The sequence below is a fragment of the Meles meles genome, unplaced genomic scaffold (assembly GCF_922984935.1).
Source record: "Meles meles unplaced genomic scaffold, mMelMel3.1 paternal haplotype, whole genome shotgun sequence".
NCBI lineage: Eukaryota > Metazoa > Chordata > Mammalia > Carnivora > Mustelidae > Meles > Meles meles.
Window position 1 is genome coordinate 77,410 of NW_025721110.1, and position 288,358 is coordinate 365,767.

General features: G+C 52.4%; 1 protein-coding gene across 1 annotated transcript; it reads right to left on the reverse strand.

The window, feature by feature from the left end:
• Positions 1–83,619: 83,619 nt before the first annotated feature.
• Positions 83,620–205,972, reverse strand: LOC123935977 (voltage-dependent N-type calcium channel subunit alpha-1B-like). The gene is given in 38 exon segments (XM_045996803.1): positions 83,620–84,356; positions 84,721–84,983; positions 85,230–85,440; positions 86,545–86,661; positions 86,824–86,959; positions 88,293–88,420; positions 89,426–89,538; positions 90,055–90,162; positions 96,005–96,113; positions 99,091–99,188; positions 104,723–104,788; positions 104,791–104,848; positions 110,146–110,290; positions 112,417–112,508; positions 113,823–113,888; positions 114,252–114,368; positions 134,346–134,429; positions 134,828–134,938; positions 135,215–135,379; positions 135,645–135,787; positions 135,790–135,827; positions 136,568–136,705; positions 139,205–139,365; positions 141,068–141,170; positions 143,251–143,262; positions 143,843–143,949; positions 144,908–144,967; positions 145,080–145,209; positions 147,523–147,649; positions 175,727–175,780; positions 175,783–175,943; positions 176,850–177,019; positions 177,022–177,341; positions 177,344–177,465; positions 177,467–177,568; positions 184,416–184,537; positions 187,443–187,541; positions 205,682–205,972. Coding segments are annotated over 38 exon segments (5,178 nt in total). The 3' UTR covers positions 83,620–83,825.
• Between the last annotated feature and the right edge of the window lie 82,386 nt (positions 205,973–288,358).

Consider the following 288,358-nt stretch of genomic DNA (forward strand, 5'->3'; position numbering starts at 1 on the left):
CTGAGACCCTGCAGGGACGGGTCCCTGACCCAGGTGCGGGGCTGTGCACGTGCAGGTCTGCGTGTGATCCGGGAGAAGCCGGGGGACTGGGCAGGAGGACGGTGGGTATGGCCGGGCAGGGCTCTGCGGCCTCTTGCACGCTCCCCGTCTCTGCCTTGGCAGGCCACGGATGAAAGAGGAAGGAGGCGGGAAGACACGCACTCCTCCCTGACCCTGGAGTCCCCGGTCCTGGGAAGGCCTCCGGTCCCTCCCAGACCACGGTCCCCGCTACTCCATTGGACTGCGGTCCTGGACACGGAGCCCACGGAGGCCAAGGCCGAGGGTGAGAAGGCTGGGATGGGGTGCCTGGGGCTGTGTGGGGAGGCGTCGGTGATGGGCCCCACAGGGCGAAGCCCCCACAGGCTGGCGTGGGGCCGGGAGCCACGACTTGGCTCGGAGCACCCAGGGGGCGGCCTGCCGTCGGGGAGACGTCCCGGGGAGGGTTCCTTCGTGGCTGCGGCTTCTCCGGGAGACCCTAGGCTGTGCTCGGTCTCTGCCAAGCCCCAGGGAGAGGCAGGCCCGCGGGTGACCTTCTCTCCTCTCACAGCTACTCAGGCGGAGAAGCAAGACCCACTCCCAACCTCAGCAGCTCCGGAGGGGGACATGGTGACGGGAGAGACTTCGGCGGGAGACCGGGAGCCGACAGGGCACCGGCCGCCTGCCCACGGAGGTGCTGATGCTGTGCAGGGAGAGCCGGCTCCTGCTCGTGCCCCCAGCCTTGCTCCTGCCGCTCCCCCTGCCCCTGCCCCTACCAGAGCTACCCCCACGTCCCCTGCCCCTGCCTGTGCTCCTGTTCTCGCCCCTGACCCAGATCTTGGTCCCTTGGTCCCACCGCTTCCCCGGGCCTTCACAGGGCCCCTGTTCCTGCCCCAGACCCAGCTCCTGCCCTTGACCCTGCACAGGCCATCGCCCGTGCACTTGTCCCAGCTCCTGCTCCTGCCCCTGCCCCTGCCCATGTCCCTGCCCCTGCCCCAGACCCAGGTCCTACCCCTGTTCCTGCCCCTTCGGTTTCCCCTTCCCATGCCCCTGCCAGGACGGCCTCCCCTTCCCCTGCCTGTGACCCTGGTCCTGCCCCAGACCCAGCTCCTGCCCTTGACCCTGCACCGGCCATCACCCCTGCACATGCCCCAGTTCCTCTTCCTGCTCCTGTCCATTCATCTGCCCCTGCCCCTGTCCCTTTTCCTTTCCCTGCCAGGGCCACTGCCCCTGGACCTGCCAAAGACCCAGGTCCTACCCCTGTTCTTGCCCCTGCCTCTGACCCTGCCAGGACGGCCTCCCCTTCCCCTGCCTGCGCCCCTGTTCCCGCCCCAGACCCAGAAACTGCCTCTGCTTCTTCCCCTTCAACTGCCCCCTTCCCGTCCCCTGGCCCTGCCAGGACCACTGCCCCTTCCCCTGCTCCTGCCTATGCCCCTGTTCCCGCCCCAGACCCTGCCCCTAGCCCTTGCTCCTGCTCCTTTCCCTGCCCTTGCCTGTGCTCCCGTTCTCGCCCCTGACCCAGCTCCTCCCTCGGTCCCACCGCTTCCCCGGGCCCTCACGGGGCCCCTGTTCCTGCCCTTGCCCCAGCTCCTGCCCCTGCCCCTGTCCCTTCTCCTTTCCCTGCCAGGGCCACTGCCCCTGCCCCTGACCCAGACCCAGGTCCTACATCTGTTCTTGCCCCTGCCCCTGCCCTTGCCCCTGCCCCTGCCCCTGCCAGGACGGCCTCCCCTTCCCCTGCCTGTGACCCTGGTCCTGCCCCAGACCCAGCTCCTGCCCTTGCCCCTGCACCGGCCATCACCCCTGCACATGCCCCAGTTCCTCTTCCTGCTCCTGTCCCTTCATCTGCCCCTGCCCCTGTCCCTTTTCCTTTCCCTGCCAGGGCCACTGCCCCTGCACCTGCCAAAGACCCAGGTCCTACCCCTGTTCTTGCCCCTGCCCCTGCCCCTGCCAGGACGGCCTCCCCTTCGCCTGCCTGCGCCCCTGTTCCCGCCCCATAACCAGACCCTGTCCCTGCTTCTTCCCCTTCAACTGTGCCCGGCCCTTCCCCTGGCCTTGCCAGGACCACTGCGCCTTCCCTTGCCCCTGCCTACGCCCCTGATCCCGCCCCAGCCCCAGCCCCTAGCCCTTGCTCCTGCTCCTTTCCCTGCCCTTGCCTGGGCTCCTGTTCTTGCCTCGGACCCAGCTCCTGCTCTGGATCCTGCGCTGGCCAAGACCGCTGACCCTGCCCCCGCCCCGGTCCCAACGCCTGCCCTGGCACCTGCTCCTGCGGGGCTCCCAGACCCGCATCCAGAGCCCACAACTCTGCGGGGAGATCTCCCCGTAAAATTCCCCTCCGTTCCGTCCCCTGACCCCGACATCCCCGCAGAATGTTTCCTCCCCTCCCCCTGTGTTCTTCCTCTCCTCTATGGAGTCACCGTCCTAGTCGCCTTCCATCTCCTCTATGCTGTGTATTATTTATTTTAAATAAAAGTTCTTGTTTTCCCTTGAACACGTCATGAGCATGAAGGACATTCCCAACGCTGCGCCACCACACCCCAGAACGTCGCTGCAGGAGAGCTCCTTCCCCAAAGGAGACCCTGAGCCCAAGCCCTCCCTGCCCATGGCTCCCCCGGCCTGGCCCCTCGCAGCCCCTAAGTTGCTTTCTCTTTCTGTTCCTGCACGTGTTCTGGAGGTTTCTGGAAGTGGAATCCCTCAACGGGTGCCTTTGTGTCTGCCCACCCACTTTCAAAGGGCATTCGTTTGGTTTTTTTCCCTGTTGGACAGAGAATTGCCCTTATTTGATGTCGACGCGCAGAATGGATTACAGAGGCGATGTCATCCTGGGCACCCCTTCAGGAATTCTGGGCACAATCTTGGGGCCAAGGCCCCTGTTCCTGCTGGGACACCCCAGTCGGTCCCCAGACAGGACACGGCGGTTCCCTCCCGTGGCCCACACAGAAACCAGGGAAATGCAGAAAGCCGGAAGGCACGCCGCAGAGGGCAGACGCATTGCTCCCAACCCTAGGCCAGAGAAAGGTTTCCCATGGGTCTGCTCCAGTCCATGCTGCGAGTCACCGGGTCCCACAGGGACAGAGACAGGGACAGAGACCAAACACGTGCAAGTTCGAGGGGGAGGCTGGGCACACGGGGAGTATGTGTCCGGAGATGCAGGAGCTCCCGGGCAAGGACTCGGGCAAAGGAAACCCTGGGGAGCCAGCGCTGGTCACCCTCAGACCGGCAGGGGTCAGGTCTGGGGACCAGCAGCCCTGGGGAGAACGTGAGGAAGCAGAGGTCCAAGGCAGGTCCCCTGGAGAGAAGGGGGACAGGCACCCCTGTCTGGGACCACCGTGAGCCGCACCCGTCCCAGGCCACAGGTGCACCGTTCACCTAGCAGGGCTCAGCCCGGACTCACCCCCAGAAACTCTGGCTCGGTCGTTCACAGACGTGTTTTCAGGAGCAGCTGGCACAGCGGTGGTGGAAAGAGCAGGGACTGGAACCGTGTTCATGCCCAAGGAGATGGATGGGATCGTCCTCCCAGTCCTCATGACAGAATGTCCCGTGGCTACTTTCTCCGTGTCGTCTGGGGCACAGGATCGCGGCAGCACCTCCTGAGACCCCACGCCTGCCACGCTGCTCCTGGAGACATTCAGAATTGTTTAAGGAGGCGGTGGAGAGGATCCGGGATGACAGAGGGCCGAGGAGAAGGAAGGTCAGGACTGGGAGGACAGATGGGCGTGCCCGGAGCCACCATTCAGGGCCTAATAAAAAGCCGAACCTGAACCCCAACACTAAACCTAACCCGAACCCGAACCAATAACCCATAACCCTAAACCCCGAACCTGAACACGAACCCGAACCCTAACACCGAACATTAACTCGAATCCTAATCCTAACCCTGACCCTAACCCCTCACCCTGACCCTGACAATAACGCGAACCCTAACGTTGAGCTGGACCATGACCCTAACCCTAACCCTATCTCTCTAACACTAACCCTAACCCTCTAACCCTAACCCTCACCCTAACCCTATCTCTCTAACCCTAACCCTAACCCTAACCCTAACTGACCCTGACCCTGACCCTGACCCTAACCCAAACCCGAACCCGAACCCGAACCCTAACGCTAACCCGAACCCCTAACCTATAACCCTAACCCCGAAACTGAAGGCAAACCCGAAGCTTAACCCTAACCCTAATGCTAACCCTAACCCTAACCCCTAACCCTGACCCTGACCGTTAGCCGGAGCCTGACCCCAACCCGGACCCTAACACTGACCCTGACCCTAACACTCAAACTGACCCTGACCCTACACCTGACCCTAAACCGAACCCTGACCGTGACCCTAGCCCTGACCTTGACCGTGACCCTAATGATAGCCCTGACCCTGACCCTGTCCCTGACCCTGACCCTAATCCTAGCCCTATCCCTCTAGCCCTAACCCTTACCTTTTAACCCTAACCCTAACCCTCACCCTAACCCTCTAACCCTCACCCTAACCCTCTAACCCTAACCCTAACTCTAACTGTGACCCTCACACTAACCCTAACCCTAACCCTAACCCTTACCCTAACCCTCAACCTAACCCTCACCCTAACCCTAAATCTAACCCTAACCCTAATCCTAAGCCTATCCCTCTAGCCCTAACCCTTACCTTCTAACCCTAACCCTAACCCTCACCCTAACCCTCTAAACCTCACCCTAGCCCTCTAACCCTAACCCTAACTCTAACTGTGACCCTCACCCTAACCCAAACCCCTAACCCAAACCCTAACCTTCCCTGTCCTCCTTCCACCCACTGACTCAAGCCAGGGCTAAATCCAAGGACAGGCTGGACCTCTGTCCCCGGGTACAACCAGGAAGACTAAGCAGAGGGAGAGAGGAGAAGTGGAAGGGGCCCACTGACCTCCCTGCCACTGATGTCTCCAAGGCCTTTGGCTCAACCCCGCATTTCACGGGACCCTGGGAGGGATTCTGAATTCCAGGCCAGCTGGGTGGGGAGTACTCGGTGACCTTTGCATCCCCACATGTCCAACCCTCCTGGCCTTGCATCCTGAGCCTTGCTCCCCGGGATAGGCATGGCTCTGGTGCTCAGCAGACTTCGGGGACCCAGAGCACGTGGCAGAGGTGAGGGAACAGGGGGGACCAGACAGGGACTGCGCCATGGGTCGCGTACACATCCACCGCAAGGCTGGGTCACGGTCCAGGTGTTGCGTGCAGGTCTCCTGGGCACACCTGGCCGTCTCGGAATGGAGGTCTGTGTGCCTGGGGCACCTTTCCTCCACCTCCACCTCCCCCTGGAGGAACGGCCAGATTCAAGCATTTCCATGTCCAAGCCTCAGGGACAGTTGGGAACCTGGGGTCAAGAGAGGCAGGGACCGGCCCAGGACAAAAGACGGGTACAGGGTCCAAGGAGCAGAGCTTCCCTCCAGTCCTAGGCAAGCCCCGACCCTCCCATGAGGTCTGCTTTGAGGGTGAGAGCCTCTCAGATGCTTGGGGAGAGCTACCCACCCCGTCCCATGTGGGGACGTGACCTCGGGCCTCCCCAGACAGGGAGAGGCGTCTGCTTGAGCGTGCGCACATACACACACACACAGGCACGCACACACAGACACACACACCTACACACACACACACAGACACACAGACACACACACCCACACACACACAGACACACCCACACACACACACACACACCACTCTGCCCAGCTGGGGCTCAGAGGGGGAGACACCCTGGGAAAATGGTGGGTAACAAGGCAGATAAGAAGAAAGAGGTTGGAGACAGCTGGGCCATGGCGTCAGGGGCGTCAGGTCTCCTGGCAAGGACCGAGATCCTTAGCATGGGGAGAGCAGACAGGAAGGGCTGATGGTCAAGGGGTCCCCAAGGGGCCCAGGGGCTTTGCCAGGGCACTGGGTGAGGACAGGGTCTGGGGCCTGGTGTCCGTCACCACCCCGGACACCTCCCCTGGAAGTAGGAAGAGGTAAACCCCCCCTCCCCAGTGTGGACAGGGCTACACCGCCAAAGGCCTCCCCTTACTCTTCTACCAATGGGGCCATAGACACGGGCTGTCCCTAGGCTCCCACAGGCTTGCCGAAGAGCCTGTGGGCCTTGAATCTCTCTCCCTGACCCACTGTGCTCCCAGTCTTGGGAACATGCTTTGGACTCCCTCGAGGTCCTTCTGAGCAGAGGACAGCCTGCAGGCTTGGGGGGCTGACATCGTGGGCTTGCAGAATGTGGCAGAGCCCTGGAGCCCTGGTCTGCGGACCAAGGTCGGGACCCTCCTTGTTGCAGCCTCAAGGGCCCCATGTGCAAGAGGTTCCAGAGTCAGTGCTCTGCTCAGGGGGACAAGGCCTTAGCAAGGAACCAAGCACCGGCCCAGGGGAGGGAAACAGGGACAAGGGAGACTTCTGAGGGTTCTCCCATCACCCCTGGAGCCCACAGATCCTGCTCCTGTGAGACACACAAAACCAGAGACAGAGACAGACCCGGAGACAAAGTCAAAGACAGAGACAGACCCCGAACACAGGAGAGAGGGAACCAGGAGAAGTCACAGACTTTCCTCCATCGGCTGGGAAATCACCGCCAAACACTTTGTCCCCTTCTCAGGCCCACGGGCCATCCACCCTGGCGGGACGGATTTGGGAATGCCCGGGAACCACGGTGGGGGCTGTCCGGCACATGGGCGCAGACGAGGCCCTTGGACCTCAACCTAATGGGAGCCCCTGGAAGTCTGTGTCACCACGGTCAGACTCCATGAACTGCCACCTTGCCACGGCTGATGGGACCCAGGCAGCAGGAGGGTGGCTTTGCCTGGATCCCAGAGCAGATCCAGGCCCCTCTGGGCTGTGCTCCATGCCCCCGCCCAGCCCCTGGCTCGCCCGTGCATCGCCAAGGGTGTGCACGAGCCTCCCGGGAGAGCGGGTACGGAACGTATGGAGAGGTCCCACCCCTGATGGCATCCCCAGAAGTAGAAGCCAGAACACCCCCAGTGTGCACACGGGGAGACTGGGGAGGCCCTGGGAGCCACAGGGTGCGTCCGCGGTCCCAGTCCTGGGCAGGAGCCGGAGCAGGAACCCGGTCTGAACCCAGCTCTGGGCCCTCACAGCGGGGACCACAGCTGCACCCAGGCCTCCCAGGGGCTGTGGGTAGGCCGTGTGGGGGTCACTGTAGAGACAGGGCATGGGGTGGGGGGTGAGCCTGGAGCAGCTGGGGGAGGGGCGCCCTCAGGGAGCTCCAGGGTGAGGAGGAAGTCCCGTAAGGAGCCCCCAGGCAGCGGTGACCTCACTTCCCTGACGACACAGCCCAACGGAATTGGAACCCACGTGTCCAGGCACCCACGTTCCGGAGACAACCCCCTGCCCAGCTCATTTCTGCGGAGATCCCCACAGAAGCGACATGTTCCTCTGTTGCATACCCAAGTCCAGAGGAGGCGAGCAGAGGAGAGCTCGCCCGCCAAGCACATCCCCTCACTGCGGAGGGCCTGGCAGGGCTCCCCGACGCCTCTGGCCCTTTGGCAAGAAGAATCGAAAGGTGACCCCGGGAGGCTCCGAGAAAGACAGCCCCACACCTTCCGATCCACCCGTGTCGCCCCAGGCCTCCTCCCCGTGTGTGTGTGTGTGTGTGTGTGCGTGTGTGTGTGAAGAGAGCTCATCGGGGGTGGACACGCCCCGAGCAGGAGCAGGCTGATGAGGGGTCAGACGCCTGGTGGGCAGGTCATGTTCACACCCCAGGTTCAGGCTGGCTACGTGGGATGGGGTGTGGGGGCTGCGTCCTTCTGCCCGGGGTTTATCCTGAGACCCTGCAGGGACGGGTCCCTGACCCAGGTGCGGGGCTGTGCACGTGCAGGTCTGCGTGTGATCCGGGAGAAGCCGGGGGACTGGGCAGGAGGACGGTGGGTATGGCCGGGCAGGGCTCTGCGGCCTCTTGCACGCTCCCCGTCTCTGCCTTGGCAGGCCACGGATGAAAGAGGAAGGAGGCGGGAAGACACGCACTCCTCCCTGACCCTGGAGTCCCCGGTCCTGGGAAGGCCTCCGGTCCCTCCCAGACCACGGTCCCCGCTACTCCATTGGACTGCGGTCCTGGACACGGAGCCCACGGAGACCAAGGCCGAGGGTGAGAAGGCTGGGATGGGGTGCCTGTGGCTGTGTGGGGAGGCGTCGGTGATGGGCCCCACAGGGCGAAGCCCACACAGGCTGGCGTGGGGCCGGGAGCCACGACTTGGCTCGGAGCACCCAGGGGGCGGCCTGCCGTCGGGGAGACGTCCCGGGGAGGGTTCCTTCGTGGCTGCGGCTTCTCCGGGAGACCCTAGGCTGTGCTCGGTCTCTGCCAAGCCCCAGGGAGAGGCAGGCCCGCGGGTGACCTTCTCTCCTCTCACAGCTACTCAGGCGGAGAAGCAAGACCCACTCCCAACCTCAGCAGCTCCGGAGGGGGACATGGTGATGGGAGAGACTTCGGCGGGAGACCGGGAGCCGACAGGGCACCGGCCGCCTGCCCACGGAGGTGCTGATGCTGTGCAGGGAGAGCCGGCTCCTGCTCCTGCCCCCAGCCCTGCTCCTGCCGCTCCCCCTGCCCCTGCCCCTACCAGAGCTACCCCCACGTCCCCTGCCCCTGCCTGTGCTCCTGTTCTCGCCCCTGACCCAGATCCTCCCTTGGTCCCACCGCTTCCCCGGGCCTTCACAGGGCCCCTGTTCCTGCCCCAGACACAGCTCCTGCCCTTGACCCTGCACAGGCCATCGCCCGTGCACTTTTCCCAGCTCCTGCTCCTGCCCCTGCCCCTGCCCATGTCCCTGCCCCTGCCCCAGACCCAGGTCCTACCCCTGTTCCTGCCCCTTCGGTTTCCCCTTCCCATACCCCTGCCAGGACGGCCTCCCCTTCCCCTGCCTGTGACCCTGGTCCTGCCCCAGACCCAGCTCCTGCCCTTGACCCTGCACCGGCCATCACCCCTGCACACGCCCCAGTTCCTCTTCCTGCTCCTGTCCCTTCATCTGCCCCTGCCCCTGTCCCTTTTCCTTTCCCTGCCAGGGCCACTGCCCCTGGACCTGCCAAAGACCCAGGTCCTACCCCTGTTCTTGCCCCTGCCTCTGACCCTGCCAGGACGGCCTCCCCTTCCCCTGCCTGCGCCCCTGTTCCCGCCCCAGACCCAGAAACTGCCTCTGCTTCTTCCCCTTCAACTGCCCCCTTCCCGTCCCCTGGCCCTGCCAGGACCACTGCCCCTTCCCCTGCTCCTGCCTATGCCCCTGTTCCCGCCCCAGACCCAGCCCCTAGCCCTTGCTCCTGCTCCTTTCCCTGCCCTTGCCTGTGCTCCCGTTCTCGCCCCTGACCCAGCTCCTCCCTCGGTCCCACCGCTTCCCTGGGCCCTCACGGGGCCCCTGTTCCTGCCCTTGCCCCAGCTCCTGCCCCTGTTCCTGTCCTTTCTCCTTTCCCTGCCAGGGCCACTGCCCCTGCCCCTGACCCAGACCCAGGTCCTACATCTGTTCTTGCCCCTGCCCCTGCCCCTGCCCCTGCCAGGACGGCCTCCCCTTCGCCTGCCTGCGCCCCTGTTCCCGCCCCATACCCAGACCCTGTCCCTGCTTCTTCCCCTTCAACTGCGCCCGGCCCTTCCCCTGGCCTTGCCAGGACCACTGCGCCTTCCCTTGCCCCTGCCTATGCCCCTGATCCCGCCCCAGCCCCAGCCCCTAGCCCTTGCTCCTGCTCCTTTCCCTGCCCTTGCCTGGGCTCCTGTTCTTGCCTCGGACCCAGCTCCTGCTCTGGATCCTGCGCTGGCCAAGACCGCTGACCCTGCCCCCGCCCCGGTCCCAACGCCTGCCCTGGCACCTGCTCCTGCGGGGCTCCCAGACCCGCATCCAGAGCCCACAACTCTGCGGGGAGATCTCCCCGTAAAATTCCCCTCCGTTCCGTCCCCTGACCCCGACATCCCCGCAGAATGTTTCCTCCCCTCCCCCTGTGTTCTTCCTCTCCTCTATGGAGTCACCGTCCTAGTCGCCTTCCATCTCCTCTATGCTGTGTATTATTTATTTTAAATAAAAGTTCTTGTTTTCCCTTGAACACGTCATGAGCATGAAGGACATTCCCAACGCTGCGCCACCACACCCCAGAACGTCGCTGCAGGAGAGCTCCTTCCCCAAAGGAGACCCTGAGCCCAAGCCCTCCCTGCCCATGGCTCCCCCGGCCTGGCCCCTCGCAGCCCCTAAGTTGCTTTCTCTTTCTGTTCCTGCACGTGTTCTGGAGGTTTCTGGAAGTGGAATCCCTCAACGGGTGCCTTTGTGTCTGCCCACCCACTTTCAAAGGGCATTCGTTTGGTTTTTTTCCCTGTTGGACAGAGAATTGCCCTTATTTGATGTCGACGCGCAGAATGGATTACAGAGGCGATGTCATCCTGGGCACCCCTTCAGGAATTCTGGGCACAATCTTGGGGCCAAGGCCCCTGTTCCTGCTGGGACACCCCAGTCGGTCCCCAGACAGGACACGGCGGTTCCCTCCCGTGGCCCACACAGAAACCAGGGAAATGCAGAAAGCCGGAAGGCACGCCGCAGAGGGCAGACGCATTGCTCCCAACCCTAGGCCAGAGAAAGGTTTCCCATGGGTCTGCTCCAGTCCATGCTGCGAGTCACCGGGTCCCACAGGGACAGAGACAGGGACAGAGACCAAACACGTGCAAGTTCGAGGGGGAGGCTGGGCACACGGGGAGTATGTGTCCGGAGATGCAGGAGCTCCCGGGCAAGGACTCGGGCAAAGGAAACCCTGGGGAGCCAGCGCTGGTCACCCTCAGACCGGCAGGGGTCAGGTCTGGGGACCAGCAGCCCTGGGGAGAACGTGAGGAAGCAGAGGTCCAAGGCAGGTCCCCTGGAGAGAAGGGGGACAGGCACCCCTGTCTGGGACCACCGTGAGCCGCACCCGTCCCAGGCCACAGGTGCACCGTTCACCTAGCAGGGCTCAGCCCGGACTCACCCCCAGAAACTCTGGCTCGGTCGTTCACAGACGTGTTTTCAGGAGCAGCTGGCACAGCGGTGGTGGAAAGAGCAGGGACTGGAACCGTGTTCATGCCCAAGGAGATGGATGGGATCGTCCTCCCAGTCCTCATGACAGAATGTCCCGTGGCTACTTTCTCCGTGTCGTCTGGGGCACAGGATCGCGGCAGCACCTCCTGAGACCCCACGCCTGCCACGCTGCTCCTGGAGACATTCAGAATTGTTTAAGGAGGCGGTGGAGAGGATCCGGGATGACAGAGGGCCGAGGAGAAGGAAGGTCAGGACTGGGAGGACAGATGGGCGTGCCCGGAGCCACCATTCAGGGCCTAATAAAAAGCCGAACCTGAACCCCAACACTAAACCTAACCCGAACCCGAACCAATAACCCATAACCCTAAACCCCGAACCTGAACACGAACCCGAACCCTAACACCGAACATTAACTCGAATCCTAATCCTAACCCTGACCCTAACCCCTCACCCTGACCCTGACAATAACGCGAACCCTAACGTTGAGCTGGACCATGACCCTAACCCTAACCCTATCTCTCTAACACTAACCCTAACCCTCTAACCCTAACCCTCACCCTAACCCTATCTCTCTAACCCTAACCCTAACCCTAAACCTAACTGACCCTGACCCTGACCCTGACCCTGAACCTGACCCTGAACCTGACCCTAACCCAAACCCGAACCCGAACCCGAACCCTAACGCTAACCCGAACCCCTAACCTATAACCCTAACCCCGAACCTGAAGGCAAACCCGAAGCTTAACCCTAACCCTAATGCTAACCCTAACCCTAACCCCTAACCCTGACCCTGACCGTTAGCCGGAGCCTGACCCCAACCCGGACCCTAACACTGACCCTGACCCTAACACTCAAACTGACCCTGACCCTACACCTGACCCTAAACCGAACCCTGACCGTGACCCTAGCCCTGACCTTGACCGTGACCCTAATGATAGCCCTGACCCTGACCCTGTCCCTGACCCTGACCCTAATCCTAACCCTATCCCTCTAGCCCTAACCCTTACATTCTAACCCTAACCCTAACCCTCACCCTAACCCTCTAACCCTCACCCTAACCCTCTAACCCTAACCCTAACTCTAACTGTGACCCTCACACTAACCCTAACCCTAACCCTAACCCTTACCCTAACCCTCACCCTAACCCTCACCCTAACCCTAAATCTAACCCTAACCCTAATCCTAAGCCTATCCCTCTAGCCCTAACCCTTACCTTCTAACCCTAACCCTAACCCTCACCCTAACCCTCTAAACCTCACCCTAGCCCTCTAACCCTAACCCTAACTCTAACTGTGACCCTCACCCTAACCCAAACCCCTAACCCAAACCCTAACCTTCCCTGTCCTCCTTCCACCCACTGACTCAAGCCAGGGCTAAATCCAAGGACAGGCTGGACCTCTGTCCCCGGGTACAACCAGGAAGACTAAGCAGAGGGAGAGAGGAGAAGTGGAAGGGGCCCACTGACCTCCCTGCCACTGATGTCTCCAAGGCCTTTGGCTCAACCCCGCATTTCACGGGACCCTGGGAGGGATTCTGAATTCCAGGCCAGCTGGGTGGGGAGTACTCGGTGACCTTTGCATCCCCACATGTCCAACCCTCCTGGCCTTGCATCCTGAGCCTTGCTCCCCGGGATAGGCATGGCTCTGGTGCTCAGCAGACTTCGGGGACCCAGAGCACGTGGCAGAGGTGAGGGAACAGGGGGGACCAGACAGGGACTGCGCCATGGGTCGCGTTCACATCCACCGCAAGGCTGGGTCACGGTCCAGGTGTTGCGTGCAGGTCTCCTGGGCACACCTGGCCGTCTCGGAATGGAGGTCTGTGTGCCTGGGGCACCTTTCCTCCACCTCCACCTCCCCCTGGAGGAACGGCCAGATTCAAGCATTTCCATGTCCAAGCCTCAGGGACAGTTGGGAACCTGGGGTCAAGAGAGGCAGGGACCGGCCCAGGACAAAAGACGGGTACAGGTTCCAAGGAGCAGAGCTTCCCTCCAGTCCTAGGCAAGCCCCGACCCTCCCATGAGGTCTGCTTTGAGGGTGAGAGCCTCTCAGATGCTTGGGGAGAGCTACCCACCCCGTCCCATGTGGGGACGTGACCTCGGGCCTCCCCAGACAGGGAGAGGCGTCTGCTTGAGCGTGCGCACATACACACACACACAGGCACGCACACACAGACACACACACCTACACACACACACACACAGACACAATGACACACACACCCACACACACACAGACACACCCACACACACAGACACACACACACACACACACACACACACACACACACACACACCACTCTGCCCAGCTGGGGCTCAGAGGGGGAGACACCCTGGGAAAATGGTGGGTAACAAGGCAGATAAGAAGAAAGAGGTTGGAGACAGCTGGGCCATGGCGTCAGGGGCGTCAGGTCTCCTGGCAAGGACCGAGATCCTTAGCATGGGGAGAGCAGACAGGAAGGGCTGATGGTCAAGGGGTCCCCAAGGGGCCCAGGGGCTTTGCCAGGGCACTGGGTGAGGACAGGGTCTGGGGCCTGGTGTCCGTCACCACCCCGGACACCTCCCCTGGAAGTAGGAAGAGGTAAACCCCCCCTCCCCAGTGTGGACAGGGCTACACCGCCAAAGGCCTCCCCTTACTCTTCTACCAATGGGGCCATAGACACGGGCTGTCCCTAGGCTCCCACAGGCTTGCCGAAGAGCCTGTGGGCCTTGAATCTCTCTCCCTGACCCACTGTGCTCCCAGTCTTGGGAACATGCTTTGGACTCCCTCGAGGTCCTTCTGAGCAGAGGACAGCCTGCAGGCTTGGGGGGCTGACATCGTGGGCTTGCAGAATGTGGCAGAGCCCTGGAGCCCTGGTCTGCGGACCAAGGTCGGGACCCTCCTTGTTGCAGCCTCAAGGGCCCCATGTGCAAGAGGTTCCAGAGTCAGTGCTCTGCTCAGGGGGACAAGGCCTTAGCAAGGAACCAAGCACCGGCCCAGGGGAGGGAAACAGGGACAAGGGAGACTTCTGAGGGTTCTCCCATCACCCCTGGAGCCCACAGATCCTGCTCCTGTGAGACACACAAAACCAGAGACAGAGACAGACCCGGAGACAAAGTCAAAGACAGAGACAGACCCCGAACACAGGAGAGAGGGAACCAGGAGAAGTCACAGACTTTCCTCCATCGGCTGGGAAATCACCGCCAAACACTTTGTCCCCTTCTCAGGCCCACGGGCCATCCACCCTGGCGGGACGGATTCGGGAATGCCCGGGAACCACGGTGGGGGCTGTCCGGCACATGGGCGCAGACGAGGCCCTTGGACCTCAACCTAATGGGAGCCCCTGGAAGTCTGTGTCACCACGGTCAGACTCCATGAACTGCCACCTTGCCACGGCTGATGGGACCCAGGCAGCAGGAGGGTGGCTTTGCCTGGATCCCAGAGCAGATCCAGGCCCCTCTGGGCTGTGCTCCATGCCCCCGCCCAGCCCCTGGCTCGCCCGTGCATCGCCAAGGGTGTGCACGAGCCTCCCGGGAGAGCGGGTACGGAACGTATGGAGAGGTCCCACCCCTGATGGCATCTCCAGAAGTAGAAGCCAGAACACCCCCAGTGTGCACACGGGGAGACTGGGGAGGCCCTGGGAGCCACAGGGTGCGTCCGCGGTCCCAGTCCTGGGCAGGAGCCGGAGCAGGAACCCGGTCTGAACCCAGCTCTGGGCCCTCACAGCGGGGACCACAGCTGCACCCAGGCCTCCCAGGGGCTGTGGGTAGGCCGTGTGGGGGTCACTGTAGAGACAGGGCATGGGGTGGGGGGTGAGCCTGGAGCAGCTGGGGGAGGGGCACCCTCAGGGAGCTCCAGGGTGAGGAGGAAGTCCCGTAAGGAGCCCCCAGGCAGCGGTGACCTCACTTCCCTGACGACACAGCCCAACGGAATTGGAACCCACGTGTCCAGGCACCCACGTTCCGGAGACAACCCCCTGCCCAGCTCATTTCTGCGGAGATCCCCACAGAAGCGACATGTTCCTCTGTTGCATACCCAAGTCCAGAGGAGGCGAGCAGAGGAGAGCTCGCCCGCCAAGCACATCCCCTCACTGCGGAGGGCCTGGCAGGGCTCCCCGACGCCTCTGGCCCTTTGGCAAGAAGAATCGAAAGGTGACCCCGGGAGGCTCCGAGTCAGACAGCCCCACACCTTCCGATCCACCCGTGTCGCCCCAGGCCTCCTCCCCGTGTGTGCGTGTGTGTGTGTGTGTGTGTGTGTGTGTGTGTGTGTGTGCGTGTGTGTGTGAAGAGAGCTCATCGGGGGTGGACACGCCCCGAGCAGGAGCAGGCTGATGAGGGGTCAGATGCCTGGTGGGCAGGTCATGTTCACACCCCAGGTTCAGGCTGGCTACGTGGGATGGGGTGTGGGGGCTGCGTCCTTCTGCCCGGGGTTTATCCTGAGACCCTGCAGGGACGGGTCCCTGACCCAGGTGCGGGGCTGTGCACGTGCAGGTCTGCGTGTGATCCGGGAGAAGCCGGGGGACTGGGCAGGAGGACGGTGGGTATGGCCGGGCAGGGCTCTGCGGCCTCTTGCACGCTCCCCGTCTCTGCCTTGGCAGGCCACGGATGAAAGAGGAAGGAGGCGGGAAGACACGCACTCCTCCCTGACCCTGGAGTCCCCGGTCCTGGGAAGGCCTCCGGTCCCTCCCAGACCACGGTCCCCGCTACTCCATTGGACTGCGGTCCTGGACACGGAGCCCACGGAGGCCAAGGCCGAGGGTGAGAAGGCTGGGATGGGGTGCCTGGGGCTGTGTGGGGAGGCGTCGGTGATGGGCCCCACAGGGCGAAGCCCCCACAGGCTGGCGTGGGGCCGGGAGCCACGACTTGGCTCGGAGCACCCAGGGGGCGGCCTGCCGTCGGGGAGACGTCCCGGGGAGGGTTCCTTCGTGGCTGCGGCTTCTCCGGGAGACCCTAGGCTGTGCTCGGTCTCTGCCAAGCCCCAGGGAGAGGCAGGCCCGCGGGTGACCTTCTCTCCTCTCACAGCTACTCAGGCGGAGAAGCAAGACCCACTCCCAACCTCAGCAGCTCCGGAGGGGGACATGGTGACGGGAGAGACTTCGGCGGGAGACCGGGAGCCGACAGGGCACCGGCCGCCTGCCCACGGAGGTGCTGATGCTGTGCAGGGAGAGCCGGCTCCTGCTCGTGCCCCCAGCCTTGCTCCTGCCGCTCCCCCTGCCCCTGCCCCTACCAGAGCTACCCCCACGTCCCCTGCCCCTGCCTGTGCTCCTGTTCTCGCCCCTGACCCAGATCTTGGTCCCTTGGTCCCACCGCTTCCCCGGGCCTTCACAGGGCCCCTGTTCCTGCCCCAGACCCAGCTCCTGCCCTTGACCCTGCACAGGCCATCGCCCGTGCACTTGTCCCAGCTCCTGCTCCTGCCCCTGCCCCTGCCCATGTCCCTGCCCCTGCCCCAGACCCAGGTCCTACCCCTGTTCCTGCCCCTTCGGTTTCCCCTTCCCATGCCCCTGCCAGGACGGCCTCCCCTTCCCCTGCCTGTGACCCTGGTCCTGCCCCAGACCCAGCTCCTGCCCTTGACCCTGCACCGGCCATCACCCCTGCACATGCCCCAGTTCCTCTTCCTGCTCCTGTCCATTCATCTGCCCCTGCCCCTGTCCCTTTTCCTTTCCCTGCCAGGGCCACTGCCCCTGGACCTGCCAAAGACCCAGGTCCTACCCCTGTTCTTGCCCCTGCCTCTGACCCTGCCAGGACGGCCTCCCCTTCCCCTGCCTGCGCCCCTGTTCCCGCCCCAGACCCAGAAACTGCCTCTGCTTCTTCCCCTTCAACTGCCCCCTTCCCGTCCCCTGGCCCTGCCAGGACCACTGCCCCTTCCCCTGCTCCTGCCTATGCCCCTGTTCCCGCCCCAGACCCTGCCCCTAGCCCTTGCTCCTGCTCCTTTCCCTGCCCTTGCCTGTGCTCCCGTTCTCGCCCCTGACCCAGCTCCTCCCTCGGTCCCACCGCTTCCCCGGGCCCTCACGGGGCCCCTGTTCCTGCCCTTGCCCCAGCTCCTGCCCCTGCCCCTGTCCCTTCTCCTTTCCCTGCCAGGGCCACTGCCCCTGCCCCTGACCCAGACCCAGGTCCTACATCTGTTCTTGCCCCTGCCCCTGCCCTTGCCCCTGCCCCTGCCCCTGCCAGGACGGCCTCCCCTTCCCCTGCCTGTGACCCTGGTCCTGCCCCAGACCCAGCTCCTGCCCTTGCCCCTGCACCGGCCATCACCCCTGCACATGCCCCAGTTCCTCTTCCTGCTCCTGTCCCTTCATCTGCCCCTGCCCCTGTCCCTTTTCCTTTCCCTGCCAGGGCCACTGCCCCTGCACCTGCCAAAGACCCAGGTCCTACCCCTGTTCTTGCCCCTGCCCCTGCCCCTGCCAGGACGGCCTCCCCTTCGCCTGCCTGCGCCCCTGTTCCCGCCCCATAACCAGACCCTGTCCCTGCTTCTTCCCCTTCAACTGCGCCCGGCCCTTCCCCTGGCCTTGCCAGGACCACTGCGCCTTCCCTTGCCCCTGCCTACGCCCCTGATCCCGCCCCAGCCCCAGCCCCTAGCCCTTGCTCCTGCTCCTTTCCCTGCCCTTGCCTGGGCTCCTGTTCTTGCCTCGGACCCAGCTCCTGCTCTGGATCCTGCGCTGGCCAAGACCGCTGACCCTGCCCCCGCCCCGGTCCCAACGCCTGCCCTGGCACCTGCTCCTGCGGGGCTCCCAGACCCGCATCCAGAGCCCACAACTCTGCGGGGAGATCTCCCCGTAAAATTCCCCTCCGTTCCGTCCCCTGACCCCGACATCCCCGCAGAATGTTTCCTCCCCTCCCCCTGTGTTCTTCCTCTCCTCTATGGAGTCACCGTCCTAGTCGCCTTCCATCTCCTCTATGCTGTGTATTATTTATTTTAAATAAAAGTTCTTGTTTTCCCTTGAACACGTCATGAGCATGAAGGACATTCCCAACGCTGCGCCACCACACCCCAGAACGTCGCTGCAGGAGAGCTCCTTCCCCAAAGGAGACCCTGAGCCCAAGCCCTCCCTGCCCATGGCTCCCCCGGCCTGGCCCCTCGCAGCCCCTAAGTTGCTTTCTCTTTCTGTTCCTGCACGTGTTCTGGAGGTTTCTGGAAGTGGAATCCCTCAACGGGTGCCTTTGTGTCTGCCCACCCACTTTCAAAGGGCATTCGTTTGGTTTTTTTCCCTGTTGGACAGAGAATTGCCCTTATTTGATGTCGACGCGCAGAATGGATTACAGAGGCGATGTCATCCTGGGCACCCCTTCAGGAATTCTGGGCACAATCTTGGGGCCAAGGCCCCTGTTCCTGCTGGGACACCCCAGTCGGTCCCCAGACAGGACACGGCGGTTCCCTCCCGTGGCCCACACAGAAACCAGGGAAATGCAGAAAGCCGGAAGGCACGCCGCAGAGGGCAGACGCATTGCTCCCAACCCTAGGCCAGAGAAAGGTTTCCCATGGGTCTGCTCCAGTCCATGCTGCGAGTCACCGGGTCCCACAGGGACAGAGACAGGGACAGAGACCAAACACGTGCAAGTTCGAGGGGGAGGCTGGGCACACGGGGAGTATGTGTCCGGAGATGCAGGAGCTCCCGGGCAAGGACTCGGGCAAAGGAAACCCTGGGGAGCCAGCGCTGGTCACCCTCAGACCGGCAGGGGTCAGGTCTGGGGACCAGCAGCCCTGGGGAGAACGTGAGGAAGCAGAGGTCCAAGGCAGGTCCCCTGGAGAGAAGGGGGACAGGCACCCCTGTCTGGGACCACCGTGAGCCGCACCCGTCCCAGGCCACAGGTGCACCGTTCACCTAGCAGGGCTCAGCCCGGACTCACCCCCAGAAACTCTGGCTCGGTCGTTCACAGACGTGTTTTCAGGAGCAGCTGGCACAGCGGTGGTGGAAAGAGCAGGGACTGGAACCGTGTTCATGCCCAAGGAGATGGATGGGATCGTCCTCCCAGTCCTCATGACAGAATGTCCCGTGGCTATTTTCTCCGTGTCGTCTGGGGCACAGGATCGCGGCAGCACCTCCTGAGACCCCACGCCTGCCACGCTGCTCCTGGAGACATTCAGAATTGTTTAAGGAGGCGGTGGAGAGGATCCGGGATGACAGAGGGCCGAGGAGAAGGAAGGTCAGGACTGGGAGGACAGATGGGCGTGCCCGGAGCCACCATTCAGGGCCTAATAAAAAGCCGAACCTGAACCCCAACACTAAACCTAACCCGAACCCGAACCAATAACCCATAACCCTAAACCCCGAACCTGAACACGAACCCGAACCCTAACACCGAACATTAACTCGAATCCTAATCCTAACCCTGACCCTAACCCCTCACCCTGACCCTGACAATAACGCGAACCCTAACGTTGAGCTGGACCATGACCCTAACCCTAACCCTATCTCTCTAACACTAACCCTAACCCTCTAACCCTAACCCTCACCCTAACCCTATCTCTCTAACCCTAACCCTAACCCTAACCCTAACTGACTCTGACCCTGACCCTGACCCTAACCCAAACCCGAACCCGAACCCGAACCCTAACGCTAACCCGAACCCCTAACCTATAACCCTAACCCCGAACCTGAAGGCAAACCCGAAGCTTAACCCTAACCCTAATGCTAACCCTAACTCTAACCCCTAACCCTGACCCTGACCGTTAGCCGGAGCCTGACCCCAACCCGGACCCTAACACTGACCCTGACCCTAACACTCAAACTGACCCTGACCCTACACCTGACCCTAAACCGAACCCTGACCGTGACCCTAGCCCTGACCTTGACCGTGACCCTAATGATAGCCCTGACCCTGACCCTGTCCCTGACCCTGACCCTAATCCTAAGCCTATCCCTCTAGCCCTAACCCTTACCTTCTAACCCTAACCCTAACCCTCACCCTAACCCTCTAACCCTCACCCTAACCCTCTAACCCTAACCCTAACTCTAACTGTGACCCTCACACTAACCCTAACCCTAACCCTAACCCTTACCCTAACCCTCACCCTAACCCTCACCCTAACCCTAAATCTAACCCTAACCCTAATCCTAAGCCTATCCCTCTAGCCCTAACCCTTACCTTCTAACCCTAACCCTAACCCTCACCCTAACCCTCTAAACCTCACCCTAGCCCTCTAAACCTAACCCTAACTCTAACTGTGACCCTCACCCTAACCCAAACCCCTAACCCAAACCCTAACCTTCCCTGTCCTCCTTCCACCCACTGACTCAAGCCAGGGCTAAATCCAAGGACAGGCTGGACCTCTGTCCCCGGGTACAACCAGGAAGACTAAGCAGAGGGAGAGAGGAGAAGTGGAAGGGGCCCACTGACCTCCCTGCCACTGATGTCTCCAAGGCCTTTGGCTCAACCCCGCATTTCACGGGACCCTGGGAGGGATTCTGAATTCCAGGCCAGCTGGGTGGGGAGTACTCGGTGACCTTTGCATCCCCACATGTCCAACCCTCCTGGCCTTGCATCCTGAGCCTTGCTCCCCGGGATAGGCATGGCTCTGGTGCTCAGCAGACTTCGGGGACCAGAGCACGTGGCAGAGGTGAGGGAACAGGGGGGACCAGACAGGGACTGCGCCATGGGTCGCGTACACATCCACCGCAAGGCTGGGTCACGGTCCAGGTGTTGCGTGCAGGTCTCCTGGGCACACCTGGCCGTCTCGGAATGGAGGTCTGTGTGCCTGGGGCACCTTTCCTCCACCTCCACCTCCCCCTGGAGGAACGGCCAGATTCAAGCATTTCCATGTCCAAGCCTCAGGGACAGTTGGGAACCTGGGGTCAAGAGAGGCAAGGACCGGCCCAGGACAAAAGACGGGTACAGAGTCCAAGGAGCAGAGCTTCCCTCCAGTCCTAGGCAAGCCCCGACCCTCCCATGAGGTCTGCTTTGAGGGTGAGAGCCTCTCAGATGCTTGGGGAGAGCTACCCACCCCGTCCCATGTGGGGACGTGACCTCGGGCCTCCCCAGACAGGGAGAGGCGTCTGCTTGAGCGTGCGCACATACACACACACACAGGCACGCACACACAGACACACACACCTACACACACACACACACACAGACACACAGACACACACACCCACACACACACAGACACACCCACCCACCCACACACACACACACACACACACACACACACACACACACACACACCACTCTGCCCAGCTGGGGCTCAGAGGGGGAGACACCCTGGGAAAATGGTGGGTAACAAGGCAGATAAGAAGAAAGAGGTTGGAGACAGCTGGGCCATGGTGTCAGGGGCGTCAGGTCTCCTGGCAAGGACCGAGATCCTTAGCATGGGGAGAGCAGACAGGAAGGGCTGATGGTCAAGGGGTCCCCAAGGGGCCCAGGGGCTTTGCCAGGGCACTGGGTGAGGACAGGGTCTGGGGCCTGGTGTCCGTCACCACCCCGGACACCTCCCCTGGAAGTAGGAAGAGGTAAACCCCCCCTCCCCAGTGTGGACAGGGCTACACCGCCAAAGGCCTCCCCTTACTCTTCTACCAATGGGGCCATAGACACGGGCTGTCCCTAGGCTCCCACAGGCTTGCCGAAGAGCCTGTGGGCCTTGAATCTCTCTCCCTGACCCACTGTGCTCCCAGTCTTGGGAACATGCTTTGGACTCCCTCGAGGTCCTTCTGAGCAGAGGACAGCCTGCAGGCTTGGGGGGCTGACATCGTGGGCTTGCAGAATGTGGCAGAGCCCTGGAGCCCTGGTCTGCGGACCAAGGTCGGGACCCTCCTTGTTGCAGCCTCAAGGGCCCCATGTGCAAGAGGTTCCAGAGTCAGTGCTCTGCTCAGGGGGACAAGGCCTTAGCAAGGAACCAAGCACCGGCCCAGGGGAGGGAAACAGGGACAAGGGAGACTTCTGAGGGTTCTCCCATCACCCCTGGAGCCCACAGATCCTGCTCCTGTGAGACACACAAAACCAGAGACAGAGACAGACCCGGAGACAAAGTCAAAGACAGAGACAGACCCCGAACACAGGAGAGAGGGAACCAGGAGAAGTCACAGACTTTCCTCCATCGGCTGGGAAATCACCGCCAAACACTTTGTCCCCTTCTCAGGCCCACGGGCCATCCACCCTGGCGGGACGGATTCGGGAATGCCCGGGAACCACGGTGGGGGCTGTCCGGCACATGGGCGCAGACGAGGCCCTTGGACCTCAACCTAATGGGAGCCCCTGGAAGTCTGTGTCACCACGGTCAGACTCCATGAACTGCCACCTTGCCACGGCTGATGGGACCCAGGCAGCAGGAGGGTGGCTTTGCCTGGATCCCAGAGCAGATCCAGGCCCCTCTGGGCTGTGCTCCATGCCCCCGCCCAGCCCCTGGCTCGCCCGTGCATCGCCAAGGGTGTGCACGAGCCTCCCGGGAGAGCGGGTACGGAACGTATGGAGAGGTCCCACCCCTGATGGCATCCCCAGAAGTAGAAGCCAGAACACCCCCAGTGTGCACACGGGGAGACTGGGGAGGCCCTGGGAGCCACAGGGTGCGTCCGCGGTCCCAGTCCTGGGCAGGAGCCGGAGCAGGAACCCGGTCTGAACCCAGCTCTGGGCCCTCACAGCGGGGACCACAGCTGCACCCAGGCCTCCCAGGGGCTGTGGGTAGGCCGTGTGGGGGTCACTGTAGAGACAGGGCATGGGGTGGGGGGTGAGCCTGGAGCAGCTGGGGGAGGGGCGCCCTCAGGGAGCTCCAGGGTGAGGAGGAAGTCCCGTAAGGAGCCCCCAGGCAGCGGTGACCTCACTTCCCTGACGACACAGCCCAACGGAATTGGAACCCACGTGTCCAGGCACCCACGTTCCGGAGACAACCCCCTGCCCAGCTCATTTCTGCGGAGATCCCCACAGAAGCGACATGTTCCTCTGTTGCATACCCAAGTCCAGAGGAGGCGAGCAGAGGAGAGCTCGCCCGCCAAGCACATCCCCTCACTGCGGAGGGCCTGGCAGGGCTCCCCGACGCCTCTGGCCCTTTGGCAAGAAGAATCGAAAGGTGACCCCGGGAGGCTCCGAGTCAGACAGCCCCACACCTTCCGATCCACCCGTGTCGCCCCAGGCCTCCTCCCCGTGTGTGCGTGTGTGTGTGTGTGTGTGTGTGTGTGTGTGTGTGTGTGTGTGCGTGTGTGTGTGAAGAGAGCTCATCGGGGGTGGACACGCCCCGAGCAGGAGCAGGCTGATGAGGGGTCAGATGCCTGGTGGGCAGGTCATGTTCACACCCCAGGTTCAGGCTGGCTACGTGGGATGGGGTGTGGGGGCTGCGTCCTTCTGCCCGGGGTTTATCCTGAGACCCTGCAGGGACGGGTCCCTGACCCAGGTGCGGGGCTGTGCACGTGCAGGTCTGCGTGTGATCCGGGAGAAGCCGGGGGACTGGGCAGGAGGACGGTGGGTATGGCCGGGCAGGGCTCTGCGGCCTCTTGCACGCTCCCCGTCTCTGCCTTGGCAGGCCACGGATGAAAGAGGAAGGAGGCGGGAAGACACGCACTCCTCCCTGACCCTGGAGTCCCCGGTCCTGGGAAGGCCTCCGGTCCCTCCCAGACCACGGTCCCCGCTACTCCATTGGACTGCGGTCCTGGACACGGAGCCCACGGAGGCCAAGGCCGAGGGTGAGAAGGCTGGGATGGGGTGCCTGGGGCTGTGTGGGGAGGCGTCGGTGATGGGCCCCACAGGGCGAAGCCCCCACAGGCTGGCGTGGGGCCGGGAGCCACGACTTGGCTCGGAGCACCCAGGGGGCGGCCTGCCGTCGGGGAGACGTCCCGGGGAGGGTTCCTTCGTGGCTGCGGCTTCTCCGGGAGACCCTAGGCTGTGCTCGGTCTCTGCCAAGCCCCAGGGAGAGGCAGGCCCGCGGGTGACCTTCTCTCCTCTCACAGCTACTCAGGCGGAGAAGCAAGACCCACTCCCAACCTCAGCAGCTCCGGAGGGGGACATGGTGACGGGAGAGACTTCGGCGGGAGACCGGGAGCCAACAGGGCACCGGCCGCCTGCCCACGGAGGTGCTGATGCTGTGCAGGGAGAGCCGGCTCCTGCTCGTGCCCCCAGCCTTGCTCCTGCCGCTCCCCCTGCCCCTGCCCCTACCAGAGCTACCCCCACGTCCCCTGCCCCTGCCTGTGCTCCTGTTCTCGCCCCTGACCCAGATCTTGGTCCCTTGGTCCCACCGCTTCCCCGGGCCTTCACAGGGCCCCTGTTCCTGCCCCAGACCCAGCTCCTGCCCTTGACCCTGCACAGGCCATCGCCCGTGCACTTGTCCCAGCTCCTGCTCCTGCCCCTGCCCCTGCCCATGTCCCTGCCCCTGCCCCAGACCCAGGTCCTACCCCTGTTCCTGCCCCTTCGGTTTCCCCTTCCCATGCCCCTGCCAGGACGGCCTCCCCTTCCCCTGCCTGTGACCCTGGTCCTGCCCCAGACCCAGCTCCTGCCCTTGACCCTGCACCGGCCATCACCCCTGCACATGCCCCAGTTCCTCTTCCTGCTCCTGTCCATTCATCTGCCCCTGCCCCTGTCCCTTTTCCTTTCCCTGCCAGGGCCACTGCCCCTGGACCTGCCAAAGACCCAGGTCCTACCCCTGTTCTTGCCCCTGCCTCTGACCCTGCCAGGACGGCCTCCCCTTCCCCTGCCTGCGCCCCTGTTCCCGCCCCAGACCCAGAAACTGCCTCTGCTTCTTCCCCTTCAACTGCCCCCTTCCCGTCCCCTGGCCCTGCCAGGACCACTGCCCCTTCCCCTGCTCCTGCCTATGCCCCTGTTCCCGCCCCAGACCCTGCCCCTAGCCCTTGCTCCTGCTCCTTTCCCTGCCCTTGCCTGTGCTCCCGTTCTCGCCCCTGACCCAGCTCCTCCCTCGGTCCCACCGCTTCCCCGGGCCCTCACGGGGCCCCTGTTCCTGCCCTTGCCCCAGCTCCTGCCCCGGCCCCTGTCCCTTCTCCTTTCCCTGCCAGGGCCACTGCCCCTGCCCCTGACCCAGACCCAGGTCCTACATCTGTTCTTGCCCCTGCCCCTGCCCTTGCCCCTGCCCCTGCCCCTGCCAGGACAGCCTCCCCTTCCCCTGCCTGTGACCCTGGTCCTGCCCCAGACCCAGCTCCTGCCCTTGCCCCTGCACCGGCCATCACCCCTGCACATGCCCCAGTTCCTCTTCCTGCTCCTGTCCCTTCATCTGCCCCTGCCCCTGTCCCTTTTCCTTTCCCTGCCAGGGCCACTGCCCCTGCACCTGCCAAAGACCCAGGTCCTACCCCTGTTCTTGCCCCTGCCCCTGCCCCTGCCAGGACGGCCTCCCCTTCGCCTGCCTGCGCCCCTGTTCCCGCCCCATAACCAGACCCTGTCCCTGCTTCTTCCCCTTCAACTGCGCCCGGCCCTTCCCCTGGCCTTGCCAGGACCACTGCGCCTTCCCTTGCCCCTGCCTACGCCCCTGATCCCGCCCCAGCCCCAGCCCCTAGCCCTTGCTCCTGCTCCTTTCCCTGCCCTTGCCTGGGCTCCTGTTCTTGCCTCGGACCCAGCTCCTGCTCTGGATCCTGCGCTGGCCAAGACCGCTGACCCTGCCCCCGCCCCGGTCCCAACGCCTGCCCTGGCACCTGCTCCTGCGGGGCTCCCAGACCCGCATCCAGAGCCCACAACTCTGCGGGGAGATCTCCCCGTAAAATTCCCCTCCGTTCCGTCCCCTGACCCCGACATCCCCGCAGAATGTTTCCTCCCCTCCCCCTGTGTTCTTCCTCTCCTCTATGGAGTCACCGTCCTAGTCGCCTTCCATCTCCTCTATGCTGTGTATTATTTATTTTAAATAAAAGTTCTTGTTTTCCCTTGAACACGTCATGAGCATGAAGGACATTCCCAACGCTGCGCCACCACACCCCAGAACGTCGCTGCAGGAGAGCTCCTTCCCCAAAGGAGACCCTGAGCCCAAGCCCTCCCTGCCCATGGCTCCCCCGGCCTGGCCCCTCGCAGCCCCTAAGTTGCTTTCTCTTTCTGTTCCTGCACGTGTTCTGGAGGTTTCTGGAAGTGGAATCCCTCAACGGGTGCCTTTGTGTCTGCCCACCCACTTTCAAAGGGCATTCGTTTGGTTTTTTTCCCTGTTGGACAGAGAATTGCCCTTATTTGATGTCGACGCGCAGAATGGATTACAGAGGCGATGTCATCCTGGGCACCCCTTCAGGAATTCTGGGCACAATCTTGGGGCCAAGGCCCCTGTTCCTGCTGGGACACCCCAGTCGGTCCCCAGACAGGACACGGCGGTTCCCTCCCGTGGCCCACACAGAAACCAGGGAAATGCAGAAAGCCGGAAGGCACGCCGCAGAGGGCAGACGCATTGCTCCCAACCCTAGGCCAGAGAAAGGTTTCCCATGGGTCTGCTCCAGTCCATGCTGCGAGTCACCGGGTCCCACAGGGACAGAGACAGGGACAGAGACCAAACACGTGCAAGTTCGAGGGGGAGGCTGGGCACACGGGGAGTATGTGTCCGGAGATGCAGGAGCTCCCGGGCAAGGACTCGGGCAAAGGAAACCCTGGGGAGCCAGCGCTGGTCACCCTCAGACCGGCAGGGGTCAGGTCTGGGGACCAGCAGCCCTGGGGAGAACGTGAGGAAGCAGAGGTCCAAGGCAGGTCCCCTGGAGAGAAGGGGGACAGGCACCCCTGTCTGGGACCACCGTGAGCCGCACCCGTCCCAGGCCACAGGTGCACCGTTCACCTAGCAGGGCTCAGCCCGGACTCACCCCCAGAAACTCTGGCTCGGTCGTTCACAGACGTGTTTTCAGGAGCAGCTGGCACAGCGGTGGTGGAAAGAGCAGGGACTGGAACCGTGTTCATGCCCAAGGAGATGGATGGGATCGTCCTCCCAGTCCTCATGACAGAATGTCCCGTGGCTATTTTCTCTGTGTCGTCTGGGGCACAGGATCGCGGCAGCACCTCCTGAGACCCCACGCCTGCCACGCTGCTCCTGGAGACATTCAGAATTGTTTAAGGAGGCGGTGGAGAGGATCCGGGATGACAGAGGGCCGAGGAGAAGGAAGGTCAGGACTGGGAGGACAGATGGGCGTGCCCGGAGCCACCATTCAGGGCCTAATAAAAAGCCGAACCTGAACCCCAACACTAAACCTAACCCGAACCCGAACCAATAACCCATAACCCTAAACCCCGAACCTGAACACGAACCCGAACCCTAACACCGAACATTAACTCGAATCCTAATCCTAACCCTGACCCTAACCCCTCACCCTGACCCTGACAATAACGCGAACCCTAACGTTGAGCTGGACCATGACCCTAACCCTAACCCTATCTCTCTAACACTAACCCTAACCCTCTAACCCTAACCCTCACCCTAACCCTATCTCTCTAACCCTAACCCTAACCCTAACCCTAACTGACTCTGACCCTGACCCTGACCCTAACCCAAACCCGAACCCGAACCCGAACCCTAACGCTAACCCGAACCCCTAACCTATAACCCTAACCCCGAACCTGAAGGCAAACCCGAAGCTTAACCCTAACCCTAATGCTAACCCTAACCCTAACCCCTAACCCTGACCCTGACCGTTAGCCGGAGCCTGACCCCAACCCGGACCCTAACACTGACCCTGACCCTAACACTCAAACTGACCCTGACCCTACACCTGACCCTAAACCGAACCCTGACCGTGACCCTAGCCCTGACCTTGACCGTGACCCTAATGATAGCCCTGACCCTGACCCTGTCCCTGACCCTGACCCTAATCCTAAGCCTATCCCTCTAGCCCTAACCCTTACCTTCTAACCCTAACCCTAACCCTCACCCTAACCCTCTAACCCTCACCCTAACCCTCTAACCCTAACCCTAACTCTAACTGTGACCCTCACACTAACCCTAACCCTAACCCTAACCCTTACCCTAACCCTCACCCTAACCCTCACCCTAACCCTAAATCTAACCCTAACCCTAATCCTAAGCCTATCCCTCTAGCCCTAACCCTTACCTTCTAACCCTAACCCTAACCCTCACCCTAACCCTCTAAACCTCACCCTAGCCCTCTAACCCTAACCCTAACTCTAACTGTGACCCTCACCCTAACCCAAACCCCTAACCCAAACCCTAACCTTCCCTGTCCTCCTTCCACCCACTGACTCAAGCCAGGGCTAAATCCAAGGACAGGCTGGACCTCTGTCCCCGGGTACAACCAGGAAGACTAAGCAGAGGGAGAGAGGAGAAGTGGAAGGGGCCCACTGACCTCCCTGCCACTGATGTCTCCAAGGCCTTTGGCTCAACCCCGCATTTCACGGGACCCTGGGAGGGATTCTGAATTCCAGGCCAGCTGGGTGGGGAGTACTCGGTGACCTTTGCATCCCCACATGTCCAACCCTCCTGGCCTTGCATCCTGAGCCTTGCTCCCCGGGATAGGCATGGCTCTGGTGCTCAGCAGACTTCGGGGACCAGAGCACGTGGCAGAGGTGAGGGAACAGGGGGGACCAGACAGGGACTGCGCCATGGGTCGCGTACACATCCACCGCAAGGCTGGGTCACGGTCCAGGTGTTGCGTGCAGGTCTCCTGGGCACACCTGGCCGTCTCGGAATGGAGGTCTGTGTGCCTGGGGCACCTTTCCTCCACCTCCACCTCCCCCTGGAGAAACGGCCAGATTCAAGCATTTCCATGTCCAAGCCTCAGGGACAGTTGGGAACCTGGGGTCAAGAGAGGCAAGGACCGGCCCAGGACAAAAGACGGGTACAGAGTCCAAGGAGCAGAGCTTCCCTCCAGTCCTAGGCAAGCCCCGACCCTCCCATGAGGTCTGCTTTGAGGGTGAGAGCCTCTCAGATGCTTGGGGAGAGCTACCCACCCCGTCCCATGTGGGGACGTGACCTCGGGCCTCCCCAGACAGGGAGAGGCGTCTGCTTGAGCGTGCGCACATACACACACACACAGGCACGCACACACAGACACACACACCTACACACACACACACAGACACACAGACACACACACCCACACACACACAGACACACCCACCCACACACACACACACACACACACACACACACACACCACTCTGCCCAGCTGGGGCTCAGAGGGGGAGACACCCTGGGAAAATGGTGGGTAACAAGGCAGATAAGAAGAAAGAGGTTGGAGACAGCTGGGCTATGGCGTCAGGGGCGTCAGGTCTCCTGGCAAGGACCGAGATCCTTAGCATGGGGAGAGCAGACAGGAAGGGCTGATGGTCAAGGGGTCCCCAAGGGGCCCAGGGGCTTTGCCAGGGCACTGGGTGAGGACAGGGTCTGGGGCCTGGTGTCCGTCACCACCCCGGACACCTCCCCTGGAAGTAGGAAGAGGTAAACCCCCCCTCCCCAGTGTGGACAGGGCTACACCGCCAAAGGCCTCCCCTTACTCTTCTACCAATGGGGCCATAGACACGGGCTGTCCCTAGGCTCCCACAGGCTTGCCGAAGAGCCTGTGGGCCTTGAATCTCTCTCCCTGACCCACTGTGCTCCCAGTCTTGGGAACATGCTTTGGACTCCCTCGAGGTCCTTCTGAGCAGAGGACAGCCTGCAGGCTTGGGGGGCTGACATCGTGGGCTTGCAGAATGTGGCAGAGCCCTGGAGCCCTGGTCTGCGGACCAAGGTCGGGACCCTCCTTGTTGCAGCCTCAAGGGCCCCATGTGCCAGAGGTTCCAGAGTCAGTGCTCTGCTCAGGGGGACAAGGCCTTAGCAAGGAACCAAGCACCGGCCCAGGGGAGGGAAACAGGGACAAGGGAGACTTCTGAGGGTTCTCCCATCACCCCTGGAGCCCACAGATCCTGCTCCTGTGAGACACACAAAACCAGAGACAGAGACAGACCCGGAGACAAAGTCAAAGACAGAGACAGACCCCGAACACAGGAGAGAGGGAACCAGGAGAAGTCACAGACTTTCCTCCATCGGCTGGGAAATCACCGCCAAACACTTTGTCCCCTTCTCAGGCCCACGGGCCATCCACCCTGGCAGGACGGATTCGGGAATGCCCGGGAACCACGGTGGGGGCTGTCCGGCACATGGGCGCAGACGAGGCCCTTGGACCTCAACCTAATGGGAGCCCCTGGAAGTCTGTGTCACCACGGTCAGACTCCATGAACTGCCACCTTGCCACGGCTGATGGGACCCAGGCAGCAGGAGGGTGGCTTTGCCTGGATCCCAGAGCAGATCCAGGCCCCTCTGGGCTGTGCTCCATGCCCCCGCCCAGCCCCTGGCTCGCCCGTGCATCGCCAAGGGTGTGCACGAGCCTCCCGGGAGAGCGGGTACGGAACGTATGGAGAGGTCCCACCCCTGATGGCATCCCCAGAAGTAGAAGCCAGAACACCCCCAGTGTGCACACGGGGAGACTGGGGAGGCCCTGGGAGCCACAGGGTGCGTCCGCGGTCCCAGTCCTGGGCAGGAGCCGGAGCAGGAACCCGGTCTGAACCCAGCTCTGGGCCCTCACAGCGGGGACCACAGCTGCACCCAGGCCTCCCAGGGGCTGTGGGTAGGCCGTGTGGGGGTCACTGTAGAGACAGGGCATGGGGTGGGGGGTGAGCCTGGAGCAGCTGGGGGAGGGGCGCCCTCAGGGAGCTCCAGGGTGAGGAGGAAGTCCCGTAAGGAGCCCCCAGGCAGCGGTGACCTCACTTCCCTGACGACACAGCCCAACGGAATTGGAACCCACGTGTCCAGGCACCCACGTTCCGGAGACAACCCCCTGCCCAGCTCATTTCTGCGGAGATCCCCACAGAAGCGACATGTTCCTCTGTTGCATACCCAAGTCCAGAGGAGGCGAGCAGAGGAGAGCTCGCCCGCCAAGCACATCCCCTCACTGCGGAGGGCCTGGCAGGGCTCCCCGACGCCTCTGGCCCTTTGGCAAGAAGAATCGAAAGGTGACCCCGGGAGGCTCCGAGTCAGACAGCCCCACACCTTCCGATCCACCCGTGTCGCCCCAGGCCTCCTCCCCGTGTGTGCGTGTGTGTGTGTGTGTGTGTGTGTGTGTGTGTGTGTGCGTGTGTGTGTGAAGAGAGCTCATCGGGGGTGGACACGCCCCGAGCAGGAGCAGGCTGATGAGGGGTCAGATGCCTGGTGGGCAGGTCATGTTCACACCCCAGGTTCAGGCTGGCTACGTGGGATGGGGTGTGGGGGCTGCGTCCTTCTGCCCGGGGTTTATCCTGAGACCCTGCAGGGACAGGTCCCTGACCCAGGTGCGGGGCTGTGCACGTGCAGGTCTGCGTGTGATCCGGGAGAAGCCGGGGGACTGGGCAGGAGGACGGTGGGTATGGCCGGGCAGGGCTCTGCGGCCTCTTGCACGCTCCCCGTCTCTGCCTTGGCAGGCCACGGATGAAAGAGGAAGGAGGCGGGAAGACACGCACTCCTCCCTGACCCTGGAGTCCCCGGTCCTGGGAAGGCCTCCGGTCCCTCCCAGACCACGGTCCCCGCTACTCCATTGGACTGCGGTCCTGGACACGGAGCCCACGGAGGCCAAGGCCGAGGGTGAGAAGGCTGGGATGGGGTGCCTGGGGCTGTGTGGGGAGGCGTCGGTGATGGGCCCCACAGGGCGAAGCCCCCACAGGCTGGCGTGGGGCCGGGAGCCACGACTTGGCTCGGAGCACCCAGGGGGCGGCCTGCCGTCGGGGAGACGTCCCGGGGAGGGTTCCTTCGTGGCTGCGGCTTCTCCGGGAGACCCTAGGCTGTGCTCGGTCTCTGCCAAGCCCCAGGGAGAGGCAGGCCCGCGGGTGACCTTCTCTCCTCTCACAGCTACTCAGGCGGAGAAGCAAGACCCACTCCCAACCTCAGCAGCTCCGGAGGGGGACATGGTGACGGGAGAGACTTCGGCGGGAGACCGGGAGCCGACAGGGCACCGGCCGCCTGCCCACGGAGGTGCTGATGCTGTGCAGGGAGAGCCGGCTCCTGCTCGTGCCCCCAGCCTTACTCCTGCCGCTCCCCCTGCCCCTGCCCCTACCAGAGCTACCCCCACGTCCCCTGCCCCTGCCTGTGCTCCTGTTCTCGCCCCTGACCCAGATCTTGGTCCCTTGGTCCCACCGCTTCCCCGGGCCTTCACAGGGCCCCTGTTCCTGCCCCAGACCCAGCTCCTGCCCTTGACCCTGCACAGGCCATCGCCCGTGCACTTGTCCCAGCTCCTGCTCCTGCCCCTGCCCCTGCCCATGTCCCTGCCCCTGCCCCAGACCCAGGTCCTACCCCTGTTCCTGCCCCTTCGGTTTCCCCTTCCCATGCCCCTGCCAGGACGGCCTCCCCTTCCCCTGCCTGTGACCCTGGTCCTGCCCCAGACCCAGCTCCTGCCCTTGACCCTGCACTGGCCATCACCCCTGCACATGCCCCAGTTCCTCTTCCTGCTCCTGTCCCTTCATCTGCCCCTGCCCCTGTCCCTTTTCCTTTCCCTGCCAGGGCCACTGCCCCTGGACCTGCCAAAGACCCAGGTCCTACCCCTGTTCTTGCCCCTGCCTCTGACCCTGCCAGGACGGCCTCCCCTTCCCCTGCCTGCGCCCCTGTTCCCGCCCCAGACCCAGAAACTGCCTCTGCTTCTTCCCCTTCAACTGCCCCCTTCCCGTCCCCTGGCCCTGCCAGGACCACTGCCCCTTCCCCTGCTCCTGCCTATGCCCCTGTTCCCGCCCCAGACCCTGCCCCTAGCCCTTGCTCCTGCTCCTTTCCCTGCCCTTGCCTGTGCTCCCGTTCTCGCCCCTGACCCAGCTCCTCCCTCGGTCCCACCGCTTCCCCGGGCCCTCACGGGGCCCCTGTTCCTGCCCTTGCCCCAGCTCCTGCCCCTGCCCCTGTCCCTTCTCCTTTCCCTGCCAGGGCCACTGCCCCTGCCCCTGACCCAGACCCAGGTCCTACATCTGTTCTTGCCCCTGCCCCTGCCCCTGCCCCTGCCCCTGCCCCTGCCCCTGCCCCTGCCCCTGCCAGGACGGCCTCCCCTTCGCCTGCCTGCGCCCCTGTTCCCGCCCCATACCCAGACCCTGTCCCTGCTTCTTCCCCTTCAACTGCGCCCGGCCCTTCCCCTGGCCTTGCCAGGACCACTGCGCCTTCCCTTGCCCCTGCCTATGCCCCTGATCCCGCCCCAGCCCCAGCCCCTAGCCCTTGCTCCTGCTCCTTTCCCTGCCCTTGCCTGGGCTCCTGTTCTTGCCTCGGACCCAGCTCCTGCTCTGGATCCTGCGCTGGCCAAGACCGCTGACCCTGCCCCCGCCCCGGTCCCAACGCCTGCCCTGGCACCTGCTCCTGCGGGGCTCCCAGACCCGCATCCAGAGCCCACAACTCTGCGGGGAGATCTCCCCGTAAAATTCCCCTCCGTTCCGTCCCCTGACCCCGACATCCCCGCAGAATGTTTCCTCCCCTCCCCCTGTGTTCTTCCTCTCCTCTATGGAGTCACCGTCCTAGTCGCCTTCCATCTCCTCTATGCTGTGTATTATTTATTTTAAATAAAAGTTCTTGTTTTCCCTTGAACACGTCATGAGCATGAAGGACATTCCCAACGCTGCGCCACCACACCCCAGAACGTCGCTGCAGGAGAGCTCCTTCCCCAAAGGAGACCCTGAGCCCAAGCCCTCCCTGCCCATGGCTCCCCCGGCCTGGCCCCTCGCAGCCCCTAAGTTGCTTTCTCTTTCTGTTCCTGCACGTGTTCTGGAGGTTTCTGGAAGTGGAATCCCTCAACGGGTGCCTTTGTGTCTGCCCACCCACTTTCAAAGGGCATTCGTTTGGTTTTTTTCCCTGTTGGACAGAGAATTGCCCTTATTTGATGTCGACGCGCAGAATGGATTACAGAGGCGATGTCATCCTGGGCACCCCTTCAGGAATTCTGGGCACAATCTTGGGGCCAAGGCCCCTGTTCCTGCTGGGACACCCCAGTCGGTCCCCAGACAGGACACGGCGGTTCCCTCCCGTGGCCCACACAGAAACCAGGGAAATGCAGAAAGCCGGAAGGCACGCCGCAGAGGGCAGACGCATTGCTCCCAACCCTAGGCCAGAGAAAGGTTTCCCATGGGTCTGCTCCAGTCCATGCTGCGAGTCACCGGGTCCCACAGGGACAGAGACAGGGACAGAGACCAAACACGTGCAAGTTCGAGGGGGAGGCTGGGCACACGGGGAGTATGTGTCCGGAGATGCAGGAGCTCCCGGGCAAGGACTCGGGCAAAGGAAACCCTGGGGAGCCAGCGCTGGTCACCCTCAGACCAGCAGGGGTCAGGTCTGGGGACCAGCAGCCCTGGGGAGAACGTGAGGAAGCAGAGGTCCAAGGCAGGTCCCCTGGAGAGAAGGGGGACAGGCACCCCTGTCTGGGACCACCGTGAGCCGCACCCGTCCCAGGCCACAGGTGCACCGTTCACCTAGCAGGGCTCAGCCCGGACTCACCCCCAGAAACTCTGGCTCGGTCGTTCACAGACGTGTTTTCAGGAGCAGCTGGCACAGCGGTGGTGGAAAGAGCAGGGACTGGAACCGTGTTCATGCCCAAGGAGATGGATGGGATCGTCCTCCCAGTCCTCATGACAGAATGTCCCGTGGCTACTTTCTCCGTGTCGTCTGGGGCACAGGATCGCGGCAGCACCTCCTGAGACCCCACGCCTGCCACGCTGCTCCTGGAGACATTCAGAATTGTTTAAGGAGGCGGTGGAGAGGATCCGGGATGACAGAGGGCCGAGGAGAAGGAAGGTCAGGACTGGGAGGACAGATGGACGTGCCCGGAGCCACCATTCAGGGCTTAATAAAAAGCCGAACCTGAACCCCAACACTAAACCTAACCCGAACCCGAACCAATAACCCATAACCCTAAACCCCGCACCTGAACACGAACCCGAACGCTAACACCGAACATTAACTCGAATCCTAATCCTAACCCTGACCCTAACCCCTCACCCTGACCCTGACAATAACGCGAACCCTAACGTTGAGCTGGACCATGACCCTAACCCTAACCCTATCTCTCTAACACTAACCCTAACCCTCTAACCCTAACCCTCACCCTAACCCTATCTCTCTAACCCTAACCCTAACCCTAACTGACCCTGACCCTGACCCTGACCCTGACCCTGACCCTGAACCTGACCCTAACCCAAACCCGAACCCGAACCCGAACCCTAACGCTAACCCGAACCCCTAACCTATAACCCTAACCCCGAACCTGAAGGCAAACCCGAAGCTTAACCCTAACCCTAATGCTAACCCTAACCCTAACCCCTAACCCTGACCCTGACCGTTAGCCGGAGCCTGACCCCAACCCGGACCCAACACTGACCCTGACCCTAACACTCAAACTGACCCTGACCCTACACCTGACCCTAAACCGAACCCTGACCGTGACCCTAGCCCTGACCTTGACCGTGACCCTAATGATAGCCCTGACCCTGACCCTGTCCCTGACCCTGACCCTAATCCTAAGCCTATCCCTCTAGCCCTAACCCTTACCTTCTAACCCCAACCCTAACCCTCACCCTAACCCTCTAACCCTCACCCTAACCCGCTAACCCTAACCCTAACTCTGTGACGCTCACACTAACCCTAACCCTAACCCTAACCCTTACCCTAACCCTCACCCTAACCCTCACCCTAACCCTAAATCTAACCCTAACCCTAATCCTAAGCCTATCCCTCTAGCCCTAACCCTTACCTTCTAACCCTAACCCTAACCCTCACCCTAACCCTCTAAACCTCACCCTAGCCCTCTAACCCTAACCCTAACTCTAACTGTGACCCTCACCCTAACCCAAACCCCTAACCCAAACCCTAACCTTCCCTGTCCTCCTTCCACCCACTGACTCAAGCCAGGGCTAAATCCAAGGACAGGCTGGACCTCTGTCCCCGGGTACAACCAGGAAGACTAAGCAGAGGGAGAGAGGAGAAGTGGAAGGGGCCCACTGACCTCCCTGCCACTGATGTCTCCAAGGCCTTTGGCTCAACCCCGCATTTCACGGGACCCTGGGAGGGATTCTGAATTCCAGGCCAGCTGGGTGGGGAGTACTCGGTGACCTTTGCATCCCCACATGTCCAACCCTCCTGGCCTTGCATCCTGAGCCTTGCTCCCCGGGATAGGCATGGCTCTGGTGCTCAGCAGACTTCGGGGACCCAGAGCACGTGGCAGAGGTGAGGGAACAGGGGGGACCAGACAGGGACTGCGCCATGGGTCGCGTACACATCCACCGCAAGGCTGGGTCACGGTCCAGGTGTTGCGTGCAGGTCTCCTGGGCACACCTGGCCGTCTCGGAATGGAGGTCTGTGTGCCTGGGGCACCTTTCCTCCACCTCCACCTCCCCCTGGAGGAACGGCCAGATTCAAGCATTTCCATGTCCAAGCCTCAGGGACAGTTGGGAACCTGGGGTCAAGAGAGGCAGGGACCGGCCCAGGACAAAAGACGAGTACAGAGTCCAAGGAGCAGAGCTTCCCTCCAGTCCTAGGCAAGCCCCGACCCTCCCATGAGGTCTGCTTTGAGGGTGAGAGCCTCTCAGATGCTTGGGGAGAGCTACCCACCCCGTCCCATGTGGGGACGTGACCTCGGGCCTCCCCAGACAGGGAGAGGCGTCTGCTTGAGCGTGCGCACATACACACACACACAGGCACGCACACACAGACACACACACCTACACACACACACACACAGACACAATGACACACACACCCACACACACACAGACACACCCACACACACAGACACTCACACACACACACACACACACACACACACACACACACACACCACTCTGCCCAGCTGGGGCTCAGAGGGGGAGACACCCTGGGAAAATGGTGGGTAACAAGGCAGATAAGAAGAAAGAGGTTGGAGACAGCTGGGCTATGGCGTCAGGGGCGTCAGGTCTCCTGGCAAGGACCGAGATCCTTAGCATGGGGAGAGCAGACAGGAAGGGCTGATGGTCAAGGGGTCCCCAAGGGGCCCAGGGGCTTTGCCAGGGCACTGGGTGAGGACAGGGTCTGGGGCCTGGTGTCCGTCACCACCCCGGACACCTCCCCTGGAAGTAGGAAGAGGTAAACCCCCCCTCCCCAGTGTGGACAGGGCTACACCGCCAAAGGCCTCCCCTTACTCTTCTACCAATGGGGCCATAGACACGGGCTGTCCCTAGGCTCCCACAGGCTTGCCGAAGAGCCTGTGGGCCTTGAATCTCTCTCCCTGACCCACTGTGCTCCCAGTCTTGGGAACATGCTTTGGACTCCCTCGAGGTCCTTCTGAGCAGAGGACAGCCTGCAGGCTTGGGGGGCTGACATCGTGGGCTTGCAGAATGTGGCAGAGCCCTGGAGCCCTGGTCTGCGGACCAAGGTCGGGACCCTCCTTGTTGCAGCCTCAAGGGCCCCATGTGCAAGAGGTTCCAGAGTCAGTGCTCTGCTCAGGGGGACAAGGCCTTAGCAAGGAACCAAGCACCGGCCCAGGGGAGGGAAACAGGGACAAGGGAGACTTCTGAGGGTTCTCCCATCACCCCTGGAGCCCACAGATCCTGCTCCTGTGAGACACACAAAACCAGAGACAGAGACAGACCCGGAGACAAAGTCAAAGACAGAGACAGACCCCGAACACAGGAGAGAGGGAACCAGGAGAAGTCACAGACTTTCCTCCATCGGCTGGGAAATCACCGCCAAACACTTTGTCCCCTTCTCAGGCCCACGGGCCATCCACCCTGGCGGGACGGATTCGGGAATGCCCGGGAACCACGGTGGGGGCTGTCCGGCACATGGGCGCAGACGAGGCCCTTGGACCTCAACCTAATGGGAGCCCCTGGAGGTCTGTGTCACCACGGTCAGACTCCATGAACTGCCACCTTGCCACGGCTGATGGGACCCAGGCAGCAGGAGGGTGGCTTTGCCTGGATCCCAGAGCAGATCCAGGCCCCTCTGGGCTGTGCTCCATGCCCCCGCCCAGCCCCTGGCTCGCCCGTGCATCGCCAAGGGTGTGCACGAGCCTCCCGGGAGAGCGGGTACGGAACGTATGGAGAGGTCCCACCCCTGATGGCATCCCCAGAAGTAGAAGCCAGAACACCCCCAGTGTGCACACGGGGAGACTGGGGAGGCCCTGGGAGCCACAGGGTGCGTCCGCGGTCCCAGTCCTGGGCAGGAGCCGGAGCAGGAACCCGGTCTGAACCCAGCTCTGGGCCCTCACAGCGGGGACCACAGCTGCACCCAGGCCTCCCAGGGGCTGTGGGTAGGCCGTGTGGGGGTCACTGTAGAGACAGGGCATGGGGTGGGGGGTGAGCCTGGAGCAGCTGGGGGAGGGGCGCCCTCAGGGAGCTCCAGGGTGAGGAGGAAGTCCCGTAAGGAGCCCCCAGGCAGCGGTGACCTCACTTCCCTGACGACACAGCCCAACGGAATTGGAACCCACGTGTCCAGGCACCCACGTTCCGGAGACAACCCCCTGCCCAGCTCATTTCTGCGGAGATCCCCACAGAAGCGACATGTTCCTCTGTTGCATACCCAAGTCCAGAGGAGGCGAGCAGAGGAGAGCTCGCCCGCCAAGCACATCCCCTCACTGCGGAGGGCCTGGCAGGGCTCCCCGACGCCTCTGGCCCTTTGGCAAGAAGAATCGAAAGGTGACCCCGGGAGGCTCCGAGTCAGACAGCCCCACACCTTCCGATCCACCCGTGTCGCCCCAGGCCTCCTCCCCGTGTGTGTGTGTGTGTGTGTGTGTGTGTGTGTGTGTGTGTGTGTGTGCGTGTGTGTGTGAAGAGAGCTCATCGGGGGTGGACACGCCCCGAGCAGGAGCAGGCTGATGAGGGGTCAGACGCCTGGTGGGCAGGTCATGTTCACACCCCAGGTTCAGGCTGGCTACGTGGGATGGGGTGTGGGGGCTGCGTCCTTCTGCCCGGGGTTTATCCTGAGACCCTGCAGGGACGGGTCCCTGACCCAGGTGCGGGGCTGTGCACGTGCAGGTCTGCGTGTGATCCGGGAGAAGCCGGGGGACTGGGCAGGAGGACGGTGGGTATGGCCGGGCAGGGCTCTGCGGCCTCTTGCACGCTCCCCGTCTCTGCCTTGGCAGGCCACGGATGAAAGAGGAAGGAGGCGGGAAGACACGCACTCCTCCCTGACCCTGGAGTCCCCGGTCCTGGGAAGGCCTCCGGTCCCTCCCAGACCACGGTCCCCGCTACTCCATTGGACTGCGGTCCTGGACACGGAGCCCACGGAGGCCAAGGCCGAGGGTGAGAAGGCTGGGATGGGGTGCCTGGGGCTGTGTGGGGAGGCGTCGGTGATGGGCCCCACAGGGCGAAGCCCACACAGGCTGGCGTGGGGCCGGGAGCCACGACTTGGCTCGGAGCACCCAGGGGGCGGCCTGCCGTCGGGGAGACGTCCCGGGGAGGGTTCCTTCGTGGCTGCGGCTTCTCCGGGAGACCCTAGGCTGTGCTCGGTCTCTGCCAAGCCCCAGGGAGAGGCAGGCCCGCGGGTGACCTTCTCTCCTCTCACAGCTACTCAGGCGGAGAAGCAAGACCCACTCCCAACCTCAGCAGCTCCGGAGGGGGACATGGTGACGGGAGAGACTTCGGCGGGAGACCGGGAGCCGACAGGGCACCGGCCGCCTGCCCACGGAGGTGCTGATGCTGTGCAGGGAGAGCCGGCTCCTGCTCCTGCCCCCAGCCCTGCTCCTGCCGCTCCCCCTGCACCTGCCCCTACCAGAGCTACCCCCACGTCCCCTGCCCCTGCCTGTGCTCCTGTTCTCGCCCCTGACCCAGATCCTCCCTTGGTCCCACCGCTTCCCCGGGCCTTCACAGGGCCCCGGTTCCTGCCCCAGACCCAGCTCCTGCCCTTGACCCTGCACAGGCCATCGCCCGTGCACTTGTCCCAGCTCCTGCTCCTGCCCCTGCCCCTGCCCATGTCCCTGCCCCTGCCCCAGACCCAGGTCCTACCCCTGTTCCTGCCCCTTCGGTTTCCCCTTCCCATGCCCCTGCCAGGACGGCCTCCCCTTCCCCTGCCTGTGACCCTGGTCCTGCCCCAGACCCAGCTCCTGCCCTTGACCCTGCACCGGCCATCACCCCTGCACATGCCCCAGTTCCTCTTCCTGCTCCTGTCCCTTCATCTGCCCCTGCCCCTGTCCCTTTTCCTTTCCCTGCCAGGGCCACTGCCCCTGGACCTGCCAAAGACCCAGGTCCTACCCCTGTTCTTGCCCCTGCCTCTGACCCTGCCAGGACGGCCTCCCCTTCCCCTGCCTGCGCCCCTGTTCCCGCCCCAGACCCAGAAACTGCCTCTGCTTCTTCCCCTTCAACTGCCCCCTTCCCGTCCCCTGGCCCTGCCAGGACCACTGCCCCTTCCCCTGCTCCTGCCTATGCCCCTGTTCCCGCCCCAGACCCAGCCCCTAGCCCTTGCTCCTGCTCCTTTCCCTGCCCTTGCCTGTGCTCCCGTTCTCGCCCCTGACCCAGCTCCTCCCTCGGTCCCACCGCTTCCCCGGGCCCTCACGGGGCCCCTGTTCCTGCCCTTGCCCCAGCTCCTGCCCCTGTTCCTGTCCTTTCTCCTTTCCCTGCCAGGGCCACTGCCCCTGCCCCTGACCCAGACCCAGGTCCTACATCTGTTCTTGCCCCTGCCCCTGCCCCTGCCCCTGCCAGGACGGCCTCCCCTTCGCCTGCCTGCGCCCCTGTTCCCGCCCCATACCCAGACCCTGTCCCTGCTTCTTCCCCTTCAACTGCGCCCGGCCCTTCCCCTGGCCTTGCCAGGACCACTGCGCCTTCCCTTGCCCCTGCCTATGCCCCTGATCCCGCCCCAGCCCCAGCCCCTAGCCCTTGCTCCTGCTCCTTTCCCTGCCCTTGCCTGGGCTCCTGTTCTTGCCTCGGACCCAGCTCCTGCTCTGGATCCTGCGCTGGCCAAGACCACTGACCCTGCCCCCGCCCCGGTCCCAACGCCTGCCCTGGCACCTGCTCCTGCGGGGCTCCCAGACCCGCATCCAGAGCCCACAACTCTGCGGGGAGATCTCCCCGTAAAATTCCCCTCCGTTCCGTCCCCTGACCCCGACATCCCCGCAGAATGTTTCCTCCCCTCCCCCTGTGTTCTTCCTCTCCTCTATGGAGTCACCGTCCTAGTCGCCTTCCATCTCCTCTATGCTGTGTATTATTTATTTTAAATAAAAGTTCTTGTTTTCCCTTGAACACGTCATGAGCATGAAGGACATTCCCAACGCTGCGCCACCACACCCCAGAACGTCGCTGCAGGAGAGCTCCTTCCCCAAAGGAGACCCTGAGCCCAAGCCCTCCCTGCCCATGGCTCCCCCGGCCTGGCCCCTCGCAGCCCCTAAGTTGCTTTCTCTTTCTGTTCCTGCACGTGTTCTGGAGGTTTCTGGAAGTGGAATCCCTCAACGGGTGCCTTTGTGTCTGCCCACCCACTTTCAAAGGGCATTCGTTTGGTTTTTTTCCCTGTTGGACAGAGAATTGCCCTTATTTGATGTCGACGCGCAGAATGGATTACAGAGGCGATGTCATCCTGGGCACCCCTTCAGGAATTCTGGGCACAATCTTGGGGCCAAGGCCCCTGTTCCTGCTGGGACACCCCAGTCGGTCCCCAGACAGGACACGGCGGTTCCCTCCCGTGGCCCACACAGAAACCAGGGAAATGCAGAAAGCCGGAAGGCACGCCGCAGAGGGCAGACGCATTGCTCCCAACCCTAGGCCAGAGAAAGGTTTCCCATGGGTCTGCTCCAGTCCATGCTGCGAGTCACCGGGTCCCACAGGGACAGAGACAGGGACAGAGACCAAACACGTGCAAGTTCGAGGGGGAGGCTGGGCACACGGGGAGTATGTGTCAGGAGATGCAGGAGCTCCCGGGCAAGGACTCGGGCAAAGGAAACCCTGGGGAGCCAGCGCTGGTCACCCTCAGACCGGCAGGGGTCAGGTCTGGGGACCAGCAGCCCTGGGGAGAACGTGAGGAAGCAGAGGTCCAAGGCAGGTCCCCTGGAGAGAAGGGGGACAGGCACCCCTGTCTGGGACCACCGTGAGCCGCACCCGTCCCAGGCCACAGGTGCACCGTTCACCTAGCAGGGCTCACCCCCAGAAACTCTGGCTCGGTCGTTCACAGACGTGTTTTCAGGAGCAGCTGGCACAGCGGTGGTGGAAAGAGCAGGGACTGGAACCGTGTTCATGCCCAAGGAGATGGATGGGATCGTCCTCCCAGTCCTCATGACAGAATGTCCCGTGGCTACTTTCTCCGTGTCGTCTGGGGCACAGGATCGCGGCAGCACCTCCTGAGACCCCACGCCTGCCACGCTGCTCCTGGAGACATTCAGAATTGTTTAAGGATGCGGTGGAGAGGATCCGGGATGACAGAGGGCCGAGGAGAAGGAAGGTCAGGACTGGGAGGACAGATGGGCGTGCCCGGAGCCACCATTCAGGGCCTAATAAAAAGCCGAACCTGAACCCCAACACTAAACCTAACCCGAACCCGAACCAATAACCCATAACCCTAAACCCCGCACCTGAACACGAACCCGAACCCTAACACCGAACATTAACTCGAATCCTAATCCTAACCCTGACCCTAACCCCTCACCCTGACCCTGACAATAACGCGAACCCTAACGTTGAGCTGGACCGTGACCCTAACCCTAACCCTATCTCTCTAACACTAACCCTAACCCTCTAACCCTAACCCTCACCCTAACCCTATCTCTCTAACCCTAACCATAACCCTAACCCTAACTGACCCTGACCCTGACCCTGACCCTAACCCAAACCCGAACCCGAACCCGAACCCTAACGCTAACCCGAACCCCTAACCTATAACCCTAACCCCGAACCTGAAGGCAAACCCGAAGCTTAACCCTAACCCTAATGCTAACCCTAACCCTAACCCCTAACCCTGACCCTGACCGTTAGCCGGAGCCTGACCCCAACCCGGACCCTAACACTGACCCTGACCCTAACACTCAAACTGACCCTGACCCTACACCTGACCCTAAACCGAACCCTGACCGTGACCCTAGCCCTGACCTTGACCGTGACCCTAATGATAGCCCTGACCCTGACCCTGTCCCTGACCCTGACCCTAATCCTAACCCTATCCCTCTAGCCCTAACCCTTACCTTCTAACCCTAACCCTAACCCTCACCCTAACCCTCTAACCCTCACCCTAACCCTCTAACCCTAACCCTAACTCTAACTGTGACCCTCACACGAACCCTAACCCTAACCCTTACCCTAACCCTCACCCTAACCCTCACCCTAACCCTAAATCTAACCCTAACCCTAATCCTAAGCCTATCCCTCTAGCCCTAACCCTTACTTTCTAACCCTAACCCTAACCCTCACCCTAACCCTCTAAACCTCACCCTAGCCCTCTAACCCTAACCCTAACTCTAACTGTGACCCTCACCCTAACCCAAACCCCTAACCCAAACCCTAACCTTCCCTGTCCTCCTTCCACCCACTGACTCAAGCCAGGGCTAAATCCAAGGACAGGCTGGACCTCTGTCCCCGGGTACAACCAGGAAGACTAAGCAGAGGGAGAGAGGAGAAGTGGAAGGGGCCCACTGACCTCCCTGCCACTGATGTCTCCAAGGCCTTTGGCTCAACCCCGCATTTCACGGGACCCTGGGAGGGATTCTGAATTCCAGGCCAGCTGGGTGGGGAGTACTCGGTGACCTTTGCATCCCCACATGTCCAACCCTCCTGGCCTTGCATCCTGAGCCTTGCTCCCCGGGATAGGCATGGCTCTGGTGCTCAGCAGACTTCGGGGACCCAGAGCACGTGGCAGAGGTGAGGGAACAGGGGGGACCAGACAGGGACTGCGCCATGGGTCGCGTACACATCCACCGCAAGGCTGGGTCACGGTCCAGGTGTTGCGTGCAGGTCTCCTGGGCACACCTGGCCGTCTCGGAATGGAGGTCTGTGTGCCTGGGGCACCTTTCCTCCACCTCCACCTCCCCCTGGAGGAACGGCCAGATTCAAGCATTTCCATGTCCAAGCCTCAGGGACAGTTGGGAACCTGGGGTCAAGAGAGGCAGGGACCGGCCCAGGACAAAAGACGGGTACAGGGTCCAAGGAGCAGAGCTTCCCTCCAGTCCTAGGCAAGCCCCGACCCTCCCATGAGGTCTGCTTTGAGGGTGAGAGCCTCTCAGATGCTTGGGGAGAGCTACCCACCCCGTCCCATGTGGGGACGTGACCTCGGGCCTCCCCAGACAGGGAGAGGCGTCTGCTTGAGCGTGCGCACATACACACACACACAGGCACGCACACACAGACACACACACCTACACACACACACACAGACACACAGACACACACACCCACACACACACAGACACACCCACACACACACACACACACCACTCTGCCCAGCTGGGGCTCAGAGGGGGAGACACCCTGGGAAAATGGTGGGTAACAAGGCAGATAAGAAGAAAGAGGTTGGAGACAGCTGGGCCATGGCGTCAGGGGCGTCAGGTCTCCTGGCAAGGACCGAGATCCTTAGCATGGGGAGAGCAGACAGGAAGGGCTGATGGTCAAGGGGTCCCCAAGGGGCCCAGGGGCTTTGCCAGGGCACTGGGTGAGGACAGGGTCTGGGGCCTGGTGTCCGTCACCACCCCGGACACCTCCCCTGGAAGTAGGAAGAGGTAAACCCCCCCTCCCCAGTGTGGACAGGGCTACACCGCCAAAGGCCTCCCCTTACTCTTCTACCAATGGGGCCATAGACACGGGCTGTCCCTAGGCTCCCACAGGCTTGCCGAAGAGCCTGTGGGCCTTGAATCTCTCTCCCTGACCCACTGTGCTCCCAGTCTTGGGAACATGCTTTGGACTCCCTCGAGGTCCTTCTGAGCAGAGGACAGCCTGCAGGCTTGGGGGGCTGACATCGTGGGCTTGCAGAATGTGGCAGAGCCCTGGAGCCCTGGTCTGCGGACCAAGGTCGGGACCCTCCTTGTTGCAGCCTCAAGGGCCCCATGTGCAAGAGGTTCCAGAGTCAGTGCTCTGCTCAGGGGGACAAGGCCTTAGCAAGGAACCAAGCACCGGCCCAGGGGAGGGAAACAGGGACAAGGGAGACTTCTGAGGGTTCTCCCATCACCCCTGGAGCCCACAGATCCTGCTCCTGTGAGACACACAAAACCAGAGACAGAGACAGACCCGGAGACAAAGTCAAAGACAGAGACAGACCCCGAACACAGGAGAGAGGGAACCAGGAGAAGTCACAGACTTTCCTCCATCGGCTGGGAAATCACCGCCAAACACTTTGTCCCCTTCTCAGTCCCACGGGCCATCCACCCTGGCGGGACGGATTCGGGAATGCCCGGGAACCACGGTGGGGGCTGTCCGGCACATGGGCGCAGACGAGGCCCTTGGACCTCAACCTAATGGGAGCCCCTGGAAGTCTGTGTCACCACGGTCAGACTCCATGAACTGCCACCTTGCCACGGCTGATGGGACCCAGGCAGCAGGAGGGTGGCTTTGCCTGGATCCCAGAGCAGATCCAGGCCCCTCTGGGCTGTGCTCCATGCCCCCGCCCAGCCCCTGGCTCGCCCGTGCATCGCCAAGGGTGTGCACGAGCCTCCCGGGAGAGCGGGTACGGAACGTATGGAGAGGTCCCACCCCTGATGGCATCCCCAGAAGTAGAAGCCAGAACACCCCCAGTGTGCACACGGGGAGACTGGGGAGGCCCTGGGAGCCACAGGGTGCGTCCGCGGTCCCAGTCCTGGGCAGGAGCCGGAGCAGGAACCCGGTCTGAACCCAGCTCTGGGCCCTCACAGCGGGGACCACAGCTGCACCCAGGCCTCCCAGGGGCTGTGGGTAGGCCGTGTGGGGGTCACTGTAGAGACAGGGCATGGGGTGGGGGGTGAGCCTGGAGCAGCTGGGGGAGGGGCGCCCTCAGGGAGCTCCAGGGTGAGGAGGAAGTCCCGTAAGGAGCCCCCAGGCAGCGGTGACCTCACTTCCCTGACGACACAGCCCAACGGAATTGGAACCCACGTGTCCAGGCACCCACGTTCCGGAGACAACCCCCTGCCCAGCTCATTTCTGCGGAGATCCCCACAGAAGCGACATGTTCCTCTGTTGCATACCCAAGTCCAGAGGAGGCGAGCAGAGGAGAGCTCGCCCGCCAAGCACATCCCCTCACTGCGGAGGGCCTGGCAGGGCTCCCCGACGCCTCTGGCCCTTTGGCAAGAAGAATCGAAAGGTGACCCCGGGAGGCTCCGAGTCAGACAGCCCCACACCTTCCGATCCACCCGTGTCGCCCCAGGCCTCCTCCCCGTGTGTGCATGTGTGTGTGTGTGTGTGTGTGTGTTTGTGTGTGTGTGTGTGTGCGTGTGTGTGTGAAGAGAGCTCATCGGGGGTGGACACGCCCCGAGCAGGAGCAGGCTGATGAGGGGTCAGATGCCTGGTGGGCAGGTCATGTTCACACCCCAGGTTCAGGCTGGCTACGTGGGATGGGGTGTGGGGGCTGCGTCCTTCTGCCCGGGGTTTATCCTGAGACCCTGCAGGGACGGGTCCCTGACCCAGGTGCGGGGCTGTGCACGTGCAGGTCTGCGTGTGATCCGGGAGAAGCCGGGGGACTGGGCAGGAGGACGGTGGGTATGGCCGGGCAGGGCTCTGCGGCCTCTTGCACGCTCCCCGTCTCTGCCTTGGCAGGCCACGGATGAAAGAGGAAGGAGGCGGGAAGACACGCACTCCTCCCTGACCCTGGAGTCCCCGGTCCTGGGAAGGCCTCCGGTCCCTCCCAGACCACGGTCCCCGCTACTCCATTGGACTGCGGTCCTGGACACGGAGCCCACGGAGGCCAAGGCCGAGGGTGAGAAGGCTGGGATGGGGTGCCTGGGGCTGTGTGGGGAGGCGTCGGTGATGGGCCCCACAGGGCGAAGCCCCCACAGGCTGGCGTGGGGCCGGGAGCCACGACTTGGCTCGGAGCACCCAGGGGGCGGCCTGCCGTCGGGGAGACGTCCCGGGGAGGGTTCCTTCGTGGCTGCGGCTTCTCCGGGAGACCCTAGGCTGTGCTCGGTCTCTGCCAAGCCCCAGGGAGAGGCAGGCCCGCGGGTGACCTTCTCTCCTCTCACAGCTACTCAGGCGGAGAAGCAAGACCCACTCCCAACCTCAGCAGCTCCGGAGGGGGACATGGTGACGGGAGAGACTTCGGCGGGAGACCGGGAGCCGACAGGGCACCGGCCGCCTGCCCACGGAGGTGCTGATGCTGTGCAGGGAGAGCCGGCTCCTGCTCGTGCCCCCAGCCTTGCTCCTGCCGCTCCCCCTGCCCCTGCCCCTACCAGAGCTACCCCCACGTCCCCTGCCCCTGCCTGTGCTCCTGTTCTCGCCCCTGACCCAGATCTTGGTCCCTTGGTCCCACCGCTTCCCCGGGCCTTCACAGGGCCCCTGTTCCTGCCCCAGACCCAGCTCCTGCCCTTGACCCTGCACAGGCCATCGCCCGTGCACTTGTCCCAGCTCCTGCTCCTGCCCCTGCCCCTGCCCATGTCCCTGCCCCTGCCCCAGACCCAGGTCCTACCCCTGTTCCTGCCCCTTCGGTTTCCCCTTCCCATGCCCCTGCCAGGACGGCCTCCCCTTCCCCTGCCTGTGACCCTGGTCCTGCCCCAGACCCAGCTCCTGCCCTTGACCCTGCACCGGCCATCACCCCTGCACATGCCCCAGTTCCTCTTCCTGCTCCTGTCCCTTCATCTGCCCCTGCCCCTGTCCCTTTTCCTTTCCCTGCCAGGGCCACTGCCCCTGGACCTGCCAAAGACCCAGGTCCTACCCCTGTTCTTGCCCCTGCCTCTGACCCTGCCAGGACGGCCTCCCCTTCCCCTGCCTGCGCCCCTGTTCCCGCCCCAGACCCAGAAACTGCCTCTGCTTCTTCCCCTTCAACTGCCCCCTTCCCGTCCCCTGGCCCTGCCAGGACCACTGCCTCTTCCCCTGCTCCTGCCTATGCCCCTGTTCCCGCCCCAGACCCTGCCCCTAGCCCTTGCTCCTGCTCCTTTCCCTGCCCTTGCCTGTGCTCCCGTTCTCGCCCCTGACCCAGCTCCTCCCTCGGTCCCACCGCTTCCCCGGGCCCTCACGGGGCCCCTGTTCCTGCCCTTGCCCCAGCTCCTGCCCCTGCCCCTGTCCCTTCTCCTTTCCCTGCCAGGGCCACTGCCCCTGCCCCTGACCCAGACCCAGGTCCTACATCTGTTCTTGCCCCTGCCCCTGCCCCTGCCCCTGCCCCTGCCCCTGCCCCTGCCCCTGCCCCTGCCCCTGCCAGGACGGCCTCCCCTTCGCCTGCCTGCGCCCCTGTTCCCGCCCCATACCCAGACCCTGTCCCTGCTTCTTCCCCTTCAACTGCGCCCGGCCCTTCCCCTGGCCTTGCCAGGACCACTGCGCCTTCCCTTGCCCCTGCCTATGCCCCTGATCCCGCCCCAGCCCCAGCCCCTAGCCCTTGCTCCTGCTCCTTTCCCTGCCCTTGCCTGGGCTCCTGTTCTTGCCTCGGACCCAGCTCCTGCTCTGGATCCTGCGCTGGCCAAGACCGCTGACCCTGCCCCCGCCCCGGTCCCAACGCCTGCCCTGGCACCTGCTCCTGCGGGGCTCCCAGACCCGCATCCAGAGCCCACAACTCTGCGGGGAGATCTCCCCGTAAAATTCCCCTCCGTTCCGTCCCCTGACCCCGACATCCCCGCAGAATGTTTCCTCCCCTCCCCCTGTGTTCTTCCTCTCCTCTATGGAGTCACCGTCCTAGTCGCCTTCCATCTCCTCTATGCTGTGTATTATTTATTTTAAATAAAAGTTCTTGTTTTCCCTTGAACACGTCATGAGCATGAAGGACATTCCCAACGCTGCGCCACCACACCCCAGAACGTCGCTGCAGGAGAGCTCCTTCCCCAAAGGAGACCCTGAGCCCAAGCCCTCCCTGCCCATGGCTCCCCCGGCCTGGCCCCTCGCAGCCCCTAAGTTGCTTTCTCTTTCTGTTCCTGCACGTGTTCTGGAGGTTTCTGGAAGTGGAATCCCTCAACGGGTGCCTTTGTGTCTGCCCACCCACTTTCAAAGGGCATTCGTTTGGTTTTTTTCCCTGTTGGACAGAGAATTGCCCTTATTTGATGTCGACGCGCAGAATGGATTACAGAGGCGATGTCATCCTGGGCACCCCTTCAGGAATTCTGGGCACAATCTTGGGGCCAAGGCCCCTGTTCCTGCTGGGACACCCCAGTCGGTCCCCAGACAGGACACGGCGGTTCCCTCCCGTGGCCCACACAGAAACCAGGGAAATGCAGAAAGCCGGAAGGCACGCCGCAGAGGGCAGACGCATTGCTCCCAACCCTAGGCCAGAGAAAGGTTTCCCATGGGTCTGCTCCAGTCCATGCTGCGAGTCACCGGGTCCCACAGGGACAGAGACAGGGACAGAGACCAAACACGTGCAAGTTCGAGGGGGAGGCTGGGCACACGGGGAGTATGTGTCCGGAGATGCAGGAGCTCCCGGGCAAGGACTCGGGCAAAGGAAACCCTGGGGAGCCAGCGCTGGTCACCCTCAGACCGGCAGGGGTCAGGTCTGGGGACCAGCAGCCCTGGGGAGAACGTGAGGAAGCAGAGGTCCAAGGCAGGTCCCCTGGAGAGAATGGTGACAGGCACCCCTGTCTGGGACCACCGTGAGCCGCACCCGTCCCAGGCCACAGGTGCACCGTTCACCTAGCAGGGCTCAGCCCGGACTCACCCCCAGAAACTCTGGCTCGGTCGTTCACAGACGTGTTTTCAGGAGCAGCTGGCACAGCGGTGGTGGAAAGAGCAGGGACTGGAACTGTGTTCATGCCCAAGGAGATGGATGGGATCGTCCTCCCAGTCCTCATGACAGAATGTCCCGTGGCTACTTTCTCCGTGTCGTCTGGGGCACAGGATCGCGGCAGCACCTCCTGAGACCCCACGCCTGCCACGCTGCTCCTGGAGACATTCAGAATTGTTTAAGGAGGCGGTGGAGAGGATCCGGGATGACAGAGGGCCGAGGAGAAGGAAGGTCAGGACTGGGAGGACAGATGGGCGTGCCCGGAGCCACCATTCAGGGCCTAATAAAAAGCCGAACCTGAACCCCAACACTAAACCTAACCCGAACCCGAACCAATAACCCATAACCCTAAACCCCGCACCTGAACACGAACCCGAACGCTAACACCGAACATTAACTCGAATCCTAATCCTAACCCTGACCCTAACCCCTCACCCTGACCCTGACAATAACGCGAACCCTAACGTTGAGCTGGACCGTGACCCTAACCCTAACCCTATCTCTCTAACACTAACCCTAACCCTCTAACCCTAACACTCACCCTAACCCTATCTCTCTAACCCTAACCCTAACCCTAACCCTAACTGACCCTGACCCTGACCCTGACCCTGACCCTGACCCTGAACCTGACCCTAACCCAAACCCGAACCCGAACCCGAACCCTAATGCTAACCCGAACCCCTAACCTATAACCCTAACCCCGAACCTGAAGGCAAACCCGAAGCTTAACCCTAACCCTAATGCTAACCCTAACCCTAACCCCTAACCCTGACCCTGACCGTTAGCCGGAGCCTGACCCCAACCCGGACCCTAACACTGACCCTGACCCTAACACTCAAACTGACCCTGACCCTACACCTGACCCTAAACCGAACCCTGACCGTGACCCTAGCCCTGACCTTGACCGTGACCCTAATGATAGCCCTGACCCTGACCCTGTCCCTGACCCTGACCCTAATCCTAAGCCTATCCCTCTAGCCCTAACCCTTACCTTCTAACCCCAACCCTAACCCTCACCCTAACCCTCTAACCCTCACCCTAACCCTCTAACCCTAACCCTAACTCTGTGACCCTCACACTAACCCTAACCCTAACCCTAACCCTTACCCTAACCCTCACCCTAACCCTCACCCTAACCCTAAATCTAACCCTAACCCTAATCCTAAGCCTATCCCTCTAGCCCTAACCCTTACCTTCTAACCCTAACCCTAACCCTCACCCTAACCCTCTAAACCTCACCCTAGCCCTCTAACCCTAACCCTAACTCTAACTGTGACCCTCACCCTAACCCAAACCCCTAACCCAAACCCTAACCTTCCCTGTCCTCCTTCCACCCACTGACTCAAGCCAGGGCTAAATCCAAGGACAGGCTGGACCTCTGTCCCCGGGAACAACCAGGAAGACTAAGCAGAGGGAGAGAGGAGAAGTGGAAGGGGCCCACTGACCTCCCTGCCACTGATGTCTCCAAGGCCTTTGGCTCAACCCCGCATTTCACGGGACCCTGGGAGGGATTCTGAATTCCAGGCCAGCTGGGTGGGGAGTACTCGGTGACCTTTGCATCCCCACATGTCCAACCCTCCTGGCCTTGCATCCTGAGCCTTGCTCCCCGGGATAGGCATGGCTCTGGTGCTCAGCAGACTTCGGGGACCAGAGCACGTGGCAGAGGTGAGGGAACAGGGGGGACCAGACAGGGACTGCGCCATGGGTCGCGTACACATCCACCGCAAGGCTGGGTCACGGTCCAGGTGTTGCGTGCAGGTCTCCTGGGCACACCTGGCCGTCTCGGAATGGAGGTCTGTGTGCCTGGGGCACCTTTCCTCCACCTCCACCTCCCCCTGGAGGAACGGCCAGATTCAAGCATTTCCATGTCCAAGCCTCAGGGACAGTTGGGAACCTGGGGTCAAGAGAGGCAGGGACCGGCCCAGGACAAAAGACGGGTACAGAGTCCAAGGAGCAGAGCTTCCCTCCAGTCCTAGGCAAGCCCCGACCCTCCCATGAGGTCTGCTTTGAGGGTGAGAGCCTCTCAGATGCTTGGGGAGAGCTACCCACCCCGTCCCATGTGGGGACGTGACCTCGGGCCTCCCCAGACAGGGAGAGGCGTCTGCTTGAGCGTGCGCACATACACACACACACAGGCACGCACACACAGACACACACACCTACACACACACACACACAGACACAATGACACACACACCCACACACACACAGACACACCCACACACACAGACACTCACACACACACACACACACACACACACACACACACACACACACCACTCTGCCCAGCTGGGGCTCAGAGGGGGAGACACCCTGGGAAAATGGTGGGTAACAAGGCAGATAAGAAGAAAGAGGTTGGAGACAGCTGGGCCATGGCGTCAGGGGCGTCAGGTCTCCTGGCAAGGACCGAGATCCTTAGCATGGGGAGAGCAGACAGGAAGGGCTGATGGTCAAGGGGTCCCCAAGGGGCCCAGGGGCTTTGCCAGGGCACTGGGTGAGGACAGGGTCTGGGGCCTGGTGTCCGTCACCACCCCGGACACCTCCCCTGGAAGTAGGAAGAGGTAAACCCCCCCTCCCCAGTGTGGACAGGGCTACACCGCCAAAGGCCTCCCCTTACTCTTCTACCAATGGGGCCATAGACACGGGCTGTCCCTAGGCTCCCACAGGCTTGCCGAAGAGCCTGTGGGCCTTGAATCTCTCTCCCTGACCCACTGTGCTCCCAGTCTTGGGAACATGCTTTGGACTCCCTCGAGGTCCTTCTGAGCAGAGGACAGCCTGCAGGCTTGGGGGGCTGACATCGTGGGCTTGCAGAATGTGGCAGAGCCCTGGAGCCCTGGTCTGCGGACCAAGGTCGGGACCCTCCTTGTTGCAGCCTCAAGGGCCCCATGTGCAAGAGGTTCCAGAGTCAGTGCTCTGCTCAGGGGGACAAGGCCTTAGCAAGGAACCAAGCACCGGCCCAGGGGAGGGAAACAGGGACAAGGGAGACTTCTGAGGGTTCTCCCATCACCCCTGGAGCCCACAGATCCTGCTCCTGTGAGACACACAAAACCAGAGACAGAGACAGACCCGGAGACAAAGTCAAAGACAGAGACAGACCCCGAACACAGGAGAGAGGGAACCAGGAGAAGTCACAGACTTTCCTCCATCGGCTGGGAAATCACCGCCAAACACTTTGTCCCCTTCTCAGGCCCACGGGCCATCCACCCTGGCGGGACGGATTCGGGAATGCCCGGGAACCACGGTGGGGGCTGTCCGGCACATGGGCGCAGACGAGGCCCTTGGACCTCAACCTAATGGGAGCCCCTGGAAGTCTGTGTCACCACGGTCAGACTCCATGAACTGCCACCTTGCCACGGCTGATGGGACCCAGGCAGCAGGAGGGTGGCTTTGCCTGGATCCCAGAGCAGATCCAGGCCCCTCTGGGCTGTGCTCCATGCCCCCGCCCAGCCCCTGGCTCGCCCGTGCATCGCCAAGGGTGTGCACGAGCCTCCCGGGAGAGCGGGTACGGAACGTATGGAGAGGTCCCACCCCTGATGGCATCCCCAGAAGTAGAAGCCAGAACACCCCCAGTGTGCACACGGGGAGACTGGGGAGGCCCTGGGAGCCACAGGGTGCGTCCGCGGTCCCAGTCCTGGGCAGGAGCCGGAGCAGGAACCCGGTCTGAACCCAGCTCTGGGCCCTCACAGCGGGGACCACAGCTGCACCCAGGCCTCCCAGGGGCTGTGGGTAGGCCGTGTGGGGGTCACTGTAGAGACAGGGCATGGGGTGGGGGGTGAGCCTGGAGCAGCTGGGGGAGGGGCGCCCTCAGGGAGCTCCAGGGTGAGGAGGAAGTCCCGTAAGGAGCCCCCAGGCAGCGGTGACCTCACTTCCCTGACGACACAGCCCAACGGAATTGGAACCCACGTGTCCAGGCACCCACGTTCCGGAGACAACCCCCTGCCCAGCTCATTTCTGCGGAGATCCCCACAGAAGCGACATGTTCCTCTGTTGCATACCCAAGTCCAGAGGAGGCGAGCAGAGGAGAGCTCGCCCGCCAAGCACATCCCCTCACTGCGGAGGGCCTGGCAGGGCTCCCCGACGCCTCTGGCCCTTTGGCAAGAAGAATCGAAAGGTGACCCCGGGAGGCTCCGAGTCAGACAGCCCCACACCTTCCGATCCACCCGTGTCGCCCCAGGCCTCCTCCCCGTGTGTGCGTGTGTGTGTGTGTGTGTGTGTGTGTGTGTGTGTGTGCGTGTGTGTGTGAAGAGAGCTCATCGGGGGTGGACACGCCCCGAGCAGGAGCAGGCTGATGAGGGGTCAGATGCCTGGTGGGCAGGTCATGTTCACACCCCAGGTTCAGGCTGGCTACGTGGGATGGGGTGTGGGGGCTGCGTCCTTCTGCCCGGGGTTTATCCTGAGACCCTGCAGGGACGGGTCCCTGACCCAGGTGCGGGGCTGTGCACGTGCAGGTATGCGTGTGATCCGGGAGAAGCCGGGGGACTGGGCAGGAGGACGGTGGGTATGGCCGGGCAGGGCTCTGCGGCCTCTTGCACGCTCCCCGTCTCTGCCTTGGCAGGCCACGGATGAAAGAGGAAGGAGGCGGGAAGACACGCACTCCTCCCTGACCCTGGAGTCCCCGGTCCTGGGAAGGCCTCCGGTCCCTCCCAGACCACGGTCCCCGCTACTCCATTGGACTGCGGTCCTGGACACGGAGCCCACGGAGGCCAAGGCCGAGGGTGAGAAGGCTGGGATGGGGTGCCTGGGGCTGTGTGGGGAGGCGTCGGTGATGGGCCCCACAGGGCGAAGCCCCCACAGGCTGGCGTGGGGCCGGGAGCCACGACTTGGCTCGGAGCACCCAGGGGGCGGCCTGCCGTCGGGGAGACGTCCCGGGGAGGGTTCCTTCGTGGCTGCGGCTTCTCCGGGAGACCCTAGGCTGTGCTCGGTCTCTGCCAAGCCCCAGGGAGAGGCAGGCCCGCGGGTGACCTTCTCTCCTCTCACAGCTACTCAGGCGGAGAAGCAAGACCCACTCCCAACCTCAGCAGCTCCGGAGGGGGACATGGTGACGGGAGAGACTTCGGCGGGAGACCGGGAGCCGACAGGGCACCGGCCGCCTGCCCACGGAGGTGCTGATGCTGTGCAGGGAGAGCCGGCTCCTGCTCGTGCCCCCAGCCTTGCTCCTGCCGCTCCCCCTGCCCCTGCCCCTACCAGAGCTACCCCCACGTCCCCTGCCCCTGCCTGTGCTCCTGTTCTCGCCCCTGACCCAGATCCTCCCTTGGTCCCACCGCTTCCCCGGGCCTTCACAGGGCCCCTGTTCCTGCCCCAGACCCAGCTCCTGCCCTTGACCCTGCACAGGCCATCGCCCGTGCACTTGTCCCAGCTCCTGCTCCTGCCCCTGCCCCTGCCCATGTCCCTGCCCCTGCCCCAGACCCAGGTCCTACCCCTGTTCCTGCCCCTTCGGTTTCCCCTTCCCATGCCCCTGCCAGGACGGCCTCCCCTTCCCCTGCCTGTGACCCTGGTCCTGCCCCAGACCCAGCTCCTGCCCTTGACCCTGCACCGGCCATCACCCCTGCACATGCCCCAGTTCCTATTCCTGCTCCTGTCCCTTCATCTGCCCCTGCCCCTGTCCCTTTTCCTTTCCCTGCCAGGGCCACTGCCCCTGGACCTGCCAAAGACCCAGGTCCTATCCCTGTTCTTGCCCCTGCCTCTGACCCTGCCAGGACGGCCTCCCCTTCCCCTGCCTGCGCCCCTGTTCCCGCCCCAGACCCAGAAACTGCCTCTGCTTCTTCCCCTTCAACTGACCCCTTCCCGTCCCCTGGCCCTGCCAGGACCACTGCCCCTTCCCCTGCTCCTGCCTATGCCCCTGTTCCCGCCCCAGACCCTGCCCCTAGCCCTTGCTCCTGCTCCTTTCCCTGCCCTTGCCTGTGCTCCCGTTCTCGCCCCTGACCCAGCTCCTCCCTCGGTCCCACCGCTTCCCCGGGCCCTCACGGGGCCCCTGTTCCTGCCCTTGCCCCAGCTCCTGCCCCTGCCCCTGTCCCTTCTCCTTTCCCTGCCAGGGCCACTGCCCCTGCCCCTGACCCAGACCCAGGTCCTACATCTGTTCTTGCCCCTGCCCCTGCCCCTGCCCCTGCCCCTGCCAGGACGGCCTCCCCTTCGCCTGCCTGCGCCCCTGTTCCCACCCCATACCCAGACCCTGTCCCTGCTTCTTCCCCTTCAACTGCGCCCGGCCCTTCCCCTGGCCTTGCCAGGACCACTGCGCCTTCCCTTGCCCCTGCCTATGCCCCTGATCCCGCCCCAGCCCCAGCCCCTAGCCCTTGCTCCTGCTCCTTTCCCTGCCCTTGCCTGGGCTCCTGTTCTTGCCTCGGACCCAGCTCCTGCTCTGGATCCTGCGCTGGCCAAGACCGCTGACCCTGCCCCCGCCCCGGTCCCAACGCCTGCCCTGGCACCTGCTCCTGCGGGGCTCCCAGACCCGCATCCAGAGCCCACAACTCTGCGGGGAGATCTCCCCGTAAAATTCCCCTCCGTTCCGTCCCCTGACCCCGACATCCCCGCAGAATGTTTCCTCCCCTCCCCCTGTGTTCTTCCTCTCCTCTATGGAGTCACCGTCCTAGTCGCCTTCCATCTCCTCTATGCTGTGTATTATTTATTTTAAATAAAAGTTCTTGTTTTCCCTTGAACACGTCATGAGCATGAAGGACATTCCCAACGCTGCGCCACCACACCCCAGAACGTCGCTGCAGGAGAGCTCCTTCCCCAAAGGAGACCCTGAGCCCAAGCCCTCCCTGCCCATGGCTCCCCCGGCCTGGCCCCTCGCAGCCCCTAAGTTGCTTTCTCTTTCTGTTCCTGCACGTGTTCTGGAGGTTTCTGGAAGTGGAATCCCTCAACGGGTGCCTTTGTGTCTGCCCACCCACTTTCAAAGGGCATTCGTTTGGTTTTTTTCCCTGTTGGACAGAGAATTGCCCTTATTTGATGTCGACGCGCAGAATGGATTACAGAGGCGATGTCATCCTGGGCACCCCTTCAGGAATTCTGGGCACAATCTTGGGGCCAAGGCCCCTGTTCCTGCTGGGACACCCCAGTCGGTCCCCAGACAGGACACGGCGGTTCCCTCCCGTGGCCCACACAGAAACCAGGGAAATGCAGAAAGCCGGAAGGCACGCCGCAGAGGGCAGACGCATTGCTCCCAACCCTAGGCCAGAGAAAGGTTTCCCATGGGTCTGCTCCAGTCCATGCTGCGAGTCACCGGGTCCCACAGGGACAGAGACAGGGACAGAGACCAAACACGTGCAAGTTCGAGGGGGAGGCTGGGCACACGGGGAGTATGTGTCCGGAGATGCAGGAGCTCCCGGGCAAGGACTCGGGCAAAGGAAACCCTGGGGAGCCAGCGCTGGTCACCCTCAGACCGGCAGGGGTCAGGTCTGGGGACCAGCAGCCCTGGGGAGAACGTGAGGAAGCAGAGGTCCAAGGCAGGTCCCCTGGAGAGAAGGGGGACAGGCACCCCTGCCTGGGACCACCGTGAGCCGCACCCGTCCCAGGCCACAGGTGCACCGTTCACCTAGCAGGGCTCAGCCCGGACTCACCCCCAGAAACTCTGGCTCGGTCGTTCACAGACGTGTTTTCAGGAGCAGCTGGCACAGCGGTGGTGGAAAGAGCAGGGACTGGAACCGTGTTCATGCCCAAGGAGATGGATGGGATCGTCCTCCCAGTCCTCATGACAGAATGTCCCGTGGCTACTTTCTCCGTGTCGTCTGGGGCACAGGATCGCGGCAGCACCTCCTGAGACCCCACGCCTGCCACGCTGCTCCTGGAGACATTCAGAATTGTTTAAGGAGGCGGTGGAGAGGATCCGGGATGACAGAGGGCCGAGGAGAAGGAAGGTCAGGACTGGGAGGACAGATGGGCGTGCCCGGAGCCACCATTCAGGGCCTAATAAAAAGCCGAACCTGAACCCCAACACTAAACCTAACCCGAACCCGAACCAATAACCCATAACCCTAAACCCCGAACCTGAACACGAACCCGAACCCTAACACCAAACATTAACTCGAATCCTAATCCTAACCCTGACCCTAACCCCTCACCCTGACCCTGACAATAACGCGAACCCTAACGTTGAGCTGGACCGTGACCCTAACCCTAACCCTATCTCTCTAACACTAACCCTAACCCTCTAACCCTAACCCTCACCCTAAACCTATCTCTCTAACCCTAACCCTAACCCTAACCCTAACTGACCCTGACCCTGACCCTGACCCTAACCCAAACCCGAACCCGAACCCGAACCCTAACGCTAACCCGAACCCCTAACCTATAACCCTAACCCAGAACCTGAAGGCAAACCCGAAGCTTAACCCTAACCCTAATGCTAACCCTAACCCTAACCCCTAACCCTGACCCTGACCGTTAGCCGGAGCCTGACCCCAACCCGGACCCTAACACTGACCCTGACCCTAACACTCAAACTGACCCTGACCCTACACCTGACCCTAAACCGAACCCTGACCGTGACCCTAGCCCTGACCTTGACCGTGACCCTAATGATAGCCCTGACCCTGACCCTGTCCCTGACCCTGACCCTAATCCTAACCCTATCCCTCTAGCCCTAACCCTTACCTTCTAACCCTAACCCTAACCCTCACCCTAACCCTCTAACCCTCACCCTAACCCTCTAACCCTAACCCTAACTCTAACTGTGACCCTCACACTAACCCTAACCCTAACCCTTACCCTAACCCTCACCCTAACCCTCACCCTAACCCTAAATCTAACCCTAACCCTAATCCTAAGCCTATCCCTCTAGCCCTAACCCTTACCTTCTAACCCTAACCCTAACCCTCACCCTAACCCTCTTAACCTCACCCTAGCCCTCTAACCCTAACCCTAACTCTAACTGTGACCCTCACCCTAACCCAAACCCCTAACCCAAACCCCAACCTTCCCTGTCCTCCTTCCACCCACTGACTCAAGCCAGGGCTAAATCCAAGGACAGGCTGGACCTCTGTCCCCGGGTACAACCAGGAAGACTAAGCAGAGGGAGAGAGGAGAAGTGGAAGGGGCCCACTGACCTCCCTGCCACTGATGTCTCCAAGGCCTTTGGCTCAACCCCGCATTTCACGGGACCCTGGGAGGGATTCTGAATTCCAGGCCAGCTGGGTGGGGAGTACTCGGTGACCTTTGCATCCCCACATGTCCAACCCTCCTGGCCTTGCATCCTGAGCCTTGCTCCCCGGGATAGGCATGGCTCTGGTGCTCAGCAGACTTCGGGGACCCAGAGCACGTGGCAGAGGTGAGGGAACAGGAGGGACCAGACAGGGACTGCGCCATGGGTCGCGTACACATCCACCGCAAGGCTGGGTCACGGTCCAGGTGTTGCGTGCAGGTCTCCTGGGCACACCTGGCCGTCTCGGAATGGAGGTCTGTGTGCCTGGGGCACCTTTCCTCTACCTCCACCTCCCCCTGGAGGAACGGCCAGATTCAAGCATTTCCATGTCCAAGCCTCAGGGACAGTTGGGAACCTGGGGTCAAGAGAGGCAGGGACCGGCCCAGGACAAAAGACGGGTACAGGGTCCAAGGAGCAGAGCTTCCCTCCAGTCCTAGGCAAGCCCCGACCCTCCCATGAGGTCTGCTTTGAGGGTGAGAGCCTCTCAGATGCTTGGGGAGAGCTACCCACCCCGTCCCATGTGGGGACGTGACCTCGGGCCTCCCCAGACAGGGAGAGGCGTCTGCTTGAGCGTGCGCACATACACACACACACAGGCACGCACACACAGACACACACACCTACACACACACACACAGACACACAGACACACACACCCACACACACACAGACACACCCACACACACACACACACACCACTCTGCCCAGCTGGGGCTCAGAGGGGGAGACACCCTGGGAAAATGGTGGGTAACAAGGCAGATAAGAAGAAAGAGGTTGGAGACAGCTGGGCCATGGCGTCAGGGGCGTCAGGTCTCCTGGCAAGGACCGAGATCCTTAGCATGGGGAGAGCAGACAGGAAGGGCTGATGGTCAAGGGGTCCCCAAGGGGCCCAGGGGCTTTGCCAGGGCACTGGGTGAGGACAGGGTCTGGGGCCTGGTGTCCGTCACCACCCCGGACACCTCCCCTGGAAGTAGGAAGAGGTAAACCCCCCCTCCCCAGTGTGGACAGGGCTACACCGCCAAAGGCCTCCCCTTACTCTTCTACCAATGGGGCCATAGACACGGGCTGTCCCTAGGCTCCCACAGGCTTGCCGAAGAGCCTGTGGGCCTTGAATCTCTCTCCCTGACCCACTGTGCTCCCAGTCTTGGGAACATGCTTTGGACTCCCTCGAGGTCCTTCTGAGCAGAGGACAGCCTGCAGGCTTGGGGGGCTGACATCGTGGGCTTGCAGAATGTGGCAGAGCCCTGGAGCCCTGGTCTGCGGACCAAGGTCGGGACCCTCCTTGTTGCAGCCTCAAGGGCCCCATGTGCAAGAGGTTCCAGAGTCAGTGCTCTGCTCAGGGGGACAAGGCCTTAGCAAGGAACCAAGCACCGGCCCAGGGGAGGGAAACAGGGACAAGGGAGACTTCTGAGGGTTCGCCCATCACCCCTGGAGCCCACAGATCCTGCTCCTGTGAGACACACAAAACCAGAGACAGAGACAGACCCGGAGACAAAGTCAAAGACAGAGACAGACCCCGAACACAGGAGAGAGGGAACCAGGAGAAGTCACAGACTTTCCTCCATCGGCTGGGAAATCACCGCCAAACACTTTGTCCCCTTCTCAGGCCCACGGGCCATCCACCCTGGCGGGACGGATTCGGGAATGCCCGGGAACCACGGTGGGGGCTGTCCGGCACATGGGCGCAGACGAGGCCCTTGGACCTCAACCTAATGGGAGCCCCTGGAAGTCTGTGTCACCACGGTCAGACTCCATGAACTGCCACCTTGCCACGGCTGATGGGACCCAGGCAGCAGGAGGGTGGCTTTGCCTGGATCCCAGAGCAGATCCAGGCCCCTCTGGGCTGTGCTCCATGCCCCCGCCCAGCCCCTGGCTCGCCCGTGCATCGCCAAGGGTGTGCACGAGCCTCCCGGGAGAGCGGGTACGGAACGTATGGAGAGGTCCCACCCCTGATGGCATCCCCAGAAGTAGAAGCCAGAACACCCCCAGTGTGCACACGGGGAGACTGGGGAGGCCCTGGGAGCCACAGGGTGCGTCCGCGGTCCCAGTCCTGGGCAGGAGCCGGAGCAGGAACCCGGTCTGAACCCAGCTCTGGGCCCTCACAGCGGGGACCACAGCTGCACCCAGGCCTCCCAGGGGCTGTGGGTAGGCCGTGTGGGGGTCACTGTAGAGACAGGGCATGGGGTGGGGGGTGAGCCTGGAGCAGCTGGGGGAGGGGCGCCCTCAGGGAGCTCCAGGGTGAGGAGGAAGTCCCGTAAGGAGCCCCCAGGCAGCGGTGACCTCACTTCCCTGACGACACAGCCCAACGGAATTGGAACCCACGTGTCCAGGCACCCACGTTCCGGAGACAACCCCCTGCCCAGCTCATTTCTGCGGAGATCCCCACAGAAGCGACATGTTCCTCTGTTGCATACCCAAGTCCAGAGGAGGCGAGCAGAGGAGAGCTCGCCCGCCAAGCACATCCCCTCACTGCGGAGGGCCTGGCAGGGCTCCCCGACGCCTCTGGCCCTTTGGCAAGAAGAATCGAAAGGTGACCCCGGGAGGCTCCGAGTCAGACAGCCCCACACCTTCCGATCCACCCGTGTCGCCCCAGGCCTCCTCCCCGTGTGTGCGTGTGTGTGTGTGTGTGTGTGTGTGTTTGTGTGTGTGTGTGTGTGCGTGTGTGTGTGAAGAGAGCTCATCGGGGGTGGACACGCCCCGAGCAGGAGCAGGCTGATGAGGGGTCAGATGCCTGGTGGGCAGGTCATGTTCACACCCCAGGTTCAGGCTGGCTACGTGGGATGGGGTGTGGGGGCTGCGCCCTTCTGCCCGGGGTTTATCCTGAGACCCTGCAGGGACGGGTCCCTGACCCAGGTGCGGGGCTGTGCACGTGCAGGTCTGCGTGTGATCCGGGAGAAGCCGGGGGACTGGGCAGGAGGACGGTGGGTATGGCCGGGCAGGGCTCTGCGGCCTCTTGCACGCTCCCCGTCTCTGCCTTGGCAGGCCACGGATGAAAGAGGAAGGAGGCGGGAAGACACGCACTCCTCCCTGACCCTGGAGTCCCCGGTCCTGGGAAGGCCTCCGGTCCCTCCCAGACCACGGTCCCCGCTACTCCATTGGACTGCGGTCCTGGACACGGAGCCCACGGAGGCCAAGGCCGAGGGTGAGAAGGCTGGGATGGGGTGCCTGGGGCTGTGTGGGGAGGCGTCGGTGATGGGCCCCACAGGGCGAAGCCCCCACAGGCTGGCGTGGGGCCGGGAGCCACGACTTGGCTCGGAGCACCCAGGGGGCGGCCTGCCGTCGGGGAGACGTCCCGGGGAGGGTTCCTTCGTGGCTGCGGCTTCTCCGGGAGACCCTAGGCTGTGCTCGGTCTCTGCCAAGCCCCAGGGAGAGGCAGGCCCGCGGGTGACCTTCTCTCCTCTCACAGCTACTCAGGCGGAGAAGCAAGACCCACTCCCAACCTCAGCAGCTCCGGAGGGGGACATGGTGACGGGAGAGACTTCGGCGGGAGACCGGGAGCCAACAGGGCACCGGCCGCCTGCCCACGGAGGTGCTGATGCTGTGCAGGGAGAGCCGGCTCCTGCTCGTGCCCCCAGCCTTGCTCCTGCCGCTCCCCCTGCCCCTGCCCCTACCAGAGCTACCCCCACGTCCCCTGCCCCTGCCTGTGCTCCTGTTCTCGCCCCTGACCCAGATCTTGGTCCCTTGGTCCCACCGCTTCCCCGGGCCTTCACAGGGCCCCTGTTCCTGCCCCAGACCCAGCTCCTGCCCTTGACCCTGCACAGGCCATCGCCCGTGCACTTGTCCCAGCTCCTGCTCCTGCCCCTGCCCCTGCCCATGTCCCTGCCCCTGCCCCAGACCCAGGTCCTACCCCTGTTCCTGCCCCTTCGGTTTCCCCTTCCCATGCCCCTGCCAGGACGGCCTCCCCTTCCCCTGCCTGTGACCCTGGTCCTGCCCCAGACCCAGCTCCTGCCCTTGACCCTGCACCGGCCATCACCCCTGCACATGCCCCAGTTCCTCTTCCTGCTCCTGTCCCTTCATCTGCCCCTGCCCCTGTCCCTTTTCCTTTCCCTGCCAGGGCCACTGCCCCTGGACCTGCCAAAGACCCAGGTCCTACCCCTGTTCTTGCCCCTGCCTCTGACCCTGCCAGGACGGCCTCCCCTTCCCCTGCCTGCGCCCCTGTTCCCGCCCCAGACCCAGAAACTGCCTCTGCTTCTTCCCCTTCAACTGCCCCCTTCCCGTCCCCTGGCCCTGCCAGGACCACTGCCCCTTCCCCTGCTCCTGCCTATGCCCCTGTTCCCGCCCCAGACCCTGCCCCTAGCCCTTGCTCCTGCTCCTTTCCCTGCCCTTGCCTGTGCTCCCGTTCTCGCCCCTGACCCAGCTCCTCCCTCGGTCCCACCGCTTCCCCGGGCCCTCACGGGGCCCCTGTTCCTGCCCTTGCCCCAGCTCCTGCCCCTGCCCCTGTCCCTTCTCCTTTCCCTGCCAGGGCCACTGCCCCTGCCCCTGACCCAGACCCAGGTCCTACATCTGTTCTTGCCCCTGCCCCTGCCCCTGCCCCTGCCCCTGCCCCTGCCAGGACGGCCTCCCCTTCCCCTGCCTGTGACCCTGGTCCTGCCCCAGACCCAGCTCCTGCCCTTGCCCCTGCACCGGCCATCACCCCTGCACATGCCCCAGTTCCTCTTCCTGCTCCTGTCCCTTCATCTGCCCCTGCCCCTGTCCCTTTTCCTTTCCCTCCCAGGGCCACTGCCCCTGCACCTGCCAAAGACCCAGGTCCTACCCCTGTTCTTGCCCCTGCCCCTGCCCCTGCCAGGACGGCCTCCCCTTCGCCTGCCTGCGCCCCTGTTCCCGCCCCATACCCAGACCCTGTCCCTGCTTCTTCCCCTTCAACTGCGCCCGGCCCTTCCCCTGGCCTTGCCAGGACCACTGCTCCTTCCCTTGCCCCTGCCTACGCCCCTGATCCCGCCCCAGCCCCAGCCCCTAGCCCTTGCTCCTGCTCCTTTCCCTGCCCTTGCCTGGGCTCCTGTTCTTGCCTCGGACCCAGCTCCTGCTCTGGATCCTGCGCTGGCCAAGACCGCTGACCCTGCCCCCGCCCCGGTCCCAACGCCTGCCCTGGCACCTGCTCCTGCGGGGCTCCCAGACCCGCATCCAGAGCCCACAACTCTGCGGGGAGATCTCCCCGTAAAATTCCCCTCCGTTCCATCCCCTGACCCCGACATCCCCGCAGAATGTTTACTCCTCTTCCCCTGTGTTCTTCCTCTCCTCTATGGAGTCACCGTCCTAGTCGCCTTCCATCTCCTCTATGCTGTGTATTATTTATTTTAAATAAAAGTTCTTGTTTTCCCTTGAACACGTCATGAGCATGAAGGACATTCCCAACGCTGCGCCACCACACCCCAGAACGTCGCTGCAGGAGAGCTCCTTCCCCAAAGGAGACCCTGAGCCCAAGCCCTCCCTGCCCATGGCTCCCCCAGCCTGGCCCCTCGCAGCCCCTAAGTTGCTTTCTCTTTCTGTTCCTGCACGTGTTCTGGAGGTTTCTGGAAGTGGAATCCCTCAACGGGTGCCTTTGTGTCTGCCCACCCACTTTCAAAGGGCATTCGTTTGGTTTTTTTCCCTGTTGGACAGAGAATTGCCCTTATTTGATGTCGACGCGCAGAATGGATTACAGAGGCGATGTCATCCTGGGCACCCCTTCAGGAATTCTGGGCACAATCTTGGGGCCAAGGCCCCTGTTCCTGCTGGGACACCCCAGTCGGTCCCCAGACAGGACACGGCGGTTCCCTCCCGTGGCCCACACAGAAACCAGGGAAATGCAGAAAGCCGGAAGGCACGCCGCAGAGGGCAGACGCATTGCTCCCAACCCTAGGCCAGAGAAAGGTTTCCCATGGGTCTGCTCCAGTCCATGCTGCGAGTCACCGGGTCCCACAGGGACAGAGACAGGGACAGAGACCAAACACGTGCAAGTTCGAGGGGGAGGCTGGGCACACGGGGAGTATGTGTCCGGAGATGCAGGAGCTCCCGGGCAAGGACTCGGGCAAAGGAAACCCTGGGGAGCCAGCGCTGGTCACCCTCAGACCGGCAGGGGTCAGGTCTGGGGACCAGCAGCCCTGGGGAGAACGTGAGGAAGCAGAGGTCCAAGGCAGGTCCCCTGGAGAGAAGGGGGACAGGCACCCCTGTCTGGGACCACCGTGAGCCGCACCCGTCCCAGGCCACAGGTGCACCGTTCACCTAGCAGGGCTCAGCCCGGACTCACCCCCAGAAACTCTGGCTCGGTCGTTCACAGACGTGTTTTCAGGAGCAGCTGGCACAGCGGTGGTGGAAAGAGCAGGGACTGGAACCGTGTTCATGCCCAAGGAGATGGATGGGATCGTCCTCCCAGTCCTCATGACAGAATGTCCCGTGGCTCCTTTCTCCGTGTCGTCTGGGGCACAGGATCGCGGCAGCCCCTCCTGAGACCCCACGCCTGCCACGCTGCTCCTGGAGACATTCAGAATTGTTTAAGGAGGCGGTGGAGAGGATCCGGGATGACAGAGGGCCGAGGAGAAGGAAGGTCAGGACTGGGAGGACAGATGGGCGTGCCCGGAGCCACCATTCAGGGCCTAATAAAAAGCCGAACCTGAACCCCAACACTAAACCTAACCCGAACCCGAACCAATAACCCATAACCCTAAACCCCGAACCTGAACACGAACCCGAACCCTAACACCGAACATTAACTCGAATCCTAATCCTAATCCTGACCCTAACCCCTCACCCTGACCCTGACAATAAGGCGAACCCTAACGTTGAGCTGGACCGTGACCCTAACCCTCACCCTATCTCTCTAACACTAACCCTAACCCTCTAACCCTAACCCTCACCCTAACCCTATCTCTCTAACCCTAACCCTAACCCTAACCATAACTGACCCTGACCCTGACCCTGACCCTAACCCAAACCCGAACCCGAACCCGAACCCTAACGCTAACCCGAACCCCTAACCTATAACCCTAACCCCGAACCTGAAGGCAAACCCGAAGCTTAACCCTAACCCTAATGCTAACCCTAACCCTAACCCCTAACCCTGACCCTGACCGTTAGCCGGAGCCTGACCCCAACCCGGACCCTAACACTGACCCTGACCCTAACACTCAAACTGACCCTGACCCTACACCTGACCCTAAACCGAACCCTGACCGTGACCCTAGCCCTGACCTTGACCGTGACCCTAATGATAGCCCTGACCCTGACCCTGTCCCTGACCCTGACCCTAATCCTAACCCTATCCCTCTAGCCCTAACCCTTACCTTCTAACCCTAACCCTAACCCTCACCCTAACCCTCTAACCCTCACCCTAACCCTCTAACCCTAACCCTAACTCTAACTGTGACCCTCACACTAACCCTAACCCTAACCCTAACCCTTACCCTAACCCTCACCCTAACCCTCACCCTAACCCTAAATCTAACCCTAACCCTAATCCTAAGCCTATCCCTCTAGCCCTAACCCTTACCTTCTAACCCTAACCCTAACCCTCACCCTAACCCTCTAAACCTCACCCTAGCCCTCTAACCCTAACCCTAACTCTAACTGTGACCCTCACCCTAATCCAAACCCCTAACCCAAACCCTAACCTTCCCTGTCCTCCTTCCACCCACTGACTCAAGCCAGGGCTAAATCCAAGGACAGGCTGGACCTCTGTCCCCGGGTACAACCAGGAAGACTAAGCAGAGGGAGAGAGGAGAAGTGGAAGGGGCCCACTGACCTCCCTGCCACTGATGTCTCCAAGGCCTCTGGCTCAACCCCGCATTTCACGGGACCCTGGGAGGGATTCTGAATTCCAGGCCAGCTGGGTGGGGAGTACTCGGTGACCTTTGCATCCCCACATGTCCAACCCTCCTGGCCTTGCATCCTGAGCCTTGCTCCCCGGGATAGGCATGGCTCTGGTGCTCAGCAGACTTCGGGGACCCAGAGCACGTGGCAGAGGTGAGGGAACAGGGGGGACCAGACAGGGACTGCGCCATGGGTCGCGTACACATCCACCGCAAGGCTGGGTCACGGTCCAGGTGTTGCGTGCAGGTCTCCTGGGCACACCTGGCCGTCTCGGAATGGAGGTCTGTGTGCCTGGGGCACCTTTCCTCCACCTCCACCTCCCCCTGGAGGAACGGCCAGATTCAAGCATTTCCATGTCCAAGCCTCAGGGACAGTTGGGAACCTGGGGTCAAGAGAGGCAGGGACCGGCCCAGGACAAAAGACGGGTACAGGGTCCAAGGAGCAGAGCTTCCCTCCAGTCCTAGGCAAGCCCCGACCCTCCCATGAGGTCTGCTTTGAGGGTGAGAGCCTCTCAGATGCTTGGGGAGAGCTACCCACCCCGTCCCATGTGGGGACGTGACCTCGGGCCTCCCCAGACAGGGAGAGGCGTCTGCTTGAGCGTGCGCACATACACACACACACAGGCACGCACACACAGACACACACACCTACACACACACACACAGACACACAGACACACACACACACACACACACAGACACACCCACACACACAGACACACACACACACACACAGACACACACACACACACACACACACACACACCACTCTGCCCAGCTGGGGCTCAGAGGGGGAGACACCCTGGGAAAATGGTGGGTAACAAGGCAGATTAGAAGAAAGAGGTTGGAGACAGCTGGGCCATGGCGTCAGGGGCGTCAGGTCTCCTGGCAAGGACCGAGATCCTTAGCATGGGGAGAGCAGACAGGAAGGGCTGATGGTCAAGGGGTCCCCAAGGGGCCCAGGGGCTTTGCCAGGGCACTGGGTGAGGACAGGGTCTGGGGCCTGGTGTCCGTCACCACCCCGGACACCTCCCCTGGAAGTAGGAAGAGGTAAACCCCCCCTCCCCAGTGTGGACAGGGCTACACCGCCAAAGGCCTCCCCTTACTCTTCTATCAATGGGGCCATAGAGACGGGCTGTCCCTAGGCTCCCACAGGCTTGCCGAAGAGCCTGTGGGCCTTGAATCTCTCTCCCTGACCCACTGTGCTCCCAGTCTTGGGAACATGCTTTGGACTCCCTCGAGGTCCTTCTGAGCAGAGGACAGCCTGCAGGCTTGGGGGGCTGACATCGTGGGCTTGCAGAATGTGGCAGAGCCCTGGAGCCCTGGTCTGCGGACCAAGGTCGGGACCCTCCTTGTTGCAGCCTCAAGGGCCCCATGTGCAAGAGGTTCCAGAGTCAGTGCTCTGCTCAGGGGGACAAGGCCTTAGCAAGGAACCAAGCACCGGCCCAGGGGAGGGAAACAGGGACAAGGGAGACTTCTGAGGGTTCTCCCATCACCCCTGGAGCCCACAGATCCTGCTCCTGTGAGACACACAAAACCAGAGACAGAGACAGACCCGGAGACAAAGTCAAAGACAGAGACAGACCCCGAACACAGGAGAGAGGGAACCAGGAGAAGTCACAGACTTTCCTCCATCGGCTGGGAAATGACCGCCAAACACTTTGTCCCCTTCTCAGTCCCACGGGCCATCCACCCCGGCGGGACGGATTCGGGAATGCCCGGGAACCACGGTGGGGGCTGTCCGGCACATGGGCGCAGACGAGGCCCTTGGACCTCAACCTAATGGGAGCCCCTGGAAGTCTGTGTCACCACGGTCAGACTCCATGAACTGCCACCTTGCCACGGCTGATGGGACCCAGGCAGCAGGAGGGTGGCTTTGCCTGGATCCCAGAGCAGATCCAGGCCCCTCTGGGCTGTGCTCCATGCCCCCGCCCAGCCCCTGGCTCGCCCGTGCATCGCCAAGGGTGTGCACGAGCCTCCCGGGAGAGCGGGTACGGAACGTATGGAGAGGTCCCACCCCTGATGGCATCCCCAGAAGTAGAAGCCAGAACACCCCCAGTGTGCACACGGGGAGACTGGGGAGGCCCTGGGAGCCACAGGGTGCGTCCGCGGTCCCAGTCCTGGGCAGGAGCCGGAGCAGGAACCCGGTCTGAACCCAGCTCTGGGCCCTCACAGCGGGGACCACAGCTGCACCCAGGCCTCCCAGGGGCTGTGGGTAGGCCGTGTGGGGGTCACTGTAGAGACAGGGCATGGGGTGGGGGGTGAGCCTGGAGCAGCTGGGGGAGGGGCGCCCTCAGGGAGCTCCAGGGTGAGGAGGAAGTCCCGTAAGGAGCCCCCAGGCAGCGGTGACCTCACTTCCCTGACGACACAGCCCAACGGAATTGGAACCCACGTATCCAGGCACCCACGTTCCGGAGACAACCCCCTGCCCAGCTCATTTCTGCGGAGATCCCCACAGAAGCGACATGTTCCTCTGTTGCATACCCAAGTCCAGAGGAGGCGAGCAGAGGAGAGCTCGCCCGCCAAGCACATCCCCTCACTGCGGAGGGCCTGGCAGGGCTCCCCGACGCCTCTGGCCCTTTGGCAAGAAGAATCGAAAGGTGACCCCGGGAGGCTCCGAGTCAGACAGCCCCACACCTTCCGATCCACCCGTGTCGCCCCAGGCCTCCTCCCCGTGTGTGCGTGTGTGTGTGTGTGTGTGTGTGTGCGTGTGTGCGTGTGTGTGTGAAGAGAGCTCATCGGGGGTGGACACGCCCCGAGCAGGAGCAGGCTGATGAGGGGTCAGATGCCTGGTGGGCAGGTCATGTTCACACCCCAGGTTCAGGCTGGCTACGTGGGATGGGGTGTGGGGGCTGCGTCCTTCTGCCCGGGGTTTATCCTGAGACCCTGCAGGGACGGGTCCCTGACCCAGGTGCGGGGCTGTGCACGTGCAGGTCTGCGTGTGATCCGGGAGAAGCCGGGGGACTGGGCAGGAGGACGGTGGGTATGGCCGGGCAGGGCTCTGCGGCCTCTTGCACGCTCCCCGTCTCTGCCTTGGCAGGCCACGGATGAAAGAGGAAGGAGGCGGGAAGACACGCACTCCTCCCTGACCCTGGAGTCCCCGGTCCTGGGAAGGCCTCCGGTCCCTCCCAGACCACGGTCCCCGCTACTCCATTGGACTGCGGTCCTGGACACGGAGCCCACGGAGGCCAAGGCCGAGGGTGAGAAGGCTGGGATGGGGTGCCTGTGGCTGTGTGGGGAGGCGTCGGTGATGGGCCCCACAGGGCGAAGCCCCCACAGGCTGGCGTGGGGCCGGGAGCCACGACCTGGCTCGGAGCACCCAGGGGGCGGCCTGCCGTCGGGGAGACGTCCCGGGGAGGGTTCCTTCGTGGCTGCGGCTTCTCCGGGAGACCCTAGGCTGTGCTCGGTCTCTGCCAAGCCCCAGAGAGGCAGGCCCGCGGGTGACCTTCTCTCCTCTCACAGCTACTCAGGCGGAGAAGCAAGACCCACTCCCAACCTCAGCAGCTCCGGAGGGGGACATGGTGACGGGAGAGACTTCGGCGGGAGACCGGGAGCCGACAGGGCACCGGCCGCCTGCCCACGGAGGTGCTGATGCTGTGCAGGGAGAGCCGGCTCCTGCTCGTGCCCCCAGCCTTGCTCCTGCCGCTCCCCCTGCCCCTGCCCCTACCAGAGCTACCCCCACGTCCCCTGCCCCTGCCTGTGCTCCTGTTCTCGCCCCTGACCCAGATCCTCCCTTGGTCCCACCGCTTCCCCGGGCCTTCACAGGGCCCCGGTTCCTGCCCCAGACCCAGCTCCTGCCCTTGACCCTGCACAGGCCATCGCCCGTGCACTTGTCCCAGCTCCTGCTCCTGCCCCTGCCCCTGCCCATGTCCCTGCCCCTGCCCCAGACCCAGGTCCTACCCCTGTTCCTGCCCCTTCGGTTTCCCCTTCCCATGCCCCTGCCAGGACGGCCTCCCCTTCCCCTGCCTGTGACCCTGGTCCTGCCCCAGACCCAGCTCCTGCCCTTGACCCTGCACCGGCCATCACCCCTGCACATGCCCCAGTTCCTCTTCCTGCTCCTGTCCCTTCATCTGCCCCTGCCCCTGTCCCTTTTCCTTTCCCTGCCAGGGCCACTGCCCCTGGACCTGCCAAAGACCCAGGTCCTACCCCTGTTCTTGCCCCTGCCTCTGACCCTGCCAGGACGGCCTCCCCTTCCCCTGCCTGCGCCCCTGTTCCCGCCCCAGACCCAGAAACTGCCTCTGCTTCTTCCCCTTCAACTGCCCCCTTCCCGTCCCCTGGCCCTGCCAGGACCACTGCCCCTTCCCCTGCTCCTGCCTATGCCCCTGTTCCCGCCCCAGACCCAGCCCCCAGCCCTTGCTCCTGCTCCTTTCCCTGCCCTTGCCTGTGCTCCCGTTCTCGCCCCTGACCCAGCTCCACCCTCGGTCCCACCGCTTCCCCGGGCCCTCACGGGGCCCCTGTTCCTGCCCTTGCCCCAGCTCCTGCCCCTGCCCCTGTCCCTTCTCCTTTCCCTGCCAGGGCCACTGCCCCTGCCCCTGACCCAGACCCAGGTCCTACATCTGTTCTTGCCCCTGCCCCTGCCCCTGCCCCTGCCCCTGCCCCGGCCAGGACGGCCTCCCCTTCGCCTGCCTGCGCCCCTGTTCCCGCCCCATACCCAGACCCTGTCCCTGCTTCTTCCCCTTCAACTGCGCCCGGCCCTTCCCCTGGCCTTGCCAGGACCACTGCGCCTTCCCTTGCCCCTGCCTACGCCCCTGATCCCGCCCCAGCCCCAGCCCCTAGCCCTTGCTCCTGCTCCTTTCCCTGCCCTTGCCTGGGCTCCTGTTCTTGCCTCGGACCCAGCTCCTGCTCTGGATCCTGCGCTGGCCAAGACCGCTGACCCTGCCCCCGCCCCGGTCCCAACGCCTGCCCTGGCACCTGCTCCTGCGGGGCTCCCAGACCCTCATCCAGAGCCCACAACTCTGCGGGGAGATCTCCCCGTAAAATTCCCCTCCGTTCCGTCCCCTGACCCCGACATCCCCGCAGAATGTTTCCTCCCCTCCCCCTGTGTTCTTCCTCTCCTCTATGGAGTCACCGTCCTAGTCGCCTTCCATCTCCTCTATGCTGTGTATTATTTATTTTAAATAAAAGTTCTTGTTTTCCCTTGAACACGTCATGAGCATGAAGGACATTCCCAACGCTGCGCCACCACACCCCAGAACGTCGCTGCAGGAGAGCTCCTTCCCCAAAGGAGACCCTGAGCCCAAGCCCTCCCTGCCCATGGCTCCCCCAGCCTGGCCCCTCGCAGCCCCTAAGTTGCTTTCTCTTTCTGTTCCTGCACGTGTTCTGGAGGTTTCTGGAAGTGGAATCCCTCAACGGGTGCCTTTGTGTCTGCCCACCCACTTTCAAAGGGCATTCGTTTGGTTTTTTTCCCTGTTGGACAGAGAATTGCCCTTATTTGATGTCGACGCGCAGAATGGATTACAGAGGCGATGTCATCCTGGGCACCCCTTCAGGAATTCTGGGCACAATCTTGGGGCCAAGGCCCCTGTTCCTGCTGGGACACCCCAGTCGGTCCCCAGACAGGACACGGCGGTTCCCTCCCGTGGCCCACACAGAAACCAGGGAAATGCAGAAAGCCGGAAGGCACGCCGCAGAGGGCAGACGCATTGCTCCCAACCCTAGGCCAGAGAAAGGTTTCCCATGGGTCTGCTCCAGTCCATGCTGCGAGTCACCGGGTCCCACAGGGACAGAGACAGGGACAGAGACCAAACACGTGCAAGTTCGAGGGGGAGGCTGGGCACACGGGGAGTATGTGTCCGGAGATGCAGGAGCTCCCGGGCAAGGACTCGGGCAAAGGAAACCCTGGGGAGCCAGCGCTGGTCACCCTCAGACCGGCAGGGGTCAGGTCTGGGGACCAGCAGCCCTGGGGAGAACGTGAGGAAGCAGAGGTCCAAGGCAGGTCCCCTGGAGAGAAGGGGGACAGGCACCCCTGTCTGGGACCACCGTGAGCCGCACCCGTCCCAGGCCACAGGTGCACCGTTCACCTAGCAGGGCTCAGCCCGGACTCACCCCCAGAAACTCTGGCTCGGTCGTTCACAGACATGTTTTCAGGAGCAGCTGGCACAGCGGTGGTGGAAAGAGCAGGGACTGGAACCGTGTTCATGCCCAAGGAGATGGATGGGATCGTCCTCCCAGTCCTCATGACAGAATGTCCCGTGGCTCCTTTCTCCGTGTCGTCTGGGGCACAGGATCGCGGCAGCACCTCCTGAGACCCCACGCCTGCCACGCTGCTCCTGGAGACATTCAGAGTTGTTGGAGGAGGCGGTGGAGAGGATCCGGGATGACAGAGGGCCGAGGAGAAGGAAGGTCAGGACTGGGAGGACAGATGGGCGTGCCCGGAGCCACCATTCAGGGCCTAATAAAAAGCCGAACCTGAACCCCAACACTAAACCTAACCCGAACCCGAACCAATAACCCATAACCCTAAACCCCGAACCTGAACACGAACCCGAACCCTAACACCGAACATTAACTCGAATCCTAATCCTAACCCTGACCCTAACCCCTCACCCTGACCCTGACAATAACGCGAACCCTAACGTTGAGCTGGACCATGACCCTAACCCTAACCCTATCTCTCTAACACTAACCCTAACCCTCTAACCCTAACCCTCACCCTAACCCTATCTCTCTAACCCTAACCCTAACCCTAACCCTAACTGACTCTGACCCTGACCCTGACCCTAACCCAAACCCGAACCCGAACCCGAACCCTAACGCTAACCCGAACCCCTAACCTATAACCCTAACCCCGAACCTGAAGGCAAACCCGAAGCTTAACCCTAACCCTAATGCTAACCCTAACCCTAACCCCTAACCCTGACCCTGACCGTTAGCCGGAGCCTGACCCCAACCCGGACCCTAACACTGACCCTGACCCTAACACTCAAACTGACCCTGACCCTACACCTGACCCTAAACCGAACCCTGACCGTGACCCTAGCCCTGACCTTGACCGTGACCCTAATGATGGCCCTGACCCTGACCCGAACCCCTAAGCCCTAACCCTAACCCGAGCCGGGACAGGGGTACCCGCAGCCCCGCGCGACCCCCGCGCCGCGCACAAACCCGCGGAGGCCGCACCGTCTACACTGCGCGCCCGTCCTGCTCCGGCGGCTTCTGCTCACCTGCTCTGGCGGGCCTGAGGGGCGGGACTCCTGTCGGCGCGGACGCGGCCCGTGACCTCCACAGCGGGTCCTGTCAGCGTAGACGCCGCCTGCGACCTCCACAGCGGATCCTGTCAGCGTAGACGCCGCCCGCGACCTCCACAGCGGGTCCTGTCAGCGTAGACGCCGCCCGCGACCTCCACAGCGGGTCCTGTCAGCGTAGACGCCGCCCGCGACCTCCACAGCGGATCCTGTCAGCGTAGACGCCGCCCGCGACCTCCACGGCGGGTCCCGTCAGCGCGGACGCCGCCCGCCTCCCCCGGGAGTCCCCACAGCGGGTCCTGAGGAGGCCGGACTCCTGCCGGCGTGGACGCGGCCCTCCATCCTCCGCGGCCGGTCCTGAGGATCCGGGCTCCTGACTGTGGAGGAGGCTCGCGTCCTCCCGAAGCCTGCGCGTCCGCACAGCCGGTCCTGAGGCCTCGGGACTCCTGCCCGCGCCGGAGACAGGGGCCTGAGCGCGCATGCCCAGCAACGGTCGCGAGCGGGCCTCGGGCGCCCCCTGCGGGCGGTGCAGGCGGAGCAGGAGGGTGTGGGGCGGTGACTCTGGCGCCCCCTGCGGGCGGTGCAGGCGGAGCAGGAGGGTGTGGGGCGGTGACTCTGGCGCCCCCTGCGGGCGGTGGGGGCGGCGCAGGAAGCGGTGCGCTCAGTTCAGGACAGACACCTGTCCCTGCTGGGGTCCGGCTGAATCCATTAATTTTGGAAATTCAAACTGAAACGGAGTCCGACCATCCCCTGAGTTCCCCGGAAATAGAAACAATTCGTTAGAAACCGTGTGGAATTAAGTGAAATACAGACACAAGCTTTACAACTTACACCGAAATTCGTTCAAAATTGTAGATATATTTAAAATGTAAAACAATCAAAATAGCAAAAAGAAAACGGAAGAAAACCCACATGGCCTTGAGCTCGGTGATGAGTTTTAACGCACAACACCAAAAGCCAATCCACAGAAGAAAAAACTGATAACATGAACTTCCTAAAATCTTCTGCTCTGGGAAAGACCTCACTCAGAAAACCAAAAGACAAGCAAGAAATGGGAGGAAATGTTTGCAAAATACACATCTGGTAAAATATGGTAAAATATTTGCATTCAAAATATACAAAAAGCTATCAGAACGCAACATCCTAATCGATCGTGGGTGAGGATCTGAACATGCCTGGACAAAGAAGACGTACAGTACGAAATAAGCATACAGAAATATGCTCAACCTCATCATGAGGAAGGTACAGATTTAAACAACAGTGAGACAGCACTGCACAACTACTACAAATGATAACCTCCAAAAACAAGGATGCCGATTGCTGGAAGGGGAGGAATGACAGCAACGGTCCCTTCAGAAGACAGTTTGGACAGTTTCCAAACCGAAATAAGTCTCGTGTTAAGATCCAACAATCGCACTTCTAGTATTTAAACAACTGCTTTGAAAAACTATTTCCAAGCAAAAACTCTCCTGCAGTTATGCACAGTAGCTCTATTCATAATGGTTACAAATTTAGAGAAGCCAGAATGTCCTTCCATAAATGAATCCATAAGGGAACTAAGCGCATCCATGAGAAGGAAGCAGAATATGCCGCCCAAAATAGGCCTCTTTGTCACAAGGGTTATTTGGGCTGATTAATCTTAAGAAACGGCAGATACGGGAGAACCTCTGACAACTGGGTAAAAGGTGCCATTGGTGAGTGAAATGCACACTTCTAAAGGGACACTCCATCTGTAAGCCTGTCTCCCTCTGTGTCGGAACAGAATGACTAAACCTCAAGAAACTCATGCCAAAAGAGAAGGCACAGACTTAAATCTGTGGAACAACTGTACCCCCGTTTACTGTGCTCACTGATAACATCCCTGAACTGGCCTTCCCACCACCCAAAATCTTTCGGTCTTTAGTTGAAGGTAGCATTTAGGGTGTGGGCTGAACCACTCACAGAGTTACTCCGCTTCCCTGGGCATCTCCCATGAATACAAGACACATGCATGATATTGAAGTTTGACTTGTTTTTCTCCTGTTAATCTATTCAGCAATAGAAAGAAACAAACCATCACCCCATACAAGGACAAAGATGAACTTTACATATATTTTTCTAAGTGAAGGAATCCAGTGTGAAAATGCTACACACTTTGTGGGAGATTCTGGAAAAGGCAAGCTGGAGATGATAAAAGCATCGGGGGGTGAATTCCATGATATTTTAATGATTTCTACCTGTCATTATGCATCTGTCAAAACCCAAACGTTTTGGGACACCTGGCTAGCTCAGTCAGGAGAGCATGCAACTCTTGATCTTGGGGTTGTGAGTTTGAGCCCCATGTTGGGTGTGGAGGTTACTTAAAAACAAAATCTTTAAAAAACACAAACATTTTTGCATCCCAAAGAGTAAATCATAATCTACTGAAACTATGTTATTTAGGATGTGGGAGTGTTACAGGATGGAATAGGGGCTCAAGGGCAGGCTGCCCCAAATCTGCCACTTTGACATATAGATCATTTTAATAACAGTTACTTAAGAGACAGCCTATGCAATGAGGACACCTAGACCCTCCTCTGCCCCCTGGAGGCAGGAAATCGATCTCTCATATGAAGATGTCCCTGTACCAGTAGGTAAAGAGTTTTCAACATCACCAGAGATGGGACATTTCAAGCCCATAAGGTTGTATAAAAAAAAAAAAAAATCCCCGTTACTTTTTACTAATTTACTGTCCCAGCCAAAATTCTGTCTACAATGCCTTACTAACTGAAGCTCCCAAGATTAAGTTTTCTTTGTCCTTGATTTCATCACAGGTGTATTTTCTCTTTCTCTAGAAAGTATGAAACCTGGCTTCCTTGATCATTTCTTTAGACCTCCGTTTCATTATTGGGTCTCTAGGCACACATCATTACACTTTGGGGTTTTTTTTTCTCCTGTTAATCTGTCTCATGTCAATTTTATTCTTAATCCCATGGTAAGAACTTCAGGCCAAGGAAAAATTCTTCCTCCCCTTCAACGGAATACAGAACAGGACACATAATCTAACTGTATTAGAAACGTATGGGGAAAAAAGACCCTCACTGTAGATCGCAGGACAAAATGTGCTGACCTGGGTAACTTTGGAAATGAATGGAATCTTTAGAGTAAAGGAAAATGTACTGTATGTACACGGTGGACTCTATTTGATAAAGTTCTTTCCCTGAAGTGTGGTGGCTACCAGTTCTGAAGACACCACATCCGTTCCACATCTGGAATGGCAGCTGGGGAGAGCCGGGTTTGTCCCTGTTAGAGTAGGAAGTTACAGATCAGCAAAGAGAGAAGATCACAATCTCCACGTGGTGATGGGCCAGGTTGGAGACGTCAATGTAAACTCGTCTTTGGCTTGATGTGGACACAGACAGTCGCACCTAGAAATCTTTATGACTAGGTGTGTCGGCACAGGTGGGAATGCATGCATTTGTTGCCTCGCACTGTCCACTGAGCACATTTAGCTCCCATGTGTAAGACTTTAATACCACCCTCTACTAACCAGCGCTCCTTGAAATTGCTGACACTAGAACCGAGACAGGAAGTACAGGAGCCAGGATAGTCTGGAAGTATCAGAAAGTAAGGAAGTCTCAGGGAAAGAGCCACAGAGATGGAAGGATGTCAATGGAAAGCGCTCCCAATCACCAAAGCAGGAATGAGCCAGCGACCAAACACTGTAGTGCTGGAGCACGAGCTACCCTGGTTTCCATACTGGTAAAAATAAATGATTCCTTAAAGATTTAATGTATTGATTTGAAAGAGAGGAAGTGCATGAGCAGAGGGGAGAGGCAGAGGGAGAGGGAGAAGCAGACTCCCCACTGAGCAGGGAGCCTGACCTGGGGCTCGATCCCAGGTCCCTGAGATCATGACCCGAGCCAAAGCAGCCACTCAACTGAGCCACCTAGGTGCCCCAGAATAAATGATGTTTTAAAAGAGAAACCACAGGCCCCAAATGGAGTCACTTATGTCAAGAGACCCAAGCCAGCAAACCAAGACTTACTATCTGACTTAAGTGCAGTTCCACACAACCTCACCTCCGCGTAACCTTCAACCAGTCAACCTGGTACATGAGCTGAATGGCCCCTTCTGTTCCCCTTAGGAAGGGGACGTTGTCTAATGATCCTAGAATGCATCTAGTGCATCCTTTTCTAGTAATTTCTTTTTCTCAATCCCCTCTGTGCCTTTAAATACCTTCCCTCCCCTGCAGGTCAAACAGGCCCCTTTCTTTTTGCTAAATGAGATGCTGCCTATTTCATGAATTGTTCAATGAAGCCAATGGGAGTGGGATCTTTTAAATTACCTGGTTGCATTTTTATTAACAAATTACAAATAGTTCCAAAGAATGGATGGAGACACTCAACCATTCATCAAGGAAATGGAGTTAATTCCCCTCTCCTAAAGTGTGGGCTCAGAGCAGTGTCTTCCTGCTCATGGCAAAGGGTCACTTCACAATGGGGAAACCTGACCAGCATTGCCTCAGCAGGTGACCATGAACACGGACAGTGATAAGTGTTCCCTTGTTACAAAGTGATGACAAAGCCCTTTACCTCCCTGATCTGCTTCCTCAGAACCCATAACCCCAGTCTAATCACGAGGAAAACAAGTAAATCTGAGAAACGGTCATGGCCAAGAAGAGCCTGAAGAGACATGATGGGCACATGGCACGTGGCGCCCAGCATGGGATCCTGGAGCAAGAAAGGTAGAACGGAGGGGACTTAAATAAAATACAGACTTTAGCTAAAAATAACACATCAATATTTGTTCATTAATTGTGAAAATTTTGTAGAAAACTAGAAAAAGAGGAGAAATTAGGAGCGGCTGTGTGGCTCAGTCAGTCAAGCATCTGCTTCTCCCTGTTAAGCCTGCTTCTCCCTGTCCCTCCTGCTTCCCCTGCTTGTACTCTCTCTCTCTCTCTCTCTATCAAATACATAAATAAAATCTTTTTTTTTTTTTTAAAAAGGAGTAGAAATTAAAGGTCAAATAAGAGAAACCTATTGCATCAGACAGAAAGCCTAGAGGAAATGGGTAATTTCCTAATAAGAATGCACATTTACAAACTGGACCCTAAAATAAGGGAAAAACAAGCAGATCACTTAACCATCCAGGGGCCTCTTGCTCCTGCTGGTTCTCCCCTCACTGTTCTGGGGTTTTCCTCTCCGGGGACAGAGAAGGAGCAGGGACAGAACCGTTCCGGAGCTCCTCTGGGACCTGACCCCACCTTCTTGTCTCCCCCTGCTCTGGCCCACCCTGTGAGGACACCATGCATGGGAAGTCTCAGGGATTGTCACCCTGATGTGTCACCCAGCACTGTGGATGGCGAGGGACTGGACATATTTACTGAAGTAAAATAAATTTTTAAATGGTAGAAATACATTAACACTTGTAAGAAACAAGAGTGGGTCTAGACCTGGCAGGCCCAAGGGCTCACAGTCTCACAGGGTGAGCTGGACCCTCTCCAACACTCCATCCTGCTAAGTGCTCTGGGGAGACCCCATTCTCAGGCACAGTCTCTCTCACTGCACCTGGGGCTTCCCGCAACTCCAGCCTAACACTCACTCACCATCCATTCTACTGGGAAGCGTTTCTCTTTCCCTTGGGTTCCACGAAGTCATGGCTTTAAGTGTCTTTGGCCTGGCTCGGGTCACACTCTCATCCTTGAAGCCATCAGAGCACCCAGAGGGCAGAGCATGGGGTTGGGTAGACTTGGATCATATGTCCATCTTTGAGGTGGGCGGAATGGGGGGTCTGCCCTCTGGAACTGTTTGGGTGGGAGGCAGGTGAGATGTGGTTCCCAAAGGGAAGCTGAGAGGCTGGACTTGGACGTGAGAGCAGATGCTGGGCGGGGAAAGCAGCAGATTCTGCATCACTGGTGGGTGACTACACGGCTGTGGAATCTGAAGCCCAGGGAAGGAAGGGGTGCACTTAGGGTCAGGGGCTGCAGCCGCCCATCCAGGGCTCTTCCTGTCCTCCCACGATGGCAAGACGCTCTTATAACTGCTGAAAAAACAACTTTGCTGTTGGTGGGACACTCAAGGCTCCTGCCCTGGGCATTGGGTCCTCGGATCTCAGAGACTGGAAGGCACACAGACCTCGCTTGTGCCCTTGGGAGGAGGGAAGCCTGGGAGTCACCCCTGCCCCCACACACACATTAATCTCCCAACCCCAGAGAACACACTGGCTCATTCCAGTCTCTTCTCTCTCCTTTACAAAGTGCAGACACCAAATATGAGGATGATCAGGAAATTATTGCTCAGTGAAGTCGTGGGAGGCTCAAGGATCATTCCACACCTAGAATCCACACGTGGTACACCTTCTGGAGGCCACAGTCCTGAATCCTGCATGCGGCTCTCTGAATCCACACGGTCTCAGTGAGAACACTGCTCGCTGGGAGACACAGTTACTCCCATAACCTCGATTCTAACAAATAATCATGCCCAAGGTTTACATACATATCGGGAGACCAAAGGACAGAAGAGCCAGTCTGCAGGACAGCTGTTGTGGCCAGGGCCGCATCCAACACTTGGCAGGTTAGGAGACTGAAGGAGGACGAGCTTGTCTCAACCACGCAGGTGTTGGGAATGGAAACATCCTGTGGGGCTGTCTACACAGCCCATGGACTTATTACATTCCAGGAGCACGGTCAGCTCAGTAACTGGCCATAGGGGTTGTCAAGACCATGCCTGGCCTGAACTGGAGAACCACAGATGCCTCCTGAGATGGTGATAGGCCAAGGGCTGTCTGTCCACTGTTCACTGTTGATCACTTGGATGGGACAGAGGATCTAGCCAGGGCCAGGAGAGCCCCACCGGCCTGCAAGGAGACTGCACATGGGGGCAGGTAGGCCACTGCAGTCAGTCCTGTATCAATCCATACGTGTTTCCTCAGTGCCCTCGTGGGTCAGAGTGGTGCTGGAACTTGGGGCTGCCCAGGCAGAGTGTGGCCAGTGACACCCTTCTCAGGTGGGAGGGAGGAAGAGCTGTGTGTGACCTCTGAGGCCCTCTACAGCTCCTGAGTGGGCTTGAGCTGGATCTGAAACAGTCAGTGACGAGCTATTTCACTTTTCTGTTAAAGCCCAGGAGTGAGAGGCCAAAAACCAATGTTCCAACTCACCGCTGACTCACGTGTGACCCTGGGTGAGTCCTGTCCATCCTGGAGGCATAGGGAGGTGGAGGAGGGGGAAGAAAGCTGATTATGCTTAAACCTAACCCAGACCATGGCCCCGATCCAGACACTGATCCTGACCCCAACCCATGACCGTCAGCCCAACCCCACACTTGCATCATGAACAGACCCAAAAAAGTTTCAGAGGGTTCTTATTTTCTCCAGAGAGCTCCTCGGGTCTGCACTCCCACCCGCGTGCCCATGGAGGCAGCCCGGCCTCCTGAGGACACACAGATTGCTGACTCCCATACCCCCTGCATACATCACCCAGCAGCATGGTGGGGTTTGATTTGATTTTTTGCTAAGTTTTATTTTAATCCAAGGACTTTGATTCATACAAAATGTCATTGTAGAAACAATAGCAGAATCCAAAGTCTGGGTGATCAATATTACTCAGGCAGCAAACTCATCAATCACAGGATTGTTTTAAAGCAGGTCCCAGTTGTGTTGCATGGTTGGGACTTCTTTTTGTTTGTGTTTTTTTTAACACTGTTCTTAAATATAAAGTTTTGCAACAAACCTTTGATTTATATCAAATATAATTAAAAATTAACAAATGAGTACATTGTATCAAAAAGTACGAAGATATACATTTCATGCACATACTCGTATATATGTATATATGTATATATTTTACATGCACACATAACTTATTCAAACTACAGCCACTGCTTGACTGCTCCAGATGCAGACAACTGGTTCATGCATTTCAAATTTGGCAACTCACTATGAGATCTCAGTGGAAACATATGATAGCTGAGAAGAGACGATACAGAAACAAAACCCAAAGTCAGGAAAACAAGACAGGGTATCTCCTCCCCCACTCCCTGTAGTTTTCACCAATTCCAGTGTCTAGAAGAATCCAGACAAACTGGTGAGGCTGTGCTGGGCTACAACAGTGATTCCCCACCCACCATGGCCTTGGAAGCAGCTGTGGTTCTGCACAGAATGGATACATTCAAAGTAACATGGGCCAGAGATGAAACATCAGTATCAAAATACACATCCTTCCACTTTGCAACAGGAGCACAGCGGTCTCATGCAGGCTGAGATACCCTCCCAGTTATCGTTTTCCTATCGCAGTAAAATACTCTGTAATCTTAAAGGTTCAGAGTGTTGTGCCTTCCGGTAAGGAAATTCTATAAAATGGTTTGGTCACAATCGTGCTGAAACCCTGGAACAGGTGGTGGTCTGATGTGATTTAGTTCTACTGAACATGTGTCTTTTGTTGCATAGCCCTATGGGTTAGCGACACCCGCTCACTGGGACACACCTCCACACAGAGAAACGCACACACACATCACAGGCCAAGTTTCTTTAAGGCGAGTCATGGGGTGGCAGCCAATGGGATCACTCAAAAGATCCGGCAAAGCGATCATCTGACGTTTCCAGATACGGAGGGCGCACCAAAATCTGATCATCTAAGTTCTCCTTTCGTCCACGCAACAAAGGGTCTCCCGGCATTTTACCCACAGCCTCCTAACTCCGGTGTTTCCCTTTTGAGAGCGGCCATGAGGTTGGATTCCTCTTTCGCTTTCTGCTTTCCCACGTCCTGTGCCACGAACAGTGCCGGGCTTCGCGTGCCTCCCACGCGAGCCACAGTCTCGAAGCTTCTCCTTGCCGCGTCCCTTCCTCTGAGTCGTGGCCTCATTCACTTGGGGCGTCCCGAGTGCCGCGTCTGCCCAGACACAGACCCTCCCTCCTGCCCCCACCTCTCCCTCTTGCGAGTGCCTCTCCCTCTCTCTGGCCTTCTCTGAGAAGAAGCTCACAACGACAGACATCGTGTCCCCTTTGGCAGGCATCCCGTCCCTGAGATTCAGAAGTGTGACAGACTGAAAACACCCCACACGAGGACACGCTCCACGCTGCTGTGTGGCTTCCCAGGAAGCCCTTTCACTCGTGGGAGGAACACGGGGAAGTGGTCGCTTCGTTTCCAATGACAGCCGTCCCACTGGATGTTACACGAGTGTCCTCCACTGGCACCAGCCTTGGACCTGGCCGATATCTGGAACTGGGCACAGTTCCAAGGATTCACCCACGCTTCACACAGGCTTCACGGCACCGCCCCCAGGAGCCTGGCCCGAGAGGGCTCGGGAGTCAGGCACTTGGTGGAGAGCAGCAGGGGCCAGGGGAGCTGGGGGACCACCCAGGCTGGACGCAAGAGCGTCTCCTCACACAAGACACACACACACACACACACACGCGCGCGCACGCACACACACCAAAGAGCTGAGAGCTTCCTACAGGTTGGATTTTTTTAAGTAGTATTGCTATTTCCTTCCCCAGTCTTGTTTTTCTCTTTTTTCTAGATCAAGTATATGGAATTGACAAAAGAGCGAAGGGTGTTGTGATTAAAAACCAAAACCAACAGCCAGAATGTTTCCAGATTTGGTCCCCGCCAGGGTTGACAGCATCTGGGAGAGGACGGAGTGTGAGAGTGTATTTCTGGGGTCCACTTGTGGTTTCAGGTACAAAGAGCCACGCCGGACATGTCTGTGTTTGTGGGCGCTGCCAAGAACGCATGGAGCCACGGCCCAGGCTCCCCAGGCTGCTGCCCGTGGACCGTCAACTCTGTCTTGTCTGGCCAGGCGTTCAAACGTGCCAGGTTCCCCAGGGCCACAGACTTGGATAAAGGATGGCCTCCGCGAGCTCCAGACCTCCTCGGAACGGCTCCAGACACACACCCCGGATGCTGGGACCCAGCACGCAGGATTCAGACCGGCAGCGTCCTACTCAGCACACGCAGCCACTTCCCATGTAGGGTCTGTGGTACGAGACCCAGGCAGGCAGACCGGCGGACAGAGAGAGCCACAGCCCCGTCTGAAAGGGCTTAAGACTCGGTCCAGTGTGAAGGAGGAGGTGGCGGGGGGAGCAGCGGGGCCTCCCCCCAGCTGGCCCCAAAGGCAGGGCCCCTCCCCGCAGGGGCTGCTGCCCCCGCCTCGGTGCCCCTGAGCGTCCCCCGGAGCCAGCGTGGACGATAAAACTCATCGGCGGAAGGCGGCTGCGGCGCAGGTGCGTGGCGTGGGCGGTGCAGCTAGCACCAGTGGTCCTGGTCGGGGTGGTGGTAGCTGTGCCGGGCCCGGCCGCCCCAGCCGAGTCCCAGAGTGCAGTGGTAGCCGCTGGGCACGCGGCGGAGGGGGTGGGACTGGGAGGTCAGAGAGGACACGTAGGAAGTCCGGGAGGAGCGGCCTGAGTCGGTGGCCACGGCCTCCTCGAAGGTAAGCGTGTCCTCAGGCTGGGTGCGGGCTGCGTCCTCACTGTCCGGACGCTGCCCCAGGTAAGGGTCAGAGCCGATCCTGGAGCCGGCGGCCAGGGGCTGGCTGAAGGGGTCTCTCTGGAGCAGAGCGTTGTGTTCGGAAAGGCCACGACTCAGCCGGCCTGGGGAGAAGGTGGGGAGGCTGGTCTGTGCCCCAGCGAAGTGGACAGGCGAAGCGTTGGCCGTCTTGTAGGTGACGCTGGGACGGGGGGTCGGCGGAGTCTGGGGGAGCTGCCTCCGCCCGCCACGGCCAGGGGTGCTAGCACCGGATGCCGACAACAAGGGACTCCCATTCACGGAGCCGCCACCCTACAAGAAAGCAGAACAGAGCAAAAAGAGGAAAAAATGAAAGTACGGGGCCAGAGGCCAGTGCAGGTGAGCACCACTGGGAGGAGGGGCAGGGAGGCAGGGAGAGAGGCAGGCGCCCGAGGAGGGGGACAGGTAGGGTGTGTGGTGGGGGAAATGTAGCTGGAAACAACAGGTGACAAAGGGACAGGCACAGCTCAGGGAGAGGCCAGACCAGAGGCCAGTCCAGGGCAGCTGGGAGGGGAGGCCTGGGCTGGTGGAGGAGCAGTGGGGCAAGGAAGAGGGGAGGAGACTCGGGCCAGGGAACCAGCACGTGAAGGACGATTCGGAACGTGGTGGCGGGGGGAGTCTTACAAGGAGGGGCAGCGAGGGGGTCCCGTCTTCCTGGTCTCGGAGGTCCTGGCTCCTGCCCAGCTGTTGGCGATGTGGGGTGGCTGCCGAGAGAGGGTTTGGGACGCGAGGGCTCACGGCCCCCAAAGCGGTTGCAGGAGTAGAAGCGCTGCTTCTCCGAGGAAGAGGAAGAAGGCTGCCTCCGCTCCTGGGACCGGCCCTGCTCCTGTCTGCGCTCCCTCCGGCAGCCTGTGGGTCCCTCTCCCGGGGGTGGGCCTGGCCCTGCGGCCCTGCTGGGTGCTGGCCAGGAAGAGGGAAAGTCAGCACAGAGAGCCAGGCGGGGAGACAGACCCCCAGCCCAGACCTGGTCCCCAGGACTAGCAGGAGGACCCGGGGAAGAGCCGAGGTGGGCGGGTGGTCCTGCCTGTTCCCCAGACCTGCGACTCACCACCCCTACTCAGGACTGCTTGTACGGTCGAGGCACAGAGAGGAAGAGGGTTCAGACCCCTGCCCCAGGCCCTGGACATCCGAGGGACCCTGACGCACCACCATCTGTGTCTGCAGACAGGCTGGGCCCCTTCTCCAGGGACTTCTGCTTCCTGTCCCTGCGGCGGTGGCAGCGGTGGGGGGGGGGGCGGCGCACAGGCTGGCTGGCCCGGGCGCGGTCCAGGGCCGCGTTGCAGAGATGAGCCACGTGAGGGCGCTGGGGCGCCAGTGTGGAGATGGACCGCTTCATGGGGCTGGCGCTGGGGGCCGGCTGCGGGGCGGGGGGTAGGGGGGGCATCCTTTATCTCACAGTCTGAGAGACGGGTCTGGGGCTCCAGAACCACCAGGCCCCTCCCTCTCCCTGGAAAGCTCTTCCCCACCCAGGGCCACCCTTTCTCCCGCTGTCCGTCTCTGCCAGCAGGGCGCAGAGAGCTGTTGCCTCCCTGTCCCGGGAGGACAGGGAGGAGGCCAGGAAGAGGGAGGCTGGGGCCGGGCTAGGAGAGCACCGAGGGGAGCTGCGTGTGACGGCTCTGCGGGGCCAGGGCCACGGGCTGCCGCCCTGAGCTGGAACCAGGACCCGTGGAAATGGGCCCACGTGGAGCAGACCCACGGCTTCCACTCAGTGTCCTGCAGCCGCTCCACTGGCCAGGGTCAGGAAGGGGAAGAGGGCGGGAGCCACCAGCAGTGGGACACAGAGACAAGTTTAGAGGATGAAGTCATTTTGAATGTGCAGAGCCAGGAACCACAAAAGGAGGTAGGGACAGGGCCAGCCCCAGGCCAGCGCTGAAGGCCCCAGGCCACAGGTCATGCTCTTCTAAAGCCCCTCACCTTCCCAGCAAGTGAAAACAGGGCCCCCGACCCAGTCTCAGGTCTGCAGGCCCCTCTCTGAGTCCTTGTGAAAGGGCATGCAGCCCCCTTGCCCTAGAGCGTCCCTGCATCCCTGAAGGAGCAGGGGACGGAGCTGGGAGCTCCTGCACACCAGAGAAGGAACAGGGCAGATCGTCCCCAGAGCTTCGACCGGAAAAGGGAGGACCAAGGTGTGAGGCACCTTATGCACTGGCGGGAAGGGGGTGCACTAGGGTGGGACAGGTATGTCCTAGAGAGGGAAAGGCTGGGTCACGCACACTGGCCCACAGTAACCCAAAAAGAGGCTGACCACTGGTGGGTGCTGGAGACTCTTGGCAGGCCTCGGAGGGCCCTGGCTGTTCCTCTTGAGTCCATTGTGGAGTCCCAGGAGTCCCCAACAGGGCCGACAGCATCCAGGCTGCCATAAGGTGGGGAGCCTTCACGAGGGACACAAGCCCTCCCCAAGCCAGGTTTCCTCATCCCCCGCTCCCCCACCCTCCCATGACCCTGAGCCTCCCAGACCACCCACCTGAGTCTCTGCAGCCAGGCGGGGCATGGAGGCCGCTCGTCCCTGGCTCTCCAGGCCAGGCTGGGGTTCCCCGTCAGGACCTCTCAGGGCCACGCTCTGCATCTGGACCTCCACGGCCTGGGCACGGAGCAGCGCACAGTCACGGCAGCCTCCACTCCACTCTCACCTTCTCCCCCTCCCCCGGGGCTCCCTGCCGCGTTCCTGGCATCTCCCACCATCCCTGCCTCACGCCCCCCATCTCGTCCGCCAGCCCCAGCCGGAGTCCCCAGGAGCCCGCACCGGCTTTCCCGGCTGCACCACTGGGATCTCTGTGGAGTGGCCACGCTCCAGGGGTGCCCTTGCCTCACTGGGTACCTCCTGGGTCCGCTGAGTGCCCCAGGAAACAGACTCCTTGATGCCGCTCTCTTGGGTTTGTCTGTAGAGCAGAGACGATTGTCCTGTTGGCTCAGAGGTCTGTGGGCCCCGGCAAGTCCACCGAGGACCTGGCCCCAGCCTGATAGGAAGCTACACTGGCCCTTCTGCCCGGGCTCAGGAGCAGCCCAGCGGCGCAAGGCCCTCCCGTGCAGGCCTTCAAATGGCCACGGGGCAAGGGGTGTGGACCCAGAGCCAGGATCGGAGCAGACAGCCCGAGCGGGTCCCGGAGAGGAGTCTGAGGGAGGGCTGGGCCCAGCCAACAGCTTCCTCAGCCCTAAACACGGCCTCCTGTGTGCAGCTGGAGCAGGGACGGTTCTCAGCAAAGACCACACGTGTATGACGTGCACAACGCCCAGTACGGACATCCTGTTGATGCTTGTGCCCGGCAAGCCCTGGCTGCTGAGTTACGGGCAGTTTAGGACTCAGCAAAATCCACCTCATTAACAGTGCAAGACCCACAACCCGGCTTCAAAGAAGAGCATCCAAACGTGTGCCAACGAGAGGACGTCGGGAGCCCTAAGCATGCCGGCCACGCCCAGTCTGCTCTCGGGCCCTGCGCCTCAGCCCCCGCTGCATGAGGCGGAGCAGAAGTCCCTCCCTCGGCGCTCAGCCAGGGGTCCGTTTGAGCCGATGGGGTGTGAGCAGACACGGGACCCTGCTGGCCCCAGGGGCTGGCTAGAGGAGCCCACTGCACCACCCCTCGGCGACACACGGCACAGGACGGGTCACTGCTCTTTCACAGCACTCGGTTTGGGTGGTTCATGCCCAAGAATTATTGCGGCAAGAGTCAGAGGACAGGCGAGAAGGATGTCACCAGTTTGTGTACCGGATGCAGCTGCTTCAGAAAGCGCGACCGGAGCAGGCATCTGAGGGAAAGGCGTCTTAGAGGGGTTCGAAGACCAGACACACACAAGGCGTCAACAGAATGCGGTGGGGACCGAGGTGGAAACAGGTAATTTCTCGACGGGCAGGGAGTGAGCAGAGGCAGAGGCCCCTGCGTGGGAAGGCAAATGGGCACACGCACTGGGAGGGGACGGTCTGGAGCCGCTGACCTCGGGACCATCAGAGGCACCTGTGTCGCGTTGGGGAATCAGCTCTGGGGACCACCACAGACGGCTCCAGCAGCCGGCCTGGGCCAGCTTCCAGGCACCACCCACGAGAACCATCTGGGCGGAGGTGGGCACGGGGTGAACAGTGGAGCCTCCTCCCAAAGTGGCGCTGGGACCTGAAGGCTCCATGTCCTGCGGCCAGGCCTGCAGAGAGCCCCTCTGGGAGGTGCCGACACCAGGAGTCCTCCCTCCTCCCAGCACCACGCCCCCTGGCCAGGTACTCACAGGGCCCCGCCGCTGCTGAGGGAGGCAGCGCTCTTCTGCCGAAGGAAAACCCGGGCTCCTCGGAGCACCACGGGCTGTGTCTGCTCCCCTGTAGCCTTCAGAGGGTGGAACAGGGACACAGGGCCCATCTGCAGAAGGGACGCAGAGAAGGGGAAGAGCTCTAAGGGCAGAGACAGGTGCACCAGGAAGCTGCTGGGTCCCCACAGCGTGGGCTGGTGCTCCTTCTGCCCTGCCCCAGCCCTACACAGGAGGGAGGCAGGGTCTTCCTCCCAGCCTGGCCTGTAAGTGACATCAGCAAAGTCATTTCACTTCTTGGAGCTTCAGCTTCCTCACCTACAAAATCCGGGGACTGCATCCACTTAGAAATGGTAAAAATATTTCATCTCGTCGACTTGGATTGACGGGCAGAGGCTGCGTGAGCCCCAGATTGAGCAGAATTCTGAGATTTCCGGGCTTGGTGGGGGGCAGGGCACGGAAGGGTGTCTGCGACGGCCTGGGGAACGGGGAGCTGCGGTGTGGGCGGGCATCAGATAGTTCCCATCCCAAGAGGGGTGACTGTGCCCGCAAGCCCTGACCACCAGGCAACTTTCTAGACAAGAGTCTACATACGGTCACTGACGCTTTGGCTATGTGGGAAGTTGTTCTCTTTGAAGGGTGACATCAGGAAGACGGGGCCCCACACCAGCCCAGTCAGAGTCATGAGTGGAACAAATCATGACCTTGGACCCATCGGTTTGAATCTCTCTGCTCCCTGCCCGTGTGCAGGATAAGCAAGTTCTCCTCGCACCTCCCCAGACAACCTCCTCGAGTGTTGTTCAAACTTCTTTCTTCTACCACTTAAGAAAGCGGCATCTCCAGGGAACATGTTCTCAGTCCCTTGTCTACTGCTCCCGAACACTAGCTCTCCAAGTCAGGGGACCCCTGGACTAGCAAGAGACCAGCCACTGGAAAGCAGACAGGCTGCATGGAGTCTCTGACTTTGGGGGCGGAGAAGTGAAGCCACAGTTGGGACCTCTCGTCCTCCTTTTCCTGCCGTGCTATCCCCGGGAGGATGTGCGTTCCCTCTGCTGTCGAAACAGCTGACGGGTGTCAGAGCCTGAGGCGTACTTCTTGGGAACCCTGAAACCCGGTACCTGGGACAGGCCTCCCGTGGCCTGGTGAATCTGATCCCTGGTGGTCTTGTTCTGTTTGTAGAAGTTGAATATCATCAGAGCCGCGTACACCTTCCCCACTGTCGTCTCATTGGCTGGAGGGAGAGAAAACAGAGGACGGAGTATGGCGGAGGAAGGCGGGGTGGGGTGGGACAAGGGAAGAGCCCCCACCATGAGGAACCCCGGACACGCTCAGGAAAGGCCACAGGGCTTGGCCAAAGTTGCACGGTCCCCACATGGTGTCTTTGGACACTGGGCACGTGCTCCCTGGAGCTGTACTGACTCTCCACAGGGCGCTGCATCTCCTCCCAGTGAAGTGGATATGGGGTCTAATCTTTAAGCCCTTCATCTCTAACAGGAGTCTCCCTGCTGTTCTCTGGATCTTTTTAAGTACACCCCCCACCGGGAATGGGGGGGACTGTGGCCAACAGAATAAAGCCCAGGTCATCCCCTCCCACAGTCCCTATGTGCCCACTCGTAAGACCGTTTCCCCGCAGGTGGAATCGAAGTCTAGACTATCAATGAGGTCACCCTGGCCCAGGGGTCCCGGCACTGCCTCTGGGTGGGACACAGAAGGGGGTGAACAAGGGGAGTTTCTTGCCCTCACTTACGTTTGTGGGGTGGCACCCGTACATCCAAGGTCTTCTGGGGCAGATTGGCCCACACAGAGCAGATCTCCTTCCTCAACTCGGCATCACCCTGGTGCTGCTTGGTGCCGGCTGGGACGGGGCAGGGTGTGGAGGGGAAGAGAGATGTCAGCAGCCGTCGCATACCCCCTTGGGGAGCAGGCGGGGAGAGGTGTGGTGTAGAGGGAAACCGGGCAAGGACAGTGCTAGGAGAGAGGGCAGAGCAGGAAGAAGCGTGGCCACGGCGGCCATCTGAGCGCCCCGATGGGCTCCTGTCTGGAGACAGAGGCCTGCGTGCACGGGCCCTGGGAGCGGAGAAGGTCACGGTGGCGGTCCAGCCCTTCAGCACGATCGAGTGGACACCCGCCCGTGCCAGGTACTGTTCTAGGTGATGGAACGAAAGCAAAGCTACTGCCTCTGCGGCACGACGTGGCTTAATAAAGTGGCAGTAAGTTCAAAATCTAGGGTGTTGGGTGCAGAAGCAGCCAAGGAGGAGGGATGACATACCAGGAGGGCTGCCGTGTTGGACAGGGTGGTCAGGAAAGGTGTCGTGTGTGCACGACCCCGAAGGCAGAAAGGGACCAGGCTGTGTCACACGCCATGAGCCAGGACAGCAAGGCTCACTGAGCAGGGCATGGGGGTTGGGCGTTGCAAGGAGCAGATGCTGAGATGGGAAGAAGCGGAGGCATAAAATACTGATTTATCTTTTTTTGGCATCAGGGTTAGTGTGGTGTGCGTACAGTGACACTCCTCCTTTTCAGTCGTCCCCTTCTGTGAACTGCGATAAACCTCCGAAGCCACGTATCCACCCCCACCATCGAGACGTGGGACCACGGCCAAAGCCCCTCCGTGCTCCCTTTGTAACTGACCCTTGGCCTTCTCCTCCCCTCCCCTCCCTGTGTGTTTTCTGTCCCGGTTTATGCAGCCTTCTCCAGAATGCCACAGGAATAACATCGCAGGGTGTCTTGGTTTGGGGGGATTCCCCACTCAGCCCAGTGCATTTGAGACTCATCTGTGTTGGCGAACGTGTCGTTAGTGTGTTTCTTTTTTTTTTTTATTTGACAGAGAGAAATCACAAGAGAGGCAGGCAGAGAGAGAGGAAGGGAAGCAGGCTCTCCACTGAGCAGAGAGCCCGATGTGGGACTCGATCCCAGGACCCTGAGATCATGACCTGAGCTGAAGGCAGCGGCTTAACCCACTGAGCCACCCAGGCGCCCCTAGTGTGCTTCTTTTGATAGCTGAGGACTATCTTACTGTATGGACAGACCACAATTTGCTTATCCATTCACCACCTGTTGCTTACATTTGGAGGGGATTATGAAATAAAGCTGTGAACCTCTGCATCGATGTTTCTGTAAAGACGTTTCTTTTCTTCCCACTTAGGGGTGGGATGGCTGGGCCAAACTGTAAGGAACTGCCAAACTAGGGTGACAAGAATTCCATATTATGCATTCTCACCAGGACTTAATATTGTCCTTTTAAAAAAGTATTTTAACCATATTAATAACCATGTAGTGTTACCTTGTTGTGGCTTTATTTTGGATTTCTCTAACGACTAATGATATTGAGCGTCTCTGTAGCTGTTTACTTGCCTGCCATATATACGTCTCGGTGACATGTCTGTTCAAACCCTTTGCCCATTTTTATCAGTTTGTCTATTTTCTTATTACTGAGTTGTGGGAGACCTTTACCTATTCTGGAAACTGATCCTGTATCAGATATATGTTTCAAAAATATTTTCACCATTGCTTTAGCTTGTCTTTTCATTTTCTTAAATGTAAAGCAAAAGTTTTTTACATTGATGAAGTTCAATTTATCGATTTTTCTTTGATGGCTCGTGCTTTTTCTCTTAAAAAATCTTTCTCAGGGGCGCCTGGGTGGCTCAGGGGATTAAAGCCTCTGCCTTCAGCTCAGGTCATGATCTCAGGGTCCTGGGATCGACCCACATCGGGCTCTCTGCTCAGCGGGGAGCCTGCTTCCTCCTCTCTCTCTGCCTGCCTCTCTGCCTGCTTGTGATCTCTGTCTCTCTGTCAAATAAATAAATAAAATATTTTTTTAAAAAATCTTTCCCAAACTCAAAATTGCCAAAATTTCTCTCCTGTGTTTCCTTCTATAGGTTTTATAATTTCACATTTTACATTATGTCTATGATCATTTTCAAGTTAATTTTGGTAGGAGATGAAAGGTATGTGCCATGGGTTGCATTGTGCACTACCCCCACTCACCTGTTGAAACCCGAACTCTCGCTGGGACTGTATAAGGCTGAGAAGGAGGTAATTAGGTGAAATGAGGTCGGGGGGGGCAGGGCCTGACCTACAGAGTTAGTGTCCTTCTGGGAAGGGACACCAGAAAATTCGTTCACTCTCTGTACCCACTCAAGGAAAGACCATGTGAGCACATGGTGAGAAGGTGACCACCCTACAAACCCAGAGAACAGGCCTGGGGATGAACCCTACCTTCCCGACACCTTGAATCAGACTTTCAGCCTCTAGACTGTGAGGAATAAATTTCTGGGTTAAAGCACTCACTTATGGTATTTTGTTATTGGCAGCCCAAGCACACTAAGATAGTAAAGGTCAAGATTTTTCCCCTTTGGGGGGATATAGCTGTCTAAATTTTTCCAGTACCATTTGTTGAAAAAATTATCCTTTCTCCATTAATTGCCTTTACAATTTCATCAAAAACCCACTGGCTGTGTAAGTGTGAGTGTCCTTTGTGTTCCACCGACCCATGTCTCTGCCATTAACTTGCTTTATAGGTAGCTTCTGATTCATGTGGAGTAAGTTTTCCAGCTTTGTACTTTTTCAAAATTGCTTCTCAAGTTCTTTTGCTTTCCTACAGACATTTTAGAATTCATTTGTACATTTCTACCTAAAAACTGGGATTTTGGTTGTGTTAACATTTATTCTATTGATCGGTGTGGGAAGAGCTGACATCATGGCAACACGGAGTCTTCCCGTGCAGGAAGACGATGCAGGGCTTGACTCAGTTAGGTCTTCGATTCTTTCAGCCAGTGCTTTGACATTGACAGCGTACAAAGCGCACATATATACTTTGTAGAGTTATCCAGCAACACAGAAGTATTTCATGGTTTTGGTGCGATTTTAATGGAATTTTTTCCCATTTCAATTGTTAATATGTAGAAATACATTTGCTTCTTGCACATTGACCTTGTATCCTGTGGCCTTGCTAAACTTGTGTATTGTTTCAGTAACTTCTTTTAATGGCTTAAAACAATAGAAATTTGTTATCTCAGTTCTGGAAGCCAGAAGCTCAAAATCAAGGTGCCAGCATGAGGATGCCTCCTCCATATGCTCTAGTGAAGAATTCTTCCTTGCCTGTTCCCAGATGTTGGTGGCTCCCAGCCATCCTTGGCATTCCTTGTTTTATAGATACCTCCATTTTACTCACCTTTTCTTAGAGCCTTTCAAATTTTCTCCATAGATAATCATTCCAGTTGTAAATACAGACGGCTTTATTTCTTCCTTTCCAACTGGCATGCTTCCTATTTCTTTTTCTTAACTTATTACAATGGCTAGGTCCTAAAGTAAGATGTGAAACAGGAAGGATGACAGTAGACCTCCTTCCTTTGTTTTTGATCTTAGGGGGAAAGTCTTTCTTTGTTAAGTGTGTCATTCGCTGAAGGTCTTTCACAGATATCCTTGGTCAGATTGAAGGGGCTTCCTTAGTTACTACGCTATGCAGAATTTTTAATTTTGTGAAATGCTTGTTCTGCATCTATTGAGATGATCATGTAGTTTCACTTCATTGATACAATAAATTATACTGATTGATTTTTAAACTTGAACTCAACTTGCATTCTTGGGATAAACCCTACTTTTGTCATCAAATAAATAGAAATATATATAATCAGATTCAGTCTGAGAAAACTGTGTTGAATATTTTTGTGCCTGCAGTCATGTGGGATAGTGATCTATAATTTTCTTTTCTTATAATGTCTTTGTCTCATCTTGATATCAGAGTAATGTTAGCATCATATGGTAAGTTGAAAAATATGCTCTTTTTTTCTATTTTCTGGAAGAGTTTATATAGGCCAGGTATTATTTCCTCCTTAAATGTTGGGCCAACTTCACCTATGGAGTTAACGGGGCCATGGATTTTCTTGTTGGAAGTCTTTTAACTATAATTTAATTTCTTTATGAAGTATAGTGCTACTCAGATTATCTCTTCCTTTTTTTAACCCACTCAGGTTATCCATGCTTGAATGAGCTTGGTAGTTGGTGTCAAAGAATTTTCCCATTTCATTTAAGTTACTGACAGAGAGTTGTTCATAAAATTTCCTTGTTATCCATTTAATGGCGGCAGGACCTGTAGTGGTGTTCTCTCATTCTTTATATTGGTTATTGTTGTCTCCTTTTTTCTTGATTAGTCTAGCCAGAGGTTTATTAATTTTATTGGTTTGGTTTCTGACATGATCGTCCTTGCTGGTATGTTGAAGGCAGACAAGAACAGAGGCAGACCAGTTGGAAGCTACGGTAACAATCTAGCCAAGACCCAAGAGACAGTGGCTTGGACAGGAGCTGGCAGTGGGAGAGGGCAGAGGAGTGATCATACTCTGTGTATTTTGAAGGTAGAGTCAGGAGATATGACAAGGGATCAGATATGACTCCAAAGCTTGAGTGACCAACTGGAAGAAGAGAGTTTCCACTGATGGAGATGGGAAAGGCTGCAGGGAACACGTGGTGATCAAGTCTGGGCAAGTGAGCTTTGGAACGCTTCCTGCGCCTCCAAGTGGAGACAGTAAATAACTTTTCTCACGTAGCTCCTCACATGAGAATGCAAGTCTGGGATTCAGGAAGAGGCCTGGACTGAAAACACGAAGTAGGGATTCCCAGTGCTTAGAGCCATGAGAACAGGTGGAAGGACCGAGGGGACAGAGAGAGTCTGAGGGGCACAGTGACATCCGGAGAGTGGGAGACATGAGAAAACACAACAAGAAACCTCAAAGGGATTCAAAAAGAAGGAGGCGGCAGCCGAGGAGAGGCTGAGCTGTGGACAGGGAAGATAAGGTCACTGAGCAGCTCAGCGAGCGCGGCTCCCACAGCACGGCCGCACGGACCCTCCTGCGGAGTGAACGGGAGAGACCAGACAGACCCTGCAGACCAGTCTCTCAAGAAGCCGGTTGCGAGGAAGGGAAGAATAAACACAGGGAAGCGGACGGAGGGAGCAGAAAACCTTTTAAAGATGGGAGAGATCGTCGCACGTCTGTATGTGGATACAAGGACTCCGACAGGGAGGAAGCAAGTGACAGGACAAGAAGCGGGGTGCAGAATTTCTGGTGTGACATCTTTGGGTAGATGATGAGAACGGGACCTAGGGTGCAAGGGGTGGTGGGGTACGGGACTGGCCTTGACTCATCCGCTATAAACAAAATGGCTGAGCTCAAGGTCATGAATGCAGCTTGGAGGGTGGTGTGGGGGCAGGGACAAGGCCGATCCCCTCTGGTGGCTCTAATCTCCTCTGAAGGTACAGCAGGCATCACAGGAGGCTGCAGGTGGGGAGGACACACTGGAGGTCTGTTCTCTCCTAGATTGGCCACCGGCAATGCGGTCCTGTCCGCTTGGGAGAGGACCTGCCCGGGGCTGGGCTCACTTCGGGGAGTGGACTGCAGGCACAGACCCTCCGCCCTGGAAGACCGCTGTCTCCGCGTGCTCTAGCGCTGGGTGACCGGGATGGGTCGATGAACCTCACTGCACATCAGCTCCCTCCCACGAAACTGGGATCATTCACAAGCCCCCGGGTGGCTGTCAGATGACAAGGTTGGTGCCCGACAGAGGCGCCACGGGCAACTGTCCTCGGTCCCCTCCAAACAGGCCCCCTCACCCCTCCTCCCTGCACAGCCCCCTGGGGGCGGCTCTGGAGTGAGACGGCCTGGTCCTGGCTCGGTGCCATCCCCAGATGCTGCCTTGCTCACCTGGAGCCAGCTTGATCTCCAGCGCAGTCCGAATGAGGGCCATCAGCGTGGACGTGAAGTGGACAGTCATGTCCTCGTTGGAGATGGGCATGTTCATGCGAACCAGGCGCTAGGGACAAGCGGAGCAGGTCAGGGCCAGGCTTGCCAGGGTCCCTCCACCATGGGACGACAAGGTGCTAGAGGCCCCTAGAGGCTGGGCTTCTCCTGGGGAGGGGGGGCTTCTGCAGGTGCCCAGGCCCAAGCAAAGTTGGGTGGCTGGGAGTTTTGCCAGCATTCACACTCACCCTTGGACCCCCACCCTCACCGGAGCTGAGTCTTCACCTAACCGCAGACAAAGGGACATCCAGGTAAAGGCTGTCACATCGCACCAAGCCAGAAGGCTGGGTCCCTCTGAAAGAACAGGCACATGCTCAGCCGGAAGGACCCCTGCCCGAGGCTGGAGTAAGGGGCATGTGGCCTGGGTTCAAGACGGAGGGGGGTTTGGGCTGCAGAACTGAGGCTGGGGTGCCCTGGGTTAGCCCTACGCATGGGCGGGAAGACCCCGTCCTTACTGCTCTGCTCAGTGTCATCCGTTCCCCTGGCAGCCCGGAGCCCTGGACAAGGGGCAGGTTAGCCATGAGCACAGCCCCGAGCTCCAGCTCCCAGTGAGGCCTCCCTCCACCCAGGAAGGCTTCGTCTCTCACCACCCAGCCAGGGGACCTGGGAGAAGCAGCCAGCACCTTCCAGTCAGAAGGACCCAGAGCCGATGGGACTGCACAGAGCCAAGTGAAGGCTCGTCGGGAGAGGCTCAAGACGACTGCACGGGAGTAAAAGTACTCCGGACCAGACCGGGGGCAGTGTCCTGCTGCTGTTCTCCCTGTTTCCCCATCAGCTGAACCGCCCCTCTCCTCTCCTCATTTTTCCAGGACAGAACCGTGGGAGACAGACGTGTGTCCGTCCCACAGACCTCCAGGAATAGCCAACAGCTACCCGGAGCCTGAGGCTATGAGAACTTATGTGATGTCCAGGAAGAACAGTGTCCCTAGTATGTCTGGAATGGCCTCAGCATGGCAGGTCACCGAGCTGGCCAGCTGGAGCCCTAGGGGAACCGTGACCCACCTATCTCCTCCCAGCAGTCTCTTGTCCTCTGCCACGAGACAGGAGCTAGAGACGGAGGCGCAGGGTCCCTCCCTGGGCTCTGCCTGTCCTCTGCCAAGCCCGTACCCTGTAACACAGCAGCCCCTTTGGGGAGGGCCCTCAGCCCTGCCCCCAGTGTCTCGGCCCTAAATCCAATCCTCAATCTAATAGAGGTTGGTTGGTTGGAGACATGAGCCCAGACTCTGCCCCCCTGAATGCTGGCAAAGCCCCACCTGGCTCACCCGCTCATGGTCCCAGGACCGTACACTTAACCCGTGTGACGCACACCAGGAAAACGGGCTTCCAGGAAAACGGGCTTCCCAGAGCACAGTGTCCCTGTAGACCGGCACCAATGACAGAAAGAGGCAGAGGGATTCCTCTCCAGGGGGTCAGGGAGTTGGGCACCAGCGTGGAGGGGCGAGCAGGTGATCACCAAGAGAAGAGAGCTCTGTCCAAGGCACCTTCACCAGAGGCTCTCCTCTGCCTGACCAGGCCCTAGAAGGGCCAGGATCTCAGGAAGCAGCAGCAGGACAAGGCCAGGGCAAACAGATAGGCATCTCTGCCCTGGGCTGAGACCCTCCTGGTCACAGCACTCTGCCCTTCTCCTGCTCCCTCCCCAGCTCTCCACGCCCCTCCATTCCCACCCAGCCTGCGGCCGCCCCTGGCCTCATCATGACCAGCACCTTGGAACGGGCCAGCACAGCTGGGGAGGGGCCCGGCCTGCCCAGCCCCACCCCAGGTACCAGTTTGGACAGAACTCTCCTTCTTGGGAACAAAGCTACGGCCGCGCATGCAGGCCTCCAGGCAGGCACAACGTGCAGGCCAGGCAGGGGAGGGCTGAGGACGAGAGCACAGGCGTCCGCCGACGGCTTGAAGGACAACCGCTTAGCTTCCAAAGGCTGTGCTGAGCCAGGTGACAGAGACGGGCCCAGGTTTGGAGCATGGACAGCGTGGACAGAACCAGAGAGGTGAGCGCTCTGCTGGGAGGCTTGCTCAGAGAGAGGGCAGGGGCAGGGAGCCTCCCGACACACGCTGGCTGAGCTGCAGGACTCAGGCTGGCTCTGTTTCCTGGGGCAGCAGGAGCTGCAGGGGGGCTCTCAGTGCTGGGCGGCAGGTGGGGGGGTTGCTGGACGGATGGAAGGTGCCCATGCACCAAAGGGGGGTGGCTGAGGACACATGGGCAGGTGGGAACAGGCTTGGGCTGGGCCATGTGACCTGCTCACCTCCTAAAGAGGGATGGCAGGAGGTGTTCCTCAGTTTACCCCTCATTGCAGCTCAGCCTCCTGGGCATTGGAGGGAGGGGGCATGGGGCCACCTGAGCCCCTGAGGCTCTCCTTACCCTGTAGCAGCCCTCTGAAGCCCCAGGAACGACAGCAGGACGCCTCTCCCTGGCACCCTTTTCCTTCTTAATGCCACAGTGCCTCCTTCCCACTGTGGGGATGCTTCCTCCCCAGGCTGACGGCAGCCCAGGCCTCAGGAAGTTCCGCACCTGTGGAGCTGGGCGTGGGCTCCTCCCAAGTGCCAGAGGCCCTGCAGAACCCTATCACCCCAGGGTCAGCCCCAAAGGGCTGGATTCCTCCCCCTTCATCAGGCGCTTATGGGACAGAGAAGCTGAGAGCCATCCTGGGCCCAGAACTAAAGCAGCTTCTGTCAAGAAGGTGGTCTGTCCCGTCATTTCCAGGAAAGGGAAGGAAAGGGAAGAAAGGCAGGGGGAGGGCTCCGCCTCTGTCTTCCTGAGCCTCTCAGGGCCTCTCAGGGTGGGCAGACCCGCGGGAACAAGGGGTGGCTGCGAGACACCGTCGTGGTACCCGTGTCCCTCTGTCCGGGAAGGCAGAGGACATGGTTGGAACAGAGAAACGGAAGAAACAGTGAGACAGCAGAGCAGCAGACAGACAGACGGAGAAGCCCCCAGAGGAGACCGGAGGCCATCCCCAGCACAGCCAGCCTCGGGGTGCAGGGTCGGGGTCTACCTTGTATGCAACTCGAGCAGGGCATTTCTTCCCCAGCCCCAGGGGTGGGGACATGGGTTTCAGCATCTCAAACATGTCATTGTAACTGATGCGCCCACCGGAGACCCGGCCCAGAGAGGCAGAGGCAGCGTGGGGTCCACAGGAAGGGGTGCGGCAGGAGGGGAGGGGGAGGAAGCAGACAAGAAAACAGATCCAGTTAACCAGCGTCAGAGTACATGCCAAAAGTCAAAACGCGCAAAATGAGGGACTTTTCTGCTCCACTCGATCCCCTCCTTGCCCCTCCCAGCCTCACCTCCACACTCCAGCCCCACGCAGGGCAGCGGGCAGGGGTGACGTCTGAGCTAATGAACATGGAGGGATGAGGAAGGGCTGCATCGGGGCGGCTTTGGGTTGTCAACTTCGGATTTTACACTTTTAGGAACCACAGACAATGCCAAATCGGAAGAGAGCTGTTTCACCGTGCCAGGAGAGCTGGGGCCTGACCCAAGAGGCCAGCCTGAGAGCCACGGCAGAAACGTCAGCGCTCCTTAATGCCCAATTTGCTTCCAAGTTAGCCTGGAGGCTAAAAGTGGAGAAAAATCTAAAACAGACCAGAGAGCTAGAGCGGGAGCCACGTTGTTCTGCAAGGAGCCCAGAGGCTCTCGAGATAAACTGGACCGGTGAGTCCTGCTCCAAGCCCAGAGACGCCCGAGGCCGCCCAGGGCAGGGCTGCTGCTGGGAGTCAGGGCTGGGCAGGAAATGGGAGACTGCGGGGGCAGGTGGGGGGGCGCGGTGGGCAGCGGGGGTCGGAGGTGGCTTGGAGCCACTCTTGTCCCCTCCTGACAGCACGCCAGGAACAGGGCTGGGGCCACCAGACGGGACCGGCTCCAGACCCAGGGAGGCGTCGGGGGCTGCTGACTGTGTCTTCCAGAGGTAGACAGGCCACAAGGCCTGCAGCCTGAACTCCACCCCCGGGGACACCTGCCTATGGGACCTGCTCGGGGTCCCAGAGACATGGTCAGGTGCAGGCCTCCCAGGACAGAAAAGGGACAGCTCTTTCCTGGCAGGCACGTCTGCCCCAGGGCCTGGCCCTCCTCCCCAGGTGCCCAGCCTTGGCCGAGTGGATCGATCCGGAGGTGAAGCAGGAGAGCCCATCCTTGGGCCTCGGCTGCCTCTGCCCTCGCCTCCCTCGGGGACCAGAAACCCTGGGTTGTTGGGCTCTTCGGACTGGGAGGGGCAGCTGCTCCCGGTCTCCTTGTGCCCATGCTCTCCTCCTCTGGGGCCCTTGGCCTCCAGCCTGTCTGACCATTAGCCCACCCTTGAGAGCCGGGAGGCAAAGCCAGGTGAGACAGCTGCTTCTTTGGGCACAGGCAGGGCCTGGCCCCCAGCTCCCACCCAGCAGCCGACCTCTGCCCTCGAGGCCCAGCCAGAAAGCTCCGTGTGCACTGCCTCAGAAGGCTGCCTCTCCCCGGCCGGCTGGAGGGGTCAGGAGATCAGATGGGGGACCGAAGCGTCCAGGAGGTCGGAGTGCGGGCAGGGCAGGGCAGGAGGAAAGAGAGGTGAGGTGTCGTCATTCCCAAACCAGGCAGGGAGTGTGTGCTGTGTCTGCATTTCGGGCAGGGGAGAGTGTGTGGGATGGAGGCTCTGAAGTCGCAAACCTTGTAGGCCAACCTACGAGGGCAGCTCTTCCCTAAGCCAACGGGTGGCGTGATACAACGCAACAAACTGTACAAATCCTTATGATGAATCCGGCAACTGGAAAGGAAACGTCACAGGTTACGGCAACCAAGGCAGCGGGGCCCGTCCCGCCCACCCACCCAGCCTGCGGCCGGAAGAGGAGCCCCGCGGCTGGACAGGCAGCTCCCTACAGGAACCCCGGGGCTCCGACGGCCCCAGGAAGCATGGCAGCCCCAAGACAATGTCCGAGCCCAAGGCAGGCAGGAGACACACCAGAGAACACAGCCGGCCCGGGCCCCCAGCCCCCAGCATGCACACAACGGAGCCACTGGCCCGTCGCTCGCTGGGCCCTGCTCCCCCACCCTCTCCGGCAGCCCCTACCCTTGCTCCCCGCGTGCCTGCGACCCCGTGCCTGGCTCTGCTGACGGTCCCCACCTCCCGAAGCTCCTGGAATCTGCTGGTCCAGCTAAGAACCCCCTTGTCCCAGGGCCGGCACCCCAGCCAACACGCGTTTCTCTTTCCTGTCCCGTCAGATCCAAACTTCTGGGAAGAGGGAAGAAAGAGGAAGCCCCACTCTGCCTCACCCAAGGTGCCTGCTAACCTCACTGGACCCACGGCATCATCACGAAGGGTCTGGAAGCTTGGTGAAGCCCCCAGCCCTGGTAATCACCCAACCCAATGCCCAGCCTGTTCTTGGGCTCGTCGTCTCTCTTCCACCATCAAACCCCCAAGGGCACCAGATGGAAAGTGGGGGAGCAGGACCGTCGTGCCGACTCAAACACCGTCCTCGCTGTCTGTTAAGCCAAAGCTGTGGTCGGTCCTGAGGTTCAAGACCTCCTCCGCCTGTCCCAGCCACCCTTCCAGCCCCTCTGCAATGAGTTCTCTTCTCCATCACACACGATCAGACCCCTTCCCTCAGTCCTGCCCCACCCGCTTCTCCGGAGCTCCATCCGTCCTGCCCCTCTCAGTCTGGCTCAGATGGTACCTCCTCTGACCCACCAGGAGATGGGGTCCCTCCCTCCTCAAACAGCTGGGCTCCCACTACAGCTCCCCTGATCTCACCCAGCATCCTGAGAGCACGGGCCTGCTTCGCCTACACACCCCCGGCCCCCAGCACGCGGCGGATGCTCCGGAAGGGTGACTGCGCGGATGGATGAGCACAAAGACGAGCAGACAGATCGCACACAGGTGGGGCCGGGATTCTCCTTTCGGGGTCCACACTTCACCACAAAGTGAGGCACCACGAAGATGGGGGAGGCGGGCACCAGAAAGCAACAGCCCGTGCCTTCCTCACCTCCCACAGCATGCATGCCCACGCACACCTGCGTCCACACACGTGCACACACGCAAGCGCGCGTGCCTTGCACCCTCATACACACAGGCGTTCACACGTGCACAGGAGCACACACACGTCGGCACAGTCACATGTGTGTACCCGTACGTGTACACGCAGCCATGTGCGCACGTGCACACGCGTGTGTCTGCTGACGCATGCACATACGCATGCCCCGAGTGTGCAGACGGTACACGTACCCGCACAAAAACACCCTGCACATAGGCACTGTGCACACGCTCCCAGAGCCACACAGGTGCAAACACACACACACGCATACGAAAGTGTGGAAATTTCACAGAGTTCTATTGTTTTTTTAAGTCTCTCCGAGAACCAGGAGACAGCAGAGTGGCCACCTGGGACACCACGAGGACCACATCCGTGCATCTACCATGCAGGCTAGGAAGGGCTCAAAGCACTCTCCTTGGTCCTGGGCCCAGGACTCGGTCTGCTTAGTGGCCTCTGCTGGGCCTTCCCCTGTCCCCTGCCGTCTGGAGGCACGCTCTGTCTTCAGCCCCGGGCACACGTGGGAGCAGCAAGCCTGAGCGTCAGCTGTCGGTCACGTCTGTGTGACTCTGGACCACGGGCTTGTGCGCTGTTTCACAGAGGCCACCTCTGGCCCGAGGCTTCTGTCTGCTGTCCGCTCTTCCACAGACTTTCTCGACCACACTCCCACCGGCCTCTGCCTTCCAGAGGCCCGTTTTCAGAAAGCCTGCGCCATCACGAAACCACAGTCTGGCCCTGGTCCACTTCCTGTCTGTCCTAATTCTGCTCCACCTGCGACTGGACGAGGGGCAGTCCTGGGTGTGCAGTTCATAGAGATGTGGGAGAAGCCCTGCCCTCTCACAGGCCTGCTCCGGCCTATGCTTGTCCTGCCCACGTGGACATACGTCCCCGTCTCAACCCACAGTATCTCCGTTTCCCTGCAACACAACCTCCAGAATCACGGTGCCCGCAAACAGCAGCATCGCTCAACCCCACGGTCCAGGTGCCCCTCCTGGGAAGAGCCTCACTTGGAGTCTCCCCTGCCCTCTGACCTGACCAGAGAACCCCCACCTGCCCCAGAACGAGACTGGGCATGGCAGGCCCAGCCTGGTGGCGCATCAGCACAGTGGCAGGACCCCCCAAGGCCACGGAAACAGTCACCTACACCGTGAAATGTTAAGGAACAGCTACGCTCACTCGGCAATGTGTGAAAATGGCAAAAGATTCACAACGGAGAACACCCAGAAACACTATGGGCACAGCGATGCCCGAGAGTTGCGGGTGCTGCCCGTGGTCTCAGGACATGCCGGCCCGGGAAGGTCTCCCGCAGCATCCTCTGACCTTCCTGGGATGCGGCAGGGGCTCCAGAAAGGCTGCAGGAAAGGAGGCTGAGGGAGCCCCGCCAAGCTCCCAGGCCTTCCGGGCCCTGGGGTCAGAGCACCTGATCCCCTCGCTGAGTTTCCGTTGAGGGAAACACAGGTAGAAACTCAGGCCATCTGTGGGCTGGAGGGTCCTCACCACGACGACACTGACCATCTCCCCCAGGCCTCTACCACACAGGGGTGACCACACCCAGAGCTGCGTGAGGGGGGCACAGGCAGGCTGGGGAGCTGCGGAGAGAGGACGTGGGAGTGCCCACACCCCATCTCCCCAGGCTTCCCCGTGCCTCCAAGCGTGGGAGGGATGGAGCCCGCTCGCTCACATTCGTGTCTGCTGGGCGCTCACCATGACCGAGGCGGGGAGCAGGCCCGTGTCCTCCCCAGCAGCCAGGGCTCTTGGCCCCTCCACGTCCTGGCAGCCTTGCAGAGCGCGCCCTGAATCACTACTCAAGAACCTGCTTGAGAGCGTGAATGGGTGAAGAAGCCAGTGAGGCAGCGGGGGATGAAGGAACAGACAGATGGGCAGACGGTGAGTCCGCGCTGCTTCGTGGGCCCCGAGGGTAAGAGCGTCCCCCTGTGCGGGACTCTCCCACGGACGACGGAACAACGTTTTAGCCCCAGCCGGTCCCCTGACGACACCTTGCTGTCTGGAAACGAGCCGCCCCTCACCTGACGTAACACACCAGGACCAGAGGGTCCCCGACACACTAGACCCTTCCTGGTAGCTCCTTTGATGTCAGTGAAAGTTCACCGAGTGCCCGCTGTTCGCAGCCGGGGCTGGGACACAGGTGCGTGTTGGCTCCTGTTCCCAAGGGCGATGGCAGAGAGGGAGAGGCCTGAGCCCGTGGGCAGGAAGAATGTCATTTTTTCCATGAAGGCCTCCAAGCTTCATGAGGATGGTGAGGCCCCGGGGGAAGGCCCTCCTGCTGTGTCCACACCCTCTTCCTTGAGCCCTCCAGGCCCCTCATGTGACAGACTGCGAGGGGACCATATGCTCCTCTTCCACAAGAGCCCGGAGCCTCACAGACCCCTCAGAAGCTGCTAAGGGCCAGGCTGCGGGTCTCCTGGAGCACTTCTCCGTCCAGGGAGCTGTGTGAAAGCACTGTGGGCATGAGAAGGAACGTGCCACCCAGAGGGGGACCTAGCGCCACCCTACGCGGGCCCTGCCGAGAACTGAGGGGCAGACCTCCCGGGACACAAGCCTGAAGCCCCCCAGCCTTGTCCCGAGATCCGTGGCATGGACCACCCTGAGGACCACGGAGCGCGGGGGCCACTCACCACGCGGCCGGGTCGTAGTCAGCCCAGACCTGGATGAACTCGTCCAGGTGGTGAGGCCCTAGGATGAAGAGTCCCATGTCAGGTACTCAAAATTGTCCATGATCACGGCCGCAGAGAGGTTCAACATCTGCAGGACAGGAAGGAGAAGGGGTGACATAAAGAGACCTCCGCCAGCCTCTACTCTAGCCCTTCCCCTCCCGCCGAAGCCTGTGTGAGACCATCCCAGCAGCAGAGGCCACTCCAGCTCACCCGGAGCCCGTCCAGCCCTGCTTCCCCGGCAACCTCCGCCCTCCACTCTACCACCACGGCTGGCCGCGGGCCCCTGCCCCGGGGCGAGATCCGCCAACTCTCCTGAGCCCTCCCGCCCCCTTCCGCTGCCCACCTCCCGTCACCTTCCTCATCCCCTCCCAGCTGGCTGCCAAGGGAAGCAGCGACTTTGGAGTTAGGGGTTTCGATGCTGGTGGCCACAAGCTTGGCTTCTTTTCCCTTTTAATGGAGTTGAAATTCACAGAACATGCATTCAGTGTTTCACAACCCAGTGGCTTTACTAATTCACAACATCAGTCAACTGCCTCTCGGGTTTCCAAAATTCTTTATCGCCCCAGAAAACGCTTGTGCCAGAAGGAGTCACTCACTTGCCCCCCTTCCCTACAGTGTCTGTCCGGCACCCACAGGCTTGTCTCCTTGGGGCGTTTCATGCGAGAGGAGTCCCTCAGCACGGGGCCATGGAGGGCCTCCCGGGCCCGGCTTCTCCGCTTTCCATGAGGCTCACCCAGTCGTCAGGCGCAGAACCGCACGGCGTTTTAAGGCCGAATAACATACCGTGGGGGACACAGCAGTTTGTTTCTCTGTCCACCCACCGGTGGATGTTTGGGTCGTGGCCACCTGACGGCTGAACTGTTTTCCACAGGAGTTGCTGCATTTTGCATTCCTACCGCAATGCGCAAGAGTCACTATTTCTCCACGTCTCTGACAACGCTGGTTATTTTCCGTTAAAAAAATGGTTATTGTGGCCATCCCAGGGAGTGTGAAGCAAGTGCGTGGTTTTGAGTTTCCTTGATTTAGTCCAAAGATGATGAATGTCTTCATGTGCTTGTTGGCCACGTTGTACACCTCTGGCCGACGTGTCTGTTCTGATTCTTTGCCCACTTTTTTGTGCTTGTCTTTTGCAGCTCAATTCTGAGAGTTCTTTGTGTGTTTTGTATGTTACCCCCTTAAAAATATGCGACTAGTCAATATTTTCTCCCATTCCTTAGATTGCGTTTTCACACTTCTTATCATCCCCTTTGACACACAAAAGTGTTTAATTTTGAGTAATTTATTTTTTCTTTTGTTGCTTGTGATTTTGGTGTCAAATCTAAGAATCCTTCGACAAATCCGAGATCAGGATCTGCCCCCATGCTTTCTTCTAAGAGTTTTGTGGTGTTCACTCTACATCTAGGTCTTTTTCCAGTTCTGGGTTCATTTCTGTATACGGGGTGAGGTAGGGGTCCATCTTTTTTTCCCCACATGTGGACATCTGGTTGTCTCTTCGCGATGTGTCAGAGAAACTGTTCTTGCCACACTGAGCAGCTTTGCACCCTCGTCAAAAATCAACTGTCCAGGGCGCCTGGGTGGCTCAGTGGGTTAAGCCACTGCCTTCGGCTCAGGTCATGATCTCAGGGTCCTGAGATCGAGTCCCACATCGGGCTCTTTGCTCAGCAGCGAGCCTGCTTCCCTCTCTCTCTCTCTGCCTGCCTGTCTGTCTACTTGTGATCTCTCTCTGTCAAATAAATAAATAAAACTTTAAAAAAAAATCAACTGTCCATGGAGATTTGGATTTATTTCTGGAGTCTCCATCCCACTCCAACGGTCTGTCCTTACGCCAATGCCTACTGCCCCGCATCAGCCTTACTGAGGTAGACGTGACTGACACAATCACGAGATACTTACAGTCCACACTCCAGTCTCTCCACACACAATTGTCGAAGCGCCCCTGCCATCCAGCTGACACGCCCATCACATATTTTTGGAAGAATACTTACGTTCTCTCTAGAAAATTCCAGTTATACAATGCAGAGTTATCAGCTATAGTCACCATGTTTTACTTCACACGCTCGGACTTTATTCGTAGTAGAGCTGAACGTGTGCACCCTTTCACCAACTCGTCCCTACTTCCCCCACTCTCCAGTCCCTGGCAACAGCTCTTCGACTCTGTTCTGTGGTTTGGCTTCCAAAAAAATTCCACATGTAAGGGATATCTGCAGTATTTGCCTTTTTCTGTCTGGCCTTTTTCCCCTAGCACAATGCCCTCAAGATCCATCCATGCTGGCAGAAATGACAGGAGGGTTTCCTTCTTTCCCGTGGCTGAATACTCTGTGTGTGTGTGTGCGTGTGTGCACACCAAGTCTTCCTATCTACTCCTCTGCTGATGAACACTTAGGTTGTTTCCGTGTCTTGTCTATTGTGAGTAATGCTGCAGTGAACGTGGGCATGCAGATCTGTCTCCAATATCGTGTTCTCCTTCCATGTGGACATATACCGAACGTGGGATTGCTGGATCGTATTTTAGTTCCATTTTTTATTTTTTGAGGGACATCTACACTGTTTTCCATAGGGACTGTACCAACTCACATTCCTACTGACCGCATACAGCGGTTCACTTTTCTCCACATCTTCACCAACACCTGCCATCTCTCGTCTTCTTCCTGATCGTCCGTTTTAAATGTGGCGAGGGGTCGCTGTTGTCTTGATGTGCACTTCCCTGGCGACGGTGGCACTGAGCACCTTTTCATGTACCTGTCGGTCATCTGTATGTCTTCTTCGGAGAAGGGCCTCTTCAGCCACATTGTTCTGACTCACGGTACCGTTACAGTAAGTTTTGTAATAGGGAAACGTGGGTTATCTCACTCGGTCTTTAATTTTCAAGGTTTTGTTGTTATTTGGGGCTCCTTGCCATTCCACACGAATGTGAGGATCAGCTGTTCCATTCCTGTAGAAAGGGCCCTGGAGCTCTGACAGGGAGCACACTGAATCCGGAGCTCACTCTGTGGGGACGTTGCCGCCTCACCAACGTTGCCTTCGGATCCGTGCGCCTGCATGTCTTTCCACTTAATTAGGTCTTCCTTAACTTATTTAGCAGTTTTTACTGTGCCAGTTTTCATCTTCACAGGTACTTATTCCTAGGTATGTTATCCCTTTGGATGCTACTGGAAGTGGAATTACTTCCTTAATTTCCTTTTCAGGCTGTTTATTGCCGGTACACAGAAACATAACTGACTTTTATGTGTTGATTTTGTACTCTGAGACTTTGATGAACTCATTTATTGGTTCTAGCACTGTGCGTGCGTGTGTGTGTGCGTGCGTGTGTGTGCGTGCGTGGGCGTGTGTGCGTGCGTGGGCATGGGCGTTCTTCAGGATGTTCTACATATACCATGTCATCGGCAAAGAGGGATAGCTTTACCTTTTCCTCTCCAATTTGGGTGCTTTTTATTTCTTTTCCTTGCCTCCTGCTCTAACTAGGACTTCCAGCACAATGCTGGGTAGAAGTGATGAAGAAGTGGGGACCTTGTCTAGTCCCTGATATTTGGAGGAAAATTTGTAATCCTTCGTCACTGAGTTTAATGTCAAGTGTAGGTTTTCATAAGTGCCCTTCATCCCGTTACAGAAGTTCCCTTCTGTTCCAAGTCTGCTACGTGCTCTTGTCATGAAAGGGTGTTGAATGGGGTCAAGTGCTTTTCTGCATCTATTGAGATCATCATGTCAGGTGTTTCCCTCATCACACTGGTTAGTCTCTGTATGTCAAAGATGCATCCCTGCACTCCTGGGATAAATCCCGCCTGATCACCGTGTCTAACCCTTAACGTGCCGTTGGAGCCGGTGTGCTGGTATCTCGTTCAGGACACCTACTGTGTACTCAGCACGGGCGTTGGTCTGTAGTTATCTTTCTGGGGGCATCACTCCTGTCCTTGGTATTAGGATAATGGCAGCATCACAGGATTTGTTAGGAGATGTTTCTCTTCTTCTACTTTTCGCAAGAGTTTGAGTAAGGGGCACTTGCGGGGCTCGCCAGTTCAGCGTTCCAGTCTTCGTTTCAGCTCAGGTCATGATCTCAGGGTCATGAGATCAAGCCCCACATCAGGCTCCTCAATCAGCGTGGCGTCTGCTTGGGATTCTCTCTCTCTCCCTCTGCCCGCCCCCCTCTAAAAATAAAAAAAGTTTGAACAGGATTTATGCTAATTCTTCTTTAAGACCATTTTCTGAATTTGATAAAATATACATAGCAACGAGCTTACAGATTTAATGACTCTGAAGTTCATAGCTGAGGGGCACCGTCCCCACTACCTGTCCCCAGAACTCTTCCGTCTTCCCCGACGAAACCCTGCCCCCACGAAACACTAATCCCCATCCCCTCCCCCAGTCCCCGGTGCCTGCCATCGTACTCTCCGTCTCTACGAGCTTCCCTGCTCTAGGGACTTCAGACAGCTGAAACCGTGCCGTTACTTCTCCTTTGGCCGCTGGTTTCTTTCTCTTGGCGTCATGACTTCACGGGCCATCCATACTGCAGCATGGGTCAGAACGGCCTCTCTTCCTAAGGTCGGATGGTACTCCCTTGTGTGTCCATGTCACAACCGGTCACTCGCTGGTGGCACGTTGGTTGTTTCTGCCTCCAGGCCATTGTGGATGACGCCGCTGCAAACGTGCGCGCACAAATACCGGCGTGAGGCCCCTCCCTCAGCTCTGGCATGTGCCCGGAGTGCAGCTGCTGGATCAGACCGCCACTCCGTCGTTCCCTCATCGAGGAGCTGCCCTGCTGACTTCCACAGCCGCCGCACCACCTGCCGCCGCTGGCCGTGGACGAGGGCGTCTCTGCAGCGCGCCAGCAGACTGCAGGGGCCACTTTCTTCCTCGTTTGCTCTCATGCCCGTGTTTCATCTCCTGTCACGCTGGTCCCCACCCTTCTCTAGGCACTGTCACCTCCAGCCACCTCCCTGGTCACTCTTCAGCCTTTCCTGGTCAGAAGCCAGAGCAAGGTTTGGAAACGTCACCCAGACTGGGTCATGGCCCTGCTCCAAGTCTCCCAGGGGTGTCTACTGGCCTGGACCAAAATCCACGCCCCAGGACCCAATCCACTGAGCTCCACACCGCCCCAGGCACGCCGGCTGCAGCGCTGCTTCTCTGTAACTCACCACCGTGGCAGAGGCTACAGGCTAAAGGACAGGGGTCCTGTGGAAACTTAAAACTCTTTCTGAGAAGGAAAGGCCCACAGGAGCTCATCACAGAGTGGGTCCTTTTACAGGTCATCGTCTCCAGAGACACAGGACCATCAACAGAGAATCAGCTTGCAATGAGACATGAATCAGCCTCAGGGATCTGTGAGAGACGTCGGGGTTCCTGGGATGGACTGAGACAGGTGGACACATGGGCACAGTGACCAGGACTTACCAGGAAGGAACAAAGGAAGATGAAGGAGACGAAGTAAAAGTAGGCAAAGTCGCTCCCACACTCACTGGCGTTGGCGTGCTCATCGCAGGCCTGATTGCTGAGACAAGACAGCATGATCTCATGCCAGGCCTCCCCCGTGGCACTCCTAAGAAGAAGGGCAGAGCCGTGAGGCCCACGAAGGAAGGGCCAGGCCAGCCGGAGAAGGGCTCCCAGAGGAGCGGGCGCCGGTGCACACCCTCACTGGGCTCAGAACCCTCTGGCATTAGGTTTGCAAACTGACCATGAACTCAGAAAGAACTACTCACTGAACGTAAGGCAGTGCACCAGAAGCCGGCACCGTGGTGAGAGCCCCTCCATGGGCCGCTGGGCCCCTCGAAGCCAACACAGACTTTCTTGGCCTGCCCGACAGCAGGTGCCATCCCAGCCTTCCTTGATTCAACAAGTGGGGGACTCCACCCCTCCAGTTTCTCCGGCCAAACAGGTCGTAGTCATCCCTGCCTCCACTCTTTCTCACCACCCCTGTTCATCAGCTCATCTGTTCCAAAGGACATCCAGACTCTAACCCTCTCACCACCCTGGGTTAGGCCGCCATCACCTTCCCTGGGCTCTGCAACAGCTTCCAAGGGGCTTTTCCTGCTCCCACCCGCCAACACCCAAGTGGGTCCAACAAACACAGGTAACATCAAGTCACTTCTCTCAACACCCCCCAACTCACTGCAAATCCAAAATGCACACAACTGCCCGCAACTCTGTGCGGCCTGCAGCCCATCCTCTCTCAGTGGTCTCTGCTCAGCCCACTCCAGCCGCACCAGCGTCTGCTGCTTCCGGAACACACCAAGAAGAGCCCCACCACCCTGAGCGGCCACCATGGAGGACCCTTCCTCATGGACTTTTGTCCCCGATCTGCAGTCAGAACGAGGGCCGGAGGTCCAGCAGACATGCAGATAGACCAGAGGCCTGGGTGCCCCCCACCTGGTGTGCCCGTGTGGCCAGCTCCGGGCACAAGCGAGCCCACTGGCCATCACCAGTGGCTAGGAGTAGGGGGCTTTTCCTGCAGGGCAGCTGTCCTGTGCCAGGCCTGACCGACATGGGCATCCCCTGTGACTCAGAGATCAGGGAGGAAAAGAGATCTTTGAGAACAAACTCTTCCAGCTGTGGCTGGTTTCATAGGCCTGCCTCAACTCCTGGAGCCTGAGGCAGGACATTGACAGATGAAGAGACGAAACGAACATAACAGGCAAAGTCCGGAGAGACGATGTCATCTGGAGAAAGTGTCGGCCTCTGACTGAAAGAACGAGTCGGCCAACTCTCTCCGGGCAGCCTAGCAAGGCAGACCGGCCTGCTCTCCCTCCATGGAAAGAACCTCACGGGCCCTGCCTGGGACTAACTGTGTGGGACACCCCGAGCTCAGGCCTTCCAAGCATTTGCATAAAGAAACGCACACGTGGGAACCTCAAGAATGAGCCCCGGGTGGCACCTTGTGTCAGCCCCTTCCTCCCCACGTCCCTCCAAAGGGCTCCTTTCTTCCCTCCAAGGATCACGGTGGTGGGCTTGCCTTACTGAAGGAGACTCTGGAGGCAGGGAGACACATTCACCCCTCCCTCCAGCCCCCACACTGGGAGGGTCGACAGCCCCCAGTCTGCAGAGAGCGTGCCCCGTCTCAGGACAATAGGCGCCCCCAGGCCTCCCGAGCACGTCTTCACCTGGAGGCACCTGAGCCAGGACCAAGCCGCTCTGCCGCTGGACTTGGGGCGGAAAGCCTAGGGAACTGCAGTCCTGTGAGCCCCGGGGGCAGCCGGAGGCACACTCGCACCAGCAGGTCTGGCCAGCTGAGTCCCTTGGGTCCCTCAGTAGCGCACACGGCATCGGCAGCAGCCCCGCCGCCCAGCGTCCCTCGTCCCACAGACCCTGCAGTCCACAAGGTGAGCAGAGGAAGGCGTACAGCCAGCACACCGAAGATGATCCTGCTGGACACCTTCTGTCCTCCCAGACCCTTGGCCGCAGCCTCACTAAGCCCTTCTGGCCACCACCGGGGACCTGAGCCGAGGTGGTCAAGGCCAGCCTCACAGCTGGGGCTCTCAGGTGGACCTCCCTCGGGGGCTTGCGTTCCGTCTGCCCCGAGGCCCAGGAACCCTTAGGGAAGGATGCCAAGGAGAGCAGAGAAGAAGCTGGGAAGGCCCACTGAGGGGAGGCCTGCCCGAGTGGGTCGGCACACCCCGTCCCTCCGGAACGGAGGAGCCCCCAAGCCTGTGCCGACCCCGACCAACACACCTGAACAGCAGCATCAGGGCCTGCAGAAACGTCCGGAAGTTGTTGTGCCGGTGGATGCTGCTGTCATCATCCAGCGTGATATTTCCAAAAACCTGAAAGGAGAAAGAAGGCTGCAGGCTGGTGCTGTTGGGACCCCCGGAGCTGTGGCCAGGCAGAGGAGGGCATGTGCCCGTGAGAACCCACAAGGCCCAGGACACAGCTCTTAGCCACCTCCACTGCGGCCGGGGCTGGAGGGGCCCGTGCTTCCAGCCAAATGCGTCTCTGCTCCCCCAGCTCCATGTGTCTGCAGACACGAGTCCGCACACTCAGAAAAAACGCGGCCGGAGCTCAGCGTGCGTGGGCCGCTCCGCTCGGAAGACGGATGATGCCCTGGAAAGTTCACTCTTTCATCAGTGACACTGAGGCGGGAATTACTGTGATAATAGCTAGGAGATCAACTTGAAAGTTTCTTTTCAAGTGTCTGTGCAAATACCAGAATGGGCTTTTTATCCACTTTAATTGATTTCTTTTTGGGGTTAGGAATGCAAACAAGTCAGTAACCGTACTTGGCTTAAAATCTGTAACCTGGCTGAAAAACTTAGGAACTATCACATCTTCACCAAAAACAAAGCTCAGTGACCCTTAGGGTCTTATACATCCACAAAAAAAAAGCACAGAAATACATTTTAAAGAGCATCAGATATCAGCAAATTTTAAAGCAAGAGAAGCTTTTCACTCCCTGAAACAGAGTTTAAAAATCAGTTTGCACCTAACCTTTGAGACAGTGGCTTCTCCCACTATAACTTAACACTGGGATCCAACTCCCACCCTACTGTTGAAAAGTGGCCCGATGCCAAAGATTTAAATCTGGAACCCGGCTTCGTGTCTCTTAAATGTTTTTCCAAATAGCTGACAAAGGGTTTTGGGGAAGTGAAGGTGATCTAAATCCTCCCAGCTGGACCTGCCAGTACAGTGATCCGATTCGACCCTGCCGACTTTTTCTGCTGGAACACACAATCTCCTGTAAAGCGTCGGGCCAGTTCTCTGGACTGAGAGAAGGACCAGCTGGCGCTCAGCACCAGGCACACGTGCCTCAAAGCTCCACCGGCACGGGGGCCCAGCACCCAGTCCAATGAGCCCACCGACACCCTGACAGCCCCGTGAGGTTTTACTCAGGAGCACGGCAGAGCACGGTATGACAGACGGGGGGACTACACCTCACTAGAGGACTCTGGAGACAGGCCCAGACTCGGGGTGCCCAACCTCAGTGTCCTCATCAATAGAACAGCCTTTCTGAGAGTTAAGTTCACAAGGTCCTGAGAACGATGTCTGCCTCATAGCAAAGCTCCCCGAGTGTCACTCTGTCACGGTCGCCACGCGGGGACCGGACCAGCACCCGCCGCTCCCAGTGCCGTCAGTGCGCCCACCTGCATGCCGATGATGGCGTAGATGAAGAAGAGCATGGCGACGAGCAGACACACGTGGGGCAGGGCCTGTGGAGACACACGTAGGGCAGGGCCTGTGGAGACACACGGAGGACACGCCAGCTCCAGGGGGCTGCCCCGCTGCCTGGCTCGTACCTCGTCTGCGGAGGGGATGGTGGCTGCATCTCTGGGGCCGCTTGGACCTCAGCGGCCGCAGAGCCACCCCACTGACCGCAAAGCCCCTCCACCAAGAGGCGGCCTCGCTTCCTTCATCCCTGAGCAGTTGTGCGTCCCGCCGCAGGGTCAGTGAGCACGACTGAGGCGCTGTCTGGGCAACTTCGGAGGTCTGTAAACCACAACAGGGCAACAGGGGCCAAGGGGCTTCCAGGCGGAGGGCCGCTCCGGGGGTCAGGGTGCCGGGCCGGGCCTCACCTTGAAGGACTGCACGAAGGTCCACAGCAGAACGCGGATGGTGTAGCCTTGGCGCAGCAGCTTGATGAGCCGGGCGGCCCGAAACAGGCGCAGGAAGCTGAGGTTGATGAAATTGTTCTGCGGGGGAGACAGGCTGTTCTCAAGCCGGCGGCGATCAGCCTCCCGCCACGGCAGACCTCCCACCCGCCTCTCCCAGACCTGCCCCGAAGGAAAGTGGATCCAAAGAGACACCAAACAGAAAGTCACTGCTCTACAGTAGAGAAGCAGCAATCGGCCACCAGAAAACCTTCCGAAAGTGAAGCTTGTCATTGCCAATCACCTCTCATGCAGCAAATCAACGGAAACTTCTGCTCTAGGCTCCCCTGCACCCGACAGGGACGGAGAGAGACGAACTCCCAGAAGCAGCTCCTTGCTGCCCAGAGGAGCCAGGAGACCACCTGTGGATGGGCCTCCAACGTGGACCGCCCCTTGCGAGACACAGCCAAGCCGTCCAAGCGCCGGGCAGGGCTGCTTCTCCACGGAGAGCCTCTGAGGGGCCCTTCCCTTCTCCGCATGGCTAGCAAAGCCCCTGCCTGCCTGGGACCCGGCAGAGGGGCCGACCTTTCCCCCAGAGCTGCTCATGGTGCCTGCCGACAAGTCACCGTGGGAAGGGTAAGTGTGGGCGATCCCACTGCCCACACCACGGAAGCCACTCAGGAAATCCACGAATGCTCCCAGCGGCAGAGATCCCGGGATGTCAAGCATGGCTCCCTCATCCGAGGGGCAGTGAGCCTTCCACCCCGGCCCAGGGGCACCTTGAATTATCAGCCCATCCCTTTCAGGAAGCACGGCTCTGGGCAGATGACGTAGGGGGGCTTGTGGCCCTGGGCAGCTTCCCGGCCTCTGTCTGCTTAGAGACCAGGTGCCTGCACGACAGCCGCTCCCTGACCCCTGGGTGTCTAACACACACAAGCAGCTCAGGCTTAGACACAGCGTATCGCCGGATTCAGTGGTCCGACGGAGACAGAAGAGAACACGACATGTTCAATGAGAGCGGCAGCGGGAGAGCACGTGCAGGGGCCGGGGGAGGCGGGGAGAGCTGGCTGCCCCCCTCCAGGGCTGCCCAGCTGGTCCTGGCTGGGACGAAGCGTTCAGTGGACAGGCAGGTCTCACTCCTACTTCTGAGGACGGAGGCCCCCACCCAGCCTTGTCTGCCCCTTTGCTTCCCACCGGGTGGGGGGTGCTGGGGACTGGAGTCTGTCTGCTGGCGGCAGAGGTGGGAGCCAGGAGGGAGGAGGCTGGTGCTCACAAGGAGGTGCGGACTAGGGTCTGGATCAGCAAAAGGCAGAAGTGGGCCGTGGGGTGGGACCCTGGAGGGCGAACGGGCTTGCCTACCGCTCCCTCAGCTGCTGGGAAAGGGACACCCAGTGCGGGACACACCCAACCCGCCCTGCGGGCCCCAGGCTTGCAGGGGAGCCAGTCGGCTCCGGAGCACGGCACAGCCGTGGAAGGGTGACCTCATTACAGCGCTGGGAGATCCTCCGCGTGAGGCAGTAAAGCCGAGGAAGGCGAACGAGCCGCCAAGTGCCTCCTCCGAGGTCCCCACATGGACCGCACCCGCCCACTTGCGTCTGGAGGGCCCAAGACTGTCACAACACAGTCAGCGTCTGCCCAGCCCAAAGGACTTTGCTCAGGCCACGGGCACCGAGAGATTCTGGGGGAAACAGAGGCTCTGGGTGAGAAAGAAGGGACGGAGGACAAGGCAGGGGAGGGCACTGGTCGTGTGCACCGTCAGTGCACCGACGCGGAGCTCACACGTCCCCACCTACTTTTTCTGAGACTCAAGCTCTCACCCCTCCCCCCAGACGTCTTTTCTCAGGGCTCCAGGGGGCACTCGGGAGGGGGTGGGGGGGCGCAGACACACAGCTTGAGAGAGCCATGAGGACGGATGGTGACAGCAGCCACAGATACTCCAAGCACGGGTACCCCGGGGCCGCAGCAGGGCGGGAGCTGCCCGGCACCAGCATGCGAGCAAGCATGCGGGAGAACGGGGGGCGGGGCAGCAAGCACACGGCAGCCTCCCCACGGCCACCCGTAGTCACCTCTGGCCTCAGCCAGCCCCTCGGTGGTGGAAAGGAAGGGCCTGCCCCATCCTCCCAGAGTCCATGGTTCCTGTCACACCAGAGAGCCCCAAGCACCTTCTTTCAAAGCCAGGCCCTTCCTGACTGCCACCTGCCTCGGCACTGGGAAGGTCTAGGCACCCCAAAGAGGCATTATCGTGATCCACAATGTGGCGCATGGTTCACCCTGAGGGTACCCTTGTCCCCAGCTCCTCTGAGCCCCTGGCTTCCTCACCCACAAGATGTGGACATTAGGACGCTGTGCCCAGATGCTGGGGAATCAGAGATTTGAGGGATTTAAAGGCACGCCAGGCATCGTGACCCACCCCCCCACAAAGAGGGGCCCCAGGCCCCAACAGGCATTCCCTGCGCCCCGTGCACATCTATTGGGTGCCACACTCCACACTGGCAGCAAGTGAGCGACAGACTGCTCTCCTGCTTGGCTTCTTCCTGGCGGGACCATGAGGAGAAACAGACCCCAATGTGCTCAGCGTGTCATGTGACTGTGTGCTCTGAAGAGGGAGGGCACAGGGGCGGGGGCTCTTCCCAAGGGCATAGGGAACGGCCATGGAGGGGCCCGAGCGACTCGAATATTTCTGCATCAAATGGCATCTTCTCAAAACCTCAAGATCTCCTCCACTTGTGAAATACCTGATCGTTAATGTTCACTTTCTGTAACAGGATCTCAAGACCTGCTACTTTATATGAACTTCCAGTCACAGCCTCAGTTTCGTCAGCTCCTGGTGTCTTTGCTCTCCCGTCAGATACTCCTGAAGGCCTGGGGGAAGGCCCAGTTCACGCCACCGCAGCCCGCACGAGCCCACGGAGCAAGCGTGCACGAGCCGGCCAGGGAAGGCTGGACGCAGGAGCCAGGTGCTCTGTCTCTGGGGACAGACCCTCTTCCCGCTCCATCAGGCCTTACACGACCCCTTCTGAATCACGGAGACACAATCTCCGATCCCCTCCAGCCCCGAGGCCCAGAGCGGATTCCCCCTGGAAGGGCAAGTCCAGGAAGAACACTATAGGAGGCATCGCCAGAGGCCACTGGGAGAACCACCTTGCATGTGGGTTCGATGGGGACAGAGCAGAAGGGAGATGGTACCAGAGAAACCATGGACTCCACAGGAGCAGGTCAAACCTCATGCCCTACAACATCCCTCCAATTCTGAACCCAGTCCCAACAGGAAGAACTGGCTGGGCACTGACCCACTCGGCTCAGAAGACCAAGGCCAGTTCCTGAATCAAACAGTCCCCGGAAGGGCCCTCGGAAGCCCCACTGGACCCCAGATGCTGAGGAGAAGAGACCAGAGGGGATGGGGACTGCCAGACTCTGGCCACACGCCTCAGGAAGCAGTGGTGAGGCCTCACAGGGGAGGGAACAGGAGCAGAGCAAGCAAAGCAAGGAGTTGTAAGAACTGTTTAAAGTCATGAAGCCAACCGTTTCCTATATGTGACGTTTTCATGGATGGGTGTTTGCGTGTTATTTACAAATTGGGATGTTTGAGCAGCAGGTGCACAACATACAGACGGAGACATGGTTTTCGCATCGTATGTCGGTTGGGTGGCGTGAGTCAGCAGGCAGTTTACGGTGAATCAAGAACAAAAACCGAAAACAAAAGAGAAAATGAGTCACCAACAGAAGCAAAAACTCGAACTTCGAATACCTCACTGGAAGATTTTAGGGTTTTAGTGAACTTCGCACATTTTGCTGAAAATGCACCAGCTCAAATATTTCGGAAATCTGGAGGCTATGCAGACAGGGTGGCGCTCGTTTGCATTCCTGTTTGTAACGCAGACCCAAAGACGACTCACAGACACGTGTGTTTTTATTTCCAGGCGAAGAAATCAATGTCAGTTTTATGCTTCCCTGGGGATGCTGTCTGGACACGACCCTGGTGAAGGCTATTGCTCTGTTTGGATTAAGTGGGAGGTGGGAACTGACACTCATATTTTTGCCTCAGGAAAAAAAGTACGTTCACGAAGTAACACACGGAGTGACTACACATGAACAAAAATAAAGACGCCACTAATCCACACGCCGGCTCCCTTTCATCTTTTCCGCTCTGGGCAGAACAGGGTGAAGGACGGGAGCGCCAGTGGCCAGAGCCAGCGGAGCTTCCGAGCCGAGCGGCACCTCCGTCCTCCCGCCGGCCCTGCTGGGCATCGGGGGCTGACGGCCGCCACCACGGAGGGCTTATTTGAAGGGAGATCCCATCAAACCACAAGCCACCCAGGCCTCGCGTGTCCAAGAGCTGAGGGACAGACCCTGGGCCTCCTGCTTAGAGAAGGTCTCTGCCTTGTGTGCGGGCCTCTCTGGAGCCAGAGGTCTCCCCAGAAGACATTTCGGCATCGTGCGCTCTGCATGCCTGGCAACGCTCACCCTTGATACCCGCTCGTCATTCTGCCCGCTCTGAGAGGACACACGCCCACGAAGGAACCCAGAGCTGTGTCCTTGCAGATCGGAGCTTGGTGTCTGGGTCCCTCTACCCGGGGAACAAAGACTCTGCTGTGTCCCAGGACGAGGCCCGGAGGGATCAGCCGCCAGCTTGCTCCTCCCAGCCACCACACTGGTACAAACTGTTCCTGGATGAGAAGCGCCTGGGCAATGCCACAATGCCAATGGCTGGGTGACAAACATCCGTGGTTTCTGCATGAAAGTGGCAGCTCAGAACTTTTCCCCACAGTATTTGGATTAAGTTTTTAAAACCATGACACATACCACATACACAAAAGAACATGTATAAATACACGTATAGATGCACGTTTTAAAGAAAAGGAATGAAATGTGATCTATCCGTCACCCCGCTTAAAGAAATCAGAATGTCACCAAGACTTCCGAAGCCCTTCTTGTCTCCCTTTGTCCTTGCTAGACATAGTAGTTACCTGTAACTCTTGTTAACAATTCCTTTTCTTTACTGCCTTACCTCAAACTCTGAAAACACGCTATACTTGGCTTCTCTTAACCTGTGACGGGACGCTACTGCACGCAGCCTTCTCAGACTTGGGCAGACTTGCTGACGGTGAGCAAACTGCTTCTCAGCGGCTTCCCTCCTGATGCAGACACCACCCTCCCGTGCGTGGGGCGCAGCACTCTGTTCATGGGGGGTCACGACCGGGGCATTCGGGGCTGCCATGAACTGTGTAGCCACGAACTCTGTATGAGAGGGTCTCCGGGTCACCTGCCCAGACACCCCCTGGCACGAGACCTAAGAGGGAATCCCCGAGCAGCAGGCGTGCCTACACCTGGCTTTCTGGGGGTTGCCACACTTTCCCCAGCAGGAGCGTGGAGGGTCTGGCTGACACACTTGCTAAGCGCCGGCATGGCTGGAATTCCTGTCTGACAAACCGGAGGGTGTGAAAGGGCGTCTCAATGTCATTTCACTTTACGTTTCCTTAATTACAAATAAGGTTCATTGGTCATTTCTGTTTCTTAGTCTTTTAGCAAAATGCCCAGTTACACCTTCAGCTCCTTTTTCCATTTGGTTGCTTCTGTTTTTCTTTTTTTTTTTTCATTTTATTTATTTTTTCAGTGTAACATTATTCATTCTTTTTGCACAACACCCAGTGCTCCATGCAAAACGTGCCCTCCCCATTACCCACCACCTGTTTCCCCAACCTCCCACCCCTGACCCTTCAAAACCCTCAGGTTGCCCCAACCTCCCACCCCTGACCCTTCAAAACCCTCAGGTTGTTTTTCAGAGTCCATAGTCTCTTATGGTTCGCCCCCCCTCCCCAATGTCCATAGCCCGCTCCCCCTCTCCCAATCCCACCTCCCCCCAGCAACCCCCAGTTTATTTGTGAGATTAAGAGTCATTTATGGTTTGTCTCCCTCCCAATCCCATCTTGTTTCATTTATTCTTCTCCTATCCCCCTAACCCCCCATGTTGCTTCTCCATGTCCTCATATCAGGGAGATCATATGACAGTTGTCTTTCTCCGATTGACTTATTTCACTAAGCATGATACGCTCTAGTTCCATCCACGTCGTCACAAATGGCATGATTTCATTTCTTTTGATGGCTGCATAGTATTCCATTGTGTATATATACCACGTCTTCTTTATCCATTCATCTGTTGATGGACATCTAGGTTCTTTCCATAGTCTGGCTATTGTAGACATTGCTGCTATAAACATTCGGGTACACGTGCCCCTTCGGATCACTATGTTTGTATCTTTAGGGTAAATACCCAGTAGTGCAATTGCTGGGTCATAGGGTAGTTCTATTTTCAACATTTTGAGGCACCTCCATGCTGTTTTCCAGAGTGGTTGCACCAGGTTGCATTCCCACCAACAGTGGAGGAGGGTTCCCCTTTCTCCACATCCTCTCCAGCATCTGTCATTTCCTGACTTGTTAATTTTAGCCATTCTGACTGGTGTGAGGTGATATCTCATTGTGGTTTTGATTTGTATTTCCCTGATGCCGAGTGACGTGGAGCACTTTTTCATGTGTCTGTTGGCCATCTGGATGTCTTCTTTGCAGAAATGTCTGTTCATGTCCTCTGCCCATTTCTTGATTGGATTGTTTGTTCTTTGGGTGTTGAGTTTGCTAAGTTCCTTATAGATTTTGGATACTAGCCCTTTATCTGATATGTCGTTTGCAAATATCTTCTCCCATTCTGTCAGTTGTCTTTTGGTTTTATTAACTGTTTCCTTTGCTGTGCAAAAGCTTTTGATCTTGATGAAATCCCAATAGTTCATTTTGGCCCTTGCTTCCCTTGCCTTTGCCGTTGTTCCTAGGAAGATGTTGCTACGGCTGAGGTCGAAGAGGTTGCTGCCTGCATTCTTCTCAAGGATTTTGATGGATTCCTTTCTCACATTGAGGTCCTTCATCCATTTGGAGTCTATTTTTGTGTGTGGTGTAAGGAAGTGGTCCAATTTCATTTTTCTGCATGTGGCTGTCCAATGTTCCCAGCACCATTTATTGAAGAGGCTGTCTTTTTTCCATTGGACATTCTTTCCTGCTTTGTCGAAGATGAGTTGACCATAGAGTTGAGGGTTGATTTCTGGGCTCTCTATTCTGTTCCACTGATCTATGTGTCTGTTTTTGTGCCAGTACCATGCTGTCTTGATGATGACAGCTTTGTAATAGAGCTTGAAGTCCGGAATTGTGATGCCACCAACTTTGGCTTTGTTCTTCAATATTCCTTTGGCTATTCGAGGTCTTTTCTGGTTCCATATAAATTTTAGCATTATTTGTTCCATTTCTTTGAAAAAAATGGATGGTATTTTGATAGGGATTGCATTAAATGTGTAGATTGCTTTAGGTAGCATAGACATTTTTACAATATTTATTCTTCCAATCCAGGAGCATGGGACATTTTTCCATTTCTTTGTGTCTTCCTCAATTTCTTTCATGAGTACTTTATAATTTTCTGTGTATAGATTCTTAGTCTCTTTGGTTAGGTTTATTCCTAGGTATCTTATAGTTTTGGGTACAATTGTAAATGGGATTGACTCCTTAATTTCTCTTTCTTCAGTCTTGTTGTTGGTGTACAGAAATGCAACTGATTTCTGTGCATTGATTTTATATCCTGACACTTTACTGAATTCCTGGACAAGTTCTAGCAGTTTTGGAGTGGAGTCTTTTGGGTTTTCCACATATAGTATCATATCATCTGCGAAGAGTGATAGTTTGACTTCTTCTTTACCAATTTGGATGCCTTTAATTTCTTTTTGTTGTCTTATTGCTGAGGCTAGGACTTCTAGTACTATGTTGAATAGCAGTGGTGATAATGGACATCCCTGCCGTGTTCCTGACCTTAACGGAAAAGCTTTCAGTTTTTCTCCATTGAGAATGATATTTGCGGTGGGTTTTTCATAGATGGCTTTGATAATATTGAGGTATGTGCCCTCTATCCCCACACTTTGAAGAGTTTTGATCAGGAAGGGATGCTGTACTTTGTCAAATGTTTTTTCAGCATCTATTGAGAGTATCATATGGTTCTTGTTCTTTCTTTTATTAATGTGTTCTATCACATTGATTGATTTGCGGATGTTGAACCAACCCTGCAGCCCTGGAATAAATCCCACTTGATCGTGGTGAATAATCCTTTTAATGTACTGTTGAATCCTATTGGCTAGTATTTTGGCGAGAATTTTTACGTCTGTGTTCATCAAGGATATTGGTCTGTAGTTCTCTTTTTTGGTGGGATCCTTGTCTGGTTTTGGGATCAAGGTGATGCTGGCCTCATAAAATGAGTTTGGAAGTTTTCCTTCCATTTCTATTTTTTGGAACAGTTTCAAGAGAATAGGAATTAGTTCTTCTTTAAATGTTTGGTAGAATTCCCCTGGGAAGCCGTCTGGCCCTGGGCTTTTGTTTGTTTGGAGATTTTTGATGACTGTTTCAATCTCCTTACTGATTATGGGCCTGTTCAGGTTTTCTATTTCTTCCTGGTTCAGTTGTGGTAGTTTATATGTCTCTAGGAATGCATCCATTTCTTCCAGATTGTCCAATTTGTTGGCGTAGAGTTGCTCATAGTATGTTCTTATAATTGTCTGTATTTCTTTGGTGTTAGTTGTGATCTCTCCTCTTTCATTCATGATTTTATTGATTTGGGTCCTTTCTCTTTTCTTTTTGATGAGTCTGGCCAGGGGTTTATCAATCCTATTGATTCTTTCAAAGAACCAGCTCCTAGTTTCATTGATTTTTTCTATTGTTTTTTTTTGGTTTCTATTTCATTGATTTCTGCTCTGATCTTTATGATTTCTCTTCTTCTGCTGGGCTTAGGGTTTCTTTCTTGTTCTTTCTCCAGCTCCTTTACGCGTAGGGTTAGGTTGTGTACTTGAGACCTTTCTTGTTTCTTGAGAAAGGCTTGTACCGCTATATATTTTCCTCTCAGGACTGCCTTTGCTGTGTCCCACAGATTTTGAACTGTTGTGTTTTCATTATCATTTGTTTCCATGAATTTTTTCAATTCTTCTTTAATTTCCTGGTTAACCCATTCATTCTTTAGAAGGATGCTGTTTAGTCTCCATGTATTTGGGTTCTTTCCAGGTTTCCTCTTCTGATTGAGTTCTAGCTTCAGAGCATTCTGGCCTGAAAATATGCAGGGAATAATCCTAATCTTTTGATACCGGTTGAGACCTGATTTGTGACCCAGGATGTGATCTATTCTGGAGAAGGTTCCATGTGCACTAGAGAAGAATGTGTATTCTGTTGCTTTGGGAGGAAATGTTCTGAATATATCTGTGATGTCCATCTGGTCCAGTGTGTCATTTAAGGCCTTTATTTCCTTGTTGATCTTTTGCTTGGATGATCTGTCCATTTCAGTGAGGGGAGTGTTAAAGTCCCCTACTATTATTGTATTATTATTGATGTGTTTCTTTGATTTTGTTATTAATTGGTTGATATAGTTGGCTGCTCCCATGTTAGGGGCATAGATATTTAAAATGGTTAGATCTTCTTGTTGGACAGACCCTTTGAGTAGGATATAGTGTCCTTCCTCATCTCTTATTATAGTCTTTGGCTTAAAATCTAATTGATCTGATAGAAGGATTGACACCCCAGCTTTCTTCTGATGCCCATTAGCATGGTAAATTGTTTTCCACCCCCTCACTTTCAATCTGGAGGTGTCTTCGCGTCTAAAATGAGTTTCTTGTAGGCAACATACTGATGGGTTTTGTTTTTTTATCCATTCTGATACCCTGTGTCTTTTGATTGGGGCATTTAGCCCATTAACATTCAGGGTAACTATTGAGAGATATGAATTTAGTGCCATTATTAGCCTGTAAGGTGACTGTTCCTGTATATTGTCTCTGTACCTTTCTGATCTACTACTTTTAGGCTCTCTCTTTGCTTAGAGGACCCCTTTCAATATTTCCTGGAGAGCTGGTTTGGTGTTTGCAAATTCTTTCAGTTTTTGTTTGTCCTGGAAGCTTTTTATCTCTCCTTCTATTTTCAATGATAGCCTAGCTGGATAGAGTATTCTTGGCTGCATGTTTTTCTCGTTGAGTGCTCTGAATATATCATGCCAGCTCTTTCTGGCCTGCCAGGTCTCTGTGGATAAGTCTGCCGCCAATCTAATATTTTTACCATTGTATGTTACAGACTTCTTTTCTCGGGCTGCTTTCAGGATTTTCTCTTTGTCACTAAGACTTGTAAATTTTACTATTAGTTGACGGGGTGTGGACCTATTCTTGTTGACTTTGAGGGGGGTTCTCTGCATCTCCTGGATTTTGATGCTTGTTCCCTTTGCCATATTAGGGAAATTCTCTCCAATGATTCTCTCCAATAGACCTTCTGCTCCCCTCTCTGTTTCTTCTTCTTCTGGAATCCCAATTATTCTAATGTTGTTTCGTCTTATGGTGTCACTTATCTCTCGAATTCTCCCCTCATGGTCCAGTAGCTGTTTGTCCCTCTTTTGCTCGGCTTCCTTATTCTCTGTCATTTGGTCTTCTAGATCACTAATTCTTTCTTCTGCCTCATTGATCCTAGCAGTGAGAGTCTCCATTTTTGAATGCACCTCATTAATAGCTTTTTTGATTTCAACTTGGTTAGATTTTAGTTCTTTAATTTCTCCAGAAAGGGCTTTAATATCTCCAGAGAGGGTTTCTCTTATATCTTCCATGCCTTTTTCGAGCCCGGCTAGGATGTTCAGAATCGTCATTCTGAACTCTTGATCTGACATATTACCCATGTCTGTGTTGATTAGGTCCCTAGCCTTCGGTACTGTCTCTTGTTCTTTTGTTTGTGGTGATTTTTTCCGCCTTGTCATTTTGTCCAGATAAGAGGATATGAAGGAGCAAATAACCTACTAAAAGGGTGGTAAAGATCCCAGAAAAATGCGCTGTAACCAAATCAGAAGAGACCCCAAATTGTGGGGGGGAGAAAGGGGATAAAAACAGCTTCTGAAAAAAAAAGAAAAAAAAAAAGAAAGAAAAAAATTTAAAAAATAAAACAAATAAAAAAATATAAAAAAGAAAGAAAAAATATATATATTTAGATGAACTAGTCAAAAAATGTTAAAAAAGAAAAGGGTAAAAGTTTTAAAAAATTTAGCAGAAGAAGAAAAAAGAAAAAAGAAAAAAAATTGAAAAAAAGAAAAAAATTGAAAAAAGAAAAAAAAATTGAAGTAGCCGCAAGACTAAAGAATCATGGGGAGAAAGCCATGAGTTCCGTGCTTTGCTTTCTCCTCCTCTGGAATTGCTCTGCTGTCTTAGGAATTGAACCTGCTTTCCTTGATAGATGAACTTCGTCCTGGGTGGATATTTTGTTGATCTTCTGGGGGAGGGGCCTGTTGTAGTGACTCTCAAGTGTCTTTGCCCGAGGCGGGATTGCACCGCCCTTACCGGCGGCCGGACTAAGTAATCGGCTCGGGTTCGCTTTTGGGAGCTTCTGTTCCCTGAACGCTTTCCGTAGAGTTCCAGAGGACGGGAATGAAAATGGTGGCCTCCCAGTCTCCGGCCCGGAGGAGCCGAGAGCCTGGGGCCCCACTCCTCAGTGCGCCCCCAGAGGACAGCACCCAATCACTCCCGTATCCCCAGCCTCTAGCCGTGCTCCGAGCTCACCCAGCCCGCGACCAGTTCAAGGTAACCCCGAGCTGAGAGTTCAGTCCTCGGCTCTGTCTCTGCAGCCGGCTTCTCCATTCTAATACCTGCGAGCTCTCCGACACTCTGACACCCCCGATCCTTCTGTGACCCTGCGGGGCCTGGGGCCACGCTGGCCCCGCGTGGGCTTCACCCCGGTTTAGCCCCTGGAGCAATGTCCCTCAGTGGAACAGACTTTTAAAAGTCCTGATTTTGTGCTCCGTTCCTCTGCCGCTTGCCAGGAGCTGGCCCCTCCTCCCGCGGTCTATCTTCCCGTCGTTTTAGATTCACTTCTCCGCCAGTCCTACCTTTCAGAAAGTGGTTGATTTTCTGTTTCTAGAGTTGCTGTTCTTCTTCTCTTTGCTCTCCCGTTGGATTTGTAGGTGTTTTCAATGTTTAGATAAGCTATCGAGCTGATCTCCTGCTACCTGATGTAGTCTCAGGCTGCTACTTCTCTGCCATCTTGACCGATCCCTGCTTCTGTTTTTCTTAACGATTCACTGAAGGGCCTTGCACATTCTGGACACTAACTTCACTAATGGTTCAGAAAACCTCTCGGCCCTCCGACCACGCCTTTGTCAATCGATGTCGGTACAACCGAGGCCCGAGGAGCTCATTCTTGCTCTCTGTCATTGACCTCATCCAGTCTCACGGCTCTGATCTGCCCCTACAGGCTCATGGTTCCCCAGCGTAGGACTGGCATGAATGTCTCCTCCAAACTCCCGGCACATCTGTCCAACGGCCTGTTGGAAAAATCCTTTGGAAGGCCAGCAGGCGACCCACCCTAACGCGCGCACGCTGCACCCAGACCACATGTACAAACGGTGCACGACCAACCTGGTCCCCCCAGTCTTTCCCACTCCAATGACAGCCAACCCACGTCCCCGTGCTCAGATCGGACGCCGTTCTTGCCTCAGCTGTCACCGAGCGCTGCTACGCCGCAGCTCTACTGGAAAACACATCCAGAGCGACGGCCTCTCACCTGAGCCCAAGCCCCCAGCCCCTCCACCGGGTCCCCTGCGTGGCGCTCGTATTCTCCCAGACCAGGACACAGGTGTCTGAGAATTAACATTCCATGGCCTCCCCGCACCAGCAGCCTTCGGCTAGTGGCTGACAGCACTTGCTGAAAAAGACCGGTCGCCTTGCCGCTTGCGGGGATAACGGAGGTTCAGGGCTCCCAGTGAGGACCCACAGTGGTTACTGCCCTCGGAGTACAAGGCGCTCCGGCCGCCTCCCTCCCCTGGCCCACTTCCTTGCTCCCTGGTATTCCTGAGGTCACCTCCCAAATGAATGACTTGCACTGAACTGTCTTGGGGTCTGCTTCTGGGATGACCAGCTAAGCCCTAACCCACCTAGCTGCTTCTGTCTGTGCCCTGTACTACACTCTCCGCTAGACGTCTGGTCTGAAAACGCAGATCATGTCCCTCCTCTTCCTACCTCACTCTAAATAAAATCCCAAACTGACTGCGACTGCAAATCCTTCCCTTCTCCCCATTCCCCCGCCCCTCGTCACGCAGCAGGTGCAGGTGGGTGAGGCTCGGGGCCGCTGCCCCAGGCGCCCGGCTCCACGTCCTCACAGACCCAGACATCTTCCCTGGCAGGTCACCAAGTCAGTGGCATCTCCTCTGGGCACACAGCCACCAAAGCCCCGCCCCCCAGTCCCGTGCCTCATAACCCTTCACGGCTTTGCCTTCTCCCAGTGCCTCTCATTGTGTGACACTGCGTCTCTCTTACTGGAATGAAACTCAGAGATGTTCATCGTTTGTCCCTGCACTTAGAATACTGCTTACCACGTGACAGGCAGTGCATAAATATTGGTAATGGATAATGGGTTCATCCATTTCTAATTTATAAGGGATTCGTAACAGATAAGTGAAGGAATGTGATGCAAATACCCCCTTCCTCTTCATGGATTGCCCTTTCTTCTTTTGATGAACAGAAACTCTTCATCTTACAGAATTTTCTTTTCAATTATGGATGGTGCTTCCTATAGTTTGCTTAAGCAATCGGTCCCTATCCTGAGGTCTTAAAGAGAATCTCCTGTATTCTCTTCTAAGAGTTTTAAAGTTTTTCCTCTTGTATTTAAGTATTTTCATCCATTTGAAATAGCTTTTTTGTGAATGGATGAAGATCCGATTTCCATCTTTCACTATGTTGATCATCATTATACCCGCATCGATTGTTGAATTATCTCACCACTAAGCAGCACAGTCATATATCAAGTTTCCATACACGAGTGATTCCGACTCTAAGTGCTTGATTCCTTCCATTGGCTCATTTACTCTCCCCCAAGCCAGCACCACAGTCTTATCACCAACAAGAACAGCACCTTTCCACGCCCACTGCCCCAGCAGCACCCTCTGCTTCTTAAGGATCTTGAGTATTTAGGGGGCCTTTGCCCTTTCTGATGAATTTTAGAAGCAACTTGCCAATTTCCAAAACAAAAACAAATTCACTTATTGAAATTACATTGAATCTACAGATCAATTTGGGCAGAACCATCTCTGAAGTTGACACTATTTAGTACTGACGTGCTAACACCATCTACTTAAGTCTCCTTTCCTATCTGTCACTGAGGGTTAGGACTTTTCCACATAAGGATCTTGTGTTCGGATGTCGTCAGGCTATGGGTGGGACGGCTGGTGCGGCCATGATCTGCAGACAACCACTCACTCGGGCGCTCCACGCAGCAGCCGTGCTGAACGCTCTTCTTGGCTCGAGAAGATTCCAGATCTCATCTACAGATAATAATGTTATCTAGGAGTAATAGCAACTTTGCCTATTTCTGTTTTAATACTTGGGTGTTTTACTTATTTTTCTTGTCTCGTTCACTCAACAAGTGCCTACCAAACACCCAATCCCTGGAACGTGGCAGTGATCCGGACAAACACCTCTATCCTCATGGGGCTGACATTCACTTTCCTGAAGCAACCAGGCCCTGAAGTTCAATGTTGAAAAGAAGGAGAGCTTATGGTATGGTCTTTTCCTAATTTTAAAGGGAATTCTTTCCAAATTCCAGCATCGTATGATGTTAGTGCAGGAGTTTTGGTAAATTCTCTTCATCAAGTCAATAATTCCTACATTGCTAGTAATTTCCATCATGAATACAATTGAGTTTTATTGAACATCTTCTCTGCACCAATGACAGGACCACATTAACAGTATCCTTTGATCTGTGAATCTAAATTAGACTCCCTAACGCATTCTACTCAGTGTTAATGAATGAGCATGGAGTATGATCTTCCTTTATTATATTCTGCTTTTTAAATAATTCTGGTGTCCAGGTTGTACTAGTCTCATATCAGTAGTTAGGGGTGTTCACTCTTTTTCTATTCACTTCAAGAATTTGTTTAGGCTCATGAAAGAAATTGAAGAAGACACAAAAAGATGGAAAAGCGTTCCATGCTCAGGAATCAGAAGAATAAACATTGTTAAAATGTCTATACTGCTGGGGCACCTGGGTGGCTCAGTGGGTTAAGCCTCTGCCTTCGGCTCAGGTCATGATCTCAGGGTCCTAGGATCGAGCCCCACATCGGGCTCTATGCTCAGCAGGGAGCCCGCTTCCCTTCCTCTCTCTCTGCCTGCCTCTCTGCCTACTTTTGATCTGTCAAATAAATAAATAAAGTCTTTTAAAAAATGTCTATACTGCCTAGAGCCATCTAATACTTCCAATGCCATTCTGATCAAAATTCTACCAGCATTTTACAAAGTGCTGGAACAAACAATTCTAAAATTTGTATGGAACCAGAAGAGATCCCAAGTTGCTAAGGAAATGTTGAAAAACAAAAACAAAACTGGCGGCATCACATTACCTGATTTCAAGCTTTACTCCAAAGCTGTAATCACCAAGACAGCGTGGTACTGGCACAAAAACAGACACATAAACCAGTGGAACAGAGTAGAGAGTCCAGATACGGACCCAGAACCCCATGGTCAAATAATCTTCGACAAAGCAGGAAAAAACGTCCAGTGGAAAAAAGAAAATCTCTTCAATAAATGGTGCTGGGAAACCTGGACCGCTGTGTATAGAAGAATGAAACTCGACCATTCTCTTACACCATACAAAAAGATAAACTCGGAATGGATAAAAGACCTCAACGTGAGACAGGAATCTATCAGAATCCTAGAGGAGAACATAGGCAGTAACCTCTTCGACATTGGCCACAGCAACTTCTTTCAAGATATGCCTCTAAAGGCACAGGAAACAAAAGCGAAAATGAACTTTTGGGACTTCATCAAGATCAAAAGCTTCTGCACAGAAAGGAAACAGTCAACAAAACAAAGAGGCAACCCATGGAATGGGACAAGATATTCGCAAATGACAATATAGACAAAGGGCTGATATCCAAGAGCTATACAGAACTCCTCAAATGCTCAAAAAACAGATAATCACGTTAAAAAAATGGGCAGAAGACATGAACAGACACTTCTCCAAAGAAGACATACAAATGGCTAACAGACACATGAAATAAAATGTTCATCATCACTAGCCATCAGGGAAATTCAAATCAAAACCATGTTGAGATACCACCTTACACCAGTGAGAATGGCAAAAATTGACAAAGAGGTTGTGGAGAGGTTGTGGAGAAAGGGGAACCCTCTTACACTGTTGGTGGGAATGCAAGTTGGTGCAGCCACTTTGGAGAACAGTGTGGAGATTCCTGAAGAAATTAAGAATAGAGCTTCCCTATGATCCTGCAATTGCATTGCTGGGTATTTACCCCAAAGATACAGATGTAGTGAAAAGAAGGGCCATCTGTACCCCAATGTTTATAGCAGCAATGGCCATAGTCGCCAAACTGTGGAAAGAACCAAGATGTCCTTCAACGGACGAATGGATAAGGAAGATGTGGTCCATATATACAATGGAGTATTATGCCTCCATCAGAAAGGATGAATACCCAACTTTTGTAGCAACATGGACGGGACTGGAAGAGATTATGCTGAATGAAATAAGTCAAGCAGAGAGAGTCAATTACCACATGGTTTCACTTACTTGTGGAGATGAGTAACACAGAGGACAATGAGAGCTGGGGAGAAGTGAGTGGGGAGAGATCAGAGGGGGAGACAGACCATGAGAGATGTGGACTCTGAGAAACAAACTGAGGGTTTTGGAGGGGACGGGGGTGGGAGGTTGGGTGAGCCTGGTGGTGGGTATTTGGAGGGCACGTATTGCAAGGAGCACTGGGTGTGGTGCATAAACAATGAATCTTGGAACACTGGAAAAATAATATAAAGTTGAAATATCAAAAAAAAGGACCTTGTTTAGGGTTAGGATGATCTTTCATGATATTTTAGGCAGAAAGCTAATGCATACAACTACTACAATCACTGATATGAGGCAAGACAAATTGGTTTTCACACCTCACACTCCCTGCTCCTGGCAGGCTTCCTTGAGTTTGACGATGCCATGCATCACTGAGGAAATACTGTTTGAGCCATTTATCACGTGACACGAAGCTGCCAGGTGTGAGAGGACTCAGAGCAGGGAGATGCAGACCCATGCTGCAGTACCAGAAGCCCGATCACTTGGGCCGGGAGATGCAAGATTCCACGGTGCGGGCGTCCACGGCAGGCAGACACGCCGTGTGGAGTCCCTGGAAAGTCCGCAGAGAAAGGTCAATGCAAACACCTACAGTTCTGGAGCAAGGCCATGCCATTGGCTGAAGACATCACCCATGGGAGGGGCCGCTCCTGGCTACTGGGCCCTGGTGGAGACCGTGTCTGACCATGAGACAGCCGTGTCCATGGCTCCGCTGCTTGTCCTTAGGAGTGTGTGCGGCAGGCCTGCCAACGATCGGTGTCATGGTGGAACCGCTGCATCCAGGGCCAAACCCAAGCACATTCAGAGGACACAGTCACGTGACAGGTGGCCCAGTGCCCCAGGCCTCTCACCTTTGCTGCACCTGTTTCCTTAGCTCACCCCCACCCCAACATATCCTGAGATGATCCTAAAGCCGGGAGAAGAAGCTCAAACCTGATCTCTGAAGCGGCTGGCTCAATACACGGGGGCAGCCTCCCTAGAACCCCACCCAGAGGCGACCCGAAGGACCCGGCGAGGAACCTGATCAGCCACGGCCCCGAAGGACAAAGAAGCTGCCTGTGGTACTGACAAGACCGCGGGCAGGAGCTAAAGCTTAGCCACGGCTCCGGAGGGAACGGAAATTGAGGAAAAGCATCCAGATGGGCCCAGCCGACCGTGCGTTACACATCAGTGCCCACCCAGAGCACCCACAGCCACAGGGCACCAAAAACCAGGCCTTGAGCTGGTTGACCCGAGAGATGACGGCCAGCCTCTATCCTCACCAGCCCCATGTTCACACAGCAGATCTGCGAGTGCAGTGACCTGCTGAGGGGAAAGCTGTGCCTGAGCTCAGGAGGATCCCTCTCAGCAAAGCCGATCCAGCCACGGCCCTACCTAACACGCAGCCTGCTGTGCGTGCAAGTCAAGGAGGCCTCTACGGCACACCGTGCTTTAGGCTGCCAACCAGCCACTTGGTGACAACTGGTTACGGGGGAACCATTTCAGCTGGAAGTGGCGGTGGATTGTCTCAACTGCGATCCCTCCCACTCTGGGTGTGGGTCTGTCTTTGCTGAGGGAGCACCTTGGCCTGCACCAGCATCGAATTTACCCAACTGGGTTCCACGTAACATCCGCTCAGAGCACGCACAGGCAGGTACACAGGAGCCGGCGACACAGGGTCCACGGGCGTACCCCAGTCCGCATCCCTCAGGAGGTGGGAACCTCCTGGAAGAGGCTCCTAAAGGCCCAGATTAAGTGCCGGCTCAGTGACCTGCCTCCCGGGCTGGGATACGTCCTTCAAGGTGAGTGGAAAGACAAGAGATGGTGCTGGCGTCCCAGTGTTGTACAGGCCCGGAAAGCAAGAGCGGGGAGCAGGGGTGGCCCCTCACTGCCCTGCGGCTGCCCACGTCAGACTGAGTTCCCATCATCTCCGTAAGTTTCGTTGGCCAATCTAGAGGTCCTGGCTCAAGGGGTAGCGAAGTGTTCCACTGTGGAATGCTGTCATGGTGGCCCCCCGTCACTTGCTGCCTCTCGTGCCATAAGACCAGCAGGCCGAGCGGAGCTTCCGGGCTGGCCAGGGTGTTTGATGCCGGTCACTGAGAAGGGCCGAGCTACCAACACACAGGGCAGGAAGTCGTCTATCTGGAAACCAGGGGATTCGCCAGGGCCTTTCCAGATGCTCTGTGACAGTCGTAATCACGACTGGGGTACTATGTCAGCCAGAACCACACAACTGTGACGAGCTGGGGCTTGGGCCACACAGGGTCTCACTGGAGGCTCCCTGATCCGGCCCAGGAACCAGCGCCACAGCAGGCTGGCCACCAGTCAGGCCACCCCAAGGGGGGACAGGAAGAACATGTGCGTGAGCCTCACCTGGACGCGACTAGCTCCAGGTGGTTCCCGACACCTGCCCCAGACACGGAGGCCAGCACCACCCTGAAGAACAAGGGAGGTGAGCCCGGTGTGAGAAGTGGCAGAGCTGAGCGGGGCCGGGGTCACAGCAGTCGGCCGGGCATTGCTGTCCAGCCCTGTCGCCGTGGAGCCTGGCGCTCCTTCTTCCCCAGGGCTGCAGAGCCGCCGCACGGGGTGCCCTCAGGAGGGCTGGAGGCATCTGACAACCGGACCCCAGGTGCAGCCCGTAGCTGTGGACCGACCAGCGCAGAGGCAAGAGCTCTGAGCCATGGCCCCCTTGTCTCTGGGCCCCCTGGGGGACGAACCAAACTCACCCGACACTGGGCTCCAGACCCAACACTCCTGATGCTCCTCCACTTACCACCCATTTCCCCAAACCCCTCTCGCGCGGTTTTGCCTGGGAACGCTTCCTGGAACGACTTGTCGGAGACCCCACTCCCGCGCCGGCTGCCGGAGAGCCCAGTCTAAGACAGAGAGGAGACGTTTTGCCATTTAATTCTAACTTCATGCACTGTACTCAAAGCCTATCGCCTGAATTCAGATTCTGTGACATGGGTTGAGACAAGTTTATGCTGTAGCATGGGGTCAGTTTTTGCCCATAATCCGTGTATGATGTGGACGAGGACCTCATTTTATTTACACACACACACACACACGTAAAACAAACCTGATATTCTAAAATAGTCTAAATTCACTTCCTATAATTTGGTGCCAAGTTGTTCGATTTCTTAGACACATGCAGATTTAAGATTCTTGTCTTCCTGGTCAGTCACTACTGATGGAGCCCCTAGGTGACTCTCAGGCCACCAGACCAGAAGACCTTTTGGAAACCACTTTCTAATCCAAGAAAATGCATTTCCCAAGATAATACCAAATCCTCAACTGCCCTCTGGAGAGAAGCCTTCTTCTTTCCGGGGGCTCCTTGGGCAGGAGAGAGGGGGCCTAGCACTCAGGACCCGGAGGTACACCGAGGGAGCCCCGCCCAGAAGGAAACCAGCCTGGGGCCCTGGAGCAAGGACAGGAGACGCTACTCACCGCAATCTCTGTTACTAAAATATCAGTTATACTTCCCAACACGGTGACAAAGTCAAAGACGTTCCAGGCGTCTCTGAAATCGTTCTAGAGAGGAAAAGAGCAGTTAGTCCCCAAGGCCAGCAAGGCAGAAGCCAGGAGCGGCGTCGCAGGAAGTGTCCTCATCGAGAAAGGGGCAGAGGAACAGGTGGGCCGCCCCGGCTGGTAAGCAAACACCTGTGGGTCTGCGCAGGTGCAGAACCGAGAGCTGTCCATCCAGAGAGGAGGAACATGGCCCCGCCTGTCTCCGGGAGCTGGGCTGGGGCGGAGCTCAGGCAGCTGAGAGCACAGAAGCAGCCCCTTCCTCCGGGCCCTGGCAATGTCGCATTTGCACTGGGGGCTTGGGGAATTCCCAGCTCCACGCTCTGAGTCCCTGAAGGGTCCCTTACAGAGAGGGAGCCAGAGTGCAGACCACCAAAACGCGAAGAGGGAGCCAAGGCACCCACCAGCACCCCAAAAGCGATGATCTTCAGCACGCATTCCATGGAGAACATGGACGTGAACACAATGTTCAGGCACTTCAGCATCAGCTCGTACTCGTACGGCGCGTCGTAGAACTGCGTGGGAATGAGCGCCATCGGCCGCAGGCTCGGCAGCCCCACGACACCCCACCTTGACCTCCTGCCAGAGCACTGAGAGCTGCGCACCCGCCCAAGGTGGGGACAGCCGTCCCTGCTCTCCCCGTGTTCTCCAGGACACACCATCTCAGCCCACAGAGAACCCTGGCCCGGGGCTACAGGAGGCATCCGATGGTGCCCAGGATGTGACCAGCCGCGACGGTGGTGCTCCCGCAGCCCAGCGGTCCCGCACTGCCCCCAGGCCAGGCCACACACCTTCATCATGAGCACCACCGTGCTGAGAGCGATCATGGCCATGATGAAGTACTCAAAGGGAGGCGAGACCACGGATGTCCATGTCTTGTACTGGAATGACTGCTTGTCCCTGGGCATGTACCGCGTCAGAGGCTTGGCGCTGATGGCAAAGTCGATGCAAGCCCTCTGCATGGGGAAGGGGCAGTGAGCACCCGGAGGGGGCAGGGGAACCCCCACACCAGAGCATCCCACCCATGTCCTCCACCCTCGCAGGCAGCCTGGGCCAGCCTCCTCCTCTGCCCGCCCCCCGTGCTGGCCGCCAGCTCTGTAGCAATGAGTGAGCCCCACGCGGAAGGGAAGCCCAGTGCTTCTGCCTCCGTGGCCCATCGGGGGGGCCCAGCAGAGCATCCGTGGCCCACGTGCACGTGAGGCAGAAGAGGGCGCCACCCACCTCGTTCTTCTCCAGGCTGCATTCAGACATCACCTTGTCCCCCTGCTCCTGGAAGGTGATGATGATCAAGGCCACGAAGATGTTGACGAAGAAGAAGGGGAAGACCACGAAGTAGACCACATAGGAGATGGACAGCTCCACGCCTGCTCCTCATAGGTGGCGTCCACGGAGTGTTTCAGGACCCTGCACCAAGAGCAAACACCAAGTGTCAGGGGGACCCGAGGACAGAGCCACGGAAAGTCAAGACCTGTATGACAGGTGAGGCCTCCATACCTGAACCCAGGGACGGCAAAAGGAAGGGGGTACTCAAGACTGTGGGCCCCAGCCCTCTCCCCAAGACTGTAGTCTCCTGAGGCAGATGACCTTCCCGACGGGCTTGTACTCAGGGCTGGTGGACAGCCATCAAGGGGCGGTCTCCGGGGCCCAGAGGTCCTAACCCCAGGACACGAGGAGGCCTGGGGATTCTGCCCTGCCCTGCTGACTCCTGGCTCACACCTGCTCATGCCCAGCTTCACCTGCCTTTAGAAAGCCCTGGGCTCCAGACACGGCACTGATCCCACCTTCTGAGTGGCGGTCCTCCCAGCCCCAAAGGGAGTCCCCTGTCATCCCGTGTGGCACGGAACACATACATCCCTCTGCCCACCCTTAACTGGGGCCAGAAGGGCAGGACAGGGAGATATCGAGCCCCATCCTCCCTCTGGCCTCCAGCCACTCAGAAAAACGATTTTCAGGCGATCGCTGTGCTGTGCACCTTGTCTGGATCTCCTGCTCCTCCCACTCCTGGAGCAGAGCCGTGTCTGCCCCGAGAGGGCCAACAGGGCATTTGCCGGGTGACTAAAACATGCCCGGACGCAGGGTGGGGACTCCCTGCCCGAGCTGCCCCCCTGCTCCCTGCTCTGCCACGTGGAGCAGTGAGCACTCACGTGGGCCACCCTTCTCCCGTGGACACCGTGAACAGCGTCAGCAGAGCCCAGAGCACGTTGTCATAGTGAAAGTCGTATTTCTTCCACTGCCGCGGCTGAGGCTCCACCTCCTCCTTCTCGTAGTCCAGATACTGGCCCCTGGGGACGAGCACACACGTGAGGTTAGCGTGAAGACAGAGGATCCAGACACACACATTTGTCGACAGCCAGCTGACTTCTGGAAGGGCTGCCCGTCCCACGGAGGAAGAGCAGTCTCCTCCACGGAGAGCGCTGGGCAGCGGGGGCTGCTCGCAGAAGAAGGAAGCTGGACCCCACCCCCCTCCAGGTACAAGACCCAACGCAAGACGGACCGAGACACGAAGGTGAGAGTTGACACCAGAAAGCTGTGAGACGACGACCCAGGGGCCTGGAACGAGGGGAACGACTGTTCGACGGGACGCCAACCCCAGAAGGAGATAAAGCAGACGTCATCAAAATGGAAAGCTTTGTGTTTCACAGCCTCGTCAACACGGAACGGAACCAAATACTGGAAAATCGCCTCTCTGGTAAGAGTTGGATCCAGAGTATACAAAGAACAATTATAATCAATTATTTTAAAAAATGGGTGAAATATCTGAATCGGCATTTCTCCAAAGAAGGTTTACCAACGTCCGATCCGCACACACAAGACGTCCAACATCAGGAGTCATCCGAGAAATGCAAAAGAAAACCACAGTGAGATGCTGCTGTATGCCCAGGAGGAGGGCGATAATTAATTTTTAAAAAGGAAAATAACAACTGGCAAGGATGTGGAGAAATGAGGACTCTCCCCAACGGCTGCTGGGAACACAGGCCGGGTCGGCCGTGCCAGAAGAGCCCCGCGGTCCCTGAGACGGGGCAGCAGAATCTGCACGGACCCATCAACTCCAGGGCAACGCGTCCACTCCAGAGAGATGAAAACATCCGTCCACACAAACACTTCATGGCAGCATCAGTTACACCAGCCAAAGGACGGAAACCACCCAGATGCCCGTCGACAGAGGACAAGGTAGACATGCTGGGCCACACCCGCAGCATGGAATAAAATCCAACCATAAACGGGAACAATGTTCGGACACACGGTACAGCGCAGGTGACCTCAACAAGGAAAGAAGTTAGACCAAGAAGACCACATAGTTATGATTTCCTTTAGACGGACACGGAAATCTGTAAAGGCACAAAAGTAGATTCACGGTTGCTGAGGGGAGAGATGGGGAGCTGGTGGTAACAAAGAACATGGGAGTTTTTGCGTTATTTTTAACTTATGAAATTGTCTACAGTTGACTGTGGTGACGGTTGCCCTATCTGTGAATGCATTAAAAAATCACGGAACTGTGAACTTCCAGGGGATGAGTCATAGGAATCATAGCTTAGTAAAAACAAAGCAGACCATGGAATGGGGGAGAGGGATGGGTCTTTGCAAACAGATGGTGCTTGGCCAGCTGAGTGCCCATCTACAGAAACCCGCCTGTGTCCACACTCACCTAACACACGGAAATCGACCCCAGAGAGACCCCAGATCCAAACGGGAGAGGCAGAAATAAAACTTCCAGAGGAAAACGTAAGGGGACTTCTCCCTGACCTTCAGATAGATTTTCTGAACAGGACACAGAGAGCATTAAATGTAACAAAGATTAAGTGGCCCAAACTACAATCACGACTTTGGTTTTTGAAAAGACACGTTTTAAAAAGTTGAAAACACCCCACAAAGGAGAAAAAGACAACCGTAACCCATAGATCTGACAAAGGATGGCGATCTAGGACCTTACAAAACTCCTACGAATCAGTCAGAGAGAGAAAGACAACCCATACAGGACAACAGGGGAAGCCATGCCCAGACCCTTCCTGGGACACTGAGCGGTCCATCCCCTGGGGAGGACCCAGCATCACTGGCTACCACACGAATCACACCACAGAGAAGGGCCAGCAGCCCCACATCAGAAAGGCTGAAGAGCGCAAGACAGAAAGCCCAAGTCTGCCCATGCAGTGCAGGCCTGGAGCCCTCGCCCGCATGGCGGAAGATGATTTCACACACGTCTACCAGCACCTGCAGAAACACAGTGCACAACCCTGCAACCGACCGCCAGGTTTACGCCGTCCTGGAACCGCAGACGTGTGCTCCGAGCACACGTGCCCCGGACGAGTCAGGAAGGCCTCCAACTGGAAACATCCCCCATGCCCCGCAGGCACAGAGGGGGAGGCACGTGGTGACTCGCTCACACCAGAGAACACTGCCTGAACAGAGGCGACGGGGACCATCGCCTGCGGGGGGAGAAGGAGCTGCCCCTGCTGCCTTGCTCAGCACCCACCCCAGTCCCTACCTCCCTTTCCCCTAGCCCCCCCAACCGAGCGCCCCCTCCTGTTTCCTGTGGGGTGGGGCCAGATCCAGAGAGGGCAGCCCCCTGATCTCAGAGCCTGGCCTGGAGCCCTCCGGCCACCGCAGTGGCCCCCGTGTGCTCCCCGATGTCATGGGCAGGAAGAGCATGTCCCGCAGAGTGGCGGGACCCTGGCTCTGCTGAGGGAGACGTTAGGGAAGTCCCCGGTGTGGCCTTGGGGCAGAGGTGCAGCTCTCAGTTGGCCCACGCGGCCCCTCCCCCGCCCCGCCCGGCCTCGGCTCACCTGCAGTCCCTCTCCAGCCCCTTGGACTCGTCGGTGCAGTAGAAGAACTTGCCCTTGAAGAGCCGCACGGCGATGACGGCGAAGATGAACATGAACAGCATGTAGACGACCAGGATGTTGAGGACGTTCTTCAGCGAGTTCACCACGCAGTCAAACACGGCCTGCAGGGGCGGGGGCCCGGCTCAGAGGCCCAGGGCCTCGGCCGGACCCACGGAGGGACCCGCCACCCATCCCCCAACACAGCTGCTGCGTCTCCCGGGACTTGGGAGGGCGGGAGGTGCGAGAAAGGGCCTTATGGCCAGATGGCCTGGATGCTGGCGGGACACTCACAGGACAGGCCACCTGCGTGAGGCCGGCCTGGAGCCCAGGTCAACCAGCGTCGGGAGGGGCCCACACAGCGGGAACAGGGTCGGGGTGGGGAGATGGCCAGTCCTCTGCTCCCGCGTCCGGGCCTGCTTGGGGGGGCACGCTGTGCCCCTGCCCATCAGTGCGAGCCAGCACGGGGCAGAAAACCGCAGTGCTGTGGCCAGCTCCGACACGGGGACTTGAAGCGTGTTTTGGTGTAGCCCAGAGGTGACTCTGCCGTCTGTTAGCACCAGCACCAAGGCTTCTTCTCAGGCTCTTCCCCGCCTGGAAGCTCAGCTGGCCCTGGACTGCCTGCCAGACCCTGGCCTGGTCCCCGTCCCTCAGAGCCGAGGGGACCCCCGGCAGCCCGGGCTGTGCAAAGAAGCAGGTGCACGACCATCTCCTGAGATGCCGCTGGCCGACTCCGACACCAGCGGCTGCCTCAGCAAGTGCGGCCGCGGCCCCCTTGCCCAGGGGCCATGACACCTCTGAGCTGCCCGCCCAGGTCTGAGTCCCCACCTGAGGCTGCCCTCAAGCCCCCCCCAGCCCCCGCCCCCAGCACACCACCACCCCACAAGCTTCAGGTCGCGAGGCCTGCCTCTGCGTGCTGCGCGGGCGACGTCACGGCACCATTTGGTGGGATTAACCAAGTGGAAGATTCGCGAGCACTCCTCACAGTGAGGGCCACGCTCGGTACGTACCGTATTTTAGCACAACTCCAAGCTGGGGCTCACACTTTCTTTCTCCAGGACCTCAGCCCCTCCAACACTTGGCGCCCGGCCAGGAACCACTTCTCAGGAGCCCCCGCCCTCCCTGCGTCTCCCTTAGGACCCTCCACCTCTCTCGGCAGCCCCTTCTTCCTTTTTTAAATGTAACTGATTTGATTAGTCAGCGAGAGAGAGGAAGGGCAGAGGGAGAGAAAGGATCCCGAGCAGACTCCCCCCGAGCACGAAGCCTGACTCAGGACTTGATCCCACGACCGCGAGATCATGACCTGCACTGAAACCAGGAGCTGGACCCTGGACCACCCAGGCGCCCCGCAGCAGCCCCTCCCCTTCCCGGTACAACAGCTGCTGGTGCTGCCTGGTCACGGGAGAGGAGCCTTCCAGAACACTCCAATGGGAAGCTGGGGGAGCTGGACCCACTGACACGACGTGTGATCTCCCAGAGCTCCGCTCGCCCCATCCCACGAGGGGAGCTGCAGCCAGACCGGGTGAGTTCTACGGACACACGCATGCCACATGCCACACGTGTGTGCATGCACACGCACACGGATCCACACGGCACGCCAGGTGCATGCACACACATCCACATGCCACACGTGTGTGCACTCACACGCACACACATGCACACGGCACGCCAGGTGAACGCACACGCATCCACACACCACACAAGGCGGCCACACTTGCACCCACATGCACAGACATGTGCACACGCATGTACACGGCACACATACATGCGCACACAGCCCTACACTCACGTGACAGCCCTGCGCACTGCCCAAGCCCAGGTCCAGGCTCTCCCCTTGAGCTTGGGCAGCCGCTTGATGGTCTTGAGGGGCCGCAGGACGCACAGGACTCTCAGGGACTTGATGGTGTTGATGTCTTTGCCTTTGGATCCTCTAGAAGGGAGAAGCCACACATGCAGAAGCAGGACGGCACCCGTGCCGCTCCCACAAAGCCGCCGGGTAGCACTCCCCTGTGCGTTCGGTCACAGGGCCCAGGGCGGATGGCCTAGGAACAGGCAGGCCTCCACCCGGCCAGCCCCACCGGCTGCCGCACCCCTCCTGCGGGAGCACGAGCCAGGCCTTGTCTGAGCAGACCAAGACCAGGCCCAGGGCAGCACCTGGCATATGGGGAAAGCCAGGCTTCCAGGTGGAAAGAACCCATTCTCGCAGACCACGTCCGCCATCTCCATGCGAGGGGTCCCCTAACGCCCACCCAAAACGGCTTCATCCGGCCGCCATGTGGACACCAACCATGGGGCTAAAGAGGAGAGAAGGGAGCTGGCCCCAGGACTGCAGACCTGGCTCAGAAGCCTACAAGCCATTAGGGTCAGAGCCTTCTGGAAGGGCTGGTCTCTCCTGCTTTTCAGTCCCGGGAGAGGGAGGTGAGGGGAACATGACTGGGTCTCCCTGCCTGTCCTCACGCAGCTGCTCCCACACTCCTCCAGACGATGTCAAACTGACCGGGAGGGAGGGGAGGAGAAGGCTGACAGGCAGGCAGATGCGGAGGCGTGAAGGAGGACGAGCAAACGTCAGCTGAGTACTGGGCAGCGGAAGGGATGGAGCCACGCAAGGGCAGACAAAAGAAGAAAGAAAGAAAGACCAAAGGAAAGAGAAAAACAGAGAGGGAGGGAAGGAGGAGGAAAGAGCCCACAGAGAGACCAAGAGAGCAGCGGACAAGGACACCCAGTGTGGGGGGTAAGACAGAGTCGGGAAAAGAACATTCCAGATACCCAACGCCGGCTCGGAGACCCAGGACCAGCAGGCCCAGGTTGGGGCCACGCACAAGGACGCTGGGGCAGTCCCGGCCGGCTCCCTAGGGCTGCCAGGGGCCCAGCTGTCATCAAACTCTGGGCAGCCTTCTCGCCAGCCCAAAGTCAGCGCAGATCGTGGGGGTGGGGGGTGATCCCGAGGGAACGTCTCACTGCCTAAGGAGGCGATTCTTAGAAGCAAGGCCACAACCCCACCCAGCAGTGGCTGAGGACTCAGGACTGGGGTCCTAGTCCGTCCTGCTCAGAGGTCACCTCCCTCCGAGTTCCCAAGGAGCCTGCGCATGGGGAGAGGGGGCAGGGCCTCCAGTGGTCTTCTCTGGGCTCCGCTAAGCTCTAGGGAAAGGCAGCTGTGAGGCTCAGGTGGGACCCGTGGGTTAAGGAGAGCTGGGGAGCCCTCGTCCCTTGGACCCGCCCCAAGACCAGCCGGGGCCTACATCCGAGCCAGGTCAAACTCCCTCCAAAACACCAACCTCCAGACACTGTGTCAGGTGTTCCCGTCACCCTAGCATTCCGGACACCCGCCCGCAGGCCAGGTTCCTCCAGAAGCCCTGCAGACCAGTCCCAAGAGGACAGGGGCCGGCAGACCCCCCGTAGATACAGAAGGGAGGGTCACTGCTTTCCTTTCCTGGCGGAGGGCTCTCTGCAGGGACAGGCCTCAAGTGGTCCGTGCTCTGTGTCTAGAGACCTCACTCCCCGCTCGCTCGCTCGGAGCTCTCTCACTGAGTCCGCCCGGCTGCACTACACCCCTTTCCTGTCTTTCTCCTAAGCCCCTCACTGACACTTTATGCAGAAAGAAAACCAGTTATGACCCCCACAGTAGATGCTGCGCATTGCCGGGGGGCAGTCATGGGGAACAGAGAGAAGAAACAGGCCCCAGTGCCGGAGCAGACACGTGGGAAGTTTCGTCAGGATGGCCAACGTCCTGGCAGTCACGGGGACAGCAGCTCCCACCCAGGCCCTCACTGCCCTCAGGGCCCACATTCCCGGCCTCCAACACTTACTTGGGGTGCCCTGCTCCAGCCCCAGCCCCCAGCCCAGTCCCCAGAGGTGAGGCAGCGACCCGTGGCCTGGGGACACGGCTCCCGGCAGCATGCGCTCTGGACAGTGGAGGGGGAGCAGAGGTGACACGTGGCAGTGAGCCGGCCCGGAGGGGCCACGCTGGGCTATGATGTGGGGCCGTGTGAGGGGCAGAGGGAAGGCATTACCCCATGAAGCTCCTACCGAGAGTCCAGCGACAAAGAGACAAAGAGAAGAGAGTCAGTGAGGAGGCGCCGCCGTCCCCGAATGCTCAGAGAAGATGCAGGTACCATCCCTCGGGTCCTCCTGGTCTCTGGGTCTCCCCTGTAGCTCCACCCCGGCCCCCACACCTGCCCCACGCCCACCCCCATGCAGGGTCTGAGGGAGTCGACCCAGGCCCAGCCACAAGGGAGCTGAGTGTGGACTCGGGAGTCAGAGAAACCGGGGCCCAACACTGCGGTGGGGGAACACCCGCCAGCGGCCGCCAGCTCCGGCTCTCCAGGTGGCACAGCCAAGGTCGGGGCGGAGAGCGGTTCTCGAAGACCCGAGAGGCAAGCAGCAGAGGAACCGGAGGCCTGCCCACCCAGGTCAGAACCACAGGCCGTGGCAGGGACGGGTGGCCATGAGAAGCTTTCCGTCCCACACAGCCCAGTCCCAGGTAGACAGGAGGGGAGCTGCACACAGCCATGGAGGCCAGTGGGGCCCTCCTTCCCGAACCGCACACCCACCACAGCCCTGGGCTGGCAGCCCGGCCAGACCCAGGGCAGACCTGGTACTTACGAGAAGGCAAATGCCACCAGGGCCCCACTGACCACGATGAGGTCCAGAATATTCCACAGGTCCCGGAAGTAAGCCCCAGGGTGCAGCAGAAGTCCCAATTCAATCATCTGCAGGGGAGCAACAATATTAGCTGCTGAATATTTCAGAAAGCAGAGCAGGGCCAGGCCCCAGACTCATGGGGTTGGGGGAAGGAGGCCACACCGATCCTGTCTTCTGAGGGCCTCAGTGGGGCCTCTGAACCTCAACACCATGGATCCAAATATCCCTACATGGTCACGGCTGGCTGAGATCTTGCCTGGGCTGCCCACCCTCTGGTGACACCCTCCCCTCGCCGGGCTGCAGTCATCCCCCACCCCAGGAAGCCCGCACACTGCCCAGCCCGCAGAGGGTCAGCTCTCTGCAGCAGGAGGAAGGGCCGGTTCACGAGGACCGGCTCGGCCAGTCCCACAGCTGCAACTTCCGGCCGGCACCAGCTTCCACGTTCTAAAATGGGACGACAAAGAACACGCCTCCCCCGTGCGTCTGCAGGAGGAAAAGAAGAAGCGGAGCTCACGCACAGACACACACACACACACCGGTCACCAAGCCGCGGGTACAACCCAAGCAGCCCTGTGGGCAAAGACAGCGCCCGTGCACACACGCAGCCACTTGTCAGACGCTGAGGAAGGAGCGAAGCCCGTCAGGACTCAAGACGCAGAACCGAGCGGTGAAGGGGTGTGTCCGTCACCTCACAGGACGCCCGAGAGCTCTTCTGAGCACCCACTCAGCCTCCCTCCTCCCAGCCTGACGTCACGGGACTGTCCCGAGGGGGACACATTCCCAGGAGCCTGGAGGCCTGGCTGGCGGGTGGCAGCGGCTCCTGGGCTCCCCCAAAGCCGGGTGTGCGTCTGGTGAACTGGCCTGCGCCCCCCACCACACCCATGAGCACGCCCGTGTGCACGGTTCTCTTGGGAGCACACGGCCAGGGCACAGCCAGCACACGCCTCGTGAGCAGCCCCGGCCCGGCTGGCCCATGTGAGGGAAGACCAGTGAAGCCCCGGGCCACCAGGGAACCACACATCTCACCTTGATCACCATCTCGAAGGTGAAGATGCCTGTGAAGATGTAGTCCAGGTGCTTGAGAGCCTAGAACCGCAGGAGAGCCTGTCAGGGGCCAGCCCCGGCCGCCACCCCCATGCCCCCGGAGCCTGCAGACGGGACCCGGCCCGGCCCCCTCCAGCCCGAGGGCCGCACTCACATTGTTCCTGGGGGAGTCTGTCCGCACTGGGTCCTCGGCGGCCAGGGCGATGCTGCTGAGGGCCATGACCACAAGGATGACCATTTCAAAGTAGCGCATGGTCACGATGGAATGGCAAAAGCGGCGAAGCCTGCGGGCAGAGCAGAGGCCCCCGATGAGCGGGACCGGTCCCTCCCCGGGCCACACACCCAGCCCCTCCCTGCACGCCGTGCCACCCCACACCCGGGTTCTGCTGTGTCCCTGCAGGTGGCGGACAGTGCCCAGGCGCCTGCTGGTGCCTCCGAGTCCTGAAGGATGGCCCGGGAAGAGAGCCGGGAAGGCTGCAGGAACCCACAGCAGAGCCGGCACATGAGGAATGAGGGCTCAAAGCCACCCCGCACAGTCCCCCGCTGTGTGTGGACGGCCGCGCCCTCTACAGATTTACAGAGGCGGTGGGGGGGGCTGCTCAGAGAGGACAAGGCTGGACCCCAGCCTCCTGTGCACGGCGGGTGCACGACCCTCCTCTAGGTCCGTGCTGGCCCGTGCTCGCCCCCCCAGGGCTGCAGGGTCCCCGCCAGGGCTGTGGGGTCACCTGCCTCCCTGCAGCACCACGGGCATTACTGACCACGACTCTGCTCTGTTAGGCACATGCTGGACCCTGGGGCCTGGTGCTGCACGGGAGTGTGGCCAGACACCAACGGGAGACTGAAATGCTGGCAAAGCCTACACCATGGCGGCAGGCAGTGACCAGGAGCTCTGGGAAGACCCCTAGGTGGGGAGGAAGGGGGCAGGGAAGCCAGTCCCCTGGGAGGAGCAGCCACAGAAGCAGAACCCGGGGGAGGCGGGACAGACCGTGTCTCACTCTGCAGCCCGGCCCCCTCTCTGACCACTTCCTACTCTTAGGGCCGAAGGTCTGAAGGGAATTCCACCTCCCAGCCGCACCCACCCACGCTCTCTCCGCCTTGAAGGGGCTACCGTGCTCCCCTCTCCACGGGGACCACCGCCATACTCTGCCCCCGCCCCCGGCCAGAGCCTCTGGTGACCTCCCGCCACGCCACCCTCTGTGCACACGCCTCTCCCTTCTCCGGGACACTCTGTCTCTGCCTCTTTCATCCTGTGTCCTGGGACTGAGTATCCCCTCAGCTCTCCCCCTCATGCACGCCCCGAGTCCACCCGGCTCCCAAGCCCCAGCAGAGACCCGACGCGGACTGTCCCTGCTCCACAGGACCCGCACCCGCCTGCCCCCAGCTCAGGTGGGGTGGGGGGGCAGCCGGCCTGCAGAAACGCCCGGGGTCATCCCTGACATCTCCTTCCCTCTCCCCATCTAATCTATCAAGTTCCGCAGATTCTCTCCCAACTGTCTTCCCAAGCACTCCACTCCCAAACTCCCCACACGGCCTCCGTCATCTCCTCCTGAAGACCGGGCCCGCCCGCGGAGCTCTGTGCAGGGCTCTGCGGACGCCCAGGCTGGCCGTGTCCCCACCGACCCCCATCGCCGGCCACTGCCTGCTCCTCCGGCACACGTCCGCGCTCACGGGCAGGACCGTGCCCCCTAGCAGGGCCCAGTGAGCTCTCAAGAAGTGGGTGCCGAGCGAAGGCGAGAAGACAGGCAGAGAGAGGGCACGTGTGCAGGGGTGGGGCCGGAGGGCGCAGCCAGACTCCGTCAGACCCTCTGCCCGCAGGACCCTGCTGCCCCGCACCTTCGCTCTGTCTGTTGCCTCTGCGGGTTGGTCTCCCTGCCCTGCCCCACCCCCCTCCCCCTCCCACTGAGACCCGACCTGACCTTCCCACCCCGACAGCAGTTCCCTCCGAAGCTCTGGGCTGCCTCCTAGTGCCTCCCACCCTGTGAGGGCTTAGGTGCCCTCCTGACTGTCTGCTCTGCTCTCTGTCTCTCCTACCTGCACAGAAGCTTATCAAGGACAGGGTCCTTGTCCGTTCTGCTCATTCCCCTGTTCTCCCAGCACCTAACCTGCCATTAGGGAAGTCCTGGGTGACCTACGGCACCAGTTGGACTGATGAGGGGGCGAGAAACGCCGGCGACTTCATGATACACCGAGCGGAGAAACACAGGTGGACACGTGAGTGGACATCGTGGACACAAGCAGGCATGCGTGCATGGCGGGCACGACGGAAGGGGACACACGAGGGACATAAATGGGACATGTGCGCGGCAGGAGCAGTCCCAGCTGCGGGGGTGGCTGCTCTGTGGCTGACCGGGTTCGAGCCCTCGCCCTGCCGCGGGGCTCACTCCTGTGCATGTGCGGATGGGCTGGGGCCTCGCCGTGGCTCTCCGTCCTCGTCTGCGGGGTGACCGCCGTTGCTGGGGGATCAGGACTCTAGTACATGTGAAGGGCATGGAACCATGCCCACCAGGCCACGTCTAGCACACGCTGCTACCGTCCACATGGACGACGGCCACGGACATGGGACAGGCACGCGGCGTGGGCGCACAAAGGAGACTCACAGGTTGGTGGGGCTCAAACACAACATGGAGCTGTACGGCACGATGGGTCGGGGGCCGCTCCGCATCACACCATCGGCCTCCGCCTCCTTCTTCCCCTCGGCTTGGCTTTCCAGGTCCACGTTACCACCTACAAGGACACAGGGCCACCCAGTTAGAGACGTGGTGCCTGCGAAGCCGGCGCCACACGGCCTCACCCGTACAGCAGACAGGTTCCAGCCCCAGCCCCACTGGCCTGCAGGGTCCCAGCCAGGGAACGGCGTGGGCCTAAGACCCCGCTTCACAGGAGACCCCCTCCGACAGCGGCTGAGGACGGAGCCAGCACCGGGCGCCCTTCTTCCCCTCCCCCTGCACGAGGGTCAGCGTGGGAGCAGCACCGAGCCCGGGGTCCTGGCTGTGGGCACCTCCGCCCCACCAGGGACCACTGGTCTAGATGTTCTGTGAACACCAAAGTCCCCCTCGGCCCCCAAGACCAGGGCCATCAGGCTCCGCTCACTGGGTTCAGGGCTCGGTGCCTCTTGGAGAAAAGGCAGCATGTGTCTGTGTGGTGAGAAAACCCCGCAGGGATCTCGGCCAGCAGGACAGGAAGGAGCGGGGACCTGCCCTGGACCACAGACACTCCTCTGAGCCCGGGAGTCCTGGCGAACCCAGCCTGGGACCCTGGCAAAGGCCTACAGAGCCAGGACGGTGACCCGTGGAGGACTTCAGCAGAGCCCACGTCTCACAGGGGCCCCCGCTCGGCCTCACTGCTCGCTGCCCTGCCCCTCAGTCTGCTCCTGTGCTTACCCACACCTCAAACCACCAGGATTCACCAGGATTCTGGTGTCTGTGCGCCGTGCTTTTTCTCCCACTGACTTTTCATTTCTCTCTATCCCAAGGTGCGTTTCTGTTCCTGTGGGTAACGGAGTTTCTGAGACCACAGGGGTGCCCGGGAAGACGGGGCAGTGACTTGGAGCCAAGGCCCAGGACTGGACCTCACATGGCATCCCACGAGAAACGGGCTGTTAGAAGGCAGCGGAGAGGAGGGTGCGGCCGCCAGTCCCAGGGAGGACGGCTGAGCCCGAGAAAAGGACCCGGGCGCGCGTGGAAGAGCTCAGGCCAGCAGCTCCCGCTGACGTCATTCAGAATCTTCCAGAAAGCCATTTGGCAAAGAAGTCCTAAAGAATTCTGCTCCCTGATTTCATCTGTAACCTGCTTTCACAAAGGTGTTTGTTGGAAGTTCTTCTACGGTGACAAAAAACTATAAAATGCACAATCGTAGGAAAAAGACTGAGTGCACAGTATTCCCGTGACTCACCACACGATAGATATGTAAAATGCCTACAAATACTTCCAAGGACAAAAGAAGCTTACGGTATTGTAAGTTAAAAAAAAAGGTTGCGTCGTTGTACATCCCCGATGAGCTCAACTCCAGAACAGTCACACATGTGGGGAGAGAAGCAACACCAAAACAGTACTAATTGTGGCGATCGCTCAACAGCGGACAGGAGTTTTAATTCTCGTCACAATATTTTTAACATTTAAAATTTTTTCATGATGAGCACTCATTACTTTTAAATTAAGAAAAATTTATTACTTTAAAACCACAGCTTTTCTTTTCGGACTCCCCAGTAACAATAAGGCAGGACCAATATGGACTCAGTGAAGAGTTTGGCTGCACAAGATAAGTGGAACAAAGATGCCAGAAACTGGATGGAAACACTCTCCTGGAACAGATCTACAGCAACCACAAATGTGATCAATGAGGTCAAAGCAGACCAAAACAGAGGAGAGGATCAACACAGAACTGCAGCAGACCAAGTTCGTTGTTAGAACCAAGTCACTAAGAAACGAACAAGCCAACCGACAAACAAGACTTGACAGTTACGAAAATTCAACCCCGAAATGGGGCAGTCCACCCAGCAAAATGGCCAGCTGCGGAGCGGGGACGGTAGAACACTCACGAGCAACAGCCACATGCTGGACATGGTCCAAGGGCTCCGCGCGTCCTCACAGCGCTCCCCGGCTCCCGCTGTCACCTCTGCGTTCTAGATCAGAGCTGAGACATTACTGCAGGGGACATGATCTGCCAAGGCTGGGATGAGGGCCCTGAGCCCTGGGCTTGCGACGAGGCGGGAGATCCAGGCAGGGTCACACTAAACTACTCTCCTCCCAGGGGCTAAAGTGAGCCAGGCCGGTGGTGCCTTGGGCCTCTGGGAGAGCAAACGTCATGACGAAATCATCCCTCATCCGGCCCCACAGACGGGGCGACCCATCCCAGCTTGAAGAGAACTTCAGCCCTCCAGACCTCCACGCTCTGGAAAGAATTTCTCTCCTGTACATTCAGAAGGGCACGAGCTGTACACCTCCCTTGGGAGAACTGAAAAAGGAGTCCAGCAACTCATTTTCTACAGGGCTTCGCTATCTCACAAAAGCCCAGCCAAGAAATGGCAGAGTAAGGTCAGTCACACCCAAACTCAAAATAAAAACCGTCGCCAAACACACCAAGGATCAAGGTCCCCATGAATGAAAAGACAGCAGAAATAAGTAACAGGTTACCTCCCCCTCCCCCGGCTTCGGATACAAGAGTTAAAAAAAGTGAGATGAGAATATAAAGTATGTAAATATAAATACGTAAGTAAATAAAAAACGAATCTTAAAGAAATGCGTGAACAATCACTGTCTATAAAATTACCCAGCATTTCCATGACCTGTGGCAGAGAAACTGAAAATGCACTCATCCTCCCACCGAAAACAACCAACACGCTGAACGAAACACATAATGTAAGTGTTTTAAAGGCGCTGGGAACAAACCAACCTGGACAGGAGCCAAGAAGCTACAATCCCGGGAGAAGAGAAGCACAGAGGTGACCCCGAGTTACCCCAGCTTTCCCCCTAAGCCCATGTACCTATTTGCAGGGTGAGGGAACAGCCCATTCGAAAGCGACACTCTCACAGGGAGAAGAAACAAAGACTGGTGTTTGGGAACGGCGAAGTATCTGGGAATGAGGGGCAAAATCCCAGAGTGGGGTGTCGGGGAGACGAGACGCGCGTCCCAATTACTGCCCCCGCACACTGCGGCAGGTGCGAGAGGAGGCCTGACTCCCCTAGCGGCAAAGGCCCTCCAGGAAGCTCGTGTCGGGGATGACAGCAAGGCTGAAGGCTGGACGCGGCCGTCAGCGCCGACAGGTAACTGGGCGGGCAGCGGCTCTACTGGGCTGCTCCCGTGTGTCGGCGGCCCGTTCCGGAGCTGCGCGGCGGGGGACCCCTGCCCTTCACCCTCACTCTGCGACAAGGCCTGCTCCCTCCTGGGCACCGCATTCTCAGGAATGCGCATGTTGTAGCAGGAAGGTCTGTAGTTAAGAAGGACAGAAAATGGTATTTATCAAGAACACAAGAAATAATAAGCGTTGGGGAGTGTGGAGAGGAAGGAGCCCTCGCGCACTGCCGGTGGGAATGCAAACGGGTGCAGCCGTGGCGGAAGACAGTCGGAGGCGCCTCAGAAGAAACCCGAAAAACAGAATCACCACATGATCAGTGACTCCACTACTGAGGACTTACCACGGACTAGGAAAACACTCCTCAGAAAGCTCCAGTCCTGGCAGCGGCATTTACCACAGCCCAGTGTGGACCAGCCCGAGGGCGCAGGGACAGATGAGTGGATAAAGATGGGCGCTCGGCGTTGACAATGAAATCTCGCCCCGGCAACACCACGGACAGATCTGGGGAGCACTGGGCTAAGCGAGATAAGTAAATGCAAGAAAGACAGATGCCATAGGACCTCACTCACAGGTGGATTCAAGAAACATAACATTTGAACAAATTAAAAAGAGACAAACAGGGGCGCCTGGGTGGCTGAGTGGGTTAAGCCTCTGCCTTCAGCTCAGGTCATGATCTCGGGGTCCTGGGATCAAGCCCCGCATCAGGCTCTCTGCTCAGCGGGGAGCCTGCTTCCTCCTCTCTCTCTGTCTGTCTCTCTGCCTGCTTGTGATCTCTGTCTGTCAAATAAATAAATAAATAAATCCTAAAAAAATAAAAAATAAAAGGAGACGAATTAAAAAGAGACAAGCAAAAAAATGGGCACTTACATACAGAGAATAACCAGGCTGCCAGAGAGGAGGTAGGAGGGGAGACACGTGAAATAGGGGAAGGGGCTCCAGAGGCCACTGACCATGACGAACGCTGGGTGATACAGAGAACTGCTGACTCGGGGTGCCCGGGCACTGGGCGGTGAAGCCTCTGCCCTTGGCTCAGGCCGTGGTCCCAGCGTCCTGGGATCGAGCCCCGGGTCAGGCTCCCTCCCTGCTCGGCGGGAGTCTGCTTCCCTCTGCCTCTGCTCTGCCCCCCTCCATGCTCTCTCTCTTTCCTCTCAGATAAATAAAAACAAAAAAGGAATTGCTGAGTCACTGTATTGTACACCTGAAGCTAATATAACACTGTCTATTAATTATACTTCAATGAAAAAAGAACAAAAATGATATAACGGAAGATCCAAGATGCAATATAAAAAGGAAAGCCAAGAAACAGATGAATCTAAAGAAACGTGATCTCTGTAAAGTGAAAACAATAGTAACATCCACTTTTTAAGATCAGGAAAGCATCAAGCGTTGTCCCACAAAGGCCGACCGTGACAAAGAAGTTGGGGGAAGCGTGATCGCAGCTGCCACCCCGGGGTCCCAGCATCGCCCGCGGGAGCTTAGAGCGAACCCAAGGACAGACTTGGTGACAGGCGCCGCCGCCATGACAGGGAGCACCGCGAGAAAAGACACCCAGACAGAGCGCGTAGCTTTTAAACTAGCAGAGGGAAAAGTGACACACAAGCAAGTAAGTGACCAATTTCTCCTATTTCTAACAGAGTGGAAAGAAGAAAAAAGCACAGGGAAATGGAACGAATGCCACACTCCGAAGCAGATGAAGCAATAAAAAGGTAGAACGAGACCGACGAAGCGAGTCCGAGGGACCCGACTCGGTCCACAGGCGCGGCCCGGCGGCCAGCTCTGGCCACCAGCTGTGCCCTTCAAACCCCAGTTCCAGGCAGTGTTCCAGAGACACGCCCAAAACGTAAGGCCACATTCAGGTCACAAGCCAAAAGTTGGAAAACGATACACCTGCCAGATGTTCGAAAGAAAAACGGTCCGTTCTATTTTCGCACAGAAACACACACTTTAAGAAAAAACCACTGGACTGACCGTGGTCAGCAGGGGTTGCGCAGACCTTGTGAGACGTCAGGGTTCACACATAGAGAAAATCCCCCAAATACAGAAAGCGACATATATCTTAATAGAAGTTTTGTGGTTTTTAATGAAGAAATAAAAGCCCCACAAAAGAGATTCAGATTCACAGAGCTATTGTTGTAGAAACATGCATAACAACGGCCGGTCACCTGTCAGACTGTCCCCACAATGAGATGCATGTTCCAAACTATTCCAAGAACAGACAAGTCTAAAAAAAGAAAGATTTCGGGGCGCCTGGGGGGCTCAGTGCGTTAAAGCCTCTGCCTTCGGCTCAGGTCATGATCTCAGTCAGAGTCCTGGGATCCCCGCATCCGGCTCTCTGCTCCACGGGGAGCCTGCTTCCCCCTCTCTCTCTGCCTGCCTCTCTGCCTACTTGTGATCTCTGTCTGTCAAATAAATAAATAAAGTCTTAAAAAAAAGAAAGATTTCAATGCACCCCAATTATCAATGGGCCAGTCATTGATATGGCAAAACACGAGTGAATATACAGAATATTTAGCATTAAAGACTTGATTTAGCAAATACAAAAAGGCCAGTGACTAACTGAACATAATAAAAAAGTACATTAAAAAAATTTTTAAGGCCAGTGTTCCCCAAATTAGAGAAAACATATTCCTCTTTTCCCTTTGTTTTAAAGATTTATATATTTATTTATTTGAGAGGGAGAGATAGAGGGAGAAAGCATGAGTGAGAAGGGCAAAGGGAGGGGAGAAAGACGCACAAGCAGACTCCACACCACGTGATCCCACGGCCCCGAGATCACGACCTGAGCTGAGATGATGAGTCGGGTGCTTAACCGACTCGCACCACTCAGGTGCCCCAGCACATTCCTCTGAAGCACGGGTGGGGGGGGACTTACAAAAGCTGGCCGGGTGCCAAGCCATAAAGCAATTATAAGTGTATCTCGAAGGAAACCATGATACGGGTCTTCCTCTTTAACCCCCAGTGCAATTAAGTTAGAAATTAAGGCAGTAATCAGGAACAAAAAGATCAATTAAAATTTAAATTTTCTAATTGGAAATTAAAAAACAGACTCTACCAAGTTCATTGGTCAAAAATTATGTATTTATGGGCAGTATAACTATGTCTACATAGAAAACAAAGTAATCTGCAGAGAAACTATTTAGACTAAGAGGAAATTTTGCTTGGCAATATGTGGCTAGAAAGAAAGCCAACATACTTAAAAATACAATGTTTTAAACAATATAATTAAAAAAACAGAATAAACAAAAATCAAAGACAAATGAAGGAATTTTAGGGCAGTGAAACTACTCTGCATGATACTATAAAGGTAGGTATATGTCCTCATATCTTTGTCCAAACCCTCAGAACATAAAACACCAAGACTGAACCCCAATATCAACTCTGAACTCCGGGCGTAGGCTCACTGACTGTAACAAATGCACCACTTTTACGGGGGTGCTGATAGGAAGGGAGGTTGGGTGGTGAATATACAGCAAATCTACACTTTCTGCTGAATTTCACTGTGAACCCACAACAAAAAGATAAACTGCTTGGTATAAAGGGAAAGAGATATAAATACAAAATCAAAGAAGTAAGATAAAAATTCTATAATCTTACATTTGAATGACAAATGGCAAAAGAATACATGACATATTCTCTTTAAAAAAGAAAAAAGTACAACATCTATTCATGGAAAAAAGAAACCTCAACAAAGTAGGTTTTAGAAGGAACAGACCTCAACATAATCAAGGCCTTATATGAAGAAACCAAATCTAGCATCATATGCGATGGTGAAAAGCTGAGAGCTGTTCCCCGAAGATGAGGAACAAGACAGGACGTCCACTCTCGCCATTGTTATTCAACATCGTACTGCAGGTTCTAACCACAGCAATCAGACAAGAAAAGGAAATGAAAGGCATCCAAATTGGTAAGGAAGAAATCAAATTTTCACTATCTGCAGATGACATGATACCCTAAAGAGAAAACCCAAAGACTCTACCAAAAAACTATAAGTGACGAAAACATGAAATGAACTGATAAATGGACTCAGTAATGTTGCAGGATACAAAATCCGTATACAGAAATCTGTTCCACTTCCATACACTAATAATGAAATGTCAGAGAGAAAAATTCAGAAACTACTCTCACTTACAATTGCACCAAAAATAATAAAATAACTTAACCAACGAGGGGGAAGACCTATACTCCCAAAACTACAAAACGCTGATGAAAGGAATCAAAGATGACACAAATACATGGAGAGACATTCCAGGCTCATGGACTGGAAGAACAAATATTGTTAAAATGTCCATATTACCCAAAGCAATCTACAGATTTAATGCCAACTTCATCAAAATATGAACAGCATTTCTCACAGAATTAGAACAAGTAATCGTAAAATTTGTATAGAACTGAAACATTCCTGAATAGACAAAACAAGCTTGAAAAGGAAGGACAAAACTGGAAGTGCTGCAATCCCAGATTTCAAGATACACTACAAAGCTGTAGTGCTCACAACAGTACGGAACCGGCACAAAATAGAGAGATTAAAAGAACAAAACAGAAAACCCAAAAATAAACCCGTGTTTATAGGGTTAATTAATCCATGACAAAGGAGGCAAGACTACCCAACGGAAAAAAGTCTTTTCAATAAATGGTGTTTGGTGTGGGTGGCTCAGTCGGTGAAGCATCTGCCTTCAGCTCAGACCACGATCTCAGGGTCCTGGGACCGAGTCCTGCGTCAGGCTCCCTGCTTCTCCTTCTCCCTCTACTCCTCCCCAGCTCGCTCACTCTCCTGCTCTCTCTCAAAAAATCTAAATAAAATCTTTTTAAAAAATGGTATTGGGAAAATCAGACAGCTACATGCAAAAGAACGAAACTGGACCATTGTCTTACACCATACACAAAACTGAACTCAAAATGGATGCAAGACCTGTGTGTGAGGTCTGAAACCACAAGAACCCTGGAAGAGAGAACAGAGAGTAATTTCTCTGACGTCAGCTGTAGCAGCATTTCTCTGGATATGTCTCCTGAGGCAGGGGGATCAGCGGCAATACTAAACTATGGGGCCTACATCACAATGAAAAGCTTCTGAACGGCGAAGGAAACATTCAACAACCACAAAGAAGGACAACCTACTGAATGGGAGAAGGTATTTGCAAAGGACGTATCAGATGAAGGGTCAGTATCCAAAATCTTTAAGGAATTTACACAAGTCAACACCGAGAAACCCCACATAATCCAATTAAAAATGGGCAGAAGACACGAACGTTTCCCAAAGACGACATCGAGATGAGAAGATGCTCAACATCCCTCATCGCCGGGGAAGTGGAACTCAAAGCCACGAGGAGACACACCTGTCACAGCTGTCAGAATGGCTGGAACCAGCAGTGTGCAGCAAGCGCTGGGCAGGGTTCAGAGAGAAAGGAACGCTCGCCCATCAGCACTAGCGCCTGAGCAAACTGGCGCAGCCGTGCGGGAAGGAGAAGGAGGTTAATCAAGAAGATGGGGCGCCTGGGTTCTCAGTGGGTTAAGCCTCTGCCTTCAGCTCAGGTCATGATTCCAGGGTCCTGGGATCGAGCCCCGCATCGGGCTCTCTGCTCCGCGGGGAGCCTGCTCCCCCGGGAGCCTGCTCCCCCACCCCCGCCTGCCTCTCTGCCTGCTTGTGATCTCTGTCTGTCAAATAAATAAAACTTTAAAAAAAAAGTTAAAATTAAAATTACCACAAGGTCCAGCCACTGCACTACTGGGGATTTACCGAAGGACACAAAAACACTAATCCGAGAAGGTACACGCATGGGCGTTGGGGGCTCAGTCCGTTAAGAGCCCGACTCTGCATCTCGGCTCAGGTCCTGAACTCAGGGTGGGGAGATCGAGCCCCGTGTGGGGCTCCACACTCAGCAGGGCGTCTGCTTGGGCTGCTCTCTCCCTCTGCCCTCATCACCACGCATGCGCGTGCGCTCTCTCTCCCTCTGCCCTCATCACCACGCATGCGCGTGCGCTCTCTCCCCCTCTGCCTCACCACCACGCATGCTCGTGCGCTCTCTCCCCCTCTGCCCTCACCACCACGCATGCGTGTGCGCTCTCTCCCCCTCTGCCCTCATCACCACACATGCGTGTGCGCTCTCTCCCTCTGCCTCACCACCACGCACTCACGTGCGCTCTCTCTCCCTCTGCCTCACCACCACGCATGCGCGTGCGCTCTCTCTCCCTCTTCCCTCACCACCACGCATGCGCGTGCGCTCTCTCTCCCTCTGCCCCTCACCACCACGCATGCGCGTGCGCTCTCTCTCTCCCTCTGCCTCACCACCACACATGCGCGTGCGCTCTCTCTCTCTCTCTCCCTCTGCCTCACCACCACGCACGCGCGTGCGCTCTCTCTCCCTCTGCCTCACCACCACGCACGCGCGTGCGCTCTCTCTCCCTCTGCCTCACCACCACGCACGCGCGTGCGCTCTCTCACATAAAAAATAACAGACCTTTAGAGAAAGAAACCAGCACCCGTGCTTACTGCAGCACTGTCCACGACCGCCGACCGAGGGAAGCAGCCCCAGCGCCCACCAGTGCGCGAGCGAACGAAGACGTGACAGGCACACGCGCGAGGGAACCGTGCTCAGCCGCAGCGCGACGAGATCCTGCCACGGGAACCCCAGACGGATCTAGAGAGCACGGCAGTACGTGAGGTCACAGGAGAACAAACAGCACGTGCTTTCTCGCGTATGTGGAACCGAATAAACGAACCCAACAAAAGGAAAAAGACGCAGGCTCTCCGCTGTACAGAAAGACTGGCGGTTCCACAGCGGAGATGGGGCTGGAGGTGGGTGAGACAGCGGAGGGGATTACGAGGACACGTGTCTCCATGAGCCCCGAGTGACGCTCAGAACGGGGCGCCGCATCGCGCACCTGAAGCTAGCGTGACACCGCACGCCCACGACACCGGCATTTCAATGAATCGTTACTCCGGTTTAAAACGGAAAACAGTTCTGAAAACGTTGGAAGCAATGAAACGCAGTAGCAGCAACCACACCGCTAAACAAGCATCATTTCCCAGCAAAGGGGCCGCCGCGTCTCAGATCAGGCCCCACAGAAGCCGCAAGACTAGCAGCCGCGGGAGGGTGACCGACTACTTCCAGAATAAACGGGAAGGAAGTGAGGAAAACAGCACAGGAGAGAGCGAACAGCCAAGCAAGAGTGTGGTGGCAGGTAAAACCCTGTAATAGTAGGGTCGGGCTGTTCCCACACGGGCTCTGGGGTCTGAGCTAAGCCTCAACGTCGTCCCAACCTGAAGCCACAGGCCGGGCTCCTCTGGCTTCACACCACCCTTCACTGGCTCTGGCCGCCTGGGTGATGTATGTCCACTTCCTGCCCTCTCCCTGCGGTGGTCCGTGGCAGTCCTCCAGGAGGAGCCGAAGGCGAGGCCGCGGAAGTAAGAGGACAGAAAGCGTCCCGTGCACAGGTCTTCTTGGAGAGATGGCTGACTCCACGCTGGGGCAGAAAAGGGACACGATAATCCTGGAACACACTGCTCTCGATGAAAACCATGTGAGGTCAAAAAAAGGCCAACTGTAAGGTGCACCCAGTGACCAAAGATGGGACAACCTGAGCACCAAAAGTAATAGTGAGTTCCAAGAACGAAAGCACATCAAACACATCAAAATAAAAAAACTCGTACTAATAATTCTATAAATGTCGAATTGGCCATATTTAGAATTTCTGGGCACAGGTTCACTATTATAAAGACCCATACACGGGGGCGCCTGGGGGCTCAGCAGGTTAAGCAATGACTCTCCAACTCAACGCGGGTCTGACCTCAGGGTCGTGAGTTCAAGCCCCACACTGGGCTCCACACTCAGCATGGAGCCCGCTTGTCCCTCTTCCTCTGCTCTTGCCCACGCCACCCGCCACCTCAAATAAGTAAGATCTTCTCTCAAATAGAAACGAGCAAACAAATGATGCCCATACGGAAAGGCACAGAAGTAAGCATGTATCTTTCTCACTACAAATACCAACTACATTTCCAGCAGTTGACGAGGTAAGTTCTTCCTTCCAGGAAAGGTAAAAATAAGAAGTGCACAAAGAAAACAGAATCATGAATTCACCATTGTGTGACGCAAAACTCAGTGTCTACGAAAGCCTTCAGGGAAAAGCATGGTAGAGAACTTCAGGGTGGACGGACCAGGACCAACCACTGTCGGTAGCAAAGAGGAAAACCTGTGACCCCGACACGACGTGGCCACGTAAGGGCAGCAGGAAGCCCACCTGCGGAGCTTCCCGGAAGAGTTTCGTTGGCGTCCAATCGAGTCTCTCGATCCGTAGTTTACAAACAAGGGCAATTCTGCCTTCCAGGGACACCTGGTAACCTCTGGAGACATGTTTTAGTTGTCCCAGGGTTCGGGTGCTGCCAGCATCTTGAGGGGAAAGGCCAGAGATGCTGCTGAAGAGCTTCAAAACCACAGGCCTGCCACCGCCAACACAACAAATCAGAAGCTCTGCCTTAGACTGAACTTCCAGTCAACAGGAGACGCTGAGGACAGAGGGCGGTATCAAATGACACCATGAGGAAATCAGTCCATGCAGAACGGGGGAAGTCGTACAGGACAAACGACAGAGCTTCCTCGACAAAAAAGGGCATAAAACAAGAGAGGCGAAGTTGCCACAGAGGGAAAGAGACACAGAGCAAGTAACGGCAGAGGAGTAGCCCTTGTTTTGACCCTGATCCTAACAAGGCAATGGTGAAAAGTTATGTTTTAGAAAATTGGTAAAATTTAAACTTGGGATCGACATTAAGTAATATTGTGAAATTATTGTCAGTATTGCTAGGTGTAAGAATGCTCTGTGGTTGTACATCCTTAATTGTTCAAGATGCTTATAGGCACAGTTAGAACTAAACTCATATACAAAATCATAAACATATACAAATCATATACAAAAAGCACAGGGAGGGGCGCCCGGGAGGCTCAGTGGGTTAAGCCTCTGCCTTCAGCTCAGGTCATGATCTCAGGGTCCTGGGATCGAGTCCCGCATTGGGCTCCCTGCTCAGCGGAGCCTGTTCCTCCTCTCCGTCTCTGCTGCTCTGCCTACTTGTGATCTCCCTCTGTCAAATAAATAAATAAAATCTTAAAAAAAAAAGCACAGGGGAAAAAATGAGAAGGTTCAAAGCAAAGATTAATAGAATGTGGATAATTTCTTAAGGGTGGGGGTCAGTATGTGCCGATCCATCATACTTGAGTCTCTACTTCCAAGGCTCTGATTTTCCACAACAAAAAGTCTTCCTCTCAGCAACGTGGAGAGAAGCAGGCCCCACAGAAGAGCAATTCAGACTGACGGCTACGTTCTCCGCAAGAACCACAGGGGAGAAAAGACAGTGGAATGGTGGCACTGTGGACAGAAAATCACTAACAAACTAGAATTCCACACAAAATAAAACTACTTTGGGGGCACCTGCGTGGCTCAGTGGGCTAAGCCTCTGCCTTCGGCTCAGGTCATGATCTCAGGGTCCTGGGATCGAGCCCCCCATCGGGCTCTCTGCTCATCAGGGAGCCTGCTTCCTCCTCTCTCTCTCTGCCTGCCTCTCTGCCTACGTGTGATCTCTCTCTCTATTTGTGTGTCAAATAAATAATCTAAAAAAAAACTACTTTTTACTAACAAAGGTTAAAATAAAGATTTTTCAAGCAGACTGAATTTACCACCATCAAACCTCACTAAAAGAAATAAATCCAAAAATGTTCTTCAAACACAAGGGGAGGAAAAGCCAAATGGATGCTTTCCTTTCAATGCCAGAGTTGATGAAATGTTAGAAGATATAATGATATCGATGGCAAAAAAAAAAAAAATTAGGAAACTTCTGCCATGTGGAAATTCAAAACAACACTATAAATAAGTCATGGGTCATGAGAAATGATAATTAAACCTGGAAAAAGATTTAGAAGTATGAAACCTATGGTGTTTCAAAACTCAGAAGACACAACTAAAACCCTTCTTAGAGCAAAGGTTAGAAACTGAACCACCAGCAAGTGGAGGAGCTTACATGCCAGGAGCTGCGTGTCCCGCTAGTAACTGGGAGAAAGAATCTTAGAGGAAGTGGAAGAAAAAATAATAAAAACAGAAAACAAAGATACAATGGAGAAGATCAAGAAAACCAAAAATTGAGTCTATTTAACTAGACAAAGATTTAGGGGGTTACCAAGGGAAGGAAATTAGAAATGTCACGGTGATCACAACTGCAAATCCAGGGGAAACTAAAAAGATAAGAGGGTGTCCCACAGATGATGGCAGTCACTGATACTCACACAGCCAGCAAGGAAAGCTAGTAAAATCACCCACAGTCCAACCCTACAGCACCCGGAAAATGAGTATAGCCTGAACTTACACGTCAGTGAGAAAATGAACGCTGAAGCCTGCACAAGCAGGCATCGAGCAGGGACTGCGTGGAGGAGGGAGAGGACGGCAAGAACCAGGTGACGGTCGGACACGGTGTTTGTCCTCAGAAGAGGGGGTGGCAGGTCCTCGAAGCCCTGCCACCGCCAAGTACACGGGCCTGACACCAGCAACCTCGGGAAGACACTGCTTCTGGAGGCAAAAGACACGCTTGGAAGGAAGCAGCCCACGTCAGCAGCTCTGTGATGAAGGGAAGGAGAAACAAGCTAGAGCAGCCCCCAGCAATGTGCCTCTGGACAGAGGCTGCAGTTCACGGGACTGACGGAAGAGGGTGTGTTGAACCGGAGCGCAGCGAAGCCGCCGGAGCCCCAGCCCTTCCCCACACAATCACATGTGATCACTGGTCTCCGAAAATTCAGCATGCTTCCTCGTCGTCAGGAAATGGAACCTGACCACCCCACAAAGCTTCTAGCAAAAGAAAACAGAAAGTAAGGATAAAATGTTTCAGCTAATAACAAATGCTCCACAAAATCAAACACCACAAAGCAGAGGAAAAGCAAACTACAACACAACTTTCCAACATGGATCAGATCCAATTAAACCAGCAACTGCTAATGAGAAAAACCACCACAAAAAAAGTTAAAAGCTTGAAATAAGAATATATGGAAAACCAGGAGAAGAGAGATGAGAGCTGACCAAACTCAGGAGAGAAACTGAAAAGAAAGCATCTGAGAAATGAAGTAAAAGAGAAAGACAAGACTGCCTCAGAAACCACAAGGAGTCCAAGGGAAAACAGACATGACTGAAATCATCGCAAGATGAAAAGAAGACGGGGGAAATGAGCCAGGATTTTTGATAAAAGTGCCAAAGACATTCCATGAAGAAAAAGGAGCTAACCTTTACAGCAAGCGGCAACAGAACAAATGCATATCCGTGTGGGGAGGAGGAAGGGAATAAAACAATTCCTCTGTCCTCACCTCATGCCATATATAAAAATTAACTCAAGACTTGAGCTCTTGGAAAGATGCATCCCACTAAGCAGAACAAAAACCCCTAGGCACCATATAAGGCCAACGTAAGATTCTGAAAGGTGGAGAGAAGCCAGATCAGTTAGGGACCTCGGGGCCCGAGGAACAACACGGCAGAAAGTCTTTCTTCTCTGGGTTTTCTTCTATGCCTTATCTAAGTTTGGTGCAGGAGAAGCCTGCAACCCAGAAATCTCAACAGGCACAGATTTTTAAAAGCTCCCCAAAAAGCCAGCGCTCCCTAACAATAGGGCCAGGAACGATGCAGCCTATAAAGACAGGAAACTTACAGACAATAAACACTCTACTGTAGTCAAACGCCCCAGAGGAAACTGTAGCTCCATCGTGGCTCATATGAGCAGAGGCCAGGTTGGAAGTGCAGACTTCTACCCTCACCAGCCTGTAATGAGGTACCCTGAGCCCCTCCCGGGGTAGAATCAGAGAGCCAAGTAGGGAGCAGAGACTTTCATCCTGACCTTGCAGGAACAAGACCCCCCCCATCCATGTGAGATCAGCGAAGATCACATGGGTGGCCTGAACTGCAATTTCTACCCCAAAATCATGAGGCATCCCTCCCTTTTACTTGCCAGAGTGAATCACAGTAGATAGACATGGACTTTACCACCACCCAGAATAACGAAATCTACCCACACTGTCAGCAGAGGTCATGTGGGGAGCACTGCCAAGGCACTCCCACCTCTCTCAGGGTGGTATCCGTGGAGGCCCAGCAAGAGCAAGGAGCCTGCTTCCACTGGGTGTGGGTGTCAGTGAGAGTCGCACGAGAAACCTGTGCTTTCACTTCCGTGGGTCCGGAACGAAGCAGCTCGCCCACCCTGCCCCTGCTGGAGGGGAATCACATTAGGCCAGCTAAAACAGAAGACTTAAGTAAAACTCAGAGTTTCATAATACATTTTTTTTAAGATTTATTAATTTATTTATTTGACAGAGAGAGAGAATTCACAAATAGGCAGACAGGCAGGCAGAGAGAAAGGGGGGAAGCAGGCTCCCTGTCGAGCAGAGAGCCGATGCTGGGGCTCGATCCCAGGACCCTGAGACCATAACCTGAGCCAAAGGCAGAGGCTTAACTCACTGAGCCACCCAGATGCCCCAGTTTATAATATAATATTAAAATATCTAGGGTCCAATTAAAAAAATCATTGTCACCAAGAATCAAGAAAATGCTAATTTGAATGAGAAAAGACAATCTGTAGACACCAAGATGATACAGATGTTAGAATTATTTGAAAATAATTTTAAAGCACCATCATAGAAATACTTCAGCAGACAATTAAAAACACACTGGAAACAAATGAAAAAAAGAATCTCAGCAAAGAATTAGAAAATCGTTAGCAAAGAAATAGGAGAGATAAAGAGTTAAATATAAATTTTAGAACTGAAAAAATACAATAACAAATGAAAAAACTCAATAAATGGGCTCAGCAGCAGAATGGAAGGCACAGAGAAAAGAATCATTGAGCTGGAAGACAGAACAATAGAAATCACCCAATCAGAACAACAGAGAGATAATAGACTGAAAAAAGTGAACAGAGCTTCAGGGACCTCTGGGACTAAGACAAAAGATCAACCGTTCATGCTGACAGAGTCCTGGAAAGAAAAAAGAAAGAGGGAGGAGTTGAAGATGTATTCAAAGACAGAATGGATGAAAAAATTTCCAAATTTGGCAAAAAGACATAAACCTACAAATTCCAGAAGCTGAGTAAATCCCAAACACAATAAACCTAAAGAAACCCATGCCAAAATACATCATAATCAATCTTCTGAAATACAAAGACAAAGAAAAAATCTTGAAAGCAGCGAGAGAGAAACAACAGCTTACCTATAGGAAGAAAACAATTCGAATGACAGTGGATTTCTCATCAGAAACCATGGAGGTCTGAAGGAAGAGGCACACATTTTTCAAGTGCTGAAAAAAAAAGAACTGTCAACCCGGAATTTATACCCAGTGTAGACACCCTTCAGGAACGAAGGGGAAAATCCAGACACTCTCAGATGAAGGGAAATGTGGAGAACTTGTCAGCTGCAGAACTGCCCTAAAGGAAAGAATAAGAAAGACCCTCTAAACAGAAAGTAAATTATGAAAGAAGAAATACCAGAATATCAGGAAAGAAGGAGAACAACAGAAGTAAAAGCATGGGTAAATGAACACACTCTCCTTCTCTTGAGTTTTCTACACGATGCTTGTCACCTGAGGCACAAACTAAAACACACACCGAGGTGTTCTAAAGGAATGTGGAGGAAATGATCATGACATCCATACACAGGAAGGAAAAAGAGGTGAACCTACTATATTTCACTTAAACTGGTGAAATAACAATCCCAGTAGACTGAGATGCGTTACTATGTAGTGTGATACCTTGAGCAACCATTTAAAAAACAATACAAAGAGACAGACTCAAAAGTACTGCAGATAAAACAAAATGAAACTCTAAAATACATAAGTAACCCATAGGAGGGCAAAAAAGAAAAAAGAAGAAAGAAACGAGAGAAATAAAAAACAAAGAATAAACAAAAATTAAACAGCAGACTTGTCGTAACGCATACAATTGCATCAAATGTAAATCGTCTGAATACGCCAATAGAAAACAGACCTAAAAAAGCCGATTAAAAACACGACCCATTCGTGCGCCGTCTATAAGAAGCTAACTTAAAACATTACCGTATAGCTGGTTTGAACACAGAAAGGTGAAAAAGATACACCACGCAAATATAATCCAAACAAAGTACGAGTAGGTACATCCATGTCCGATAAAGTAGACATCGGAGCGAAGAAAATCATCGGGCGCAGAAAGACACATCGCGCGACGCTGGAAGCGCCAACCTTTCAAGGAGACGGTGGTTCCACGCGCACGTGCTCAGCAGCCGCGACGCAGAGTATGCGACGCAAAGCCTACAGAACTGCGAGAGACGCGACAAATCCACGTTTCTGCTTGAAGACCTGAGCGCCCCTTCCCAGCCACTGACAGGTCCAGACAGAAAACCGGCAGGTGCTGGTATGAAATAGGTAACAGCTTGTCACGACTGAGGACTGTTTTTCAATTCCAAAAATACAGGTTTCATTGGCAAAGTCTACCAAACGTTGATAGGACAATTAGCACCGGTTCCCCACAGTCACCTCTAAAACACAGAAGAAACACTATCCAACTCAAATTATGAATTCAGTGCCATTGTGATACCGAACCCAAAGACAGCACAAAAAATGAAAAGGAAAGAAGGAAAAGTACCAATATCCCTCATGAAGACAGAGGCAAAGCTCCTTCACAAAACATCCACAAGCACGATTCAGCAGTACACACAAACGCACACTGACACGGTCTACACGAATGTGCACACAGCATACCCAGAGGAGTGCGGCACGCACGGACGGCTGTGCACAGCAGCCAGCAGAGCGTACCCCAGAGACGCAAGGCCGACCTAGCATCTGAAGACCAACAACGCAAACGACCGTGTCACCGAAGAACAACCACAGGGTCCCATCGACGGAGGCAGAAACCGCTTGACAAAATATAGCTCTGACTTAATGCCAACACTCTCAAGAAAAAGGAACAGAGGGGAACTTCCCAACTCGATAAAGAACATCTACAAACACCCCCCCAAAAAAAACCCAAAACTAAAAACGAGAGCTAACATCATCCTTCGCACCTTGAAAGACTACACGTTCCCTCCTCCCACAAGACGAGACTAAGAGAAGGACATCAGTTCTCACCATTGCTGTTCAACACAGTTCTGGAAGCCGACCGTGCAACGAGGGGGGAAGGAAAGAAGACACACATGCATCAGAAAGTGAAAAATAGGGCGCCTGGGTGGCTAAGTGGGTTAAGCCGCTGCCTTCGGCTCAGGTCATGATCTCAGGGTCCTGGGATCGAGTCCCGCATCGGGCTCTCTGCTCAGCAGGGAGCCTGCTTCCCTCTCTCTCTCTCTGCCTGCCTCTCTATCTACTTGTGATCTCTCTCTGTCAAATAAATAAATAAAATCTTTAAAAAAAAAAAAAAAGAAAGTGAAAAATACACTGTCCACTAGCAGATGACTTGATTCTTTATGCAGAAAATCCCAAGGAATCTACAAGCACCTGGAGGAAAGACAAACCAAAGTTACCTAATTTCTTTAAAATCGGATGAGAATGAAGACATCAAATGTCAGAATTAAAGCATACAATTACATTACTAATCAGAGGAAATTTCATAACCTTCAGTAATCACGTCACAAAAATTGAATAAAATAACTAAGTGTCTAACTCAGGAAGCTAACAAATGAGCAACAAAGTAAAACAAAAAGGCAAGAGGGAAATGATAAAGATAAAATTGGGAAGTAACAGGTTAAAAACCAAAATCACAGTAGAACTATCAATAAAATAAAATGTTGGTTCTCTTTATGAAAACCTACAGCATATATAAATCACTAATCTAATCAACAAAAAAGGGAGGAAACATAAAATACACAGGATAAAAAATGATTAAGGGGGTAAAACAGAAAATTTTTAAAAAACTTAAGCCACTTCTATGTCTAACTATACATACATACATTGGAAAACCTCGATCGAATGATCATTTCTAAGGAAATTGTATCTACCAAACAGATCTCAGGAGATAAGAGGTAAGACGTTTAAACAGACAATATCCAGACAGAAAAGAAAAATTATCAAAGAATTATCCTTCCTAAAGAAACCAGACCCAGATGATTTCACGAGGGAATTCTACCAAATCTTTAGAGACCAAGCAACCCTAATGCTACTTAAACTATCCCAGAAAAGAAAAAGAAGAAAACGTTCTGATTCTTTCTGTGGCTCGGTAAGAGGCATAGCATAGAGAGAACACCCTGGGTAAACTGGCCCCGTGGAGGGCCCCTCAGTTTGATGACACGCACACTTCAGAACATGCGTCTTGCGCTGCAGTGTTGCTGGGGTTCTTCTGGCTGACATTTACGTAGGAGAAATGTGTACTTCCCCCAAACCCAACATAACATTTTTAACAGGTGGATTTATTCATGTGAGAGAGAAAGAGAGCGAGCGGAGGAGGAGGGGTAGAGAGAAAGGAAGCAGACGTCCTGCTGAGTGTGGAGCCAGACCCAGGGCTCCACCCCAGGACTCTGAGATGTGACCTGAGCAGAAATCAGGACTCCGCTGCTCGGTCCACGGAGCTACTCCAGCACCCCTCAATATAACATTTGTAACCCAAAAAACGTGGGAAAAAACTCTCAGCCAAGATTCCAAGTTCAGCTGGTTGACGATCAGAACGATGCACGGATGTTTCTGAAAAGGGCAGAAGCCGCTATGAAGGTGTGCACAGCGACTGCCTGTGAACAACTAGTTTAGCTGTGGTGATCGGGGAAAATGCGGTGGGATTCTGTGTCCGAACGGGGTGGTTTTTACTTTCCTCTATTTACCTGTCCTTGAGCTGTATTCGTTAAGGTTTATTTATTTATTTTTTAGAGGGAGAGAGAACGCACAAGCAGGGGGAAGGGCAGAGGGAGAGAATCTCCAGCAGACTTCAGCTGACCATACAGCCCAACATGGGGCTTGATCTCACGACCCCGAGATCATGACCTGAGTCGAAATCAAGAATCAGACACTTAACTGAATGAGCCACCCAGGCACCACAGTCTGTTTTTAAAAATTAATTGGGGATTTTGAGTACAACCAACTTTAATACATTAAAATTTTTATAGCACATTATAATTTTCCCATTTAAGATAATAGGAAAGGGCAACAGAACAACATTTCATTTTCAGTCATGGATTGACAAAATTAAACATCAGGGGACTACACCGCATTCATACCTAAACCATATGATGCTTGAACATAGGATAGGAAGCTACAGAACACACTTCCCTTTAAAATACGCAATCAGGAGGGTGCGCTGTGGTCAGCGCTGGGAAGTGTGTCAACCTGATTCACAGCCCTGTGCCCCTGGGGCTAATAATACATTCTAGGTTAATAAAAACTTTTTAATTTTTTAAAAAATAAAAATATAAATAAATAAATAAAATACGTAACTATAGGTTTGATGAATCACTGCCCTCTATACCTGTAAACCAATAATACATTTTATGTTCATTAATTGAATTTAGATTTTAAAAATAATAAATAAAACAAAATATACAATATAATGATTTATAAGAAATACATGTGTGGTCACTCAGATGACCACAATATATTTCTCAGACATCTGGCCTTCATCCATAGTTCTTGAGAACGCTTCAGAGCCCTAACGGTGACACAGGTGTCTTGAAGGGTGACTTCTGGACTCCACCCAAAGGTGGAGCTGGTCCGCCAGAGAACGAGCCCTGTGACTAGAGGGTTGAGGCACTCAACCCCAACCCTGACTTCCAGGGAGGGGATGGAGGCTGGAGGAGGAACCAGCCGATGGCCAATGACTTAGTACATCAGGACCGCAACGACGCCTCCATAAAAACCCGAAGACTGGGTTCAGGGAGCCTCGGGGCTGGTGAGCAGGCAGAGACCTGGAAGAGTGGCCAGCAGAGGGCAGGGAAGCTCCACACCCTCTTCCCAGCCCACACCCCACGTATCTCTTCACCTCGCTCTTGATTCTGACATGCATCACAGCCTTTAGGGAACTGGCAAACGTTCCGTGTTTCCCAGAGCTCTGTGAGCAAGCCAAAGAACTTATGGGGAGGAGTCAGGAGCCCAGTCCGTAGCTGATAGATCAGAAGCAGAGGTGACAGCCCGGGGCTCCTGACCGGTGCCCGAGGTGGAGCGTGGCGGGAAGTCTTCTAGGACTGAACCCTTGAGCTGTGGAGCCCGAGTATCAGAAGTGAGTTGGATTCTGGGACACCCTGCTGGTGTCTGAGAATTGCTTGGTACTGGGCGGAGGGGTGGGGAACAGGGAAGGCGTCCCTGTTGGAACTGGGTCTGGAATTTGGGTCAACCCAAAAACCCTACCTCAAAGACTGTAGCACTTATTGAAATAGGAATTAATGGGTCCTGTACCTTGACTTTACTTACACACACACACATAACCTCTCAAGCCTAAAACCAGAATCTAAATTCATACAGGCAGAAACAAGGGAAGGGAACCCCACCTCCATTGTTACCTGATAGCATATTAGCCAGTGCAATCATGCAATAAAACCTTTAATTTTTTTTTTAAAAAGGGCCCCTGGGTGGCTCAGTGGGTTAAGCCTCTGCCTTCAGCTCAGGTCATGATCTCAGGGTCCTGGGATGGAGCCCAGCATTGGGCTTTCTGCTCAGCAGGGAGCCTGCTTCCTCCTCTCTCTCTCTGCCTGCCTCTCTGCCTACTTGTGACCTCTGTCTGTCAAATAAATAAATAAAATCTTTAAAAAAAATAAAAGCAAAGGATCTTGAGAAGTCCAAGACTGGGAAGGAGTACTTAGTACTTATTTGTAGAAGTCTCCAAAATACACTTGGGGAAAAAAATCAAAGAGTCGATGCTAAAACTAATAGACAATTTGAGGGTTCAGGAAAGTAGTAGGATACAAAATTGCCATAAAAAAGTCAATAGCCTAGATTTCTGCCCCTAGCAGAAGCCATGACAGAAACCCAATTCTAACCCTTGCACCAGTAATAATCAGAAACAGGAGACATTAAAAGAATGAAAAGACAAGCCACAAACAGGCGGAGGTTATTTGCAAACCACATATCTGATAAAACACTGGTATCCAAAACATAGAAAGGAATCTTAAAACTCAACAGTTAGAAAACAGTTAGTTAAACAGTGGGCACAAATGTCTGTTCTCATACTACAATGGAATTAAACTAGAAATCGTAACAGAAAGATAACTGGAAAATCCTGAAATATGTAGAAATTAAACAGCACACTGCTAAGTAATACATGGGTCAAAGAGGAATCTCAAGAGCAGTGTAAAAATATTTTTAACTAAGTGCAAATGAAACTCATCAGTTCACGGGATGCAGCAAAAGCAATGCTTACAAGGAACAGATAGCACCGAAAGCACATACCGGAAAAGAAAGACTTAAAATCAGTGATCTAAGTTCCCGCTGTAGGAAACAAACACACAAACAGAACATTAAAAGTAAGCAACAGAGAAGACTTTAGCAAGAATGAGAGCAGAGGGCGCTTGAGTGGCTCAGCCGGCTCAGCGACTGACTCTTGATTCCGGCCCAGGTCACGATCTCAGGGTCAGGAGATGGAGGTACAGGCCGTGCAAGCTGGGTGTAAAGCTTAAGATTCTCTCCCTCCCGAGGCGCCTGGGCGGCTCCGTGGGTCAAAGCCTCTGCCTTCGGCTCAGGTCATGATCCTGGGGTCCTGGGATCGAGCCCCGCATCGGGCTCTCTGCTCAGCGGGGAGCCTGCTTCCCCCCCCCCCCCGCCTGCCTCTCTGCCTACTTGTGATCTCTGTCTGTCAAATAAACAAATGTTAAAAAAAAAAGATTCTCTTCCTCCACGCCTCCCCCACCCTTCTCCCTCGCCAAAAAATAAATAAATAAGTACAATTTTTAAAAAAAGAATTAGAGCAGAAATCACTGAATTTGAAAACACAAAATAAAGAAAGAATATCAACAAAACCAATGCAACTGTTTCTTTGAAAAGATCATTAAATTTAGACTAAAATCATTCAGGCTAACTAAGAAAAAAGAGGGAAAATGCAAATTACTAATAGAAGAAATGAAAGAGGGGACATCAGTATTGATCTCATGAACATGAAAAGGATAACAAAAGAACACTATGAACACCTCTATGCCCATAAATTCGATAACCTACATGAAATGGGCCAAGTCCTTGGAAGGACAAATCTGCCAAAACTCACACGAGAAGAACTAGACAATGTAAATAGGGTTCTATCTATTACAGAGATTAATTCATAATTTAACTACCTTCCAAAACAGAAAGCATCAGCCCGGGTGGGTTCACTGATGAATTCCACCCAACATTTAAGGAAGAGATTATCCCAGTTGTCAACAATTTCTTTCAAGGGAGAGAAGCAAAAGGAGTATTTCCTAACTCATTTTATGAGGTCAGCATTACCCTAGTAACAAAACCAGACAAGGCATTACTAGAAAAGAAAACTATACACCAATATCTCTCATGAACATATGCAAAAATTCTTAACAGAATATTAGCAAATCAAGTCCCAGAAAGTATAAAAAGAATTATATATACCATAACCAAGTGAGATCTGTCCGAGGCATTCAAGGCTCTTCCAACACTTGAAAATCATTGAATGATCACATCAAAAGCCTAAAAAAGAAAAGTCACTTGATCATATCAAGAGACGCAAAAAGCATTTGACAAAATCTAACACCCACCAATCACAAAAACTCTCAGAATACTAGGAATAGAGGGGAACTTTCTCAACTTGATAAAGACTATCTTTAAAAAGCGACAGCTCACCTCCTGCTCAATGATGAGAAACTTGAAGTTTCCCACCAAGGTCAGGTCCACAAGGCAAGGATGCCACCTCTCACCACTCCTTTCAACACCATGTTGGAAGTCCTTGCTAAAGTAATAAGACAAGAAAAGAGATAAAACATATACAGATTGGGAAGGAAGACATAAAACTGTCTTTGTTCACAGATAATGTGATATCTATATAGAAAATCCAAAAGAATCAACAAAAAACTCCTGGCACTAAATGTGATTTTAGCGGGGCACCTGGGGGGCTCAGTGGGTGAAGCCGCTGCCTTCGGCTCAGGTCTTGATCTCAAGGTCCTGGAATCGAGCCCTGCATCGGGCTCTCTGCTCAGCAGGGAATCTGCTTCCCCCCGACCCGTTTTCTCTGCCTGCTTCTCTGTCTTCTTCTGATCTCTGTCTGTCAAATGTATAAATAAAATCTTTTTTTAAGTGATTTTAGCAAGATTGCAGGATTCAAGGTTAATACACAAAAGTCAATGACCTTCCTAGTTATCAACAATGAATAAATGCAATTTGGCATTAAAAGCATGGTATCATTTATATTAGCTCCCCCCAAAATGAAATTCTTAGGTATAAATCTAACAAAATATGGACAAGACCTACATACAGAAAACTGAAACTCTGATGAATGAAATCAAAGAACTAACTAAAGACAGAAATGCTCCTTGTTCATGATCAGGAAGAGTCAATACTGCCAAGGTGCCAGTTCTTCCCAACGTGCCCTGTAGATTCAATGCAGTCCCACTCAAAATCTCATCAAGTATTTTACGGATAGCAGCAAAACGAGTCTCAAGTTTATATGGGGAAGCAACAGACGCAGAACAGCCAACATTTCAGCACAGAAGGAGAAGAACAAAGAGGACCAATGGCACCCAACCTTAAGACTCCCTCCAAAGTTACAGTGGTCGAGACAGTGCCATCTCGGTGACAGAACTGACAAACAGAACAACGGAACAGAGTAGAGAGCTCAGAAATAGACCCTGGAAACAGAGCCACCTGACCATCAGGGCAAAGAAGCACAGGTAATCGGTGGGACAAAGACCATCTCTTCAACAGCGGGAGCTACAACCCCGGATGTCCACATGCGGGAATGAATGCAGACACAGACATCACACCCTTCACAAAAGCCACGTCAAAATGGCTCGTAGGCCTAAAGGGGAAATGCAGAACCATGAAACCCCTAGGGGATGACATCGGAGAAAACCTGGATGACCTTGTTTATGATGACCTTTTAGATACACCACCAAGCACGTGAGCCATGAAAGACATAATGGGTCAGCTGGGCCTCACTGAAGTTGATCAATTCTGCTCTGTGAGAGACAACGTCAAGAGAACAATTAGATAAGCCACAAACGGGAGGGGAAAAGCTGCGAAAAACACAGCTGATAAAAAAAGGAGTGTTATCTAAAATTTACAAAGAACTCTTGAAAATCGAAAATAAAAAAACAACCTAATTTTAAAAACGGGCCAAGGATCTTAACCAAAAAGGTAGTGTAGATTGCAAGTAAGTATATAAAGGCAACGTGCCACATCACACGTCATTAGGGAAATGCAAATTAAAACAATTGGGTGCCGCTACCCACTTACAGAATGGCCAGATCTGGAACACTGACCATACCAGATGCTGGCAAGGGTGTGGAGTAATGGGAGCGCTTGTACGTTACTGGTGGTAAAATGCAGAATGCTACGGACAGTTCAGTGGTTTCTCACAAAACTGAACACACTCTTGCCATATAATCGAGCCATTGACTCTCCTTGGTATTTACCCAAAGACGCTGAAATCAAGTTCACACAAAATCTTGCACACAGATGTTTTTAACAGCTTTATACACAATTGCCAAAATTTAGACGCGACCAAGATGTTCTTCAGTAGATGACTGGATAAAGTGTGGAACACCCAGACAATGGAAATATTACTCAATGCCAAAAAGAAAGGAGCTTTCAAGACATGAGAAGACATGGAAGAACCTTAAACACGTATTCGTAAGTGCAAGAATCCAGTCTAAAAAGGCCACGTACTACAGGATGCTAAACATATTGCATTCTGAACAAGGCAAAACCATGGTCAGTAAAGACATCAGTGGTTGCTAAAGTTGGGGAGGGGGAGGGACGGAGAGGAAGAGCACAGAGAATTATTAGGGCAGGGCAAATACTCTGTGTCATATTACAGTGACAGCGATATGTCATTGTACCTTTGTCCAAACCCACGGTACGGACACACCAAGAGTGAGCCTGAAGGTAAACCACAGATGTCGGTGGTTACGCTGTGTCCACGGGGGCTCATCCCTGGTAAGAGATGCAGCATCTGACGGGGAATGTGGGTAATGGGGGAGGCTATGTTTGTGTGGGGCACGGAGTCATGGGAACTCTCTGTACCTTCCTCTTTGTTTTGTTTTGAACCTTAAACTGCTCTTCAAAAAATTAAGGCTCAAATTTTCTTTCAAATAAGAAAATTAAAACGTCAGCCAAAGGTATGAACAGTTTTCTCACCAAATAAGACATACAGATGGCAAATACACAAATGAAAAGATGCTCAACGTCCCATGTCATTAGGGGACTGCAAACAGAACAAGGAAATACCCTTACATACTTACCAGAATGGCAAAAACACAAAATACTGACAGAACGGGATGCTGGAGAGGAGCTGGACGAACGGTGCTCACTCACTGCGGGCGGGAATGCCAAACGGTACAGCCACTTGCTTAGACTACCAGCTCTTTACAAAACTAAACACAACCTCACCTTGCAATCCAACAGTCAAGCTCTTAGCTGTTTGCCCAAATGAGCTGAAAGTGTATGTCCGTACAAAATCCTGAACATAAATGCTTACAACAGCTTTATGCATAATTGCCAAAATTTGGAAGCAACCACGATGTCCTTCAGCAGGTGCATGGATCAACTGTGGAATGGCCAGACAATGGATTACTCTTCCCCGCTAGAGAGAAGTGGGCTAGCAAGCCATGAGAACACGTGGCGGAACCCTACGTGCACACTGTAAGTGCAAGAACCCAGTCTGAAAAGGCTGTGCGCGGTATGATTCCAACTAGATGACATTCTGGAAAAGGCAGAACTACAGAAACAGTAAAAAGATCAGGGGTTGCCAGGAGTTGGGGAGGAGGGACTGCACCTGACTCACAGACAAAGCCAGGTGGGAACCTTGGGCCCATCCTGGAGCTTAAGCCAGAGAAAAGCAGACCAAGAGTCTGGGAACACAGGCCCATCAGCACCCATGAGAGCTGAGACCAGAGAATGGGCCAGGGAGAGTTCGCTCCCAAGGAAGCGAAGGGCGGCGGGAGGCCAAAGCAGCCAGAGCTCATGCTCCAGCTACCCCTGGCACGGTACACTGGTTCCCAGGCCCCAGATGAGAGCACCTGCCCAAGAGGTGAGGGGTGCGTGCACATGCCTGTGTGTGTGTGGACACATCGGCAAACACGGGCCGGCATTGCATGGCCCTTGGTCTTCTCAAGACTAAACTTCGTCACACCTTGCATGTGAGCTCAGCTCCCACGGCCAGGCCCTCTCCAGCCGGCCCCAGGATGCTCTAGCTTTGTGCTCACAAGCCATCGGTGCACCTGCTGCACACAGTGTCTGGGACTGTGTCTGACCCCTCCAGGTCTCTCTGTCCCTACTAGACGGAGTGACCTGCAGACACAAAGAGCCTCTTGCTTGCCTCGTACCCTCAGTGCCTGCACATGGCTGGGCAGGGAGCAGCTGCTCAATCAGGAGTGTGGGAGGGAGGGAAGGCAAGAAGAGCTCAGGCCGAGGCCTGTGGGGACCTCAGAGCAGGGGTCACAAAGCACGTAAGTCATGGGAAGACCACTGGCTAGCTGTCAGCCCCATCAGGTCTGGGGCCGAAGTCCGTAGCAGCTTTCACATAACTAGGAAGAGTCATGACCATCCTAGGGTCTGTCTTCCTGATGAGACTTATAAGTCCCACAAGGGCTGCCCTGGTCCCGCTCCCTCCTGCTGTCCCCCAGCACTACACCCCGGCTGGCGCTTAGCTGGTAACTTGCAAGTATCTTTGGAAGGGAGGACAACAGCGCTTAAGTGACATGGGATAGTAATAGGGCTCCTCGGGGCCACTGGAAAACAGAGAGATAGCAAGGCACGGACGCCGAGCACAAAGCACTTCCTCTCCAGCTGGTCAGACAGTTCACACAGGCAGGCTCCATCCCCAAGCAGCTGTCATGGAGGGGACTGGGGGAGAGCCAACCGGGCCTGCACAAGGTGGGCCCGGCCCCACGCAGATGGGAGATACTCACTGGGAACAGCTGTGGTCTCCCCAGGAGGGCCAGTCAGCGTCACCGGGATGTGACAGTGGCACTCAAGTCCGAGGGCTGACTGCCCATCCACGTGACATTCCGCTGATTGTCTGCATCCTCTGGCTGTTCCTCCACCTTCTGCAGACAAGTGCTGGGCAAGGCGTGCACAGGGCCCGCACCCACGGGTCCACCGGCCTCCAGGTCACAGTATGGCTCCCTGAGACCAAGAATGCACGTCAGAGTCCGATGCAGCCCCCAACTGCTATTCAGTCTGCAAAACCCAGCTCCTTGTGCGCCTGTGCTGACCAAATACAGCCCCGGCCACTTCCTCTGCTGCTCTGGTGTTTCCTCTGGTTTTTATCACTTTGCACATTTCTGTGCTTTTAGGGCTGATTCTCCTGCCCGTGCCTGGCACGAGACCAGGCACGGCTGCCATCACAGTGTCTAGAAAGGGGACCGTCTGCAGCATGAAGACGCCGGTAGGAGGGTTTCCCTCAGCTACTCCTCGAGAGCCTAGACCGAGAGGCCCAGCACAGGGCTCTGCACAGAGACGGTGCCAGGACTGGGCTGACCCTGGCTGGTCTCCTCCAGCTGCAGGAGTTCTTGCAGACGGCTGGCCTTAGCCCGGGTGCTGCTGCTCCCAGAGTCAGAGTGGGATCCTGGCCCAGCCCGAGGCAGGCTGGACAAGGCTGCTGTGGAAGGGCAGGAGGCCCTCTGGGTCATGGCCCCCCAGCCTGGCCCTATTCCCTTCGACCATTTGGCCCAGTGGCCTCCTTAGGCCTCGGTCGGGCTCTCCCACGTTTTTCTTTTCCCTGGGCCAGCATGCTCTTCCCCGCCAACGTGTCCCACACCAGTCCCAACAACTTTCCCCATGCCCTCTTTCCCGCCGGCTGCCTTGGACTAAAGGCCCACATCCAGAGCATACCCCGCCCCCCAGTTTTAAGCAGTCTACGCGACACCCCAACAAGGCAGGATCGTCACCGCCACAAGAGAGATGGAGACAGAGGGCAGGGGGACCAGCCGCGACAGGGGCCGCTGGGCAGCTCCGCACCCCCAACCCCTGCACCCCGCCCCGGCCCTCCCCGGCCAGCCGCTCGGTCCACCCCGGCGCGCGCTTCCTCACTTGGGCTGGTGGTTCCGGAGCTCCTGCTCCTGGTCGCGCTCCTCGCCGTCGCGCTCCTTCTCCGCCGCGTCCTTCTCCGCGTCCTCGCGCGAGGGCAGCGCCTTGTGCCGGGCCCGGTGCCGCCGCGCCGGCTCCTCCCCGCTCCGCGCCTCTCGGGGTCCGGCCCGGGGCCGCCGCGGTGCCGCGCCCGCCGCTCGCCCTTGGCGCCGCCGTCCCTGGCCGGGTCGGGCGCGTGCCGGTGCGCGCGGTGGCGTCGGGGCCGGCGCTCGGCCGCGTCCTCCGGGGAGCCCCGCCGGGGGTGACGCCGGCCGCGCTCGCTCCGGGCCTCCTTGCTGCGGCTGCGGTGCGGCCGCTCCTCCCGGGCCCCGGGCTCCCCGCCGTCGGCCCTCGGCGCGTCCGCCCGCTCCTGCTCCGCCGCCTTGTCGCGGCGCGGGTGGTGCCTGCGCGGCGGCCGGTCGGCGCCCTCCGCAGCCCCCGCGCCCTCGGGCCGGCCTTGCCCCCGGCGGGGACGCGCGGCCCGTCTCGGCCCAGCTCCAGGAGCGGCCGGTGCAGGTGCGTCTCCACGTGGGGCCGCGGGGGACGCGCGGTGGCGTGGCGCAGCCGCTCCTCGGGTCCGTCTCCCGCGCAGCGCCTCGCAGCTGGGCCTCAGGTTCCGCAGCCGCAGCCGGCGGGCCCGCTGCCCCCACACCGAGCGCGCCTTGGCCGAGGGCTGCGGCCTGCTGCGGGGAGACGGGCGGTGAGGCCGCGCCGCCCACCTCTGCCTCGGACGCGGCGATGGAGCGATGGCGGGCGGGGGGCCTGGAGAGCCCTGGCAACCGGCGCAGAACAGGTCAGGGACGCCCAGGGGCCCAGAATTCGGCCCTGCCCCCCCATCATGGCCCCACCGACTGAGAGCACCAGCCTGCGGGTGGGCAGGGGGGCTCCAGGCCACCCTGGAGCAGCTGTCCAGGGGCCCTTGGCCAAGGGACGCAGGGCAGTGGGAAAGACAGGCACCAGCATGAGGTGGCAGACAGGCTTCCAGGGCAGGTGGGCTGCTGGCCAGGAAGGCCAACAGGGAGAGGAGGGGGCGGCGTGGGAATGGGGCAGGACTGAGGAAGAGGCAGGAGGCAGGAGCCCCCTGCAGCCGCCCTGGGGCGCTGGCCTTGCTTCAGCATGGAGCAGAGCTGACCAGGAAGGGCTTCTCCACCTCCGCTTCTGGAAAAACAGACACTGGCCAGGAGACGGGGGTGTTTGTGAGAGGCACTGAGAAGAGGCGGGTCCCCCGGACCAGGGTGGACATAGCCCAGGGAGCAAAGGGCCGGGGCAGTGGCCCCCTCTCAGGGCCAAAAGATAAGCTGGGACTGCTCCCTACAGTGGTCAGCCTCATCCAGGCACCTGCCACTCGGCTCAGTGACCACTTGCTCCCAGGGGCCCAGCAGTTAGGTCTGAGGCTAGAGATGCTCCCTCCTGTGTCCTCAATGCCCCCCACTCTCCTGGCTCCACAGAGAGCCCCTGCCTTCCACCGGCACAGAGAGAAGCCCCCCAGCACCAGGAGTGGCCTGTGCTCCAGGCTCAGCTGTCCCTGCACAGGCCATCAAAGGTTTGACCACCCCCAGCCTCATCCACATAGTCACATGTCGGGCTCCCAGCCAAGGGTACATGAGAAACCCTTTGCATTCTGGAATCTGTGCTGAATAAGGCCTCCAAAGTAGGCGACCCCAGCCCCACCCTGGCCAAGCAGGAACCTCGTCTGAGGCCAGAGTCTTGCCCTTCAGCCTCTGGGGGTTTCTGGACCCACTGTCGTGGTAGTTGGTCAGAGCCACGCTGTGCTGTGGGCTGAAGTGGCCCATCTCCTCCAACCTCACGGCAACCTCCCTACTTCACAGATGGAGACACTGAGCCTACACTCACAGAGGGCCCTCCAGCCAAGTCACTGACGCAGCCAGGGTCAGACGCGTGCAAAGACAAGACAGGAAAAAGGTCTCTAAAGAGGTGAGGCCATGGCCAGACCCCTGACTGCACTGACTGCTCAGAGTCACAGCCTGAGGGGCCCCGGACCAGGGCCTGGGCTGCACGGGCCACCGGTATCAGGGCCCTGGGCCACTGAGCACCATGCTGACCTGCAAAGCCAGAGGTGGCCAGGCGAGGGGGCGGCCCAGTGCCTGCAGCTCGCCTGCACGAAGTGTGTGATGCCAGATCCAGCCCCTTTGGAGGGGAAGTCCAGGCTCCAGTGCGGGGAGCCACGTCCAGGGCACTGCCTCACAAGAATGGAAGCCAAAGAGCACAATGTCTGTCCCTCACCTGGGAGCCCGTGTTGGGCAGTCAGGGCAATGCATGGGGGACAAGTGTGGCCTCTCTGGCCATCTGCTAACCAACACCATCAACTGCCTCGCCAGGTCCTGGCCTCCCTCCTCTGAGCCATCAAAGCTGCCCTTTCCTGCTCCCAGGGACACCTTGCAACAGACCCCCCCACCTCCTGTTTCCGTTCCTTGGACTTCAACCTAGAGCCCAGGGGACCTACCCATCCCAGCCTGACACCAAAATGTAGGACCCAACTGTGAACAATGCTGAACCACATGAGATGGGTGATAGGAGCCCATGAGGGCCGACAGCCAGCCTGGCCACGTGATGCAGGCTGGGACGCAGCGCCCCGTGGCCCTCAGGGTGAGGGCTGGGTGCAGCCTAAGACCTGGGCCCGGCTCTCCGCCAGAACAGACAGGCGGTGAAGACAGTGGGGACAGTGTGCAGGCTGGGAGCTCAGGACAGTCTCCTGGGGACACGGCCCTGCTGTCCCCAACCCTAGCTGCAGCTCCTTCTCTCCCAGAGACCAGCCAAACCCCACGAAGGGACGACTTGTCCGGTCACATACAGGGTGCCACGGAGCTAGCAGACTCCCCCAGAACTTCCCGGGGGAACAAGACACGGAGCAGCCGGGCTCACACAGCCCCCCAGGTTCCTGTGGCTCTGATCCTGCTGGGTCACCTCTTCGGGCCCTAAGGACACCTGGAGCTGCCTGCACCCGCCCACTGCTTGGAGAGGTCTGGCTTCCTCGGGGACCGTGCAGCAGGCCTCCCCTCCTTGCTGGTGTCTGAGTTGACCTGCACCAGGCTGCTGCTCAGTCCCTGCTCTGTCTGGTTCATGAAGCAGTGTGCCACCCGGGTCTCCGCACCTCTCCACGGAGCTCGCAACACCAAGAACGTGAGAGCAAGGGCCAGGCCACCGTCTGAAACACAGAGACAGTGTTCCAGACCAAGTCCTCATTGTAAAAGGCTCTTTAAGGAGTCACACGGGGAGTGGCTCCACAGTGCCTCGACCCCAGCTTGCTGGCAGAGCCCTATTTGGCCACGCCCAACCCAGGCCCTGTGGACACCTGCAAGGCCCAGAAGGGGCGTCCGTGGCACGACCCCACTTCGGGTGTCTGGGCTGAGAGCGCCAGGTGTGTGCGGCAGCCGGCGTGGGGAGGCAGCCCTCCTGTTAGCCCATAACTCTGCCGTCCACACCTTCCTCCAGCCTGGGACTCGGTCATCCAGGACCCGGCGTTCCTTCCATGTGACACACCAGGGTCCCCACAGCCTGTGAACAAGCCCCGTCAGGTCTAGGCCGGCCGAGCAGGGAGCAGGTGGCTCAGAGAGGCCCGCACTCCCACACCCCTGGGCCCCAGGGAGGGCACTGTGCTGCCCCGCCCACTGGGCAGACCACAGCCAACAGTTCCAGACACGTCCCATGTGCCGAGAGGAAGCCCCTGGAGCCAACCATCCCAGGACCTCCTCCCCAGGCAGACGGGTGTCTCCTCCCAGAGTGACACACCGGGGTTTCTGTGGCCGACCTCAGGCTCTGGCTGGTCTAACGTGAGAGCAGCTCCGCCGACACTAGGACAGCTTCCTAAGGGTCGCGGATATACCCCTGCGAAGTCAAAAATGGATGGGGCAGGAGGACCCCGTGAATGTCCTCGGTGAGTCCGACTGGACGCTCTCCCTTGTGGGAAACACGAGGGCCACAGCGCCCATGGCAGCCCAGCAGCGGCCACCTCAAGAGAAGCAGAAAAATGCCCGAGACACCAGAGAGACGCCAGGGACAGACAGCAGACAAGAGGACCAGCGGGGAGGGGAAGGGCCGAGCGCAGAGTCTGAGGCCCGGAGCAGGACTCGGGACCGTCAGGAAGCGTGCCCGCCGTCCCCCGCCAGCTGCAGAAGGCTTTCCTGGAGCTGCCCCGGAGCAAGGGGCTGGAGGAGCAAAAGCGGTTAGGGCGGCGGTGTGGCGTGTAGCCCCCGTGAAGGCACAGAGGGTGTCATAGCAGAGGAACTCACGGTGAGTTTACGCTGGAGACAGACGAGCTGTGAGACACGGCACCCCGAGTGTGCTTTACGAAACTGCACATGCGAGAAACAAGACAAAACAGAAGTGAGAAACCAGAGAGGGCTCTAAGGGGCACAGAACACATTTAAGCCACATCAGGTCAGGGCGCAGGCTGCGGTGGGCGTCTGGGCAGGAGGCCGGGGACGCGTCCATCAGAACGGGCACCAGCTGAGACCTCGGGGTAAAAGAGAAGTTGAGAAAGAAAGAGCACCGGGCGGAACAGTGACACAAGAAAGAGCACAGCACCCCGCCTCGGCCAGAGGACAAGAAGCTGCGGTCGGGGGGCCAGCCCACAGCTCGGCACCCTCGGCCCCACGCACGGCACGGGGCTTGGAAGGAACCAGCACCAAGCGTCCCTGAATTCCAAATGGCTCTTGCCTGCCACTGGGTGTCCCACTGCCACGGGGCTGCCGTGGGACAACCTGTGCATTTGCCTTGCCTCGGAGGCAGAGCAAAGCCAGCTAACGCAGGACACCTTAGCTTTCGGCTCCCCCCGAGCCCTGACACCTGCCTGCCCCGCTCTACCCTTGCACCCCTGAGTCCTGGGCCCCTCAGGCTCCAAACCGGGTGCTGCAGCTGACCGTGACCCTCCCAGGGGCCCACGGGCTACATCACCAACCCACTTCCTCACTGGGACTCCAGCCACTTTCCAGAGACTCTCTGGACACCGTCCCAAAACCAGCAGAGAAACCAGAAATCTCTACAACCCTTCCCCTTTGAGGTCACTCCCCTAGGGGAAGGCCCCACAGCTTCCCAGCTCCTCCTTCTCAAGGCCGAGTCTACACACTGAGGGGCTCAGAGCAACTCGTCCCCCTGCGGGTCCCAGGAGCAAAGAGGTGTGTGTGTGTGAGCGTGCGGACGCGTGTGAGGTGAGTGAGCACATGTGGTCCTGGGTGTGACCATATGTGGCAGTGAGTGTTGGGCATCCTGAGTGAACGGTGAGTGTTCGGTCATTCCCTGCCAGGAGCCTGAAGGGGCCATCACCTGAGGCCACAGCCCAACTCCAGAGGACGGGGACATCCCCTGAGGAGGCAGGAGCCCCGCCCCTCCACGCGGCTTGGCTACGGGGACAGAGCCAAGGCGCGTGTCACTCAGGCCTGTCTCACAGCCCACCCAGCAGCAGGAGACAAGCCCACCCACAAACACGATCCACTGGGAGAGGAGAAACAGCTGGGAGGGTGCGGGGCAACGGACAGACAGAACCAGGTCTGAGCCTCGCTTCCACGCTCAGAGAGGAAAGCCAACACCACACGCCCAGAGCTCAGACCTCATCCCCGGGGCAGGATCTCCAGTGACCACATCGGACCAGCCCCATCCGACAGAGGCACACGGAGGACATGCCACAGGAGACAAGGCCCAAAGCTGCATCCCAGGGGAACCTGCCCAAGAAGGGGGAGCACAGAGGCCAAGGCCGGCACACACCCAGGCTGGCCCGGCAGGAATGAGTGGACACCAAGCTCAGGCCCCACCGTGAGGGAGAACACCTGTGCCTCCCCAGGAAGCACCAAGGTGGTGGTCACGCCCACAGCTGGAACTGTGACAGCCTGGGCCTGGGTGTGCCCATCTGCAGCCTCGTGGCTACACAGCAGTGTTCCCGGAGGAGGACGGGGACCGAGGAAGAGCACCCAGACCTCTCTTGGTGGCCTGACAAGTTCTCCCTGGTGGTGCCAAGGGCCCCAGCACCTGCTGCCCGGAGCTCTCAGCCCGATGGGAACAGACGCCCTGCCCTATACCCCTAAGGGAGGGGCAGCTCTGGCAGGGACGGGGCCCATGGGACAGCACCCCCTCTAAAAGCAGAGAAGGCAGATGCTGAAGAGAAACCCACAGGCCCAGGAACGGGTCAGAGGCTCACCAGCCTCTTCTGCTAACGCAGACCACCAGCAGCTACGAGCCCAGGAGAAGGGCCATCTGCCGGGTCTCCACCAAGCAAGCCCAGCACCATGCCGTCCAAGTCACCGAATCAGCCCAACAACCCAGAGACAGCTGAGCCCTGAGCCCCCAGTGGCTGTCTGAGCGGCGACTGCTGAGTCCTCCCCGGCTCTCTGCAGCCCCCGGCATCCCTGCCCCGGGGTCAGGGGCCTCCTCTAGCTTCTCCCCCCCAGAGGCCAGTGCTTCCTGCTCGGCTGAGGGCAGGTGCTCTGCAAAGGGCTTCCTAGCAAACAGGCCATCCCCCGGGGACCGCTGGACAAGAACAGGGCCACGATGACGCACACGTGACACACAGGTACTCACACGCAAGCGGACACGGGCCCTCGCGCACACCGGCACACCCGCTCTCCCCGCACACTCGTCCACCTGCCGGCACACACGCTCAGCAGCCCGGACGCGTGTGCACTGCAGCTGTTCCTGGGGGCAGGGAGAGGGAGAGGCCCGCTGCGTCGGAAATTGGAGGTCTGTGTGGGTGGGCCGTGGCACCGAGGACACGTGCCCAGCTCCGAGTGCACTCAGCCTGGAGAGCGAGCTCCCCGCGAGCAGGGCTCCTTCCTCTGTGCTCTCTCATGGCCCCCTGATACTAGCCCAGACGTCCTCCCTCAGTCCCAGTCCTCCCTGCCCACCCCGGGGGACCTCCCCCACCACACAGCAGCCTTTGGCCCTGGGTTGGGCCCTCTGTCCCAGCTCTGAGGGCCCAGTACTTCCCACTGTGGTTTGCAATGTGCCTGGAGGCTCAGGGGAACCTCAGGGTGACCAGTCTCCCCGGGGAAGCCTTGGCCCTGCCTTCACCTTTTGTCATCCTCGAGGCTTCTCTTGGCCTCTGTCCCCATACTGAGTCCTTGGAGATGTTTTGGGGAAGTGCAATAAGTCTCTTGGGCTGCTGACGTGCGGCGCAAATCGTCTGGCTCAAAAACACATCCCTAAACAGTGGAGTCCGGACAGACACACTGACCTGACCCCCGACTCACACCCCGTGTCCAGCCAGAGGCCTGGAGCCACCCAAGCCCGCTGAGGACCAAGTCAGAGCCAGTCCGACCCCCGGAGGGAGGGCCACGTGCCGTCACGCCTCGCTCCGCCTGCAACGGGGAGAAGCCACAGAGCTCTTCCCGGCGAACGCTGCTCGCGGGCTGCTGCAGGAGGGGAGCCAGGAGGGGAGCCATTCCCTTGCATCACGGCTCCTGGGGGCTGCGTCCCAAGAAGCTCCAGCCAGTATAAGGGATTCTGAGGAAGCCCCAGGAGGAGCGTCCTGCAGAGGCTCAGCCCAAGGCTGCAGCGACCCCCGCCACCTGCCCCCCCCACCAAGAGCCTTAGGCGGCGGCAATGGAGATATTGGCAGCAGACATGGGACTGACTTCGGCCACGTCTTTGGCCTTTTGGAGAGCAAGCTTCTGGTTGGCTGCTTCTTCCATCTCCTCTTCGTCCTGTTTGAACAGACCGAAGTGTGATGCGTCTACTCTCACCACGTCAGCTCTCCGCTGCCCCCCCACCGCGTGGCCTCTAAGTCCTTCCTGCCCTCGCACCTGGGGGCTGGCAGCGGCTCCCGCCCTGAGCACCAGTTCCACACAGGCTCTCTGGCAGCCGGCAGGGACCACCTTCCATGCCTGCTACTCCAGGCAACCGTCCCCAAGAGTCTCGCCTCAAGCCCTCCTGCTGTGGGCCATCTGCCAGGGTGTCACAGCTGGTAACGTCCACCCCACTCGTGAGCTCCAGCCACCGGGACCCGGCTGCTGCCTGCGTGTCTGTCCCACAGCGTCCCCACTCGGCTCCATCAGAATGCACATCCTCCTTCGCCTGAGGGGAACCCGTCCTACCCGAACAAAGCCTCTGCCCCGAAGCTGTGAGCAAAGGCAAGAGGCAGAGCTGTGGCCCTGAGCCTGGATCCCGGCCCCACGCGCTCACAGGAATCAGCAGCAGCGGTGGGTCTCACCGGACCACCTCCCGGCCTTTGTGCCCCTCCTCCTGGGACCCATCAAGCCACATGTGTCTACCTGTCTCCAGCTGTGGCTGTGGCAAGTCCCTCCCTGGGTCCGCCTGGACAGCCACCCCAGTGCCTGCGTTCCCTCCCCCACCAAGCTCCTGGGGAAGACCCGCGACTCTCCAGCACACTGGCAAATACCTTGCCTCTGCCTCCCATGAGAAGGGCAGTGGGCGTCTGGGCAGACCCTCTGGTCTGACCCCAGGTCTCCAGGAAGAACCAACTGCTCTGCTCCTGGGACCTGGATGCAAGCTCGGGGCTGTGCCCGTGGGCCCACGGAGGGAAACTAAGGCCCCCATGTAACTCAGCTAGACTGCAGAGACCACCCGTATTTCCCCAGATACCCCAATCCCGAGCCCACCTGGCTTCCATGGACAGTGACATTCCCACTCTGGCCCAAAATGCCCATGAATTTTCTCCTAGAGGCCCCCAAATGGCCAGAACTAAGACCGCTAGCTGCCTGCAGACTTCCCAGCAAGACGCCCTCAAGCTTCAGCTCCACGGAGCAGGCGAACTCTATCCACCACGGAACCCTGTCAAGGCCCTTCTTCAAGCTGGAGGCGCCGTCCCGGTCCCAGCCCTCCAGGCCAAAGGGCGAGCTTCTAGACTGCGCACAGTTGATTCCCACTTAGAAAGGAATGTGATGCTGTAACACACTGTGGGAACTACAGGAAGGACCCGGAAACCCTCCAGGCAGACACAGCGGGGTCTCTGCCTGCCCCAGCTGCCAAGTTAGGGGAATTCCTGAATTGGGGCAGGTGGCCTCCAGGGGCCATCGCACAGGCTGTCTGTGCATGGAGACAGGGCCCCAAGGACATGGCTTCCTGGTGTGTCCTCACTGCTGCACAGCTGGTAAAGACCGTGAGAACTTCAGACGCAGGCTCACCCCTGCCCCAAGACAGCCAGTGCTCAGACCACCAGGGTTCCTGGGCACCACCAGTTCTTGGGGACCCGGAAATCCGGACCCCAAGATGTGCCCTGTGGATGCAGGCCCCCTGGCCCCGCCCCAGCAGCCCAGCCAGGAGTCTCAGACTGTCACTCTCAAGCAACTTCTGGATGGCCGAGCCCCTCTCGCCCAGGCTGACATGGAAATGAGCAGGCGGGCGGGACTTGCGCGTCCTCGGAGGGCAGCAGCCAGAGCAAGGGAGGCATCTCTACCCACAGGCCCCAGCACAGCCTCAGCCTGGGCTGGGAGAAGAGGCAGTCTGAGCAGAAGCAAAGGAAGACACGGGACTAGGCCTGCCCCCAGCAGGCGCCCATCTTCCAGAGAGCAGGGAGGGGCGGCGGGGGGCCCTGCGGGCCTGTACGGTCAGGAGCCCCTCTGCGGACAGCAGACTCGTCCCGCACCCGCCCTCCACGCGGAAGGCCTGCGTCTGGCTGGGCCCCAGGACAGCAATGGTGTTGCCAGCTGTGTGGACGGCAGCAGACACACGCAGGGCTGTGCACGCGGTGAGCTCCAGCACACGGGCACGCGCCCAGAAAGGGGCACACACCGGGCACGCACTCTGCCGAGAAAGCTGGCACGTGGGGCCTCTGCCGCAGGGGGCCTGAAGGCGGCCGGACCCTCCGCACCAGGAGCTGGGGCTCGTTCAAAGCACAGGCCTGAGGCCGGACCGCGGGAGAGCAGGCCGCCCCCTCCACGGCTGTGTCCTCGGGAAGGAAACCACAGGGGAGGACATGTACAATCACGCCACCCGCCAGGCTCCAGGACGAGAGATGAGTTCAGAGGCCGCCCGCTGGGACGAGAGGCCGTCCTGCCGAGTCCCAGCCCCGCCGACAAGGACGCGGCAGAGATCCTGCCGGCGCCAGCCAGGCCCGGCCTCGCAGGACAGCACCGCCGGCGACCACCCCGGCTCACCCGGCACACTCAGCACTGACCACCGGGGCCCCTCACCGCCCAGGGACGAGCACAGGGACCCCACGCCTCCCTTCAGGGTCTCCATCGCACGCGTGCCTCTGGCTGAGGGGACACCTGCCACTGCATTCAGCCACGTCTCCTGCCACACGTCAGGGTGCTTCCCCCCAGGCCAGGAGTCTGCCCCCCACTCCTCAAGGCTCTCTCTGGGCGGCACCTCTTGTTCCGGCCACTCTCTCCAGGCCGTGGCTTCTCCACGAGCTGCCCCTCCTGCCCCGGCGTCTCTCGCGCCCCCTCCACACCGTCACCACACCCCAGCGGCAGCCTAACTCCCACCTGCCTGCGACCTTGAGGAGACGCTCCAGACAGCGGTCACCTGAGCCCTTAACCCTGAACTGGCCCTCCGCGGGGCCCTCTGGGTCCACGCAGTGGGACATGGGTGGCTGCCCCACCCCCTGCCCCTCCTGGGCTGTGGGCCGTGTCCCTGCACACGTACCTTGGTCAGTTCCTGAGCGTTGGCGAGGTTGTCCACGGCAATAGCCAGGAAGACATTCAGCAGAGTGTCTGGTTGGCTCCAGCTAAGGAAGGGAACCTTCTGCCCCAGCCCGAGCCTCCCACAGCCACAGCCCAGCTTCCCCCGGGCAGAACTGGGCCCCCCTCCCCTGACGAGACCTCAGCCTCCTTCCCTTAGGGGCCACATGCCCTCCGGGGGCCCTCGCTCTGCCGGCCCGTCACCCAGACACACAGCCAAGCGAGCGGACCGGGCTGCCGCCTCTTCCCACAAGCTCCTGTCCTGTGCGCCCCGGGGCAGCATGTCCCCAGGACCAGCCCGCCCCTGCACTCTGTTCCAGCAGACCCAGGCATTCCCCTGTCACCTCGTCCCTCAGCACTGCCGACGTTTGGAGCGGGGCGACCCTTTGCGTGGGACGTTGGGCACCCTCTGTGACGCCCTGCCCAGCACCAGGGTGCAGCAGCCCCTCCCCAGGGCAACCACGCCATCTCAGACCCGGCCGGTGTCCTCTGGGGAAATGGTCACCCCAGTCAGAGCCCCGGCACAGAGCTCTTTCCCCACAGGCCTGGGGACGCACCACCCCCAACCCAACCCAGGGGCAGGTCTTTCTGCCAGGGCCAGCCTTGAGGAGCAGCCGGTTTGTGGAAGGCCAGCAGCGGTGACTGGCTGCTCAGGACCCAGTCTGGCAGGGAGATGCCCCGACACTCAAGGGGGCCCATGTACCCAGTACCACCTCATAGGCAAGGCTGCTCAGGGCTCCAGCAGATCAGAGGAGGACGGGACGCGAGGCTGGGGTCCACTTCCCCACACTAACCCAGCGACGAGCACCTCAGAGGCCTTCCCACACCTGGAGAGCGGGTCTAAGGCCAGGACCCAGAGCTCAGGGCCCAGCCGGAGAGATGCACAGAGGCAGAGGGAATGACGCCCGTTGGCCAGCACGAGGCCTGACCACAGGCACCCCCAGCGTGACTGTGCAGGGTCAGGATGAGCTCCAGGCCACAGCTCGGTCCCGGGGGTGGGGGGCGGCACCTCCTTCCGACAGCACTCATTCCCCACCCCACCCCCACCATCTGAGTCAACACTGCAGGCCCTGCCCTCTCCAACAACCCTGTCAGCCACCCCCAGGTCCCACCCGCCTGCTAAACAGTGAAACAAACACTCCCCCCCAGTCCCCCGACTTCTCCTTGCTGGGTTTCCTGCCCCCACGAAGGCAGGGCTCCCTGCCGTGGGGTCCGGAGGTGACGGATGGTGTGAATGGAGGCCTGCAGGGTCACGGGTCCCAGGCCAGCGGAGAGCCAGCCAGGCAGGGGCAAGGAGAGACAAACAGGGTCAAGTGTCCAGGAGTGCTGTGGGGAAACAGGGCAGAGCCGTAGGGCTGTAGGGCAGTCTGGAAGAAGATGAGTCACACCTGTGGGCCAGCCCCAACCTTACTCCAGCCCCATGGGGTATTAGGGCAGGTCGGCCTCGGCACCAGCGCTCTCCTGGGAGCCCGAGGCATCGTCCTTGTGGGCTGGAAACTGCACGTCAACCACTCTGTCCCAGACCCTGAACTAATCCTAACCCTATTCCTCTAGCCTTAACCCTTACCTTCTAAACCTAAACCTAACCCTCACCCTAACCCTCTAACCCTCACCCTAATCCTCTAAACCTAACCCTAACCCTAACCCTAACTCTAACTGTGACCCTCACCCTAACCCAAACCCCTAACCCAAACCCTAACCTTCCCTGTCCTCCTTCCACCCACTGACTCAAGCCAGGGCTAAATCCAAGGACAGGCTGGACCTCTGTCCCCGGGTACAACCAGGAACACTAAGCAGAGGGAGAGAGGAGAAGTGGAAGGGGCCCACTGACCTCCCTGCCACCGATGTCTCCAAGGCCTCTGGCTCAACCCCGCATTTCGCGGGACCCTGGGAGGGATTCTGAATTCCAGGCCAGCTGGGTGGGGAGTACTCGGTGACCTTTGCATCCCCACATGTCCAACCCTCCTGGCCTTGCATCCTGAGCCTTGCTCCCCAGGACTTCGGGGACACAGAGCACGTGGCAGAGGTGAGGGAACAGGGGGGACCAGACAGGGACTGCGCCATGGGTCGCGTACACATCCACCGCAAGGCTGGGTCACGGTCCAGGTGCTGCGTGCAGGTCTCCTGGGCACACCTGGCCGTCTCGGAATGGAGGTCTGTGTGCCTGGGGCACCTTTCCCCCACCTCCACCTCCCCCTGGAGGAACGGCCAGATTCAAGCATTTCCATGTCCAAGCCTCAGGGACAGTTGGGAACCTGGGGTCAAGAGGGGCAGGGACTGGGAGGAGTCAAGATGGCAGAGAAGTAGCAGCCTGAGACTACATCAGGTAGCAGGAGATCAGCTCGATAGCTTATCTAAACATTGCAAACACCTACAAATCCAACGGGAGAGCGAAGAGAAGAAGAACAGCAACTCTAGAAACAGAAAATCAACCACTTTCTGAAAGGTAGGACTGGCGGAGAAGTGAATCTAAAACGACGGGAAGATAGACCGCTGGGGAGGGGCCGGCTCCCGGCAAGCGGCGGAGGAACGGAGCACAAAATCAGGACTTTTAAAAGTCTGTTCCACTGAGGGACATTGCTCCAGGGGCTAAACCGGGGTGAAGCCCACGCGGGGCCAGCGTGGCCCCAGGCCCCGCAGGGGCACAGAAGGATCGGGGGTGTTGGAGTGTCGGAGAGCTCGCAGCTATTAGAACGGAGAAGCCGGCTGCAAAGACAGAGCCGAGGACTGAACTCTCAGCTCGGGGTTACCTTGAACTGGTCGCGGGCTGGGTGAGCTCAGAGCGCGGCTAGAGGCTGGGGATACGGGAGTGATTGGGTGCTGTCCTCTGGGGGCGCACTGAGGAGTGGGGCCCCAGGCTCTCGGCTCCTCGGGGCCGGAGACTGGGAGGCTGCCATTTTCATTCCCGTCCTCCGGAACTCTACGGAAAGCGTTCAGGGAACAGAAGCTCCCAAAAGAGAACCCGAGCCGATTACTTAGTCCGGCCACCGGTAAGGGCGGTGCAATCCCGCCTCGGGCAAAGACACTTGAGAGTCACTACAACAGGCCCCTCCCCCAGAAGATCAACAAAATATCCAGCCAGGACGAAGTTCATCTATCAAGGAGAAAGCAGATTCAATTCCTAAGACAGCAGAGGAATTCCAGAGGAGGAGAAAGCAAAGCACGGAACTCATGGCTTTCTCCCCATGATTCTTTAGTCTTGCGGCTACTTCAATTTTTTTTTTTTCTTTTTTCAATTTTTTTTTCTTTTTTCAATTTTTTTTCTTTTTTCTTTTTTCTTCTTCTGCTAAATTTTTTAAAACTTTTACCCTTTTTTTAACGTTTTTTGACTAGTACATCTAAATATATATATATTTTTTCTTTTTTATATTTTTTTATTTGTTTTATTTTTAAAATTTTTTTTCTTTTTTTTTCAGAACCTGTTTTTATCCCCTTTCTCCCCCCCACAATTTGGGGTCTCTTCTCATTTGGTTACAGCGCATTTTTCCGGGGTCTTTGCCACCCTTTGAGTAGTTTATTTGCTCCTTCATATCCTCTTATCTGGACAAAATGACAAGGCGGAAAAAATCACCACAAACAAAAGAACAAGAGACAGTACCGAAGGCTAGGGACCTAATCAACACAGACATGGGTAATATTTCAGATCAAGAGTTCAGAATGACGATTCTGAACTTTCTAGCCGGGCTTGAAAAAGGCATGGAAGATATTAGAGAAACCCTCTATGGAGATATTAAAGCCCTTTCTGGAGAAATTAAAGAACTAAAATCTAACCAAGTTGAAATCAAAAAAGCTATTAATGAGGTGCAATAAAAAATGGAGGCTCTCACTGCTAGGATAAATGAGGCAGAAGAAAGAATTAGTGATATAGAAGACCAAATGACAGAGAATAAGGACGCCGAGCAAAAGAGGGACAAACAGCTACTGGACCATGAGGGGAGAATTCGAGAGATAAGTGACACCATAAGACGAAACAACATTAGAATAATTGGGATTCCAGAAGAAGAAGAAACAGAGAGGGGAGCAGAAGGTCTATTGGAGAGAATCATTGGAGAGAATTTCCCTAATATGGCAAAGGGAACAAGCATTAAAATCCAGGAGATGCAGAGAACCCCCCTCAAAGTCAACAAGAATAGCTCCACACCCCGTCACCTAATAGTAAAATTTACAAGTCTTAGTGACAAAGAGAAAATCCTGAAAGCAGCCCGAGAAAAGAAGTCTGTAACATACAATGGTAAAAATATTAGATTGGCAGCAGACTTATCCACAGAGACCTGGCAGGCCAGAAAGACCTGGCATGATATATTCAGAGCACTAAACGAGAAAAACATGCAGCCAAGAATACTCTATCCAGCTAGGCTATCATTGAAAATAGAAGGAGAGATCAAAAGCTTCCAGGACAAACAAAAACTGAAAGAATTTACAAACACCAAACCAGCTATACAGGAAATATTGAAAGGGGTCATCTAAGCAAAGAGAGAGCCTAAAAGTAGTAGATCAGAAAGGTACAGAGACAATATACAGTAACAGTCACTTTACAGGCTAATAATGGCACTAAATTCATATCTCTCAATAGTTACCCTGAATGTTAATGGGCTAAATGCCCCAATCAAAAGACACAGGGTATCAGAATGGATAAAAAAACAAAACCCATCAGTATGTTGCCTACAAGAAACTCATTTTAGACGCGAAGACACCTCCAGATTTAAAGTGAGGGGGTGGAAAACAATTTACCATGCTAATGGGCATCAGAAGAAAGCTGGGGTGGCAATCCTGATATCAGATCAATTAGATTTCAAGCCAAAGACTATAATAAGAGATGAGGAAGGACACTATATCCTACTCAAAGGGGCTGTCCAGCAAGAAGATCTAACAATTTTAAATATCTATGCCCCTAACGTGGGAGCAGCCAACTATATCAACCAATTATTAACAAAATTAAAGAAACACATCAATAATAATACAATAATAGTAGGGGACTTGAACACTCCCCTCACTGAAATGGACAGACCATCCAAGCAAAAGATCAACAAGGAAATAAAGGCCTTAAATGACACACTGGACCAGATGGACATCACAGATATATTCAGAACATTTCATCCCAAAGCAACAGAATACACATTCTTCTCTAGTGCACATGGAACCTTCTCCAGAATAGATCACATCCTGGGTCACAAATCAGGTCTCAACCGGTATCAAAAGATTAGGATTATTCCCTGCATATTTTCAGACCACAATGCTCTGAAGCTAGAACTCAATCACAAGAGGAAAGCTGGAAAGAACCCAAATACGTGGAGACTAAACAGCATCCTTCTAAAGAATGAATGGGTTAACCAGGAAATTAAAGAAGAATTGAAAAAATTCATGGAAACAAATGATAATGAAAACACAACAGTTCAAAATCTGTGGGACACAGCAAAGGCAGTCCTGAGAGGAAAATATATAGCGGTACAAGCCTTTCTCAAGAAACAAGAAAGGTCTCAAGTACACAACCTAACCCTACGCGTAAAGGAGCTGGAGAAAGAACAAGAAAGAAACCCTAAACCCAGCAGGAGAAGAGAAATCATAAAGATCAGAGCAGAAATCAACGAAATAGAAACAAAAAAAACAATAGAAAAAATCAATGAAACTAGGAGCTGGTTCCTTGAAAGAATCAATAAGATTGATAAACCCCTGGCCAGACTCATCAAAAAGAAAAGAGAAAGGACCCAAATCAATAAAATCATGAATGAAAGAGGAGAGATCACAACTAACACCAAAGAAATACAGACAATTATAAGAACATACTATGAGCAACTCTACGCCAACAAATTGGACAATCTGGAAGAAATGGATGCATTCCTAGAGACATATAAACTACCACAACTGAACCAGGAAGAAATAGAAAACCTGAACAGGCCCATAACCAGTAAGGAGATTGAAACAGTCATCAAAAATCTCCAAACAAACAAAAGCCCAGGGCCAGACGGCTTCCCAGGGGAATTCTACCAAACATTTAAAGAAGAACTCATTCCTATTCTCCTGAAACTGTTCCAAAAAATAGAAATGGAAGGAAAACTTCCAAACTCATTTTATGAGGCCAGCATCACCTTGATCCCAAAACCAGACAAGGATCCCACCAAAAAAGAGAACTACAGACCAATATCCTTGATGAACACAGACGCAACAATTCTCGCCAAAATACTAGCCAATAGGATTCAACAGTACATTAAAAGGATTATTCACCACGATCAAGTGGGATTTATTCCAGGGCTGCAGGGTTGGTTCAACATCCGCAAATCAATCAATGTGAGAGAACACATTAATAAAAGAAAGAACAAGAACCATATGATACTCTCAATAGATGCTGAAAAAGCATTTGACAAAGTACAGCATCCCTTCCTGATCAAAACTCTTCAAAGTGTAGGGATAGAGGGCACATACCTCAATATTATCAAAGCCGTCTATGAAAAACCCACCGCAAATATCATTCTCAATGGAGAAAAACTGAAAGCTTTTCCGTTAAGGTCAGGAACACGACAGGGATGTCCATTATCACCACTGCTATTCAACATAGTACTAGAAGTCCTAGCCTCAGCAATCAGACAACAAAAGGAAATTAAAGGCATCCAAATTGGTAAAGAAGAAGTCAAACTATCACTCTTTGCAGATGATATGATACTATATGTGGAAAACCCAAAAGACTCCACTCCAAAACTGCTAGAACTTGTACAGGAATTCAGTAAAGTGTCAGGATATAAAATCAATGCACAGAAATCAGTTGCATTTCTGTCCACCAACAACAAGACTGACGAAAGAGAAATTAAGGAGTCAATCCCATTTACAATTGTACCCAAAACTATAAGATACCTAGGAATAAACCTAACCAAAGAGACTAAGAATCTATACACAGAAAATTATAAAGTACTCATGAAAGAAATTGAGGAAGACACAAAGAAATGGAAAAATGTTCCATGCTCCTGGATTGGAAGAATAAATATTGTGAAAATGTCCATGCTACCTAAAGCAATCTACACATTTAATGCAATCCCTATCAAAATACCATCCATTTTTTTCAAAGAAATGGAACAAATAATCCTAAAATTTATATGGAACCAGAAAAGACCTCGAATAGCCAAAGGAATATTGAAGAACAAAGCCAAAGTTGGTGGCATCACAATTCCGGACTTCAAGCTCTATTACAAAGCTGTCATCATCAAGACAGCATGGTACTGGCACAAAAACAGACACATATATCAGTGGAACAGAATAGAGAGCCCAGAAATCGACCCTCAACTCTATGGTCAACTCATCTTCGACAAAGCAGGAAAGAATGTCCAATGGAAAAAAGACAGCCTCTTCAATAAATGGTGCTGGGAAAATTGGACAGTCACATGCAGAAAAATGAAATTGGACCACTTCCTTACACCACACACGAAAATAGACTCCAAATGGATAAAGGACCTCAATGTGAGAAAGGAATCCATCAAAATCCTTGAGGAGAATGCAGGCAGCAACCTCTTCGACCTCAGCCGTAGCAACATCTTCCTAGGAACATCGCCAAAGGCAAGGGAAGCAAGGGCAAAAATGAACTATTGGGATTTCATCAAGATCAAAAGCTTTTGCACAGCAAAGGAAACAGTTAACAAAACCAAAAGACAACTGACAGAATGGGAGAAGATATTTGCAAATGACATATCAGATAAAGGGCTAGTATCCAAAATCTATAAGGAACTTAGCAAACTCAACACCCAAAGAACAAACAATCCAATCAAGAAATGGGCAGAGGACATGAACAGACATTTCTGCAAAGAAGACATCCAGATGGCCAACAGACACATGAAAAAGTGCTCCACGTCACTCGGCATCAGGGAAATACAAATCAAAACCACAATGAGATATCACCTCACACCAGTCAGAATGGCTAAAATTAACAAGTCAGGAAATGACAGATGCTAGAGAGGATGTGGAGAAAGGGGAACCCTCCTCCACTGTTGGTGGGAATGCAAGCTGGTGCAACCACTCTGGAAAACAGCATGGAGGTTCCTCAAAATGTTGAAAATAGAACTAACCTATGACCCAGCAATTGCACTACTGGGTATTTACCCTAAAGATACAAACATAGTGATCCGAAGGGGCACGTGTACCCGAATGTTTATAGCAGCAATGTCTACAATAGCCAGACTATGGAAAGAACCTAGATGTCCATCAACAGATGAACGGTTAAAGAAGAGGTGGTATATATACACAATGGAATACTATGCAGCCATCAAAAGAAATGAAATCTTGCGATTTGCGACGACGTGGATGGAACTAGAGCGTATCATGCTTAGTGAAATAAGTCAATCGGAGAAAGACAACTATCATATGATCCCCCTGATATGAGGACATGGAGAAGCAACATGGGGGGGTAGGGGGATAGGAGAAGAATAAATGAAACAAGATGGGATTGGGAGGGAGACAAACCATAAATGACTCTTAATCTCACAAAACAAACTGGGGGTTGCTGGGGGGAGGTGGGATTGGGAGAGGGGGAGCGGGCTATGGACATTGGGGAGGGGAGGCGAGCCATAAGAGACTATGGACTCTGAAAAACAAACTGAGGGTTTTGAAGGGTCAGGGGTGGGAGGTTGGGGCAACCTGAGGGTTTTGAAGGGTCAGGGGTGGGAGGTTGGGGGAACAGGTGGTGGGTAATGGGGAGGGCACGTTTTGCATGGAGCACTGGGTGTTGTGCAAAAACAATGAATACTGTTACGCTGAAAAAATAAATAAAATGGGGGAAAAAAAGAAAAAAAAAGAAAAAAAAAAAAAAAGAGAGGCAGGGACTGGCCCAGGACAAAAGACGGGTACAGAGTCCAAGGAGCAGAGCTTCCCTCCAGTCCTAGGCAAGCCCCGACCCTCCCATGAGGTCTGCTTTGAGGGTGAGAGCCTCTCAGATCCTTGGGGAGAGCTACCCACCCCGTCCCATGTGGGGACGTGACCTCGGGCCTCCCCAGACAGGGAGAGGCGTATGCTTGAGCGTGCGCACATACACACACACACGCACACACACACAGACACACACGCACACACACACAGACACACACACACACACACACACACACACACCACTCTGCCCAGCTAGGGCTCAGAGGGGGAGACAACCTGGGAAAATGGTGGGTAACAAGGCAGATAAGAAGAAAGAGGTTGTAGACAGCTGGGCCATGGCGTCAGGGGCGTCAGGTCTCCTGGCAAGGACCGAGATCCTTAGCATGGGGAGAGCAGACAGGAAGGGCTGATGGTCAAGGGGTCCCCAAGGGGCCCAGGGGCTTTGCCAGGGCACTGGGTGAGGACAGGGTCTGGGGCCTGGTGTCCGTCACCACCCCGGACACCTCCCCTGGAAGTAGGAAGAGGTAAACCCCCCCTCCCCAGTGTGGACAGGGCTACACCGCCAAAGGCCTCCCCTTACTCTTCTACCAATGGGGCCATAGAGACGGGCTGTCCCTAGGCTCCCACAGGCTTGCCGAAGAGCCGGTGGGCCTTGAATCTCTCTCCCTGACCCACTGTGCTCCCAGTCTTGGGAACAGGATTTGGACACCCTCGAGGTCCTTCTGAGCAGAGGACAGCCTGCAGGCTTGGGGGGCTGATCGTGGGCTTGCAGAATGTGGCAGAGCCCTAGAGCCCTGGTCTAGGGACCAAGGTCGGGACCCTCCTTGTTGCAGCCTCAGGGGCCCCATGTGCAAGAGGTTCCAGAGTCAGTGCTCTGCTCAGGGGGACAGGCCTTAGCAAGGAACCAAGCACCAGCCCAGGGAAGGGAAACAGGGACAAGGGAGACTTCTGAGGTTTCTCCCATCACCCCTGGAGCCCACAGATCCTGCTCCTGTGAGACACACAAAACCAGAGACAGAGACAGACCCGGAGACAAAATCAAAGACAGAGACAGACACCGAACACAGGAGAGAGGGAACCAGGAGAAGTCACAGACTTTCCTCCATCGGCTGGGAAATCACCGCCAAACACTTTGTCCCCTTCTCAGGCCCACGGGCCATCCACCCTGGCAGGACAGATTCGGGAATGCCCAGGAACCACGGTGGGGGCTGTCCGGCACATGGGCGCAGACGAGGCCCTTGGACCTCAACCTAATGGGAGCCCCTGGAGGTCTGTGTCACCACGGTCAGACTCCATGAACTGCCACCTTGCCATGGCTGATGGGACCCAGGCAGGAGGAGGGTGGCTTTGCCTGGATGCCAGAGCAGATACAGGCCACTCTGGGCTGTGCTCCATGCCCCCGCCCAGCCCCTGGCTCGCCCGTGCATCGCCAAGTGTGTGCACCAGCCTCCCGGGAGAGCGGGTATGGAACGTATGGAGAGGTCCCACCCCTGATGGCATCCCCAGAAGTGGAAGCCAGAACACCCCCAGTGTGCACACAGGGAGACTGGGGAGGCCCTGGGAGCCACAGGGTGTGTCCGCGGTCCCAGTACTGGGCAGGAGCAGGAGCAGAAGCCCAGTCTGAACCCAGCTCTGGGTGCTCACAGCGGGGACCACAGCTGCACCCAGGCCTCCCAGGGGCTGTGGGTAGGCTGTGTGGGGGTCACTGTAGAGACAGGGTATGGGGTGGGGGGTGAGCCTGGAGCAGCTGGGGGAGGGGCGCCCTCAGGGATCTCCGGGGTGAGGAGGAAGTCCCATAAGGAGCCCCCAGGCAGCGGTGACCTCACTTCCCTGACGACACAGCCCAACGGAATTGGAACCCACGTATCCAGGCACCCACGTTCCGGAGACAACCCCCTGCCCAGCTCATTTCTGCGGAGATCCCGACAGAAGCGACATGTTCCTCTGTTGCATACCCAAGTCCAGAGGAGGCGAGCAGACGAGAGCTCGCCCGCCAAGCACATCCCCTCACTGCGGAGGGCCTGGCAGGGCTCCCCGACGCCTCTGGCCCTTTGGCAAGAAGAATCGAAAGGTGACCCCGGGAAGCTCCGAGTCAGACAGCCCCACACCTTCCGATCGACCCGTGTCGCCCCAGGCCTCCTCCCCGTGTGTGTGTGTGTGTGTGTGTGTGTGTGTGTGTGTGTGTGTGCGTGTGTGCGCGCGTGTGTGTGTGAAGAGAGCTCATCAGGGGTGGACACGCCCCGAGCAGGAGCAGGCTGATGAGGGGTCAGATGCCTGGTGGGCAGGTCATGTTCACACCCCAGGTTCAGGCTGGCTACGTGGGATGGGGTGTGGGGGCTGCGTCCTTCTGCCCGGGGTTTATCCTGAGACCCTGCAGGGACGGGTCCCTGACACAGGTGCGGGGCTGTGCACGTGCAGGTCTGCGTGTGATCCGGGAGAAGCCGGGGGACTGGGCAGGAGGATGGTGGGTATGGCCGGGCAGGGCTCTGAGGCCTCTTGCACGCTCCCCGTCTCTGCCTTGGCAGGCAAGGGATGAAATAGGAAGGAGGCGGGAAGACACGCACTCCTCCCTGACCCTGGAGTCCCCGGTCCTGGGAAGGCCTCCGGTCCCTCCCAGACCACGGTCCCCGCTACTCCATTGGACTGCGGTCCTGGACACGGAGCCCACGGAGGCCAAGGCCGAGGGTGAGAAGGCTGGGATGGGGTGCCTGTGGCTGTGTGGGGAGGGGTCGGTGATGGGCCCCACAGGGAGAAGCCCCCACAGGCTGGCGTGGGGCCGGGAGCCACGACCTGGCTCAGAGCACCCAGGGGGCGGCCTGCCATCGGGGAGACGTCCCGGGGAGGGTTCCTTCGTGGCTGCGGCTTCTCCGGGAGACCCTGGGCTGCGCTCGGTCTCTGCCAAGCCCCAGGGAGAGGCAGGCCCGCGGGTGACCTTCTCTCCTCTCACAGCTACTCAGGCGGAGAAGCTAGACCCACTCCCAACCTCAGCAGCTCCGGAGGGGGACATGGTGATGAGAGAGACTTCGGCGGGAGACCGGGAGCCGACAGGGCACCGGCCGCCTGCCCACGGAGGTGCTGATGCTGTGCAGGGAGGGCCGGCTCCTGCGCCTGCCCCCAGCCCTGCTCCTGCCGCTCCCCCTGCCCCTGCCCCTACCAGAGCTACCCCCACGTCCCCTGCCCCTGCCTGTGCTCCTGTTCTCGCCCCTGACCCAGATCCTCCCTTAGTCCCACCGCTTCCCCGGGCCTTCACAGGGCCCCTGTTCCTGCCCCAGACCCAGCTCCTGCCCTTGACCCTGCACAGGCCATCGCCCGTGCACTTGCCCCAGTTCCTCTTCCTGCTCCTGTCCCTTCCCCTGCCCCTGCCCCTGTCCCTTCTCCTTTCCCTGCCAGGGCCACTGCCCCTGCTCCTGCCCAAGACCCAGGTCCTACCCCTGTTCTTGCCCCTGCCTCTGACCCTGCCAGGACAGCCTTCCCTTCCCCTGCCTGTGCCCCTGTTCCCACCCCAGACCCAGAAACTGACCCTGCTTCTTCCCATTCAACTGCCCCCTTCCTGTCCCCTGGCCCTGCCAGATCTACTGCCCCTTCCCCTTCCCCTACCTATGCCCCTGTTCCCGCCCCAGACCCAGCCCCTAGCCCTTGCTCCTACTCCTTTCCCTGCCCTTGCCTGTGCTCCTGTTCTTGCCCCTAACCCAGCTCCTCCCTCGGTCCCACCGCTTCCCCGGGCCCTCATGGGGCCCCTGTTCCTGCCCCAGACCCAGCTCCTGCCCTTGCCCCTGTCCCTTCTCCTTTCCCTGCCAGGGCCACTGCCCCTGCCCCTGCCCCAGACCCAGGTCCTCCATCTGTTCTGGCCTCTGCCCCTTCCCCGGCTCCTGCCAGGATGGCCTCCCCTTCGCCTGCCTGCGCCTCTGTTCCCACCCCATACCCAGACCCTGCCCCTGCTTCTTCCCCTTCAACTGCCCCCGGCCCTTCCCCTGGCCCTGCCAGGACCACTGCGCCTTCCCCTGCCCCTACCTATGCCCCTGATCCCGCCCCAGCCCCTGCCCCTAGCCCTTGCTCCTGCTCCTTTCCCTGCCCTTGCCTGGGCTCCTGTTCTTGCCTCGGACCCAGCCCCTGCTCTGGATCCTGCGCTGGCCACGACCGCTGACCCTGCCCCCGCCCCGGTCCCAACGCCTGCCCTGGCACCTGCTCCTGCGGGGCTCCCAGACCCGCATCCAGAGCCCACAACTCTGCGGGGAGATCTCCCCGTAAAATTACCCTCCGTTCCGTCCCCTGACCCCGACATCCCCGCAGAATGTTTCCTCCCCTCCCCCTGTGTTCTTCCTCTCCTCTATGGAGTCACCGCCCTAGTCGCCTTCCATCTCCTCTATGCTCTGTATTATTTATTTTAAATAAAAGTTCTTGTTTTCCCTTGAACACGTCATGAGCATGAAGGACATTCCCAACGCTGCGCCACCACACCCCAGAACGTCGCTGCAGGATAGCTCCTTCCCCAAAGGAGACCCTGAGCCCAAGCCCTCCCTGCCCATGGCTCCCCCAGCCTGGCCCTCGCAGCCCCTGAGTTGCTTTCTCTTTCTGTTCCTGCACGTGTTCTGGAGGTTTCTGGAAGTGGAATCCCTCAACGGGTGCCTTTCAAAGGGCATTCGTTTGGTTTTGTTCCCTGTTGGACATAGAATTGCCCTTATTTGATGTCGACGCGCAGAATGGATTACAGAGGCGATGTCATGCTAGGCACCCCTTCAGGAATTCTGGGCACAATCTTGGGGCCAAGGACCCTGTTCCTGCTGGGACACCCCAGTCGGTCCCCAGACAGGACACGGCTGTTCCCTCCCGTGGCCCACACAGAAACCAGGGAAATGCAGAAAGCCGGAAGGCACACCGCAGAGGGCAGACGCATTGCTCCCCACCCTAGGCCAGAGAAAGGTTTCCCATGGGTCTGCTCCAGTCCATGCTCCAAGTCACTGGGTCCCACAGGGACAGAGACAGGGACAGAGACCAAACACGTGCAAGTTTGAGGGGGAGGCTGGGCACACGGGGAGTATGTGTCAGGAGATGCAGGAGCTCCTGAGCAAGGACTCGGGCAAAGGAAACCCTGGGGAGCCAGCGCTGGTCACCCTCACACCGGCAGGGGTCCGGTCTGGGGACCAGCAGCCCTGGGGAGAACGTGAGGAAGCAGAGGTCCAAGGCAGGTCCCCTGGAGAGAAGGGGGACAGGCACCCCTGTCTGGGACCACCGTGAGCCGCACCCGTCCCAGGCCACAGGTGCACCGTTCACCTAGCAGGGCTCAGCCCGGACTCACCCCCAGAAACTCTGGCTCGGTCGTTCACAGACATGTTTTCAGGAGCAGCTGGCACAGCGGTGGTGGAAAGAGCAGGGACTGGAACCGTGTTCATGCCCAAGGAGATGGATGGAATCCTCCTCCCAGTCCTCATGACAGAATGTCCCGTGGCTACTTTCTCAGTGTCGTCTGGGGCGCAGGATCGTGGCAGCCCCTCCTGAGACCCCACGCCTGCCACGCTGCTCCTGGAGACATTCAGAATTGTTTAAGGAGGAGGTGGAGAGGATCCGGGATGACAGAGGGCCGAGGAGAAGGAAGGTCAGCACTGGGCGGACAGATGGACCAGCCCCGAGCCATGATCCAGGGCCTGGGTTGTGATTTCCTCGGACTTCACCCAAAATAATGGCCCCTGATGTGTGGACTGGCTTCTGCAGTTTCACTCCTTCCCTCCCTCCCTCATTTATTCACTCCATCACTCATTCCCCCCTCTCCTTCCCCTCCACCCCTCCCTTCCATCCCGGACTCCATTCTCCTTCCTCCCTGCCTCCCTCTCTGCCTCTCTCCCTCCCCACTCATCCTCCTCCTTCCCTCTCTCTCATACTCCCCCCTCCCTGCAATCCTCCCTCCCTCTCTTTCCCTCATTGTCATCCTCTCTCATGCCCTCCCTCATTCAGCAGAGAATCTGGGGTCCCTGCTCTGTACTGAGCACTGGGGCTTCATCATTGAGCTCCCCTCAACCCATGTGGTCACATCCACTGTGGGAGGTGACAGGGGGTAGTCCTCAGGGCTCGTAGTGGTGATGAGCACCAGGAATCTGCTCCTGAAAACAGAGGCCCATTTCACAAAGAAAAGAAAGGAAACACACATGCTTAGCATTTCCTCAAGAAAAATCTTGTCCTGAAAAATGATGAAAAGTAAATATATCCTAGACTTCATGCAATGTGACTTCTAATGGCCCATACACACTGATTCCTAGAAGCAACAAACAGTAAATCATTCAATTTTGACTGAGGGTTTGTGACACAACTTTTCTGACCAAATGAGAGCATTTCAGCCAACATCTCCAGGGCCTCTGAGGTTACCCAAAGGTCTCTGTGATCCTCTGACTCTTCCATCAACCTCCTGGGGAAGCTCAGCCATGTTGCCTTCCTTGTGTCCTGCCTGTTCTGGGACACTTCTATGGACCCCCACCCCCTGCCAGGGCCTCCCCCACCAGGGCTTCCCATGTCCTGTGGACTGGTGTCCAGATCCTGTGCTGAGCACTTGAGCCCGGTGCTTTGCACAAGGCCTATATGCTCCCTCTGGGGTCACTTGGCATCTCCCATGTAGTGGCCTACATCTTCCTGCACTGGGTCTCCTCTGACGAGTCTGTGAGGCCAGCCTGTGCCCATGGGCATGGAAGCATGAGTCCAGAAGGTCCAGATGATCTGCTCCCAATCCCAGCCTGTGGAGCCTGGGTCAAGAGTGGTCCCCAAGCAGAATGCAAGCTGGTGTAGCCACTTTGGAGAACAGTGTGGAGATTCCTCAAGAAATTAAAAATAGAGCTTCCCTATGATCCTGCAATTGCACTGCTGGGTATTTACCCCAAAGATACAGATGTAGTGAAAAGAAGGGCCATCTGTACCCCAATGTTTATAGCAGCAATGGCCGCAGTCGCCAAACTGTGGAAAGAACCAAGATGCCCTTCAATGGACGAATGGATAAGGAAGATGTGGTCCATATACACAATGGAGTATTATGCCTCCATCAGAAAGAATGAATACCCGACTTTTTAGCAACATGGACGGGATTGGAAGAGATTATGCTGAGCGAAATAAGTCAAGCAGAGAGAATCAAGTATCATATGGTTTCACTTATTTGTGGAGCATAACAAATAACATGGAGGACATGGGGAGATGGAGAGGTGAGGCAGTTGAGGGAAACTGGAAGGGGAGATGAACCATGAGAGACTATGGACTCTGAAAAACAACCTGAAGGTTTTGGAGGGCCAGGGGGTGGGAGGTTGGGGAACCAGGTGGTGGATAATAGGGAGGGCATGTACTGCATGGAGCACTGGGTGTGGTACAAAAACAATGAATACTGTTACGCTGAAAAGAAAGAAAGAAAGGTCCCCAAGCAGAGGACGACTTGGGTCTAAGGAGCCTGAGGGAGGACGTAGCACAGTGAGCCCACAGGAGAGTGAGCACGGTGGGGGCCTGGCGCTCAAGCCAGCTGGAAGACCACACCCCACTCACACTTGCTCTGCCCCCAGGGCTGGAGGTCATCTGGTATCTGCCCTCCCAGGCTGCAGGCCGGCAGTGACTGGCCAGGGAGGAGGCACCACTGGTACAGGAAAGAGCCCTCTGCAGAGAGGAGGGGCAGGGGCTCGCCCAGAAGCAGGTGCACTGGGGTGGGCTGAGGGGGCATCAGGAGACAGCAGTGTCTGCAGCTGGGGTCTCCACACAGACTCCCTCCTCAGGCTCGGCACAAGCTTCTCTGGACGGCCTTTGTCCCCCAAACACAAAGGCTGACTCGGGCCCTGCCCTCAAGCTCCCACTCCCAAGCCTTTGCATTCAGCTCAAGTGACAAGAAAGGGCCAATTGTTCAGGTGGTGTTGGGTGCACCGAGACGTGTGATTTTCTGGCCCACACTAACACTGCTGGCATTTTAGAGATCTCAGGGCTTTGATTCAAGAACTGAAAACGGAAAGCTTTCTGAAACGTGCCCTCAGCGGTACCCTCACTTTCTGAGCTCTTCAAAGCTGCAGATTGGTTGGGATCATCTTCAGGCTGAGAAGGAAGATGAGGGGCAGAGGGGACTGAGGAGGCTCGGCGTAGACAGGAAAGGTCTGAACCACTCCTTTTGGGGGGAAGTGGTTCAGCTCCAGGCTCATGGGGACAGACCTTGAGGCCATTATGCTACATGAAATAAGCCTGTCCCCCAAAGACTGATACTGAAGGACCCCACTTGTGAGGGACGGAGAACTGAGTCATAGAGGTGGAAGGAGCTAGTGGGTGCCAGGGCTGGGCAGGGGAAGTGGAGGGTTAGGGTTAGGGTGAGCAGAGTTCAGTTTGCGGTGAGGACAGAGTTGTGGCAGTGGATGGAGGTGGCAGGTCCAGAAGAGCAAATGTACTCATTCCCACCGAACTGACCCTGAAACGTGCTTCACGGTGTCAGTTACGTGTCTGTTACACCACACTAGGAAAGAAGTGAGGCAGGAGGTCAGGGCCATCGTGAGTCCCAGGAGGGCCCTGGAGCGGGGATCCTGTATCTTAGTTCTCACTCTCACGCTCTGCCCCTTGTCGGTGACAGCTCACAGCAGGCACTCAGTGAATGCTTGCTAAGACACAGTGCAGGCAGATGAGGGCACAAGGGCAAAACCACCGGTGGGCACGGAGGAATTCCAACAGGACCTGCATCCAGACGGAGCCGGTGCCCCCATTTTACAAACACCAGCACAGAAATAGCCATTTAAAACCAAGGCAGGAACCACATATAGCCCAGAGGGTTCCATTCTCCTGGAGGCTGAGCTATCGGCCACAGCCAAGTCCTCTGGCAGTCAGGGGACTGGGGGTCTGACAGGTGGCTTGACACACGCTTGACCCTGAAGCCCCATGGGACTGGGAGGGAAGACCCAGCCAGGGCCATTCTGGCTCCACAGCAGCTGCAGGGCCACTCCCAGCCCCACCAAGGTGTGTCTGTTCAGAACCAGGGAGGAAACCTTTTCTCTCGACTGTTCTTTTTAAAGATGATGCTCAGATTGACACAGAAAAACATGTGACATAAAACTGGAGCCATTCACAGGGCCAATGACCCAGAAGTTATCATAATGTAGTGACCACAAAGAGAGGAACTTGTGTCCCCGGGCAGGCCTCCCGTATGCAGGTGTGGCTGGGGCCCTGGACATCTGGGCCTCACAGTCTCCCTCAAGGGGACCGAAGAAGGAACCTGCTCTGACGGCTCCACTGGCCTCATCCCCTGATGGACATGGGGGCAGCCCCTCGTGTGTTCCTGGTGTCCTGGTGATTCTTGGGCACAGCCATGTATCTCAGCTTCTCCATGATGGGGGAAGGGGTGGTGGGTAGCCCAGCATGTGCGGATCCCACAGATCCTCCAGCATCCACATGTCCCCCGGGTCCTCCAGGATAGCCCAGCAGCCGCGGGTACCACAGGTTCTCCAGGGGACAGTGTAGCAGCCACGGGTCCCACAGGTCTTCCAAGGGACAGCCCAGCAGTTGTGGGTACCACAGGTTCTCCAGGGGACAGTCCAGCCACTGCAGGTCCCACAGGTCTTCTGGGGATAACATTTTGGTGAGCTTATGGTTGAGCAGATACCTGCTCAGTTGGCTCTTGTCATGCCACATGGCCTCCATCCCATTGGCCAGGTCGCCCCCCATCACATGGTGACAGGCCAAGGTCAGTCAGTGAACCTCCACCACCCATACCCCAAAAAAGCCCCCATGTAGTAAATGTTGCCCTGATCCCTGGGGATGTGGGCCTGGGACTACGGCTGGCACTCGTAGCTGAAGTCCTTGCAGGCTACCCAGTAAACTGGGGTACAAGGTGCCAAAGAGGGGGGACAGGAGGTCCACACCCATGTGGTCGCAGACCTTCAGGTCTGCACCTACACACCGAGTCGTCCACCTTGCGGAGGAAGTGCTGCTCGCAGAAGCAGCCGAGCATCACCATGTGCTGCACGGACACAACCTGCCAGTGCAGAGAACCACAGACCTCGAAGACCACCACCCTCCGGCCCTGCTGGGGTGGGGGGCGGGGAGCACAGGTCCTGGCAGCCAGCTGGTCAGTGAAGATGTAGCAGGTGACCCTGTGTCTCACCATGAGGACCACTATGTTTCAGCCCTCCTAGAGGGGCACATGGGCCTGGCAGCCGGCTGGTCCGTGCAGACATAGTAGATGACCCTGTGGCCACCATGATGGGCTTCTCCGCTGTCTGCAAGAACAGGTCCAGGAAGCCCATGTAGCTATAGGGACAGGGGACAGGGTGTGAGGAGGCTCACTGCCAGAGCTGGCAGCAGGACCCCAGAGCTGGGGGCGGTGAACATGTGCACCTTCTTGAAGGGGGCAGGCTCTGGGCTGTTTTAAGCAACAGCCACTCTCCCAGGCCTCCCTACCTCCTGCTCCCAGAGGCCTGAGGCACCTGTGGGAAACCACACTCCTGGGTGCCCACAGAACAGAGGGTCCCCATGGGAGAGGTGAGGCTGGAGAGGGGAGGCAGGAGGGGAGAAGACCACAGATAGACCCAAAGGTTATGTTCCAAAAAGATCACTCTGGCTCCTGGAGAATGGGCTCTGTGCCGGCGAGGACAGGGAGACCCTAAGCCTAAGGCAACCCTAACCCTAACCCTAATGCCCATCCTAATCACTAATATCAACCCCAATGAAATCATCACAAAATCAGCAAAATACATTCCTCTACCTTTCTTTAAATAAACGTGAGGAGCCTGATAGGAAAATTGCAAAACCAAGAGCTCACGGATACACTGTGCGCCATAAGCAAGTGTCTCTTCACAAACATCTCAAGGGTTGTTCGATAGAGTGAAACAATGTTACCCACAATGAATGTTTAAGTAAAACCGGTGGTCGTATTAAGTGCTGCAGAAAATGTTAACCAAAATCCATGTCTGTTGCGGATACAAACACTCACGAAAGCAGGAATGGGGGCAATTTTTCCGTAAATCTACGGCAAACACCACGTGCGCGTCTGAAGGCTGCCGGCTCCACTCTGCACTCCGGACCGAGGACCGGACGCCGGTGCTCAGGGAGGGACGGACACCGGGACCCCCTCGGAGGAGGCGTCTGGAGGGACGGACACCGGGACCCCCTCGGAGGAGGCGTCTGCAGGGACGGACACGGGGACCCCCTCGGAGGAGGCGTCTGCAGGGACGGACACGGGACCCCCTCGGAGGAGGCGTCTGCAGGGACGGACACGGGGACCCCCTCGGAGGAGGCGTCTGGAGGGACGGACACGGGGACCCCTCGGAGGAGGCGTCTGGAGGGACGGACACGGGGACCCCTCGGAGGAGGCGTCTGGAGGGACGGACACGGGGACCCCTCGGAGGAGGCGTCTGGAGGGACGGACACCGGGACCCCTCGGAGGAGGCGTCTGGAGCGACGGACACCGGGAACCCCTCGGAAGAGGCGTCTGCAGGGACGGACACGGGTACCCCTCGGAGGAGGCGTCTGGAGCGACGGACACGGGACCCCCTCGGAGGAGGCGTCTGGAGGGACGGACACGGGTACCCCCTCGGAGGAGGCGTCTGGAGGGACGGACACGGGGACCCCTCGGAGGAGGCGTCTGGAGGGACGGACACGGGGACCCCTCGGAGGAGGCGTCTGGAGGGACGGACACCGGGACCCCCTCGGAGGAGGCGTCTGCAGGGACGGACACGGGACCCCCTCGGAGGAGGCGTCTGGAGGGACAGACACGGGACCCCTCGGAGGAGGCGTCTGGAGGGACAGACACGGGACCCCTCGGAGGAGGCGTCTGGAGGGACGGACACGGGGACCCCTCGGAGGAGGCGTCTGGAGCGACGGACACGGGGACCCCCTCGGAGGAGGCGTCTGCAGGGACGGACATGGGACCCCCTCGGAGGAGGCGTCTGGAGGGACGGACACGGGGACCCCCTCGGAGGAGGTGTCTGGAGGGACGGACACGGGACCCCTCGGAGGAGGCGTCTGGAGGGACGGACACGGGGACCCTTCGGAGGAGGCGTCTGGAGGGACGGACACGGGGACCCCTCGGAGGAGGCGTCTGGAGGGACGGACACGGGGACCCCTCGGAGGAGGCGTCTGCAGGGACGGACACGGGGACCCCTCGGAGGAGGCGTCTGGAGGGACGGACACGGGGACCCCTCGGAGGAGGCGTCTGGAGGGACGGACACGGGGACCCCTCGGAGGAGGCGTCTGGAGCGACGGACACGGGACCCCTTCGGAGGAGGCGTCTGGAGGGACGGACACGGGGACCCCTCGGAGGAGGCGTCTGGAGGGACGGACACGGGGACCCCTCGGAGGAGGCGTCTGCAGGGACGGACACGGGGACCCCTCGGAGGAGGCGTCTGCAGGGACGGACACGGGACCCCCTCGGAGGAGGCGTCTGGAGGGACGGACACGGGGACCCCCTCGGAGGAGGCGTCTGGAGGGACGGACACGGGGACCCCTCGGAGGAGGCGTCTGGAGGGACGGACACGGGGACCCCCTCGGAGGAGGTGTCTGGAGCGACGGACACGGGGACCCCCTCGGAGGAGGCGTCTGGAGGGACGGACACGGGGACCACTCGGAGGAGGCGTCTGGAGGGACGGACACGGGGACCCCTCGGAGGAGGCGTCTGGAGGGACGGACACGGGGACCCCCTCGGAGGAGGCGTCTGGAGGGACGGACACGGGGACCCCTCGGAGGAGGCGTCTGGGACACACAGTCGGATGCGGCTGCGGCCGAGGCAGGGGACAGGGAGTCGGTGTCTCGTGCACACGGTCCCCTCGGGCAGGAGGAGAACGTTCTGGACAATGACGTGCGGCGCGTGACCTCGGCCGAGGCTGCGGACCTGCCACCTGCCCTGTCCGAAGCGGTCCGTGTGGTCACGTTTGGTCGCCGTGAAAACGCGACGGAGGACGCATGTCGCCACGCGCACGGACCGAAACGGCCCCAGGGACGTGACCCTGCGCTCAGACCGGAGCCCGCTGCGCCCTCAAACCCGTCGGGTCGGGCGCACAGGGGAGTCCGGCCGCGGCTCCGGGAGGAGAAAACCCGCCGGACCGAGAAGACGCGGTCGGGGCGGCTCACGTGGCCTGCGGTCTCGGGGCCCCTGCGGGCGCCGCCAGGGTTTCCTCACCCGGGGTTCCGTGGGGGTTCCGCGGGGCAGCGCCGCTGTTCGGGGTCAAACGCCCGAGGCAGCCCCTGCGACGGCCGACGTGGTTCGGGAGCGACCGCGGGGTCTGCGCGCGGGGACGACGCGTCTCTGGGACACGGTCCGCGGATCCGAGGTCACCGCAGAGGACGCGGCGCTTCCCGACCCCCGCGGCACCAGGTCGCAGGCGCAGAGACGCCGTCGCACCCGGAGGGAGGCCGAGCCCGCCGGGTCCGGTCCCCGTGGACGGGCCACTCGCCCTCGCGGGAGCCGCGGCCGCCGGACACTCGCGGGAGGCCGGGGTCGGGCCGGGTCCGGGGCGCGGCGGACGCGGCGGGACTCGGGGTCCAGGTCCCCGCGGCGCCCGCAGCCGGTCGGAGCCGGAGGAAGCGGTCGGGCCTCGGGACAGCGGCCGGGGCGGCGGCCGGGGCGGCTCAGCGCGACAGACCCCGCGGCGGCCGCACGCCCGCTCCGCCCGGGAAGCCGCCCCGCAGCCCCGCGGAGGGAACCCGCGTCCCCGGCCCCGCCTTTGTCCGCGGACGCGCCCTCCCGGCAGCCCTCCGGGATTCGCCGCCTTGTGCGGGACCCGCCGCACGGACACAGCCGCGACCCGGGCGCACCCGAGCGGGACAGGGGGACCCGCAGCCCCGCGCGACCCCCGCGCCGCGCACAAACCCGCGGAGGCCGCACCGTCTACACTGCGCGCCCGTCCTGCTCCGGCGGCTTCTGCTCACCTGCTCCGGCGGGCCTGAGGGGCGGGACTCCTGTCAGCGCGGACGCGGCCCCACACCCTCCACGGCGGGTCCCATCAGCGTAGACGCCGCCCGCGTTCTCCACAGCGGATCCTGTCAGCGCCGACGCCGCCCGCGACCTCCACAGCGGATCCTGTCAGCGTAGACGCCGCCCGCGACCTCCACAGCGGATCCTGTCAGCGTGGACGCGGCCCCACACCCTCCACGCGGGTCCTGTCAGCGCCGACGCCGCCCGCGACCTCCACGCGGGTCCTGTCAGCGTAGACGCCGCCCGCGACCTCCACGCGGGTCCTGTCAGCGTAGACGCCGCCCGCGTTCTCCACAGCGGGTCCTGTCGGCGCGGACGCGGCCCCACACCCTCCACGCGGGTCCTGTCGGCGCGGCCGCGGCCCCACACCCTCCACGCGGGTCCTGTCGGCGTGGACGCGGCCCCACACCCTCCACGGCGGGTCCTGTCGGCGTGGACGCGGCCCCACACCCTCCACGCGGGTCCTGTCGGCGTGGACGCGGCCCCACACCCTCCACGCGGGTCCTGTCGGCGTGGACGCGGCCCCACACCCTCCACGCGGGTCCTGTCGGCGTGGACGCGGCCCCACACCCTCCACGCGGGTCCTGTCGGCGCGGACGCGGCCCCACACCCTCCACGCGGGTCCTGTCAGCGCATGCGCCCGCAGCCTCCACGCGGGTCCTGTCAGCGCATGCGCCCGCAGCCTCCACGCGGGTCCTGTCGGCGCACGCGCCCGCAGCCTCCGGAAGTCTCCCCCGCGGGTCCGACGAGGCCGACCGGTCCCAGCTGCGGCTGCGCGGCCAGGCTCCGGCAGAGCTGGGGTCCGGCGCCCTCTGCAGGCGGTGGCGGGCAGTGCAGGGCCGCGGAGCTCCCGCTTCCAAGGAAGCACCTGCTCCCTCCGGGTCCCGCTGGAGCCATTTCGTTCTGGAACCTGCAGCCGCATGGAGCCCGGGATGCCCGACTGCTCCGAATCAGCTGAGGAGCCACGAACTGGAAACAGTGTGGATGACCACAGTCCCCGACCCAAACGGCACCGATCACGACCCTGGCCCCGACCAGACCCACACTCTGACCTCACCTTGCTCTCAGTCCTGGCCCTGACCCCAGTCCAAGACCCTAACCCTAGCCGCCAACCCAAACGGTGTTCACAAGGACCGAAAGGTGTAGACTGCAAATATCCATCAGCGGCGAATGCACCCACCGTGTGGTGAAGGGCTTGGGTCTGGGTTCAGGGTCAGGCTCCAGTCAGAGCTCTAGATCCGGGTTCGCGTTAGCATCGGGATACGGATGAGGGTTTTGAGTGAGGCTGAGGGTAATGGTTAGGCTCAGAGTTCAGTGCTTTAGGCTTATGATTTAGGGTTTAAGACTTGTGGCTTCGGGGATAAAGTTCAAGGTCAAATTACTATCTGACATTTCTAAATCGGGATTCTATTTCATCTGGGTGTCAAGAGCTGGTTTAGAATGTAGGATCCCAATAGCTCCCTACTGACAACGTTCTGGTCCTAGAGTCTCCCAGTCACCCGGAAGCAGCTTTTTCTCGGATCGAACATACCCTTGGCACAGAAGGGTGAGCTGGTGCCAAAGTCAGGATGATTTCACAATAGCAGAAGTATGAAACCAAATATTGTGGAAATGTTCATGGAAAATGAAACAGGAGACAAACAATTTGTTGACTCCCGATTCTTCCACAAGAGCAAAGACCAAGTTCCCAATAGAATCTGATAAGATTCCCTAGGAAGGACTATGGTACTCATTACCAGTACCAAAAGAACACACCCTCCTCTGATTTAAACTGAGAATCACAGCAGACTACGTCATACTTTGTGTCAAAAATAAAATTTTATGATTTGGCTCTTCCGTGTACAATTTGTGGAAGCCCTGACAACATTTTCCTGTCTCGAATCAGCATCAACACACATGTAAAAGGCAAGCAACGTTGTAATGCACTGCTCATTGGAATGCCAAGTACAAGGAGGGCTAATAGAAGTAATAAAAAGACCTCAAATATGAAACTCAGAAAAAACACCCTTTATGGGCACTTAATGAGGATCCCTAACCAAAATGTAACATCTCATCCTATGGAATTTGCCCATAAAAATCATCAATAACAATAGCCTGCTGACCACTGTAACCACCTCACCATTGACCTCTAGGCTTGTGATACACACTCCAACCCTGAGACACACTTCTCAGCAGCAGAAGGGGACTTACCCACTCCCAGTGGACCAACTCTTACAGTAACGCAAAAAATTCCACTCCTTGGAAATCCCACCCATTAGGACAAAGTCGCAGAAGCCACACCCAGAACTCGATAAAGGACAGACATCTCATGAAGCGGACGCTGCAGATCACCACCACTCCCACAAGGTAGCTCTACAGTGGACTCCAGGTCTGTCGCTGTCCCGGGATCACACAGGGCACCGCAATCTTCCAAGACTCCATCCTCAGAGCAAAACCATGAACTGTCCTCGTCAGTCCTGGTGTGCAGGCTCACAGTGAGCCCTGTGAAAGCCGGGCACCTTGAGAGCACTCAGCCTCTCATGCCGATCCTAGCAGATGGAGGGCGCTGCTCTCCCCAACTTCCACTAGTATTCCCTAGAGAATACTTGGAACGAGTCTTGCCATACTCCATGCAAAGTCATATTCATCATCTGCACAATGATGGAGCGTGAAACACCATGGATTCCCTGCACCTTCTTGAACCTAGGTAAACTGGAGGTACAGCTTGGCCAGAGCTATTATCCCCAATCACCTACACACACACACCCTTCCCTTGTGCACTCCAGACCCGTTTCCATCCATTTTGCTCCTTCTCAGCCATCGTCTCTGCAGAGAAGTACAGTAGCGCTGAGATGCTGGGACTGAGGTGCTAGGTGCTCAGCCAGCACCTTGGACTCACTGACGATCAGAAATTAATATTCCTTTTATTAGCAGTTGTGTCCCAGAAGATCTTGCCCCATGGCCATTAGAAAAGTCATTACAACAGAGGTCCATTGGGAGAAGGAGAGGAGAAATGAACTGGGGGAAATCGGAGGGGGAGACAAACCATGAGAGACTGTGGACTCTAAGAAACAAACTGAGAGTTTTAGAGGGGAGGGGTGTGGGGGTTGGGTGAGCCTGGTGGTGGGTACTAAGGAGGGCACGTATTGCATGGAGCAGTAGGTGTGGTGCATAAACAATGAATCTTGGAACACTGAAAAAATAAAATTAAATTAAAAAACAAAAACAAAAACAAAAACAAAACAAAACCAGAGGTCCTAACAACCCGTGCCAACCTCCATGGCTCCATTCCGTGGCTCCAGGAATTGGCTCATCCATGGCCATGAGACCTGGTTCCAGCCTATGAGGTGGGAAGAACCTTGGGTCTCAGCCTGCAGAACCAAGTATGGGGTGGACCACCCAGGCCAGGGGCTTTTCCCTCATGGCTGCAGAAGTGGCCTAGGCCAGGCCCCTGCCAGTGCCACAGTGGGCACAGGAAGCTAAGTGCTCCATAACATTGCTGAGGGCTGGATCAGATTCCTCCTGAAGCCCACACATGCTAGATCCTCCTCTAACTCAGGAGAACCCTAACTGTACTCATGGTCTTGGCCTGAACAAGATGACCATCTGTGTGGTGTATAACTCACAAGATATACCTGCCAGGCAATGGGGACATACTCAGCCAAACAATACCCACATGGATTTCAACCACAGACAAACATCTTGTGGGAAGCTTGAGGCCTCCCGAGAAAGGCAGGGAATTCCTGACACCTTAATTGTTGGCCAGTCTCACTATCATCTTTTTTTTTCCTTTCAAGTGCAGGGGCCAGTGTCAGGCAGGATAGATCCCAGTGTACTCCCACTCTGCCAGTGGAAAGGAAGAGCCCTCTCCCCCATCATCCATCCTGTTGCAGATCTGGGGTATGGGAAACTACCACTCATGGGACAAATGGGGACTCCCCCCATATTCTCTCAATCCAGTGTGACTGGAACATTAGTTATGGACGGTCTGTGGTTGCTTTCAAGCCACAGTGCAAGAGTGGAATCATTGCCAGAAACACCATGTGGACTGCAACACCTAACAGAGAATCCTTACAGAAGACTTTCCAGAAAATTCTGTGCCAATCCCTGGTCTCAAAGATCCTAGGGTCATGTCCCTTCTGTGAGTATAACATAGCACCTTCTGGGTCAAATCTTATTGCTTCACCTCCAGAGGCAAGGACTTCCATCCCTTTAGCCAGAACTCCATCTCCATCCTCCTCTACTGACACCTGGAATGGCATGACTACAGGTCTTCAGCCCAACAGGACTTCACTGTCATTTCCATGGTAGGCATGCTCAGAAACAGAGGTGTAAGTGTGAACTTGTGAGGGTGAACATGTGTTTCCTCTTTGGTACCCACAGTGTGCAAGAAGACTACAATACAGGAGCATGCTTTCTGTCCCCCAGGAACGGCCATGCAATGTGGTTCCCGAACAATCTCAGAAGGAATTCACCTTCATAGAACAAACTTCATCTGGGAGGACTCCCAAATCCCTTGTCCTGGCCACTAGGTTCCATCCAAGGCTGGGGGCACACAGAGGGACAGAGACTCCCCCTGCCCTTCACGGTTTTGAAGGATGCTTGCTATTCTGGGACAAAAGATCCTGAAACCATTCATGGGCCTGTCATCCAGCCAGGCATCTGGGAGAGAGCTGTACTCCAAGCAGGAAGGACAGACCGAGAGACAACAACTGACAGCCTTGTGTGACACGTGCCATGACAGGAGACACTCAGGAGGACTGGGGCTGTGCAGGGTTGGCCAGAGCAGTGGACAGGGGGACCAGGAATGCTCCAGGAGGACGGTCATAGCTGTGTCCTTGTGTGGATACACATGTCAGTGTGACTTGACATTGAACTGACCAGAACTGACAGGGTTGGGGTGTAAGGTGCCATTGAAAAGTTGAACAGGCACCGGGAGACAGCCACTGTTGTCCAGTCCCAAGACATTCAGTCAGCACCTCGCCATCGCCCAGGTCTGCTTGCCCTGTTCCCCCTGTACCACCATCCACCATAACAGCTCTGGGCAAAACTGTCACCAACCCCCCCATGCCCCACTCTCTGCCTCACCCACCTCAGGACTGGCCAGAGCACAACCACCAGGGAAGCCCACCATCTTGCAGTGATAGACTGAAGGCCGTTAGCTCCACCTAGATGGCCAGACCGCTGGGGCTCCCCACACACACTTGATTGTAGTGATGGAAAATCAGCTGGAATCTGAGGTATACTTTATGCTCATCTCACCTTCACTGAGAAGAACAGGATTCTACCCACAAAACATGCTTCACACTTCCACCCTTTAAAAACCACATTTTCTTAGGGATTTTTTTTTTTAAGATTTTATTTATTTATTTGACAGAGAGAGATCACAAGTAGATAGAGAGGCAGGCAGAGAGAGAGAGAGGGAAGCAGGCTCCCTGCTGAGCAGAGAGCCCGATGCGGGACTCGATCCCAGGAGCCTGAGATCATGACCTGAGCCGAAGGCAGCGGCTTAACCCACTGAGCCACCCAGGTGCCCCTTCTTAGGGATTTTTATGCCAAACTGTCTTCTGCAAAGCAAAAGTTCCGTAACGAGAGTTCTTTCAGTATGATTTCATGTCACATGCGTCCATGAGTCCCTAAAGCTGATTGGGTACAACACGAGGTACATAGTTGGCCATTGCTTTTGAAGCTGAGGTGGGGGGCAGAGCACACTGGCTATTTCATACTCTGCTTTGAGAGTGCGCTGACGTTTCCCGCCTTCATCTCCGGCCCAAGCACAGGGAACAAAGGCGACACAGACCTACACTTCGAAATGTCCGCAGAAATCTGCAAACCCACGTTCTCAGGAGCTACAGGCTCAGGACCATGGTGACAGAAAGGGGAAACCGATAGCAAGGAACCAGAAGAACACGTCATGTGCATGCGAGCAGGCCAACTTCTCTACATGTCGGAAGCAAGCCGTGCCTGACAGGAGGAAGTCCCACGTGCACCCGGTCCGTCTGCTTGCTGCCCTTGAGCAGAGCAGAGGATGGGCTGAGCTGGGTGTGGGTGTCGGGGGGAGGTGGCCAGCTGGCCCAGATGCTGCCTGCCGAGTACCTGTAGGACCAGCTCCTAGTCCTCACCTACAATTAAACAATAATTACCTATTTCCTGGGACAGAGAACGTGCTCAGTGCTTTGATGACTATATCCTATCCCATTTTTGAAAAGATTTTATTTATTTTTATTTGAGAGATAGAGAGAGAGCCTGAGAGGGGAGAAGGTCAGAGGGAGAAGCAGACTCTCTATGGAGCTGGGAGCCTGATGCAGGACTTGATCCTGGGACTCCGGGATGATGACCAGAGCCGAAGGCAGTTGCTTAACCAACTGAGCCACCCAGGCATCTCCCATTTTATTTTTTTGAAATACATTTTGTATGTAGAAGTGTGATTGACATACAAAAATCTGTCCATAGTTAATGTATGTAACTTGACCCTGACCCTAATCCTAATATCTAGTTAAAATACACTTGATTTAGAATATCGCTCCCAAATTAGAGGATGGCTTTTAGGAGCAAGGGAATTCAGGGACCAACCCTCCTCTGTCTTACTCTCCCTTGAAGCTGGTAAATCGGAAGGCATTGGGCCACGCGCTGTCTGAAGAGTGGCCACACGGGGGCAACAGTGAGTAAACATTAGTGCCAACCCCACTACAAAGCCAATTCTCCCTTCATCCTGTAAAACCTTGTTCATTCAATGTTTACAGATCATTTTATAGATTAATAAAAGTATGACTTTGTCTAATTTTTAAAAAGCCAAACCAATTCTTTCAACCTGTTCAGAATAGAAGATGTTTTCTAAAACCTCAGAGTTGGCGAGCAGAGGAAGGCCCAGGGACCTGGGAAAAGGCTATTAGTGTTGCATCTCTCTGGGTCTACTTAGGACACAAGGACGACTTCTACTCCACTTCCTTGCAAGAAGAATCTGGGTCCACTCACAGCACTGAATCCACACAAAAGGCTGCAGCTCAGAGGAAAACAAAGGAGAATCCACAGCCTCCAGAAGCAGAGAAAGAGCCACACCCAGGAACCAAGAAGACACAGACCAGGAAGGCTCTGCTCAGGCCAGTTTGCATTTCTGTAGATCCTCTGGAGCTAGACTGCCCCCAGTGCCCCCGGGGTCATGGGTCAGGGCCAGTGCACAGCCTGACGATGCACTGTTGGAACCCATGATGAGCCCCCGGTCCCTTCCACCGCAGACACCCCCTTCCCCCTGAGAACTCCAGCCTGCTTCCTGGAGCTCCCATTCCCCTTTCTGACCCCATCGCTCACTTTTCCAATCACTGCCATCATGGGGAGTACGTTGAACTACTTACTATTCTGCCACTTAAATGTTTTGTCATGTTTTCTGTGAAATGAGCCCTTGCGTCGTCTACCCTGATGGAGAATCCCTTGTCGCGTCGCCTGACTTCGCTGTGCCGTCAGTGTCCCGGGGCTAGTGTCCCGGGCTTGGTCCTCACTCAGCCGGCCCAGCAGTTGCAGTGTGGGCCTGACCCAGGCACTGCTGTTTTTGAGCAAGTCAGGCAGTTAAGACCTGGATCTGGGCTCAGCCACATCAGAATGGCCTGTGGGTGCACCCTGAAGACACTGGCCAGTCCAGTGTTTCCCTGGGGAGTTTCCAGGGAATAGCTGTTGTGTGCAATGGGCGAACTCCATAGGAGCGGGGACGATGGGAGTCAGAACTCATGAGATAGAAGCCACCTTGGAGACCGCCCAGAACTTCCTCGGAGTTCATTCCATCGTCTTGCATGAATCAATTCATCTAAAAACCTTTCCTCATTTTAGAAAGCATGAGCCTCAAACTCCAATGAAGTGACTCCCCTAGGTGGTATTGGCAACCAGCGTAAGAGCCAGACTGAGAAGGGAGATGGACTCCAGCAGGATCCCACAGAGTGGCTTTAGCTAGAGCCACAATCACCCATTGATCTTTCTTGGACTCCCAGACTCTCATGGGACTCTTTCTGGGGCCTATTCTGGGAACAAAGGTCATGTCAGAGCCCCCAGAAACCTCTGACACTGGTTATAACGAGACTCTGGGATGTCAATGGAGTCCCAAGCCATGGGTCATCTCAGAGTTTGTCTGCAAAGATATGGTTGATGGGAAGCCCGCATGCCGACAGAAGGTAGAGGAAGATGGGAAAAGCTAGGGAAATAGGGGGTGTTCACATCACATCTGGCCCCAGATGACATGGTGGTGTCCAGCAGGACAAGCCCCCCAAATGCCCACCAGTGCCTTCACAGAACTCACCCCTAAGGTTTGAAGCTGAGCTTCCTACATGGGTCATGAGCTCTCTGGCTAGCTCAGGGAAGGATGACACAGGACATAAGAAAGTCACAGCCTTGCCAGATGTATATTCGTGAAGCAATAGCTTTCTCCAAATCTATTCTGAAATGGTAAAAAAAAAATCACTGATAAAACATCAATATTTTTAATTAAAAAGAAAACCATACATATCACAGAGTAAAACTCATGCACTTAATACTTATTGAGTACCCACTTTGTGCAAATGTATTGCTCTAGTCCTCCCTGGGAGCTTGCAAATAGCGTGGGGTATAATCAATGGACCAACAGTAAGAAGAATGCTGGCTAAAAAGAGAACAGTGTGGACTAAGGGGCCATCATATTCAGAGAGGCCCACTAGGAACCCCCTCTGCAAAGGTGGCATTTGAGCCAAGACCAGAATGAAAGGGGAAGCAAATCCACCTGTGAGAAGAGCAACACAGCAAGTACATTTCTTATTAACTTTAAAGATAAAGCACAAATGTTGAGATTTTTCACTTAGATGTTGCTTTGGGACCTTTGGTTCTTCTCCCTAAATTTTTGGGATACATGCTTGCCTTTCTCATTGTACAATGCTCTAAGAAACATGTGTTATTTAAGCACTGACATCTCTTATTAAAGAGATTAACCCTAGCTGACGAAAGTCTTCAGAGAAGGTACATAGAACTGTTGAACTTCAATGGTTAAGGAGAGCAGGCCCTGAATGGTGGGATACATGGAAGCCTTCGGTGCCAGGAGTCTCCTCACTGCCCCCCCCACCCTGGAGTGGGAGCAGGGACCCTAAACCAGAGTCAGCTCTTGAGAGGAGCGTGCCAGGTATTTGCCTGGGATGCTCCCTTCCTGCCTCTAGCCACCCATCTCCAGGACCCCTTGCCCAAATATTCCAGCCTGTCTTGACAGCCTCCTTGTCTGAACTTTTGGATCTGGGAGTTTTAGCATGTGGTGATTCTCTACTTACTTCATCTGCAGTTCCTTGGCTTTCCCAAATGTGGGAAGGCAATTACACCTACTACTTACACCCGTACTTTCTGACTGTGGGGGAAGAAGGAGGGGAGTGTAGGCTCTGATGACCACACAGGAAGAATTCCATGACAGGCTAAATGCAGGGCAGGGGAAGGGAAGGTAAAGGAATAGGTGGAGATTGGAATGCTGTTGGACACTAGTTTGGGGGAAGTGGGTTGGTACGTCTTGGACTCTTGGGGGTCAGATCTGAAATGTGGGACATCTTGATGCCATAAGCACGACCACTTCTACCTTTTAATTAGAATCAGAGGCAGGAAATGCAAATAATAGAGCAAAAGTTAGTGAGCAACAACTTAGAGGAAAGTCTGTCTCTTTGGTTAATAGCTTCAAAAAAATAAATTTGGGGCTGCCAAAGGGAGGAAACTGAAAGGTCACATTACAAGCAGAGGCAATGTTGTGCAATCTTTGGCTGGCATGGATACAACAGAGATGGAGGGATTTAGTAAGCAGGAGCATTGCTGATCGGCCTTGCTGTCTTGCCCCAGATGAATAAACTCAAGGGGCAAGGAGTGACGCAAACTTCACAGTATGTTCCACAACCGTAGGAAGGTGGTGAGTGGCTTCCCCCACACACTCTGGGTGTTGGTCTTTTATTGTATATAGGATAGTACAGTTCAGATATAAAGACCCTTCCAATTCTAACATCTTCTGATCCTGGTCTCATACTAAGTTCAACATTTGAGATATACTTTTTCTTATTATATGGTAAATTCCTTAGGATCAGGCACTTCTTTTGTATTGGGTGTGTAGCAAAAGACCATGGATGACCGTTCCACATTTTTTAAAATGTCATCATCAGACTGATGGGTCTTTGATCTTGGGAGATGAAAAGGAGGCCAAGGGGCTTAACTTTATTTCTTAACATCACATTGAGTTTAATAGTAACAGAACACAACAAAACAAGTCAGATGAGTCATGAGCCAAATTTCAATAAGATTGTCTTTTTTTTTTTTCCTGGAGTGCAAACCATTTTGGAGCCACTATTTTCTTCTGTCTCTATTTATTAAGAAGTTCCAGGCTTCCCCATTGCAATCTCACACTTGCTTGGTGTGTGAAATATTGCCTCCCCATTAGCTGCCATAAGCATTAATGAGCAACAGAAAGGTTACTTCCTGAGAAGCTGAACCCATGGTAAGGCAGCTGTCATGGGTGATTTTGTTGCTGTAGTTTGAGAAGTGATGCATTCCTTCTGTGTTCCTCAGAGGAGCGGCCACACATCCTGACCGAAAAACTCTGGAGAAGATGCTTGGCATCCTCTCAGCCATCTCCATGCTTAGATGACATGTTAGTCAGCTGCATTCTAGACTTTGTATGACTGAGATCCCATGGGACAATTTATACCAGCAGATTTTCACCTTGACCCATCTCCCAGCACCTAGCAAAATAGAAAGTAAAGTGTAGACTAGTAGTCCAGAAATGGGCATATTCATCAGAACCACATGGGAAGCTAAATCACAGTCTCTGTGGCTGCAACTCAGAAATCTGAAAACTCATGAGGTCAAAGAGACAGGTTCATGCATCAGGATTTGGACTATTGGTGTGTACTATGCAATATCCAAGACAGATCTTGTTGTCACAACTACATGTGAGAGGAAACAATCCAGGGAAAGGTTGAGGTATCATCCCATACATAATCACATAGACTGGATATAAAGGTATACTTATAAACGGGGGAGGGGGGTAGATCGTTTCAGCCAATAATTTCCAGCAATCTGCTTCAAGGCATCTGCTTTTCGAACGGTGCTATCTATATGAGCCATGTGATGCGTTGAAATGCTGGCAGACCTCATAAACTTCTCATAAACTTCCTGCCCATAGCAATCTCTTACTAAGTCTTACAAACGAAGATTCACAGCCAGAATAATTCTTTTAAGCCATAATGTTAACCTATTACTGCCATATCCAGAGATTAAGGATGAAAATAGTTGTACTCAGAATCATTTTGAAGAGGGAAGATCAACCAAAAAATTCTTTTCCTTGGGAAGTTCTTCAAAACTGATTTAAATTCTTTAAATTCTTGCCTATGGTTACTTTAAATTTCCCCCCGACACCAGGACCCACTTAAGAACCTTTTTTTGGTTTTTATTGTTTTTTTTTTATATTTTATTTATTTGACAGAGATCACAAGTAGGCAGAGAGGCAGAGAAAGAGGAGGAAGCAGGTTCCCCACGGAGCAGAGAGCCCGATGTGGGGCTTGATTCCAGGACCCTGAGATCATGACCTGAGCCGAAGGCAAAGGCTTTAACCCACTGAGCCACCCAGGCGCCCCCCCCTTTTTTGTTTTTAATTGTCACAGCACCTAGCCCAGTGACTCAAAAAAAGAATTGCATTTTAATGATAATCATTGTTACTAAATTAAGATTATGGTAATATTTGTATGAAAGAAAAACATAAAGCAATTAAGAAGATGTAGGGAAATAGGTTATTTTGATACGTAGCCTTGTCATAGATTGCATAAAACATTTTTGTATGGGATAGAAACATTGTAAACTGATTTTGTTGTGTCTTTTTTTATTCAGACAACTTGTACACTTAATCCTGAAAGCTTTTTCAAATTTATCTCCTATTGATCCCATGACCCAGAGGTTTTCTTTTTTTTATTGTGTTGTGTTAGTCACCACACAACACACCATTCAGTTTTGATGCAATGTTCCAGGATTCATTGTTTGTGTACAACACCCAGGGCTCCATGCAATCTGTGCCCTCCTTAATACCCACCACCAGCTTCACCCAATCCCTCACTTCCCTCCCCTCTAAAACTCTCAGTTTGTTTCTCAGGGTCCACAGTCTCCAAGAGATTTTCAAAATATGGTGCTGTTGAAATATCAGTAATGAGGGTCTTTTTTGAACATTGTAAAATTCCAGAGCAATATAAATTCTAAACAAACACTACTTCATATGGAATGTTAATTAGTTCATTCACTTATTCAAAAGTATTATTTATAATATTCAGACCCTTTAATAGGTAGGAGACATATCCATCCTGTGATAGGTACTGGGTGAGTTTTGCCGTGTTGTTGCTGAAGTTCAGTTAAGTTATTCAGGTATTCCAAATACTTTTCCTCAGGAAAGCCAACAGAAGTGGACCGGGTGCCAGGTGTTGTATGTGAATACCTCCTACCGACCTCACCTCACTATCGAGCATGAGTGCTGTGGTCCAACAGGTGACCAAATCTTGGAGAGGGCAGGCAGCCCTGACATGGCTGCCATAAGGTAGTTTATTGAAAAAATATCCTTGGAACTGCTTTTGCTGATTACTGATGACCTACACTTCCAATCCACACTCATGGTCGAGAAAGTTAGCTTCTTGAGACAACTCGCCCTGGATATTCTGAAATGGTAGAATTCTTGGGCTTTGTGCCCATGAAAATAACAAAAACAACACAACTTGCTACCATAATTCCTAGCTTTTGTTCTGGTGGATTTCAAGTGGTAGAGTCCCTCAACCTGTCTTTTCCCCTCATGGAGCCCTCGTTTGCTGCATGTGAATCTTCGTGTGGAGTGCAGGTGGGACGCATCCACCCTCGCCCCGAGAAGAAGTTAATAGATCTGAAATCAACTGAAAACCCGTTGGAGTGTTCTTTTCCCATTTCTAACATTTGTTGAAAATATAGTATATGCCAGGACTATGCTAGGTGCTTTTTCATGGAATATATGATAACTCTGAGAGAAATGGGGATGAGAGAGTTTAAGCAATATATTCGAAATCTCACTCTTTTTAAAAAATATTTTATTTATTTGACAGAGATAGATATCACAACTAGGCAGAGAGGCAGGCAGAGAGAGAGGAGGAAGCAGGCTCCCCGCAGAGCAGAGAGCCCGATGCAGGGCTCGATCCCAGGACCCTGGGATCATGTCCTGAGCCAAAGACAGAAGCTTTAACCCACCGAGCCACCCAGACACCCTGAAATCTCACACTCTTTAAGGGCTCCACTATTTCCACTGCTCCAGGGGCTGTCTAGTAGAGTGCTGTACAGACAGCTTTGGTGTTTCTTCCACGCTGTTGGAGTGTGGTGCTGTAGCTTCACTTTTCACAAAGCAAAATCACTTCATTTGAGAAGGCGTCAACAGGAGCTCCACTTGAAAGGTGATCCAGAATTCTTCCAGCTGCAGGGTATGAAAGATGTGGCTTCTGGGACAGTCACTTTCTGAGCCTGGCCACACATGCACTCAGACAAGACGCCATGCTCATCAGACATTCAGCACGACCTGAGACGTCAGCAACACGGCGGTCTGGAACTCTTCATGTCTTCTGCAGCAGTTAACACACGGACCCTCCGGTCTGCTGCCGTGTTGGTGGCGTGGGGCAAAGCTAAGACGGGTGGTTATTCTATCACCTTGACGAGCATGAGGTAACAGTCAAATCATCAGGTGTGGGACTCAAACAGAACTGGTTCAAATCCATACCTTTTAGCTGCACCAGCTTAGGCAAGCTGTTAAAGTTCCTTGAACTCCAGTTCCCTCACCCATACAACGGGGACATCGCCTACCTCACTCAGCTGCCATGGAAAAAAGAATGTGAAATACCTAATGCCCTAACGGATGGGAAAGCGTGCGATGAGAGGTATTTTCCCGTTACAAGTCTATGAATTTCCCTAAAGTAAATAGCAGTGTGAAGGCAGAATCGAGGGAAAGATTCATGACAGCTACAGAGGTTGATTCAGCAGAGGAAAAAACAGACGGCATGGGTGGGGTGATTTCCACATGCTTGAGTAATGATTCCTAGATGCTCATTCCTAAGACCCTGCTTGTCCTTGATCTTGGAGGACAGTAAAATGACCTTGACAATTCAGCTGTAAAGCGGAATCCTAGAAAAATCCTCCAGCTTGAATTCCATTGACTCTAGCATTTACTGTTTCCCATTAGGGGTGCCTGGGTGGCTCAGTCAGTGAAGCATCTGCCTTCAGCTCAGGCCATGATCCCAGGGTTCTGGGATCGAACCCCATGTATGGTTTCCTGTTCAGCAGTGAGCCTGCTTCTCACTCTCCCTCTACCTCTCCCCCTGCACACACACTGTCTCTCTTTCTCTCAAATAAATAAATAAAATCATTTAAAAAATAAAGTTTCCCATTACATATTTATTCTGATTACCCTGTTATTAATCTCAACCACTAGAACATACAGTGAAAACTGGAAATAATAGTGTATTTGCCTGTTTTCTGCAAACCACTGTCTCCTCCCTCCCCAAATCCAATACATATTGAAAAACTGTAGTTTCTTACAATATTTAACAATAAATGACATTTAACAATAAAAGATCATTGCAAAGACTGGAGAGAAAAATGTAAAGGAAAATGGCAAGGAAAAGGGGAAATTTGGGGGAAAGATAGCAAAGGAGAAAATAATCCAAGGCACCTAAGGAACACATAGAAAAATAGCTTTCTTATGAAACCGTATTTGGCCCCTCCTGCCTCCCTCTCTGCTGTGTGCCCTCATGGGTGACAGCAGGATTTCCCAAGTGTACAGTCACTGCTTGTCTGTAGGAAGCCCAAGTCATACAAGTTTGTGAGTCTCAAGGACTTACTCCCTCTGACCCCTGGGAATCCCTTCTGGGGAGTAAGCAGTGTGGGATAAACATGATTCTGGGCCCCAGACTCAAAATCAACCTGAGCTTTTAGTGATGTCCAGTGCCCCATATTCCAGACTTGGGATGGTTTGAGATGCACCAAAGGGCAGAGAACTAACAAGAACACAAGAGATTCAGACAGCAAACTACCTTCATCAAAAGGTCTCCCAGTGAAGTGCTGATCTTGGCCAATCTAAGGAGTGAGGTGAGGGTGACAAGAAAGTCACGGGGCACCAGACCAAGCCTCGTCCTCCTGTTGACCAGACTCCCAGAAGGATGACACACTGAGCCCAGGAGCAAGGACCTTCTGATCATTGCTCATGTCACAGGTAGCCCACTGACAGGTGCACGGTCATTTAGCCAACTTGACTGCACCCAAACTTGTGTGTGTGTGTGTGTGTGTGTGTGTATATGTGTGTGTGTGTGTGTGTGTGTGTGTGTATGTGTGGACACATGCATTTTTCTAAGGATAGTGTCCATAATTTTCTCCAGATCTGAAAAGCATCCATGATACCTCTATAACTGGGAACTAAAAACCTAGTCTCTTCATATCGTAGACGCAGTTACTGATCCACAAAAGATAACACCAATGGACAAAGCTAAAACTCCAATTAGTGAGCAAGCCGAGACTAGAACTTGGAATTGGATGTCTTGATTATTTCCATCCCAGTCTGCTGTAGAAAACTGCCTGTGACTATTTTCATGGTTAAACCTGTCCCACTCCTTGCTCTGTATTCCTACACTGGTCCCTGACTGTCCAAGAAGTCACAATCAGTCACATCCCCTAAGACAGCTTCTGATACTGAAACCAAATTCCTCCCCCTCCTCCAATAAAAATGTATTGGTGTCATATTTAATTTTTCCAGAGCTCAGTTTTTGGCTAAATAATTGGAAATCAAATTTCTGGCTATTAAAAATACCAATGCATTACCAATTGAAGCTGATATATTGTCACTCGTAACCTTATTTACGCTTCTAAAGGGAATTCTTGGAACAAGTGTGTCGGGGCCAGACAAGATCTCCACGTTCCCTATGTCGGGCACAGCTAATGGAGAGGCCATCTGATCAACCAAACCTCCGGTCTGTGCTTTGTGCCAGGCTCTGGTCTAAATTCTTTTTAAACGACCTATCCCCTGAGTTCTTATTTCCTAAGAACCTTAAGACAGGCAGATGTTATTCCTGCTTCACAGATGGGCAAATAGAGGCCCAGAAACATTGAGGAGTTTGCCTGTGTCGCATGGCTGATGGCATGGGACCCGATACTTAACCTCCACACCCTACCATCTTAGTAAGACTTTCCCCATGGTGAAGTCAAATTAGACCACACGTATTCACCCGTAATGCCTAAATAACCTGTTGTCAGGGCTTATCTTTGGCTTTTCGTCCTGAAAACACTTTACTGACCATTCTGCTCTGTCGGTAATGCTCAGAAGCTTTCAGGGATTGGGGAGGGAAGGAGAAGGTCGGCCTTCCGAGGTACCTCTTTGTTTGCTCTTGAATCCCTGACCCAAGCCTACTTCTCCCTGGCTATATATAGCACATCCGACTGGGAACTTTAAATATTTGTTTTATTTTATGCTTGAGAAAAAGGCTTTGTACAAATGTTTGCTCTCTTTTGTTTACTTTATAATAATGGAGTTAAATTTGAACTCTCGGGATCAAATACCCTTAAAAAAGTGAATGTATCACAATAAATGAACTTTGTAGGTGAAGCTTGAGACCCAACAGCAGTAAGTTGGGAGGATTTTCTGCAGGATGTTCATAACTTTTCATTTCAGTTTCTGTGCTTCTTAACTCTAGCATTTCTATTGAGGATTTGGTTTTATCTTATTTATTTATCTTTATTTATTATTTATCATTTGTTTGTTTGTTTGACACACAGAGAGAGAGAGCACTGTAAGGGCCTATTTAGCCAGAGCAGCCCCACCCCAGTCGAACTGCCGTTTCGTCGTGAAACTTAAATTGACTCTGCCCCCTACCCCCGGGGAACTTTCTTAAAAACAAGTCCCAGAAACCAGTCCCAGGTTAAAAAAAAAAGCCTGGTAAAAAAGCCCAAATACAAGGGTGGGTCAGGCCAGGTGGAGATATCTGATCAGTGGCTACCAAGGAGTATGGGCCCTGCCTTTTGGGCGCCAATTCTGACCAAGGTGATAGACTGGTTCAAATGTCTACTAGGGTAAATTGTAATTCAATTGGTCACCTAGCATCACTGTGCAGCTTTCTCTGTGTGTTACAATCTCATTGGCCACCTGTGCGTGGCCAGCCCAACCACATGGCCGTTGCTCTATAAAAAGTTAATCTGTGAAACAGAGAGGGGTGGTCCTCTCTGTAAGGGGCCACCCCAACCGGCCTGTTTGACAGTCGGTTTGATTCTTGATGCTTGGCGTGAAATAAAGTTTTCTTGACCTTCGCTTTGTATCAGTCTCGCTCCTTTAATCATGGACCCATTATTGGGGGACCCAATATTGGGGACCCAACAAGCACAAACAGGGGGACTAGCAGGCAGACAGGGAGAAGCAGGCTTCCTCCTGAGCAAGGGGCCTTATGAGAGTCTTGATCTGGGGTCTCCAGGATCATGACCTGAGATGAAGGTAGAGGCTTAACCAACTGAGTCACACAGGTGTTCCCCTATTTCAGGATTTTAATAATATATTCATAGTCTGGCCTCTTTATTGATACTTTCTACTTGATGAGACATCATTCTCACTTTTCTTCAGCTCTTTAGGCATGACTTTCTATATTTCTTTGAATATATTTAAATGCGTGATTTAGAGTCTCTGGCTAGTAGGTCTGTGGTTTTCCACAAGGAGTTCCCACTGGTTGCTTGTTTCCACCTGTGTCTGGACAGTGCTTTCTTATTTCTTCACTTGAATTACAACTTCTTTTTGAAAACTGACATTTTAAATAATACAAAAGGGAAACCCTGGGAATCAGACTCATCCCCTCTCCAAGGCTTGTTGTCCCTTCCTTCTTTGCAGTAGTAGTAGTTGCTGTTACTTGCTTTTTTACTCCCTTCTCTGAACTAGTTCTGTGAAGCCTGTTTTCTCTGTCCTGTGTGGCCACGGAAGGCTCTCTTCATCAGCTTATGTTCAGATAATGATTGGTCCGATTTCCTTAAACACCTGGAACCGTAAGTCTCTCATGCTTTGCTAAAGGATTCTGGATGAGTGCTAGGGCACATCCTCAACATTCAGCCAGGCAGCTGACAACTGGGTTTGTCCTTCACTTCTTGCTTGCTCAAGGTCAGCAGGAGGTGAGAGCTAAAGATCTCCTCCAAGCATGTAGCCTTGCGGTGTCAGAGCTTTGCAAAGTTCCTGCAGGCATCTCATTACCCAGTCTTCCTCTCCTGCTCCCTGGTCAGCCAGTCGCTTTCCAGTTCTTATCTACTGCCTCAGGCAGCTGTGAGGTTAAAAAAAAAAAATTGTCTGTGATTGTTTTCAACAAGCGCCCCTGGGGAAAAGGCTTTCAGGCCGGTCAAGTTCCTAGCCAGCTCAGATATAGATGGTGTTGCAAGTAGGGTCTTGCAGAGAACCTCCAAACAGGTCAGATAATGACAGTTCTCAGAGCAGGAGGAACTGATTGAGCTCCTTCTCTGTTTCTTGGCTCTGAGGCTTGGAGGCTGCTGGGTCTCACTGTGAATGCAGGTTGTTAGTTCTTGAGGCTACCATGTGGCTGGACTAGGGTAAGTAAAAAACCATAGAGCTTGTACTATCGGTCCCCCAATAATGGGTCCAAGGTCAAAGGAGCCAGACTGATACAAAGCAAAGGTCAAGCAAAGCTTTATTTCGCACCAAGCATCAAGAATCAAACCGACGGTCAAACAGCCCAGTGGGGGCCGCCCCTTACAGAGAGGGCCACCCCTCCCTGCCTCACAGACTAACTTTTATAGAGCAAAGGCCATGTGGTTGGGCTGGCCATGCACAGGTGGCCAATGAGATTGTAACACACAGAGAAAGCTGCACAGTCGTGCTAGGTCACACATAAGTGACCAATTGAATTATAATTTACCCTAGTAGATATTTGAACCAGCCTATCACCTTGGTGAGAATTGGCACCCAAAAGGCGGGGCCCACACTCCTTGGTAGCTGGGGAGACAGTATGCCCGCTTTACTGATTGGATGTCTCTACATGACCTGCCCCACCCTTGTATTTGGGCTTTGTTACCGGAGACTGGTTTCCCAGACTTGCTTTTAAATAAGTTCCCCTGGGGCGGGGGGCAGGGTCAGTTTAAGTTTTACTGCATAAACAACAAAATGGCTGTTCAACCAAGGTGGGGCCGCTCTGGCTAAATAGGCCCTCACAGTGCTTAATGAGATTCGGCCACTTGTCTTCAGCGAAAGCTCTCTGGACTGCTGCAAGCCTTCGGTTAATTTTCAGTCTTCTGATCATGTTGATTCTGACAATTTGTGCCACTGTTTGCTTGCTTTTATGGAAAAGGGGATTTTTGAAGAGACTTACTCTACCATTTTTTGTTGATGTCACTCCAGGATATTTATTGTAACAACACACTTTTTATTTTATTTTATTTTATTTTATTTTTTCAGTGTTCCAAGATTCATTGTTTTTACACCACACTCAGTGCTTCATGCAATACGTGCTCTCCTTAATGCCCACAGCACACTTTAATTCACACATAAGACTAGTAAGTTTCAAGCATTCTGCTTGTTTATACCAGAAGAAAAATACCCAATATAATGCACTCTTTTGCATGCTTTTAAGTTGACAGCAAAAATTATTGTTAAGTATGCATAAAGGATATAATTTCCAGCACATTATAAATGTTGACATTTCAGAATGAAACCATTACACACTCTTTTAAATGTTGCCAGTGAAATCCAAACACACTGCAGCGCCTGGGTGGCACCGTCCATCAAATGAATCACTCCTGGTTTCGGCTCATGGGTGACCTCAGGGTCATGATCAAGCCCTGCCTCAGGCTCAGCATTCAGCATGAAGAAAAAAGAAATCTAAATGCACTAGCAGTTGGATACCTACCCTCATCCATCGCATTCATTTAAAAATACATGAAGAAGTTCCACTTTAACAGATGGAAAGTCTGAATGGAGCCTCATTCCTTTTGGATTCTTATTTACATTTCCACAAGGGTTTTACCCTAAGGTAATATTTTTATGCTGTGCAACCTTTTATTGATCAATTATTATATACATTTGAAATTCATATTTTTCCCAAAATTTCATGGTACCATAAGGTTCTGAGTATCAAAGAATGTCCTCTAGATTGAGTTATAATTATATTTATTAATAATATACACTGGATCAAAGCATAAATACATATATTTTTGTAATTATCAAACAGAAAAATTTTAAGTGAAATGTCCTCTTTTAATGAGATATATGGGCCTTTCCCCCATAATTACTTCATCTGTTTTTTAATAGAATTACTTATTGCTAGATTGTGGTAGGATCTGGTACCAATTCTGTTCCTTCTTTTCACTTTTATAAATATAAGCGTCAATAAATCTTGTTCACAAAGGTAAGTAGATGCAAATAGAAGGAATTTCGCTATAATGAATCGCTAAATTCTCTTAATTCCTTAAGTCATTTTGGCAAAGACACTTATGAGTTCTCAACAATGAATTATCAACTCAGATTCAGTTTAATGGTGAGCTAAAGGCATGAGTGATCCTCACTCAATTTTATTGAAAGCAAAGACTTAGAAACCATCTGAACAGCATAGCATTGGTCACTTAGTCATCCATGTCACTTTCCTGGGCCACGACTCATGTTCGAAAGTGGTCCTTAGTGTGGACAGCCTGCACTTAAACCAAAGTTGTATCCAAGGGTTGTTGTCTTTTGGGTCTCTTGAAGCTGCCCATGTCCATGGAAAGTGCTTACACACCTCAACAACATGCATCCTCAACCAGGATCACCAGGTCTCCTTCACAGCCTTGGTCAGCCAGCACCACTTGATGAGTGATGGTGATGCACTAGGAATAGCACTTGTCCTCTCCTGAGATATCCAGATGTCGCTGATACTCCCTCACTGGGATTTAGGTTGCCTGCTCAATTAAGTGTCCTCTTTGATATACTATACCGGCCCCCAAGGATTTAATCACATTTATTAAACCTAGATGGAAGTCAACACAAAACCATATAAAATCACGATTTCCAACAAAGAAAATAAGAAAACTCTAGGTTGACTCTTCCATAACTAATTTGAAATGTTCCCTAAAAAAAGTTATCTGTAAGTCCTATTAAATTAAACATGAATGATGCATAATCATCAACAGCAATTTCACTTTGAATATTATTAAGTTATTTCAGTGAAGGACATTTGTTCCTTAGCTTGTTTCTTAGAATGCTTTTGAAAAGCAATGCGTAAATGGAAATTTGATGAATTGAGTTACCTTGTCCATAACTAGGCAATTTATTATTTAAGGGTGATTTTTAAAAATAATGATATATCCTCTCCTGAGTCAAAATGCATTCTCTAATGTGCCTTTCTTGTTACATTTTCATTGTCACATAAATGTTTTCCTGGAGTGGGCAGTGCTATACCATTTTATTGCTTCTTTGCCTTACAAGGTTTTGCCTTTTCTTTTTTCTTTATGAATCTGTACACTCTTCTCAGCTCTGGTAGAGAGTCTAGCAACTCATCTATGAAAAAGGTATTACAAATTTTTATTTTATTTTGTTTTATTTTTATTTCTTTTCCGTGTTTCAGAATTCATTGTTTATACACCACACCTAGTGCTCCACGTAATACATGCCCTCCATTATACCCACCACCAGGCTCACCCAACCTCCCACTGCCCTCCCCTCCAAAACCCTCAGATTGTTTCTCAGAGTCCACAGTCTCTCATGGTTCATCTTCCCCTCCAATTTCCCCCAACTCCCTTCTCCTCGCCATCTCCCCATGTCCTCCATGTTATTTGTTATGCTCCACAAATAAGTGAGACCATATGATACTTGACTCTCTCTGCTTGACTTATTTCGCTCAGCATAATCTCTTCCAGTCCCGTCCACGTTGCTACAAAAGTTGGGTATTCATCCTTTCTGATGGAGGCATAATACCCCATTGTATATATGGACCACATCTTCCTTATCCATTCGTCCGTTGAAGGAAATCTTGATACTTTCCACAGTTTGGCGACTGTACCATTGCTGCTATAAACATTGGGGTACAGATGGTCCTTCTTGGTTCTTTCCACAGTTTGGTGAGCATAGCCATTGCTACAATAAACATTGGGGTACAGATGGCCCTTCTTTTCACTACATCTGTATCTTTGAGGTAAATACCCAGTGGTACAATTGCAGAGTCATAGGGAAGCTCTATTTTTAATTTCTTAAGGAATCTCCACACTGTTCTCCAAAGTGACTGCACCAACTTGCATTCCCACCAACAGTGTAAGAGGGTTCCCCTTTCTCCACATCCTCTCCAACACCCGTTGTTTCCTGTCTTGCTAATTTTGGCCATTCTAACTAGTGTCAGGTGGTATTTCAATGTGGTTTTAATTTGAAACTCCCTGATGGCTAGTGGTGATGAGCATTTTTTCATGTGTCTGATAGCCATTTGTATGTCTTCATTGGAGAAGTGTCTGTTCATATCTTCTGCCCATTTTTTGACATGATTATCTGTTTTGTGTGTGTTGAGTTTGAGGAGTTCTTTATAGATCCTGGATATCAGCTCTTTGTCTGTGTTATAAATTTTTAAATCATAAAATGCTTGTAACACTGGTCATAATAAATGTTTTAAAAGATATACTTTAAGATATCCCTGAATCTTGAGTCTTATTTCACTGGAACATAAATAAGTAGAAGTAATGACAAAGGGGATTATTTTGTGTGACAAGATGTCAGTTGTGTTTTTACTGCTATGTGGATCCATGCAAATTGAGGAACTTTTTTCGTATTTTATAAAATTATTACTTTTGATTAGATTAAGAGGGAGGATTTAGGTATCTTCTTAACTTTGGCTAGAAAGAAACCAAGAGAAAATTGTATATTTTGAGAAAGATTTTGTATTACATAAAAATTGTCACTTGTCTTCATTTCCCCTTGTAGGAAGATGTTTGGTGTTAAATTTATTTAAATAATTTCTGCTTGATGTTTTACTTTAGCCCTAAGCTATACTCTCCTTGAAGGATAGCCCTGACAAAGAAAGAAAACACACTGAGTCCCTTGAAAAATACAAATATGAACAGTTCTCCCTCAGCCTTGAACACAACACTTCAAGCTTAGCAAGAAACAATATTGTTTCATTGTAGGTTTGAGCCTGTGATGAGGAAACAGAGCACAAAACCCAACAATCACCAGAATATTGAATTAGGTATTGCTCATATCTGCCACCTAGAGAAAAGAAAAGGAAATGAAAGAAGATGGGGAAGTAGGGTCTATATGGGCATAAAGGTGTGTTTTATGAGTTTTAAAGGAGAACCTACAGTTTGGGTTTAATACAAAGTTTATCTGAACCAGATTCAGATGGCTTTGTCCCAACACAGCTACTCAGGACCAAGTTCCTGGTTCAACCATAGGTTGTACAGTGGCAGCCTTCCTCATGTTGGGTACAGATAGGGCCACATAAGGAGAATGTTTCCTTTCTCTCAACAAAGACTACTTTTGGTAAATTATTTCAGGGACCCTGAATCCAAGCAGTGATGATGCTTTTCCCTCAAAAATGGACCATGACCTTTTTATCAGTTATCTATTGCTGTGACAACTTCCCATAAACCCACCACTTTAAAACTGCTTATATTCATTGTCTCACAGGAATCTCTGTGTGACTTGATCAGGTCCTCAGCTTCAAGGTCTCTCATGAGGTTGTAATCAGGTGTTGACCAGGGCTGTGGTCTCATCTGAAAGCTTGACTCTGAGGGCTTGTTGCTGGACACTTAGGATTGCCCCTGGATGTGCAGTTGCCTTACCCAAAAGAAAAAATTCTTTCCAGGGAGTCTAGACCTCACCTCTGCCCTAAGCCAAACACTACCTGCTGACAGGAAACAAAAGCCCAGTTCCTTTGTCCAGAGCCAGGACCAACTCTAAGCCCAGTTGACCCTCTTATACTCTGGGCAGGGGTCAAAATCTTCTCTGACCTTTCACCCTGCCTTGTTCCTTCCCTTTCTGTTCCCCTCACTATTGTAAGGGTTTTTTCCATAATTTTCCATGCATAAGCATTCCCCTGTGCCCTTGGTTCAGGATCTGTATCCAAAGACCCCTATCTTTATCTCTGCCCTCCCACGGGGAACTCCTCCCCTTTACTTGGACTAACAGTCATGCTTGGTACCTTCGTTGAGGTCACATGAGGTGGTATAGGAAAGCAAGGGTCCTGGAACCTGGTTCTGGCTCGAATGTGTTCAGCTGGAGCCTGGGCCCACAGCTGAGTACCTACTGATCACTGAGCACTGAGCCCTGGGGTGCACTGGGAGCTGGAGTACTTTGGCCTCTGGGAAGAGCAAGCCAAAGAGATGGATATCAGAGACATAATCAGTTTGGTGAGTTGAGCTGGCTATTCAACAGATCCATCCTAACAATGAGAAAAGGGGTCTTTTCTCCTGCTTTGGACACTGGGACACTTGGATTCTGAACAAAACCCTACAATAGTCTGGAAAATAACAGCTCCCTACAGTCAATCCCATTTTCTGTAAGCGAAAAAGAAAATATTGCAAAAATACAAGATAATGTAGAGAGAATAAAATCACACTTGGTGGTTGAGGTCATCGCCTTTATTGAGGAATGTACAGTGGAGGGAAATGCCAGGCTGAAACCAGAGAGGACAGGTTTGGAGGGTTTTAGGTGGCCAATACCATGTATGAAAAATAAATTCTCAATTGTACAATTCTCATTGCTTCTGAATTCTCAGACACACATCTTTCACTGGAAAGCAGACATGAATTAAATATATATATATATATATATATATATATATATATATATATATATTACTCAAACTTCCAGCCTAATGCCTCTAAAACAAAGTGCACAGTAGCAAAAGGCCCATCACCTGCCCCTGAAGTCTAGCGGGTTTGGAAAGCAATTCAGAGTAGCAATTCAGTAGCTACCCTATGACCCAGCAATTGCACTACTGGGTATTTACCCTAAAGATACAAACATAGTGATCCGAAGGGGCACGTGTACCCGAATGTTTATAGCAGTAATGTCTACAATAGCCAAACTATGGAAAGAACCTAGATGTCCATCAACAGATGAATGGATAAAGAAGATGTGGTATATATACACAATGGAATACTATGCAGCCATCAAAAGAAATGAAATTTTGCCATTTGCGATGACGTGGATGTAACTAGAGGGTATCATGCTTAGTGAAATAAGTCAATCGGAGAAAGACAACTATCATATGATCTCCCTGATATGAGGACATGGAGAAGCAACATGGGGGGGTTAGGGGGATAGGAGAAGAATAAATGAAACAAGATGGGATTGGGAAGGAGACAAACCATAAATGACTCTTAATCTCACAAAAGAAACTAGGGGTTGCTGGGGGGAGGTGGGGTTGGGAGAGGGGGAGGGGGTTATGGACATTGGGGAGGGTATGTGCTATTGTGAGTGCTGTGAAGTGTGTAAACCTGGTGATTCACAGACCTGTACCCCTGGGGATAAAAATACATTATATGTTTATAAGAAAAAAATTGGAGGGGGAGGCGAACCATAAGAGACTATGGACTCTGAAAAACAACCTGAGGGTTTTGAAGGGTCAGGGGTGGAAGGTTGGGGGAACAGGTGGTGGGTAATAGGGAGGGCACGTTTTGCATGGAGCACTGGGTGTTGTGCAAAAACAATGAATACTGTTACGCTGAAAAAAATAAATAAATTAAAATGTGAAAAAAAATACCATATATTAAGCTTGAGTTAGATGAGGGGAAGACAGATGGACAACAGAGTACTTTTTTTTTCCTTCTTTTTCCTTGTGAGATGAAATCAGCATAAGTTAAAATTAAACACTAAACATGTACAATTTATTGTCACTTAATACATTCACAGCAACTACCTTTGTCTATTTTCTTTCATTTGAGAATACATTATACATTTTTTCATGTGATATTTTGCATATTGATTTTCCTAAGAGTTACCATCCAATTGGTTTGTCTGGGAGAGCAAAATTTATTTCTCATGTCCCTACAGGCTGTCCATTTTAGCATTTGTCACAGGAAAAGGAATACCCATTATTCTGACAAATATGAAATCATGCGTCTTTCCAATTCCAAGAAGAACCATTCTGGTTTTGCCATCCACTTGGTCTGGACAAGGAGGATGCTTCTTAGTAGCACTTTAATGAATAAAATGAGATTTTTTTTTAAGATTTTATTTATTTATTTGACAGACAGAGATCACGAGTAGGCAGAGAGGCAGGCAGAGAGAGAGAGGGAAGCAGGCTCCCTGCTGAGCAGAGAGCCCGATGCGGGACTCGATCCCAGGACCCTGAGATCATGACCTGAGCCGAAGGCAGTGGCTTAACCCACTGAGCCACCCAGGTAATTTGTACTCTACATATCCAATATTATTACCAGACTATGCAATGGATTGTTCATATGATTATGTCAATGAATGAATAAATCATGATGTCTGTGATATTAACTCTTTATATTGATACATTGTATATGTTCATTATCAATTTCCTTACTGCCATCTTCATATCTTTATTTCTCAGACTGTAAATGAGGGCGTTCATGGTGGGTGGCACCACAGTATGGAATATAGAAACTATCAAGTCTAAGAGTGATTTATATTTGGGTAAGGGATGTAAATAGGCAAAAAAGGCAGAGGAGAGAAACAGAGTCACAACAAGGAAGTGAGGCAGGCATATGGATATGGCTTTGTGCCTTCCTTCTCTGGAAGGCATTCTCAGCACAGTGGAAAATATATAAATGTAAGAAATATCAATAAACACAAAACAGCCAAAATCTAACACTAGACTGAGCCCAATGGCTACTAATTCTGTAATGTTATATGAACAGGCAAGAGAGAGCAGTTGTGAGATATCACTGAAGAACTGATGAATTTCAGGAAGCCCACACATGGGTATGGAAAAGGTAGAAGCTGTATGAAGAATTGCATTGAGACTTCCACTGACCCATGAAGTGGTGGTCATCTGCATACAGGCTCTGTGGCCCATGATGTTGTCATATCTGAGAGGATGGCAGACAGCAACATAGCGGTCATAGGACATGACTGTGAGTAGTGCTACTTCTGTACTGGCTAAGAGAAAGAAGAAAAACACCTGTGAAATGCGTCCAAGTAGTGAAATTGTGTTGTGATTCATTAGAGAGTTCATGATGGATTTGGGGACAGTGATGAAATTGAGGCAGAGATCCAGAAAGGACAAGTTCTTTAAGAAGAAGTACATAGGGGTGTGAGCTGATGATCCTTGGTAGTAAGGGTGATGATGATAAGATTCCCCCAGTAGAGCTGCCAGGTAAATTAGCAAAAATATCACTGCATGTAAGACCTGGATTTCCCTAACATCAGAGAAGCCCATGAGGAAAAATATTCTCCCAGCAGTGAAGTTGTCCATTTCTCTGTATTTTAATCAATTACTCTAAAAAAAATCAGAGGGGAAGATAAACCATGAGAGATCGTGGACTCTGAGAAAAACAAAACAAAACAAAGCAAAACAGCAACAACAACAACAAAAACAAAAATGGAAGGTTTTGGAAGGGAAGGGTTGGGGCTATGGATGAGCCTGCTGGTGGGTATTAAGGAGGGCATATATTGCATGGAGCACTGGGTGTGATGTATAAACAATGAATCTTGGAACACTTAAAAAATAAAATTAAATTAAACAAAATAAAGTAGGCAAGTTAAGACTCAGATGAGGATAATTTACTATTGTATTTTCTTAATTTCCCTTTCTCTTACTGTCATATGTATCTATCAAAATATTTAAGATCGCATGAGACTGCCACCAGAAAGCCTCCATTGACTTCAGGGAACCACAGTTGATCACACTGCAGTGTGACTGAATGGAGTGTCAGTCTATTCGAAATCATCTACTTCTTCCACCTATCCAGATCAAGAACTACACACTCTGCATCTTATTCAGACGGACTTTTTCATAAAGTATATTGTGATAGGTAATGAGGTAAGCCATAGAATGTGAGCAATCAGTCCCAAATATAAATTTCATCTTACTCATTTACTAGCTTTTTGATTCTTAATTAATTATCTGAGTATTAGTTTATTCAATGTACAGAATGAACTTTCTTATCTTATTGAACTGAATGATGTGTAAATCATGTAAAAATACCCAGCCAGGCACCTGGGTGGCTCAGTCAGAGTTAAGTGTCTGACATGCGATTTCAGCTCAGTTCCTGGTCTCAGAGTCATTGTTTAAAACCCTGCATTGGGCTCCACAAAAACAAAATAAAACAAAAGCCAACAAATAAATGAAGAAACACCTAGCCTAATTCATTAACAAGGTCTTCAACAAACACCATTTCTTCTATTTACCCAATCTTCCATCATTATGCCTGAGTCAAGAAATTTTGAGAAACTATCAAATGGTATATTCCTTCCTTCCTTTCTTCCTTCCTTCCTTTCTTTGTTCCTTCCTTTCTTCCTTCTTTTCTTTCTTTCTTTCTTTCTTTTTTTCTTTCTTCCCTTCTTTCTCTTTGCATTGGATCATCATGGCATTGTATTGTCTTTGAGCTGTTTTGCAATCCTTGAATTGTAGTAAATTTTAATAATATAAATTATTCTTGTTCACAAAACACTAATCAGGTACATTTCTAAGGAATGCTATTGACTATTGCTCTGTATTCAGACCCATTTTGTATTTATTTGTAAATTAATTTCAGTATTCTTTATCGGTCCTCATATTCATAATATCTGTAATTCTTCTTCTGAACCACATGCAATATTTTTCCAGTTTCCTCATGCACTTATAAAATCTTTTAACTGTGTTTGTTTTATTTTTGCATAAGTCATGATCTTAGCCATGTTTAAAACTTATCCTGTAGCACCTGCCATGGATAACAGCTGCTCACATTAATACTCAAATGTTGAGTTAAAATGCAAATATTATCAAACTCAGATTTGTTAAAAAATTTATGTAGTTATCAGGAACACAAATAATCCTTTTTTGCCATTTTGTTGATTAAAAACGATGTATGCATAGAATTGAACTATTTGAATTGTGTAGCAAAATATTCACTTATAGTTTATATGTGTTAGAATTTTTTTATCTACTCAGCAGATCCTCCAACATTGTTGCTTTTGCCTTTCACGAATTGTTCCATTGAAACATATTTGTAGCCACATGTCCCATTTAATTATGCAGGACAACAAACTCACCTTCTGATTTAAACCTGATTGGCCAGATTTCCTTTTTTTAAATTTTCCTCATTGTCTCCATTCTCTATGGGTTACCCCATCATCTACATACCTGAGAACTGTAAATGCTCCTGTGATTATCCACCAAGCTCACCTATCCTTTCCCTCTTTGCTGAGAGGAGAAGGGGTTCTGTCCTTCAGAAAGTTGCAGTGCAGTCATAAATTGGAAATGCTAGATGTCCTTTCGTATGACTCTTTTAATTTACACAATTATTAGTGACATCCAGAAGAGATATCTTATGCAAGATTCCATTATGAGGCCATATTAAGTAGATCCTGAATTTCATCTTGTATTTTAAATGCCTAATCTAAAACCATTAATTCATTAAATGCAAAAATGTGTTTTCTAAACTGTATTATTGATTTCCAAACAATTTTTTTCTTATTCTTGAGGGATTTGGTCTCCAGTTTTCCCTGTCTCCTGAAGTTTGAAATTCCATTGTTCAGATAAACATACAAAAATTCAGTAAAAATGCTTGTGTAGATGTTTTTTGTAAATATATATGCTCTGTGAAAAAAATACTGTAAACTCATATTCTACTAAAATCATTATATGTGATCACAATATGATGAAAACACAGTGTAGTTCACTGTGGTTCATGGAACATAGTAAAACATTGAAAAATATGTAGAATTCAGCATTTATTTATTTATTTTTAAAGATTTTATTTATTTATTTGACAGATAGATCACAAGTAAGCAGAGAAGCAGGCAGAGAGAGAGGGGGATGCAGGCTCCCTGCTGAGCAGAGATCCGATGTGGGGCTTGATCCCAGGACCCTAGGATCATGACCTGAGCCAAAAGGCAGAGGCTTTAAACCACTGAGCCACCCAGGCGTCCCGAATTCATCTTTTAAAAGCACTGGGTGTTGTGCAAAAAGAATGAATACTGTTATGCTGAAAAAAAATAAATAAATAAATATTATTAGTATATTAAAAAAAAAAGCAATTACATCTAGTTTCTATCTTGCATAATTCTAAACTGGAAAAGAATTTTCTTCTAGAATTGTTTGGTAGTAAAATATTATGTTTTTTTTTGGAATAATTAAGATGTAAATCCGGAGTGAATATGTTTAAGTTAAATAATTGGATTTCCAGAAGAAATCAATTGAATTTGTTACTAAGAATTTATTTTGATTGATGGAAACTCCAAAGTATACTTTGAAGATAGAAGAGAAGTAAAAGTAATTTTGGTGATTACATTTCCCCCAGTTTTATTAACATATAATTAATGTATAACATTGTTTAAAATCATACTATGAACAAAATCTTCTATTTATCTGGGTATCATCTTTATACTTCCTTAAATGATATTTAATGCATGCTATCTTCCAATTGCATCTGCCTATGTTTTCTTTACCCCATCTCATACCATTTGTCATAAAATTAGCTAAGCAACCAGCAAACAAAAAAATGAAATATTCTGCAAATTGTATTCTATTACCCAAGGTCAATGTGCACCTCTTGTTCTTTATGTCTGTGAGCGCCCCTTGGGATTTATAGAAAATGATTTTTTTTCCTTACAACATCTCTACTCAGCTAGACCAGAAGTTCATGAAGAATGTAGCCCTCGTGAAACAATATCAGCATCCCTTGGAGAGTTGCTAGAAATGCAGATTTGGTGGTTTCATTCCATACATGCTGAATCAGAAGTTTGGTAATGAGGTCAAATGAGATGTTTTAACTATGCATGCTAGGATTTGATGCTGATGCTTAACTGACTGAGCCACCCAGATGCCCTGCTTCACTTCTATTTTTATTTATTTTTAGTTTTTTAAAGATTTTTATTTATTTATCCGACAGAGATCACAAGTAAGCAGAGAAGCAGGCAGAGAGAGAGGAGGAAGCAGGCTCCCCGCCAAACAGAGAGCCCGATGTGGGGCTCGATCCCAGGACCCTGGGACCACGACCCAAGCCGAAGGCAGAGGATTTAACCCACTGAGCCACCCAGGCGTCCCTTTCACTTCTATTTTTAAAGTCTACTTTGGAGATTTCAGCAATCAAATAAGTTCTTAACGGCAACATCAATTTTTCTTTGGAGACACAGGTATTTATCTTAAAGTTGTTTATTCTGAATTGTACTTTATTCAACAAAATGGAACATAATATATTCCTACCACACAATTCTAATATACATGTAAAATAGTATTTATGGGACCAAATGCATCAGACTCTAAATGCTTCAGGAGTTCTGAGGAAATCACAGTGATTTGGATATAGAATATGGGAAATTAAATGATTATCCCTTGGAATAACAATACCATATAAAAGAGAGAAGAAAATATAAGTTCCCCAAAGTCAGAGATGTAGTGTGAACAAAAATGCCTTGGCAGCCTGAAGATTGTGTAGGTAGAATGCTTTACAGCAATGGTGTGCAGACATGATATGGAATAGGCATCTGCAGAGTTACTGGACATAAACCAAGTGGTTCAACCTTTAGATGTCTACACTGACATCAAATGTGTATCACTCTTTAAAAAGTATATCACTTTTTAAAAAAGTGTATCACTTTAAAGAGTGTATCACTCTTTTAAAAGAATGGCATTTAACATTGGTATTTTTGAGAACTTAACCATTATTTATGTTTGGTAACTTTTGAAAGGAAGGTGGATTTTGTTTTGTTTTGTTTTTGTTTTTGAGAAAGAATTAAAAAATGAGTATAGCATTTTAAATAGTATACCTATGAGTTATTTAACAAAGGTCCAGATTAAATGTCCCTCCAGTAACTATGAGATGGAAAGAGAAAATGCAAAATAATTAAAGAGAAAGAAGATGGTTTGAATGCCCTATTGAATAATAAAAGTTAAATCAAGGTTCAGATAAAATTGTAGATACAATTTTATTCAGTTGGGCTCCAAAAGCAGCCAGAAGATAGAATGTACCTGTCTGTGCCCAACTGATATCTGCTTTTTTATTTTTCTTTTTCCCACCCACTGCAATACTTTTGCTTGTGTTCTGAACTCTAGTGTTAAAGCAAACTGTTCTCGTAACTAAAGACTTAGAAGAAAAAGTTTACAATTGAGGTGTTTTTTTTTGCATTTTTTTTTGTTTTGTTTTGCCTCAGAGAGCATGAACAAGGTGTTTTGTGTTTTGACATAAAAAGGTTATGCATATCTGAAATAATTACAAAAGAAAATTAAAAAGTTATCACAGATACTAAGAAATTCCCTGCATTATCATTGCATTATTAGACGTGTTTTGTAGCAGGAAAAAAGCCTTGTCCTTTGAAATATCAGCACAATTCCAAGGGCCTAATTCACCCTGACCTCCATATCTGTGGCAATAATGGGGCAAGCACTGGCCTCTCTTCACTTTCTTGGACCTGCCAATGATAGGAAACGCCCAAGCTATAAATGTTGAAAGAGATGTTAAGCATTTAACTATCTTTGACAAAGCCAGGGCATTAGAATTTATTATTTTAATGACTTATAAGATAAAGTAGACATTCATAGAAATAAAATTAAAGTATCTTATATTTTAAGAAGACTCAAAAATTTCTAGGCTCATAATACTTTTAATGTTAACTGTTTACCTTTGGTTTTAAATAGCTGAAAGGTCAGATCCATATATCCTCTGAAGGAGAATTTATTAACCATCATACACTTCCACTCTCTTCCTTCTAAGTATCAGATAGGTGTGTGCTTTGTTTTCTTTTGTTTTGTTTGTTTTGCTTTCTTTTGTTTTGTGGGGGGGTCTGCTTTCTTTTGTTTTGAATACATGAATCTGAGAAAGCATGCATTTTGGCAGGCAGCCAAAGGCAAGAATGAATCGCAGTTTGTGAAATGCACTTTTGAGAAAGTAAAATCTTGCTTAAGAATGTACACCAGCTGGGGCGCCTGGGTGGCTCACTGATTTAAGCCTCTGCCTTCGACTCAGGTCACGATCCCCGGGTCCTGGGATCGAATCCTGCATCAGGCTCTCTGCTTGGCAGGGAGTCTGCTTCCTCCTCTCTCTCTCTCTCTTTCTCTCTGCCTGCCTCTCTGCCTACTTGTGATCTCTCTATGTCAAATAAATAAATAAAATCTTTAAAAAAAAAAGAATGTACATCAGCTTCGTTCTAAGGTTTTTCTTATGTGTTAATAAATATGACTTACATTCATGCTAAAAACAACACATTAGATGGATGGAATGGACCTGTGGACAGCTTAAAAAACTCATCTCATGCAAAACACACAATACAGGCAAAATTCGAACACAAGTGGCTTCGCTTCTAAAGTTTATGTTAGAATGTCTTATATGTTCAAACTTAGACTTGCCTGTATCATTAGTGGTCATCTTCAAAAGATTTTGCAGAAGTTTTACTTCAACCTTCTCCTTCAGAGTGCTTCTCTTTATTTAAACAGACTTCATGTCTTAGTTATTTAGAGGATGGGACACATCAAAGTCCTGTGGATGGTAGAGGGTTGGTTTAATGATATCTCCTCCTTTTTGTCTCTTTTTTGTGGACTTTCAGAGGGTAATACGGACAGTTAATGTTCATATTACTCTGCCCACTTCACCTATGTTAACTCCTCTGAGCTATGAAACATATTAATCACACACTCTTTGAAGATGAGAAAATAAATACTTACAGAAGTATAATTGACCAACTATGGTTTCAAAACAAAATAGGAGGCATAAACAGATTTGGAGCAAGTAAAGTTTAACCATCATCAGATTCTTTCAGCTGCAGAACATGATCTTATGCAAAATTTTGTCTGGATAGACTGCACTAAGAACCATGGGATTCTGTCCTTGCTTTCTCACTGTTCTAAAGTGATTCTCTGTTGATTGGGTTAGTACCCTGGGAATAGAGTTAAATTAAATTAAAAAAAAATTGTCCTTGGAAAGAAATGGACTTTATAGTTTGCCTCATTTATCATCAAAGTTGTAACAAAAACTAAAAAGACACAGATTCTTATTCTGACTTTACCTTGGATGATCTTTCTTTACCATTATGACAGGAAAAAAGTTTCATTACTTTAAAGTGCATGCACCTAATTAACAGTGAGGCTGGGCAAGTTTTAAAGTGTATATGAATGATCAGCCTTGATTTTGTGTGAGAAGCCTTTTTATAACCTTTTCCCCCTATATTTATTGATCTTTAGTGCTTTCATTACGCTTACTATATATTGGGGAACTTGGAAATTATCAGTCCCATGCTTTTCAGATATAAGGGCAGTTATCTACTTTTTAAAAATATTTTTGGTGATAATATTTTGGACATGGGCTTTAATTTAATCTAACAAAATCAAATGACCTATTTCATAATTACATCAGGCTTTGAGATCGTGTTTACAAAACATTATTTTTTATTTTTTTAAAAGATTTTATTAATTTATTTGACACACAGAGAGAGATCACAAGTAGTCAGAGAAGTAGGCAGAGAGAGGGGTGAAGTAGGCTCCCCACTGAGCAAAGATCCTGATGTGGGGCTTGACCCCAGGACCCTGAGATCATGACATGAGCTGAAGACAGAGAGTGATAATATGAAGTTGGGATATATAAGAAGAGTGAAAGTTACAAATTTGGGGGAAAAGGTCTAGGAACTCACAAAATAAATGATATAAAATATGATAACATATACCTAAAATATGGAGGGGAAAAGTAAAGAATGGGTTCAAACTTAAATGACCATCAGCTTAATATAGACCATTATATGAAGATGATGTTAGATACAAATCTAAGAGTAATCACAAAATAAAAGCCACTGATAAAGATGTACAGAATAAGAAGGAAAAAAATCCAAGCATATCACTAAAGAAGAAGCAAACTATGAAAGAGAAATGTAAGAAAGGATCAGAGAAAATCACCAGAAATAATCACAAAGCAAGTAATAAAATTGTTATAAGTACATATTGATCAGTAGTCACTTTGACTGTAAATGGCTTAAAAACTCCAATCAAAATACACAGGATGATATAATTGATAGAAAAACAAGACCCATCTATATGGTACCTATATGAGACTCATTTCAGCTTGAAAGACATCTGCACATTAAAAATGGAAAAAAAAATAAAGACTCTTGACCTCTGGAAACAACTGAGGGTTGTAGAAAGAGAGGGGGATGGGGGATAAGGTAACTGGGTGATGGATGTTAAGAAGTGCAAGTGATGTGATTAACACTGGGTGTTATTTGCAAATAATGAATCATTGAACGTTACTGGAAGAGATTATGCTAAGTGAAATAAGTCAAGCATAGAGAGTCAAGTATCATATCGTTTCACTTATTTGTGGAGCATAACAAATAACATGGAGGACATGGGGAGATGGAGAGGAGAAGGGAGTTGAGGGAAATTGGAAGGGGAGGTGAACCATGAGAGACTATGGACTCTGAAAAACAACCTGAGGGTCTTGAAGGGGCAGGGGTTGGGGGGATGGGGAAACAAAGTGGTGGGTATTATGGAGGGCACGTATTGCATGGAGCACTGGGTGTGGGGCAAAAACAATGAATACTGTTATGCTGAAAAGAAATTTAAAAAAAACTAATCATGTACTATACGCTGGCTTATTAAATTTTTAATGAGTGTATTTCTTTTTTTATTGTGTTATGTTAGTCAACATATCATACATTAGTTTTTGATGTCATGTTACAAGAGTCATTGTTTATGTATAATTGAATTTAAATAAAAAATAAACAAAAAGTGAAAAAATGAAGAAAAAAATTATCATGTAAGTGGATGTCAAAATACAGTCAGAGTAGCAAATACTTATATTGGACAAACTAGACTTTAAAATAAAGACTGTAACAAAAGAGAAAGAGGGACACTATATAATCATAAAAAGAAAATCCAACACAAAGTTACAACAATTATAAATATTATACATCTAACATGGGAAACTCCAAAATATGTAAAAAGTTAATAACAAAGATAAAGGAACTGATAATAATACAATAATAATAGGAACTTCAGTGCCCTACTTACACCAGATCACATATCTTATAAACCAAACTCAGCAAGAAAGCAATGGCTTCAAATGACACACTGGAGCAGATGGACTTATCAGATATATTCAAAACATTCCATCGTAAGACACAGAGTACACTTTCTTTTCAAGACTGCATGGAATATTCTCCAGAAGACAACAAATATTATGTCAAAAAAGAAGTCACAATAAATTCAAAAACATAAAGATCATACCATGTATCTTTTCTGACCACATTGCTATGAAATTAGAACTTAATCATAAGAAAACATCTGGGAAGAGCACAAATACATGGAGGTTATACACCATGTTAAACAATAATGGGTCAACCAAGAAATAAAAGAAGAAATAAAAAATATTGGAAACAAATGAAAATCTAAATCAAAATATTATCAACTTTTTTTTCACAGAGCTGTAACAAGTAATCCTATAATCTGAAGGGAACCACAGAAGATGAGAAATATCCAAAGAATGTTGAAAGAGAAAACCAAAGCTGGGAGCACCTGGTTGACTCCGTTGGTTAAGTGACTTCCTTCAGCTCAGGTCATGATCCTGGAGTCTCAGGATCAAGTCCCACATTGGGATCCCTTCTCAGCAAAGAGTCTGCTTCTCCCCCTGACATGCTCTCTCTCTCATTCTCTTTCCCTCAAATAATCAAATAAAATCTTAAAAAAAGATAGAGAGAAAAGAAAAGAAAACCAAAGCTGGAGGCATCACAATTCCAGATCAAGTTGTATTACACAGCTGTGATCACCAAGAGAGCATGGCACGGGCACAACACACACACACAGAGATCAGTGAAATAGAATATAGAACCCAGAAATGGGCTCTTAGCTTTATAGTCAGCTAATCTTTGACAAAGTAGGAAAGAATATCCAATGGAAAAAGGACAGTCCCTTCAATACGTGGTGTTTGGAAAATTGGATAGCCACCTGTATAAGAATGAAACTGGACTGTTTTCTTACACCATACACAAAGATAAACTCAAAATGGATGAAAGACCTCAATGAGAGTGAGGAATCCATCAAAATCCTAGAGGAGAACAGAGGGATCAACCTCTTCTACCTCAGCCACAACAACTTCTTGCTAAACAGGTCTCCAAAAACAAGAGGAACAAGATGAAAACAAAACAAAACAAAACAAAACCCAAAAAACTATTGGGACTTCATTATGATAAAAGCTGATGTTAACATTGCTTATCATCAAAGAAATACAAATAAAAACCATATTTATGAGATACCACCTCACACCAGTCAGAAGGGGTGAAATTAACAACACAAGAAAAAAATGGTGTTAGCGAAGTTACAGAGGTAGGAAAACCTTCTTACACTGTTGATGGGAATGCAATCTGGTGCAGCAACTCTGAGAAACAGTATGGAAGTTCTACAAAAAGTTAAAAATAGAACTATTATGCAACTAGAAATTGCACTAATAAGTTTTTAACCAAAGTACACAAATATACTAATTTCAAGAGACAAATGCATGCCACTGTTTATAGCAGCATTACCAACAATTGCTAAATTATGTAAAGGCTACAGATTTCCATTTACTGATGAATAGATGAAGATGTCACACAGACACAGACACACACACACACACACACATACACAGTACTATTACTGAGCCATCAAAAAAGAATAAAATCTTGTCATTTGCAGTGATGTGGATGGAGCTATTTTTATGATGCTAATTTAAATAATTATGCTAATTGAAAAAGCCAGTAAGAGCAAGACAAATACCATGTGATTTCAGTCATATGTGGAATTAAAAAAAACTGAAAATGAATATAAGTGAAGGGAAAAAAAAGATGGAAGAGAAACTATAAAACTATAAGACTATAACTATAAAACTATAAGACTATAACTATAAAACTATAAGAGATTCTTAACTATAGAGAACAAACTGGGGGTGTTGGAGGCATGGTGGGTGAGGCACAAGCTAAATGGCTGATGGTTATTAATAAGGTTGCTGTGGATCTATAAAGAACTCCTCAAACTCAACACACACAAAACAGATAATCATATCAAAAAATGGGCAGAAGAGGAGAGGAGTCAAGATGGTGGAGAAGTAGCAGGCTGAGACTACATCAGGTAGCAGGAGATCAGCTCAATAGCTTATCTAAACATTGCAAACACTTACAGATCCAATGGGAGATCAAGGAGAAGAAGAACAGCAATTCTAGAAACAGAAAATCAACCACTTTCTGAAAGGTAGGACTGGCGGAGAAGTGAATCTAAAATGACGGGAAGAGAGACCGCGGGGGAGGGGCCAGCTCCTGGCAAGCGGCGGAGCAATGGAGCACAAAATCAGGACTTTAAAATTCTGTTCCACTGAGGGACATTGCTCCAGAGGCTAAACCAGGATGAAGCCCACGCAGGGTCAGTGTGGCCCCAGGTCCCACAGGGTCACAGAAGGATCAGGGGTGTTGGAGTGTCTCAGAGCTCACAGGTATTAGAACAGAGAAGCCGGCTACAGAGACAGAGCTGAGGACTGAACTCTCAGCTCGGGTTTACCTTGAACTGGTCGCGGGCTGGGTGAGCTCGGAGCGCAGCTAGAGGCTGGGGATACGGGAGTGATTGGGTGCTGTCCTCTGGGGTTGCACTGAGGAGTGGGGCCCTGGGCTCTTGGCGCCTCCGGGCCAAACACTAGAAGGCCGCCATTTTCATTCCCGTCCTCCAGAACTCTACAGAAAGCGTTCAGGGAACAGAAGCTCCCAAAAGCGAACCTGAGTGGATTACTTAGTCATGCCCCCGGTAAGGGTGGTGCAATTCTGTCTCGAGCAAAGACACTTGAGAGTCACTACAACAGGCCCCTCCCCCAGAAGATCAACAAAATATCCAGCCAGGACGAAGTTCATCTAAAAAGGAAAGAAGGTTCAATTCCTAAGACAGCAGCGGAATTCCAGAGGAGGAGAAAGCAAAGCATGGAACTCATGGCTTTCTCCCCATGATTCTTTAGTCTTGCAGTTAATTCAATTTTTTTTTCTTTTTTCAATTTTTTTCATTCATTTTCTTCTTTTGCTAAATTTTTTAAAACTTTTACCCTTTTCTTTTTTAACGTTTTTTTGATTAGTTTATCTATCTATCTCTATATATTTTTTCTTTCATTTTTATATTTTTCCTTTATTTGTTTTACTTTTTAAATTTCTTTCTTTTTTTTTCTGAACCTCTTTTTATCCCCTTTCTCCCCCCCACGATTTGGGGTCTCTTCTGATTTGGTTACAGCGCATTTCTCTGGGGTCTTTTCCACACTTGTAGTATTTTATTTGAACCTTCATATCCTCTTATCTGGACAAAATGACAAGGCGGAAAAAATCACCACAAACAAAAGAACAAGAGGCAGTACCGAAGGCTAGGGACATAATCAACACAGACATTGGTAATATGTCAGATCAAGAGTTCAGAATGACGATTCTGAACGTTCTAGCCAGGCTCGAAAAAGGCATGGAAGATATTAGAGAAACCCTCTCTGGAGATATAAAAGCCCTTTCTGGAGAAATTAAAGAACTAAAATCTAAAGTTGAAGTCAAAAAAGCTATTAATGAGGTGCAATAAAAAATGGAGGCTCTCACTGCTAGGATAAATGAGGCAGAAGAAAGAATTAGTGATATAGAAGAGCAAATGACAGAGAATAAATAACCGAGCAAAAGAGGGACAAACAGCTTCTGGACCATGAGGGGAGAATTCGAGAGATAAGTGACACCATAAGACAAAACAACATAAGAATAATTGGGATTCCAGAAGAAGAAGAAAGAAAGAGGGGAGCAGAAGGTCTATTGGAGAGAATTATTGGAGTGAATTTTTCTAATATGGCAATGGGAACAAGCAACAAAATCCAGGAGAGGCAGAGAACCCCCCTCAAAGTCAACAAGAATAGGTCCACACCCCATCACCTAATAGTAAAATTTACAAGTCTTAGTGACAAAGAGAAAATCCTGAAAGCAGCCTGGGAAAAGAAGTCTGAAACCTACAATGATTAAAATATGAGATTGGCAGAAGACTTATCCACAGAGACCTGGCAGGCCAGAAAGAGCTGGCTTGATATATTCAGAGCAATAAATGAGAAAAACATGCAGCCAAGAATACTCTATCTAGCTAGACTATCATTGAAAATAGAAGGAGAGATAAAAAGATTCCAGGACAAACAAAAACTGGAAGAGTTTGCAAACACCAAACCAGCTCTACAGGAAATATTGAAAGGGGTCCTCTAAGCAAAGAGAGAGCCTAAAAATCGTAGATCAGAAAGGTACAGAGACAATATACAGTAGCAGTCACCTTACAGGATAATAATGGCACTAAATTCATATCTCTCAATAGTTCCCCGGAATGTTAATGGGCTAAAGGCCCCAATCAAAAGACACAGGGTATCAGAATGGATAAAAAAACAAAACCCATCAGTATGTTGCCTACAAGAAACTCATTTTAGACGCGAAGACACCTCCAGATTAAAAGTGAGGGGGTGGAAAACAATTTACCATGCTAATGGGCATCAGAAGAAAGCTGGGGTGGCAATCCTTATATCAGATCAATTAGATTTTAAGCCAAAGACTATAATAAGAGATGAGGAAGGACACTATATCCCACTCAAAGGGTCTGTCCAACAAGAAGATTTAACAATTTTAAATATCTATGCCCCTAACGTGGGAGCAGCCAACTATATCAACCAATTAATAACAAAATCAAAGAAATAGATCAATAATAATACAATAATAGTAGGGGACTTGAACACTCCTCTCACTGAAATGGACAGATCATCCAAGCAAAAGATCAACAAGGAAATAAAGTCCTTAAATGACACTCTGGACCAGATGGACATCACAGATATATTCAGAACATTTCATCCCAAAGCAACAGAACACACATTCTTCTCAAGTGCACATGGAACATTCTCCAGAATAGATCACATCCTGGGTCACAAATCAGGTCTCAACCGGTATCAAAAGATTACGATCATTCCCTGCATATTTTCAGACCACAACACTCTGAAGCTAGAATTCAATCACAAGAGGAAAGCTGGAAAGAACTCAAATACGTGGAGACTAAACAGCATCGTTCTAAAGAATGAATGGGTCAACCAGGAAATTAAAGAAGAATTGAAAAAATTCATGGAAACAAATGATAATGAAAACACAACAGTTCAAAATCTGTGGGACATAGCAAAGCAGTCCTGAGAGGAAAATATATAGTGGTACAAGCCTTTCTCCAGAAACAAGAAAGGTCTCAAGTACACAACCTAACCCTACACGTAAAGGAGCTGGAGAAAGAACAAGAAAGAAACCCTAAACACAGCAGGAGAAGAGAATTCATGAAGATCAGAGCAGAAATCAATGAAATAGAAACAAACAACAAAAAAACAATAGAAAAAATCAATGAAACTAAAACCTGGTCTTTGAAAGAATCAATAAGATTGATAAACCTCTGGCCAGACTCATCAAAGAGAAAAGAGAAAGGACCCAAATAAATAAAATCATGAATGAAAGAGGAGAGATCACAACTAACACCAAAGAAATACAGACAATTATAAGAACATACTATGAGCAACTCTACGCCAACACATTTGACAATCTGGAAGAAATGGATGCATTCCTAGAGACATATAAACTACCACAACTGAACCAGGAAGAAATAGAAAACCTGAACAGGCCCATAACCAGTAAGGAGATTGAAACAGTCATCAAAAATCTCCAAACAAACAAAAGCCCAGGGCCACATGGCTTCCCAGGGAATTCTACCAAACATTCAAAGAAGAACTAATTCCTATTCTCCTGAAACTGTTCCAAAAAATATAAATGGAAGGAAAACTTCCAAACTCATTTTATGAGGCCAGCGTCACCTTGATCCCAAAACCAGACAAGGATCCCACCAAAAAAGAGAACTACAGACCAATATCCTTGATGAACACAGACGCAAAAATTCTCACCAAAATACTAGCCAATAGGATTCAACAGCACATTAATAGGATTATTCACCACGATCAAGTGGGATTTATTCCAGGGCTGTAGGTTTGGTTCAACATCCGCAAATTAATCCATATGATAGAACACATTAATAAAAGAAAGAACAAGAACCATATGATACTCTCAATAGATGCTGAAAAAGCATTTGACAAAGTACAGCATCCCTTCCTGATCAAAACTCTTCAAAGTGTAGGGATAGAGGGCACATACCTCAATATTATCAAAGCCATCTATGAAAAACCCACCACAAAGATCATTCTCAATGGAGAACAACTGAAAGCTTTTCTGCTAAGGTCAGGAACACGGCAGGGATGTCCATTATCACCACTGCTATTCAACATAGTACTAGAAGTCCTAGCCTCAGCAATCAGACAACAAAAAGAAATTAAAGGCATCCAAATTGGCAAAGAAGAAGTCAAACTATCACTCTTCGCAGTTGATATGATACTATATGTGGAAAACCCAAAAGACTGCACTGCAAAACTGCTAGAACTTGTACAGGAATTCAGTAAAGTGTCAGGATATAAAATCATTGCACAGAAATCAGTTGCATTTCTGTACACAAACAACAAGACAGAAGAAAGAGAAATTAAGGAGTCAATCCCATTTACAATTCCACTCTAAACTGTAAGATACCTAGGAATAAACCTAACAAAAGAGGCTAAGAATCTATACACAAAAAACTATAAAATACTCATGAAAGAAATTGAGGAAGACACAAAGAAATGGAAAAATGTTCCATGCTCCTGGATTGGAAGAATAAATATCATGAAAATATCTATGCTAACTAAAGCAATCTACACATTTAATGTAATCCCTATCAAAATACCATCCTTTTTTTTTCAAAGAAATGGAAGAAATAATCCTCAAATTCATATGGGACCAGAAAAGACCTCGAATAGCCAAAGGAATATTGAAAAAGAAACCCAAAGTTGCTGGAGTCACAATTCTGGACTTCCACCTCTATTACAAAGCTGTCATCATCAAGACAGCATAGTACTGGCACAAAAACAGACACATAGATCAATGGAACAGAATAGATATCCCAGAAATAGACCCTCAACTCTATGGTCAACTCATCTTCGACAAAGCAGGAAAGAATGTCCAATGGAAAAAAGACAGCCTCTTCAATAAATGGTGCTGGGAAAATTGGACAACCACATGCAGAAAAATGAAATTGGACCATTTCCTTACACCACACACGAAAATAGACTCCAAATGGATGAAGGACCTCAATGTGAGAAAGGAATCCATCAAAATCCTTGAGGAGAATGCAGACAGCAACCTCTTCGACCTCAGCCGCAGCAACATCTTCCTAGGAACATCGGCAAAGGCAAGGGAAGCAAGGGCAAAAATGAACTTTTAGGATTTCATCAAGGTCAAAAGCTTTTGCACAGCAAAGGAAACAGTGAACAAAACCAAAAGACAACTGACAGAATGGGAGAAGATATTTGCAAACGACATATCAGATAAAGGGCTAGTATCCAAAATCTATAAGGAACTTAGCAAACTCAACACCCAAAGAACACACAATCCAATCAAGAAATGGGCAGAGGACATGAACAGACATTTCTGCAAAGAAGACATCCAGATGGCCAAGAGACACATGAAAAAGTGCTCCACGTCACTCGGCATCAGGGAAATACAAATCAAAACCACAATGAGATATCACCTCACATCAGTCAGAATGGCTAAAATTAGCAAGTCAGGAAATGACAGATGCTGGCAAGGATGCAGAGAAAGGGGAACCCTCCTCCACTGTTGGTGGGAATGCAAGCTGGTGCAACCACTCTGGAAAACAGCATGGAGGTTCCTCAAAATGTTGAAAATAGAACTACCCTATGACCCAGCAATTGCACTACTGGGTATTTACCCTAAAGATACATAGTGATACGAAGGGACACCTGTACCCAAATGTTTATAGCAGCAATGTCTACAATAGCCAAACTATGGAACGAGCCTAGATGTCCATCAACAGATGAATGGATAAAGAAGAGTGGTATATATACACAATGGAATACTATGCAGCCATCAAAAGAAATGAAATCTTGCCTTATGCGATGACGTGGATGGAACTAGAGAGTATCATGCTTAGTGAATAAGTCAATCGGAGTAAAACAACTATCATATGATCTCCCTGATATGAGGATGTGGAGTTGCAACATGGGGGCTTAGGGGGATAGGAGAAGAATAAATGAAACAAAATGAGATTGGCAGGGAGACAAACCATAAATGACTCTTGATCTCACAAAACAAACTGGGGGTTGCTGAGGGTAGGTGGGTTTGGGAGAGGGGGAGGGGGTTATGGACATTGGGGAGGGCATGTGCTATCATGAGTGCTGTGAAGTGTGTAAACCTGGCGATTCACAGACCTGTACCCCTGGGGATAAAAATACATTATATGTTTAAAAAAAAATTGGAAGGGGAGGCGAACCATAAGAGACTATGGACTCTGAAAAACAACCTGAAGGTTTTGAAGGGTTGGGGTCGGGAGGTTGGGGAAATCAGGTCTTGGGTAATAGGGAGGGCACGTATTGCATGGAGCACTGGGTGTTGTGCAAAAACAATTAATACTGTTATGCTGAAAAAAATAAATAAATTTTAAAAAATTGGGCAGAAGATATGAACAGACACTTCTCCAATGAGGACATGCAAATGGCTATCAGACACATGAAAAAATGCTCATCATCACTAGCCATCAGGGAGATTCAAATTAAAACCTCATTGAGATATCACCTTACACCAGTTAGAATGGCAAAAATTAGCAAGTCAGGAAACAATATGTGTTGGCGATGTTGTGGAGAAAGGGGAACCCTCTTATACTGTTGGTGGGAATGCAAGTTGGTACAGCCACTCTGGAGATCAGTGTGGAGATTCCTCAAGAAATTAAAAATAGAGCTTCCCTATGACCCTGCAATTGCATTGCTGGGTATTTATCCCAAAGATACAGATGTAGTGAAAAGAAGAGCCATCTGTACCCCAATTTTTATTGCAGCAATGGCCATGGTCACCATGGCCAAAGAACAAAGATGCCCTTCAACGGATGAATGGATAAGGAAGATGTGGTCCATATACACGATGGAGTATTATGCCTCCATCAGAAAGGATGAATACCCAACTTTTGTGGCAACATGGACCGGACTGGAAGAGATTATGCCGAGCAAAATAAGTCTAGCAGAGAGTCAAGTATCATATGGTTTCACTTATTTGTGGAGCATAACCAAGAACATGGAGCACATGGGGAGATCGAGAGGAGAAGGGAGTTGAGGGAAATTGGAAGGGGAGATGAACCATGAGAGAATATGGACTCTGAAAAACAACCTTAGGGTTTTGAAGCGGTGGAGGGTGAGAGGTTGGGGAACCAGGTGGAGGGTAATAGAGAGGGCATGTATTGCATTGAGCACTGGGTGTGGTGCAAAAACAATGAGTACTGTTATGCTGAAAATAAATAAATTAATTAAAAATTTAAAAAAAAATCACTGTGTTGAGCACTGGGTGTTATATGTACATGATGAATCACGGAATTCTACTCCTGAGACCAATATTAGACTATAAATTTACTAACTAGAATTTAAATTAAAAATTAAAGAAAAAAAAAACTCAAAGATAGTATGAGATAGTAGCTTTGGAAATTGAAGACAGATGACCTCCACTTGGAAAAATCTTGTCCCATATCACACCATTTTATGTACTCCAAGCAAAAGCAGGTAGTCTCCTTAAATAGGGGAATAAGGTCAGCTTTCTTTGGCAAAGAAGTTTCATGTAGTTTGTAGGTTGAGGGTTCTCGACTGCATCATATTATGGCACTGGCATATTCCTATCTCAGGTTCACTGTTTCTTTCCTCCACTAGTTTTTTAAAACTAATCTCCAATTATGTAGAAATATAAAAACATTTTAAGGGTAAATTCTTCCTAGATTGAAGCCATGTCTTGATTTGATTTTTTTGTAAACTCTTCAGTTATCAAAGTACACATTTGTCCCATGGTCATTATAATCTGTATACAGAAGGATAGACACTGGCATTGACTTCCCAACATCCTCCACTTGAACAGGTAGGTTTTAGCAATCAACCAAAAATGATAGTTAAGTTTAGGGATTATTTTCCTTGTTATTTATTAATAGTATTACTTTTTTTTAAATAAAAGATGAATAATACAATCTAATTCTGACCTTGAGGATATATTTCCTAATGTTTCTCCTTATGCCAAGAGAGTCACTGGTCACTTCAATTATTTATGATAGAATTAATTAGATTTAAAAATGGTAACATAACAGCAAATCTGATCGCTAAACTGGGGATAATTTCTCCCAATTTTCTAATGCCTGCTCTGTTCAGCTGAACCCAATCAGATTCCAGCACAATTGAACCTGAAAAATACCTGTTAGCACTAGGCATTGTGAAATAAATTAATGTGATATGAAGTAAACATTGTGATAGAGAGTAATGTAGGAAAGGGCTGAGAATGGACTTGAGTACATAATTAACAAAGATCTGAAGATTCATAATGTTTTTAATATGCAGTTAGATTATTTTCACTAACACATTGTTCAATCAATTTCCATAACTAATATCAATGTGCATTTTATGTACTCTTTGGCATTTTATTAAATCAATATTATGCATTTAAAAAATCAAGCATACCTGGAAATGAAGTAATACCGGTACTATTTGATTCAGAGTATGGATAAAAAAATCTCCTGTGAGACAAATGTGATCTAGGTGCTTCTTTGGTCAGGAGACTTTGTTAAAACATGTTCAGTCTATATAAATTAGACATTTGAATAATCTTTCTATATCAGAGTCCGTTTGGATAAACTGTGTCTCCTAGAGTATTATTTACATGCATGCATAAATATGTAATATATGGTCATTTTTTCAAATATCTAGCTATTTTATATGTCTATTCTACCTTTTTTTAACCTTTTCTTGGCTTTTTAAAAAATTTTAGTGATAAAATTGAACTCATAAACATGTAGAGTAATGATGTTGTATAAACATTATCCAAACCCTCAGAACTATGTACATTGGCTTTTGTTATTGTTGCTGTTGTTTTGTTTTTTGGGGGGGGGGTTTGGCGACATACCAAAGAAGCTTTCTTTCTGTCCTGCTTGGATGTCTACATTCACCACCACACCTCCACCAGTGATCCTTATTACAGCCAATGGGATCATTATATAGACCTAGTCTGTTTATATTTCTTCTCACCAAGGCTTGGTGTGATTTGGTCCTAGTTACCATCTTCCAGATTCATGCTACTCTCCTGTTTTGTCTGTGTTGCAACCACAATACTCAACACTTTCCCATATGCAAGGCACTGTTTTATTAATTTTTTTGTATAGAATTTTTACCCCAATTTTAAATAGGAAACACAGAGGGATGCAGATACTTGTACAGGGTCACACAGCAAGTCTACTTTTTTTCTAAATTTCCAACTAATAATTTTTCATTTTGTTTTGCCTTATTCATTTTTAAGTTTAAAAACCCCTATGTAGATTGAGTTTTTAATTATACTTTGTGTTATTATTTCCTAATTTTCAATTTGTGATATTTCCCCAAATCCCCATATTGTCTCTTTCTAGAATCATTATTTTGATAAAATTCTTCCACTTACTTTATTTTCCCCCAAATTCAATGAATTTATTCAATTCAGGAGCACCTGAGTGGCTCAGTTGGTTAAGAATCTGACTCTTGATTTCAGCTTGATAGCTGACTCTTTTTTTAAAAGATTTTATTTATTTATTTGACAGAGACCACAAGTAGGCAGAGAGGCAGGCAGAGAGAGAGGAGGAAGCAGGCTCCCTGCTGAGCAGAGGGCCCAATATGGGGCATGATCCCAGGATTGTGGGATCATGACCTGAGCCAAAGGCAGAGGCTTTAACCCAGAAGAGGTGCCCCAGAAGATTTGATCTTTATGAAGTCCCAAGAGTTCATTTTCACATTTGTTTCCTTTGTCTTTGAGACATGTCTTGAAAGAAGTTGCTGTGGACAATGTCAAAGAGGTAGCTGCCTATGTTCTCTTCTAGCATTCTGATGGATTCCTGCCTCATGTTGAGGTCTTTTATCTATTTCAAGTATATCTTTGTGTATGGTGTAAGAGAATGGTCAAGTTTCATTTTCTGTATATAGCTGTCCAGTTTTCCCAGCACCATTTATTGAAGAGACTGTCATTTTAATACTTTATATTTTTTCCTGTGTTCTCAAAGATTAGTTGATGAAAGAGTTGTGGGTCCATATCTGGGCTCTCTACTCTGTTCTGCTGGTCTACATGTCTGTTTTTGGGCCAGTACCATGCTGTCTTGGTAATCACAGCTTTGTAGTAAAGCTTAAAATCAGGCAATGTGATGCCCCCAGTTTTTTTTTTTCTTTTTCAACATTTCCTTAGCAATTCAGAGTATCTTCTGGTTCCATACAAATTTTAGGATTGTTCCAGCTCTTTGAAAAATGTTGGTGGAATTTCGTTCAGAATGGCATTGAAAGTATAGATTGCTCTAGGCAGTATAGACATTTTAACAATGTTTATTTTTCTGATGCATGAACATGGTCCATAATAGTCTTCCATCTTTTTGTGTCTTCTTCAACTTCTTTCATGAGTGTTCTGTAGTTCCTCAAGTATAGATCCCTTACCTCTTTGGTTAGATTTATTCCCAGGTATCTTATGGTTCGTGGTGCTATAATAAATGGGATCAATTCCCTAATTTCCCTTTTTGTATTTTCACTGTTAGTGTATAAGAAAGCAACTGATTACTGTACATTGATTTTGTATATCCTGCCACATTACTGAATTGCTGTATGAGTTCTAGTAGTTTGGGGGTGGTGTCTTTTGGATTTTCCATGTAAAGTATGTCATCTGCAATGAGAAAGAGTTTGAGTAATTTTTTGCCAATTCGAATACCTTTTATTCCTTTTTGTTTTCTGATTGCTGTTGCTAAGTCTTCTAGTACTTTGTTGAAATAAGTTAAGCAGAGAGATTAAATAATGATACAGTTTCACTTACTTGTGGAGCATAAGGAAGAACATGGAGGATATTAGGAGAAGGAAAGGAAAAGTGAAGTGGGAGAATTCAGAGAGGGAGATGAACACAGATTCTTTGGACTCTGAGAAACAAACTGAGGATTTTGGAGGGGAGGGGTTGGTGAGGTAGGAGAGACTGGTGGTGGGTATTAAAAAGGGCACATATTGTATGGAGCACTGGGTGTGATGCATATATAATGAATCTTGGAACACTGAAAAAATAAAATAAATTTAAAAAGAAAAACATTGTTTTAAAAGGACAAAGGGATAATAATTAACATCTAATGAGTTACAAAAGCCAAATCTTCGTTTCTGGTTTTTTGAAACACCATTTGTTTCCCATTATTATGCCTTGGTAATGTGGGAACATCAGAAACGCCACTATTTCTAAAGAGTAGAAGGTTTGATTTACCTGTTACCAAAGTAATAACAATAATAATAATAATAATAATAACAATTATAATAATAAATAAAAATAAAAGAAAGAAAGGAAGGAAGGAAAAGAACAAAAGCAATGAAAAAATGTATATAATCAAAATATATTGAGGATATAAATTGCTCCAAAGGAATGAAATAAAATGTGTTCTATAGAAAATAAATAAACAAACAAATAAAATTATGTTCTGTTACTCAATTCAGAAACATTAAGTTCAAGTAAATTAAAAATATTTTTAAACTAGGCATGTATGGCACCAACAAATCATAATAAAGTACAGCTTCATACCACAATTTCAGCCTTTTTAAAATTATAAAATTAATTCTTTAGATGCTGTAAAATCAAGAAGGTAAAACAATGGGGATTTTCACCAACTGACAAGAGTTTAAAGGGTATAAGTACTTTATAGAAGAGTAGGATGCAATGTACGTGTAACCATACCCACCGACCTAACAATACTTTCTTTAGCTATATGTGTTAAAGAAATTCTTGTGTGTGCCCATCAAATGTCATAGATAATAAATATTCTCATTCACAATTAGTAAAAATCAAAGAAGTAAAACCTTCATGTCCCTAAAAATACCATGGTTAGATATAGTATGGTTAATTGGAAAGACAAATTGAGGATATATTTGAATCTCACAAATACAGTATTTTATTTTTATAAATGTAAATAGAAAAAGTACTTCACTATGATATTTTTGTAGTTTCATTTTAAAATCATAGGTTATCCATTCATCTCTTGATGTACATCTAGGGTCTCTTGTATACACACACACACACACACACACACACACTGGATTAGTATGTAGCCATCAAAAATGAAATCTTGCTATTTGTAATGATGTGGATGGAACTAGGAGGTATTAAGCTAAGTAAGATCAATTAATCAGAGAAAGAAAATTATCATATGATATTACTAATATGAGGGATTTCATAAAAATAGACAGGATCATAGGGGAAGAGAGGGAAAAATAAAACAAGATGAAACCAGAAAGAAAGACAAACCGTAAGAGACTCTTAATCTTAGGAAACAGAGACTTGCTGGAGGGAGGAGCATGGGAGGGATGGGGTGTCTGGATGATGGACTTTGGGGAGGGTATGTGCTATGGTGAGAGCTGTGAACTGTGTAAGACTGATGAATCACAGACCTGTACCTCTGAAACAAAAAATACAGTATATGTTAATTTTTAAAAAAGTAAAAATGAATCACAGACTAAGAACCAGTTTTGTGAAGGGAATTTATTTTGGCAAGAAATTCCAGGGACCATGAGCAGAGGGGATAGCAAAAGTGAGACAGAGGAAGAAGAAAAGCAATCTAGGAGAATATTATGAGGCTGATTATCATTTTAGACAACCTGGGTTCAGTTACACTGTGAGACAGAATATGATTTGACTCCACTTTCTCTCCCTCACACAGAACAAGATCTGTCCACCACTCCTCTACTACACACATTTATCCCATCTTTTAGTTTACTCATATCCCAGCATGGCCAAATGAGTTTTCACATGTGTCATACTTAGCCATGTAAAACTTCTACTGAGTCATAAAGATAGGTGAATAAATGAGAGATAAATAGGTATGGTGAAGCTTAGTGGAAATGTTTTCAAGATGGATCATCTTGTAGCTTGTTGGTACAACAGAAGTCCTATTTACATAAGTTATAGTGAAATGCAAACAGTGTTGTATATTGCCAAAGAGAATTTAGTTCTGTGGTGGGTACACAAATAAGTGAGTGGACTTAATAAATTCTCCATTCAGGTGTGTGCTAATTCCTGGAAACTTAAAAAGGCAGCAATGGGTTATGGTATATAGTATATATAATTGTATATTATTTATTTATTCTAATATATTTTCTAACAAGTGCAATATTAGACAAGAGGGGGTGTATAAAAGGAAAACAAATGAAAACAGAACATCAACTTCTTTCTGAAATTTCAAAATCTCCAAGTTGTTAAAAAAAACTTTAAAAAATAGTAAAATTTGAAATGATTTATGTGTAAATTTTGTAATCTATATGATTACAGAATTTTATACATAAATATTTTCAGGGAAGATGTTGGAGAATATTTATGATAATAAGATATTCTGAGTAAATTAGGGAAACTGGATGTAAAGTAGACGACCAAAACAGGTCACTTAAAATTATCCAAATAGAGTTTTTTTTGTTGTTGTTGTTTATTTACAGCATAACAGTGTTCATTGTTTTGGCATCACACCCAGTGCTCCATGCAGTACATTTCCCTATTACCCACCACCTGGTTCCTCAACATCCCACCCCTCCCACCCCCTCAAAACCCTCTGGTTGTTTTTCAGAGTCCATAGTCTCTCATGGTTCATCTCCCCATCCAGTTTCCCTCAACTCCCTCTCCTCTCCATCTCCCCATGTCCTCTATGTTCTTTGTTATGCTCCACAAATAAGTGAGACCATATGATACTTGACTCTCTCTGCTTGACTTATTTCAGTCAGCATAATCTCTTCCAGTCCCATCCATGTTGCTACAAACGTTGGGTATTCATCCTTTCTCATGGAGGCATAATACTCCATTGTGTATATGGACCACATCTTCCTTATCCATTCATCCATTGAAGGGCATCTTGGTTCTTTCCATAGTTTGGCGACTGTAGCCATTGCTGCAATAAACCTTGGGGTACAGATGGCCCCTCTTTTCACTACATTTGTGTCTTTGGAGTAAATACCCAGCAGTGCAATTGCAGGGTCATAGGAAAGCTCTATTCTTAATTACTTGAGGAATCTCCACACTGTTCTCCAAAGTGGCTGCACTAACTTGCATTCCCCACCAACAGTGTAAGAGGGTTCCCCTTTCTCCACATCCTCTCCAACATCCATTGTTTCCTGTCTTGCTAATTTTGGCCATTTTAACTCGTGTCAGGTGGTATCTCAATGTGGTTTTAATTTGAATCTCCCTGATGGCTAGTGACGATGAACATTTTTCCATGTGTCTGATAACATTTGTATGTCTTCGTGGGAGAAATGTCTGTTCATATCTTCTGCCCATTTTTTGATAGGATTATCTGTTTTGTATGTGTTGATTTTGAGAAGTTCTTTATAGATCCTGGATATCAACCTTTTGTCTGTACTGTCATTTGCAAATGTCTTCTCCCATTCCGTGGGTTGCCTTTTTGTTTTGTTGACTGTTTCCTTTGTTGTGCAGAAGGTTTTGATCTTGATGAAGTCCCAAAAGTTCATTTTTGCTTTTGTTTCCTTGGCCTTTGGAGACATATCTTGAAAGAAGTTGCTGTGGCTGATATCGAAGAGGTTACTGCCTATGTTCTCATCTAGGATTCTGATGGATTCCTGTCTCACGTTGAGGTCTTTTATCCATTTAGAGTTTATCTTTGTGTATGGTGTAAGAGAATGGTCGAGTTTCGTTCTTCTACATATCAGTGTCCAGTTTTCCAAGCACCATTTATTGAAGAGACTGTCTTTTTTCCATTGAATATTTTTTCCTGTTTTGTCGAAGATTATTTCACCATAGAGTTGAGGTTTTAATAGATTAAAAAAAATTTTTAAAAAAAGCAGAATGATTTTTGTGAATTTTGGGTTAACATTAAGATAACGAATCTGCATTTTTGGAGTTTACAAGAGAAAGAGAGGAGGAAGAACAGACAGTGTATATAAATAAAGGCTGATAATTTTCTAAAAATGGGAAGACAGTTGGGTATCCAAATTCATAAAACTCCCCATCCACTCATTTTTTTATATGAGGCAGTGGCAATTCAGTCACATCCTTGAGGCTCCACTTCTAATTCTAGTTCTCTTCCAATTTCAAAATCGAACAGTTACTTTTTCCACTGAAGTATTAAACCTTCATTATTAAAAATGTAATGTCTGTGAAGTGAAATAAAGTAAAAACCAATAAAACAAGACATACCTTCTTTCTAGTACTATACAAATGGTGTGTGTTAATAGCTGTAGTTCAAAGGTTATTGAACAAATATAACTATTGTTACGATTGTCAGTTTATGCACAATATAAAAAGAGGTAAATTGTGGCATCAAAAACATAAAATGTGAGGAAGAGAGAAAAAGGATAGATATTTTAAATGTAATAACAGATTGTTATCAGTTTAAAATACATGGCCATATCTAAATAATGTTTAAGTAAACTTGATGGTAAAAATAAAGCAAAACCTATAGTAGATACACAAAAGTTAATAAGAAGGAAATCAATAAATAAGAAGGAAATTATTAATTAATTAATTACATATTAATTAATAATTAATTAATTAATATTTTGTGGAGTCTTCTGGGTGTCTTATGTATAGTATCATTTCATCTGCAATTGGGGAAATTTTTACTTCTTTCTTACTGACTTGGACACATTTATTTCTTTCTACTTTCTGATTGCTGTGAGTAGGACTTCCAGAGTATGTTGAATAAAAGTGGTGAATGTGGATATCGTTGTAATGTTTTTGACCTTAGACAACAGTTCTGTTTGTTTTGTTTTTTTTTTTTTTCCATTGGGGATTGATGTTAGCTGTGTTTTTATAGATGACCTTTATTATGTTAAGGTAAATTCCCTTTAAACCTATTTTATTAAAGGCGTGTTTTTTTTTTAAATCATGTCAAATGCTATTTCTGCATCTAGTGAAGTGATCATATGGTTCTTATCATTTCTTTTATTTGTTTTTTCCCTATTGTTTTTTTTTCCATTTTATTTATTTTTTCAGCGTAACAGTATTCATTCTTTTTGCACAACACCCAGTGCTCCATGCAAAACGTGCCCTCCCCATTACCCACCACCTGTTCCCCCAACCTCCCACCCCTGACCCTTCAAAACCCTCAGGTTGTTTTTCAGAGTCCATAGTCTCTTATGGTTCGCCTCCCCTTCCAAATTTTTTTTTTTAATAAACATATAATGTATTTTTATCCCCAGGGGTACAGGTCTGTGAATCGCCAGGTTTACACACTTCACAGCACTCACGATTATCATTTCTTTTATTAATGTGATGTATCACTTTGATTGATTTGCTAATATTGAACCATTTTCTCAACCCAGGAATAAATCCCACTTGATCATGGTGAAAGATGTTTAATATATGGTTGAATTTATTTTGTTAGTATTTTATTGAGGATTTTTGCTTCTATGCTAATCAAGATATTGACATATAGTTCCTTTTATTAGTGATGTCTTCATCCAGTTTCAATATCAAGATAATGTTACCCTCAAAGAACGAATTTTGAAGCTCTCCTTTGCTTTTGTTTTTGTTTCTGTTTTTGTGGGGAAAAGATTGTTTGAGAAGATTAGGTATTAACTTTCCTTCGAACATTTGGTAAAATGTTCCTTTAATGCCAATCGACCCTGGGCTTTTTGTTGTTGTTGTTGGGAGTTTATTGATTAGTGATTCATTTTCTTTGCTGCTTACCATGTACTCGAGTTTTCAATTCCTTTTTCTTTCAGTTTTATGTATGTTTCTAAAGATTTGTCCATTTTGGGGGGAGATTAAACAAATTGTTGGCATATAGTTTTCCATAATGTTGTCTCATAATTGTATTTCTCTGCTACTGGTTGTTTTTTCTCCTCTTGCACTTGTGATTTTATTTATTTGGGTCCTTTCCCTTTTCTTTCTGGTAAGTCTGACCAGGAGGTTAGCAGATTTATTATATTTTTTCAAAGAAACAGATCCTGGATTCATTGATGTGTTCTATTGTTTTGTTTTCTTTTGTTTGTTTGTTTATTATTTCTCTATCCCCTCACTTTCAATGTGCAGTTTTCTTTAGATCTGAAATGAGTCTCTTTTATATATGTACCTTATTTGTTTCATCTATGCTAATACCCTATGTCATTTTTAAGATTTATTTGCTTAATTCAAAGAGAGAGAGAGAGAGAGAATGATGAGAGGAGGGGCAGAGGGAGAAAATCTTCGAGGAGATTCCCTACTGAGCAGGGAACCTGTGCATGGATTAAACTGAGGACCCATGAGATCCTGACCAAACCAAAACCAAGACTTGGACACCTGCCTGACTGAGCCTCTCATGCATCCCACCCTGGGTATCTTATTTGGAATATTTATTTCATTTACATTCAAAGTAATTATTGCATATAGTGCCCAGGACCTGGAGCTTCAGAGAGTGCCTCTGGTGCATGCTGTGTGTTCTACTGTTGTGTTATATTTGTTTTATCCTTCAGACTAGCCAAGTGCAGAGTTTTTCCTTGGCTTACATGGACAGTGTGCCAAGTTTTGACTTGGTGTTCTCTGGCCTGTTTATGAAATGAGACCTGTCACCGCCTCTACTAGGAGGAAACTGAGGCACTGCAGAACCATCTGGTTGGTAGACATGATGTGGGCAGGGGTTTATTTTTGTTTTATTTTGTTTTCAGGGGAAGGACCCCGCTGCACTGGGACTGAGACAAACTTGTTTTAAAAGAGCAGTCTTGCCAGATTGAAGGGGGTTGGAGTTTGGTGTAAGCAAGTTAGGCAGCTAGTATCAGTGCTGCTCTTCTTCCCATGAGTGTCTCTGTGTTTATGCTGAGGGTTGGAGGAACGAACTGGTGCCAGCGAGGTCCTTTGTTCAGAAGAAGTATCTCTGCGGATGCTGCCTTCTAGGTATGCACTCCAAAATGACCAAATAACCTCCCCACTGTGTGCCTCAGGTGTTCTTCAGGTTGTTGTTTCCACACTCTCGTCCCCCATTGTTGTTTTCCTGCCTTCATTCCAGAAGCAGGGCATTTCCTTCAGGAACTATCAGAACCAAGTCTGCTGACCATTAGAACTCCAGCCTTTCATTCCTGCTTGGTGCAAGAACTCACAACATTCAGCTCCTATCATTTTCCAAGCAAATGCTTTGGGGGAAGTATTTGCCAGATTCATCCCCCCCCCCCCCCAAGTACTCTTCCCCTGTTACCCTTCTCTGTGACCAACTATTCTTCTCCGTTTTAACACTCTCAATTATTTGCTCCCCTGTGTCATGTCTCTACAACTCCCACCTTCTTCAGTGTGGCCTCTATTCTCTCATTTGTTGTGGAGTGTGTTATGTCAACATTCAGCTCAATTTCTAGGGTATTTAAGATTATTTGATAGGCATCTATTTGTGTTTGTGGGATGATATGTGTGTAGAGTCCTCCTATTTTTTCACCATCTTCTTTCTCCCTTTTTGAAAGTGTTACCTTTAACCAATATCTGTGCTATCTCCCCCATCTCACATCTCTGGCAACACCATTTTACTCCATGTTCTTATGAGTTTCTTTTAGATTCCACATATAATTTATATCATACAATATTTGTCTTTTTTTGGTCTGGTTTATCTTATAAAAATGTACTCAAGATTCATCTATGTTCTTTCAAATGGCAAGATTTTCTACTTTCTCATTGTTGAATAATATTATAGTATGTTTGTATGTGTGTGTGTGTGTGTGTGTGTGTGTGTGTGACCATTCAACAATTTGATGCACGCTTAAATTGTTTCAATATTTAGGTCATTTTGAGTAATTCCACATATATCTATTTGATATTGTGATTTTATTTCCTTTGCATATATACACAGAAGTGGAATGCTGAACCAAATGGTCTCTATATATTTAATTTTAAGGGGAGAATCTCATAATCCTTTCATATAGTGACTGAATCAATTTACAGTCTTACAAACAGTGTAGATTTCCTTTGGATAAACAGGTTTGTCAACATTTGTTATTTCTTGGCTTCTTGGTGATAGTAATTCTAACAAAAGTGAGGTTATACCTCATTGCAATCTTGATTTTTATTTTCTAATGATTAATGACGTTGAACAGTTTTTTATATATCTGCTGACCATTTGGGTGTCTATCTTTTATTTGATTGTATGAGTTCTTCATATATTTTGGAATAAACCCCTTATTTGATACATGGTTTGTAATTTAGTTTTCTAATTTTGTAGGTTGTCTTTTGATTTCATTTATTGTTTCATTATCTGTGCAGATTTTAAGTATACTGGAGCCCCATTTGTTAATTTACTTTTGTTTTTCCTGCTTGTGCTGTCATGCTCAATATGCCAAGACATTTGGTGAGGTGCCCCTTATTTATGTTGTCTCCTAGTTTCATGGTACAAGTTCTTGTGTTTAAAAATCTGATCATTTCTAATTATTTTTCAAGATTTTATTTATTTGAGAGACAGAGCACAAGGGCAGAAGGAGAGGCAGACTCCCTGCTTAGTGGAGATCCTGATGCAGGGCTTGATTCCAGGACCCTGAGATCATGACCTGAACTGAGGTCAGACACTTAACTGGTTCAGTCAGTTAATTAATTTTTTGAATTATTTTCTGAAAGTGGGATGAAAGAAGGGTCCAACTTCATTATTCTTCACCCTTATCCAGTTTCCCAAACTTTTGTTAAAGAAGCTGTCATTTCTCTAATGATGTCATCAGAGAGGGAGAAAAACCATGAAAGACCCTTAATGGTGGGAAAGAAACTGAGGGTTGCTGGAGGGTATGTTTGTGGTGGGATGTAGTAACTGAGTGATGGACATTAAGAAGCACACATGGTGTGATGAGCACTGAGTATTATGCACAACTGATAAATTGTTGAACACTACATCTGAGACTAAAGACATATTATATGTTGGCTAATTGAATTTAATTTTTTTAAAAATCTGTGTTTTTAAAATTTTCCCCATTGGGTATTCATAACTGCCTTGATAAATATTAGTTGATCATACATGTGAGGACTTAGTTCTGGACCAACTATTTGCTTCAACTTTGTGCCAATTCCATGCTGTTCAATACAATAATAAATAAGATGAAATCAGAGAGGGAGGGAAACTATAAGAGATTCTTACCTATAAGAAACAAACTGAGGGTTGCTGGAAGGGAGGTGGGTGGGAGTTTGGAATAATTTGGGTGATGGGCATTAAGTAGGGCACTTGCAGTATTGAGAACTAGGTGTAGAATGCAACTGACAGATAACTAAATTCTACCTATACAGCTAACAATACAGTATATATTAATTAATTTATATTTAAGTTAAAATATTTTTAAAAGAGAAATAAGAAAGTGTTCAGGAACATTATCTAAAACTTGGGATTAAAGCAAAAAGATAACTTCCTGATATTTTAAATGCCATGCTACAATGGAGCATCTCCTGGGCCTGCCTCAGGATCATCTGAATATCACAGAATATAACTTTGTCTGAGTTGCTATTCACAAATTGATTGGAACCCATTTATTTTACAGCTTTGAAAAGTTAGAATAATTTGCATTAAACTAAGAAGGGTTTTTTTTTCCAGTAAAGAAGATAATCCAGACCTTGACATTTTATCTCCTCATGTAGCATTGTTCAGCACTGTATCCCACTTGGCACTCCCAGTTTAGCTGTTTGCCACTGACTACATAAAACTGATTTCTCATTTTAAGAATAAAAAAGGGGCACCTGGGTGGCTCAGTGGATTAAGCCACTGCCTTCGGCTCAGGTCATGATCTCAGGGTCCTGGAATCGAGCCCTGCATCAGGCTCTCTGCTCCACAGGGAGCCTGCATCCTCCTTTCCCTCTGCCTGCCTCTCTGCCTACTTGTGATCTCTCTTTCTGTGAAATAAATAAATAAAATCTTAAAAATAATAAGAATAAAAAATAAAAAATAAAAATTAAAAAAAGGGAGAGAAAAGAGGAATGATTAGACACAGCATAGTATTAAATCTTTCTCCAGAAAGTGATTTAAAAAATTGTATTAATATTTTTTCACATAAATAATACCTTTAAGATAAGTTGAATAAATTATCTAGTTACAAGGCAAAAAATGGATTTAAAAAAGAGTCTCAATTATATGCTGCCAACAGGAGATCACATTAACTTTAAAGAAAAACATAAGCTCATAGAGAAGAGGTGGAAGAAACGTTCCATGTGAATATAAAACAAAATACAGTGTTACCTATTTTTTCCCATTTTATTTATTTTTTTTCAGCATAACAGTATTCATTGTTTTTGCACAACACCCAGTGCTCCATGCAAAACGTGCCCTCCCTATTACCCACCACCTGTTCCCCCAACCTCCCACCCCTGACCCTTCAAAACCCTCAGGTTGTTTTTCAGAGTCCATAGTCTCTAATGGTTCGCCTCCCCTCCCCAATGTCCATAGCCCCCTCCCCCTCTCCCAATCCCACCTCCCCCCAGCAACCCCCAGTTTGTTTTGTGAGATTAAGAGTCATTTATGGTTTGTCTCCCTCCCAATCCCATCTTGTTTCATTTATTCTTCTCCAATCCCCCTAGCCCCCCATGTTGCTTCTCCATGTCCTCATATCAGGGAGACCTTAGGATACTTGCCTTTCTCCGATTGACTTATTTCACTAAGCATGATACCCTCTAGTTCCATCCACGTCGTCGCAAATGGCAAGATTTCATTTCTTTTGATGGCTGCATAGTATTCCATTGTGTATATATACCACATCTTCTTTATCCATTCATCTGTTGATGGACATCTAGGTTCTTTCCATAGTTTGGCTATTGTAGACATTGTTGCTATAAACATTCGGGTACACGTGCCCCTTCGGATCACTACGTCTGTATCTTTAGGGTAAATACCCAGTAGTGCAATTGCTGGGTCATAGGGTAGTTCTATTTTCAACATTTTGAGGAACCTCCATGCTGTTTTCCAGAGTGGTTACACCAGCTTACATTCCCACCAACAGTGGAGGAGGGTTCCCCTTTCTCCGCATCCTCGCCAGCATCTGTCATTTCCTGACTTGCTAATTTTAGCCATTCTGACTGGTGTGAGGTGATATCTCATTGTGGTTTTGATTTGTATTTCCCTGATGCCGAGTGACGTGGAGCACTTTTTCATGTGTCTGTTGGCCATCTGGATGTCTTCTTTGCAGAAATGTCTGTTCATGTCCTCTGTCCACTTCTTGATTGGATTGTTTGTTCTTTGGTTGTTGAGTTTGCTAAGTTCCTTATAGATTTTGGATACTAGCCCTTTATCTGATATGTCGTTTGCAAATATCTTCTCCCATTCTGTCAGTTGTCTTTTGGTTTTGTTAACTGTTTCCTTTGCTGTGCAAAAGCTTTTGATCTTGATGAAATCCCAATAGTTCATTTTTGCCCTTGCTTCCCTTGCCTTTGCCGTTGTTCCTAGGAAGATGTTGCTACAGCTGAGGTCAAGGAGGTTGCTGCCTGCATTCTCCTCAAGGATTTTGATGGATTCCTTTCTCACATTGAGGTCCTTCATCCATTTGGAGTCTATTTTCGTGTGTGGTGTAAGGAAGTGGTCAAATTTCATTTTTCTGCATGTGGCTGTCCAATTTTCCAGCACCATTTATTGAAGAGGCTGTCTTTTTTCCATTGGACATTCTTTCCTGCTTTGTCGAAGATGAGTTGACCATAGAGTTGAGGGTCTATTTCTGGGCTCTCTATTCTGTTCCACTGATCTATGTGTCTGTTTTTGTGCCAGTACCATGTTATCTTGATGATGACAGCTTTGTAATAGAGCTTGAAGTCCGGAATTGTGATGCCACCAACTTTGGCTTTCTTTTTCAATATTCCTTTGGCTATTCGAGGTCTTTTCTGGTTCCATATAAATTTGAGGATTATTTGTTCCATTTCTTTGAAAAAAATGGATGGTATTTTGATAGGGATTGCATTAAATGTGTAGATTGCTTTAGGTAGCATGGACATTTTCACAATATTTATTCTTCCAATCCAGGAGCATGGAACATTTTTCCATTTCTTTGTGTCTTCCTCAATTTCTTTCATGAGTACTTTATAATTTTCTGTGTACAGATTCTTAGCCTCTTTGGTTAGGTTTATTCCTAGGTATCTTATAGTTTTGGGTACAATTGTAAATGGGATTGACTCCTTAATTTCTCTTTCTTCTGTCTTGTTGTTGGTGTACAGAAATGCAACTGATTTCTGTGCATTGATTTTATATCCTGACACTTTACTGAATTCCTGGACAAGTTCTAGCAGTTTTGGAGTGGAGTCTTTTGGGTTTTCCACATATAGTATCATATCATCTGTGAAGAGTGATAGTTTGACTTCTTCTTTACCAATTTGGATGCCTTTAATTTCTTTTTGTTGTCTGATTGCTGAGGCTAGGACTTCTAGTACTATGTTGAATAGCAGCGGTGATAATGGACATCCCTGCCGTGTTCCTGACCTTAACGGAAAAGCTTTCAGTTTTTCTCCATTGAGAATGATATTTGCGGTGGGTTTTTCATAGATGGCTTTGAAAATATTGAGTTATGTGCCCTCTATCCCTACACTTTGTAGAGTTTTGATCAGGAAGGGATGCTGTACTTTGTCAAATGCTTTTTCAGCATCTATGGAGAGTATCATATGGTTCTTGTTCTTTCTTTTATTAATGTGTTGCATCACATTGATTGATTTGTGGATGTTGAACAAACCCTGCAGCCCTGGAATAAATCCCATGTGATCGTGGTGAATAATCCTTTTAGTGTACTGTTGAATCCTATTGGCTAGTATTTTGGCGAGAATTTTTGCGTCTGTGTTCATCAAGGATATTGGTCTGTAGTTCTCTTTTTTGGTGGGATCCTTGTCTGGTTTTGGGATCAAGGTGATGCTGGCCTCATAGAATGAGTTTGGAAGTTTTCCTTCCATTTCTATTTTTTGGAACAGTTTCAGGAGAATAGGAATGAGTTCTTCTTTAAATGTTTGGTAGAATTCCCCCTGGGAAGCCGTCTGGCCTTGGCTTTTGTTTGTTTGGAGATTTTGGATGACTGTTTCAATCTCCTTACTGGTTATGGGCCTGTTCAGATTTTCTATTTCTTCCTGGTTCAGTTGTGGTAGTTTATATGTCTCTAGGAATGCATCCATTTCTTCCAGATTGTCCAATTTGTTGGCGTAGAGTTGCTCATAGTATGTTCTTATAATTGTCTGTATTTCTTTGGTGTTAGTTGTGATCTCTCCTCTTTCATTCATGATTTTATTGATTTGGGTCCTTTCTCTTTTCTTTTTGATGAGTCTGGCCAGGAGTTTATCAATCTTATTGAGTCTTTCAAAGAACCAGCTCCTAGTTTCATTGATTTTTTCTATTTTTTTTTTTTTTTTGTTTCTATTTCATTGATTTCTGCTCTGATCTTTATGATTTCTCTTCTCCTGCTGGGTTTAGGGTTTCTTTCTTGTTCTTTCTCCAGCTCCTTTACGTGTAGGGTTATGTTGTGTACTTGAGACCTTTCTTGTTTCTGGAGAAAGGCTTGTACCACTATATATTTTCCTCTCAGGACTGCCTTTGCTGTGTCCCATAGATTTTGAACTGTTGTGTTTTCATTATCATTCGTTTCCATGCATTTTTTCAGTTCTTCTTTAATTTCCTGGTTGACCCATTCTTTCTTTAGAACGATGCTGTTTAGTCTCCATGTATTTGAGTTCTTTCCAGCTTTCCTCTTGTGATTGAGTTCTAGCTTCAGAGTGTTGTGGTCTGAAAATATGCAGGGAATGATCGTAATCTTTTGATACCGGTTGAGACCTGATTTGTGACCCAGGATGTGATCTATTCTGGAGAATGTTCCATGTGCACTTGAGAAGAATGTGCGTTCTGTTGCTTTGGGATGAAATGTTCTGAATATATCTGTGATGTCCATCTGGTCCAGAGTGTCATTTAAGGACTTTATTTCCTTGTTGATCTTTTGCTTGGATGATCTGTCCATTTCAGTGAGAGGAGTGTTCAAGTCCCCTACTATTATTGTATTATTATTGATCTATTTCTTTGATTTTGTTATTAATTGGTTGATATAGTTGGCTGCTCCCACGTTAGGGGCATAGATGTTTAAAATTGTTAAATCTTCTTGTTGGACAGACCCTTTGAGTGGGATATAGTGTCCTTCCTCATCTCTTATTATTGTCTTTGGCTTAAAATCTAATTGATCTGATATAAGGATTGCCACCCCAGCTTTCTTCTGATGCCCATTAGCATGGTAAATTGTTTTCCACCCCCTCACTTTCAATCTGGAGGTGTCTTCGCGTCTAAAATGAGTTTCTTGTAGGCAACATACTGATGGGTTTTGTTTTTTTATCCATTCTGATACCCTGTGTCTTTTGATTGGGGCCTTTAGCCCATTAACATTCAGGGTAACTATTGAGAGATATGAATTTAGTGCCATTATTAGCCTGTAAGGTGACTGTTACAGTATATTGTCTCTGTACCTTTCTGATCTACTACTTTTAGGCTCTCTCTTTGCTTAGAGGACCCCTTTCAATATTTCCTGTAGAGCTGGTTTGGTGTTTGCAAATTCTTTCAGTTTTTGTTTGTCCTGGAAGCTTTTGATCTCTCCTTCTATTTTCAATGATAGCCTAGCTGGATAGAGTATTCTTGGCTGCATGTTTTTCTCGTTGAGTGCTCTGAATATATCATGCCAGCTCTTTCTGGCCTGCCAGGTCTCTGTGGATAAGTCTGCTGCCAATCTAATATTTTTACCATTGTATGTTTCAGACTTCTTTTCTCGGGCTGCTTTCAGGATTTTCTCTTTGTCACTAAGACTTGTAAATTTTACTATTAGGTGACGGGCTGTGGACCTATTCTTGTTGACTTTGAGGGGGGTTCTCTGCACCTCCTGGATTTTGATGCTTGTTCCCTTTGCCATATTAGGGAAATTCTCTCTAATAATTCTCTCCAATAGACCTTCTGCTCCCTTCTCTGTTTCTTCTTCTTCTGGAATCCCAATCATTCTAATGTTGTTTCGTCTTATGGTGTCACTTATGTCTCGAATTCTCCCCTCGTGGTCCAGTAGCTGTTTGTCCCTCTTTTGTTCGACTTCTTTATCCTCTGTCATTTGGTCTTCTATATCACTAATTCTTTCTTCTGCCTCATGATCCTAGCAGTGAGAGACTCCATTTTTGATTGCACCTCATTAATAGCTTTTTTGATTTCAACTTGGTTAGATTTTAGTTCTTTAATTTCTCCAGAAAGGGCTTTAATATCTCCAGAGAGGGTTTCTCTAATATCTTCCATGCCTTTTTCAAGCCCGGCTAGAAGGTTCAGAATCGTCATTCTGAACTCTTGATCTGACATATTACCAATGTCTGTGTTGATTAGGTCCCTAGCCTTCGGTACTGTCTCTTGTTCTTTTGTTTGTGGTGATTTTTTCCGCCTTGTCATTTTGTCCAGATAAGAGGATATGAAGGAGCAAATAAAATACTAAAAGGGTGGCAAAGACCCCAGAAAAATGCGCTGTAACCAAATGAGAAGAGACCCCAAATTGTGGGGGGGGGAGAAAGGGGATAAAAAGAGGTTCAGAAAAAAAAAGAAAAAAATTAAAAAAATAAACAAATAAAGAAAAAATATAAAAAAGAAAGAAAAAATATATATTTAGATAAACTAGTCAAAAAACGTTAAAAAAGAAAAGGGTAAAAGTTTTAAAAAATTTAGCAGAAGTAGAAAGAAGAAAAAAATTTGAAAAAAGAAAAAAGAAAAAAAAATTGAAGTAGCCGCATGACTAAATAATCATGGGGAGAAAGCCATGAGTTCCGTGCTTTGCTTTCTCCTCTTCTGGAATTGCGCTGCTTTCTTAGGAGTTGAACCTACTTTCCTTGATAGATAAACTTCGTTCTGGCTGGATATTTTGTTGATCTTCTGGGGGAGGGGCCTGTTGTAGTGACTCTCAAGTGTTTTGCCCGAGGCGGGATTGCACCGCCCTTACTGGCGGCCAGACTAAGTAATCGGCTCAGGTTCGCTTTTGGGAGCTTCTGTTCCCTGAACGCTTTCTGTAGAGTTCCGGAGGATGGGAATGAAAATGGCGGCCTCCTAATCTCCGGCCCTGAGGAGCCGTGAGCCTGGGGCCCCACTCCTCAGTGCGCCCCCAGAGGACAGCACTCAATCACTCCCGTATCCCCAGCCTCTAGCTGCGCTCCGAGCTCACCCAGCCCGTGACCAGTTCAAGGTAACACCGAGCTGAGAGTTCAGTCCTCGGCTCTGTCTCTGCAGCTGGCTTCTCCGTTGTAATACCTGCGAGCTCTGCGACACTCCGACACCCCCGATCCTTCTGTGACCCTGCGGGACCTGCGGCCACGCTGACCCCGCGTGGGCTTCACCCTGGGTTAGCCTCTGGAGCAATGTCCCTCAGTGGAACAGACTTTTAAAAGTCCTGATTTTGTGCTCCGTTCCTCCGCTGCTTGCCAGGAGCCGGCCCCTCCCTCCGCGGTCTATCTTCCCGTCGTTTTAGATTCACTTCTCCGCCAGTCCTACCTTTCAGAAAGTGGTTGATTTTCTGTTTCTAGAGTTGCTGTTCTTCTTCTCTTCGATCTCCCGTTGGATTTGTAGGTGTTTGCAATGTTTAGATAAGCTATCGAGCTGATCTCCTGCTACCTGATATAGTTTCAGCCTGCTACTTCGCCATCTTGACTCCTCCCTCCAGTGTTACCTATTTTTATATTGGAGAAAATACATAGTCGAAATCTTCCAAAAATTAAAATAAGGTTATTCTACAATTATAAAGAGATAAATAATACAAAATATTGTTACAATAGAAAATAGAGTGCTGCCTGCATGGCTCAGTTGGCTAAGCATCTGATTCTTGGTTTTGGCTCAGGTGATGATCTCAATGTTGTGAGATCAAGCCCCATTTCCAAGTACACATTCAGCATGCAGTTTGCTTGAGATTCTCTCCCTCTGCCCCTACCCATGCTATTGTGTTCTTTCCCTCTCTAACTCTAAAATAAATAAATAAAACCTTAAAAATAATAATTATAAATATATACAGAGCCAACATCAGAATGTCTACATATTAAGACAACATTAACAAGTCTATTGAAATAAACACTGGGTTCCCCTTTCTCCATATCCTCTCCAACAGTTATTGTTTTCTGTCCAGTTAATTTTTGCTATTCTAACTCATGTAAGGTGGTATATCAATGTGGTTTTGATTTGAATTTCCCTGATGGCTAGTAATGATGAACATTTTTTCATGAGTCTGTTAGACATTTGTATGTCTTCTTTGGAGAAGTGTCTGTTGGTGGGAGTGCAAGCTGGTGCAGCCACATTGGAAAATAGTGGGGAGATTCCTCAAAATTTAAAAATGGAGCTACCTTATGGCCCAGAATTTGCACTACTGTGTATGTACCACAAAGATAGAGATACAGTGAAAAGACCATATTATCCCAAAGTTCATAGCGGCAATGTAACAATCGCCAGGCTGTGGAAAGAGCCAAGATACACTTCAACAGATGAATGGATAAAGAAGATATGGTCCATGTGTACAATGGAATATTATGCCTCCATCAGAAAGAATGAATACTCAACCTTTTATCAACATGGATGGGACTGACGGAGATTATGCTGTATGAAATAAGTGAAGCAGAGAAAGTCAATTATCATATCGTGTCCCTTACTTGTGGAGCATAAAGATTAACATGGAGGACATTAGAAGGAAAGTAAAAGTGAATTTGGGGCAAATCAGAGGGTGAGATGAGCCATGAGAGACTGTGGGCTCTGGGAAACAAACAGGAGATGGGGGATGGATGAGCCCGGTGGTTGGTATTAAGGAGGACACATATTGCATGGAGCACTGGGTGTGTGTGCATTAAACAATTAATCTTGGAACATTGAAACAATAAAACAAAGTTAACAAAAAAAGAATAGACAACTGGAAAAATAGACAATAATTAGAGTATAGAAATCTTTAATATTTAATTTTAACAATGAATAAATCATACAGACAGAAAATTCAATAAGTAAACATTGAATTAGGACTATATTTTAACCCAAATAAGAATAACATACATATACAGAACATTTTCCTCAACTGCGCCAGAGTCTACATACTTCTCCAAGTCGCATGGCACATTCTCCATGATAGATCACAAGTTAGCTCATAAACCAGGTATTAGCACATTTAAGATTAAAATCATAAATGTATACTTTCAACCACAATGATATAAAGCCAGAAAAAACTAACAAGAGGAACCCTAGAACATTTTCAAATATGTGAAAATTAAACAACATACTACCAACCAATGGAAAATTACAAAGCAATACCGATGAGGTTCTGCTAAAGTGCTGTTCAGAGAAAGTCTATAATGAAACACCTACATTAAGAACAACAACGATCTCAAAAAAGCAATTTATTATATTTACTCCTGAAAGAAATAACCAGAAAAGAATTAAGATTCAACTAAAAAAATAAAAAAATATTGTTTAGAGCACAAATAAATAAAATAAATACCATAGAAAAAATAATTAAAAATTTCAATGAAATAAAGAGTGTATTAATAGAAATATAATCTTTAATCAAATGGGATTTATTCCTGATGTGCAAGAATGGTTCAGCATATGCCTAATAAGCATGACATATCATGTTTAAACATGTTAAACATGTATGTTTAAGCATACATATATATACCTCAATACATGCAGAAAATGTATTTAACAATGTAAGACATCCATTCATGATATCCATGCTCACCAAATTGAGTAGAAATGCAAGGTGAACCATCAAAATAAAAGCCATACAAGACAAGCCCACAGCTGATATCATACTCATTGATGAAAAGCTGAAAGATTTCCCCTAAATTTAGGAACAAAACAAGTGTGCTCAGTCCCCACTTCTTTTCAGTGTAGTGCTGAATATTCTAATCAAAGCAATTAGTCAAGCAAAAAAAAGTAAATAAATAAAATACATCTAAATTGGAAAGGAAATTAAATTGTCTATCTGAATATGACATGATTTTTATATGTAGGAAATCCTAAAAACTACATCAAAAACTATTAGAACAAATAAAAATATTTAATCTATTTGTATGATACAAAACACATGCAAATTCAGTCATGTTTCTATACTAACAATGAAATATTTGATTTTTTAAAAAATCCCATATACAATATCATCAAACAGAGCAAAACATTAAGAAATACACAAAAAAGGAGATAAAAGATCCATATTCTGAAATTCTAACATATCAATAAAAGTAATTGAAAAAAGACAAAAATAAATGAAAAGATATCCAATTTTCACTGGAAAATTAATTAGAAAAAAAGAATACTATTAAATTTTCCATACAATACAAAACGTCTACATATTCTATATGATCTTTATCAAAATTCAAATGGCATTTTTCACCGAAATAGAAAAAGCATTGTAAAATTCATATAGAACTACAAAGAAACCCAAACAGTCATATTGCTTCTGAGAAAAAAGGAACAAACCTGGAGGCATCACACTACCTGAAGTCAAATTGCTTTATAAACTATACCAATAAAAGCAATATGGTACTTGCATAAAAACAGAGCCAGAAGCAATGGAAACTACAATCAAGAACCAAGAAATAAACCCATGCATATACATTGAATTAAAATTTGTCAAAAAAGAAAAGGGTATTCAGTGGAGAAAGGATATTCTTTCCAATATACGATGTTGGGAAATTTGAATGTTCACACACACACAAATTAAAATATTATGCTTATCTCACACCATTCAGGAAAAACAACTATAATTGTATCAAATGAATAGATGTAAGAAAGTCATAGAATAGGAAAACAAATAGATAAAAGTTACCTTGACATTCATCTTAGCAATGATTTTTTGGCTATTACACTTAAAGCAAAGGCTACAAAAGCAAAATTAAGTGAGTGAGACAATGTCAAATTCAAAAGCATCTGCACAGCAAAAGAAACAATCACCACCAACACAAGTGCACCATACAGGGCAGGAGAAAATACTCATACATCATCTATCTGTTTTGGGGTTAATGTCAAAAAAGAAACAGAAAAATGCCATTTAATCTAGTAATCCCACTCCTGGTTATACAACTACTATCACTATCTTAACCGTATGTTTCAGTCTCCATGTTCATTGTAGTATTATTTAGTATAGTCAAAACAAAACATAAGCAATACCTAAAACATAAACATTCATGGACATATATAAAACATAAAACAAACATAAACAAAACATAAATGGGGCGCCTGGGTGGCTCAGTGGTTTAAGCCGCTGCCTTCGGCTCAGGTCATGATCTCAGGGTCCTGGGATCGAGTCCCACATCGGGCTCTCTGCTCGGCAGGGAGCCTGCTTCCCTCTCACTCTCTCTGCCTGCCTCTCTGCCTACTTGTGATCTCTCTCTGTCAAATAAATAAATAAAATCTTTAAAAAAAAAAAAAAAAAAAAACAAAAAAAAACCATAAATGAACATAAAAACTATGTAAACATCCATTATGATATTTATGATATGTGACAAATATTGATATCTATATATCTATAGCATATATATATATATATATATATATATATATATTGCTATGTATATAAAGAAGGAAACCCTAACACTTGCAATAACATGGATAAACCTTGGGGTCATTATTCTAAGTGAAATAAAAGTCAGACAGTTGTAGGAGACATGTACTAAATGACCCCACACACAAAGGCTCTTAAATGGTAATGCTCCAGGCAAATCTACAAACTGGGCCTTAATATTGAGTCTAATAGCAATTTGAACCTCCCCCACATGTAGAGTCTTAACTGGTCATTCAAGAATTTTCTGGTTAGCACCACAAGCCTTTTTCATCCCTCCAAAAGAAGATCAGATAACCCACATATTAAGAGCAATTATTCCAAAATGAAAGTAAGCTCACCTAAAATATTTTTTAATGACTTTCTTGTCCTGCCTTTAGATATCTTTTCCTTTTGGTAGACCTTTGGAGCTACCCTCTACTTGCCAGACGGGATGCTGCTGATTCATAAATAATTTAATAAAGCAAATTAAATCTTCAAATTTACTTGGTTGAATTGTGGTTTTCAATACATACGTAGAATCTTAAAAAGCTGAGCGCATATATACAGAATGCAGAATTATGGTAGCCAGGAGCTGGCTGGTTGGATTAAATGGGAGGTGTTGGTCAAAGGGCACAGATTTTACATTATAATATAAATAAATTCTGCGGATCTAATATAGAGCATGATAACAATAGTTAAAAATATTCTTGAGATGCCTGGGTGGCTCAGTTGGTTAAGCATCTGCCTTCAGCTCAGGTCATGATTCCAGGGTCCTCGGATCATGAGCTCACATGGTGCTCCTTGCTTAGCAGAGAGCCTGCTTCTCCCTCTGCCTGTTGCTCCCCCCTATTTGTGCTCTATCTCTGACAAACAAATAAAATTTTTAACAAAAAGCCTTATATATTGGAAAACTGTTGTGAGTAAATCTTAAGTGTTCTTACCACACACACAACAAGGGTAGTTTTTTGACGTGACAGATGTATGAAGTAACATTACTGTGATAAACATTTTGTAATATATAAACATATCAAGATATTATGTTATACACCTTAAAGTCAATTTGTATGTTAATTATAGATCAATAAGAGAAGAATAAAGTTTAAATAATACAACCAAAATTTTAATATATGTATATTGTTAATGTAATATATATGTAATATATATATACTGTATATATTATATACTATTAGATATTATATATAATATATTATATTTATATAATAATGCAATAGATATATATACACATACATATGTGTATATATATGCACTGTTTATATATAGCATTATATATATGGTTATTAGGTTATATATTACAATACATATGTACATGTAAGTACAAAGTTATATATCACATATAACTTCATATATCATATATATGCTCATACCACATGTCATATATATAACATTACACACACATTCATATATATACATATATGTCAATATTAATTTTTTTTACAATTCTCATATCTGGTATTGGATATGATTCTTGACAGTAATTTGTGACATATAAAATAACATTGAGAAAATCACCCTTAGTGTTTCACATGAGAAAACATAAAATTATAAAAATTATAATCTTTCAAATATTTTATGTCTGTGTTAAAAAGGATATTTAGGAGAAAAAATAGAAATAATGAAAAAGTAGAAATATTTGAAAATATAATACTTCATATAGTAAATCGTCACTAATTTCATTTAAGTGAGGTAATAAGTAAGGAATATTGGTGTTCAAGTAAATCCAAGCTTTAAGTACATGCCATCACAAAATACAGTGTTTTTCATTAGATTTCAATAGTTTTAACTACAATATTTATTATTTTGTTTTCCCAAAGTTGCAGTCATTTTGATAGAGGAGACTTTTCTACTTTTCCATAAAGTCTTAGAATCTCTGGTATAAACAGCAAATGTAGTCTTTATTGCAGAGCTTTTTATCCCAAATTTGAACAACTTTAGATGAGAAGAAATTAATGCCATGAGGAACCAGGTGGTGGGTAATAGGGAGGGCATGTACTGCATGGAGCACTGGGTGTGATGCCAAAACAATGAACACTGTTATGCTGTAAATAAACAAATAAAAAAAATAAAATAATAAAAAAAGAAATTAATGCCATTAAAAGTAGAAACACTCTTAGTTAAATATACCACCAGACATAGAACATGCTAGACAAAAGAAAATCAGTAGTACAACTTATTTTGGAAGAATAATATTAGTTTACTCATAAAAGAACAATTGAATTTAGTAGATTGAGACCATTATGTGCTATCACCATCATCTCATACCTGATGTTTTACTTTAGAGAATATTTTAATTGAAACTCTTGGGTAATTTAACAATTCCCCAATCTCCTGTGAAAAATTCTGTAGTTGGGTTACTATGAATAAAACCAAAAGGAAAGATAAGATTTATAATAATAATCTACATCATTCTCTAGAGAAAATGTCTCTGGATGCACATCTGGGGTTAAATATCTGCTTAGTATTTCTTTCTCATGGGAAACTGAAAAGATTGTGTCCGTGAAGCTACCATCAATGTGTAAAGGTTCTACATGCATCCTCATTTACTTCATTTAGTCCCACGTTCTTCACTTACATAATTATGTACGATTACCAATTGGTCATGCACAACCTTAATCATTGTTACAGATGAATAAACTCGTGGATCTATTAAACTCATTCTGTTGATGAGATGAATTAGAAGTGAAAGCAGTGAAGAGCATTCAAAAACAAAAACATTAATTTAGGTAAGTTATTTCAGATGTTTACAAATCTCCCATCACTGACTATGATGTATATAACCTTTATGTGAGAGTCCTTTAGGATTTATAGAATTGGTAGCCCAATGCCATTGTAGAAGTTAATTCTAGGTGTTTAATGCACAGATGTCTACACAACCTCTAATATGGCTTAGAGGTATGGATACTATTTACTATCTGAAAACTATAGCTATGGGTGATAGTTTTCATTTTTAAAAGAGTATTAAGATAGGAGCACCTGAGTGGCTCAGTCAATTGAGTATCTGACACTTGGTTTTGGCTCAGGTCATGATCTCATGGGTCATGAGATAGAGCTTCAGGTATGGCTTCATATCAGTGGAGTATACCAGTGGGGGTCTGCTTAAAGAGTCTCTCCCTTTGCTACTCCACAACTTGTGCACATGCGCTCTCTCTCTAAAATAAGAATAAATAAGTAATTTATTTAAATATAATATATTATATATTACATATGTAATATATATTATAAATATATATGATTTCCTACAAAATAATACATTTTTTTAAAGAGAGAACTCACAAACAGAAGTAGAGGGGAGGGGCAGAGGAAAAAGTAGACTCTCTACTCAGCAGAGAGCCTGACACAGGGCTTGTTCACAGGACCTTGGGATCATGACCTGAGCTGAAGACAAATGTGAAACCTACTGAGCCACCCAGGCGTCTCCCCAAAATAAATTGCTTAAAAATAAGCATTAAGATAAATGTTCTTCTAACAGTTCTACCTCTATAAGTGCACACAATGATATTGTAGAAATATTTACAAATATATGACATTATATATTTCTGTTCTGTATTCTTTGTATCGTGAGATAAACTGTTTATTGATTTTATGCTGATGAGACTACAAAGTATCTAAACAATATCAATTCACTCTATTTGATAAATTCAATGTTTCAAATAATATGTTTATGTCATGAAGCACTGATATGCAGGCCAAACATATGATATATAGTTTTAGTGTGTTTTTGCTAAATATGCTTGTCATACACATTGATTCTCTGCAATAAATATTACATATTTTGTCTATACCAGAGATAGAACAAGATAATTGAGAGAGAACAACTCCACCCAAATTTTGATAACTGAAAATAATATAATTGATTTCGGCCATAAATATAGTCAGAAATTATGATTATTTTCACGGACTCCATGAGGACTAATTTCATTTGGTATCCTTTGAAATTTCTATTTTACATTTATTTGATTTTTAGTAAATGTGAGTTTGACTATTTTCTTAACTTTTATAACCCATGCAATGATTAGTACTTTGTGTTTTCTTTTCTTTTCTTTTTTTTAAAGAGTTCATTTATTTATATGACAGAGAGATAGAGCACAAGAAGAGGGAGCTGTAGAGGGAGACAGAAAAGCAGACTCCCTGTTGAGCAGGGATCCCAATGCAGAGCTGTATCACAGAACCCTGAGATCATGACCCAAGAGGATGGCAGATACTTAACAACTGAGCCACCAAGGCACCCCTTGTTTGTTTGTTTTTTTTTCATCTTTAGAGGCCATATTTGTTTTAATAGACCCATACAGTTGCCCATGTTTGGAACATCCCTTTGTATCAATAAATATAAGACAGATCATTGTAATTTCAAAAGACAGATTAGCTCTAAGGCCTCCAAAGTCCCCTGAGATATTTTGAAAAATAAATGTATATGACCAGGACAATATGAGAAAAACTGAGGTTCTGGTTCCATTTGATTTTTTTTTCTTTTGTAATAGGTCTCTTGAAAAAATTATGCTACAAAAACCCACACACTTTACTGTTTCTTGGAACTTATATATTAAGTACTGCAAACTCAATATCTATCCACTCCAAGATCATTAATTTGACTCCAAAAATAAACCTCTCATTCAACTTTAAATATAGAGTTAAAACCTTCAACAAGGTAAGTATAGGTGGTATTTAAGGAGGTCATGTATTGCATGAAGCACTGGGTGTTATACATAAACTATGAATCCTGGAACAATACATCAAACCTAATGATGTACTATATGGTGACTAACATAGCACAATAAAAAAAGGTAGACAGAGGTGAACAAAAATAACACAAATGACAGGATATCTGATTTTTTAAAAATATTTTATTTATTTATTTGTGAGAGAGATAGTGAGAGAGAATGAGCAGGGAGAGAGGGAGAAGCAGGCTCCCCACTGAGCAGGAAGCCCAGTGCAGGACTTGATTCCAGGACTCTGGGATCATTACCTGAACCAAAGGCAGATGCTTAATTGAGTGAGCTACCCAGATCCCCCAGGATATGTGATCTTAATACTCTCTCTGTGCAACCATTGCTATAATTACCCTACTCTTGGATATAATTTAATCTCTATTTTATTCACTAAATTTTCATCCCAAAATAGGTGTTGGCTATTGTTCTTAAAACACATTACAATAGTTTAATCATGTTTTGCCAGAATCCTTAATTCAAATAATTGTTTTATTTGATAGTCTATGAATCAGGAAAATGTCAATGAGAAATTTTATTTCAGAGCTACTGATCTAATAATCTTTGAAGACTTTTCTTTCCAAGTTTTTCATGGGGAATTATGTAATTTTTATTAATGTGTGCTAAATCATTTGTTTGCTAATTAACAATTCCCTGGTATGGATTACTCTCAGAAATGTAGACAACTCGCCAAAACTTATTGAAGAGTCATAAACTGCTGCAATTTTTCCGACTTTCTCACTCTTCCTGACTTTGCTTCCTGAATCATGCTTCCTCCCCATCCCAGTGCTAAGGACCCCCCATCTCCCAATTCAGAGCTCCAAACCTTGCTTCTGCCAAATTCACTGGCTCTAAATGTGAGGTTTTTTTCTGTATTCCTCAGATCCTTTTCCCAGTTGTTCAAAATAGCTGAAGGTTATTCTAGTTGTATTTGAAAGATGAGGCACATCCCAGTTCCCCCTCCTACTCCACCATCTTGGACTCTCCTAGGGAAGAAAAAAACTAAAAATCAAAATAAAAAAATAATGGAGACACCCAACATTTATGTATTACTCTAATTTATTTTTATAAATAACTCACTCTGGGTATCCTGGGTGTCTCAATCTGTTAAGCATCTGACTCTTGGTTTCAGCTCAGGTCCTGATTATCTAGATTGTGGACCAAGCCCAGCCTCAGGCCCTTGCTCAGTGGGGAGTCTACCTCCTCTCTCCCTCTCACTCCGTCCCTTCCCAGCTTGCTCTCTCTCTCTCTCAAATTAATCTTAAAAAAAGAAACATAATTAACTTATTAATTCTTTTTCTGAAAATGGAAGCACATAGTCTTTATACTGTGAAACTAGGTGAACCATTCCTAATCTTCTTGACTATAACAGCCATATTTTCATGATGCAAATTATTTATTTTTGAGAATTATTCATCTAATTATCCCATCATTTAAATCTATATTATTTACATCTATTTCCAGGGAATCTCTTTTTAAAAGACTAAGATACAAAAGTAAACATGACATTGTCTTTACTATCCAGTGCCTTGAAGATTAATAATGAGAAAAACATACATTAAGACATAATTAAATTGGTATGGTTTATTCTGAGAAAGACAATGACACAGAACTAAAAGAATCTAGAATGAGTATTCTGGGGATTGTGAAATAAAAATAGAGTTGAATAGAGATCATCACTCTTACTTTTGATGTAAATACAGAAGAAGTTTAAATATTTTTTTGGCATTTTCCTGGTGAAATTTAAACCCTTGTGAATGAAAAAGAACATTTAGCCACAAAATTTGTGCTGAAATATTAGTTCCACAAACTTATAACTTTGTGAGCACAGGGAAGTCTTAAAATTTTATGATACCCAGTTTCTTCTTTGAATGTGATAAAATGCTTCTTAATAGAGAATTACATTATTTTTGAACAAAATTGATTATAAGAAACAATGACTATTGCATATTCTCAAATAAATCTCATTATATTTTCAGAGTGGACACCTCACATGGGTTGATGGCTTGATTAATTCTGTTTGATGAACTTCACGATGCTATATTTATCATAAGAGTTGCATACAGATGATAGAATTTATAAAGAGGTTAAACAAAACCACCACTTTGGAGTTCATCCTCATGGATTATTCTGATGATCCAGCCAAACACCCACTCCTGTTTTCCCTACTCCTGTGTATTTACCTGACCACCATGGTTGGTAACCTCTGATCATCCTAACAATTATGTCAAATGTTTGCTTTCACTCCCCCATGTATTAATTCCTTAGCAATCTATCCTTGATTGATCTCTGTTTGTCCTCCACTACTGTTCCCAAAATGCTTGTAGATATCTAGACAGGAATTTCTACTATATCTTTCAATAACTGCATGATGCAAATAGACCTATTTATCTGCTTTTCAGGGATGGAAATATTAGTTCTCCCTATTATGTCTTATGACCGTTTTGTGGCCATCTGCCTTCCTTTGTCCTACTTATCCATTATGACTCCCAAATTGTGTGCTTTACTGGTGGCCAGCTTCTGGATTTTTGCAATCTTGAGTGCACAGATACACACCATCTTGTTGGTTCAATTATCTTTCTGTAAGAATAACAAAATTACTCAGTTCTTCTGTTATATTGGTCCACTGCTAAAATTGTCCTGTTCAGATACCTATATCAATGAGTTATTTATTTTTATTGAGGGGAGTCTAGTGGTGGTGGTAATCTTTATCTCTATTTTAGGTTCTTACATACTCATTGGTTATGCTATAGTCAGAATTCCATCAACCACAGGAAAGTTTAAAGCATTATCCACGTGTTCTTCTCACATCTGTGTGGTCCTTTTGTTTTTTAGTACAATAATTGGTATTTATTTATGTCCCTCCAACTCCCAGATAGCTGAAAGAGACAAAGCAAAAGCTGTCATATACACTGTGATTACTCCTTTTTTAAACCCTTTCATCTATATTCTAAGGAACAGTAAGTTGACAAGGGTTCTTAGGAAAGCCATTCAAAAGAAATTCTTTTTCATGTTTTCATGTAAACACAGATAAGCAATGACTTTCTTAATTATTGTTCATTTTCATTTTGTGACTGAAATGACTACTGATGGTTTCTTCACTAAATTATCTTTTATGTGTAGCAAGAAAATTAATTAACTCTATTGTAACACAATTGTTACCATATAATTTTGAAGTATATAATTCTGTGTTTAAGAAATAATGTAGATACTATAGAAAAATTATATATTTTCCATATTATGGAATGTTTGCAAATCCATACAATCCTGAAGTGTTAAACGAACCTAAAATATGACAAAATCAACCATTGGACAAGACTAAAATATTTTACAAAATATTAATCAGAAAGGAATGTCTCTAATTTTTTTATATCAGTTTCAATACTGGGTTTTGGTTGATTTTTTTTGGATATGTTAAGTGTATAATCATATTAGCAAATAAAATATATTTACTGACTTATTTCCATTTTGTGTTATTTATATTTTTTATTTGTTTGTATTTTTTATTTCTATTTTGGCAAATAATTCTACAACATGTTAAAAAGCAGATAGTGGACATTCTGCCCTGTTCATAATGAAAACAAATATTTTCACTGTTAACTAAGACTTAAGGTGTTCAAATTTGGGTATAAAATATATAAAAATATATACACATATATTTTATGTGTGTGTATGTGTGTAATCCAGAATCACTTTTTGAAAATGTTATTGTTTCTCTATTGCATTGTCAGCATTCTCTTAGAACTTCTGTGTATGTGTGTGTGTGTGTGTGTG